The sequence below is a fragment of the Ascidiella aspersa genome, chromosome 1 (assembly GCF_963924565.1).
Source record: "Ascidiella aspersa chromosome 1, kaAscAspe10.2, whole genome shotgun sequence".
NCBI lineage: Eukaryota > Metazoa > Chordata > Ascidiacea > Phlebobranchia > Ascidiidae > Ascidiella > Ascidiella aspersa.
This window is the reverse complement of record NC_139447.1, coordinates 25,199,314-25,478,083: the sequence shown is the minus strand read 5'-3', so window position 1 is coordinate 25,478,083 and position 278,770 is coordinate 25,199,314. Positions and strand designations below refer to the sequence as shown.

Here is a 278,770-nt window from a genome sequence, read left to right as displayed (position 1 = left end):
AATAAGTAACTAACCCCAATCAAAATTAAAAGTTCAGATAAAAAATGCCTTTTTTGATTGTTTAAAACTTAAGTTATGTTAAACAGTGACGAAATAAACCTTGGTTGGAAAATCAGACTTAACAGTCTACACAGGAAGTAAAATAGGTTCCATTTTGATAGAAGTTAGTTAATTTCCGAAAACTATTTATAAAAAAATAAACTAAAAACAAAAACTAAAAATTCGTGGGCTAAGTATAGAAGAAGATAACTGAATACGTTTATTGTGGGACCGATTAGTTAAACATTTTGTTAAGGCATCGTTTTCTCTCAGTTTCATTATTTTTTCTGATAGGCCTCTTTATAGTAATAAATATGACTTTTATATTTATTTGCAGTTAAAAAAACAATTGAAAAAAACTATTTTTCTGTTCGGAAAAATTATAGTTGACGCCTAAAATATTTATTCTGCCAAATCGAAGACTTAATAAAGAATAGGAACGTACAATATGGCCAATAGCTGTCCCACAATCGGTTTATGCCTCGGAATCATCTCCACTGTAGGGATTCTGTTCGCCCTAGCATCCAAGGAATGGAAGAAAAACTCTCCTGTAGCTTCGCAAAATGTTAACGTCGGGATTTACTCGTACGAGGGCCTTTGGGTAAGATGCACCAGCCCTATACCCGGAACCTTCCAGTGCGACACCTACGACACTTCCTTCATCTCACTACCAGGTTTGTGTTATACATATGTACATAAAGTTGTAACGTTGTGACAAAGGTTCGCATTTAACTTTGACCAATTAGGCATTCAGTCCATTATACAAGTGCGTGCTTAAATAGATCTGTTTATAAAAACATTAAGAAATATTTTTTTAAACTTGATACGCACAACTTAAGTGAAATACGAAAGTAAAAATACCTCTTTTGTGTGCAATGACTTACTTTCTTCAGGCGATTCTCTTATCAAAACCGTTTTGTAGTGTAAAAATGTCACACTTAAAGTTTCGTTTTTATATAATATAACGTCCTACTTTAATGATATCTGATTCAACGATGTATATAGACAACAGTACACACTTTTATTTATTGTATCTTTAATCACACTTTTGTTTACTTTATCTTAATTAGTTATTATTTCGTAATTAGTTATGTTTTTCGTGTGTCTGGTAAGTACAGTGGGTAAGTGCCCTATACTTATTATGTTTAACTTGGATATTGACTAAACTAAACATATTGATGAAGTTTTAAGTTACATTAAATTATTTTAACCAAATAATAGTCAAAATTTGGCCTATACAAGAACAGAAAATCGCATATATATATTTTTTTTAGGTTTTGTATTTAAATCTTTTACATTGTACAAAACTTTTTCCATCAAGAATAAAAAAAGGCAATAAAAAAAACGTCTATTACGTAGTCTAATGTGCATTTTTATTCGTTACGTAATACACACCAATTATGTAATACGCATCTTAAATAACATCACGAGATGTTTAAATAAAACGCCACCATCGTATTAAGCTTTGTGAGAAAATGCCTATCGTTCCTTATATAGACAAATTTGTCACCGATGTTTCTGGTTGCGACATCTATTTACCTTCGACAAAGTTACTCGGTGTTTTCTCAATGCAAAATCTAACGTCTGTAAACACGCCAACGCAATTGAAAGCTGCTGTAAATGGCTTAGGCTCGGCAAACATCAATATAAAAGTTGTAAAATGAATCACTTTGAGGGAGTTACCGAAATCATAAATTTAAATTGTCGAAGTGCCAGAATTTTGCAAAAAATTGTTTCTTGTCATTACATCATGATAAATGTATCAACAATTCAGTGACAGTTTCTGGAGTGTATATCGAAAATCTTTGCCTCGAAAAATCTATGTTCGTCATGTGAATGATGAACGCCAATTAATTCTCATCCCAACAGTGAAGGAAATTAAGGATCTAAGTCACTGGTGCATAAACCTTTCAGCTTTGTGCCAGTATAAATAATTTTGTGTTGGCATATTTCAGTACTGGAGTGACGTCATCAGCCGCAATCGCGGGTCACTGACTCACAGCCTTCTGCGCTTTAAACGAGTGGTTCAACAAATGAGTTCCTTTTGCTGCGATTGCGCCATATAGCCCATATCTCGTTCTTTCTCTCTTTATAATAACTGAAACGTAAAACCGTGTGGAAAACGCAGCTCTACATGAGCAACATCAAATAAAGCGCAACCAATTGCGTAGGTTGACTGTTTGCAGACCCCATTGTCGCAAAACGATTTTAAAGATTGATGTTTGATCACGATGGGTGCGGGGATGTTTACCGCCGCGAAATGGTCCCATTTTCCCTTATGCCCACCACTCTCTATCGCACAGAACGGGAAACAATAAAACGCTCCACAAAATTCGAAAATAAATCAGCCGATTCTTTTATGTGCGAGAAAAAATAGGCCTGAAACGGCACGGAACTTATATTGTTCGGGTTGGGTTCTTTGGAAAGAGGTAGGTAAAGATTTGATCAGCTATAGGAGTTAGGACGCTGTAAAGTTTATCCCGTGGTGTTTCAACGCATAAAGTAGCAACAGATTATTAGTATTTTAGAATAATAATAGATTTCTTAACAAAAAAAGAAAGATATATTTTAAAGATATATCTAGGAACTTTCTTTATATTTTGTAAGACGAAAAAGCGATAAAAAAGTTCGTTTATACAATTAATACCAATTTATAAAAGAGTAATGTGTAATACCAGCCGTAAAAAAAGTTTGGGAAATATAATTTTAGCTTGTTTGGGTTGTTACAAAAATAATTAAAAATAAAAATTTAAATACTATCCGTATTCCTAATAGCCTTTCAGTATTGATTGTCAAACTATCGAAGCCCTTTTGCTAAAAAGTAGGAATTTACAAAAACGCAAAGAAAAATGTCGACCATGCCGCGTCTTCTCGGTTTTGTCCTGATACTTTTCGCCACTATTGGCTTCATGGTGGCTACCATCTTCCGTGAGTGGAAGAGGAACAGCATTCAGTCGTCGCAGAATCAGTTCATGCAGGTTTACACGTGTGAGGGTCTGTGGGTGCGATGCACCTCTCCCTTGCCTGGAATCATCAACTGCGACGACTTCGACACCGCGCTCATCGGAATTTCCCGTAAGTTAAATTTGTTTTTTCAAGCTTACAATAGATTGGCCTATCGTTTCAAGCTAGGAAGCTTAAAAAGTATGCGTATTTTATGTTTTGGTAAGACGCCGTGTTAGGGAGAACATCTCTGTTTTTTTATATGGTTTTGTCAATTAACGTGTAAATGTGCAACTTTTTTGCTACAGCGCATGAGCCATTAAATGGGTTTATTCAACATCAAACTCTGTGAAATCCGAGAACTTTGTTTTACGTCTTGTTCCGAAGAAAATATAATTTTAATCTGTTTGTGAGAGAACTTTATGTTAACCTTTAAAGGTTGTTTTTATTTTATTTAGTACTTTTTCTTACCATATGCCATTTACGTCCACAAACGACTTCTTCGTTATCGATATGTCCTATTGTCCTTATATGTCGTAGCGCTGGTAATGTTTTAGTTCTATCAGACACAGATACTTGAACATGTATATCATTCCTTATTGAACATGAATCATCAGATTTTAACAAAGAAAATTAATCGGTAGTACTGTTTACTGTTGTATAGTTTTCGGCAAATCCTTATCTCGATAATTGTCCCTAAGTAAGTGGCATGATTACGTCACCAAGTGAAAACATATTACAAAATATAGTGGCTGAAAGTAACTTCAGTGGCCACATATAATTGGCGCGTGCTTACATTTTGTGGCGTTGTTGTGCGGCTTATTTTTCAAAGGAGGTGAAGAGACATTTACCACAACGCGAATTCGGGCTAGAACTAACTCCACGAGAATTACGCAAGGCAGACGGTATGCCACGCCAGCGTTATATATTCCGTATTTTGTTTCTCCAAACTAACACTGTCCATTTCACTCCCAAATTTCCTTCTGCCCCATTCACAACTGATACAAACTTTCTTAGTCCTGCGAATCGTCAAGTTGAGTACTGACATGGAGGTCTCCGCCTATCGGGAAACTGCACTTGGGTGGATAATATGCGCGTCGCCTGTTAAGAATGAATGTACAGTTTCGATTATGTCTGTTCGGTACAGAACTAGCTTCCTTATGCATTGCTTTTTGAAGCTTAGGGAAGACATCAGCGCAAAAAGCTTGTTAAAACAACCTAACAATTAACATAGTTTAGTTGGACAATCGCAACAAATTTCAATTAAAGCAGTTCAAAGTCTTGCTAATAGTAAAGTTTAGTTGTTACGCTTTAACATTATTAATTTCGCGATATTGTTTTGTTTGCAGACTGTCAAACGCTTTGAGAGAAACTTTAATGCGCAATTATTTTACGAGTAAGAAATAATTGACAATTACCTTACGAGTAAAACACTTGAAAAAATGACGAAATACCTTGCCCATGTTGCCTTGGCGGCGAACGTGTTGTGTACAATCGGAATAACTTATACAACGATTAGCGACGAATGGAAACGGGAATCCATTCAGGGCCTTCCTCCATCGTTGCAAAACCTGAGGGCGTCAGAGGGACTATGGAGTAGGTGTACAGGCAACTACCAGGCGATGACTTGTGACGGTTATGCAGTGCCGTTCTTCAGCTTACCACGTTCGTAATCCGTTTGGATACTGCACACTTAGCATTGTATTGTTGCTTTTACTCGCGCATTTTAGTTTTTGGCATTTATGCCTTCTTTTAAAAGTCATGTAGTCACAACAGTTCGTATAACACAATCTTTGGATTTATCTCGTACTTGACTAAAAGTTGGCAAAACATTTTAAATTTTGTGCAGTTTATTGCGTTTGGCCTATTTCACTTCAATTAAATCGAATCTCCGAGTAAAAGCCAGTTGTGTATAAATACAGTGAAATAGTCAACAAATGTATATTGTTTAAATGTAAACTGTTGTTCGAAACAACAAACCTGAGGATTCCACAGTTTCGAATTCACCTGAATGTTGGCAACAACGTTTTCTATTAAACGTAAAAATGTCAAAGCCTTTATAAAAACAGTTGTCAAATAGAAAGCCTGGGCGGGTTGTGCGTTTGAATGAAAACACATTTTACGGCGGCTGGAAAAATTAAATTTCCTATTGTGACGTATTTTTATTGACTATTTGATTCTCCTGGCGCTGACAACTTTCAAACGTCGAAAGCGCAACACAAGGTCCCAATGGGGTCGTCAAACTGTAATGGTCATCCGATTGGCACCAAATCATCGCAATGTCAAATATTTGCGTTAGGTCAGCTTTCGCCCTCGTCTTTTCCAGTTTCCGCGCGTCAATTATATTATATTTCGCAAAAAGGCGTGGTAAAATTCACGTACGACACTATTCAACCCGTGTGAGCGGCTTGCTGCGGCGTTGGTTAATGTTTTACCTTGGAGTTCCCAAGTCCTGTTATTTGCCTTTGCGGTAGGCTACGAATCCGCCCGCGCAGTTTTTCCGCCCTTTCGAACCGTCGTCCCTTGTCGCCAGCAAGCCCGCGTTATTTCAGTCGACTTGCAATGACGTAATGGGGGATCCACGCCTGTCGCCTCGTATGGAAGCAGATAAAAAGCGAACACGCAGCGTCAGCGTCTGTCTAAAAACGGCTGGGGTCGCTGTGTTTTTTATTACACGCACTTTGGAGTACGATGTAGTGCTTAAAACATTTGCTGAACGCCGTTGTCTAACTTTAATGATTAAATTGGACAAATCATATAAAACGGAGAAAAAATAGAAAGCGTTGAGGCCATGCACAATGTCTACTTCGTCTTTCTTAAAGCACACAGCATGCTATGCATAACGAAAAGCATTGGTTCGTTCCATAAAAGCAACACATTAGATTAGTATATTTTCTTGAGTGGAAAATTTTAAAAGATATTTTTGTTACAGCTCAATTGCAAGGAATGCGCGCCATGATGTGCCTGGCAACTATGCTCGGCGTATTTTCCTGCGTGGCCACAATCTTCGGTCTTCCATGTATCGCCAACATCGAGGAGCGACAGAAGGTCATGGCGTGCAGGGCTGCCGGCCTGATGGCACTGGTCGCAGGTAGCCAGCCAAAACATCGCGTGTTTTGTGCATTTCAAGGTTTTAGGTTTGAAGACGGAAAAGTGGATTCGGACTTGGACTGGAAGGAACTCGAAAACAAGACACACGAAAAACTATCAGACTTAAACTTATTTCACTGATAACGCTTAACCCCTAAAGACGAAGTACTAACCGCCGTACATATTTCTTTTAAATTCATACCCTTCTACTCAAACGAACAATTGGAATGCGACAGCTGATCTAACTGCACAAAGAGCCATGATGTGCATTGCGGCTATCTGCTCTGTCGCAGGCCTGATCGCTGGGGCCTTGGGTCTGCATTGCATTGCGGTGATGGAAGATGGCAGCACTGGCAAGATCTGGAGCGGACGGTGTGGCGGCATATTGATGTTGCTTGCAGGTAACTTCCTGATACCACTTGCCATCTAATGTCAGGAGTGATGCTACAAACTTAGTAAAAAATCAACGAAACCTAATTACAAGTTTTTCTTGAAATAGACGAGATTTTAAACAAATAGAAAAAATAGCTTTCAAAAAACGATGTTGCTTGCGTATTTAGAGCAAAATACCTAAAAAAAGTAAAATATTTTTATATTGTAATCATATATTTACAAAGTCATGCTCATGGTTTCTCTAAAATAAGAAAAACTAATTGGAATCTATATATCTGTAAATAAATATAGTCTACGTCAAATTGTTTTGTATTGTCTGTATCAGTTTGTTACTGTTTTATGTTCTGTACTTATTGCTATAAGCAAGAGTTTTACGATGTATATTGATGTGTCGTTGGCGAGAGGGGGAAAGTTATGGATTACAACAAAGAGCTCGAAAGTTTGTAATTGTTTTCATTGAGTGCAAAGCATGCTTTCACGTTTTACCATTCCGCATCGTAATTGCACAACCCTATTTTTATTGTTTTCGGATTGTTTTTGGTTTGCTGCCAGTAATATTTTACTTTTAATTATTGTATTGAACCTTGACTTATTTGACTTGTTGTATTTGAGTTTAACTTTGTATCTTGTGTGCTTGTGGTAATCATGTCTTATCATAATCAAAAGCATTAATCGAATCTATTAAAATTGACTAAATTATTTTATTCTCAATAATTGATAAATGTACGTAAATAATTTCTTGTATTGTATTGTCATTTTAGTAACTTAATAGTTGGATATGTAGTTAACTCTTTAACAATTTAAATAAGTCTAAACTTTTTTTATTTTTACCCTAAATAAAATTTAATTCGCCGTAATCACGATGTTTCTACCATCTCTTTAAACTTTTATATTACAAAATGTGAATTATTTTGTTATCTTTATACTTTAATTCATTTATTTGAAGAAACTGTTCACATAACATTAAGCAAACTGACACATAAATAAAGTCGTTCGGCATGTCATTGCTAAACATATGAGGCTGTAAGCCCTTTTTCATGAAATATTGTATGTAAACACCAAAGAATAAGTACAATAGACACAACATATTGTACATTAGACTTTTATAGCAATTTAAATATTGTAAAAGGTCCTGCGAACGCCACTGCCTGTATGAATTTTTTTGTGGCTGTTGTGTTTGCATGCCGCTTTTATAATTAAACGCCAGCACGAAACCAATTGTTTTTCGTGTGCTATAAATCAGGGGCTCTCTGTCTGGGTGCCGTCTCCTGGTACGCCGCCGAAGTGATCTACGACTTTTGGAGCCCTCTCTCAGCCAACAACTCATTCAAATACGAATTCGGAGCCGCCATCTACGTTGGCTGGATAGCCGCGGTAGGCACAGTAGAATCGCTCAAACGCTTACCGCTATGTTTTTTTCCCTTTTGGCCGCAGGAGTTTTGACAATGGCTAGCGTTTCTTGGTACGCGGCCAACGTAGTGCAGGAGTACTACAAACAGTTAGCAGCCGGTGCTTCATTCTTATACGAGTTCGGTGTGGGGTTGTATATCGGTTGGATTTCTTCCGTAAGTAGCCGTCTGTCTTGGCAAGTTGCCGCCGGTTTGGACGCAATCGAAGCCGCATTTAATTTTGCTCCGATGTTTGTTGCTTTTTCTTGGCGCAATGCACAATATTACTAAAGTATCGTTAAATTAAGAACAAATTTCTGTTCAAGAGTGCCCGATGGTCTCTTGGCCGACATTATTTTCAAGAAAAAATATCAGTTCTTAATGACTCGATATTACAGGCTACAATTAATGTGGTAAAACGCATGGATTCCATGTTTAATGCATGTATGTGTAAAGTGTGTTCATTTTTTTATTTAATTATTGTTATTGATTAATTATTTTCCGCTATAGTTTAACGTATTTTACCGGATTAAATGTCTATGGTAACACACGGTAGTCTGGAAGCTAATACATGATTTTTGAGTCCTGGTTAAATTCCAACGTGAGTAAAATGTAAAAATATGTGCTATATTATTATACGATTTTATTTAAAGTCACGCTAACCTTTGCTGTGCTTTGAAACTATTACATTACACTACGAGCTAGCCAATATGGTATAGTGATAGTGTATTGCTGGTCATTTTTTCAAATTTAACCAGGAGAACCTTTACCAAAATAAAATACAGGGCCTGGCGATCATTTCCGGGATTCTGCTGGCCTGTTGCACTTGTGGTAACGACGATGAAGGTGAGGAGTACAGGTATGCGTACAAGCCCCCAACCAACAAGCCAAGTGGTCCCAGCAGAAACGCCGAGTATGTGTGAAAAGAGGGCTGCCATGTACAGAGGAAGACCGGAACTACAAATGACCGGAAGCACTGTTTTGAAACCACATCTGTAGTCGTTTGATATTAAGTTTTTATTATTTCAACGACAAATTTGATATTGTTTTCTATTCAATGATTGCTGGCGACTTTTAGTTTTTACTACACCAGTTAAACGACGTAAATTAAGCAAAGCAACTCATTATATTTTGATGCAAGAGACTACTGGCTTTAGCGTATGCAAATCTCTCTGTTTTTTAAACATTTGTATGTATAATTTTAATTAATTTGTGTGGATGTGTGATTTTATAAAAAAAAAAAAAATATTTGTTATTGCCTTTATCGTTTGCCTTTTAGGTCCATATCGGCTTGTACTGAGTTAGCAATCGTTTGTTTATTTATCCTTGTGGATTTTTATAATGCATCATGCTGTTATTCCGTATCAAAACATTTTTTGTCGCTTACTTAATTCGTTGACAAAAGGCCTGAGCCAATCTTTTTAAAGTGAAGTAGGAAACGCTTTACTTTTACATTTAGAAAATCAAACAACATCGTATTAAATAGTGTTTTGTTATGAGTTGACATATGCTTTCAAAAAGCAAAAAAAGTTGTTATACGTTTGGTAGCCTACTGTACTAGCATTTGCAAATTCATTACTAGTACTTTTATGGTGTAGCAACCGCAAATTGTAATTTGTACAGTTTTGGAATTTAACTTTTCAATGAAAGGTACCCGTCAACCCGCAAACAACAATTTTAACAAATAAAAAGCCGAATACTTACAGTCAATCAATGTGAAACTTCAAGTGATTTTAACTGCTAATTTGGATTTTTTTAAAGGCAGAATCAAAGGTTTTCGTTTAAGATTACAACCTTATAAAATGTGTGACGTCAAAATTTCTAAAGGCAGTTGCGCGCCTCTTTTTGCAACAGTACACCCTGTGTAAACTTATGTATGGCTGTGCGTAGATTAACGTTTTTTCAATATCACAAAAGATATTTTTACTGCAGAGAATTTTGTGTGACTTTGCGCTGCACTCAACTTGGCTTGTAAATAAATTGAAACTGAAAACTGTGGTTAGAATTGTAAGTGCGATCAAGATATAGCTATTATCACTTCGTTGGATAATTTAGCAATCGCTCATTGCGCTTAGTTTTGACCCCCAGGAAACTGTAAGACACAAATAACTACCTCGATACGTAAAATATCTGTACCACTGAATTCAATCCTTAAATAGTTTCGACTGTATTAAACCTAATATCTAACAAGGACAACAGGATAAAAAGTGCACTTTTCTTTTATAACGGCTAATAAATCATAAAGACATGTGTGACTCTACAATTTCAAACAGTATGACTATAATAAAATGTTATAAATTTGTCAGGTTTCTAGCGCTTATATGGATTTCAAGCTGTTTTTCAACGTACAGTAGATATTGAGCATACCATTAAAAAAAAAGTGACGCAAGTAGCTATCAAAATGATGTGACCGACAATTAATAGATTAGAACATAGACGCTTATCATCGGATTCAACTAAATATATATACGAACAGCGGTAACCTACATAAGAACGTTGATTAATTATTTAATTAAGGCTAGTTGCGAAGCGTATATTACAAAATGTGGCTAATGTGCTCAACTACGACGTGCGAACTAAACGTCACGGTGATATTACAAACTACTATTTGATAAACGACGAACGTGAAAGCTGAAAGGAGTAACAATACTTAATGAAACCAGAAAAACGTTAAACTTACTGCATTGACTTTTTAACAAAAACATGCGTGTTTAATGAGAGCAACGGCAGCATTGGGTGGGCCTTTATGGATTAAACAAATTAAATAAATCTAATTTGCCGCATGACTTTCACAGTTAAAGAGTAAAGGACATGCAAGTCAAAATCCACGGTCATCAAGAGCTGCGCATGCAAGTCGGTGACGTCAGGGCGTCTAAGTGGAAACGCGCGACGATGACGTAACGCTTAAACTCGGGCCGGGCTGGTCCTGTCCGTCCGGTACGTTGCTGGTCCTACTGCTGCGCGACCCTGACCTTCTAAAGCTAGCCTTGCTGCTGGATGCGCTGGAGCTTGACAAGTTGCTGGCAGATCGCAGGGGAGCCTTCTTTATATCGCTGTTGTCTTCTTTGCTCTGCCAAGATGTTGACATAAGTTAAAGTGATCACTTAATGAGCTGATTGAAGTGCACCTTCAGTCATCTACGCTAACGACTTAGCGACTTGAAAATCGACAACCAATGGCTTCAGTCATTTACGCTAACGGCTTATCGACCAAAAAAATATTTACTTTAAATTAAATGCAAAAATATTAACTAGTCATTGGTTGTCGATTTTTGAGTTTACAATGCAGAACATATTGAAAATGAGACGAGCTTGTCAACTTTATTAGTTCAACATTTATGTTGATTCAAAATGAATTGACTTTTATTTTTACTTTTTATGGTAATGGCTTGGAATGGGCTTGACTTGGCTAACTAACGATTTGGCCCGAGTCTTGACGTGGTATTTGTTAAAAATTACTTGACTTAGTAAATTATATCAAATATGACTTGGATAAAAGTATTTTTTTAAATTAAAATTGCTGGAATAAGTGAATGAACAAGATTGGGTCTTCAGTAAGTGATAGCCACCCTTAAAAAGAGACTTTTTTTCAGTTTAACTTTGCTTTCAACTACCATAGATTAGTATCTCAATTGGTATATAGAAACATTATACCTATATATCAATTTTAACATCTAAAAGATAAAAAACAACGTTAAATATGTGTTGATAGTCGATTCACATCTTTCTACGAAGGAGCAATAATGTCTTAAGACTTTCTTAAAATAAACCTAATTTAAAATTAGATTTAACCGTATTAATTAAATTAAAACATTAACAAGAATTAACGAATACAGCACAATAAAGACTTAAAGGTGGTCTCACATTTAAAATCTCACCGTGAGAATTGTTTGGCAGTGATTAAATTAAAATAGATGCACAATTTATCGCAATGTTGGCCGGTTTAAAGAAAATGGAATGTTTTGATTACCACACAGTACATCCTTGACGGCTTCAAACACTTAACGCATGTGAGTAGTAAATGTGTTTTGATCGGAGATGTCACCAGCAGAGCCAGGACGCCGGACCAATGCACTGCAACTGGCGCACGATGTTTATTTTCGACTCGGGAAAATGGCATAATTTAATATAACAGTGAGTGACGGCTTGGACAAAATGTTTTTGTAACGTTATGATTTTAGGATGAGGAATTTCAATGCGGGGATCGATTTTGGTGCCAATTACGTCCTACTCGTCAAAGCGGTTTTGTGAGGGAGTTCAAACTACATTAACGGAATTAAATAGTTTGCTTCTTATGGGTATTGCCACTTAGGAGTAAATTGTTGCCACTTAAACGAATAAAATAAAAAATAAAATAAGGCAAAAAAGCAGAGCTTCCGTAAAAAGTTATCGATGGTAATACTAAAGTTATCAGTTTAGTCATAAAGAAAACACCAATTCGGAGCAATAACACAAAAAGGTGGAAAAATAACGCTGTAGAGGTAAATTCTGAAACCCAGACTAAAATGCGTTACAGGCAGGGTTGTTAAACTTTTCCGCCATAAAAGTACTGCGCGAGGGCACAATCCTGGCAATCGAGGAGCCGATATCATGTAACATTCGCACCGGGCAAAATTTGAAGCATTCCTGGTAGGCAGCATACTTGGTCGAACATAAACATGGGTTTATGGATCTGAAGTCGTTAACTTACCAGTAGGTTAGCAAGAGCCTGGTCTGTCTTGTTCCACGCATCCCTGTCAGTGCAAGCGTTCTGCAAGTACATCGCAAACTCCTGGAACCCATCACTGATCAGTCGCTGTCTGCAAAGGCAGCGAATTTTAGCGTAGGGTTTTGCAAACAAATACAAAAGCCTGGATTCTGGTAAAGCCGAAAATCATGAAAAAATTACATGTGCTTTAGGCAACACGCGCTTACAGAAACGATGTAAACAAAAAGTTTATTGATTTCAAACGTAAAACGTCTTAAAGCAGGTAAGTTTAAAATTAGGCAAATAAAAATTTTAAAGTCCAAAGTTTAAGCCAATGCAATTTTTTTAGATAACAAACATTAGGAATTTAAACAAAATACAAACAAAACGGGTTGTTAAAAAATAATTTTTCTCTGTTTTTATATCCAATATGAGTAACAAATGCATTGTGATTTGACTTTAGGTTTGGATAGCTGAGTAAACAACAACTATCTGGAGTTGATTTTTTTCCTTTTTTTCTGTGTATAAAGCTATATTAACAGTATCTTATTCACACAACACTAATAATAAAATAAGCTTAATGTATTGCTAACATCATCATTATTAAGATGAATAAATTATATAGGAACTTAATGCACAGAATGTAATTAGTCTTCAATTAAAATGTATGATAAAACCGGCAAGTTAAGGAGACAAGCTGTTTAGAAGCGTTGACAGCTCCATTGGAATGTAATTCAATGAATGTTACAAAACCGAACTGCTAAATTTTTCCTTGGAGCGCGTTTTAAAGTTTCCCCTAAGACAAATATCTGTAGGCACTTAGGGTGTTCAACACAGTACAATAAGACGCCATGTACATTTGCGTATTACTTTTACATCGACTCATAAAAATAATAAAAAAGTTGTCCATTTTAAAAGCGATGCAATCAAACTGCCTCGCGTCCCACGTAACGAACCTGTGTTTAAACGGCTCGGTAAGCCTCTTGGCGATACTGGCCAGCACTTTAAGTAGATCCGGGTCGCTGGAGTGTGCAAAGTAGAGGAGAGAGTCGGTCAGATCAGGCGAGGTGCACAAGTGTTCGAACGCCTGCAAAACCGGCCAGGTCCGTGGGTAACTTGACAGCAACTCGAAGTCAGTATCGGTGATAAGCATACTATTTGTCTACATTGAATGCTTTCGTATTTTATTCACGTGGACTTTTAATTTTCTTTTTTTAATTTTTCTGTTTTTGCAGGCAATTGTTAGATTTCACGAATAAACCAATTAATCGGTCATATACACAGCTCACTAACGTTCCCGTTGGTAGATAAGGTTTTAAACCGACAAAGTAAGCGGTATACTCCTACGAGTAACGACTATTAAAAAACATTTAAAAGAGTCTAGATTGAAATTTTGATATAAATATGTTCTTTTTTGCTCGGGCTGATTTTATCTTAAAGCCATTAATAAGGAAGCCTATGAATCCTTCTTTACATAAAACCTAGACATTTTCTTTCAATGGCTCATATAAAAGATTACAAAATGTCGTAGGTACTGATACAGTGGTGAAATTTGGTAATTTACTAAACTGCACACTATGGTCTCAATTTCGATTACTGCCTCCTCATTTTCCGTTTTATAATTGGCTTGGGTGTTTAACCATTTTAATACAATGTCAGGATTATCTTATGAATATAGCGATATAGCAATTTAATGACTGCCAACAAGTAGCACGCTTAATAATACTGTAGTATGTTTTAACCTTTTAAACGCTAAGAAACGTAATGGCGACACATACCTCTGGCGTTTGGGTGTAGTATTCCAAAAGCTTGGCGGCTATTATTTGTATTTTCTTATCCATTGTTCTAGTGGGGACTTGCAGCAAATAACCTAGAAGGTCCTCCTGTAAAATATTATAGTTTTTTAAGAGAAAATGTTATTAAAATCCATACAAAAAATAAATGTTTGTCTGTTATAGTGTATTCAAAAGGTTTATTAGGACAGATTTTTGCTTCAATCAAACTAAGTTAGCGATGTCAAAGCTGCCTTGTACCTGATGGGTCATTAACGTTGGGCTCGTTATCACCAGCAGCTCTAAGCTCTGTAGCGCCAACAGCGTCGTGTCCGCGTCAAGGTCACTCAGGTCACCGGGGGTGGCGCTGCTGCGTCGTAGCAGTTGAACCAAGGCTTCAGTTGGAGTGTTGCGCGAGCACAAGCTCTCCCTTTATCGTTGTCGCGAATAAATACAAGTCATGAGGATTTCTAAGTCCATGGGGCAATAAACCCGATAGCCCAAAATGCAAAAAACGTGTGGTATAAACCAGCTACGTGCAACCATGGATTTGTCTGGAACGGACTGCGGGACAAACTTGCATTTCTCATAACTAACTGTTGGTCAACAAGGGTCGCTGCAGGATATTTGTTTGATATGACATAATTCGATAGATGACGTCATAACGTGAGATTCTAAAATCTATTGGTTCGGACGAACTATAGTGAGTATATTTAAGTCGAGTTTAAATTGTCAAACTTTTATTGTTAAGGCGACGTGGTGAATTGGGTACATAATAAAAATTACATTGAAAAATGTAAGCCATTATTAGAAAGGAAACCGCACGTAAAAAACAATTGCTCTGTGGGCTGCAGGTTGCGTACACCGGGTATCAACGAAAGTTTATACACCAAATCTTAAGGGATGTTGTTAGTACCATTTGGATTGTTTATTTCATTGACATACATTAATGTACAAAAAAAAAAAAAAGATACCTTGTCAATTCGTAGTAGGCAAGTTCGAGAAAAATGGCTGCCAGCAGTTTTCTATTGCTGGCATTTGCGTACTTGCATGCGTGAACCAGGTCGTCCAACCTGACAAAAAACAAGAATAAAAGTTTTTTTCGGCGCGACATATAGGGTATAAGACGCGGCTGAACAAACAATTTCTGGGCGCCTTACCCGTGTTCTGCGATGACAGCGCTTTTGTTTTCGTCCGAGTCCGAAGCTACGTAAGACACGGCTGTGATGGCTTCCCTTACTGTTCGCGGGTTCTTGGTGTGCAATAGCGCTGTTAGCGTTTTCATTCCTAAAAAAATCCAGTTCGACATACAGAAATGAAACGAGAACACACTATTACAATGACCACTAAGCCTAAATGAAGGCAAATACAAATATGTGTTATAGTATGATTTAATAGTTTGACTATCTTTTTAAGGAAAAATTGCGATTCATTTTTAAAAAAGAGATACATTTAGTAAATAAAAACAGCCAATCAAACCTCCGACCGCAACAAATTGGTCTTGTATGGCGGGCACAGTCAAACATTCTGCGATGGCTTCGGTCGCATATTCTTGGGTTGTGATGTCAGGGCTGAGAGCTAGGCTCACTAGAACCTCAAGACTGCAAATAACAATGAACTAGTGGGAAGATATCGCAATAAAGCTACCCCTGGGTCGAAATAAGTTTGCGAAAACCCCAGACTTTCTGTAAATAAGACAAAGAAACATATACGATCACCAAATGTGCTGTTGCTGACAGACATAGTAAGATATCGGGAAGCTCTTCGGCAATTACTTATAAGCCTATTTTTAATAAAAAAAATTATCGGAGGAGGTCCTCGTTACTATATAAAATAACCGTTTATTTTTAGTGCGATTAACGCCGTTTTATACTACCGTTTACAACGAACTGTAAGACAGTGAATCACAGAGTTGATTACATTCCTACAATAGCAACATTATGAGAGTATAAAACGTTTCGTGCCAAAGGCTCAAAGATTAAAGAACCTAGTAGTCTTTGTAAACGTTAGTTTTTAAATACCAAATGTTCTCGTACGTGTCTTAGAAATGCAACAATCAGTCAAGAAAAATCTGTTGCATACATGCGCTAGTCAAAAGTTTTAAAATTGCAGTGAAAATTCTGTTTTTTACAATGCAGGGGAGAAAGTATAATATTTTTTACCGAAACGATGCAAAATCGTCAGGGGTGACGTCACAACAAGACGACAAAAAAACAAGTTACCCTAGGATATAGGTTTAGGCTAACATTCAATATCGTGCCTAAATATGCAACTGAAATCTTAGTTTAAAATACATTCAAGGGAATGGCGGGACGGACTGGTGGTAAAGGGACATGGCCTGGATAAAAAAGATAATTTGTTTTACCGATACGGCGTTTATGCAAAAGTTAGTTTGCCGGAAAGCCGTTCCGGACCATTCCGGCTTACTTTAAGCACTGTTGTAAGGGTAAAGTATCCTACATAAAAGCGTTTCACCAAACGTTAAAAAGATCGCGAAAAACATTAACTAGATTAAAAACTCTGTGATGGTACTGTCGCAACGAACTATTGTTTAGCCGTGTTAGGTTGCTTTGCCGGCAGTCGTCACAAACAGAAAGTCAACATCGCACAACGGCAAAGCGTCACTATACTGGGTAAACAATAGGAAATATTCACCAGACAGTTCTTGGGATTATATTGTGTGACTTGACAAAGCCAAATCTTAAGGAGGGCCAACTTTTTTCTTGTTTACTACCATGAACGATCTTTCAGTTACTTATTCAGCAGTTTTTGTTTTATTTCACTGCCCAGGTTGATGAAGCCTAATGTCTAACAAATGTGCTTGATCCATATATGCGCAAAATAATAAATAATTATTCGGAAGGTTCACAAAATGCTACCTACTTCTGTATGGGCTTTTATATTCAATCTACGCCTAACTATAATCTCTGTCCATCATCATTTTTGTCAGCCATATAATATTGGATTCTAGTAGATATCATAAACTAAATAGTTGAAAAAGTAAAATGCAAACAAAAAAAATATTTACAGTAAGGCCTATAATTAAAGGCGTCCTGAAAAAAATACTTACCCTCCCTCTGTAACAATCTGAAACTTGTTATCATCAGCTGATGCTGCCATCGTTGCCAATTCAAATGCTGTACTGCGTTTCTGACTGGTTGAACCTGACTTGGCTGTGGTCAACACTTGTTCCAGCTCTCTTGTCTAAAATAGTTTGGTATAATACAAAATGCCATACTAGTCACTGTAAACTTTAAATGTTATTTGCAATAAGCTTTTGATCTGTATAAATCATTACGGAATCGAAACAAAAAAGGTGCAAACAGAAAATATTTATTCAGTCATATATAACATAGCCATACCTGAACCAAATGCTTTTCAATTAAATCACCAGCAGCAAACTTAAAATTGTAAAGCAAGAACGATATCACTGTACCAGTTGCAACCATAAACAAAATCACAATTGCAAAATATACACCTGGATAAAAAAACACTTGATGGAAACAAAATTATCTCAAAATGGTAGTTCTTATAATAATAAATGCAAATGAAGTTTAAATGTTCCTAAATTTAAATCAAGATATTAGACACAAACTTTGTCTTAATAAAATTATTTCTGTATAGATATCTCATACTTGTCCAAACTGTAGACTCATAGCATCGGGCCTGGTAAGATACACATACACCATCATCAAAAAAGTCACTTGTCTGGGCAGCCTCAGTAAAACATGAACTAACTTGAGTTGTACATCTACTAGTAGGATATGGAGAGGCCTAAAATATTGCACTTGACTGTTAGGAGTATTAATTTTGGTAATAAAACCTCTTTTTTAAAATAAATATTTATAAAGTTAACTGAATTAAACGTGGTACTTAAAAACTACAAAATTGTATATTTTTATGAAAACACTGTCCAACTTACCATTAGTTCGATCATATTCCAAGCCAATAAAAACACACCAGCACCAAACATTGCAATGCAAAATATAAGCATAAATATCATAAACTCTTTCCGTCTGCATGAAAAAACAAAATAACACCCTGGGGGACAGCGAAAATAATTAAGCAGACAATTTGGGTATTTGCAGGTTGTTTGACAAATTATAAAAACAACATTTTCCATCGTTTGGCAAAATTTTTGGGGTTATGAAAAAATATTGAATCGTAAATTTAACTATTAACAGAATATTTAATGTTTGGTACTCTGAAGGAATTAACACTATTAGTGTTTTTTTTAAAGTGTTTTGGGGGACCGAAACGGTCCCCCAAATTTCTCCAGTGGTTTCCAAAATTTTGGACTTGCAACTTTTTGGTATTTAAATGAAACACTTGCGGTCTCTTAAAACTACTTAGCGGTCACCCAAACCAAACCTTAAAAAAAACCCTGAACACTATAACTTACTTTGAATGAGTAATAAATAGCTAGTTAATGTCTGTATCAACACCGGACATTTGAGACAAAAAGTAGCGCAATCCAATACAAACTGATGTCAATTGATACTATGCTTAAACAAGCAAAATAGATTAAATTAAACCGTTCAAAACTATTTACTTTTTAAGGTATAAATGCTGCATTCAGTCGCAAATCATTGGTGAATTCTTATAAAAATTTCATATCAGATTGACACCAATACCAGCCTAGTATTGGACCAGTATAGATTGTACCACTTGGCATCAGGTATCAGCTTGAGTCCGATAATATCGAACATTCATACTAATAAACATTCCTATATACATATAAATTGTAGTGCTCCTGGCTTTGGTAAACACCAAACAAAAAAATACTAGATATACCCACCGCACACTGTTCTTGCCAACCCAGCCACCAACTCTGCTAAAGCTAGGTGCAAACCAAAAAGATGCAACAAGAAAGACCAAATAGGCAAAAAAGAAATACCAATAGTTTGTGAACAAGGAGAGAAACACAATAACTATCTGCATCATCATCATAATCTAATAAAACAAAATCATTTTTTAAGTAATGTTTTGATGATCACTGTATATCTACACATTATTTTGGGGGTTTTATAAAAGTAAAACTAAAAACTATTTTAAGAAGGCTAAGGCAACTGATGAATCAAAAAACATCACCATGTTTATAGGCTTTTTCTAGATATCTTCAGAATTACCTTGAATGTCTTCAGAACTGATTCCCTGACATCAAGAAGCTTAATTTCAGACTTTAAAGCTAGTTGTACAATGTCCTCCACAGCATTGTCGTCACTTTCTTTTATGGACTGATGAAACCTCATATCCTTGGTCCACTGCAATAAACAATTTAGGCTTCTTCTAAACAACTTTAACAAGCATAAATTTTGTTTGGTAATACAGAATTGCATAATAATTTTACTGTAGTTTTTGGGATGTAATTACTTAGCTATTTATATAAAATATCTCTTACATCCGAAACGGCATTCAATGGTACCATTTGAATTATAGCATTGTTAAGAAGTTTGTATTCTTCAAGGGTGTACGCATCACGAAGATATGTCCCTTTGTATCGCAATCTAAACAAAAAAAGTATCATGGTGAACATTTCTAATGAGTGTTTGTTTGAGTGTTTTTAAGTAAAAATCATTGTAAACCAGTACCTAATGTTGCAATAAAAAGAAAACAAGCATACAAAACAAAAGTTTCAAACACAAAACAACATTCTTTTTAAAAATAAGAGATATTTTAAGACGGAAAATAAATCAAATCACAATGTTTTGGACTTGCACGTTTTGTCAATGAAAAATATAAAGGCATCGCATTTAGTTGCAACATAATATGGGAAAAATCAAACTGAACATGTTTTGGTAGAATTACCCTGGACATTACCCTGCCCTTGAATGGAAATTGTAACTTTGTATAGATGACAGTCAATCATTAGTTTGGACCATCTAATCAGATCACAGTTTAATTCACTCTATTTTTTTATAATGATATTAAGTGTATTATTTTTTTGTAATAATTTTATGGTAAGTTTTTTGAGCTTTAACTTCACATCGAATACATTGATTCATTAATCTCAATTCAATTTTTTTTTCATTAAAACATAATTTTTTGTATTTAACTTAGTTCAACCTGAATATGGATACAGGATAATTTTAAAATATTTTAATTTTTGTTAATTTTTTTAATTAATCTATACATGACATTTGTTTATATATATGACATTAAAAAAAGAAACATTTATATGAACCTAAACTGGTGATTGGCATGACCAATTTCATAAAGTTGATGTAATAAATTAGCTCGAATTCTTGCAACTGTATCAGATGGCTTGCACAAATCCACAAAAGTTCTGCCCTGTAATAAAACACAACATAATAGGGAATATCAGTCAAACAAGATAAACTAAAAACATAAAATATTCCAGTTTACAATAAGTTGACTACTTATGATATGAATGATATGTCACTCATTACTACTATTTAAACTAGCTATTTAGAAAGAAATACTAATTTAATTTTATACAGGCTTACACTATAATACAAAGTGTATATTAAAACAATGTTTTGTTGGTTAGAAAAGTATGTACTTACAGGATATGCTTTACTTTGAATATACAGCAGCATTCTAGAGTTGTAAAGAGAACATTACTAAATAGCACCAGAATAATAAAATTACTTAAATAAAGAGTAAAAACAGATAAACTATTAATATATACATGAAACGTGATAATTTTAAACTAAACATATCGCTTGAAATTAAATGCTGACTAGCACAAAGATTTATTGAAAAGTTAGGAAAATTATTAAGTTTTCTCAATTAACTAATGCCTTCGGATAGCTAAACCACCTTCAGACAATTAACTGTCATTTTAAGGATAAATATTGTTACAGTGGCATAGCATTAAGAAGTATACATTTTAACCTCCGCCAAATTCTATAATACTCAACAAATGATTTTAGGGCAATGAATAACCAGAAAATATTGCTTCCAGTGCTAGTAGATTTTAGATTGTTGGTGGAGTGTAGAAAAGAGAAAATATTAATAAGGCAGCAGTACACTTTGATTAATTTTTTTAACACGGCCCAATACTTAAAACGCATATGAAAATCCTTTGCATACCACTATACAGTAGTGGTATGTCTAGGACAAGTAGTGAATCACTGCTTTATAATGAGTATTTAAAGAAGCTTGGGAAACTTAATACAGTACAGTATTGCTCATAACCTGGTATCAACATATGTTTTCTTATAGCAATAAAACATAAAGTAAATCACTGTGGAAAGCATTGCGGCCCAGTGGTTTGGACAAAAAATATATATAACTAGCCTACTTCCTTTACCGTATTTTAAATTAAAAAAATGAACAAATTTTAATATAATTTATGTAAATCTAACTTTATTCCTTTGATATACTTTAGTTTTTGGCGCGGGACTAGCATCATACCACAATAGAGAAGGTGGGTAAAGTATTACTAATAAGCAATGAATATAATAATACTTGACCCACCCACACACATTCAAACGCTTACTCGCACCCTCAACCAAATGTTGTGCGTCGATTTATCAATTGTGGTAGGATTCTAGATCAGCGCCTATTTTTTTTTGTTTTTTTCAATAAAACGAACAAATATAACGTATTCACATCATCCGGTAATGAATGTTAGCACCGCCTGTGTCAAGTATGTGTGTATGATTGTATGCACATAACAAAAAGCTTCTTGTCTGTAGAAACGAAATCTCAGTCAAGCGTATTAAAAAAGTTAAAATATTTTTTTCCCCCAAAATAGGTTTGTGTTAGCATGGGTAAAGCCAATCAGCATGCCTTGTATTAGAATTCACCAAGGACATCAACGTCAATTTATTGTTTCCATTTTTAACAATATCAAACAGTGCAATATACCTCGTAATTTCATTATATTTGAAGTTTTAGCAATTCCGGTAGGAGGTTTGAAAAGATAGGCTTGGTCGATTTACAATAAAGAAGCGAAAACGCCAGCGTAACGCGAGAGGGTTTTTTAAACTGGAGTGTTTAAACTGTCAGGTTAAAGTCGCTTTATTCAGTATTACCAGTTTTAAATTACTATTTTGATAAACACAGGCATTTAAGTATAATGTTTATTCAAATTGTTTCAGGTGAACTTGTTTTGTAGGGTTTATTGCAATTGTGTGGCTTATCATATTGCAATACAATGTCGATAAATGACGAAGATACAGAACTTCGTGATCTGCTTTTGCAAACACTCGAAAAAAATGGTGTATTGTCAAAAATAAAAGCTGAATTAAGAGCCGGAGTTTTCCTTGCCCTAGAATCACAAGATCAAAATGAAAACTCTAACCAAAAGTCTAACCGCAAGTTGTCAAAGTTTCAGACACAATGTAATGAAGGTCCCATTTGCATGGATATGATTCATGAATTCCTGTCTTTTTTCGACCTTGATTACACAAGTGCAGTTTTTGTTGTTGAAGCAAGTAGCAAATCAGCTGCAACAAGAGAAGAACTTTGTAATAATTTAAATATCACAAATGATACAAACAATCCAATTGTTGCTTCATTGATAAAAGCAAAACAATCTCTTCCAACAGAAAATAATAATGCCTTTACAAGCGCGCATCTTGAAAGAGCCAAGGAGATATTCAAAGCAAACACAAGTGGAGCTGTGTCTGGTATTATATCACAAGAAACTGCTTCATTTCTCTTGTCTCAAATTTGTCAAGGTTTTCCAACATATCTTTTGGATAAATTTGTGCAAGAGGAAGTCAACAAATCATCTACACAAAAAGTCTCCTGGATTACGTTTTCACAAATGTATGACAAACTCTTCACAATGTGCTCATCAGTTGTGAGGGGCGTGTCAACATCTAAGGGAGATTTGAACACAAGTTCAGAATACTCACGGACCCTTCCATTAGATCAGATTTTGAAAAGTGACAGTGAAAACCTTATTGCACAAGAAGAAATGGGAAGTGGCAATTATGAAGGTGATTTCAACAGTTTTTCCCACACCAGCATTAGCGAAGATCTACATGGTGACGAAAATCTTAGCAGTGAACAGAGTTCTGGTCCGGAACTAACTGAAGACCGGACAATAGGAGACACTACTAATGATATGGATTATATTGAAGACATTTGATATATATCTCCTAAAATGTAGTTGTGCCAATTTATACACTGTACAATTTTGTAGCTTTTCTTCATACAGAACCTTAACTGTATAGATTTATCTTGTGTAAAAAAGTTGCAGAAGCTTTAAAACCATTTGCTTATGTTAAAAAAGTAGAAATTAAATATTGCCAAACATTTATACTTCATATTGATTTTGATCATATGCTTGGACTTGAATATGTTTTGATCCGTGTATATTTTTAATATGTAATCCACATGCTGTCAATGTTTATTTATTCATGTATAAAGCTTAGTAGAGGACATCTACTTTACCTGGCTTACATTTCCAAGTTTTTATACATGTTTTTTGTAGGCCACGATTACAATGGCAAAGACGAAGTCCTACTGTCAAACACTCCTGCAATTTTTGTTTTTAATAGTGTTTGTGGGCATATTTGCGATTCTTCAAAGTCGCTCTAATTCATGGGACTACATGGTTTTTGCCCAACAGTGGCCTCAGGCAGCTTGTGTAGACGTTAATGTAAGTATGTTGCCCGCTGAATATATATGTATATTGCACTCTTTGCATAATTTCCAAAATGTAAACCTCAATATTCGCTATAAATTCCTAATCCACCAAAAAATGTAATACAGTAAATTTGAATGAATATTGCCAAATTCCCATTTTTTTTAAATATAAGTTTATTTTATTTTAAATCCCCAAATATATTTATACATATTTTATATAAGTTGCTAAAACCCCAAATAAAATTAAACCAATTGCCTGTACTTAATTCAATTTTAAACGTTGCATTTTCATTTTTAGAGCACCCATTCTGAAACTTGTATCCTTCCAAAAAATGTGAAAACTTGGACCATTCATGGAATATGGTAAATTTTAGATTACATGATTAATATAGAAAAAATGCTTATATAAGAACATAAATTTTAACAATTGTTAAATGGATTTTAGGCCAAGTCGTCAAGATGGCCAGGGCCCGTTTTTCTGTAACAATTCATATCCATTTCGGGAAGAAGAAATAGCAGTAAGTACATTTTTTTTATTGATTGTTAAGTAGACTACTTTTTATTACTCAACTTATTTTATCAGGCTTTGGAGCCAAAGTTGTTTGTCTTTTGGCCAAATCTAATTATACAGTCTTCAAAAACTAGCTTTTGGTAAGTAAATAACTAAAGATCTCCAAACTTATTTAAAGAATGTCCTACTTTTAATCACAGCAATCTATTTAACTTATTATTATTTTATCATCACTGTAAAATAATTTGAATTTAAAACCAATTAAATTGCAATAGTGGAAAACAGGACAATGGTAGGCAGGTAAATAATGCAATGTTACAGGTGACTTGTGAGTCACTTGGTGTTAAAACAATTTTTATCCCAATTTTATAATACCTTGCCACTGGTGATGACCTAAGATGTTTCGAAAACAGTAAAAACTAAACACATTTAACCATTGTTCTGGCTCATATTTTTATTAAAAGAGTATACTTTTATGACTGCAAGCCTAATATTCTATGTGTAGCATGTACAAAGTAACTATAGTTTCCAAGATTTGGCGTTTCATTTTGAGCAACAAGTACGCGAATGCCTAACTCTTTCTTATTGTAAAATGAACATGTGTCCTAACTGCAATGTAATGTTAATTTAATCAGTTATGCTGTAATGACCATTACGACAACAGGAAGCACGAATGGGTGAAACATGGTACTTGTGGTACGACCCTGGAGGCAATTGACACTGAAACAAAGTACTTTGCAAAGGGACTTCAGCTGAACAAACAATATGATTTAAAGGGGTAACAAAATTTTTCAATAAGATGTCGATATACACATAGTTTTAGGAATACAATCTTTCTGGTCGCAATAAAATGCTATTTTACTGATATGTTATTAATGTTGCATATTATGGTTTATTACCTAGATATTTAGCAAAAGCAAACATTGTTCCATCTCAAGAAACATATGAGGTAAGCAAAATGTTTGTATTTTTTAATTATGCATTTTTCGTTTTTTATAGAAGCAAAACAATAGTCACATACTTATTTTTTAAATATAAACCATTTTACAGCTCAAAGACATCCGATCAGCAATTGAAGATAGCACTAATTCAAAAGTAAAAATTCAATGTATCTTTTCAAAGGTAAGCATCACAATTTTTAACAGGTACACTTAAATTTGAACACAGACGAAAGATAAGTGCATAAACTGCCCACGTTAGCCTCAAATAAGCCTTTTTGGTGTTTACTTTCTTTTAGTCTGTTAACATCAATATTGGGTGACAAACCTATTGGCACCACTGCTTTCAAGCCGTGTATTTTATTAACTTTTGGACATTTTATCATATTTTCCTTTTTTATATATATAACTCTTACTTTATTGACAGACTTTTTAAATGAAAAAGTATGCAGCTATAAATTTAGGTATTTTAATATATTCTGACTGAGTTATCATCATTAAATTAAAAATAATTTCATGCTGTTGCACTTTTAAGGATAAAACTGTTCAGGCAGTAATACAAGTGGAGATATGTCTCAAAAAGGATTTCTCAGCCATAGATTGTCCATTGTCACATGCAAATCAACACCTTTATTTCACCCCAAGCTGGATTGCCACTTTAATGCCCTACAACCCTAGCTATGAAGATTGTTCCGAATCCAAGCCAGTGCAATATCTTCCGATGGCAATGCAAAATTCGAATTTTTAGTTTGCACAACTGTCTATTCTATCTACTGTGTGTATAATACATCTTACCTGCTTTAAGCCATGACACAATGTCATTTTGCAATTGCTTTAAGTTGTCTGCTCGACTTTGTTCAAAAATATTATATGTGTAGTTTTCACCTCAAAATGTTTTTTTTTAATTACAAATTTGGCAGTTAACATCCATGTTACTAGTTTATTTATAACTGTTTAATATATATGTCATGTGTGTGTTTTATTCTCCTTTATTCATCGTTCAAAATAGATTTATTATCTCTTTAATATACTTAGTACAGCTAATATAACAACTTAGTGGTTGTTTTTTCTGTTTCCATGGTTAAACAGTGTTATGATTTTTGATGTTTATGTCATACAAACCACATATAACTTGTGATTAACATGCACTGTGGTGAGGTTGCTCTATGTTTTAATGTGTCTGTCAATGTGTGGTTATCCGAATAAACGATCGTGACGGCTGGCTTCTAAAGTGTTTTTTTCACACAGACTTCCAAAATATTTAAAAGTGACAAACTTGGTGATTTACCTTCCTTGGCATCATAGGTCGCCAAACAACAACCTGGAAAGTCTACTTGCAATGAACAAACGATACAATTTGCGAGGATTAGCTTACATTTTTAGCGGTGTTGTAATGACTGAAAGTCTTTTGGACAAATTACTTTGGTTAAAAAGAAGTGTTTTTTTCAAGTATTTTTTTTATAAAATTGAGCAATTTATTTAAATTTTTGCACGTAAAACTCGTTTTAAATTTCTTGTAGTTAATGTTTTATGTTTTAAATTTATTCTAGTTAATGTTTTTTTTAGGACATGATTTGAAGTTGACTTGCGCAACTGATGACTGGGACTTGTGTTGGACTAAAATAACTAAAGTCATTTTAAAATGACTTGTTTCCAACACCGAGTTTTAGTTGTAAACATAAATACGACAAAAACTTTTGTGACATTAAAACGAAGCAAAATTGTACGTCATTGGTTTAAATCTACCTGCCGAATCTCTAGTTGGAAGCCTAGGCTAAGTTGTTTATTTTGAAATTGCAAACCGCGTAACACCTAATATACCTTATCTAAAATTACCACATGTATAGTTTTTCTTTGCTGTATTATTGTATTTTGGGGCAACATATGAAAGAAACGTTTTTGCTTTGCAAAAATACTGTTCAAACTTAGGTTGCGGGGATAAGTTAATGGGCAGAAACCCATCAGTACAAATTAGCAAATGTTCGACAGCAGTTCTCAAGACCGCGTTGGATTGGATCTGTTAGCTATTTGCGCAGTTTGCTGTTGAATCCGAGCGTTGTCGTCGTACGCTTTGATAAGGATCGTCTCTTTTGGTCCGGTATTCCACCAGACTCCTTCGACGTCCTTAACGCTGGTATCCACCACAGCGTGGTAGAGGCCTGTAAAAAAAGAGTGGTTTTATCCTCGCTAGTAGAAAGTTAGGTAGATATTGGCATTTGTGGCCGAATAAGTCTGTATCAAACAAAATCACAGCTGGTTAGGGCAAGCTAAATCTATAAATTTTACACGATTTGTTACCTGGCTGAGGAAAGGTTAGCACAAACTGCGTACTAAAGTAGTCGTTATGCGGTTCGACGACCTGTTCCAAGCTTGATCCGCCCTCTTCGACCTAAACAGGTTAAGCTATCAAGGTTGTTGGAAAGGTTTTCAATATAAAAAAACAATGAAGTCTAAACAGGTTAAGCTATCAATTGATTTTAAGGTAAACAAAAATACGTGCTGCAGTTTTGCAAACAGCAATGCTCTGGATTTTTATAGCGTACAGCCGTACACAATTGCTTAGCTAAGTGGATTTATATCTTGAATAAATAATGACATAGCTAGAAAACAAGGCGAGTTCTTGCCACGACAAGGTAGAAACACCAACTAAAATAAGGACAACCACAATGTCACTGTTTACCTCAAGTAAAAAAATTAAAATATTGAGTTTAACACTTATACTGAAAAGCGCAAGGTTAAAACCGTAAATAAAACTAAACAGGAAAGACAAAGCTATTTTTGACAGTAAAATAAATAAAAAACTATCTTGACACACATTTATCGAAACTTCAAACTAACCACCAACCCTACCTTGGAGTTGTTGACCTTCAACTGACCCTGGCTGGCCTTGCTGGCAACCAGCTTAATCTTGCTGACATCTCGAAAACGCTTCCTTGTCGTGGCGTCGACTTCGTTCGCCAAGTTCATGTTCAACGTTTCCTTCTCGTGTGCCGAAGAGGCGGAACTGTGTTGAATGACCCCTTCGACCTTGAGAGCCAGGTGCTGGTTGATTTCGACCGTGACCGGGTCGTTGCTTCCGCGTTGACTTGGCGAGATGGCAAGCTGAAACAAATCAATGAAAAATTAGCTACGTAAAGTCGAAAAGATTTCACGAAAAGGGGATCTCGGGTAAAACAAAGATTTTGGAGTCGACAGATGGCTCAGGTTGTTCAGTTTACTAAAGGTACTTCAATGAAAAAATATCTTCTTTACGAGGCAATTATCGACCATTTTTTGGAGAAAAAGGTATGTTTACTACAACATTATATGTTTTCAGATTGTTTTAAGAAAACCAGCATTTGACCACTAGAAAAAATTGGATATAAAGAATACGGAACAACAATTTAAATATAAAGAATACTGAAAAACAATGAAAAACAAAAAAATCTTTAAACAAAATAATTAGTTGTTACTTTTAACAAGGCAACAGAGTACCTAACAACGTGATAAAGTGAAAGCCAACCTTAATGTTGGTTGTCTGCAAGCTCTGGTAGAAGTAGCGTGGATACGAATGCGGGACAGACAACATCATCCAGGAGCATTGGACTAAACAGTCTGTGTGCTGCAACGTAAACCCAAGAACAAATTACTACGGCGTTTTCAATGAGTGAGGATCTTTTTACGTTCAAATGCACAGAAAAATAATTGCAAGATAAAATAGTTTTTAACCTAAAATAACACCCGATTAATTTGAGTGTGACGTATGTACAATTTGTACATAATAGATTGTCTAACAAAAACCTTGCGCCCCTACCAGGTGTGAAAGTGGCAAAGCCAGGTTGTCCGATTGAATTAATTGTTCCAATTTTCCCATTACTTTTCCAAAAACTTTTTTCATCGCCTACAAAATATACAGAAATTGTTAGCTTCTTTATTTTTTGTTAAGTTCGTATATTCAAGGTTGTTCAAAAGCTTTTCAATATAAAACTAGACAGGGTGTGCGGTTTTTGTATATTTTTCCAGGGGGTATAGCGCGGTTCTACTATATTATATCAGGGGGTATGGTGCGGTTCTACTATATTATACCAGGGGGGTACAGCGCAGTTCTACTATACTTTACCAGGGTGTCATTCCTTAGTTATTCTATATTCTTTCAACGGGTCTTATTTGTCAGTGTCCATATACTCCCAATGTTGTGCTTCCAGTTTCGGTGCTTTAGCAGGCAAAAGCGGATGTGGCCCGAAGTTGCGTGGTATAGGTTGGACATGGTGCACTTTTACAAGAATGATTGTCAGTGGTCTTAATATAAATTTGGCTGCGAAGCAAACCTATAACTTGTCTTTATAATTAAAAAATATTTGACAATTTTTTCTTGCACCCCTGTACGCCTCTCATTGGGGACAAAAGTCAATAGTGTGACGTAATCGATTTAGTTCTTTACAGCTATATACTCTAACCTAGCGGCAGAAAACCTTTAATGCTGAATTTGTTCATATAACTTGCTTTTTTTGTCCAGCGCGTGCAACATTCATTGTGCGAAGTGGCTTGTCTCAGGGAAACTAAGCGCGTGCGACTTGCCTTTTAAAAAGAGGCTTCTCTTAGTAAATTAACTTATTGCTTTTACAAAACAACATATTTTACCGCCGCAGATTGAAATGAAAAATTGTGGAGGCAGTGTACACCACTCTGTTTCCAGTTTTTATTCTATGAATGAAATCACTTTAATTTCTATATTTTTGTTTAGTTGTTTTCCCCCATAGGTTAATTATTTTAAATTGAAGTTCAAAATTGGCCTGAGGAGCAATCTATAATTTGTCTTTATAATTGAAAACTATTTAACAATGTTTTCTTTAGTTTTTTAGACACCTCTAAACACAAAAACGGCCGAATTTTAATTTTACCCCCCTAAATTACTCCCCTTTTTTTCAAGAGGTAAAATGTTTATTTTAACATCAGCTTTAAATGGTTCTCTAACATTTGTGAAATTTTCAGATGTTTATGTCATTTCCTTTTAGTGTAAATATATCATTAAAATTTCCTAAAGTGTTGTGCATTTTGACCCCCCGGATGAAAAGTTCAGGGGTAAGGTTTAAAATTTTGTTACTTAGCATTGTATATGTCATGTATCCATCATCCATAAATATATCAGATTTTTTTTACATTTTTTTATCTCTGAAAAGTGCTTAAAACCAAAATTAACAAAAAATGACAGTTTTGCCCCCCTAAAAACCACCCCTTAGAACCTAGGCAATTTTTTTTTATATTAGAAACAACTTTGGGAGGGTATTTAACAGTTGTGAAAATTTCATGTTCCAACTATGTTTTTTTCCTTGTCAAAAGTGAGCCATAAAAATTGACTGAAAAAAAAAAAAAAAAAAAAAAAAAAAAAAATAACAATTCGGACAAAAACAACATGTGTCCAAAAAAAAATTTTTTTTTTCGGGCCACATAAATACAATGATTTTCTTCTGATTTTTAACTTTAATATTATATAAATACGTCCAATTACCAAGATTAAAGTATACAGCAACATTAACCTAAAATTAAAGAATACATATCGAACAAAAAAATAACGTGTTTTGGACATTTTTTTACCCTCGTGTAGTGGTCATCAGTACTTGTTTCTACAGCGCTGTCAAAGTTGGAGTTTTGTCTTGTAGCAGCGGCTTGAGTACTGCAAAGGACACATTAAAACTTCTACTACACACCGTGGAATAAAATGAACACCGATAGTGCCAACTTACCTCCTTGACAAAATTAATAGGTCGATTGCGTAAGCCATTGTTGAGCAAGATTGCTGCAATCTAATTAGAAGGTAAAAGTCATTTTACATAACGCATGGTCTGGCAATATATTTACATGCACTCGACACATGATATCACAACTAATTATATATGTTACCAAATCGCTCATTTAAGTCAATCTAACTTCGTTTTTGTATTTGAAGAACGATTTATACAAAAAATGTAAATATTGAATTCTTTCCAACCGGACATAGGCTAAGTAATGCTTTATGGCAATGACAAATATATGGTTAGAGTTTTGTTAACATTTCAATGTTGGACAATGTGTTTGGATCACAATCGAACGAGGTCATGTGAAGTTGACTGTAGCCTTTGTTGACCGCTGAAAATCGTTCCTTGCAACTTTTCATCTAAAAAACAAAACAAAAATATCAAAAAGTGTAACCTGACGGCACGCGCGGGTTATATATGTAAAATAAGAACTCTAAAGTTACTTCATAATGAATGTCAAATCCATAAACTGATGACTGATAAGTGGGCATTACAACGTCTTTGTCAAGATGATGCCGATTTACTCGACATTTTTGGCTTGAACATTCATTATCAAGCTACATTACAGATCCGTGCATAGTGTACTGTACATAAATACTGTAAAATTGTTTAATCGAAAAATACCTGTGTGTAAAGGATTCCGCCATTTGAAGTTTTGCTTTCAGTCGACCCACCCTCTGTTGCGATTGCTGATATTGCAGCTGGTGGACAAGTTCGAATTAAATTACAAGCATTTAGCAGCAGAGAATGGGCCTGGAGTGTTTCCCTTCGCAGGCGGATGTATTGGCTTTGAAATATCAGGTTATGATTCGGCGTCACTGCGGCCTAAATTGACAAGATTAAATTTTGAAAAAGTATAGAACAGTGCTGATGCATACACTAAAAGCAACATCTAAACTTTAAGAATATTTAATGACTTTTATGTCTTTACTTCGTGGTGAATAAATTTAGTAAGGTTGTTGTAAAAACAATCTATAAAAATGCCTCAATGCAGATATCCTGCCACTTTTCGCCTGGTTTTATGCGGATCTTACGTTCCTGTTATAAGGTACTGCGTCGCTTTAGTTTTCTAAGTAACCAATTTTTGCCGGTGGTGACTGGTCACTCAGATCAATTTTCGTAGAATCAACAGGTTTTAAAACCTTTTACATGGCATTTACTAAACAAATCTCTCGGTGCGAACAACAATTTGCGTTAATGTGCCCTGTGCATTACAACATATACCATAAGTAATCTTGTCGAGCAAATGAGTGTCAGTAAGGAAGAAACGTGTCTCTTCAGGTAAAACAGTAATGGACTCTTTTTGCTTGGATTTGAAAGACATGCATTTTATTAAAGTAAAATCTTACCATAAGACTTGTTTGTGATTTATGATAGTTGTGGATGGAAGAAGTGATATTATTGAGGAACTTTTTTTTAACAATTTGATCCACACATGGCGTAATTTTTCTCCAGGCCGTGGATTCGGCAAGCGACATGTCAGACAGAGCAACGAGCCAGAAGTAATGGTATTCTGTTGCAACTGAGCCACTTATCTTGGCAAATAGTTCGCTTGCAACGGAATGTTGTCCCTGTATACAATAAACGCATTGTAAATAAAGATGATTGTTGAACATATTTTACTGTACCCATGGACGCCAAGTTTCGGGTAGTTACTACTTAGGGATCTTGGAGCACCCGAAGAAGAAACTTTGCATGTTTATTTATAGTCTATTTTTCTATATATTAAATATATATATTTTTTAATAATTTTCTACTAAAAAATCATACAAAATATTAGTTGACATAAAAACTGTTTTTTGAAAATTTATAATTTTACATTACAGTAGTTTATTTTTAAGATTTTTTTTCCAAGCCATTTAATTAAATCTATCCATGTGCGAACACTACCTATAGTCAATTGAAGTTTAAATATGTCCTATACATAGGTTAAAATAAAGCTAGTGCATAATTTTCCCTAAAATATATGTTTTTTAATACACACCAGTCTTGACGCTTGTCGTGCAATCTTGTATAGTACCCAGTGATTAAACTTAGAGGACACAAGTTTGCTTGTCAAAAGTTTGCTTGTGGAAGTATTCATTTCTTTCCACTCCGACATGAACAACAGCATGCACAACAATGACTAAAATCAAGAAAACATTGTGTTAAGGTTTTGATAAAAATCAAACAGTTATTGCTGCACATACTGTAACTTTTTCTATGTAAACTGTGCTCTCCTTCAAGAAGTCTTGTTTAACAGCTGTTTGAAACAGGCCAATCAGTTGCTTTTGATTGTCTAGAAGAAAGCCAGTAGACAAGCTGCAAATGAAACAGACATAAATATTTTGATACAACAAGGCTTGATTACTATTCAAAGATATGAAAAGAGGATGCTTTTCAGTAGATAGATAGATATTTATGTGAAGTCTGAATCACACAATAAATCAAATTGGGAAATATTACCTGGATAAGGAAATCTCTGCCAGTGTCTGCAAAAGCATTATTGCCACATCAGAGCAAAGTGAAATATTGCTGTCAGACAACAATGACAAAACAAACTCTGTCAAGTGACTATCAAGTTTTGTGGTTGCTTTACATAAATATTTCAGTGCAGGGAGTATAATCTGTATTAAAAGAAATCCTCCATAAGTAGGAAAATTTATTTTTCAGGAATGGCAAGTGGTTATTAGGTGGTAAATATTATTTAAAACCTTAAGAAAAATTGATCTGGAACAAATTAAATTTTGTTGCCAAAACTACCTTCAATGCCTTTCGGTCTTCACTTGATGTTTCACACACTGGAGAAATTAAAATAAGTAAAGCTTCTGCAGCCTCAGATGCTTCCTTGTTAAGTGAATCTTTAAATGTGGAGCTGGAATTACGAGTGTGTTGGCTTAAAGCTCCAAACAATTTTGTGGCAAGCGCAGCTTGAACGACATCAATATCATAGCAGCACTGACGACATAGCTCTAAAATAGCACCACCTAAAACACATGTATATATACAATTATACCTATCTCTTTCAAAAAACAAAAAAATTAAAACAACTTATTTATTATGCTCTGTTTTTAGAATTTATAATCTTAATACAATGTCATACAAAACCTTCTTCAATATCCATTTCAATAAGCGATTCAGAATCAGTAAGAGTACACAAAACTTGAAGGATCTCTCTCTTTAGCGAATCCGACAAAGTAGAAAGACTAAATGCCTAAAAAGGATTTAAATTGTTCTTAATGATTATCTTTACGAACAACACAACCGAATAGCATATATTTTGTGTTTTTTTATGAAAGTATGCCACCAACCTCACACAAAGTGGTGCTATTCTTAATGGTCCACAAGTGAGGAGCAGTTTTTGCAAGTGAATTGAGGTTGTGTAATGAGTTAAACTTGACGGCTTCTCTGGGATCACATCGCAAATATTGAAGCAAAAGAGTGACCTACAATAAATAATTAAAATATACAACACAGGTTTATCTATATATCCTTCAGTATTTTCTTCTTTAGAAGTGACTGTAAGCCATACATTACAGTTATGACTGTAAGCCATACATAACTTTTGCAGAAAACAAATATAAATGTGTATAATGAAAATAGCAGGAAGAAGGATGTAGAAAACATTACAGTAAAATTTAAAGCTGTGGGAACATGTGAAAAATAATAGAGCTAATAAAAAGAAGTGTTCCAATGTATTTTGTTGTTAGGTTTGCTGTTTTTAAAGAATCGAGCAACTAAACAATCATAAATTTTATTGTATACTGTTATCTTGCTCTTCTCACATTATACTAACAACAATAGTGTTACTGGTTTTCCAAACTTAAAATTTTCTCAGGACACATAGCAGACCAGAAATTTAACAAAAGTTGTAAGTTTAAGATTTAAGAGAAGTTTAAGAGAAGCAATAAGATTTTTAATGATAGTTTAACAATTATGACCAAGTGCTGCAACCACAAGTGACCTTAGTCCTAAACGATAACAAAGAAGGGTTTATCACCAGAAGAGCTAACCTGTGGTGAGGTCATACTCAGGATCTCAACCAATCTGAACTATTGCCTAACGATCTACACTATATTATAGAGCAGTAAGTCAAAAAACAACAATTGAAAAGCTTGGCCTGCTGCATCATGATTAAACTTTAACAACTCAATAAACAGAATACCTACAAATATATAAACATGCATATTTATAACTGGTTCACCAAATTAAAAGAAGCACTGGCTAACTATAATGGCACCATTATTAGAACATAATATTGCAAAATTAGTGTTATTACTGAAATCAGTCAAGCATTAATGGTTTTTGCAAACTATACATTGAATGGTAGAACAAATTAATGGCTGTGAGTTTCAAATTTACTGCCTCACTATATGGCCTTGACCATTCACTTAACATACATTATGTATATACATGTATTTTTTTACCTGAGAGGGTATATCCACCAGTGAGTGTAATGACAGTTTAGTTAATGTGTTTAATGTTGTTATAACAAAGTCCTGTGCAGGATAGGATGGCAAAAGTTCATGAAGAATTCCTCTGGCTCTGGATGAAACCTTAAAAAATAATATAGGAGTGCACAGAACAATAATTTAATGCCATTCGCCTAATTTAAAACTAGGAATGTTTGCAGTGGAATCCCAAGGTATTGTAGAATTATAGGATTTGCATCTAAAATAACAAATCCAGAATATCTAAATTATTTTAAAATTTTAAGTAATTAATTTCTATTTTGGGGGTGGATTAATTATATATTCTTTAGTAACAAAACAGCAGGTAATCGAAGAGTAAAATTACAAATGCTTAACATTTTAAACAACTGCCATTTAAAATCAGATGTTCAAAACTGTGATGCACAGCTAACAAAAAACAAAACAAAAAGGATGATGGAAGCCTCAGGTTGTTGCCCAAACTTAATGCTTTGCCCATATAGTGAGTGCAATTCCACACAATGAACTCTTACCTCACTAAATTGGCCTAAATTTAACGTTGAATAACCGAATATCATCCTTTGAAAATTCAACTATGAAATGTTAATGTTATGTCTATTTACATGTTAATTGACAATGATTAGGAAGGTTATCAGCACATAAATTGCTAATGCAACTTTACAGGGCTACATTTAAAGGCGCTGCCACATGCCTTGTTTTAAACTTTCCATTGCGTATGTACAATTAGACACGATTACCATATATCAACGGCAAAATTGGATAATAATCTAAGGATACAATATTCTAGTTTGAACATCCCTGTTTTCAACATAAACATTTAATCCTTTTTTATAGAAGTGGTAAAACTCTACTTGGAGTAGGGCTAATAACATATTTTGCATACTTACTTGAACATCAAAGTGCATGAACTGAAGCACCGGAATCAGCTTCAGTTTTACTTCAAGTGGAGTTGATAAACCTTAAGTCGGAACGGAAGAGTTTAATAAGTAACATCCATAAAGCCAAGATGTAAAGTTGGATTGTATGTGCTTATATTATATCACAAAATTACACTGCATCTCTACTACAATTTAGATTTGCCTAAAAGTGCAATCAACAATTTGGACAGTTTGTGATAAAATATGAAAACCTAACCTTGTAGCATTGTAGCAATCTTATTGCAAATACTGGTAGCAAAGTGATGGGAGTGTGAAGCAAACTGAGTGGTTGCAAAAATTGCAGCATCCTGTTCAACCCGGTCATGTGAATCCAGGCCTTGCTGTATGCTGTGGTGGGCATTCTTTTTCTCTCCTATGATGCAAGCCACACTGCCCAGCATCCTAATTAAAATACAACATACACATGTAAAATAAAACTAGTTAATTTTACCAATATATTATCAAGTTTTACTACAACATAATGTACACACCACAAACAGAGATATCCTTAACACAATAATAAAAAAAGTAATAAACAAAGATATAATTTATCTGCTGTGTCACAACAGCAGACTTGTTACCTTAGAGTCAGTGCTCTGGCATAAGGATCATTGGAATGAATTACAATAAATATCCTTTTCATAAATTCATCCACATTTAGAATTTTATCAAGTTGTTTAGTGCTTTGTTGGGCCACCCTCAAGATACAAAGACGAATGAAGTTATTACTGTAAAATATTATTGGAAGCGTTCAGTAATTTGTAAAATAAATATGTGCATATTTTTCTTGCATACCCAGTACGAAAAGTATCAGCAAGTTTTAGAAAGGCTGAGTTGATAAGAATTGGAAAAGGAAACCGTTTAAAAAGACTTGGAAAGCGGACAATGGCCTCGCATTGCTCCCCCACTTTGTTTGCCCTTAAACCTGCATGAAAAACATTGGATAAACTTGAGCAGTACTTTGGACTTTGTGAGTTGGTTTATTTTCCCTAAACTGTGGGATTATGCAGAACTTTGCAAGTTTGGAACTAATAAGTCTACACACTGTGAATCGTAGTATTAGCACTTTTTTCCACCCATATAATAAGTTCCTTATTACTGAAATGCTGTACATGTACCCCCCTGCGAGTGACTTGTTATTTACATTGTACTTCCCTTGGTTATCTATTTATATACTGGTTACAAGCCAATTTGCATTTCATAGTACTTTTTCGCTAAGATGTTTGGTGTAGAGCACCAAATTTTTAAGCACGCAATCAAGGTTTTACGCACACCTGGCTTTAGAATACTACCACAACTGAACTAATTTTTGATAAAACTTGTGCAATTTACTTATTAAGGTGTGCACACCATTGCTTATATACAACATATATATCTGGTGTGCGCCTACCACAGTATGCAGACTAGGTCCTAAGTTGGACTCATTTATATTCTAGGCCAAAGTTGTTTCAAACTGTACAATCCTGGTAAACTGTAAAGCTAAACGCTTATATCTTTAAAACTGACTGATTTAAATTACTGAGACGATTTGCAGACAACGTTTTTGAACTGTTTGTCCCCACCATGTTTACTGTGATAAAAGTTTAATGGCGAAGTTATGTCAGTTTTAATATTGTAAAATATTACAACGCGATAATTTGCTGGGTAAATATCAGAGAGACTATATACATTTTTCAGGTAGCAAAATATTAGCTGCAGGTAACACTGTTAAAAACAACAGCTTAGTCAGATTACCTTTGTCCAATTCAATTAATGCAGAATTGGCATCTTGTTGATGTTCATCCATAACAAATATTGTTTATTGGGAGAATTTTTAGCACAGAAGACTAAAAATAAGTATGTAACCAAACACTATCGCACATAAATCGACACGTTGACGGGGCAGTTTTAGCAACACGTCAACAACCAGGCTAACACAAGCATGGGTTACCCAGTAGTCAACATCATAATAATGAAGTATTCGGTACTGTGTGGGGCGCTGGTCTAGAATCCTACCACAACGCACATTATTTGGGTTAGGGTGCTGGTTAGCGTTTGGGTTAGGGTGGGTCAAGTATTATTATTAAATAAAGAATATAATAACACTTGACCCCCCCACACCCAAATGCTAATTCGCACCCTACCCCAAATATTGTGCGTTTATTTTATAGCTGTGGTAGGATTCTAGACCAGCACCCTGTGTGGATTCTCAAATACTATTATCTCATATTAACATGTAAGATTATTAAAAAAATGTTTATAAACCTTACCACTACATAACGCATAAGCAAATCTTATCTTCAAAACACACATCTGGTGCAAATAGGGAAACCCCCTAAATAGCATCAATTCACACATCACACAGAAAGGAGGACATATCTTGTATTTTGTTTTCAATCAAAAGTTAGAAGTTAGATTGCACACATGATTTTATCGCATAGCACTAAAAATACACAAAACAATAAATAAAATAGTTTTTTAATGTATTCCAAATAAAATCTTCATATCTGCCAGAGTCAACTTGACTTTGTTTTCTGAAGTTGCTCCTTCGAGGACTGCTTTGGCAATGGCAAGTTTTCTTTCTTGTAGCTATAATAATGTTTTGACAATATAAACAGCTAAAACACTCTTTGAAGTCCGGCTAAATCAGCGTGTCGCAACCCAAAGTTGGGTCGCAGTTGGCTTTGGTTGGGCCAATAGGAGTAGTTCAAATGGTTCACATTTATCAAGATCGAACAATTGCAGAAAGCAGTACAATGGCAAGCCCCTTATTAATGCTATTATGATATTTATGCTTTGTTCATATTAAGCTTACAAAAAACGTAGAGAATTGAGTAGCCATAGCTCTGCTATAAACTTGCACCTAGTACAGGGGTGGGCAATTATTTTTTATCGCGGGCCGCATGAAACTTGAAATGTTGTGGCGGTCCGGGTCAAAAATAGGATCTCAAATACACGCAATATGACGTGATACTATGACACTCCAAAACAAATAATCCAAATAACCTGTTATTACTTTAGTAGTTGTGCTCAAATGTGCAGCTGAAGTCGAATTAAAAGAAAAATGCGGCTTGGATTTAAAATACAAACCTTAGTTTTAGAGAGGGACATCACGCCTTGATTACAGATAAAAGATATGTACATTGCTTGTTATATTGGTATTTATAAAGTAGTGGGGGCGTTGATCAAAAACCTAAGGTTAGAACACGTAAAAATGTCGGTCAAAGAAACTTAGAATGCTATTTTTAGCTTTTTAAGGCCTAAAGTTTCCGATGTGCTACTTGCGGTACAAGGCCATATTGCAAACACGGTTCAGGAGAAACACAAAACATGGCGTTAACTAAATTAGGTTAACAAAATGTAAATCGGGATGTTTAGGAGATTGGAAAACGGCCGTTATACTAATATTCCTTCATATTTTAAAGACGTAATACATTCGACCGAAGTGCCAAAAGTACATTTCTAAAATTTAGGCCAAATTTGATAAACTTTCGTGTGAGAGAACACCACAGTACAGAGGGAAAAAAACGAATGGAATATAAAAAGAAAGACTGAGATTTGCGCGTAGCGCGAAAACAATTTCCATTTAAGTATTTAAAACAGGCTAAAAATAGAGTTTGGCGGGGTCATGACTAGATCCGTCCCTTGAAAGGGTGTTTACGATACAACCAAACATGGCCGCATTAAATTGTTTGGCGGGCCGGCCGGCCGACCTTATTTTTCTCAGGCCTGGCCTAGTATTTGGGTCGGTGCAAAAAAGGTCGAGAAACACCAAGTAAAACAAAGAGAACAAAAACAGTTGACAAGTATTTTTTTTATAAAAGCAGCACAATAATTCGTTAATCAATTTTAATTTAAACGAACATCAAAATCAACCTGTAATATCGATTCTTCAACTGTATCTTCCATCACAAACTTGTGCACAAAAACTTCCTTCTTCTGACCTACTCTATAAATTCGATCAAATGCCTAATATAAAAAAAATACATTATTATCCTGCATAGCTCAGTGCACAACTTTTTTTACTTGTCTTTCCAATGCAGGGTTCCAATGCATATCCAAAAGAAACAAATGATTACCGCCAATAAGGTTTAAACCAACACCACCAGCTTGGAGTGATACAAGCATTACCTAAACACAAGAAATGTGGTCAAGATATAAAAGCACAGCACTAATTATGCCATGCCTTTATAGCATAGTTATTTACAAATACCTTAATGTGTTTAGGGCTCTTATTAAATCTGTCAACTAACTCCATTCTTTTTTGTGCCGACACTCCACCTTCTATTGTAGCATAACTGTAGTTTTCCTGGTCAAGGTGGTAGGCCAAAACTCGCAACATACTGGTCCATTGACTAATAATCACACACTTATCACTTGGATTTTTAGAACTGGAGGAATAAAATAGTTTATCTCAGTTGTGGAAGAGGCTTTATTTCTGGCTTTTATCCAGATCATGAGCAAAAGTTTAAATATTGTCATACTCACTGCATCTTTTGTAACATGTCCATGACAAACTTAATCTTGCTGCTTGGAGCAGAAATCTCAAAATGTTTCTTTTTGTCTTTGTCATTAATGCCTGCTAAACTTGAATCCTTGCTCTGTCCTAGGTAAATTTGTAATAAGATATTTACAAACACCACTATTTCACATGAAAAATTTAAGTAGCAAACCATCTCCAATAGAAAGGGATTGTAACAAATCTTCAACTGCGATATCCTGTTTTTCTTTCTCCAATAGTTCTGGATCAAAGGAATTCTTAAGAAGGTTTAGATGACCACAACATTGTCGCAATCTAATTAAATAATAAACTTTAAGCTGTGCTTACAAAATCCTTTTAAAGTAACAGTATTCAATCAGAAATAAGTGCACAAATTATTATACAACATCTGCAATAAGTTTATATTCATTATGCATGTCAAACCTTAAAAGCATTACAATCAAGGTTGTGGCAGTCATTTTTTTGTTCTCTGGACATGGCGTTTTGTTGTAAGGATCCCTTTCTTTTTCTCTTTTCCATTTCTCATAGTTTTTGTATGCAGTTTGCGAATCATGTTTAAGCTTGTCATAAACCTTAAGTAATAAACATTAGTTATTATATACCAGTGTAATTTTTCATTAATCTTTAAAAAGTACTTCTTTTTCAACTTGGCTAAGTTTTAACTTGTGCGTGGAGAAGTTACGAGGTGGCAGAGGTACCAAAGGCTTGCCATCTTTTCCTTTCTGATTCTTTTCTCTAAAAATGTAGATATTGTGAAACTCATAATTTTAGTTTTTTTAACTTATTTCATAATAAGTTTTATACCAATGAATAGCTGAAATATTGCTAAAACAGGTAAGAGACAGTTATATCCAAGGCCATATATTACTATTCCATAATGCCATTAAGAGTAGTGCAGAACATATGCTGCAATTTCTACTGTCATTACTAGCTTAAAAATAAAGCCATCTGATTTGTATTTAGTGTAACACAAAAAAGTCTTCCTAAATTTGCCTAAACAATAAATAAGCTAAAATGTATTTACCGTCGTAGGACAAGACAAGAGACAAGAGTTTTCATCCTTTGTTGACCCCGTTCAGTTTTATTGCTAACTTGGTGCTTCCAAAGCTGATACTCATCGAATGGATGACAATGTAGGAATTTTATCATGGAGTACATGTCCATTTCCTCATTTTGGACAGGCGTGCCTAAAACCGAAAATACATTAGTTTGTACTGCTTTTGACTTTACAGGTGGTAAATTTTTCTTTAAATTAAAACTCTTTTAAAATAAGCAACTTGTTTTAAAGATAAAACATTTGCTAGTTGAAGAGTACATTTAGGTAAAATAATAAAAAACAATTTCCTTTTAAAAACTGTAATTTGATCTCAAATTAGCAATACAGAATAACTATAATTGTACAAAAAAATAACTTAACCACATATCTTACTTTGTTAACAAATTTCAATTTTTTATTTATTTACTGAGTATATCCTAGAAAAATACGTAAGTGATACAAATAATTCAAATAAGCGGGTCTTTTGGTTAAAAAGTGGGTTGAAGTTCTACAGTACAAATGGGTAATAACCTGACATTGCCCATCTAGATTGTGCTTCTAAAACACAAACAGCTGTGGATGTCTGACTCTTGAAATTGCGGATTTGATGCGCTTCGTCAAGGATTATCCTTCTCCATTGAATTCGAAACAAGACATCTTCCACTAAAAGAATTGTTTAAATTACTAAAAAATTTACATTTGGAATGAGTTACTGAATACAGGTAAGTAAAAAAAGTTTCAATCACTTAATGATTTTTCATCAATAAAATGTCACAATATGTAATAAAACCTTTTAAGCATTTGAAAAACAGATTTCAGCTTAATTTAAAACGGCTACACAAGGGTAGCCAAGGTGGGACTACAACTCAACAAACAGTTAAACCTATTTTAAGTAGGCAATATAGTTTGGGCAATTCATACCAGGTCCTTTCTTGGGTTTTTCTGTGGTGTCTGCAACTTTAAATTTAGAATAGCACCTTCTCACTGCAAACAAACAACATATTAGACATCTTATTAAAATATGAGATATTAAGGCAAAACTTCTTTCAAGATTGGCCTTAAATTGAAATTTTACTTTGTCGGTCAGGCAAGTGTCTACCAATTAGCACATGCCTGAATGAATTACACTCGCCAAAAATGTCAGCATGCCACTTGCAAATTTTGTCCAACCAATTTTTTTCCAATAATTTGGACTGCTTTCTATTTAGGTGGGTATAAATACATAGTTGTCATACAACCAATCTCGATTATTTACTAGACTGTTAAATGCTGGGGGCTTTTTACCAGTTACCGCATGCGCTTGTTTATTTCTGTTAATGTAAAGCCTGTATAGTTAGCGATTTATACAATATTGGCCTTCGATCTGTGATAAATTTAGTCCAGTAGGTCTGACAACAAGCCATTTTTGCTTTAGTCACCACTCACCAGTCTGGCGTATAAGTGTCAATCAGCACATAGCTAAAGCAAATTGCATTTGCATTGGCTAGCGGGCATGTGCAAAATCCCAACCCTGCCTTTTTTCTCCATAATACTTACCAAGGTCATAGGTAGTTATGACAACATCATGTTGTGAAAGTATTCTGGGATCTTTTTCTCGGCTTGTCCCATGATACAGAATAACATCAAGAAGTTTGCTTTCACACCTTGAATTAAGAATGTTGAAAGAAGAGAAGAAGACAACATGAACAAAGAAACGCACCTGTTTCGAATTTCACTTTCCCAATGAAATATCAGTGAAGCAGGTGCCACAATTAAAGTTGCCTGACTTTTCACTAGAAAACAAATGTTCATTATTTACACACTATTTTCTATAAAGAAATTACCAATATTGAGGCCTTACAATTAGTTTTATTTTCTTTATTCCCAGTTTTGGTCTCAGAATCTGAATCTTTACATATGGATGGGTTTATTTTTACAATATTTTCTTTGTTATCTGTTTCACAATTTTCATTTTTAACTCTTTCTCCATTCTCTTTCTCATTGTTTTCCTACAAATAAAGCAAAAATTTGACTACAAATAAAACATAAATTAATAACTGGGGACTATAAAAACCTGTTTTATTGTTTTTGTGACTTATTTAAAGATTTTACAATGAATGATATGTGGAAAAACAAATGTATAAAAAATAGTGTAAAGATAAGTAATGCCTCCTGTTCTTTAGGAGTTTGCTTAAGGATCAATGCAATCATAGTGAGTGTCTTTCCTAAACCCATGTCATCTGCAAGAATTCCACCAGATACTGCTTGACCTTCTCTCCATACCAGCCAAGTAAGGGCTTGCTTTTGGTGCTGCATCAGAGTTACCTAATAAGAATCATTGATTTATGTTACAATAGGTGCCTACAGAAAGGTATTTGTTATCGGATAGCTAGAAATGTTTTTCATGCAATAAACACAAGAAAAAAATAGGGTGAATTAAAACTCCTAACGCGAGTCATATTTGGACCATACCAACTGATATTTGTATTATGTACACACAAGACAATTATGCTTACTGTTTTCAGGTCTTATTATTAAAATAAAAGTTAAAATAAAAATATTTCCATGTTATATATATATATATATAATTTATAAACAAGAAGAAAATATGCAAAAAAAAAAGCAAAACAAAGCTTATTTCTTAATATTATGTAACTTTACCAATAAGCCAGAAGGATCAGTAGATTCCTTTTCATGTGATGGACAAGTGTCAAGCGACAAATGCAGCTTTTCAATTGCTTCTGAGGTTGCCTAACATTAAAAGATGTATAAAATAAAACAAATATAGAAAGTACAGGCAACCAATTATCTTACTTACATTTCTTACTAAATTAATTCTCTTGTTTGTCATGCGGCCACCATAAAATTCCCCAGTATTGGGAAACTGAGGTTCATTGTTTTTGTTATATAGTGAATAATCATATTCTCTGCTACTTGTGAGATCTATGACATCATTTGAAGAACTTTGATTCCTGTATGCTTGTCTATCGAAAACATCAGGTTTTGCATCAACATTTTCTAGTTTTTTTACTGCTGGGGGTTTTGTAATTTTGAGATTCTGAAGCTTAGACTCCAATTGTGAAATTTGCTCCTTGATTCTATGACCCCCATCTGGAAGTTTCTTTAGGTCAAGTGTTCTTAGTAACCTTTGTTTACTTTCAATAGCTTCCTGCAATTCACGGTGCTGCTGGGAGTAAAATATGTTTTCATTTTTCCCTACCCGATTGGTAACCATTTTGCTGGAGGGTGAAAAATGATGAAGTAGACTTGACTGAACTTTCTTTTTCTCGGGATTAAGTGTCGCCCTCGCGGAAATTGCCATTTGGCTAAATCCGGTATTAATACTCAGTGAGAGATCATTATCGTGCTTTACTGCAACTTCAGAATTCTCATTAGAAAGATTTGAATGCAAGCTGTTGTGGGAATTGTTTTGCCCACTTCTACAAGAGTTTAATATTTCAAAGTGTTTTTGGCTCTTTCTTGATGGAATGATAATGTTGACAGCATTAAATGACTTCTTGCCAGGTTGCTGCTCAAGACAAACACTGAGGGCTTGACCTTCAATAACCCTTTCCAAACCAATTTTTTTCAATTCACTTAAATGCAAAAAAGCATCCACTTTTGGTTCTTTATTGCAACGAACAAAGCCATATTTTTTCTCTATGCTAAACCATATAACCACAGCATCAATGTGATCATTACTTTGGCTTTTGGCAGCAATATTTTTTGGTTCAGTGGAGTAAATTCTTACAGCAACAGCATCATTTCCTTCTCTTGTAAAAAGGTCAAACTTGACTGATCTGCCAACTTCAAGCTTAAGGGCAGGGTCCAAAACACTGACCTTTGCGAAGAAGTAAATTTTTCCACCTTCTTTTTCTTTGATGTAACCTGACCGGCGTTGTGGGTCATATGATGATATTGAGCCAAACAACAACATTTATATAATATATAACACAACAATTCCATAAATCAGATTAAACTTTTTTAACAAAGATAAAACTTTCTAGGTAAATGTACAACAAAACAGCTCAAGGGGATGTTTAAACGGTGACTTTTATACAATTGTTACATTAGGAATTAAAACAACTTGTGTATATGAACAGTGATTAGCTTAGCAAAGAAGCACAAACAGATATCCGTTAGCTGAAAAATATTTTAATTAAACTATTTCAGTTTAACATAAAAAAAAGTTTTCAATACACTTTTACAGGATATCTCCATATTAGCAAAATTTTATGATAAACTTTTCCAAAAAATTGAGCATACTCCTGTCTTTGCTGAATTACTAAAAGGTGCTTGAAATTTGTGAAAAAATAAATACGTTTTTGACTGTGATGAAAACCAATGGTAGGGAAAAAGCAAAATTTTGACATTGATCCCAAAGAATTTTCTTGGGGAGGGGGCAAAATATGGAAATTAAAGTTAATTTATTAATTAACTCCAAACTTCAAAGATATGTTATTAGAATTTTTAAGTGTCAGAAACTACCTACATTTCAATAAACGCCGCTGGTCTAGAATCCTACCAAAGCATTTAAACAACAACATATGTCCAATTAATCAATAACCAAGCCATATTATTCAAAAAGGCCTAATTGGTAACACACAGTTAAGCCACATCCGTTTTAAAGACGCAACCCATAAAATAACAATACCTTCCTGGCACTGACACCGGCAGAACATAGCACAACAGCCCAATGCCTCAAAACAGGGGAAGTATAGTAGCCTTGACCACATTCCATAATTTGTGGCCGCCAAAGATTCACGCCACATTTTTTCGGCTGAAACTATGCTAAAATAGGACGATATATACGTCAAAAACGACAATCTTGGGGGGTAAATTCACTAGGAAGGTGATCTTTCACGTCATAGATCTCTGGCGGGAAGGCACTTGATGCAATCGGCGTATAGTAGTAACGCTATTATCCCTGGAAAATATGCAATAACCAGCATACCCAGTCTAGTCTTCTTTAGTGATTTTGATACATCTATGAAATTTATTGCTGGATCTTTTAATCACGGTGTTAGTCGAAACCGATAAAAAAACTATTATAGAGACGGTGGTGCAAAAGAGTGGTACACTGGTACCGGCATGGATTGAATCGAAATAATTTCCCGCTAAACATCAAAGCAAGAATGACAGAATCAGTCAGGCATTACAAAAGATAACTGATTACGAAATATTATGTTGTTTTCAGCATTCGGTCTTTGAAAACATTTTAGTCTACGATCCTTTTTAATTCAATTAAACTGCGGGGTTTGACCAACAATAAACAGTTTTAGTTTTCTGCCTCTTCACGCTAGTCTCGTAACCAGCTGCATGGTCTCAAACTTCAGTTCGTACATATTGTTCCAGTTCAGTCGTGGGCCACCTACGCCCGCCCGCTAATAAACCATCTCATATTTTTAGCTTCTTATATTTTTTAGCTATTTCAACTACGTAAATGCAAAAAAATCGCACTTCGCACAAATTTTAAACCTGCATCTACAGCAGAGATTGTTGACCATTTTAGTGTCATATTACCCAGGGAGCCAATTTGGTGGCTTCCAATTATCCCCTTTAAAAGTTATAAAGTTATGACATACAAACAATTAACAAATAAACAGCACTCTTATGGCCTAAATAATTGCTCTAAAATAAACATTCAAAGTTAACTAATCTAAATACCACAGGTTGGGAACTGTATAGCATTACAAGCAATAATTAATGTATAATTTCACATGTAATGGAATATTTATTGTATTGCGTAATTTCTGATGTGTTGCTGTTTTCGCTTTGGCGCTGTATGCCACTTTGAATGCGCCGTTTAGTGATATTTCACATCCGCTGAGCTAAAAGCCGACCTAGTTTCCCATGCTTCGAGATGTTATATCCGTCAACCTAGATTTTCTGTAAACAAACGATATGAGTAATCGCCAGGTCAAATATCCGCACCTTTTGAGAAGTAGGCCGTTGTATAATATTTCCGTGTGGCTTTTTTTATGCAAAATTCTCAACTTCTATTTAAATAAGCGAAAGCGTCGCATAAGACAGAATCATTCGATAAACAGAGGCTAACAGAATGGTTGTTGCTTGCTGGCTTGCTTGCTGGCTTGCTCAACACCAGCCAACAAAAACTGTGTGGACTTGTAATCAGACTTATACAATCCCCATTGAAGAAGTAGGGAAGATTCATTGGGCAAACACTTTAATGATTCTCATAATCAACCCACATGCTTTAGAGCCATAGCCTACTGATCTACAGTAGGCTATATTGCGCTTCGAGGAAATCTGTTTAACCTTAAGGCGTCATGCCGACCCCGGATTGGATCGGGGGTAGTTTCGCCAACTTAATTTAGCAACGAGGAGTGCATTTTATACGAATCTATTAATTGTGTCTTTTCAATATGACCATAACACCAAGAGTTTGACGGACATAATTACATATTAAACTCTAGATTACCGATTACATTATTTAGGTCCGCCCGTGATTAACAGTCGTTGCAGTTAATTCTTATAATAAAATGCTTACAAAATACACATATTAAGAACAAAATTGCAAATTAAAGTTTACAACAGCCGACAGTTTGGTTTTGCCACGCAACTAAAAAAGAAAGCCCACCCTAGTTCTAGTTATATTTGATAAATAGAAGACTACGGATTACGGGGCAAATACACCCCGTTTCAAATCATCATACGTAACACTTCCAACATGGCTTTTCACTTTTTCTGGTAAAATGATTTTTGCTAAGATGTGCAGTGTGATACGATTTTGAAGTATATTTTTGATTTTTTTTTTCAATAAGTGAAGGAAAGTGTGGGGAACGAGTTTAATAGTTGAAGCTTCGACTCTCGTTTTAAGGTTGCTTGAAGGTTGCGTGCGTCACAACAGTTACTGTAAACACAATCTCTTAGTCGGTAAATTATAGTCATGCGCTCTTCAAAAGACACTTCAACTTTTTGATAAACATGCGTTTTCAAGTTCATGCGACCAGTTTGTCGAATTTAACAAATGCCCAAACCTATATCACAGGTGGAATTGTATCCTTAGTTAAATTTCTTGCTTTACTTGTTAAAATATAGACTTATACATGTAATTCAAAATTTATTGCTTTTAAAAACCTTAACTTAAAATATAAAAAAACATATTTTTATATAAAGGTAATGAATAATTTCGAAAAGTATTTTCCACTTGGTGGCGCTACTATCTTCTGATATCCAAGCAACAGAGATACGCCAAAGTAAACTCGACCATTTTCAAAAACAATGTTTTAGCGTTTAGTTTTCTGTTGTTGTATTGTATGGTGGCATGGCGGCATCTTCAATATGGAAACTTGAGAGTGAAGTCGTTTTTCCCACAAATTGTTTTCCGGCCCGTGGAATCGCACGGAATCTTCACGAAAGTGAGTTGCTAAAACTTATAGCCGTATGTTTCAGAATTTGGCGCTGGTCTGGAATCCTGCCACATTTCCGTCCGGTGGTATAAACTGCTAACCATATTTGGATTAGGGTGCGAGTTTGGGTTGCTCAATTATTATTATTACCTATTATTCTTACATATTTATGTCTTCCTTGCAATTGTAAATTTGACAACATGTTTTAAAATGCGCCGTGCACAGTTAAGAGGCTTAAAGTAGAAAGCGCTAGGATTGGTATTTAAACTTTCGATGCAATCGTTTTGGAATCACAAACAAAGGTCATTTGCACAAAGCCCACCTTTGTTTTAAGGTGTGAAAATCCGAATAGTATATTAAACATCATAATGACGTAATTTGGCACTAAAAGTCAAATAATTCGTCAGGATTTCTGGGAAATTTCCTTTTTTAATCCCGTTTCTTAGAAGTGAAAAAATCTAAGAAAAATAGGAACCCTAATCAGGGGTGTGCATACTGCACAAGCCCAAGGCAAATTTCCTGATATGCGTATTCAGAATATACTGTGGCTAACCACAGTGTCATTAAATTAGAAATAACAAAATGTAGTTTTCAAGCAAATAAAGTGTTGAAATGTGGTATTAAAATTGAATATAATCGTGCTGAGCAAGTAAAATTTTGGTTATTGGTTTTAATTGGTAAAATTTTTCAATTTAAAAGGGAAAGTAAGACATGGTTATATAACACGATTATTACATTGCTCAATATAATGACACTTTTTAAGTTACTCTTGGAAAACAAATTGCCAGGACCTTTGACTTAGCTTTATACACAGAAACCAATTAAAAAGTTCAATTGACAAAATGTAAACAGTTTGTGGAAAATTATAAGTTCTAGTGGTATTACATAAATGAAAGAATGGCTATATTGCAAAGATGTTATAGATTCAAGCAAACCAAACAAAAATATTAATATTGCAGAAAAAGCATTTTGTAGAAAGTGAGTTCATAAAAATGGTAAACAACGACCTTTTCACACCGGTATAATTCTTGTTGTTTTTATTGATTTTATTTATTTTAGACCAGGGGTTCTTAAACTGGGGTCCATGGATCCCTTGGGGGGTCCGTGAACTAGTTTTAGGGGGTCCATGGAGGCCTAATTAAAGAACTAGTGTATACTTAAAGATATTAATTTTTAAAAGAAAACACTTTAATTAAATTTAAGGGTTTTGTACTGAATGTATAGTTAAACTCCATTGAACTTTCACATTTTTCGGACCAAAATAACAGAGTCATGAAGTCCATTTGTATTTTGACGTCAATTTATGACCTCATTTTGGAGCGTTTCTAGTCTACTGGGGTCCATACAAAGCAAAAAAAAAATTTAGGGGTCAAGTCACGTCATAAAAACATAACATTAAACTATTTTGAAATTGTAACCCAAACGATTATAACCAATAAAAAAGCCAAAGCTAATGACTATAGGCACAGCTTACTGAGTCCATGAATAAGTGCAAATACTGTTTTATGCACTTGTAATTAATAAAAACTAAATAGCCATGAGGATGGAACTGTTGTCTGGTCTTAATAATTGTATTTAACAATTGTGGATTAGGAGATCAATCATAAAATAATCCATTTCTGTCCTTGAATTTACTCTTCCCTACTTAGGCAAAAATGATATGACATTTTCAGAGCTGTGAACAGAAGTTCAAATTGTGGTACTGAGAACAAAAAGCCACTTCCTAAATTTGTTTGGTATTGAGTTATTCAAGTCTGTGCTTTTATGTACAAGAATACATTGATACCATAATCGTAAAATTCCAATATGTTGTATAAAATATGCTGGATTACTGAAATAGAAAAACAGGCTATACAAATATATTTTGTCAAGTTAAATATATATAATGTTTTAAAACTGGCAAAGTGGATAGAATGATTTTGCTGAAGACTATAATTTAACAATACAACTTTATCTTACATACAATGGCACTGCATTTAGCTTTTGTAACTTTAATTTATGTTAACATTTTATTGTGGCAGTTTAACACGAATAATTAATTTAAAGAATTGACTTTTAAGGTTTGCAATTTTTCAGGTTCTGGATCTTGGGTTGTCGCCTTTGCAGAAGAGCAAGAAAATAAATTCCAAGCTTCTTTTAAACCAAAGCATGTTAAGATTTTAGTAGGTTTAATTTGAAGTTTTAATTTGTCAATTAAATAAATAAATAAATAAAAGCACAGATTCTACATTTCCATTTATAGGGTGAAGTGGGAAATAAACACATAGAAGGTACAACTTTGAAAGGTGAAGAAATCAACACAACTTTGGATGCTAAGTTTTTGGTTTGTTTAAACTTCATTTTGGTATTTATTAACAAGAAGGTAATGAATAGTTAAGCAAGTTTAATTTTAATATTTATTCTGCAATTTATGTAGATGAGCCGTCATCATGTTCGGGCACCCCTTGACCTGTGTAGTGTGAATATATCCGATCAAAATCTTGATTCTATTAAGGAAGAAGATTTAAAGAAGTTTACTAATGTTGCTTATATAAATGCTTCTGAAAACATACTGCCTTTCCGTAAGTAAAACAAAATACTTGAGTTCCTACCACAAATTTTAATTGGCTTTTTTACCAGGGCCATTTAACAATTTTGAGAGTTTAAGGGAATTAGAGCTACCAGTAAATGGCTTAAGAAATCTACAACTCAAATATGGTGACTTTCCCAATTTGCAAGTAAGTATTATCAACATCTTTCTCATGTTTGTTACAGGTTGATACCTATAACAACTTAAACTTGTGTTGTAAATGTTTTAATATTTAAAAAAAAGTTACCTATAACTTATCACATTTTAACCAGGTGTTGGATCTGTCATACAATAACTTGAGTACACAAGATGTGCTTATCCTCGGAATGCTTGAAAGTCTAAAAGTTTTAACTCTAACAGGAAATGGGCTCCATTCAGTCCCTCCAGATATGACTAGACCATTCATGGTTGAAAAAAGGTTTGTTGAATTGAATAGAATTGGCAATTTGATCCAGACATGCATCACCAATAAAATTGTATACTGAATAAGAAACGCCTATAAGTAAATATTATTGTAACCTTTATATATTTTATTGTGGTAAAATATTGTGACAAGTTCCAAGCAGATTACCTCTGGTCCATCTAATTGTTAGCCTGAGTTTGTTTGCGTTTGTTTTTTGGCTATTATCTAAATCTGAAGTTGAAAGTAACAGTCTTCCTAAAAAAATATGATTTGGTATTTGACTAATACCAAACAGAAAACTTAAATTATTAAAACAAAAGTAAATTGATTAATACACTTTTAGCGATGGCCATAATGAATCAGTAGTGCGGTATAAGAGTCTGGAAGTTCTCCTACTGGATGAAAACCATTTATCAGATTTGTCAACTTTTGCTGCCCTCGCTGCACTGCCTCAACTAAGAGAACTGAACCTGGATAAAAACGGCATTGAGGTTATTCCACATCTTAAGGTTAGTCAGTTTTAAGGGCACCTTGGAATTCTAAAACCAAAATTTTTAAAATGACTCAAACAAGCATCTAAACTACCATCACAAAATCCAAAAATTTCTAGAACATTAGTCTTATTTTGCAACATAATATAACATTTGTAACTAATGCTCCCAGCTTTTTTAGTACAAGACTTCTTAAGTTACCAAAATTGGGTAAGGTTGTAAAACCTTTGGGTGATGAGTAGTTTATTAGGCTGTAAACTTTATTTTTGTACTGTCTATTCAGGTTGTTGGAGATAAGGTAATATCAGAGGTTCAGTCATCAATTGGACATCAAAGATCAGCTTCCAGTGGGAGAAAAAGTCAATCTTCAAGAAGGACGTCAAGTGCCAAGTTAAAAGCCCATCCATCTACAGGTTGGGACAATATGAATTATAGACTAAGTTAGATACATGAGGAACATTATGATCTTGACAGCAAGATGTTCACAAAGGGGTCAAAATATAGATTTACCTTAAAATGAAATGTGTGGTATTTTTTCACAAGTTGAATAAAAACAAGTGAATTGTTTCAAATATTAAACACACAATGCCTATTAAGCATAACAACGCCCAAAGCTCATTAGTAATGAACACAACCAAAGCTCGTTAGTAATTAGTAAGGCGAATATTTTTTGACTTGTCAAAAAAAGTCATAATTTTGTCAAAATTTACACGTTGGGTCAAAATTTTCAATATTTTTGTAAGTTAAAATCTAATAAAATTGCACATAAATCGCTTACAAAATTAAAAAAAAAATTAAAGTCAGCTTTTTGAAATTGTTCGTTCGGTTATTTTGAAATTTATCTTTCATTTTATCAAAAAAAAAAAATTGGTTTTGATATAAGTTCAAAGTCATTTTAACCATATTATATCTTTATTAGAGAAATATACAGTATAAAAAACACGTGATTAACGACGCATAGGTTATTTAAATCAATGTATTTCTAACAGGTCAAAATTTTGTCAAAATAAATTATTTTCAGGTCAAAATTTGTCAAAATTTTAATTTTTCAGATCAAAATTTTCTATTTTTTTGGTCAAAAATTATTCGCCCTAGTCATTAATAATACGATGCCTTAAAATTCTAAAATATTATTTTTTGCAATGCGCACTAAGTCTCTAGGAGAGAACAGCAAAAATGCAGGGCACGACATACACATTAGTGGCATTTTCTGGCAATTTTTAACCTGTTTTACAGAAGTTCCTGAAACAGAAAGCAAACGTAACATGGCAACTTCAACGACTTTTTTAAATGCCAGTTCTGAAGCAATACTGCCAGAAACTACAGATTCAATGATTACCTTGGACCTATTGGATTCTTCACCTAATCCACCTTTTAAACAACTAAGGTTTACACTTTAAAATGCGCGCTATTTATTACTGTAGTATACAATTTACCAATACATTAAACGTTGAAACCAGTTTATTAAACATCGGTCTGATAGTGTTGTTGCCTTTTAAAGATAGCTGCTTTTCAGATTGTTGACCATAGCGAATAACTTGATTTCTGAAGAGGAGTGTGTACTTGCCGTAGCAGCTTGGCCCAGGCTTAAGCATCTTGTAATGCACGGAAATCCAATTGTGAAGAACAAGAATGGTAAAATTGTTATGCATTCAATTTTGCTAGAGGAAAAAAGTCATGAAAACAGCTATGTTTTATATCAGGCGAGCCGTCACTGTTGTCTCATTATTTGCGCTCGCGATTGGGCATCAGCATCCACCGCTTTCAACCTAAAGCACCAGTCATCAAACCCCAATTGGTGATGTCTTCCGAGAAAAGTCGAAAGGTCAGTTTCAGTTAATACTATGCCCCACGTACGTCGTACATAGTCTTAGCGTCTGGACAATTAGCCTACCAAGAAAGAACAGTTAGCAAACCAAACTATTAAATTCCGAAAAGGAATTTCCCCAAACTCTCCGGGAACTAACTTTTATTTAACGATTTTCGAAACACCTAATATCAATTCGTCATTCCCGGGTAATATTCTCACAATTCCTTGCTACTCAAGGTCACGTCCCGCATACCCAAGATACCTAAGCAACCAGTCGATGTACTCATCAAGTCACTTCAAGCCCCAGCCGAATCACGCGGGCTCGATGCTCCGCCCCAACCAAAATTTGCCCCACAACCTCCGTCGAAGCCGAAAGCTGATGAACAAAAAAGTAAGTTTGCTTTAACACCGCAGTCATATATAAAAAAAATCTTTAGCAATGAACAAAGTCTTCATAGAAATAACTTTTATAAAAGGTCTAGGTTGTATATGAAGTCAAGTGATTGCTTAGCGTTGGCCTTGTTTATATTAACATTAAAGAAATCTTATCATCATGCTTCTTATTCCTTTAAAATATACATTCCCTTCATTGCTTTGAATATGCTAATCTATCTATTTTTTTGTAAAAACATGTAACTCCACCTCACGTTTTTTTGATTTTTTAGATCTTGACTGGGAAGATGGGATTTTCCTCACGCAAGTTGACGAGGAACCAGTTCAAGAGCCAGAAGCATCCAAATCAAAAGTAAAGTTGTGTTACGTCTTACACTAACACATGCAGGGGTTCTTAAACCGGGGTCCGTGAATTAGTTTTAGGGGGTCCATGAAGGCCAAATTTAGATATTAGTGTATATTTAAAAAGTAATCATTTTTTCGAAGAAAGCAGTTTAATTAAAAACCAAACGGTTTTGCACTGACTGTATTAAAACTTCATTTCACTTTCACAGTTTTTAGAACGAAATCAACAGATTTATGAAGTTTATTTGTAATGTGACGTCATTTTTTGAAAATTTTTGCCTATCGTGGTCCACGCGAAGCCAAAAAAAATTTTAGGGGTCCGCGGTAAAAAAAGTTTAAGAACCCCTGCACTAACAGTACCTAACAAGTAATTGCGTATGTAAAGTTTTATGCATTCAGTTTAAACAAAATTCGTAATTTTAGAGCAAACACAGAAAAGACAAACGCAAAAGCCAAGAAGAAGCAAAAAAGCCCGTGGATACGAAATTTGAGGGAATGGAAGTATTGCTGGACGCAAGACCAGACTCCAGCCTTAATGAGCCTATCGGTCAGTATGGGCTTTTTAAACCTTAAAATTAATTATCCAACAACCTTGTCTGTGTTCTCTTATTTAATTCGCAACATGATTTTAATGTTAAAATATTTGCATATTTAATTTTTGCCACCCCTTGACTGTTGTAACAACTTGTTTCGTTAACATTTTTTTGCATTTTTAGTCACTTATATATTTTTTAGCCACTTGTACATTACAAAATTAAGCCCAATCAACAACACAATAGAGATATTATCTTTAAATATGAATGGTTATAGGTGTCTCATTTTTTCGGTTTCATATATCATTTTGTTGATATTAATAGGCCTATACAGTTTTTATAGCAGTACGGCAAACTCAAAGTATAACAGAAGTGTAATTCCCGGTACAATGAAATTGAAATACCAGCAAAACCTACTTGTTTGTGGCGTAAAACAAAACTAACATTTTGTTTAATTTATTAGTGTTATTTTACCCCAAAGAAAAAGCCTATTAAATACGAACATATGAGCGACTGTAACAGAACAATGGACGTATATGATGCGTCCGTGAGCCATGTCACAGCTATTTCGTTCCCATTCTTCGACAGCCGCTTTTGAGCTCGTATAGCTGTGCGAAAGATCTATGGTATTTACCTACACAAAGAAAACTATAACATCATTGTTTCCAATCAAGGTATCCAAGGCAACGTGCGCGCGCTACATCACCTTCTCTCCCATCCAACAGTCTTCCGAACCACTGACGTCACACTAGACCGGGTACAACCCTGCTACCAGCCAAAGTCGTCAAGACACGTTGATGCTATGGCTGTGGCCAGACAACGCAAGTTTGTGAAGCCACAGGGAAAATCCGAAAAGCTGGGTGGAGCTCTCCATCAACTACGAGAAAGGTGTGGCTGATTTTGATGTACCCATTTACAGGAGTCGTATCTAAATGTACGAATAATATGAATCACGGTAGTTCTCGTGAAACAGGGTTCAAATAAAGTATCCTTTGAAACTTTTGTTTCAGGTATACATAGACTGATCGTGGATAACTTACATATTATAGCAAAGGCTTACTCCTTATTTTATACTTGTAACCTCAAGTTGTAACTTCAGTCATGCAAATCTTGACAGCTTAAAACGAAGTGATTGTTTGCGATTTATTTTTTCTTTCGTGAACAAACGGGTCCTATGTCACGCTTAAATACCTTTGTTACATCGAAATTCCTGTCGTAATCTCTGAACATTAACAGAAATAAATTTCAAACCTGTTATCATTATATGTCTTTATTATTTCTCAAAGAGACGTGAAGGCAGTGGAGATGCCACTTGTGGACGCTTTGGAACCCGAAAATACGAAACTATCATCCGACGAAGCTTACGAACTGCTATGGGAGGTTGAAGACAAATACAGGTAGAAAAACCAAATCATTTTAAAGATTTCATTTTAATTTTAATAGAATTTTTTTATATATGACAATGGTTCGTAAACAAAGTTTAGCAAACTTTATCAGCGTTTGGTACATTAACAAAATGAAACAAATCTACGACAAACTTTCTGCGTCAGTTAATACTAGACAGTCACACTTACTACACGGCAGTAGACAAGTGCAATAATGGTATCAGGTATAGTGGATGGTATACACAAGTCTCACACGCTTGTCTGGATTTAAAAACGTTCAAAAGCTTATAAGGATAAATTCTGTATTTTTTACAGTTTTAACCAATACGGAAGGTATTGGATAGTTTTTGCGAGTTCGCGTAAAATGTCGTACAACCAGTCTTTGAAAGACTATACGCCTTTGTCGGCGACCCTATTAATCTCGATTACTAATTGTATTTGGTACAGCTCTGTCTAAAAACATTCTACCTTGAGCGCGTTAATATTCACAGCGTGAAACGCTACAGTTTTAAGGCATATATAAATATGCAGTATTTTGTAATTAATAAGATAAGTCATTGTTTTATGTGGTATTTTTATCAATGCAAATAGTACGGAAATCGTACCATAGTTCCACGTTAAAACGTAAAATTTACTGATAAAGAATCAACCGGAAAAGTATAAGACATGACAAAAATGCTATATGCTTTGTCAGCACTTCTGACTATCACATTTTGCTACCAGGGTCGTCAGGGAAGAGTCTTTACGAGCTTCGAGACAGGCAAAACAGGCCTTTCAGGACGTCAAGGATAAAGTGGCAGCTACCCAACGTTGAATGTTCATTTTCTAGCACCGATTTCTCTCTGATTTTATTTCCCGTCCTCTCGCAGCACTTTTTATACTTGTTCGATATTTTTACAATAAATGCTTTTGTGTCGAGCCCGACTGAAACCATATTGGCAGACTCTACAACAAAGAATAGTTATTATCTCATCCAGAAAAAAAACAGAAAACTCAGGTCCAATAGCTAGTCAAAGTTAGATTTAAGTCAATCCATGTGTAGGCCTATTGCGCTGTACAACAAACATTAAATACATTGTTCAGTGTAGCGACTTTCAAACGTTTAACAGATATTTTTTTAACAAATGGTAGAAATATATTTTTTGATATATATAGGTATTTAAACTTAAATATAAAATATTGCGCCATCTTGCGATAGACTGTGCTGACCTCTCTGTTAGCACGAGTTATGACCGCTAATCTCGCAATATCAACCAAATATGGGTAGCCTAAAGGCCCGTTTACATTACAGCTGCACTGATCTGAGCAAAGCGGAATTTGCATTTAAATTCTATTGTTTCGAGCTTTTCACGCCTTGTTATTTCAAGCCCAGTGCAGCTATAGAAAAACGTTACTTTTTGGAGCCATTTTCACGCCCAGCTCAGCGCAGCTGTAGTGTAAACGGGCCTCAAGGCCTATGAGGTACTTGCAGAAATGTCCTTTTTAACAGTGAAAATGCGAAAAAGAAAAAAGCTTTCCGTCCTCAACGGCCTTTCGAATTGACCTATCTAATGGCAAAATAGCACCAGAAGGTAGTTTAAAAGTTTAGAGAGATTTGTTAACCGGAGGTATTTTTATTTTTTGGTTTTTGATTTTTTTCTGATCCATTTTTACAACGTTACGTCAAAAAATATGTGTTTATTTTATAACATTTTTAAAATTTAAACAATAGTAGCCTATAGCTTACGTTGATTGTATTTCGAAATACAATTGTTCTTAGTGGTTGCCTGTTTAATGTTAGTGTGAGTTATATTTGCCTGTATGTGTGTAACAAAAGGTAGACATAACAAAGCTATTATGAATCTCAGACCAACGCGCTACGTGAGGTAGCGTAGGGCGTATCCAGGGCGGTGTTTTATTCGCGTGTGTTTTTCTACTGGAGCATTCTTCTTTGAGCGTTTCTTTCCGAACGACTTTGCAGGCGAATAACCATGCTCAAACCGGTCAAGGTAAAATATCAAACGTATGTTTGTGGGCAGAAAAGCAATATTTATCATTCGTGAAAAAGTACCTTGTTCCTGTAACCTAGTTCTTAGTTTTTCTTTGAAGCAATATCTTCATTGTGCAAACAGGGCGCCTGGATGTGTCTGATTTTTCTATATTCTAGCCCAGGGGTCGGCAACCTTTCGTACGCAGTGTGCCAGTTTATGAATGATGTCAAAATATTAACAACTCGCGTGCCAAACATTTTTCTATGTTTGGTTTCGCACTGGCAATCAGGGCTGCGCAGTCGGTTAAAAACAACCCGAGTCTGACTCCGGCGAAATATCAGATTTCATCACGTCCCGAGTCCGACTCAGCCTCTGTATTTCACCAATTTACGTAACTAAATGAAGGTGGATATTCCGAAAAAATGAGCCGGTCCCCAAAGTTCGAAATTTAAAGTTCGGTAAACGGCTAGTGCCTTCTTCTGCACAATATTATCTCGGTGTGGTAAGATTCAGATCAGTGCCGAAGTTTTCCCATCCGTTTATCGAACTTCAAAATCGCACTACCGTACTGTAACTGGATCTGCAAAATTGCATACGATTCATTGCTAAAGCCGTTAACAGTAAGTCGCAAACCAACTTTAAAATTTGCACTACTGTAAACGACTTTAGCAACAAATCGTGAGGCAATTTTGCAGATCCGGTTACAGTAGTGCGAAGTTCGGTAAACAGGCGAGCCGGGCAAATAGCCTGTTTCAACAAATAGGAAATAGACCAAAACCTTAAAAATGATGTGGAATGACGGATATTTGCTACAACATTTTGATAGGATTAAATTTATACAAAAAACATGAAGCCCAAAAACAATCTCGGCACGCCAAGTTCACCCAAGTTGAAACGGGGTTCCAGTTGGGCTGGATTATATTCTCAAATTGCTGTTATGGCGCTTAATGTTTGGGTGAGGATGTGTTAAATTTTAATATTTAATTATATTGCTTAACCTAACCTGCACCCTAACCCAAATAATATTCCTTGTGGTAGGATTTCAGACGGGCGTCACCGTTGCTATTTAAAAAGGGTAAAAACGCATAATATCATTAACCTGTATGATGCAATTTTAAATAAATTGTCCTAAAAAATGGGAAAATCTTAAATTTAAAACAAATAACAAGCTGTATGATTTAATAGTAGGCCTACTTGGTAAATAACTCCATTGCAAGTGTCTGATCACCATAATTTTTTTTTACCAAAATACCCTACTTTTCCCTACAAAGTACAATTTATCCCGTAGGTATTCCCTACTCCCTACTTTAGGCGAAAATACCCTACCGTAGGGTAATATCCCTACGAGTGGCAGCCTTGGTTGTAGCCTACTTTTAAATAGTTGGGCACAACACGCAGCATTGTGACGTAGGACGAAGTCCAAAGTAGACCGTTAACTCTATGTTACATCACAATGCTACAAATTACGGAACTGGCTAAGTTCTAAATTTGATAGACAAGCCGCCTTTAACATCTTGCTTTTTGCAATTGAGATATAAGTTTGTAAAATATTTGGCGGACCGGCAGGAAAGTTGACTCGGACCGGCGGTTGAGAACCACTGATTTAGAATGCCCTGCTTTAACGTAGTAAACGTTGCGCCAAATTTGGGGCATTGTGACTTAATACGAACTGTTGGTAAACAACAAGTACGCCCACAAAAAATAATATTAAATACAACACAGTTAAGACACTTATTTGTGACACGAACTGGCAATGTGTGCAACCATTTAGTTAGCGCTAGTGTTAGTGATGTATTAGTAATGTTAATAATGTGCGCAAGTGACACGCGTGTCAGGGGTTGCCGACCCCTGTTCTATCCCATTTGATAAAATCGTGTAATGCTAGACATCGTGCGTCCTATCGCACAATCCAAAAGGAAAGTGGTGACAACCGAACTAAACGATTTAAAGACGTAGCCTACTTATTTTTGCGCGGTCGCTAACACCTTGAATAAAGTATTTTTGATGAAAGTATAACACCTACCCAACTTTGAAACAAAATAATCGACTGTGTGATGTTATTATTGTTACTCATTTATGACGTCACGTCGATATGTAACTTTGTGACGTCAAGTTTTGACATAACTTTGCGGCATCATCTCTAAACATTTATCCGCGACTGCAAGTGGCCGAAATGCATTGCTTGTTGCGACATGCTAGAGTGGATCAATTCGTTTCGCACAATGCTTTTCATATTTCATTGGAATTGACAGCTGGTCAACATTTCTTGTGTTTATTTCAGGGAAGGTGGCTACTTTTTATCGTAAACTTTCAGTGGGCACCTTCATAAAAGTTTTAGTAAAAGACGGCACAAGTCTAATTAAAAAACACATATTTTAGTTTAGCAAATAACTAAAGCATATGAAGTGCTCGTGGCCACATTTGGAAATACTGCCCTAGCTAATATTGGAATTCAGCAATATTTTCTTACAACAGGACGTTGAACGCCGTCCAGCTATTCACAACAGTATCCTTTGACGGTAACGAAGAGATCGAATAACATTGTACTTTAAACCATATCAAATATCATGACGCGAAGAAAAAACTCCGGAATGAAAGCACACAGTTTTTAGCATTACTAGCGCAAATGTTGGGTTTTTTACCACCGAACTTTAAGAAAAGTGAAAATGTTAAAATATTATTTTTTTTTTCTTTGAGAGTAATATTACCCCCTTGCAAAGCCTTTACGTCGCCAAGCGGTAAGAAGCCCTGCTGTAACTAAGTGAAATATTTAAAAACAGTTCCCATAAAGACGGTAGTTGGGTTTTTTATTTTGGGTTTGGATGAACCTCACAAGACGCGAATATAAATAAAACAATCTTTTCGTGAAACTTGTTACAACATCCAATGAGGAGGCATTTATACTGACAATTACCTACAGAATAACCACATTGAAAATAAACTTTGAATGAAAAGAGCGTATTTTGGGTTGGAAATGATTCACACAGCAGAATACTAACCAATAGATTTAAAAGAAAAAAACAAAAGGGTCTAAGAGCTGGATTGTTGTTCAAGCTTAAGTCTCAGACTCTCTGGCATGCTTGGTGGAGGGGGTCGTGGCAAGCGGAAGTATACCTTCACCGAGTCATATATGAACCACTGAAGTGCGGTAAGTGTACCGATCATGACGATACGGGCGCCAAGCCCCTTCCACACACCTTAAGGAGAAAATATTAGTGTTAGGATTTATGTGTAAGTCTGAAAACAAACGGCACAACCACAAATAAAAAAGTAAATGAGACCAGCAACACTAGATATTCTACATGGAGGTAATATTTTGTTAGCAGCAGGAAAAAACTTAAGATTACCCTTTGGTCCAAGTTTCTTAAGGGCTTCGGTCGCAGTGCTTCCCTTGTCCTTGTTAAGGAGAGAAACAACAGAGTCAGCTGGGTGAGACACAACTGCACAGAAGACACCAGCAATGTAACCGGCAACAAAAGTAACCACAAGCTGCTCAGATTTGGAGCATTCTGATCGTGGCTTTGGTACAACAAACTTGTAGAGGGCCTCAACAGTGCGTTCAAAGCAGGCAAACTTCATCATTGTGTAGGGAATTTGTCTGCTCCAAAGAGGCACTAAGCCCTTGTAGAAACTGTGAATATTGTAAAAAAAATCTTTAAAAACATAACTCTGCACGTTAAGGGATAATATACAATCCAACATGGAAATAGTTAAGTTGTTTGAACATTCTGAACATTTTTAACTGCATTAGCAGTGAATTGCCAGTTAACTTAATTTGAAAATGACAAAAGTAAGGCTTAACAATCATTAACTTACGCGCCCCATCCCTCGTCAGCTTTCATTTTGGGGAAAGCTTCACGCAGTGTGTTTGCAAACCCTGGTTGAGTTTGGATTCTCACTTTGCAGGCCTCCATTGGGGCAAGTGCAATATCAGCAAAAAATTCTGCAGAAGCACTGGCTGCTAGGTACAAAGAGGTTCTCCACAGAAACGTTTTTTCCTAAATTTCAAAACACGATTCATACTCATTTTTTTGTGCAATTAAAAAACAATTACCCTACCTCTCCAAGCATGTTACTGTACATGTTTTTAAACACTTCATAAAATCCAAATTTGCACAGTCCCTGCATCGAGTAACCAATGAAAGTAGGAGCCCAACCCTTGCCGAGACCTCTGATACCATCTTCTTTGACAGTTACACGGAAGCCATTAAAAATTCCCTTGTACTTATCTGGGTCAACCTGGTAAACATAATCAAGAAACAGAATATAAAACAAATTTAAATTAGGCCGATGTTACACCACACCCTTTTACCAATGACAATCAACTACTAATTAGATGTTTAAACTAACAATTAAAACATTAAATTAGAAAAGAAAATTGAGCTAATCAAATCTCAAAAAAAAATTCAGGTCTACATTTTTAAATTGTGGTATGCACCAGGATGGAAGGAAAACTCAAGATGATTGAGTCTAGGTGACTGAATTAAGACAAAGTGGACCCATTTGTAAATCATATTAAAAATCAGTTGGAATGTTAAGATTTATTTGAGCAGGTCTAGTCCGGAAAAAAACTTGCACTTGGGCCATAGTTAGTGTTTGTGAATAAGTTTACCATATTGACATATATTGAGCTCCTCAACATATGTTTATCTGTATCTGTAATTTAGACAAATATTTTTATGAAAAAAATACATAATAAAAATCCTCTATAATACCAAAAAATTTCTAAGTTTTCAACATTAGAATTTGTAATTTGCTTTCATATCCGTGGCTGACTGATTTAATATTGTGTTTGATTTACTACTGTGTTAATCTTGTTAAGGTAACATGCAAAATAGGAGTTTTATACTTTACTGGTACTATGTTGTAGTATAAATGGTATAGAAATATCACTGTGTTAAATAATATCTGGTGTGGTGTATTAAAGATTAGAAGTCAAGTGCATTTAATACTTTGGTTGCAAAAAAAAATGCATTGCTATTCCTACAAGTGTAAGCATTATATCTACGTCAATTAAAAAAAAATCTTAGAACAGGCGCAACCAGATACAACAAAGGTTAAAAGTGCACATTTGTTTAACTCAAAATCTGGATGAATATTAAATTTTCTGGTTTGTTGAAAGAAATTGGTAGTTTTGTCATACTTAACAGTTGGCTAATGGGTACATCCATTAACAGTTGGCTAATGGGTGAGCTTAAACTGCAGTTATGGTGGTTAAATAGTAATGACCTGGATTCGGCATTTCACAAGATCAAGTGGAACAACAGCAGTGTGAGTTATGCCGCAACTTAGAATGCCACCAAATCCACAAAGTGCAAAATACTTTGCTGATCCAAATTCGCAGCTGGTCCCATCTTAAAACAAAGGTTTATTTAAGTTTAACAGAAGCAAAAATATTTTGGTAAAAACAACAAAATGTTAACAGAAGTAGTACTGTCGGTGGAAGCAGCTCCAATGCGCCTTGAAACTGTTGACTGCACCGCAGATTCTGTATTTGAACAAGGTTCTGATCCAACTTGAAAAATGGGCGTATTGAAAGGGTTGACCTTCACTGAATCAATTAATGAATTTACCATTTTTAGGTTATTAACAATAAACTAAATTAAAAAAACTTAAAAAAGTACAGTTCAAAATTATAATGTATAATGGTAATTTTATACAAACTGTAACACAATAGTGAGTCCTGTGCTTACATATCACAACTATGCAGTCAACAAGAATATTTAGCATTAAAAGATATCTGTGACTTTGAAAAAACAACTTCTTGCTGAACAATAACGGAAAGCCTTTGGCGCTGGTCTAAATCCTACCACATTTTCGTCCGGGGGTTATATTGCTAACAATATTTGGGTTAGGATGGGAGTTAGCATTTGGTTTGGGTGGGTCAAGTATTATTATTATATTTATTCTTACATATTTACGCCAATTTTCAATTTTGACTGCTGGTTAATAATAAAATAAAAAAGGTAGGATTATAGAGCATCGTCAAGCCTTTTATACATGAACCGTTGGAAGTCTAAGTTAATAATAAACAATTAAACCTAAGAAAAGACTCGAGGCTTTTCCATGTCAACAAGTTACCATCCTGTCATCAAGAATAAATTATTTTACACTTTCTAAGATTGACTGCAGATTCAACCATGTTTCCAAATCATTTTTACATGTTTTACTGATGAAACCAGCAGTACCAAATTGACATTTAAACAGTTTATTTACACCTGTGAAATTGCATTTTGTGTAAATTATTTTATGACCTTTAGGCTCGCGCAACCTCGTGAGAAACCCGGCGAAATTTCGCAATACATTGTACTGAACGCTGATTGGTCAATGAACCCGGAACAGTGAAAATAGAAAAAGATTACGCGCAACTCCAATCCATGAATGATGACAAAATTTTAGTAAAGAACGTTTTAAGCGTAAAATGAATATTTAAAAAATGTGTATAGTATTCTTCATATATTTGAGATAAAATGTTGATACACTTGGTTGGGATTATTTAGGAGCTTCGCTGTCCAACAATAAAAAGTAACCTCTAGTAATCGTATAATATACGTTTCTAGCTTCCAATGACTCAAATCGCATCAATCGCAAAAACCGCGCTTTCGCATTTATAACTCAAAATATCCTACGCTATTGATGACATTGTGAATTTAACAAGTATTTTGACTAGCCTTGCTAGAGGGCGCACGTATTTTGCAATCCGTTTGCTGCGTTCAACATAGATTCGGTTTACTAACGCGGGGTTGGTTTTTCTGACCCTCAGCGGCCAGGCCAGTTTTATGAAACCACAACGAAGGCAAGAACATTTACAACCCAGCAATCGCATTTTATCTGCAGCTGCAACAAACAATCTAGTTTTCGTTGACAAAAACTTTATAATAGGTATAATACTAGGCTTGCTATACGTCCCGGAACTTTACACAAAGCTATGCGCAGCAGAATCAGTGAAATTTGTTAAACTATACGAAAATGACAAGATTAACATCGCAGTTGGCTGGGTGCCTTTTCCCCAGTGAACTCATAGCAGAGGAAATATCGGCAAAATATGGAAAAGTTTAAAAGGTGACGCACAGGAAGGACAAGATTGGGTTGCTAACCGGAATGAGAATCTTGACAATGAATTCAACGGACGTGGAAGAAAACCCTTTACCAAGTTATATTAGGATGGCGGACTGTGAATTTACGTAACATATCATGGGCAAGTGTTCACTTGCAAGTATTGTGACGAGAAAGGTCACAAACAAGCAAACTGTCCCAAACATCAAAAAGATTTTCCTCGGCTAGTAAAAAGACAAGAAGAGCACAAGCAAGCCAAAGCACAAGGAGAGACAAACGATAACGCACTTGTCCCCCAATCTAGCGCTGGCGTCAACAACGCTGATAACAATTCACACTCTACAACAGCCGTAAGCAGCATTCTAAACGATGCTGATAAGAACTCCCCGGACTTCAACTCTGAAAACAACGCCAACATCAAGTCAAGCACACTGAAGCTTACCAACAACTGGTCAAGGAAAAGGCTGCAACGAAGCCCAGACGAGCTTCCTAACAGCAAATCTATTAGCCTATGTGCGACCAGAATTTCGCTGACATGCCCTGGCTGCCAAGCTGAAGCTGTGGTTTAGGCTCAGTCGAAAACTTTCGTTTGCTAGAGTTGTTCCAACAAGTATTCCGTAGCAATGAAGTGCTGCACGGACGAGTTATTTCTGGTCGAAGAGGGTAAAGAAACATGTCAATGTCCTTCATGCGAAGGGACATTGAGACGTATGCCGTGCTGCGATGAGCTCCAGCCAGAATACAAGACGAAGGAAGATGTGCTTGAGTGCATACTCTGTTGTCTGTAATTGTTTTACTGTTAACTCGCTACCTAAGGTTACCATGTGTAAAGCGTGTAGTAATACCCACTGCAAGTATAAGATAGTCAACTGTAGTTGCGGGAAAAAGCATTCCTGTCTTTTGGGTCCCAATAAAGCGTTTAGATGTGAATGTGGCATGGAGTACGAATGGGACGTAGATATTGGTGTCGAACGCGTTTAAATACTATTTTTATGTCTTTAAATATTATTTTACACAACGTTCGAGGTTTAAACATCGCTATGAAAAGAAAATCGATTTTTAATTTTTTACGTCGTAAAAAGTATCACGTTGCCCTTTTGCAGGAAACCCATGGTAGTGCTAAGCACGAAAAGTTATGGGGTATGGAATGGGGAGGGGAAGCGTTTTGGGCGCACGGCACCTCAAGCAGTAGAGGGGTGGCAATACTAATCGACAAAAACTTATCTTATTCAGTCTCAGGCACACGGGTAGACCAAGAATTAGGTCGATACTTAATGGTTGAAATTACAATAAATGCAACCCCAATAGTAATTGTTAATGTTTACGCGCCGAATAAGGACGATCCAGAATTTTTCATCAATTTATTCGCCGTACTTGACAGATTTTCCGATGCCCCAATAATCATGGGAGGGGACTTTAATCTAGTTCTGGACAATGTCCTAGATCAAAATGGAAGTTAAAAACATCGTAACCGAAAAGCAAGAGAAAGTCTTTTGCAATATATGACACATTACAAACTAACAGATATTTTTCGCCACAAATTTCCCGCCGTTAAAAAGTCCTCAAGGCTTCAGAAACTACCAGCGGCATCATTGCGTTGTGGGACGCCTTGAAAGCAGTTGTTCGGGGAGAAACTATTAGATATGCGGCCGAACTAAAACGAAGGCTAAATATAAGCAAATCGATTTGGAAAAACTGGTTGGCGAGACGCATTAACAGACTTTTTGTAGATGATAAAATAATAACTGACCAAAACAACATTTTGGAAGGTCTAGTTGACTTTTACAAGCAACTCTATAAACAAAACGGAGATCTATTGAACAAAACCTTAATCGCCTCAAAATTAAAAACACTAAATCTCCCAAAAATTAAGGCAGAACAATCAAAACTATTAGAAGCGGAAACAACAGAAGCGGAATTCTTCACTGCTCTCTGCAACATGGGTAAAAATAAATCCCCTGGGCTAGACGGTTTTCCAGCAGAGTTTTATATCACCTTTTGGGACAATATCAAATGCGTCTATATTGCGACATACAGTAAATACAGGTGGGCTATCAGCTTCTCAGTCAGAAGCAGTGGTAACTCTACTTCCAAAAGCTTATAAAGATCATCTTCAACCGGGAAATTTTAGACCGATAACGCTTTTGAATGTAGACTACAAAATTGCTTCAAAAGTAGTTAACACCAGGATGCGAGGGGTACTAAACGACATTATCTCGCCTGCGCAAAATGGTTTTATTTCGAAACGATACATATGCACTAATATTCGTCTTTTGTTCGATATCATTGACTGCGCCGACTATTACGATATACCTGGCGCGATACTGTCTTTAGACATGTTCAAGGCCTTTGACACGGTAAACTGGGACTTCATATATACAGCCTTAGCTGCTTTCGGGTTCGGGCACAAGATTATTAAATTGATCGAATGTTTTTATCAAAATCCTTCGTGCGTAATTGTTAACTACAACTTTTTATCAAAATCGTTTAACGTTGAACGTGGCGTACGCCAGGGAGACCCTCTCTCTCCAACTTTATTTGTCCTGTGTGTTGAATGCCTTACCGCTGCGTTAAAACAGGGCCGCCAAAACGGCATCACAATAAATGGCAAAGAATGTAAAGTGTCCATATTTGCTGACGACACTACAATATTTCTATCGGGTAGTGATCAGGATTTTACAGAAGTCTTTCGGATTATCGACGGCTTCGGCGAAATGTCAGGCTGCAAGGTCAACACGTCCAAATCAAACGCCTTTTTTATCGGAACAAATCGTTAAAACTGTCACAAACCCATGGAACAAAGTGGCCTTCTATGGCCATCAGGTACTATCAAATACTTAGGCGTTGAAATTCCCACTAGCTCGAGAAACGACGCCGATCTAATTGAAAAAAACTTCACACCACTTCTGAAAAAAATTAAAATAGTATCAAATATTTGGTCCGCGAGGGGTCTCTCTCTTCTCGGAAAAATAACAGTTATCAAGACCCTCATGATTCCAATCTTCACCTTTAAAATGAGTGTTGTCCCGGTTAATATACCCAAATGCTTTATCTCAAAAGTTAAACGAATCCTCTTTACATTTTTATGGGGGTCAAAATGGGAGAGGGTGAAAAGAGAGACTTTGAGTGCGAGTATTGCAAATGGGGGGGCAGGAATGATCAATATAGATAATTACTTGTTAGCCTTACATACGAAATGGATCTCTAAACTACTTGACGAAAACGCGGAAGCTGATTGGAAACAAATCGAAGGCCCCTTTATCTAAGGTAACAGATTAGAAGCGCTTCTTAATGGGAACATAGGAACAAACAATGCAATATCACAAGGCGTATACTTCCTATGCGAACGTTACGTTGCGCAATAACGGAGTGCAAACAACTCTTGGAAATTATAGATCCAAAGTCAAACAGCCGTCCGCTTTGGCTAAACAAAAAAGTATTATTCCGCTCAAATGTTTTTTTTATGCCATCACTTATAGATTCCAATATAATTTTTCACCAGGATTTATTGAATAGAAACGGCGAGTATCTACAATATGACACATTAGTAACTAAATTTAACTTTACACCTAACAACACGTAGATTTTGTCCAATTCATAAGATTAATATCGAGTCTCCCAGAAGACTGGGATTCGGGTAGCGCAACAACGTTCCGATCGTACAGAACCCAAACATTAAAATTATTTATCCAGCAGTATAACTCCACCAAATCGGTTTACGATAAAATACAAACAACAATTTTCTTTCCTCCGAAAGCTCAATTAAAATGGCACTGGACCTTAAATTGCGGGAGGGCACGTCTGCCATGGGAGAAAATTTACCGCAACCTCTACAATTCAACAATCGAAAACAAACTAATAAGCTTTCAGATAAAGTTTAACTTGGGCGTAATTATTACAAATGACTCTCTTTATTCGTTTGGTAAAACCGAATCTAACCAATGTACTTTTTGCAAAAAGGCCACGGAAACCCTGTACCACTTGTTTTATTTGTGTCCTGTTACGTGTCTATACTGGGAAAACGTGAGTCCCTGGTTAAGTACTAAACTACGAATATCGTGTATTTTTTCCCGCGATCAATTACTTTTTGGAGTGCATAAAAACGAACTGTGCAAAACATTTGTTAATTGTGTCCTTTTATGCGCGCGATATGTTATTTATCAATGTAAATATGCCGACACTGTCCCGACTATGTTACGCTTTTTACTGTTGCTATCTTCTGTGCGAACTTCCGAGCGATATTTGGCTTTAAAAAGAGGAAGTATGACGATACACAAAATTAAATGGTCGTTAGCTGCTTGAGAGCTTTACTGTTTTGATTTGTTTTTCTTGTCCGTTTTTTTTCGCTATTTATTTTATTAATAAAAAAACAAAAAAAAAAAAGACTCTAACACCATTTGTGGGGAATCATTTAGTTAACACATTTCAGGCACAATAAGCAAAAAATAGTCAAGGGACGACCAACATATATGCGGTATATAACAATTAACGATTGTAGAAATTAAAATGTTTTATTTGGAAAAAATTAAAATGTTTACGACGTTACACACCGGCAATAACACGCGGCTCAAGCAAATGACGTACAACATAATATGTAATAGTTGTAAGAGGCCAGCTTGATGGAATCCTACATTTTGTTTAACTTATGCTTGAGTATGATTTGGTCCAGGAATACGAATTTGTCAATGTACACAGCGCCTTTGCCAACATGTACGTACGGTATAATATTGTTGCAGCTTTCACGAGGGCCGATTCTTACTTTACTTATACAAAGTATTTACCCGACTCATTTTATTCACAATACAGAACATTACTTTCTGTTACAATTTAAATTACTTAGACAGCCCACCCTTAAAAATAGGGCCCTGGAAAATACCTCCTGACAAAATATAAAACAACCGCAACCCCGTTAAGTTAATTACCTGCATTAAATCTTTTGTATTCGGTCTACATTAAGTTTATTTGCAGTTTTTAATATACGTCCCAGATTTACGTTTCTAAAAAATGGCAAGCCTATATAATGCTGATCCAGCATCCACGTCTTGCCACGTTCACAAAGTATAGTTATTAATGTGCATGTTTTCTAATATTCGTTCCAGCTTGAAAGCCCCTGGAGTGGACAGGGGCTGTATCCAGGATGTTGTTTAGGAAGGGACATTAATTTGTTTCGGAGTCACGTCACAAAAGTTACGTCATAACGTGACGCATAAAACAAAAAATCTACAAAACACCTGTTCTTAAACGAACACAAAACACAGTTCAAAATCCGGTTTTAATCGCATGAAGCACAAAAATTGATTTCTGTTGGGTTTAAATTGCCTGTGACCCATTTGGCACATTAATGAGATTCTCATATTGCTCAGAAAAAAGAATTAATAGTGTAGTTCAGCGGAAATTGCTTTCTGAAGTATATCACATGGCAAAACATGCCTATTTATGCATAGCACCTTTACGCTAAATAGATTTATTCAAAAGGCCAAAAACAAATATTAAAAAAAATTGGACATTTTACAAAATTGGCAAAAAATAGGTAGATTGGAAACGTAATAACCAAAAAAGTTTAAAAAAAAATGACTGAAAGTTAAGGATTTAAATATAAAACAACTGTTAAACTTTTTAAAAACCCATTTAACATTTCATACACTGTTTTCTACTTGATGTGGATGGAAAAAAATATGATAAAAATTTCAGTTGAGAAATGCAAGTAAATGCAATCCACACACAAAAAAATAATCATCTAATATATTGTCAGTAAAATAATCAATTAATATATATAGGATAAAAAGTTCAATTGCAGAAAAAAACAAAATACATGATATAGTAATGAAATACATAGTACGGTTCTTTGAGAAGTGGTCAAAATTTTAGTAGAATTTTAATTTGCAATACAGTGTTTATCACAAGCTGGCTTTGCATAACAGTTATCATAAATTGACTGTAAAGCAAAACTTGCAGGCTAATATTAAGATAAACAGGTTAAACAGTTATTGTGGGATATATATTTATTTTAAGACAAAAATAATTGAACTACAAGACTCGACATCAGAAAACTTTTCGCACTGAGCAATACCCTACATAAAATGATTTGTTAAATGCAGTTTAAGTTTGTAAAATTCCCTAACAATAAAAAAATAGTTGAATTGTTTTTTATCAATTCCTGATTGTCCCAAAGCAGACAATTAAAAGATTACACACCAATTTTGGATCTTGTTTTAAAATATATGATTGATACTATTGCATATTTTAGAAAGGTGGCAATCCAAACTCTTCAGGTTCAAAGTCCTCGAGACTTTGAATGCACTTGGTTGCACTTTCTCGGAGTTTGACTGGCACATGTTCGTCAGGAACCATGATTACGCTCATGTTAGCTGCCAAAGCAGCCGTAACTCCATTTGGTGCATCTTCAAATACTAAAACCTCGGATGCCTTTGGAATTACTTTAAATCGATTTTTCGTCACTTCATAAGCATCAGGGTGTGGCTTGCCCATTTTTACCTCAGCATCTGATCCACATAACACTATAGGGTCAAAGTTTAGAAAAAAATCGTCCAGATGTCGTGTTTTTGCTTCATATGCCTCTCGAGATGACCCAGTGCATATTGCCATCGGTATGTTGTTCTTTTTTAAATGCTTTACCAATTTTTCGGCACCTGGCAATAGCTTTGATTGTGAAAAAACAGTTTCTAACTGGGTAGATACTTTAGCACGAAATTGTTCTACAGAAAGGGGAAGGGAAAGTGTTTTGATAACATATTCCGCTGCTATGTCAGGTTTCATGCCCATAATGGGAAGCTTTACTGACCAATCATACACTTTTCCATAAGGATTGCAAATGTTTTGAAATGCTATAGTGTACAAATCTTCTGTATTTAAAAGCAATCCGTCCATGTCAAAAATAACGTGCGTAATATTGCTTTGCATTGTTACTTTTTCCCACCTACAAAAATTGATATGTTTCTGAAATAAAATCACGGTCATGTATTATTAATATATCTATTTTCGGCGCTGGTCTAGAATCCTACCACAATTATAAAATCAACGCACAATATTTGAGTTAGGGTGCCGGTTACTAGTGTTTGGGTGTGGGTGGGTCAAGTGTCATTATATTCTTTATTTAATAATAATACTTGACCCACCCTAACCCAAAACGCTAACCCGCAACCTAACCCAAACAGTGTGCGTTGTGGTAGGATTCTAGACCAGCGCCCTATTTTCCTATATTTATTTGCTCCTTGAAATTTCAATTTTGACAACTCGTTTCGTAACTGTAAAAAAACTACGGTAGGATTACTTCTACTTGGTTAAACAAAAGTGGGAAGGCAAAAGAAGGCTTAAAAATATGTTTATACTTTTGAGTAAAAATGGCTTCAGTGTAAATGTTTTAATATCCTTATTTATTTGTCTTATTTTGTAAAACTATTTATTTAGAAAAGTTTTACCAAACGGGAAAGCCCCCAAACAAAACCAATGTTATCTTAATTTATAGTTGGGGTTTACGAGAGATTCGAGAAAAAAACATGTTTGCACAGAAACCACGCTAAAATTCTGCCAGGAGCGCCAAAATTAAACACTGTATAAATCGTGTTTAAAAGGTGTACAGGACACACAATGCAATGTTAATCCGGCAAATAACATAACAAAGTCGCGCAAAAAGCCCGAGTTCCCCGGCGCTAACCAATTGTAAAATATTAACGACAGGTTTGCACCACTGATTTCTATCATAGAGACTAGTGGTTTGCGAAAAGCTATTTTTTTTTATTGTTGTTAAAGTTGCAAAAACACATTTGTGGAGAGGGTGGTGTGGGGCACGAGTTTAGTTTGTTGAGGTTATAGCCTAATAGTTTATTCAAACAGAAGAGCGTTCTAAATGACGCTTACGTTCTGACTCCAACTTCAAAGGTGCGTGTCTAACTCGCGAGCCACAACAAGACGTTCTGGTGATTAGAATTGTATTAGTTGATGAACCAACAACCAGTTTCAAACTATAGATCGACGAAAAAAAGAACAAGTTAGTTTTCAAGCGGATAACGGTCTAAGTAGCTATCCAGTGGTTCTCAACCTGTGGTACGCGTACCACTAGTGGTACGCGAAGTCAGTTTAGGTGGTACGCAGTTTGTTTTTAAGTAAAATTACAGTTTTAACAAACCGTTTAGCAATTTTTTTCTATTGTAATAAGCTATACATTCACCGTAATGATTGTATAGTTAAATATTTTATACGTCATCAATGATAGGAATTATTATCTTTCCAGAACATCTATCCAAATTTATTGATGAATTCATAGCAAAACAACAAAGAAACACAAAACTTAAACGTCATCTTGAGTCAAACCACCCAAAAAGGAAAGATAGAAATGAGAGCTGTTTCGAGCGATTTGGTTAAAATTTAAAGAAACATCGCTTATACCAGACAGGGCAGAACTACCAGAAGATGGCAGGGTTTGTCAAAGCATTCTATGAAGTTTCCCTTCACGTTGTCCACAATTTGAAAGCTCATACCATTGCTTAAATGCTAATCCTACCAGCAGCAAAAGTGCTTGTCAGGCGGCTAATTGGAGAAAAAGGTGTGGCAAAATTGGATATTGTGTCTCTTTTCAATGACACTGTAATGCGCCGAATAAAATAAATGTCAGCTGACATTGCTGATTAACTTAAGTTTGGGTTCGCCATTCAGGTTGACGAATCGACCGACGTCACCATCTGCGGCCAATTACTTGTACAGTATATTCCCGATACACACAAAATAACGACGTGAAAACTGAGTTGCTGATGAGTGAAGAACTATCTGATACAACAAAAGGCAAACATATTTTTAGTCTTTTTGACAAATTTTAGTTAGTAATGTAAGGCTGATGGTGCTCTCTCTATGCTCGGCCAAAAATCAGGGATTCAAGCCTATGTAAAAGCTGTTTCACAAAAAGTCACGCTTGTCCAGTATTACATACACAGGTTTGCTGTTTGTGCCATAGTAATACCACCAGAATTATTAGCATGTTTGCACCGAATCATTCAACTTGTGGATTTTATAAAAAGTGCCAGTGTTGATTACATGATTGTTTGCTAGGCTTTGCGAAGATCTTTGTTCCGATCACAAATGTCACCTTTACCGACAAGAAGAGTCTTTGAATTGAGGAATGAGTTGGTTGTATTTTGCAGACAAAAAAAAATCCGATTTTAAAAACGATTTGGAAAATGATGCATTTATTTGGAGGTTGGCTTACTTGTCAGATATTTTTGAAACTCTTAACAACATAACTTGGTTTTCTAAGGACCTAACAGCTTTATTCAGATTTTATCTCCAAGCTGGAAGCATTTATTTGCAAGCTGGGCATCTGGACGCAAAACATGGAGAGTAAGCACAACGTAATTTTCAGATTTTTAACCTAACTTCAAAGGCAACCCAATGATAAATTATGTCGAGAAATCGGATGTCATCTGAATCAGCTTAGAACCGAATTAGTGCATTATTTTCCGGTGAATAATTAACTCACCGGATGATCTTTTTTAAACTTTTTCGTGAGTAGTGGGCCGCATTTGTTTGGAAAATTCCGGGCTAACTAGTTAGCTAATCGGCCCTTGTTAATAATCCTATATACATTTTGGGTAAAGTTGAGTTTTTCGATAATTTGTTGGTACGCAACAAGATCATAAAACCGCGATGTGGTACGCGGTGAAAAAAAGGTTGAGAACCACTGAGCTATATACAGACAATCCAAATGCTGACCGCAGTGATAGTGGCGGAACTAGCCATTTAGCATTTAACATTTTGGTGTGAGTTAGCGTTGCTTGGGCATAGGCAATAATACTGTCACACAAGCAGAAACATCATAAAACATACGGTAAACACAAAAGCTCTTAGTCGGTAATAAATTATGCCCTTTACAGTGGCATAGTGCTTTTAACCCTTTTGCACAACTTAGTTCTCCGTCAACCATATTATAATGTTCTGACTAAACACAGTCAAAATCGGCCAAATTAAGTATCAAATATAGGCCTAATCCTAAAACAAACAAACTATTCAAAGATGGTAGCCCAAAAGTTCCCAAAACGCAAAATCATTACCAGTTTTCTTCAGTTACCTATATACACATGTGTAATTTTGATGTAAAGTAGGACAGCAAGTCGGCAAAGTTAACAACAAACGCAATAGAACCAGTAAAATTATAATGGGTTAAATATTCCAGTAGGGGAGACCGGGGCGTAAAGTAACACGGGTCGATTGTAACACTCTAAATTGCGCCACCCATGGACACGCTGAAATCACGTGATTAACAATGCGCATGTGCCTTTCGGTTCATTTCCGCCATTGAAAGTTTGAGCAGGCTACGTGCAGTACAAACAAAGTTGTGGACAAAAACATATATTTCAGGTAAGAAAGTAACTTTTTTTAGTTTTTGTTAGTGTTGTTTAACCATTTAACTTAAAAAATTGGAAAGCATACAATCGGATTTAGCAATTATTATAGTTTATTATTGCATACTTTATGAACTAGCCAGTTGACTGGGCAAGTGGTGAACGAAGGCAATTAATGGCTGACATGGGCCTGGGTCGGTTGTAACAAAATTGACGGGGCTGGTTGTAACATTTAAAAGGTGTTACAACTGACCCCGTCGAAACAGTATAATGTACTAAATCTTTAAATATTTTCAGCCATGGTGAGAAACTTTAAACGAAAAACTGACAGAGGTACTACGCCTGTGTCAGAACTTGCAAGAGCTGCCAACGATTTGAAAAACCAAGGAAAATCTATTCGATCAGTAGCAAAAGAATATTCTATTTGCCATGTCACGTTGTCTAGATTTTGTAAAGCAAAACAGAAGTTAGAAGATAGTGGTTCAAATGAATTGCCTTCTGTTGGTTACCGCAGTGCTACTCAAGTATTCACGGAGTTGCAAGAAATGGAGTTGACAAAATATCTCTTGATGTCAGCGGATGCTTATTACGGATTGTCTCCAAAAATGTAAGATATTACACTTACTTCATATTGCTTTTGTAGAATCGGTGATATGATTTCTAAATCACATAAATTATAAGTAGGCTGTACTTGAAATTTTGGAAAGCAAGTTTAATTTTGTTTAGGTCCGAGAATTCGCTTACGAACTTGCAGTGAAATACAAGTGCAATTTTTGGTTTACTGGCTGCATCAAAAGAAACTCAACGATGCAGAAAGCAACGAGTCTGTCAAGGGCTACGAGTTTTGACAAACACAATGTCGGTGTGTTTTTTTCCAAACTAGATGGTGTGATAACAAACCATAAGTTGAATGGTAACGATATTTGGAATGTCGACGAAACAGGTATTACCACTGTTCAAGTTCCTAACCGTGTTATCGCAAAACGAGGGTAAAACAGGTCGGTGCCTTCACCTCAGGTGAGAGGGCCACGTTAGTCACTCTTGCTTGTGCAATAAACGCCATCGGAAATACAATACCGTCCATGTTTGTTTTCCCTCGGTCTCGATATGCCGATCACTTTGTTCGAGATGGTCCCCATGGCTGCATAGGATCCGGAAACAAATCCGGATGGATGCAACAGGACAACTTTCTTATTTTCCTTAAACGCTTTGTTAGCTACACTAAAGTCACAGTTGAACGAAAGGTTTTGCTTTTGCTCGACAATCATAGCTCCCACCGTACAATTGCAGCCATAGATTATTGTAAGCAAAATGGTGTCATACTTCTTTCGTTTCCTCCTCACTGCAGCCACAAACTTCAGCCGCTCGATCGTAATGTTTATGGACGTCTAAAAAAATTTGTTAATGGTGCCAGTGACGCTTGGATAAAAATGAACCCCGGAAAAAACATGACGATTTATAATATTCCTGGGCTTGTGAAAACCTCTCTTCCACTGGCAACAACGCCAAATAACATTCAGTCAGGATTCCGTTGCACAGGAATCTGTCCCTTCAACTCCGATATATTTGAAGAACACGAATTTTCTCCTTCACAGGTGACTGATCGGCCTGACCTAGCTCTCCTAGACTCCTCTTTATAGGCTCAACATGAAGAAGAACCTTCATCGTCTGGCAATTTGCCTCCAGCTCCCCTTCAAACATCTTTTTTGACTCAAGATGCTAAAGAAGCTTCATCGTCTGGCAATTTGCCTCCAGCTCCCATTGGGACAGCTTTGTTGTCTCAACATGGTCTGCCACCAGCTCTTCTGTCTTCGCATTCCACAGGATCGGACTTCTTACGTCAAAGTCCATCAACTTCTTCCGCATGCGAACCTCATTCTAACTTTAGTCCTGAAGAACTTCGTCCATTGCCAAAAGCACCATCAAGAAAAATAGTTGTATCCAAACGAAAAAAGATGCAAGCAGAAATTTTAACGGATACGCCAGTCAAGAAAGCAATGGAAGAGGCGGAGAGACAGAAGTCTGCTAAAGCTAAAAGAAAAATAATTCTGCCCAAAAAGTCAACAAAATAAATTTAAACAACCCAACAACAAGCAAACGGATTCTTCGGACGACGAAGAAAATTACTGTTTGGTATGTATGGAACATTTCCAAAATTCTAAAACAAAAGAGGTTTGGATTCAATGTGTCAGATGTCACTTGTGGGCCCACAAAGCGTGCACCCCCGACATGAATTATTCGTATTTATGTCACAACTGCGACTCGGATGATGAAAACTTTAAGCCATTTTGCATCGTAGGCTAACACTGTCTGTTGCATTTACCTTTTGAATTTGACATTTCGTTGAAATATAACAACAAAAATACATTTCCAATGTGTTTATGCGGTTGTTTTAATTTGTTACAATTTGCCCCATCAGGTGTTACAACCGACCCGTGCACGGGGCACGTTGTACCACATTTTTTGTCTTTTTTAAAAGGTCATAACTTTTCCGGTGAACAAAATATTTTTATAGAACCTGTGGCAACTTATTGCTAAAAGAGTGAATTTTTGTATGGCGAAGGTTTTATTTTATTTATTCAAAAGATAAACAAGTTATTAGATAATATGTCAAAATTGTATCAACACGCCCCGGTCTCCCCTAGAGCTCGCAGCACTTCCTTTAGAAATGGTTGGCGCCTCTAACTCATGCGCTAATATAGAGCTGATATCCAGTCTAATCGTACGTAGCGCGAAAAACGCATTTATTTGTTTTAAAATCGCAACACTTCATTTAAAAAAATATTTCCATACTGCTCGAAATAATAACATTTATAGCTTAGGTAATTAACAGAAATTGCATTTGTAGAGTTTTGTAAGTCGCATTATACACCACATTTAGTATAGCCTACATAGCGTTTTTATCTAAATAGATTTAATTGGAACCGGCAAAAGTTCGCACGAAGTGCTAAAAAATATATATTTTACTAAGAATTTTTCACCAAAATTAGTCTATCATAAATGTATTTCATAGTGCGTTGCGCGAATTTGAATACGATTATTACTAGTTATATCAAAAACTATAAATAAGTGAAACATTTCTACAAATGAGTACACCGCGATCTAGCCTTCGAGAAACTTGTGCTGGCCAAGATAGTGACACATAATATGTAAACTCAGTTGGTAGAGCGACAATCCCTGAGTGGCTAAGGCTTCACGGCAAGATATGTTTTCCCTCCTGGCCTATTTTAGATTTTTCTTTGTGATCATCGATTCTCGTGGAGCTTTTTCAAAAATGTTATTTCTGCGAAATTATAGCATATCATACAATCTTGGTGTCTTTAACCGCAATATATGTTTTTGTGCTTCACGCAAAGGTTTTACTGGATTTCTGTGCAGCAATAAATCTGTGGGGCAATTGATCTCAAAAAATTCTGTTTTGCCAAAATCGCAATATTAATCACCACTTTATCGAGCAATGTGCACATATTTTGTGCGCCCAATGCGGGATGTCTCATCACAAATTAAAAACTCTTCGCCACCTTCTTCCTGGATAAAATTAGACTTTTAAATAGCATAAACATACTGTGTCCGTGTCTCATTGATTAAATTGTTTAAAACGCCCAAGTACTAGCAACAAAATTTTTAATGCAAATTTATTACAGTCAAACTTGCCGAGTATAGTTTTGGCCTGCAAAAAAAGGTTGCCGACCTCTGCTATAGAGTATATAAATCGTAATCGGGGTCAGATCGAGGGACCTCGTGTCACCGAACTTTATACTGGTAAATTTAACTACCTAAATACAAAGCTAAATTGAACCAATTCAACGGACGTGTAATTCTTTCATTCTTACAATGTGTCCAAAGGCCACAGCCTACCTACCGACATGTAGTCGGACTCTCCACGAAATGCAATTTCTGCTAGATTATCAAGTTTATTCACTTTTATGCTGTTTGCGCAATTCAAACACAGACAATAAAAAACAGTAAATACCTAACAGCACTGTTAAAACGCCAGAATAAGACCGTGCACGCAACGCTGGACTTTCGGCGTTTAAAACAATTAATAACTAAAGTTTTAATATGCGCTAACATATTGCTCGCATTGATACGTATTAACGTAACGCCGCTAAAGCTGTCAAACGACATTAGCGAACTAACATGGGAATGGGTAAACATAAAAAAGTGTTATTTTGGGCGCAGCTTGGTTTATTCAAAACATTACATTCCTTGGGCAGCGCTAGAAAGCTAACATGCAAATGTTATCATGTCAAGTTTTTAGAAATATTTTTCTGTTTTCATACTTTTTAAACCGTATTTCGGTATGTATACAACGAATACAATCAGTGACTAATATCGCATTACCGAATATTACAACATTTTTTTTAATAAAATTTAACAATTTTAAAACAAATTAAAAAAATCCGTGTCGAAAGGCAATGTGCAACAAGAAACGTCCCATCAAGATAAACTATGTTAAGGTCATAATCAAATATTAAACAGGTGAACATTGCTTAACAAGATATTCTAATATACAATATTACAATGCATTAATAGATGCCAGACGTTGAGGTACTCGGTTTGATAAAAACTTTAATGAACAAGATAATTGCTTGTATGTTTCATGGCAAAAATTCAGCTGTTATTGCTGATCAAAACCAACTAATAGGCAACCTAATACTCAGTGCTTACCTTTTTAACATATTATTTAAAATATAAGCGATCAGAAAAAAAATCATACACATGGGAGACGGGATTATGCTGGTCAGTTGATCCAAAGCTCTTATACCAAGCGTGTTGCTGTAAAAATCTTACTAAAACTGTTGGGGATACATTAAAACACAAATAAGCTTCAACATTTTAATATTTTAATTTAAGCAAATGTCCTACTTTTTTGATAATAATAATAATTTTATAAATTTAGTTTTAATATTGATAATACTCTATCCTTCACTGTTACTCTGGGACTCTAACTTAAGCTTAAGTCGCAATGTTTCTGGCATCTCCGGTGGTGGTGGCCTCGGCATTCGAAAATATACTTTTACAGAGTCATAAATAAACCACTGCATTGAAGTAATGGCACCAATCATGTAGATTCGGGTTGACAAGCCTTTCCAAACACCTGAAAATTAAGAATATACCGTGACTAAAACAGTCAAATTTATAAAAGAAAAAATGTTTAAAATAATGTTCAAGTTAAAGATACTTTTAAACATCTTTCTTGGAGTATTTAATTTTTAAAGTGAAACATACCTTTGTAACCAAGCTTTTTTAGCACTTCTATTGAAGAGCTTCCACTTTCTTTATTTAACATTGAAACCACAGAATCGGAAGGGTGAGACACCACTGCACAAAACACACCAGCAATGTATCCTGCTACAAATGTTACCGCAAGCTGTTCAGACTTATTGCACTCCTCTCTGGGTTTTGGTACAACATACTTGTAGAGAGCTTCAACAGTACGCTCAAAACAAGCAAACTTCATCATTGTGTAGGGAATTTGCCTGCTCCAAAGAGGCACCAAGCCCTTGTAAAACCTAAAAACATTCAATTTGTCAAAACATTTAAATTATTGAAAGCAGCTATTCTTTAGTTGTAGTCATCACAATAAAAATAAATAAATACATGCAGTATGGCAGAATGCTGACGATTTGGTGACTATGGCAGCCGAGCAATCAGCAAGAAAACCGAAGAAATTTGTGGAAACATTTTTTTTTATTTATCTTTGAAGATTTATTTCCAGAAAACACTTGTTATTTCCACACATATTCAACCAAATATATTTTTTTAAGCACGGATTGGAAGAAACACTCCGCAAAACAGTTGGCGGGAATTGATTTTGTTGTGCAATTCTGAAAAAAGTAACTGCAAAGTACGTTGTTCAGTGGGGAAAAAGGTCAGTGCTAGGCAGATAGATTGCTTATTATTTTAAAAATTACTCAGTTTTGACCATAGAATTGTTTGTAAGTACTCCTATATTGCCTTAAAAAGCAATCTTAATAGTTGTAATTCCAGTTAAAAAGACAAGTATGACAGTTGCATGGGCTGATCCAGGGGGTACCAGGCCATGCTTCTCCACTTTAATAAAATATGTTTTTTGGGGTTTTACATAAGGTAACCAAAAAAAAAATGCTCGACACCAAAAGGCTGACAGTTTCTGCCAACCTGATATATGGTATCTATTTAACAAAAGACTTACGCTGACTTGCATAACCAGGTTGAGTTTGTATTCTGACTTTGCAGGCTTCCATTGGGGAAAGTGCTATATCAGCAAAAAACTCAGCTGAAGCACTGGCAGCAAGATACACCGAAGTTCTCCACAGATATGAGGTTTCCTTTACAAAGAAAACAGCGGATTTTGCGAAACAATTACTGTGCTGCTTTATATATGTAGCCATGTGGTGCGGCGTTAGCGTCAGCGGGCAGCCAATTACTTGACGCTAACCTTCGTCTAATCTGTCAGTTTCCGTCAAATGCTGTTGGGCTAGCAATTAACTTGGAATGCCTGGTGCAGAAATTTCCCAATTTCTTTAAAGAGTTTGCAAAAGAACATTCCATCGTAAAACGCACAAGGTATGCTACGGGGTTACTGAAGGTCAACTTTTAGGCCAGTATTCAGCTAGGCGTATTTGGCAAATAGTATTAATGCATTATTAAAATAAAATTTAGGAATCATCTCGGTGAATGTAGTGACAACTGACAAAACAGAGTCGAATACAAAAAATACACTGGCAGGGTCCAAAAACAAGCTTTGCATTGACTAACTAAGTTAGTTTAATTTAAAATGACTGATTTGTTAAATAATTAGAAAGTAGGTGCATTTATACAACTTTTCTCTTCTTACATTTTGAGTTAAATGCTGTGTTGAAGGGTAGATTAAACTTCACGTTACGACCTCTAAAAAACACTTAATTACATTTATTACGTGTTTTTATAGTATATATGTTTGTGTTATTTTGCAGTAAATAAATTATTTTAACGCTGGGGAAAAAAAAAAAACTCGGTGGGCATAAAATAGTTTCTCGTCCATGGTATATAGGATTGTTACGTCACAAATTGAGGTATTGGGACCTAAAGCATTTATGTAATTATTATCTCAACGCACATTATTTTGGTTTGGAAGCTGGTTAGCGTTTGGGTTTAAGTGGGTCAAGTATTATTAAACTTATTGTTCTTAAGCACATTGTTAAGTCAAATTAGTGCATTGTCCAAGACCTTAAAGTCTAAAAGTCAGACTTTTGATCCTTTGGGTGCACTAATTGTCATAGATCTTTTTGCTTAGAAATGCACTAATTTCTAACGTATCGTATGTAAGAACATAGCGCATTCCATTTGACCTTCTACACATGAAAATAAACATGCTGATTTGACAGTTTAGAGAAGTTCTGTGTATATTGCAGAAAGCGAGCCAGTATTTCTAGAAAGTGTTATTTAGTCTACACTAGTGCTGATTGGTAGACACTTAAACCACTGGCGAGTGCAAATTATAATTCAATGCCAATGTTGTGATTTGCATTTATGTTGTTGTTGTTGTAAAAGTGATTAAACCTAGTTTTGGTGGCACTAGTCAAGATAAATTTAGAAATGCTAGAACAAAACCAACAATTAATTTGGAATGTTCTAAAAATGTTGTGCTATATTACAAATAAGAAAATAAAAAATGATTCATTATGAACTTATATACTACTGTGCCCATTAAAACCCATAGAAATGTCTTGGACAACGCAGTTCATAAAATGTGCGGTTTATGGAGCTAGGTATTCAAGAGTCTAACGAAACCTAAAATAATCTTGTAAAGACCCTTTCTACTTTTATTATTTGACTAAACAATGTACACAAATCAATATTGCAAATTATACTGCAATTTACCAAACTGTTTATATCATATTAAACAAACAATGTACTCAAAATGGACTTACTTCGCCCAAGATATCACTATAAACAGATTTGAAAACTTCATAGAATCCAAATTTGCAGACACCTTGCATGGAATATCCAAACAAAGTTGGGGCCCAACCTCTACCAAGACCACGAATTCCCTCTTCTCTTATGGTAACTTTAAACCCATGACTGGTGTTCTTGTATTTTTCAGGCTCAACCTAAAATAAGATTTTTTTTCAGTTTTAAATTAGGCTTACAGATGTTTATAATGTATCTTTGTTTTTTGAGAATCAAAATAATTCTGCTTATAAAGCAATTCATAAAGCCCTTACAACGTAATACTACTATTATTGGTAAAAAGCTACAACAAAGTGTAACCTATGAAAACTCTCTTACTTACCTGAATACGGCATTTAACTACATCAAGCGGTACAAATGCAGTATGTGTTATTCCACAACTGAGAAGACCTCCTAGCCCACAAAGGGCATAGTATTTAGCAGATCCGAACTCACAAGACACATTTTCTGCATAACAAACAACCACAGTTTCATTATAATACAACAGCATTACAGCTTATGAAGTCATTCATTAATAAATTAATCAAAGTACCTAATTATTTAAAATAAAAACAAGCCTACCATATACTGATCCTGTACCAAAATTTCTTTTTGTGTTTTGACAATCTTTCACAATAGATACAGGATTTTGACTATTCATTGGGAAGCTTTTTGAAATTAAAATAATAAAAAGCAATACAATTAGCCTAGTATAGCCACTGAGCTATTTTTTTATTTTGGGGATGTTTGCAGTTCAGATTTTAACCTATATTACTACCATATGTGATTTTGACTTGATATATATTGGCGGAAGAGCTTACCTCACAACGCGTGATGACGATAGTCTGTCGCAAGAAACTGTAAGAGGTTGCATCATTCATTGATGACATCACGATTAGCGCGAGAGAAATATCCCTTATAACTTCATTTTCCACCGACTTAATGTCATAAAGCCAATGGAATACCAATATGGCAGTTTAACATCAGCACTTGAAACCGGTTATTAAGTACGTCTGTAAATGGATAATATAACCGAATGAAATAACTAAAAAGGCCAAAAACTTTCGAAATTCGGACAAAATCGAAAGTTGTGGCGGGCCGGATTAAAAATAGGGTCACAAATAAACACAACACGACGTCATACTATGACCCTGTAGTAAAGTGTTTGTTAACCTTTTAAGCGCTCGTACACTTTGATCATTCATGAACTTTTCTCGTCTACAATGACCCAGAGGCGTAGCGAGGGTATTTCGCGCCCGGGGGCAAACTATAAATTTGGCGCCTCTCCTCCATGTTTAATCACATTTTTTTACTGAATTAACATAACAACCGTACTTCAGGGGTCGGCAACCTTCGTGTGCAGTGTGCCAGTTTATGAATAATTTCAAAATAATGACAACTCGCGTGCCAAAGATTTTTCTATCATTGGTTTTAAACGTTTTAAACAACCCGAGTCCGACTTCGGCCAAATGTGCAATTTCATCGAGTCCCGAGTCCGAATCAGACTCCACAGCTTGTATTCCGCCAATTTATGCAACTAAAATAAGATGGATTTTCAGCAATCTACTCATAGGGGTCATGAAAAACATGCCACCATGCTATTTCACTTAACGATTTACAGTTAGCGGTAATATCAGTTTCAAAGTTTGGACTAGTCATTCGAGTCCCGAATCCAACTCCGCAACCCTGCTACCGGTATCTTAAATTGGAGACGCCATAAAATCTAATTTCATAAGTTAAATTCTGTAAAGATATACCCTAACCCTGCTGTAAAGATGCCCTAACCCTTCTCACTTTCGCTTTTAGCTTGGTTTCTCAGTCACACGAAAACGCACATGCTTAATAATGTGAAATGCCCTGCTTTCACGCAGTAGACATCACGCCAATTTTAGGGCATTGTGACGCAATACTAACGGTTTGGCGTAACGTAAAACAAGAAGTTTAAACCTCAGAAAAATAATGTTAAATACAACACTTAAGACACTCTTTTGTGATACGAACACTGCAGATGGAAAATGTGTGCATTTGTGAAACCATTAAGTTAGCGCTAGTTTTTCAAATTTTAGTGGAAAAATGAAAAAGCGTTTTGGTTATACAAACTACACGTATGACTCACTTGGTCACTATAAGCCCGTTTATATGCACCTTTCGCGGGCAGATTAGATTAAGGTTCAATCCGGATTGAAAAGTAATCCGTTCCAGCGTCGGAATTACATGGCGCGAAATTCAAGCCAGCTTGAGTGTACAAACTGCATTGATGTGCATTAATACGTAATATTCCAGTAAACCTCTGACGCACAACCGATTTTTCGGCTTAGGCTACTCCTTGCGGTAGCAATCTATTGCTGCTTGTTCGTTTTTATAAACATAAAATTGAAAAAAAAACAAGAATTACTTGAGTTTGGTTTGCCGATGGAGTTTGGCTTGCCGAAGTATGTTTTTGACTGTATAGTGCTTCAGTTTACCTGGCACACAGTATATAAGTGCATGAAAGTTAAGCTTATGTGTGCTGGTCAACGCTATATACAAGGCAGGGTGGACAAAAGAAGTTGATGAGATGTACCAAACATGACTAATGAAAACTGTATTTGGCGCTGGCCTAAAATCCTACCACAGCGTAGGATTTTTTTAGCAATGTACAATATTTGGGTGAGAGTGGGCCAAGTATTACTATTTAAACCTACCCAAACCCGTATCCTAACCCAAATAATGTTCGACTTTGTGGATTCTAGCTCCTCTGTCACAAATTAGTATCTAACGAGTGTATGTAATATTCTTTCCTTATGCGCTAAACTTGTTGTTTTGTCTACGACTAGCCGTTCGTGTCACGTCATAATGCCTCAAAAGTGGCGTGATGTTTACTGCGTTAAAGCAGGTTATTCTTCATTAAACGATTTCGGCCGTCCGCGAAACGAACAGATTAAGCGGCGAACGGATTGAAAGCCACTCCTTTTGACCGATTAAGAAACGAGAGAATTCCAGCACCAAAACGAGAGAGAATGAATTAACGAAACAGATTCAAATCCGGCTTAAACGTGCATATAAACGGGTTTACTGCCAAACATGAATGATTTACAACTATAGATTATTTTTCTTGATTTCACTGTCGCAAACTGGTTAATCACGTCAACGAAATCTATTGTTTCCAATGTTTCTCGTTCAACGCTAAGAATAGCAAGATTACTGAGACGATCCTGTCCCATTGATGCACGCAGATAAGACAAAATAAGTTTCAATTTGCTGAACGACCGCTCACAGCTTGCAACTGAAACTGCTATTGTTAACAGAATTTGTAGCGGAAGTCGCAGATTCGGAAATACGTCATCATCAAACACAATAAAACCAAGAAACTCCAAAGGAATGTTTGGTAGCGCTTTAGTAGCATTCGGCAATCACCAATTTCAATGAAAAGATCTTTGCCATTGATGTCCGTGTCGTAGAAATTTGCAAAATCTGCACAATTTCGACGTATTGCATCCTCATCTGTGTCAGATAGAAGAGTCTTAAACGTCCAGCAAATATCCAAATTTATTGTTTAGGTCTTTTAGTCGTGAAAAAGCGTGTTGACATTTCATGTTGAAGCCGATCAAATACATTCTTCATAACGCGCACAATTTCTTCTTCTGATAAAAGTCCGGCATCTTTTGCCAGATCTTCAGGCATTCTCTTACGTCGCCTGATTCTTTTGTCCACCTCAATCCCCAGATCGAGTGTTTTGTTTTGGCGTGTTTTACAGCAGCTTGGCCTAAACCATCACGAAATGAGTCTTGGCTTTTATAGTGATTTTAAAGGTTTAGTTTTGTGTTTATTCTGTGTTTTATGATGTCCCATACTTTACATTAAAACTACACGTGTAGGTGGCTGAAGACATAGTTCATGGATTTGCGATTTGCGATCTTTGCTACTAATTTTAATAGTTTTTCAGTTGCTGGACTATAATTGCTACTTTTACGACCGATTAGGGCTATGTTTAGTCGGAACAATTATACGGTATAGTTGTGCAATTGGGTTGGGTACCACTATTACGCCTGTAAAAACTCTGTTTTTTTGCCCAACTTAACGATTGAAACTTTAAAAAAGTTCTCGTTTATTTTTTTGTTTTTTTCCTGTTTTGTTGACAGTTGTATTTAGCACAAAGTCTCTGTGAGTACCATTGCATGTTTTTTGAAGAAAAACGGTCCTATAAATGTAAATTATAGTTTGGCTAACCTATAGATAAACGATAAAAGTTATCCCCTTTCCAACTATTTTATATATGATAACAGGCTAGAAACACGGAGACACGAACCTTCTTTTAGCTAATTTAACCAAATAAACAGAACTTTTTCGAGCTACGTGCGACCAGCGATACACATTTACTCTTTTTTATGTTGTCCTACTAATATGTAATTCCAAAATTCCGAATTGCTTTTCGTAGGGGGCGCAAAGCGCAGGACAATTATCAAAGGGGCGCGGTTTAATAAAGGTTAAGAACCACTAAGCTAGATTAAACCAGCTGCACGCAGAATCAGTATCTTGGCTGCTGTGATGGCTGGTAACAGCATCAGTCTGGGTGTGGGTGGCGTATCAGATGACGTCTGCCACAGCCGCTGGTGCTATCTTGCTTGTGGTCGTTTTTTTATTCTTGTTGTGAAAAAATCGTAAGCCTCATTTTGGCGCTAGTTGACCAACGATTACGGCTTACGTATCATTAGTATGTTTTTAGAGATTTAGGACTGTTGATCGACTTTAATGTTAAGTTGCTTGTATAAACATAATGTGGCAAGCATCGGCATATGGTTGCTTCTCGACTCCCTCCTCTCTTAGCCTCCTGTGTAGCTCAGTTGGTAGAGCGACGGTCCCGGTATGACCAGAGTTCGAACCTCTTTGCAAACTATTTGTTTTTCTAGCCTCCCTGCTAGCATCATCGATCGACTGATACACCTACCCCTGGTTAAGAACCCCTGCTATAAAGCAAGTCAGACAAAGATATATTTTTGCGTTTGGTGTTTAAAGTCGATTTGAAAAAAAGGCGACAAAAGACATCGCGAAAAAACTGCGGCTATTTCGTTTACAATGCAAACTGTGAATTAAATTTAGAGGGAGAATTGATGCATTGAACACCGATAAAATATTTGTGCATTCTATGATATGTTGGTATTAATCAAGTGGTGGGGTGATTAACCCAACAGCTCAAGGTTGAAATAGCCTACGCGAAAATTTTGCACACAACAATTTACAATGCCTTTTTTGCTTTTTGAGGCTTAAGTTGGCAATGTGTTTCTTGCGATACAAATGTGTTTCTTGTTATGCAAACAAAAACATGCCATTAACCAAATTAGGTTGACAAAATCTTAATCGGTATGTTTTAGATGTTGGAAAACGGCCGTATACTAATATAAGCTACGTTCATCGTTCGTATTTTTAAGAGGTAAAACTTTTGATCTAAGTGCAAAAAATCCAATCAAATAGTTTGACAAATTTTCGTTTGAAAGAGTGTCACAGTGCCAAGGGCGACTTTTGTTAGTAAAGACGCTCAAAAAAAAACGTGGAACTTACTCGAAAGACAAAAGAGATTCGTGTAAAACGCGAAAACAATTTTCATATTAGTCTTGAAACATGCTAAAAATGGAGTTAGGCGGGGACATGACTGTTTACTAGAAAGAGTAAATGTTTTACTGATTTGTTAATTAGAAAGTAGGTGCATTTATTTAACTTTTCTCTTCTTAAATTTTGAGTTAAATGCTGTGCAGGGGCGTATCCAGAAATTTAAAAAGGGGGGGGCTCCCGAATTTTCAACTTGGGGAATTCCCCGCTTTTTCGTCTGACGTTAATGACGTCATAAAATAGTGACGGATATGATGTCATAAAATAGCGATTGTGATAACGTCATAAATAATACCGCTTAGTGTGCAATCCTTAACTTCAGGAGTAAATCGAAAACAAGACCGTGAAACATATGTGATTGATTTTGGTAGATCCATGTACGGGACCACGCTAAATTACAAGCACGTCTCTCGCCACCTGCAATACTAACGGAGATCGTTTTCCCGGGTGTTATTCGACTAGCACAACATAAAAACGTAAATAGTTGTAAAATCAGTGTTGTTAACCTTTTTAAGAGAGGGCACACCTGGCGAGCGAAGCGAGCGCGATTTTTTTGATATATTGGCATTTCCTTCAAATTTATTGCAAGTTTTATCACATTGCCGAAACTAAAAAATAAAAAAATATGTCCAATATTTTTTAATACGTTTTCCATTTGTCCGCGACGCACTTGGCAGCCCTCCACGGCGCAACGGTAAAGCAGCGCTGTTCAAAAGCGAGCATTAAATTGTAAACAAAACGGATGTATAAAAGTCATTCGCGCTAAGCGCGAAAGTTTTTCGCACTTACGTAGTTAAAATAGTCGAAAAGTATATGAAATGGCAAACTGCGAGAAACATCAGCACCGCCTAACTCGACGTTATAAGCGAGAGAAAGGCGGAGACCGCTTGATTTATTGTTGTTAATTGTCGAACACACACTTGCTAATCAGCCGACATATCCTGCGTTTACGGTCGACAAAACAAGAAACGAAAAACGGCGTTTTGCGTATGATTTTGGTTTCGCATTAGCTTAAGACGCGTGATCCAATTCCATTGAAAAACACGCAGCTTCGGACGGTGAGTTTAAACGCTGACAAAAACGAAGAAAAAACGATATTGTCACTTACGAAAAGGGAGGGATCGGAACCCCCAAATCCCCCCCATGGATACGCCACTGATGCTGTGGTATGTTGAAGGGTAGATTAAACTTCACGTTACGACCTCTAAAAAACACTTAATTACATTTATTATGTGTTTTTATAGTATGTTTATATTAATTGCAGTAAATAATTTCAAGTTTTCACTATGTATTTTGACTACTTTTGGAGTTTCGTTTGCAAAATTAGGCCCTTCCCTGGTATAGCCTTAGACCTACAGTACCCTTAATCCGGCCCTGTTTGCTAGCATTGTTATTTGTGTTTGTTACGGCAGTTAATACGATGTTAAAAGCTGAACAAAAAAGTTCTAACTGTTTGCCCCCTCCCTCCCAAATTTTCGGCTGGCTACACTACTGTTTCAACCATGTAGAAAGTCGCCCTGGTTTGTATTTTAAGAAAATTGAGCCGTGGGCCGTATGTTGCCCAGGCCCGCTTTAGGGCTTGCATCAGTCTTTGATGACATCACGCTGGGAGTGTCACAAATTAACGTTGACTTTTTTACCTCGTCCAAGTCAAACTTGTCATGTGACAAATGAATTCCATTGTACGCATTAAATATTATGGATAAACACAATATTTGCATTTCCGGTGCAACTAAATAAAGTAATTTTTCTATGCCATTTAAAATTTTGAAATAAAATTTTCTATGCAATTTAAAAAATTATTTTTTAAGGTGAGGTATTACACGGCGCCTTGAAGGCCAAAACAGTGCCACGCCATAATGTAAAACATACTATAAAACGAAGAATATACGCGCGAATCGCAAACAATTTTTCGTTTACCCATAGTTAAAATTGACAAAAAATATAGTTTAACAGGCACTCTCGGGGCCATATTTTACACGTGGGTCTGAACCACGCTGAGACATCAAAAATTTTTAAACCACACCAACTTTTCAAACAAAGTGCAATGAATGTACGGTATACGTCTATCCAGGGAGTCGAACCGTTTGACTTTTCCGGTTCAGGTTCGTTTCGGGTTCGAGGATTTTTTCGAAATCCGATTCAGTTCCGGTTTCGGTTTCGGGGAATTTGAAAGTTCCGGTTCGACCATCGTTATTTCAAAACCGGTTCATAAAGTTCCGGTTCGGATACAATATAAGTTGCGTTATCTAAAAATGTGGGTCAATATTGTCAGAGAATAATCTTTGAATTGTTGGTCATCTAATCTAAGTTACGCGACAATCAAATGATTATAATTATTATTGACATATATGAAAAATGAAAATAAACGTTTTATATAATTAATATTCATATTTTTTTCATAAAATTTCAAACATGTCGTAACTTGACTCTCTAAAACACAAGTTGTGACGTCATCCTGGACACAACCGCTTTTGTTGAAAGGTTCAGGTTCGGTTAGAGTTCATGTTTTTTCAAATTATTCGGTTCAGTTCGGTTAGGCTCCTTAATATCTTACACAAAACTGTTCAGGTTCGGTTGCGGTTCGGAAAAAATGACCCAAAACCGGTTTATAAAGCTCCGGTTCTGTTTCGGTTCGACTTCCTGGTCTATCACGCGGTCCACAGCTACATGATAACACTAAGCTGCTCGCGGCCCACTAAAATGGCTCTATACCAGTGATTCTCAACCTTTTTTAGAGCCAGAGCCGCATTTCAAACCTTAAGTTCGCGAGGAGCCGCATAAAAAACAACAGTAGGCATGTAATTAAAAAACATTAAGAAAGCAACAAGAAAACAACAAATATACATTACGCTAGCTTAGGCTAACTAATTAGCACTGTTGAAACAGCTATTTCTTATTGCCATAGCTTGTCGATCAAGACTAAATATATTATGACGTCACAAACCACAAAATTATTTTAAAGAGCCGGACGGAAGTAGCCCGGGAACATTAGTACTTCGTACTCAGGATCCTTGCTGATCAAATTCATTCACTTTTAATTTATTTTACTTCCTTTGTTGCAATTCTGCTACTACTAACTAATTTTTCACTCCATTAGTGAGAGCCGCAAAATGTACAGTTGAGAGCCGCATGCGGCTCTGAGAGCCGCGGTTGAGAATCACTGCTCTATACGGCCCACATTTGGACAGTATCGAAGACTAATAACTATGCTTAGGAAACGTTTCATGAAAAACTGACTAAAACGGAAGCGCAATGCACAAAAACTTCTTGTGTAATCTAATAAACTGCACTTTAGCCAGGTAAAAAATTTGTGTGTTTGCCAAATAATTAGTTTCGGACACTTCTTACTCAAAGCAAGTAGAATATGTTTCAACAGTAGGCGAAGCCGTCGGTCCAATTTGTTTTATCTGCATTTGGTAAATGTAATCTTGCTTGTTCGGTTTTGTCATCATTTACCTTTAGTATAAAAATGAATAAACATACTACTGGATAAACGTTTCTAACTAAAACTTACTAAAATAGAACGCATCAGTACACAAAAACCTTTTCTAAAGCGAAAACAAAATGAGTAAAAGGTATTAAACTAGAATGTGTGACGTAACAATGAATAGCATTGCTCACACACGTCGTACAAGTTACGTCCTGTGAATACAAAGTTACGAAAGAACCAAATTTTAAACTATTATCGTTTTCGATGTTGTGAATGCATTCGCGATATATATTTACAAGTACGGTTAACTCCCGGACATATAAGCAGATTTTGTCATTACTCCCTGACGCAGATTTCAACACTAAATTTTCCCTAACATGTCAGGGAAAATTCTAACGTATGCAACCCTATATTGTACACATTGTCTCCCGTCTTCGAAACCGCTCATGGCCAAGAAAGGTATTGAGGATATCTCGTATTTAAGTAAAATTCTGAAGTACTTTCTATACCGATTGTTTATTTAAGACTGCATGTGGTTCCCAAACTGGTGGCGAAAAAAACAGAGAACGAACAATATAAACTTAAAACTTGCAATAAAAGGAGCAAAACTAATAGAACTACATATCTACCAAGTTGTTTATGGTACGACTTTGGTACGTGCGCCTGTGAAGCAATCGTGTCATTAGGCTTGATTTCACTTAATTGATGAAGCCTAAATTTTAGTATAGGCTGGTCTTATGAAAAGCCAGATGGTCAGCTGGTTAAATAGCCTACATTTTTTATTGAGAACAAAAACGTAAATGACGCGAAACGGCGAAAGCGAAAAGAAGGCTTAAACATAGGGCTGCGAAATCGGAGTTGGACTCGGGACCCGACGGATTCAGTTTTTTCAATGGAGTCGGACTTGAAACTCGAGTAAGTCCAACGTGCCCACGTTCCCAGTCATACTTGCCCATATGCAAGAGCCTACGAAATTCGAGACCGATAAGGTCGCAAACTGTAAATTGTAAAGGGGTAAAGCATATGGTAATAAATTTGGGTAAGTTATGTGACACTCCTATAAGAGGACCCTAATTTTGTTACATAAAAAGGTGGTATATAAAGACTGAAGAGTCGGAGTGCGACTGTGGCCTTGGATTGTTTTGTTGGCCGCATGTAAAGCCCTGCTTCAACCGTTGGCGTACATACCAAGACTCGTGTCAGCAACAGTGTGGATAAGTTTAGACACTGAATACGATAGGTAAGTTTCTATAAACACAAAATGGGGTTGCCAGAGCCAAACAGCTCGAACCACTTATTTAGAGCATCGAGACCTATAGCACACTAGCGACTTTTAATCTCAATCCCCAGACAGAGGCCTTACTAGCTAAACTTCGTTCATATTATGATCACTGCTGATGATTATAGGTAAATAACGTTGTCCTGAGATAAATTGTTGTAAGAAAAATGAAATATGTTTTATCAATGCAGCTATGGCTAAAGGTCGCTCGTAGTAATAATTTTAGCAACACAAATTTTATTGGGCAAAGTTAAGTGTATCGCCTGACCCATAGAGAAGCATGTGGTAGTTCTGTTGAATAAGAAGCACAACACGAAAAATGCATAGAACAAAAAACAAATCAGTTAACAAACCGCCAATACGATTTTGCATTGATTATGGCGTTAAATTATGAAATGTATTTATCACACGGCTAATTACATTTAGAGAGGTGGGGCATTAAATTGATTTCATTGCGTAACAATGTAAATTTAGGTCGATTAAGAAACAAATCTATAAAACAGTTTAAGCAAAGAAAAAATATTACGAAAATTCACTAGAAAACTGGTCAATTGTAATAACAACAAACAAAACGTGTATAGCCTACGTAAATTGGTTCTATCGTATGCAAAACACGATCATGTAAACTTGAACACTGTGGTATGCCAGCTTGTTAAATAAAAAACGTATGCACGCGAGTGGTGTAATATGGTGGATTTGGAAAGCAGCATTACCAGGAAAACCGCATAAAGATGAAAGTGAATATGTATTATATAACCTGATAATCACACATAATTAAATTTCGTTTACGGCTATAACTGTGGAGTACAACAAAGTGTAATTTTTCGCCCCTAAAACTCAGTGGGCTTTCGAAAAGGCAGAAAACAAAATAAAGCCGTACGTATATGCAAAACAATACTAAAAAAATAAACAGCTGTGTTACGCAATCAAAATCGTTAGCCTAATAAGACTTCGTATCGACAGCAACCACGCACTCGTAAACGTTGACAATTTGTAAAAAAATCCTGACATAAAGCGACCAAATCCAATAAGGCACAGCTCGAAACTAAGATGCACAGTGCGTCAAATCGCAGACAAATCCGCTTGCCGATTTTAAATGAGGAAAATCGCAGGCTGACCTGCTGGAGAGATTTAGCTAAATTCGAAAATCGTCAGTTTTTAATAAAATGCTTTTTCGAGATAAATTTATCTCCGTTTGTTTACAGCTGACGGTAGGTCATCATTGGAATTAATCTCATTAAGTTTTAGCAAGCAAGGTAGGTTGGAAATAAGTGTCAACGACAACACTTGTGCACATTATCAAGCTTAGAAAAAATGGCGTATATCGGTCTGGTTAAAGAAAGAAAACATCGAAATAGGCGCATCTCTATGCGTTGTTTTGTTAATAGGCAACGTGTACGGCTGTACGCGCAGCACCTGCTTTCATTCGATCACCACTGCTTTACCGTGGGTTTTTTCCAGGAACGCCGGCAGACCTTTACAAGCGCGCTGCAAATCCTTCATGAAAGCTGGAACTCCAGTCTAAACACACACAGGAAATAAGTACAGAAAAATAGGAAGACAAGTGTTGTTGAACGCAAACGTTCAATCTTATTAAATATTACGAGAAATGTTTACCTTGGCAGCCCAGTTAACCAGCCACGATGGTATCGATCCCTTGGGATTATCGTAATACTGAATAAACGCTGCAAAAAAATAGGCAAAACCAGTTAGTTTATTAATACAAAATCAGACCCACAAATACACAATGCTTTTGTTTGCGAGCCACGAGTAAAACCACAAAAAAAATAACTAACTTAAGCCTAAGTAGCAGACTAGACGGTGGGGAGAAAATGACGCCGTCATAAACAGCATTTATAACTAAAGCATAAAATTAACAGGCATAACGGCGCTGTGGTTGATCAATTGTAAACAAAGCGAGTGACAAGGCGCGTTCTGTGCGACCACTTGGCGTCACACAGTGTATGCAGTATGTTTCGCGCGGCCTTCACAGCAAATGTGTGTTGTCGTCAAGCCTACATGTTATGCCATTCGTGATCTGTACTCTTATATACTGTTTTATATTCCGTTCAAACCCTTATCGACCCTAAATATTAGACAAATGTATTCTGGAGTAAGTTTAGCGATTATTATTCCGGCGTTAAGTTGGGCATATGCATTTAACCTGACCGGCTTACCGGTACGGGTAAGGTGAAACGAATCTGCATCCCAGGTCGGATACTTTAACGTTAACTTACCCTTGGTGCCCTTGCCGTTCCACGGCTCCAGGGCAAGGGACTGGTGGTAATCATTGACCCGTATAGCACCTTTAACTTCTGGCACATTGTGCTTTTGAACGCTGTGCATGACGATGACAATGTATTCTTTGCCGTCTTGTTTGACTTTCCGCGTTTCTCTTGCGTATACGTACTAAGAGTAGAAACAAAAGTACTCCTTACGTTCTAGGATCGACCGGCGGTGTTAATTTTGCCTCGCCATATTGCCCTAATTTAAGATAAACCTAAGATAAAGTGTTGTCGGATGCAATCTCAAACTAAATTTTACCATTTCATACACTCATCTTGTTAAGACTGATTCAGTGCCTTCTCACTATGTTGAAAATTTATATCGAGATTATTCGAAACAAAAAATGATACACAATGATACCTACTTATGTGTGGGCTTTCACATTCTTAATACGTTTTACAACCTCAAACCATCATCTTCTTATTGTTAACATTCGACACAAAATTTTATACCCAGCCAGCGTTTGGCCATCTTAACAATTTATCAGGCCAAAGATCATCGGACCTAAACGTTATCTGGCGCTTTATGATACAAAAATTGGTGACCCCTGCTCTACGATATAGAAATTAGATTGACTGTGATATACCGTATGGCATAACAATTACTATTTAGGAAAACTAAAATTCGATTTTAAAACTATTAAGCATGATTTTATATCTAGACATACATCTCTGTTGGCAAGCGGCCAGGGGAAGTCTACGTTGAAATATATAACATCAGGACCTTTTTCGTTGTCTTGCACCACGTATAATTCTGAATAGACAAAAACATTTTTTTTAGAAATTTATTGCTAGATAAAATAAGTCAAATTATTGCCATAAGACGAGTGAAGTAAGTCAATCAAATAACACCATTTTAGCCTATTGCATTATGAATTAACCGTTAATCGCAAGGCAAAAATAGTTAGTGGCCGAACGATTACAGCAGCCAAGCTATCGTTAAGCATTCCAAAGTGCTTTGTCCACGTTTACAATTTGAAGGGCGAAGTCCGGAAGATTAAGCGACAGAAAACAGTCTCCACCTGGTCTGTGCAAACACGGGTGTTGCATTACAGTACTCAAATATTGCGTATCCCTGTTATCAGAAATCATATTGGGACAGGTGACCTTACCTGTAACATATTCGTCCCACACCACTCGGTACTTATTGTCCAGAAAGACGGCGGCTATCATATCTGGGGTAGCGTCTGGCAAAGTCGCATAAAGCTTGTATTCGTACAAACCCTCGTTCTGATGAAATAAAAATTTCATTAGCAATGTCAAAGACAAACAAGACTTTCCAAAACGTTTTTTTTACTTTAGCACCAGAAGTGTATAGCAAACAAATTTGTGATTGGACCTACATTACGTTGCGCTTATACTAAAGTTGTCTGAAGTGACACACTCACACAAATTTTAGTTTAAATTTTTTTGAAAACATTTTATTAACATCAGGAGTACGCTATCAAAACAAGATCTATACAGAAACTATTTAAAACTTACTCCCTTTGGTGTTCGAAATATCGTGACATTCATAGACTCTGCAAGGAACTCGTATCCATTAAGTTGCCTTTTATTAAGTTGACTTATCATAGACTGAAAGGCATCATCTGTGTACAATTCCATGGGAACCTCTGCCTGTAAACGTGTATGCTGGACTTTTAAATCGTAAAAACCTACTTTTAAGTTTAACATTTACACTGCAATAATGTAAGTTTTTAAGTTAATGCTTTCTACACAAAACTGGACAAGGTTTTGTCTTTAGATAAATTTATGTCAATATGTAAGTAAAAAAAAATAACACGTGCCTAAACAACAATAACAAACCTTTCTGCTATTTGTTTTGAGTGATTTGTCCATCGTCTTTCCGTTGGATTTTATTTGTTTTATTTCACTGTCCAGTTGTTCCTCGTAGTGGTCGAAGTACTCGTCCATCGACATATCATTTCTAAAGGGATACAACATACAAGACAAAAATTCAGTATCGTTTTTCACTCATAACTTACTCACAACGCGAGTGCGTTAACAGTGGTAGTGATCAAAGTTCATTTTTTTTGTATAATTCGAGTGTGTCACGGTTTGCTAAACTGAGACCATATGTAAGCCGGTTAGCCGAAGATATGCGCTTTTGTTTGCTTTAGTAGAGACGTAAGAAAGCATAATGTTGTGGTAAATTGAACAAACAATTCTGCCACTTATTCAACCCAAGCAGGGTTCGTCACACTACAGTGTAAACCAGACCAAAAGAAAATTGGATCTCGATTATAATTTATTTGCCTACAAAGTAATGAGTGGTGTATATTTCAAACAAACGGGTAACGGTTATATCGTTGATTCTGACCTACTGACCTGTTGCTACCGGTATGTACATTTGCCTCCACAAGTCCAGGTTTTCCTTTGACAAATCCTGAAAAACAAAGTCAGTAGACTGTGAAGCACGGAGAACCTGCCCAACACGTGAGAGAGCAAATCTATTGTTTGGACTTCGGACTTCTCTAACAAAGAAAACCCAAAGTCAACAACTTGATAACGCTTGACCAAGATTTTTATTGGATAAGTCCCGCAATGTGGGTCATGAAACACCTTTTTACCGTCTAATCCTACATGCCCACAGTCCACCACATTTTAAGCTTAGGCCTAGACTAGTATTTGTCACGTAATTGTAACCAATTACCGGCTTGTGCGTGGGACACAAAAACGCTGTAATCGAATACTCGAGCGTTTTGTTTGGTTTTGAAAATAATTCATTGCGTAGCGCGATGTTTAGAGATATCTTGTTGATATGTGACTATAACATTTTTAACCGTTTATCTTAAAATCGTGGCCACAAATCCAAATCTTCAAACTTGAAAACTAGCTACATATATTTAGGTAGGCTACATGTGATGTCTGCCATGCTTCCAAAACAGTAGTAAATAGCCTATGTGCTTACCGACTGGACAGTAAATCACAATCCATGTTAGAGCGATAAGCAGAGATAACGCAGAAACAGCAAAAACTCCTAGTTTCATGACGGTCAGTATGCCCATATACCTCAAAACCTACAACAAAACGACAATATTTAATTACTTCAATATTCTAAGGTTCAGGTTGAAAATTTTCGATAGATATATATCGCATACAATGAATACTAAAAATTAGGGTTCGAAGGCAATCAAATATAATTCGCGGTTAATTAAATGGCCGCAATTACAAAAGCCGCGCTGAAGTTTAAAGCCACGGCATAAATTCGTAATTAAATTTGTTCAACACTTTGCTTGATCACTAACGTATCAAATGCACGGCAAATCACTCGTAGCACACAAAAACCTTGCACTTCATGTGAACCACGACAGACTCCTAGTTCCAACAATGAGCAATAAATATTTAATTTCACCAGAAAGTTGAGCAGCGCTTCTGACCTGTAGCTTGATCATATGTGTGTTCTGCTTTGCACTTCGTAGACAAAGGCACTGCAATCACCGCTGGCTCCAGTACTTTTCTTCTCAGTCTTTGAACAACACAGTACGTCGTCGATGCGCAAACAAGCTCGATACGCCTGGTTACAGGCTTACCCGTTTTGATATAGCGGTACAAACTCTCTCGGCGATGACCGAGAGTAACCTCTCTGACGGAAAGCGCTGTTGTTGACGATGTGCGCTTTAGCACAGAGCAAAATCGCAAGCAGCTTGTGACGCAACTAAGCCACTGCAGCACAGTCAGCAAGCCTCTACTCCGTTTCGCAACAAGCAACACGGACTTTGGCCAGCAGTAGAAAAACGACTTGGCGTTTCTGCTGACAAAGAGGCTGCACAAATACAGGTAAACAAATAACCCTGCGGCCTGCGTTTTGTAGTTTTGAATAACAACACATACAAAGAGCCTTCAAAAATACGTAGAGCATGACTATTGAGTATATTTAAAAACACTGGATTTATGTTGGTTTAAGACAACATATTCCAGTAAAAAGGGATTTCAATTATAATTAAAACTATACAGAAAGGTATGCTATTACCTTTATAACTTAAGGTGTTAGCCTACTTTTACCTTTCACGTATTAAAAAGAATCGTAGTGAATCATTTGAGGCATGTAATAGCACAATTATGCTTACTTAGAACGCCGCCTATAGATAAACAGTCTGTTGTATAACTGATCGAATAAAATAGTCGGAATAGCTCAGTGTCACTGCAACAAATATATCATCGACTGTGGCGCTTACATGATTTCCTACGCAACGACAGCCGCCTGCAGTAAAACAGTAACACCGATTACTATTATAGTGACTAGTGAGCTTACATTTTACGATGAGCAGAGCGAAGGCGAGCGATTCGTATCTTTTGTGTCGCAACAGCAACAACCGACGTTTATAAACACAGTTCCGACACGGTAAGATGCACGTGGCTCTTTCACTAAATAGTCTCCATTCTATGGACGTTTCAAAGGGCAGAGACCTCTGGAGGTGCACCAAAGGCTGTTATTTAGGTCAACATCGTCGCAAAAGTACAATTTTAAACCAGTGTCAATACATTGAAGAAGGAGGCTGCAATGCGTTCAAGAAATGCGCAAAACAGCTGGTTTCAGTTTGCCAAAAAAGTCATTTAAACTGTTATATTTCTCATATTATGTTGTCTGTTGATGTTTAAAAGTCTAGATATGTGTGAAAAGTGCATATCTTTACATTTTGTTAACAGCGCTTTCATTTAATTTAGAGGGTACCGTGGTACTCACGACGCCTTGCTGTAAAGATTCGCTGACACTCCTTTAACCGCAATTAAAAACTAACTCCCACCTGTAAAAACAGCACCTGCAAATATACCTATATGTCACTACGAATTAAGAGAGTATAACTTGTTTGAAATTACAAGCTTATCATTCTCTATTTTAGTCCCAAATCATCAGTAATAAACTTCGCCGAATAATATTTTAAAGAAAACAAGATTTGCTGACGTAATGAAAAAGAGGTCACAAATACATAAAACGCTCTGCTGCGTTTTGTTAAGGAATTAACACAGTCTCAAATTGTTTTGTCTCGTTTGCAAAAAAATACGTGGACTGTTGTTTATTCAGACTTTCGACCTTAATCACTGCTGGGCTCTCCTCATGACTTGAGCTAATGTGCATATGAAGCGAATTTTATCCTCAACTAAAACGTGATTTATTCTGCCTAAAGAGGTATTATTGCATAAGATCTAATTATGCCTTTATCTTGTTTACAATTCTACTACCTCTGAAAAGCAGAATCAAACAAGTATTTTCCAGTTACACCAGGGTTGTTAAACTCAAATTGCTCTGGGGGGCAAATAAAACCATTTTGATTTTCCTGCAAGCCGCAATCACTAAATCAGGTGTTTCAATATTGTCATCACCTTGGTGCACATTATTTTTATAAGCGTATATTCGCTGGATAAAAAAACAATAAGTTAGTATTAGTTTAGTGTTTACATTATAACGTGACGTAATGAAACAAGTAATTGTAGAAAAAAACGCTAATCTTATGCGAACTCATAAAAATAAGCATCTGTGGAAAAGTTCAATCGCGTGGATCTCGAAAAAATATTGCACACGTAATAAACACATTCCCCGATACAACCACCATGAGTTTGAAAATAAATTATTGGGATCGTATTGCAAAGACGTAAAACGCAAAAATTAAATAACTAGTTACTAGATGGACTTCACAGGAACATTACTTTATAGATAGCTCGTGTCCACACGGCGATAGTTTCTATAGTCACACAGAAAAGCGTGAGAAAAATATTTTCTAAAAGCGCGCTAATTTTTATCGTTTAACCAAACAAATTTCGCAAACAAACGGCAAAAAAATGTCATAATATGCACGACGCCTTTTGGCTGAAAGCATTTGCACCAAATTGAAAAGCAGCTAAGTTGGCAAACAATTTTATTTTACCGGATCCATGGTCTGTTGCCCCACGACCCATGAATCCTCCATGCTTTTCTTGTATATTTTCTGAATATATGTTGGACAAGAACACTGTACCTTCCCAACGAAATAAGTTTTTCGCAAATTAGCCAAGGTTCATCGGTCGATAGCAGTTAATACTGTCCATGGCCACATGTGGCCCGCAGTCCTGGATTTTGACCAACCTGCACTGGATTCCTATTTTTTGTAAGCAAGAAAAGAAAGTTTACACAGTTTGCCAAAATAGGACTAAGACCTCATAGTCGTTATAACGTATACATCGGAATAGGTCTTAAATCTGTCGGAATAAGTCCTAAATGACCATAATCAGGCCTATACAACATTTTACCTAACCCAACAGCCCATTCCTGAGTACATTACTAACTCCCCTAATAATTTCAACTCTAATCCATTTTCTAATCCCACACATCACAAGGTTTTATGATGTATTGGTCAAAAATGATTACTCGGTTGATCGATTTATTGGATAATTTGGACACATATAGTAAGATTCAATTTGTAGGTAAGAGCGTTGAACCTTCAGGTCCAAAGCTGTATGGAATTTTAGTTTAGCTATAGAATTAAGTCATAGGTCAAGCGAAACTACACGTGTAACACAAGGCAGGATGCGCTTGCCCTAATAAAACATTTAACGGAGCAAACAAATAATAATTTTGCACCACTAATATCAATAATAAACCATTTATACTAACGATAAAAAATCACAAAACTACGACTTCTTTCACAAACTCAACATTTCCACGACTTATGTATATGTTCCTCCTTATAAAAATTCGTTTACTTTCTCATTGACGCCATATGCTCTTTCTAGCAATCCTGACCAACGCCTCACCGATTGGAAAACATATACCGGTATGCAAAATGTTAATCAACATGTGGTTTCCGAAAAAATGTCATCTGGTCGAGTATATGCGCTAATTAAATGCAAAAAGTAAAAAATAGGAAACCTGTCACACTAATATCCTAACAATACAAGAAACCGAAAGCTTTTAAAGCAATAGTTTGTAAAATTAGCAGTTGAGCTCCCCTAACATATTCCACAAGTGGCGTTCAATAAACAAATTCCAAAAAATTGTACATCAAAATGAGAAAACTTGGTATAGAAACTTTCAAATTCCCCTCGCTTGGTTAAAAACGTCTGCTATAAATGCTAAAAAACATACAAGAAGCGAAAAATAATCGGACAGTAGTTTACCTTTATGTGATTATGATTTGCTAAACATAGTATGGGACGGGCCATGACCTCCTGTCCCTTAATCCGCGTCTGCACCTGTTATTCAAATATTTGCATATACCTGCCGACGTTATTATTGGGAAATATAATAATTGAAGTTGCTAGCTTTTGCCATAACAGTAGGACGACTTTCATTCATGAAAGTTGATAAAGTGAGTTTTCTAAACTAATGAGTTACATTTCAGCAAACCCTATGTATTTCTCACAAAAGTTTTGCTTAGCCTACATCTGCATTCAGCGGAGGTCCGACGGAAAGTAAATTAACTGCTGATTGTAATTTTAACAAACTTTTTTTTATCACTTGTCATTCAAATCCTATACCTGATAAAACCAAATTCATAACAATGCATATGGGCAAGATGCAGTCCGGCTAATTGGTGAACCATATCTCGTAAATATTTCATACGTGGAACGCCATAAACGAGACTGCAATCTGTCAAAGAAATGTATTTTTAATGCTACTACACCGTGAAATCCGTAAAAACGATTTGTAAAGCTGTCCTTATACGCGGTTTCAAAACATTTATCTTGTTATCTAGACTCATAAAATTGGTATCTGAACTAAAAATTAGACTACCTAAAGTGCTTTAGAAATGGCATTTGAAAAATCAATGCAAATAATTTTGACTGTAATCTGTATTTGCGATTAATAAAATAAGCGTGAGTTTTTTTGTTTTTTTTATCTAGTTAAGTAGTAACACAACAGAGTTTTTTAAAGTATCAGCCCCCTCAAAAAAGTCCTGGTCCCATGAGAACTTACTTCGTTTGTCCTAATATTTTAAACTTTATTTTGTTGCGTTTATCGTAAATTTAATTTATGATGGCTACACCAGGAAGGTCAGCAGTTAAGGAAGGTCGGTTCTGCAAAGTCTATGTTCTGAATAACGGTTCCCGATCCGCATTTGTTTAAAATCGACAATTTGTTAACTTGTTTCTCGAGTGCCAGCCCGTGGAACGTTTTAGCGCAACCTAGCTACTAATTTTACAACTGTTGCTTTAAAGCATTGTTTTCAACCTTTTTGTACTAGCGCCCCCTTTGACTTGACAGGTTATTTAAACGCCCCATGTTATAACAAACCCGGGGATGGACAATCAAGTCAGAAAACAAGTAACTTAATTCGCGTTAAATGAAATCCAGTGAATTATGTTGAGGATTTTTGGCAAAAAGCAAAAGCGAAAACTCGATAAAACACATTTAAAAATTAAAGCAAACCAAAATATATGGCACCATAAACCTAGACAAGATTAGCATGAGGCGGCAAAACTAGATCTGTCAGGGGACCATGGCCTGTAATTTAGTGTTGATGATGATTATGGGTTTTAAAATATATTATCAAAACAAGGTATAGCTCGGTGGTTTAAATGGCGGATCTCGATCCGGTCCCTGATCTTTTCAACTTTTTGTGTGGATCTTCTAATGTAGTCTTAAAAAAAACTTTGTACAGTATTTTCATGTGGATACCAATTGACAGTGTTGTTGAATTTTGTAAAAAAAATCAAGCATAGAACGAGACTCCCAAATGTTAATCTTTGTGAACGTTTGAGAATATCAGTTAGCGACAGAAAGCCCCAATTGTATACTATTGCTAGACCTAAAGTCTAAAACAGGGGTCGGCAACCTACGGCCCGCGGGCTTTTACGTTATTTTATTTATTAATAAAAAACGCTATCGGTTTGTGATGTTATTAGGATATTAGTTTTGGATTACTATGCGCACTCCAAGTGGCAAGGTTACTGATCTCCCGTTCAGCGGTTAGTTCAATAGTCATTTGCTGTTTTTTTTTAATAAGCCGACGAGTAGTAAAACAGGTTATGTTGCATGTAGTAATTACTGCAACCCTTTTATTGCAACGAAACTGCTATACACATTAAAAACAACATTAAATATAATACCAATAAAAACGCAAAAAATATGCATACAATAAGGTAGCACGGCATTTTCTTGGAAGTAGAATGGGATAACTTTGGTACCACAAACTTAATCAGACTGTGCAATAAAAACACAAAATTTATATTTACAAATATCTATAAAAACGTATCTGTGTGTTGGCGTATTTACAGTACGCGACAATATATTCTTTACTGTACAGCTTACAACGTTTTATAAAGTCAACCTGATCTCGCAAACACAACAAGGCAATGGAGCAACATCCGATAAAAGAAATACAAACAACAAAATAAACATAAAATTAAAAATGTGATTTGAAGATACAAAGCATAAAGGATATGAACTTAATGGCAGTACAACAAAAAATAAATCCCTAAAAAACGGTTCTATTCACATTTAGTTGAACCTTGACTCACGTATCAATAGCTGTTGTTGTTTTGAATGTCAAACCCTATATGCTCTATTCAAGGTTTCTGTCTTGTGTATAACAGCACAGAAAACGGCACAAACAGCTTAGGAGATGTATGAAAACACACGATTAACTACACTTTTTTGCTAACTGGTCATTTAGTTGATTGAAGGACAGGCTTTGCTTCTGTCGGTTTTGTTTTGGTATCAGTAGGTCGCTTTCATTTTGATCAACCAAGTCGACTACAAATGGCAATGCTTCCCGGACTATTTGACATCTTGTAATGTTATTTTCGCCGCCCACAATTGGGCACCAGCACAATGCCTGTAAATAATAATAAGACAACTCTATTCTGAAAATGGCAGTGTACAATTTCTATGATGTCGAAAAAACTTTTTTTTTAAATAGTGCCATGCAAAGCTATTTGTAAAATAATCTTTTTAGGTATACAAAATGGGTCATTTTTTTATAAATAAACATAAAACTAACTTAACTTTATAAGTAACAAAATATATCATAGTTTATATAAATGAAAAGTCAATTCAAAACAGATACTTACAACATCACACAAAAATCCAAGTGGAAACCAGGCAGGCAAAGCTCCGGTTGAATATGAATAAACCTGAACAAAGTTTAGTATTGTTTTCTGTTGATTGGGATATCATTTAAAGTTAAGACCAGATGAAGAAGGATTTATTTTACCGCACATAAAATGAATAAATGAAAATTTTGTAATAGCAACAGTTTATTGCCTACAATGTACCAAAAGGTGTACTATATTTTTCAGTGCAATTTTACCTTGGCCAATGAAGAATCTAAACCACAAGATAAAAAAGTGAGTTCCATTACATCAAGCCAGCCTGCCGGAGTGTAACAAAATATCTGTATCCAGTTTTCATCATGCCTTATCTATATAACAAAGTAAACATGGTTTGAAAAGTTTTTCAACAGTTAAAAATTGAACAATAAATGCTTGGCATCCTTTAATTTACAAGGCCTTTAATAAACACTTATTTTCTTACTAAGAGAAAAGTCAACAGGCTGCACTCTCTGTATTAAGATTTCTTTTCATACAATTTAAAGGACTTGAAACATTTGTGCTGGAAAGCCAATTGCATTTAAGATTCTGAGCTTATCTTACCAATATATATAGATTATACTATACATTTTAGATTGTATGATCTATAAAACTGAACTAACAAGGGAAAAAGACATATACAACAGAATACCAAAAAGCATTAAATGTTTAACAGATTTATAAATTGTATTTAAGAAAGACAAATTTAAATTAAACTTATAAATTATTTTTATTTGTTATGGGATAGAATTTAGATTAAGCACGGTTGTATTTGTTTAACAAATTGATAGACCTAGATAGTTACTTCATTACCAGCATAAGAGCGCTCAGAACAATAAAGCAACTTCCATTAGTGTTAAGTGTTATACAACAATAAGTGGATACTTACCCTGTTTACATAATACTCTGACGGGTGTTCAGCCTCATTAAGATGTTCAATTGCAATGACTGTTTCTTCAATGCAGTGTGAAGGGTCTCCATTTATTTTCCAACTAAAATACAGATTAGTTGGCTTGATAACAGAAAACTGGACCGTTCGACCGCATTACAGTTCTTTGGACCTATTGATTTGGATACAAATCAATATGCTAATTTACGCTGATAAGTTACTTTTCAGTGTGACAATGATGACTTCGTAATCCGGGCATCCATGTTCCAGGTCTAAGATAACTTTTTACAGGTGCTTGTAAAGACGCAGGGAAACAAGGCATTTAGAGTTTGTTACTTCGTACTTTTATTTTAAAGTTTTACAACAATGCAAACAAAACACAGACAACACAATCACCAACCAAACCACTATCACGTCGATGCTTAAGTTTTGTTACAATTTTTTTGTGAACCATTGGTTAGATTTCTATGAACAAAGAACCATTTTTATTTCGCTTAATTTTATTTTTTTCTATGTTCTGTATATATTTTCACTAGCGTTTACCATAGCCTTCGCGTGCCGTAATTATTTTTTGCCCCGAACTAACAGTAATGTTAATCCGCGGTGAGTGGCGTTGTATCGAAATACCATTTTTAAAATCCCTGAATGACAAATTAAGGAAACATATGTCGTTGGACAAATCAAGTCCGACTAGAATAAACAGCAACTTAAGTGGTCATTTGGTCACATCTGTTAACCCAAATTAAATTGAATATTATTTTTTCGACATTCAGTACTTCATGGCAAGAAGACGTTATTACGTCAAACAAAATGACTTACAACTTAAATTATAGGCGTTTAACGTTTTAAGTAAAGGGACAAATATGGGTTAAAAAACGTTCGCGGGCCATAATTTATCTACATGATGATATTATTCAATGACAAAACCGTGATCAATGCGAATTTTTATTACAAAGTCTAAGACAAGTCGACAGAACATCTTTAAATTGTCTACGACAGTCATTTAGAATAGGTGAAACTAAAGCGCACATAGCCTACTAAAAATTTCAAAAATGAATTTCAGACAGTCAAAAAGGGTCTCGAGCCATAATAGCAAAATAAGAACAACATCAGTTGTCGGAATAAAACACAATTCGGAATAAGACCTACATGGCCAGAATAATGCCAATAATACAGTTTACCCAAAGAGATTATAATCTCTTTGAGTTTACCTAACCACAAACACCACCCCTAACTTTATCAAACCCGCATATAACACGGTAGCCTACCCTATTATTAGAAAAGAATAACAAGCATTTAAGATTTGTTATAAAAAAAATAATTTGGCTTAGAAGTGGCCAACTTCTCGACCATGGCGCCCTTCAAACTGTATTTTTTGCGTATTTTAACTGCGTAGATGCGAAAAAAATTTCGCTTCGCCCGAATCACAATTAAGGTTTTAGTGTTGTAGCATTTAACTGCAATATTACTCGATATTGCCTAATTCGACGTCCCTATACACGTGGCCGTTGTTCACCGACGCGTGATTTAACGCCGAATTGTGCGCTTTCAACGTTTCGCATTCATTCTATTTTATACGTCTTACTAATAGCGGCTTGAATCACAATTTTTATAAAATTTGTTGCTGCACATGCGCACGTCGGACTCTGGTAGCCTTAGCCTACTACGCCGCTCTTACAAGTCATCCAAGTAGTGCGATTTGTAAGTCTAAAACCAACATAAGCACCATTACTGCTGCATCGTGGTAGTACGAAAAGGCGAAGCAACTAAAAATTTCATACATATGTGTAGGTATGTTCGACCTTATCGGATCCGAGCTGATACCACTCGCCCGCTACTATAGGCTGGTATCGGTGCCGACACGACGCCTTATTAATTTAGGAATTGTTGGCCTGTTAACCTTGCAAAAGGGCCTTTAAACGTTAAAAATCCACCTAATATATACATAAAATAAAATATGGTTGTAAGTGTGTAAAGCCTACATAAGTTTATTTTTAAGTTTTGCCACCGTAGATTTACTTCCATTGTAAGTTATAAGCATAAAATACACAACCCATATATTTTTAAGCTTACTGCAGCGTAACTATATAATCTGATTTGAGTAGGGTAATTAGAGAGCGAACACAGCGTTCAGTTTTCCCAATAGTAAAGAAACAAAACAAAATATGCTTTTCTTGAAAACAGACCTAATCTTTTTCAGGCCGAGGTAGGCACTAACTAATTTACGCTGGGTCCTTCTATTGCAGTTCTTTTTTAGCAAAGATTAAGATGGACATTCTTTACCACCTGGCTGCATTAGCTTATAATGCTCAATGTATGCAAACCCTATGCAACGACATGAAAAGTATGAAATGCACAATCTAAACTTAGGCGAAATATTGAATTCCTCGAGGCTTAACACCTACGTCGCACAAATATTTTTGCAACATTTCTCGGTTACTGAAACGTCGAAGTTTACTCCAAGAATACTTAGTTTTACTTCGAAAAGGGTGTCTGGCGACAGAAACGAAAATTGTAGACTCATACAATGAATTTGCAGACTAATCGCAGACATTTTGTTGCACTAATAAATATGCGAAGTATTGAGCACGCGTATCCAAAAAAAAAAGAGTAATAACACCCTTCACCAAGTAGTGCGATACTTCAAATGGCTTGTTCTCAAAATTTGAGAAAAGCTGAAAGATTTCATATCGTAAGGATGGCGGCAAGCTTCGCAGACAAGTTGGATGTTTATTTAGAGATAAGGCACCGTAGTACGTGTTATGAAAAGCTAACAATCCTTTAGTTTAAACCGATAAATTGCGTTCAGTTACCAACTGTAAATAAATGTATGTACGCGTCTACCGGGCGTAACGCCATCAGTTTTAAAACCACACTTTATCGACTATACAAAACATTCTTCTCGAGGTTAAATATAAAAAGCAAACGGAAATTGCTACTTATATATGTCTGACGAGTATAATGCAATACACGGATTGTCGAAAGCGTTGTTACGTAAGATGTTATGTGCTCAATCACAGAAAACAGTGCAAATATTGCTACTATAAAATTAACATACAAAAGGCCAATTTTTCGCGAAAAGCTGGCCGCCCAACCTGAATGAAAGTCGATACAATTGTGTTCCATACGCAGTACCGCCGTGCTATATCGTTGCGGAACAAGATAAAAAAACACAAAATCGAAAACAAAATATATATCTCTGTTAAATCAAACGAGGGAACATAAAAATCAGGATCTAATTTCTATCGACCCAAGAAGAATATCACAAGCTGTGGTTGTTCGGGAAACGTATTGCGAATGACGTCACATAAGTAACGGACTGCGGAAGAAAGCGATAAGGGAACACTGAATTAGTCGCCACCAGGGGTGACAGAGAGTGGGAAGATAAAACCTGGTTTGCCACCAGAAGCTGTAGAGATGCGGAAGTGTCAGTACATTTGCTCTTCCTCGCACTCTTCTGTCCAGTGGCCGAATACTGAGAATAAATTAAATATAAGCTTTAAATACCAGAGTACATCGGGTGAGTAGTATTTTAAATTCAAAAGGTAAGTTCACCTTTTTTGTAGTTAAGATAATGCCTTGTTCAATGCTTCTCAACCGGTGGGCTGCAAAGCCTTTCAGGTGCGCCGTGCATTTAAGTTAGATTTAATTTTGGTTGAGAAAATATAACCTTCTTTTATTTGATTTGGCATGAATATTTTTGGTACGATTTGGTATAAATTATACTTGCATGGCGTAAAATCTAAGTGCGTAAGATCTAAATGTTTTCAATTAAAGTCCATTGCGTGTGTTCGTTGTGTTAATTATTTTGCCACTACACCTTATTGTGGCCATCGTTAAAAGTTGGTCGCAAGTTAATAAAAGTTGATAATATTGGGTCGCGATGGAAAATAGTCGAATAGCACTCGCTTAGATTACTTATGATACTTAATTAAGCTTTGGCAGTACAGCATAGGTAATAGGTATACTTTATAAGTTAACTTTAATATTATATTACTGAGTAGCAATTAATGTTATGGAACCGCAATAATGTTGGTTAGTTAGATTTTTAGTTCACACTGTCAAATCACCATCACTCAAAATAAAGTTAACAATTTCCTGAAAAGTAAACTTATTTTTAAAATAGCAAGTTTTATAAATAATATGTTATATATCAAGTTTATGAGCATATTTTGTTACACATTTTATAAATAGTACAAATGTATTTTTCTACCTTTCACACGTTTTACCTGTCACATTTTATAGGCTTAACTGTGTAGGTTATTATATGATAAAGTATATATTTCCTTTGAATACCTTCTTTCATAAATCACTGACAGCCGCTATCAAACTTGTCAACCCGACCGGTAGCAGGCAAAAGATTGTGCCTGGCTTTCTCGTATTTTATATGTTTTATTTTGCCACATATAATACACCTAGAAGAAATAACCGGCGTTGCCTAGGTTAAATAGGGTATTTACTTGTAACAAAAAATATGCAGACTTTTGCAATAAGCGCGATATATCACGTGCATATGCCCCGATTTGGCGTGGTTAAAAATGTATGAAGCCATCAAGCTTTTGATACACCAACTTCTTGATATCGATGCATTTTTTCCAAATAAGCTCTGCACGTTTTTTGTCGTTATTCGACTGCATGACGCCTATAAGCCTGTGGGCTCAACTCGTCACGCATGGGTATGGCTTTGCACCCAATAATACCATATCCACAAACAGGACTGTTGTAAAAACCTAGTGTGGGGTTACCTTCGCAGTCGTCGCAGTAGGGCCGCTGCTCTCCTCGGGCGTACTTAGTGTCGGCGCCCTGGTCCGGCTCGGCTTCCATCGACTGCGTGGGACAGTCCTCGGTGTCGTGCGCGTCAAAAACATCGCAAATGTCGCAGAAGAGGCGCGGTGGCAACTGGCGGCGCTGCTCGCTACACAAACAAGGACATTTTTTAGGAGACTTTGCAATGTAAGTTTTGACCGCAGAAGTGCTCGTCTTGGTTTTAGGCCATTTAGGCCAATGAGATGACTCGTTGCTCTGTTAATTCAGTAGGCCACATACTATACACATAACAATGTTGTTTAACGCATTTGTCCAGAAGTTTACGCATAAGGTTGACTGTAATATAACAAAACAGTCAAACGAATGTATATATACTTTTTTCAAGTTTTCCGATCGCTTTTAATATCAAACGTTTTACCAAACTAAAACACGAGCATGCCTCCTTCGAATTATAAATAATAGAAAAAATAGCAGAGTATTTAAGGACACTTCGTCATTCTACTCACTCGTCGAGGTCATCCAGCTCTGCGTCACCGTTAAGGGCGAGGTCTTCCAGCTCCTTGATCTTGTCGGTGAGCTCGGCGATCTTCTGTTGCTGGTTCACGATGACGGCGTTCAGGAAGTCGGCGCTTCCTCCGTCTCCAGCGCCTCCCTCGCCGTTCGTGGTTGCTGTGGCAACAGGGGGGAGGGAGACTAAGTTTAGCCAAGGTTAGTTTTCATATGGTGCGACGTTTTTGGGTTCATTTGGGCAGCGAAGTCTCTGCTTAACATCAAAGATGTTTTACACGAATTGAGAGACCAAGCATTGTAATACACACACCGCACTCGCTAGTTTTTGATGTATATTTTCATACGTTCCATAAGTTTACTTTGTCGTATATGCCTGTGTGCTATTGGTACGATGTTGTTTGCTCTGTAAACTAGACATGTCAAATTTTATTTTTATTTTTGCGACTGGCATTGGTGCTAGTTAAAGCCAGTTTACAAGCAATGTATCAAGAAACGATGAAATCATGTAAGTAAAAAGTCGTTGAATAATTACCTCCACTTTTCACTTGTTGCTTGAGGTGCTGAACTTGTTCAAACAACTGATCCTTTTCGGACTCGGTTTGTTTCAATCTTTCCTTAACACTTTCTTGCACCACAAATTCACCTTTCAGGTATGTTATCTAAATATCAAACAAACAATAAAATTTAGTTTTCCGAAATTGCTGCCCTGTTAAAAAAAGGATACGTCCTAATTCTGCGTTTAAAATAAATCAGCCAAAATGTTCGCCCGAAAATTTCTACGAATGTAATTACTTACTTTTAGCCTTCGTTAGACTAAGCAAATCAGTCTATCAATCATGCAAGCAAGCCAGGCCCGAAAAACAAATAGCCTGTGGTAAGGTGCAAACCTAGGACCTCCAGCCATACTGGGCCCGTCACTCTACCAACTAATCTAAAATAACTCAGAGGTGAGCAATCGAGAAACAACCATGACACCATTGCTTGCATTCTGTCAGTATAAAACAACTTTATATTTGAGGATTTCTACAGTACTACATTCAGTCAATGGCAGATAAAAAACAATTGTGATCTTGCCCTTTCTGAAGTTTGACCAACGATAACGGCTTACAAACTGTACTAGTTATAACACCCAACTCTATTTAGATATTTCACAATAAGGAAAGGTATACTTAAAAAATGCTTGTGCGATTAGTTGCTCAAGAAATTACAACGACTCACCTCGCGATTGGAGGCATCCATCTCCTTGTTTTTTTCCTCCAGAAGCGATGTTGTGATGTCGAGGGATCGCTGCAGGGATTCTCGTTCTTGAGAAAACTCTTTCTTTAAAACCGCCTCCCTATTTTACAACAAGTTTTAGGAAGTTTGTCGTGTATGGAATGAACAAAGATAACAAATTGCGATAATAAAATAAAAAAGTGTTGCATGCATTTATATCAGAAATGGACATGTTTTATGAAAACCATGGCGGTGCAGGTATTTTTGGATATGTGAATACAAAAGTAAACAAAGTTGCTGAGGAATAAAAAAAAACAGGAAGATTAAAAAATGATGACAAAAAATATACGCATGATTTAGCTTTATTAAAGAAATAATAGCGTTTTAAAAAGGAAAAAATAACAAAACGATTCTGAAAGCTTAAAAACCTGTTTAGGGGCGTGAAAGAAAAGTGCCAAATATGTAGAAAAATTCAGATAAATGAAATATAATGATAAAAGCAAAACAATGGAGGTTCTGACATGCAAAACATGCATAAGTTCATGCGTTTCTTGATATTACCTTTCTTCTATGTCCGGCAAGCTGAAATGGACCAAATTATTTTAGATAAAAATATTTTTGTATACTTTCACATTTGTAAAAGTATACTGGCATAACATAGATATTTGGTGAAAAGTAAAAAAGGTGCATAAATTAATAGATTTGTGATAATTAATTATACTCTAACAATCTTGGCATTTAACTCATTCCTATATAGAAGATGATAGTATTAAGAGAGGCCCATTTAGAAGAAGATTTAAATAAAAAATCATGTATATTTCGGAGTTATTTACCTCTTTTCCATTTTTTTCACCTTGGCTTGAAGTACTTCTGCCAGTTCAGTGAGCTAAAATATTTGTATGTTGGTTTAACAATAGGTACTGAAATAAATCTACACATAACAAGTCACTTGTTATTGGACAATCTATTAAATAAACATCAAAAGTTATTACAATACGTTATTATAGAACAGACCTGGGCAAAGTACGGCCTACCAAGCAATAATCAGGCCCGCGGCTCATTTTCCATAAAACTTTTTTTGGCAAAATTAGGCTTTAACATTTATTTTCATTTTTAAGAATAAATTTTTAATACACTACTTATGTAAGGCATTCTCGCCTATTCCAACTCTTACCAGTTTGGCAAATCAAAGCTATTTAAAGAATATTTTAACATAAATTACACTTTGTATTATGTGTATTAGAAATGACTTTTTTGACACGGCCCACCAAGACATTTTCTGTTTCTTATGCGGTCCGCTTTGAAAAAAAATTGCCCAACCCTGTTATAGAAGGTATCCAAACAACAACCAACAATATAGATCCTCAAAAATATCCTGTTATTTGTTTTAGTTCAGTTTGTTTGTGACATTACAAAATAGGGTGTAACAAACATCTCAATTGCTTAATATGAATTGTTAACACTGGTTGGTCAGCAATTTCAAAACATTAAAAAAATGTTATTAATCTATTTTAGGTCCACCTAATTCCACAGGTTGGACACCCTGGCCGATATTAATAGTTATATTTACTACAGATTGGATTTTATTACCAAAAATATAAAAACTTGACTTACCTGATTTTTTTCAGTTTGCAACATTTCTTTTTCTTGCTTAAGAACATCGATGCTATTGTTAAGTTGTCCAGCTTTAGACTCAAGGCTACTATGGTTCTGTAAAACATGGCCGCATTAGTACAAATAACTGTGATGTTTATGGAGCAAAGGCAAGAAAGAAATCGTCAACAGGCAAAAATGATCATCAGGCACAGTATACTACTTCAAACATAGAGCACTTTTTTATATTTTTTAACAAGTAAAATTTCATGCTAATTCAACATTCAAAATATTTGTTTTGAAATCATAATATAATTTAAACTGATTGCTAAATTTTATAAAAACTTAGAATGCAAAAGGATTTAAACACAGCATTGCCTATATGTTTCCAAACTAACTTTAAGTTATAACAGCAAACAAACAATCAGACATGATAAATCCTAGTAGTTTGATTGGTTGAGCAAAATGACATACGTTAAATGCACGTCACAACATCCAATCATCAATGTTAAGTCAGGTAAAAAACACAAACAATTATTACAGTATGGATCACACAAACACATTCATCCTGAAAGAAATATCAGTTCAGTTAAATATAATTTTATACTTGGTTCAGTACATTAAAGTTTAATAATACAGCCAGTTGACTATCATGGAATTAAGTTAAGACCATGAAATGAATTATAATAATGTCTATTAAAATACTCTAGATAGTGATTGCTCATGCACTGCCTTTTCAAGTTATGAACAATAAGGTGTGACTACAAAGCTCAGGTGATGTGCAGATGGTGACATATTTTTGCGCATACTTCATTGCCAGGCAATGTTTTTCACTTTGGTAGTTCAAAGTAGCAAAACTATAATAATATGTTTACAAATTATTAAATTGTGGGCAGCTAAAAATCAATAATAAAACATAAAGGATTCGGATACGGAGGGAAACTGTCCTTACGGCAGCATATGGAGGGTTATCAAAAAAGGGGATGAAAGTAAAACTGCTGAAGAAAACTACTTTGGTTGAAACCTACAACAAATGTAGTTTTGAAGCTTTAAGGAACCTTTTTGGGGGCTGTTTTATCTGGTAGCAGTAAATATTCAAAATACTTAAACTCCTGTATAAAAGTAAGCCAGACCTCCTGCAGTTTAGAATAATTCAGCCTAAATTGCTGAAGTTCTGAGTCAATATTGCTTTTTTCCAGGTTGTTTTGTTCATTTAATTTCAGTAGTTGGGTAATTTTGACTTCACTTTCGGATGATTTCTAAAGAACAAATAAATGGCATGAAAACAAAAAATACAAATAGAAGTGGTAAACCAAGAAAGGTTACCGCAGTGCTGGAAGTTTGCAAAGTTTCAATTTCGAGCATTGACTTTTCTTTTTCGGCATATAGATCAGATAACTGTTTTGACTTTAATTGATTTTCAGTTTCAATCTGCAAAAAACAGGGGTTTTAAAATCACATGATGTATAACTAATTTTATGACCTAATTTAGGTCCTAAAAATGATATTTTGCATCAATTAATTGCTAGGATACTTTTTTTGGCTGATGATCAGTTGAACCCAAAGGTTCGGAGTTCAGGCGCCCCTTTTTTCCAAGTGCTATTATTGTTTTTATTAGTTTTTTTTAATGTGAATGGGTCACCCGTCTGCAGCTAATGCGAAACCAAAATCAAACACAAACGCTTGTATGCAGACACAACATGTTTTTTTTCTGTCACCTTTCTTTATTCGTTCAGGTTGGCTGATCGGATAGTGTGTATTTGACAGATTAGTGAATAGAATGGTTTATTCCATACGCAGAAATAATTTTGCAATGAAACATGAGTTTATGTACAAAGGATAAAAATAGTCCACAATAATCAACACTAGATCATGCCTTATTGCTTTTTCTTGTTAAAGCATCATGTTAGACGCAGTTAATGTCCTGGCTGTCCCTGCTTGCGATTATATACAGTGTTGGTGTAACTTTTTTAACTTTATATTCTCTTAAAAAGTGGTCTAACTGTAACTGTCAGGTGCGTTTAAAAATCTCCATTTTGTATTTAATGATAGTTACCACAAAAATATTCTCTACAGGCATATTCTTATACCACATGATTAGTGTAGATTGACGCCATTTAATTTAACAACCGCAGGTTGGACTTGAGCTGACTTGGCACACAGCTGCGGTAAGATGTTGCATGGGGAAAGTATCTTTGTTTGTATTGCAGGTGGTGAAAGGTGTGCTTGTAATTTAGCATAGTTTCTTGCATGGAACTTAGGAAACTGTGTTGCTGATAGACAAACTATGAATGTGCCAAAATCAATTGGTGAAATCAAAGGTTTGCTTTCACTGGACAATAATTGGCTGTTTCTGATAAGGTTTTTTCCTATTTTTAATGAGGTCATATCTGTCACTGTTTTCTGGCGTGATTACTCATTAACATCTAACCAAAAATGGGGGAATTCCATTAGTTGAAAATGTGGAACCCCTCTATTTTTGATTTGTGAATATGCCCCTGACTGGTCACATATGTCAATCCTTACAGTAATCAGCCCATGATCAGCAAATCTTACGATCAGCAGTCTTTTTGAAAAAGATTTTAGACAATTTTGACACCGAACACCTAACATGTGAAATTTGAAAAATTTAGACTTTTTGCCAAGTAAAAAATAATCGTCATGATGTTAAGGTTTACTGTTGTCCGGTTTATTTATGACATTTTAATATTCCACCTAACTAGAATTGTTACTTAAAAGTGTATCTAGATACCTGGCTTAGTTTATCTTTAACAGATTGGAGTTCTTCTGCAAGGGATTGCTTGTGACCAGTATGCTGCAATTCGGCATCTTTTAACCTGCAGTTTTATATAAAATGCAGTTTAAAACATAATCCTACAAATAATCTTACCAAATCAATTGTTTTTATTTATATGCAAATGTAAGACAAATATATGATACATGTTAAATTATATAGAAATGTATTATAAACAAAAATACTTGTCTTTTAGGTCTAGCAAGTATTTTCTGTAAATCATTTATTTTAGATTGGCACCTTGAAACACAATCCTCAGATGCGTTTAAAAGCTGTTCTAATGATTCAATTTTAGAAATCTGGTCTGCATTTTCTTGTTTGATTTTGTCCAGGCCAAGTTGCAGAGTTTCAATATTACTCTTCTCTTCAGCCAAACATTGCTCGGCTGCTAACTTTTCGGCTAAAAGCTTCTCAATTTTTTCTTTCAAGTCAGAGGTTTCACATCTGTAAAAAGCAGTTACAGTTTTCTGGTAATTTAAGCTATTATATATTTTTTAGTCTAGCTAATAAAACAAGGAAATGTTAGCTTACTGATACCAGCATTTAATAGTTTATTTTATTACCTCAGGGCAGTGATATTTTCATCAGCTGACCCCTGTGACATTTTCAGCTCCATTTCCAAAGTAGTTACTTTTTCTTCTAAGGAATAACACTGGGTTTGTAATTCAGCAAAGGAAATTATTTGCAGTGAAGCATCAGTTTCAAGTTGATCCTTTTCATCGATAACTGTTTTCAGCTTACTGTTGATAGCTTCCATTTCTACTTTAAAATGATTGTTAGCTTCTTCCAGGGAAGTGCATTTTAAAACAATTTGTTTTAACTCTTCACCAATATCATCTTTTTCCTTTTCGATTTGTTTTAAAGTTGCATGTAAATCAGCATTAGAACTTTGTGAGTTTAAAAGTTCAGTTTGAAGGTGTTCCTTTTCCTTCAAACCTTGGTCAATTTTTTGCTTCATTGCTTCTATTTCAACCTTGGCTTGTGAATTTATTGCATCCAAGGCAATGCATTTCGCAACACTCTCCTGTAACCGTTCAGATTCATGAAGTTTTTCTTGTTCAGCTTTGGTTAAACTTGTGTGTAACTCACAGCTTGAATTAAGGTGTTTTTCACATTCCGCCTCAAATTGAGCTCTTTCGACTGAAAGCTTGTCAGCCTTCAAAGATAATTCTTTAATTTCGGCTTTATGCTGCTCATTTAAGTTAGTCATGGATGAGCAATTTATGTTGCTTTCTTCCAGAAGTTTACTCATTTCGATTAATTTTGCTTGAAGGTCACATTCTTGTGAAGACAGTGCATCTATCTTAGAAGACAATTCAACAATTTTGTCTTCAAGTTTTTCTTTTTCTTTCGATACTGTTGCAAAATTCACCTGCTCTGTTTCTAGGTTGGATTTGGTTTCTAACAAGCTCATCTCCATTTGTTTGTTAGCTGCTTCAAGTTGTGATAAAACGATGGATTTCTCATCCAGCAATGCTTTAGCTTGATGCAACTCATTTGAAGTATGTAAGTTCTTCTCAGTTAGTTCGTTACACTGAGTAACCAAATCACCTTCACTGTTTGCTGTTTTTTTAAGCAATTCACCAAGGGAATTTTTTGAAATGGTTATTTCTTCCAACTTGATTTGTAGCTGCTCGTTTTCATTAGTAGCACTTTGTAATTGAATGCCGCTTTCTTGAAGGTTTTTAGTCAGCATATTGCACTTGGATTGCACATTTTCTATTTCTAAGTTTGCTTTTTCTAAAGTGACAGTTACTTCTTTATTATCATATTGCACTTTTGATAAATTATTTTCTAATGCATCGCACTTTTCTGCTATTACATTCAATTTCTTCTGTAAGGCACTTCGCTCCTCACCAATATTTTGCAGTTCAATTGTGGCAGTAGAAAACTTATTATTCAGAGAATTGTATTCAGCCTGTAAAGCTGCATTGCTTGAATTTACTTGTTCAACTAGTTTTTGCTTTTCTGCCAGCATAGTTTCAAAATTGGTATTGTTCGTTAACAGATCAGCAGTTAAATTGTCTAAATCAGTTTTGGTTCGACACAACTCCATAGTAATTTTCTCATTGCTTGCTGTTTGCATTTCAAGATCCTTAGTCAAATTTTTCTTTGAATTTGCAGCTTCACTTAAATCTGCCATTAGTTGGGTCACTTCATCATGTGTAGTTTTTAGTGTTGTGTTTTGTTCTTCAAATTTTTTTGTCAATTCCACCAATTCACATTGTACCTCTAACAATTTGTTTTCTTTTTCTTTTAAGGCCTCCTTAACAATATTGTTTTGCTAAAAACAATAGGTTAAAGTCAGTTAAAATAAACCTTTTTACTTTATATTAAATGTAATACAGATCAAGTTCTAATGAATAGTGGAGTAACTCTACCTGCTTAAGCACATTAAGTTCGTCAGATGATTCTATTAATTTCTTTTTTAAGTCCTCATTTTCTTTTTTTGAAGTTTCAAGTTGTTCACAAGTGCCTTTAATGTCTGCTGTCAATTTGCCAGTTTGAGCATTCAGTTCCATTTTGTCTTTTTGGAGTCCTTCAATGAGGACTTGTAAACTATTTCTCTGCCTAGAAACAAAACATTGTAGAAATTTATTCTTCAGATATAAAATCATCTTCCTTTATAGTGTTTGAGTACACTTAATAATTAAACAACTGTTTACACTAAGCAATTGTTAAACCAAGGTAAAACAATAATAAAATGAAATTGACCATTTTGTTTTAAAATGTGTGTTAAGCATTTTATTACAACAATATTAAATGAGGGGAGAACCGAGGATTTGTTCATGCAGCGTCATCCATGATCTCAATGAAATGTTAAATCAAAATACTTTAGGGAATTAAGCTATAAATTTAATTGTTAATTTAGCTTCTGAAATTTAACTAGGGTCGTTAAGTTATGTTCATATTTGAAAGACTGAATAAATTTGTTGCAAGTGAAATAAAATGGATTCAGATAAATTAAATTTGTGAATTTCCGTTGTCGATAGTCCTAGGGTACGAGCGATGCGTTTAAGCCATAAAGATGCCCTTTAAACAAACATAGATGTATGCAGAGACTCATGCCCAGTATATAAGAGGAACCCTGAATTAAACTAACCTATATAAAGCGGAATATATGCTATGAAATTTACTTATGTGGTCACAAACACATTCTCACGTTGTAATGTCGGTAAAATTTCCATACAATTTGTCATAGCCTTCACTTTTTACTTTCAAATCTAAAGAAACTTGAGTAAGAGATTTTTCCAAAGTTTGAATTTTGTCCAGATAATCAAATGATTTCTAAATCAAATTCCAAGGTTTAGTTTATGCAAATGCACAAAGAAGATTTTGTTTTTAACTCGATTATATAAATTATGTAAATTTAAAAAGGTATAGATTACGGCAAAATAATGTAAAATCTAACCTTTTCACTGTCTCCCTGTTGTGCAGCAAGGCTAGCAAGTTTGTCTTCCAACGTTCGTTTTTCGGTTTCAACATCTCGGAAAGCATTTTCACTCTGCACTGCTTGCTGGCTTTTCTCCTCTGCTTCTGCTACAGCCACATCACACTTATCTTTCAACAAGGATATTTCAGACCGCAATTGTTCAACCTGTAAAACACAATTAAAAACACTTTCAGAAAAAATATTAGCAAGTAAATATAGTACCTGTACTAAATTAATTCTTTTTATAACTTGGACTCATTTGATATAACTAACTTTTTGTAACTCTTTGTATATTCTTTCAAATACAATCAATATACAAGGATTTCCAATGTTAACTGCATAATGAATACAATAATGTTTTTATGATGTGTAAACCCAAATATTTTCCATGCAGTTTATTTTTGCGGAAGTTCCGGACACTTAAATCATAATAAATCAATAAACCTTCTGTTGCAATAAGTTGAGGTTTGTTTTTCACCTAGATTCAGGCCTAGTAGTGAATTGATGTAATAAAAACATATTTATAAATTATAACTTAGTTGAAAAGAAAACTTTGCTTTTAAGATTGACATAAATGCTGTTGACCAACCTGGGCTGTTGAATGCTCTATTTCTTGCTCCTTAAGTTTTAAAGCTTGTTCAAACTCGTTTAAATGTTGAGATTTCTCCAACATTTCCTCTTTTAACCTTGCTTCATCCAACTGCAGATTTTGAAGTTCTTCTGATAACCGTACAGCCTCTGATGTGAGGCTGTCATTTTTTTGCTGAAGATCAATTTTAGACTTATGCTCTGTGGATTTCTCTGAGTTCACCCTTGTAAGTTCCTGTAAAATATTAAATTAAGATTTTTTTTTTATCATTTAAAATTGATCAAAATGTCAGCATTTCCACAAGAAACAGCAAATACAAAAACACGCAATAAACTTAATGAAAATAATACAGACTCATCATTAATAGCAATATTGAAGGTTGTAGTTCAACTTCAAGTAAGGTCACCTTTTTTATTTCTGTAAGAGAATCGTTCGTTTCAGACAATCTTTGTGTAACTGCAGTTTCAGATGCTTTTGTTGCAAGCAGGCTCATTTCAGCTGCATTGCAAGCCTCTGATTGTATCCTCAGTTGAGATTCAAGATCATCTACTTTCTGTAAATTTTAAAGTTTTGGTTTGTTGTTCATATAAAATCAAACAAATTAAAGTAAAAAAATAAAAGGTTAGTTAAAAAAAATAATGTTAGTGTTTGTTTAATACTACTATTGATTTTGAAATCCGTAAACAGGTCCTGTTAGTAAGGAGCAACAAAATATGTCATTAAATAAAGTAAGAAAATAGATCCATGCCTTTAAGAAAGATGTGAATATGTTTAAAGGCAAACCAAAATATAACAAACAGTAAACACTTCAAGGTTGACTGATTGCCATGAAAGCTGTGATAGTTTTAAATCATTGCAATTAAAAACATCCAGCAGCTTTTTTTAAAAGGCTTCAGTAATAGGTAAACCTTGTGACGAAAAGAAAAATATATTAGTTCATGCAGCATAAGTTGGTGGTTAGTTGTGCACACAACACATCAAGCTATTATCCTTGCCTTCTTTGTTTCATCCAACATTGATCTTGTCAAAACAAGCTCTTCACACAAAGTGTTCTTTTGAACTCCATCGGATTTGGCAAGATCCTCCGCTTCCATAAGCATAGCACTGACTCTGTTATGTTCTGTTTCCAATTTGTGAAGGATTTCTGTTTTTATTTCCAAATCTGATTGACAAATTGCAAGATCTCCTACAGTCTGGTCAAGTTTTTCTTGAACTGCCATTAGTTCATGAGCTGTAATTTCAAGTTTGGATTTTAATTCAAGCGCAAAGGATTCAGCCTCTTTGTACTTCGTTTCTATTGAAGCATAGTTTTCACTTGCACTATTTAAGTGCTGCTGATATGTGGAATTTAATTCGGCCAAATCAGAATTGCTTTTATTTAGTAGCTCTAGTTTTTCTGATTTATCTTTACTTTCCAGTAAAAGTGTGCTCAGTTTGTCATTTAAGTCAACCTTTTCATTCTGTAGTGTGCATAACAGCTCTTCTGTGGCAGCTAGTTTTGTGGTGGATTCTTCTAGTTTGTCCTGAAGCTCTTTCAAACAGGTATTTGCATCAAACAAGCTTTTTTGTTCAGCTTTGCTGGATGCATCACTCTTTTCTCTGAGTAAGACAAGATCTTCTTCGAGATTTTGAATCAATTTGTTTTTATTTGCAGCATCTTCCTTGCATCCATTTAATTCAAGTTCAAAATTTGTCATCCGAACCTGTTCAGCAGCTAGGTTCTTTGAAAATTCCCGTATTTCTACATTCTTTCCATCCAAGGCAGTTTGCATTTCGTCCTTCAATTCTGTCAATAATTGCACTTCTCTCTGCAACTCCAAAATAGTATTCTCCTTTTTTTCAATATAAATTTGCAATTCTGATAGTTGCTGTTCTTTTTTGTCAGAATCTTGCATTAGGCTTTCAATTTCCTTATTGCGATAGCTCAGATCTTCAGTTGATGTGGTGATCTGTAGACGTAGGGTTCTGTTGTCTTCAGTGAGTTCGCGAATTTGAACTTGCATTGCTTGAATTTTTTCGTTGGATGCTGTCACCTTTTCACTTAGGTGTGTATTATTATTTTCCAAATCACTGATAACTAGTTGGAAACGAGCAACCTCTTCTGTAGATTGCTGTGCAGTGACTTTTATCTCTGCAGAAATTAGTTTGACACTTTCTTCCAACTTTTTTTTCTCTTCTGAACTTGTTTGGATTTGTTTATGTAGTTCTTCGTTTAGCTGGCCAAATACATTACACATAAACAAATGCAAGCAAGTGAATAAATCATATAATTATTTAAGTTACTTACAATTCTATTGCATAATTGCACAAGAAAGTGAAAAACATGTAGATGTCGGTGTTTTAAGTTTCTTACCTGCTGGAATTCTGCCATATCTTTATTTGTTATGTTGGCCTTATCCTCAAGGTTTGACTTTTCTTCTAAAATACCTTTAATGTTCTCTTCTGCTTTCTGTAATTCCTGCAACCACGACAATCACACACATACAGCAACCTCAGACATAAACAGCAATGAAAAATGATGGGAATATCAATTTGTGTTTTGTAACAGATTTAAGTGAAAACGACATGCAAAATAACCATGCTAAAATAGCTACAATACAACACAAGCTTATGATTGCTTGTTTTCTACACTTTTAATATTTTTTGTTTAGTACACACTAAATAATTAAGCTATGCTCACTACCACACAAAATAACAACTCCACTGGTTTAAGCCTACCTTTTTAAGAGCTTCTTTTTCTTGCATTAGTACAGCAAATTTTTCCTGCTGTGCGATGCGAGCGCTTTCCAGTTTTGCTAGCGATGACTGACTCTCTTGTCTATACGCAGAAGCACAAATATGATTTAGTTCACATTAGATGTTCCATTCTAGTTGTTAACACTGGATACAATTAAATCATTCTGTAGATTAGCAAATTAATGAAACACATTTAGTGTATTATAAAAATAGACATAAATCTTTATTTAACATGACAAACGTACTACTTTCAACTTGAAATAAAGTACTACTTTTTGTAACAGATATAGACCAACACATTTGATTATGTAGTGTCACAGTGTGTATATTTTACTGGCAGTGTACATACAACTGTAAAACGAGGTGTTGAGTCTGTTCTCCTTTTTGTTGACTCATTTTTTCAATGGTTTCCCTAGATTCATTGTTGGTTTTTTGCAGATGAGCAAGTTGTTCACTTAGTCTAACAATCTGCATGAAACAAAATTTATTAAAAAACAAAATTGTTAATAAACAACAGTTTAAGTGCCATACATCATTAAACAAATTTACCTGATTCTCGTCATTTTGATGTGATTTTTCCAGTTCTTGTTTTTTATTTTTCAATTCTGAGAAATTTGCAGTTAAAGTTTCTTTAGTAGCATCAGATTCATCTTTGAACTTGAAATGTAATAGTATGATATTGGTTATTGAATATTCACCAATACCTAATTTTAAAAACAGCCCAGAAATAATTTGTTTCATAATTTTAATAATTAGAAAAAACATATCTATCACCTTTTTAAAATCGTCTTGCAATTGCAAAAGATTGTTGGATGCTTCTTTGTAATTTGCATTCACATTTTCCGCTTGCTTCTGCAATAATTCTAGTTTTACTTCCATTTCTTTTTTGCATAATTCAGAAGCGTTGATTGTTGAATCAGCCTTTTGCAATCGCTGATTTAACTCTTCTATTGTTTTCGATGAAGCAGTGCAATTTTCTTCTGCCCTTTTAAAAGCTTCTTCACTCGAATTTAATTTAGAATTAAGCAGAAGTATTTCTTCTTTGTACTTCAACAAATCAGATTTTAGATTTTCACTTGTTTTCTACACAAACAACGTGTTAATAATAAAAATAATAACAATACCAGGCTAAAAAGAATTAACCATTATATGAAATCACCTCAAGTGTTTTAATTTCCGAGTTGGCATTAGAAAAGCTTTCTTCGAGGGAATGGATCTTTCTAAAAAATACATTTTATAATTTCAAGAAATTTACTGCTCTGAACATGTTTACTTACTCGTCTTTCGCACTGATTGCATCAGTCAGGGTCTTGACCTGGGAGTTTTGGTCACCAGAACTGAGCAAAACTTGATCAAATTCAGTTTTCATGTTCTCTTTTTCTGTTTTTAATGAATTGCACTGCCATAGAAATGCATAATTGTAAATTAGAATTTGTTTTTTAGAAAGGAATAGAAAATCAGAGAGCTATTATAACTTTGTAAAACGTATACTTAAATAAGGTTAAAATTTTTATCACTCAAAAAGAATTGCAAAAAAAAAGTAATTGACCTGTTGTTGAAAAGTTAAAAGTTGGTCTTTGTATTCATTTATTTCTGACTGCAAGAATTCAGTGTTGGTGGTATTACTGGAAACCTTAGAACACAAAAGGTTTGAATATTAATTTTATCAAACCAGGTTGCTGCAGTTAATTGATATGTTTAATGGGCCAAAGGTCATTTTAACGAGATTTGGCATATAATAAACAAATAACAATTTTCATTATCTGATAATACAAAAATATTAGAATATTATGTTCCAGTTTTCTTATAAATGGCTTGGTGGTTCTTATATTATGTTAGCACTATTAGTTTGTACATACAATGTCCTGCACTTGATCCAACAGCTGTTCCTTATCCTTCTCGAGATTCTGAACCTGTTGTCTTAACTTGGAGAGAGCATCTTCCTGCTCTTCCATAAGGGCCTTGGCCTCAACAACTTGCTCTTCCAACTCAAAGATCCGTGGATCTTCAGCCCCCGATTCCTAGTACAGTTTTTATCATTTTTTTATCAGCAAAAAATAAGTGAGGTTTAAAATACTAGGACTAAATTTTGTTTTCATTTTTTAAATAGTATAAAGGACGTCTAATATCTTCCATTAGTATATGAATACTGAAAAACAAAGATTGTTTTTCTAAAAAAAATGCAAGACCCCCTATAATTCTTAGTAGCGAAATCCAATATGTTGATTACAAAGTCGGATATCTATTATAAGCAGTTGACATTTTAATTTTGAGCAAGATAAAATATTTATTTACCTTTGTTGCATCTTGTGCCACAGAAAGTTGTTCTTTAAGATTCAGGAGTTGTTGTTCGAAGGATGCCCTTTCGCTGCGCAGTGTGTTTAAGTCTGACTTGTCATCAACAGATAATGCCTAGATAATTGAACAGTAAACTTTATGGTTTATCTTAAAATTGTAGGAACTAGATATACAACTCACTACAATCCAAATGCAAATCTGTTTATATGGTAAATGTTTGCCTATAATGGTTGAAATCTTAGGGTACCAAACAAATTTTTAGGAACAAAAAGCATGCCAAAATAAATTCACACCGAACAGTTAGTATGCACACCAGGCACAAGCATGATATGTCAATTGTATTTAAACGTTTCCAAAAAAAAATTAGAATTTTTAAGACTTATTTAAAGTCATCTTGCATCAAGTACACATAAGTGACTAATATTCAAAACGAGTGATAACAATACAGATTAGTCATATATAACCATTGTTGTTAAAAAAAGCTGCAAACCAAAAAATTCCAAAATCAAATAAAACGTCTTGTGGTTTGCAAATATCTTGTGTTAGCAAGCACTAAACTTTTGAAGATAAGCCAAACATATGGTTGTAAACTGCAAAGAAATCAAGCATCTATATGGTAAAATATTAAACCGGGTGTATATAGAAAGCTTTAATTTATTAATGTGATTTTGAATATTTAATCTTTGCGAGATTTCTGATAAAATACCTACACATCTAACATTAAATTTAAAAAAAAATGAGTTTTTGTAAAGGGCAATCAAGAACAATTCTAAGTTTTCTACAAATGTAGACAGTTAGGATCCCATAACACATAAGATACACTTGATTACCCTTGTTTCCTGCAGGCTGGTTTGTAAATGGAGTGATTTGTTCCGTTCAATGCTAAGGCCCGCCTCCAGGTCCTGGCACTTTTCTTTGAAGTGAATAAGGTCGGCCTGATAAAGGTCGGGTTACATGTTGGCCGAAATTATAGTGAAACATGCAAGCAACAACACCCCATCGCCCAACATGCACTGGTTTCTTTGTTTAGTGAAAGGTTTCAAGAAAACGTGCTTGGTTTTCAAACGTAACATTCACAGTATGCTATCTGAATCTAGTTGAAATGTTGTCAATAGCAGTTGGAAGTGTTAAAATGAAAGAATGTTTTGTAAGATACCAGATTATAGCCAAAATGAGAAAACTTAATAAAAATAGGTTTATAGAATTAAAACTAAAATAAATTAGGAAATCTCTATTAATAGCAATATAAGCTTATAACAGTAAATTATAATAAAAAAAAGAACATAACTAAAACTACACAGATAATAGTTTGAAAGAAAAATACAGGGTGTTAATACAAAGAGTATGTTACAAAATTAAATGTAAGTAAAGTTAAACCTCAAGATCCTCCTTGCAAATTTCTCCCTCTTCCAGCCTGAATTGCAAGTCCTCATTTTTTCTTTTCTCTTCCTCCAACTCTTGTGATATTCTGACTTTATCCTGATCTGCCTGCTCCACTAGGGCCCGCAGAGCATCCAATTGAGACTCTTTTTCTGCGCTGAACTATCAAAATATAGTTTAACATCTTAGGTTTTACTGAAAAAGGTAAATGACATATTTTTAAATTATGGAATTAATTAAAACATTTTTTTGAGTAGTTCTAGTAGTTTGTTTCGGTGCTATCTAGTCAAATAAAAACATTTAACTTAACTTATTGAACTTAACATCACATACATACTTTTTTGGAATTAAATTTTCTTTAAAACATTGGTTGTCTAATAAGATCATACTAAAAACAAACTTAGAAGCAAAACATTTGCTTGTTCCACATGTTATTTGTAAGATATATTAGTTATGCAGCATCACCAATAACACATAAAAGTATTTATATTTTTATTTTGCCTGGATGCTGTTCTCATCTTCTTCAGAAAATTATACTTTATTTTAATAACTTGAATATCTTAATTTTTAATCAATGTGTAACAAGGTCATTTATTTATACCAAACTGTATGTTTATTTAAAATAAAACTTTTTAGTTTATTGTGTTTTGTGTGTTATTAGTCTTTAAAATTCGATTTAAAACAATTTTGTGCAATGATAAGTTGTAAAAGACAGGACTAGAAAAGTTGTTTTATTGCAAAATGCTCTCTTTAGAGTTACAGATTACATAGCAAATTGCTTGGTGTCATTCTTAGCATCTGTGAAAACACTTCGGTAGCTTTGAAACCAGTATGTCAACATTTCTCCTTTGTAATTTTGAGTCTCAAGCAACGAACTGAACTGTTCAATATTGACATAAAAGTGTATTTATTGACCTCAGACAAAAGTGTGTTTTGATAATAAGCAGAAAACCCATATCGATCTTTTTCAACTTTATTAAGGTATTGTTAGCCACCTGTAAATTTATTATTATAATTTTAAAAAATTAAAAGTTAATAATATAACAGCTAATTAACAATAATCCTGACTGGGTTATAAACATTTTTTTTTTTTAATAAGTGCAAATATAATTTTTAGCATGCTTAAATCTGAAATTACACACAAAATGTTTTTATGAAACATAGATTCCCTTACAGTTTCATGTACTTCTTGCATTTTTCGCAATTCTGATAGTTTTTCTGCAGCAGTTAGGTTCACTTCCATAAGTTGGTTACGCTCCATATCCCGTTCAGCAAGCAAAGACTCAACATGCTGCTGTTTCTCGAGAAGGGCCTCCTGCAGGGCTTGAACACCGGAGGCTGCTGTCTTTTGTTTATACCGAGAGGATACTTCTGTGCGAAGCTAAGGGAAAATTGGTTATTTGGACTTTTTCACAGAATACTAATAGGTATATAAATATATGTTTTAGACCAGGTATTTTACCTTTTTGGTGTTTGTGTCCATTTGCTTTTGATACAATAACTGACAAAAGTACTGTAGTAATAATTATCATGAAATGTAATCTATTTATAACTATTGATTTCCTTTAATTAATAAATACAACAAATGAACCTGTGAAATGTGATCTAAGAGTTTGGATACATCTTTACAAAAAAATGCATTTATGAAATATGAATTTAATTAGAGACAAGAAGAGATCATTGTAGAACACTAGGTCGGATCCTCTACTAGATGTTACCCTTTTTTAGTGTTGATGCCCCTTAAAAACTAGATGAATATCCATTATCCTTTTTTTAAACTATGAAGCTTTGTCTGCAATTAGTTAATCAATGGACAGACATTTGACAAGACTCAAAAACAATTCAAACATTTAACAGGCGGCTTCTATGACATTATCTTGACATTAGCAGATTTTGTAAAAACTAAAATGCTAATTTTAAATTCAAACAATATTGTAAAAAATGCTTTGAATACAACCTTGCTTGGCCCTTTAAGACTCGATATTGAACTCAAACTGCTGACAGAGACAGCAGAGCTGCTTCCAGGTGATTTAACAGCTGTCCCAGTAGCAACAGGGCGTTTTTTCGCTGCAGTAGTGGTAGTCTTGACTCTCCCTGTTGAATTGCAAAGCAGCATAACTTTTATCTTTTAAATATATTTACTAATCAACTTGGAATACAATAACAAAAAAGAGCTTTAAAAGATTTGCCATTATAATCCACATGTTTTATTCAAACCAAAGTTTTTTATGCTTATTGTGAAGAATAAACCACTGTTTACCTGGAGTTGTGGTTGGAAATCCTACTTTTTGCACTTTTTGAATCAGTGAGAAGAGACCAAAATTAACTGCACAGGTGAAGTAACTGCAAATTAATAACTATGTAAACTCTTAAGCCCATAAGACACAACATTTGTAACTTCAAGGCCACTAAACAATACCAAAGGAACACCGTAAAGACTATCAAAAGTAGTTTAATAACAATTGATAACAAATATATACAAAAGCACAAAAAAAAAATCCTTCACCGTTTTCCAGCAACTGAACCATCATTTTTGCCAAGCATTTCATCAAGTTCAATTCCGACCCAACAACCTTTTGCAAAATCGGTTTCTCCCACATATCTTGCTGTGCCTAAAGAAAATAGTAAATGTCAAGACAAAGCACCTTTAAAGCTAACCTGTTTTTCTTGTTTATGGTTTGTTTTTTACTGGTCCTAATTTTATACCCATGCATATGTACGTTTAGTTCTTAAAACAGGTCTTACCAATTTTTGATTCACCGACAACCACTCTATCATTAACCTTTATATCGGCAGGTTTTGCTGCAGCTCCTGTTCGGGAAACGCCTCCTAACTTTAAACTTCGGATTGACGAAGTGGGGCTCCGCAAACCTATGCAATAAGCTCAAATAAGTTGTATTTTAGATACTAACACTACATAGGTTCAAAAACATGTTAAGCTTTAACTGTTGTACATGTACTAAACAACACAGCTTTGTCTACAATGAAGAAGTTCAGAATATTTAAATGTACACAATTCATTTAACTTATAAATTAATACCAATATATTATTAAAGATATGGTGTAAATATAGAAACTTTAAATCATATAATTTAAACTACTAGTTGTCTGTACCATGTAATATCAAACATATAGCATAATGACCATATATGCTATTCAGCATTTATTTCTATTTGTAATGTAGACAATTCACAATTCAAAAATGCCACATTGTATAGCACAGTGGCACATTTAAAGCATTTTTCACCAGCACTATTAAAACATAAATCAAATACTTTTGCATTGGAAAACAATGCTTTGTGTGGAAGTTAAAATGAGTTTACCTCCTTTACCCATAACACTTACCAGATTGCTTTGATTTAGCTGGGGTCACCGCTGTTGATGCTTTAACATTGGCCACTGTAAGGGCGGAAGGCCTAGAGTTTTTAGCAGATTTTGCCTTTGTCGTCAATTCTACAAACAATGTTGTACTAATAAACAATAACGCAGTAATTTTGTACTCTACGTTAACAATAAACTTTTATTAAGCTTGACAGAAGAAAAAATTATCATTCAAATGTGAAAGTATATTTTTACAAAATGTAAAATTTTTATTATCTTACTTTAAAAAAAAATGAATAGATAATTCAATAAAATAACAAATTATTTTCTAAATATTTCTATTTATAAATTATATTACAAATTTGTCTTTTTTGTTATGTTTCGTATCAAAACTGTTTACAGTTGTTGAGGTTTTACTTGAACATTTCCACACCTACTTTTGTACGGCCTTTGATATTTTTTAAAACAGATAACAATCAATTTAACAATTTGGAATAGTAGGTAAAATAAATGCTTTTAGAAAAAAGTAGACTTTGGTGTGAAAATTTCCACAGAAACAAGACCACAATCAACACCTTGTATTTGTTAGTCACAATTACTTTACCTGAAGAGGTATTAGTTGCTCGTTCCAATTTGTTTGGTCGAGCAAATACTCCATGTAGAGGTTCACACTGTAACATATAAATATAAAACTAATTTTACAAACGATTTTGAAAAATGTGAAACAAGCAGCAGAATATAACATAAAGTCACTAATTTTGTGTGTTTATATAGTTTTACATTAAGTTTAAACCTATTTTGAAAGCTAAAAATTAAAATAAAGAAAAGTTTCATTTTGATAGCTGATTCCACTGTGAATATATCCAGAAAATGTTTACAAATTTTTTAGTTAGACTAACCTGAAAATATTTTACTCCTCCCACAGAACCATCATTTTTGCCTACAGGATTCTCAAGGACAACGCCAGCCCATTGTCCTGGGGCAAACTCACACTCACCAAGATATTGGATTTTTCCGACTTTCGTTCCACTGACTAGAACTTTGTCACCTGGAATAAATCATAAACATTTCACAATTGAAATCCATACCACAGTGAATTCAATTATGTACACAGTTAAAGTTGGCATATTGTGATTACTTTTGATTGCTAATATTTCATTCATTCTTGACATGTTTTGAAATAAGTTTTATGGTAATTACAGGAAACCCCTAAATTTAATATTTTTTAACTAACTGCTTTTATAAAATCCCAAAATTACTAGACAACACACAAAATATAAATCATAAAATGCTAATGTTTAATCAGGCAAAATGAAAGATGCAATATTGTATGTTGATAGACAAACAATGAATAACCTATTATAAAGTTTTCTGTGTCATTCTTCCTGGATGCATCAACAGTTGCTTTCACTGCTACATTTGACGGCGCTTTGAGACCACCTATAAAACATATTTTTTCAAAAAAATAACCTGATTCAGCACATCATTAAAAAACTAAGCAGTAGAACAACAAATGAAAGTAAAACATGCATCTCACTTTGTTTTGTTAAAGCAGGCTTTCCAATTTTTGCGGGGGCTTTCAACCCTGAAGGCTTATCAGCCATTGCTTAAATATGATTTACACCTTACAGATTATAATCAAAACATATCTGTTCAAAATGTATCATTTGGTGTAATAGTTTAGCTGCGGACACGATACATACATTTATTGTCAACTAAGGTGATGGTGATCCGTTACAAAGCTACAATACCAGAAGAATAAAAGTAATTGTTTTCATGGGGAGGAAAACGTTTAATTAAGTAATTGAAGAACGTAACTAGGTAGTGTAATTCTATCACCACTCATGCCTTAATATTACACACGTTATCGCCATATACGTTAAGTACACAGCATACATTTAAACAACCAACAAAAATTCAACTGAACATCAAAAATATAATTTTGCTATTTATCACGATGTATAGTTTGTAAAAGACATTTACAATAACATACTAAAATTAAAAAAAATCAATCAAGCGTAACGATTTAAGATTTCGTCACACATGTAAATTTTGAGGATTGTATAAAAGTTTCTAACGAAATATAAAAACTTTAAAATAAATCCAGTTTCCCATTTTCGGTTTCGCTGTTATGTTGGGTCACACAAGATATTATTATTATTATTAATTTATGAATATTAAATATGCTAAACAGATTTTGGTTGGATGCGTTTAATTAAAGAACCAAATTAATGAACAACCTATTTAGGTTTATATTTTACCAGGCAAAAAACATAGTTTGAACAAAGTTTTTGTTTATAAAGAGTAGTCGTTAACTGGTATGTTTGTTTGTTCTGAACACATCAAACAACATGGATGATCTCCTAAAGTCAATGAATAATTCTCTGGAGGTCACTGCTTCACCAAACAGTATATACAAACCACATCCTCGGTTCGACCAATACAAGCAGAAGTCACTGAAGAGTTCTGATCAGAACACAAGAAGAGAAAAAAGGCTTGCAGACCAAAAGAGCAAGAGGTATAACTACCAGTCCCATGTGCGATGTCTAGCTTTAGATGAATGGAATGAAGACGCTGAAAATGAGCCAAAGGAAGATGTTGAAATGGATGTTGACTCTGTTAAAAAACCTCCAAAGAGATACAGAGACCAGTTGATGTTGTCTGAATGGCTGGTTGAAGTTCCAAGTGATTTTGTATCAGAATGGACTATGCTTGTTTGTCCACTGGGTAGAAGAAACCTAGTTGTTGCCTCAGGAAGCAAAACCTTTGCATACTCCAAAAGCGGCTATTGCGTCAAAACATTTTCTTCTGCATTGCCTGGAGGAAGTTATGAAAACAACTCCGGTTACACAGTGTTGGACTGTATATTTAATGAAATTGAAAAAACATTTTATGTGTTAGATGTTATGTGCTGGAACAATTGTCCAGTTTATGATAGTGAAACAGAGTTTCGATTTTTTTGGGTAGCTGGAAAACTGGCAGAAAACCCAGAGCTCTCTGAAAATACTAAAAGCAACACTTTTAAATTTGTACCCCTGACGAACCACAAGTGTGACAAAGATTCAATACTTTCAGCTCTTAATCATGCAACTGCATCAGCTGTTGACGGGTTATTGTTTTATCACAAAAGAACACACTATACATTTGGAACAACCCCTTTAGTTACATGGTTAAAGGTTCCTATGCTGACTGATGTCCTTAATATTCCACCTCCACCACATTTTATTGTATAGTTTATCTTGTATCTTGTACCAAATTAATCAATTTGTTTTGTTTTTCTTCCAGTTATTCAAAAATGTTAATATAAATACATACTATATACATAAAACATATTGAAGCGCAATAAACATTTAGCATGTTTGGGTTATTTAACCACCGAGTCAACAAATTCCGGTTTTGATTCCAAATCCCAAGCAAGAAAATTATTAGATTATGTTAACTACTATGTAGATATATACTGCTGGTAGCAATACGTATTTATATGGAAATTATTTATTTTAAATAAGTCTTTATATTTTTTTCATTTTTTGTAAGGCCTAATGATAGATATGCATTTTAAAATAATTATGTAAGGCATTAGGAAATAATTGATAGCGTCTTAACCAAGTGTTCAGATAAAACTGCTTAACTCAATAAAAAAAAAATATTTCTCTACTTTACTGCAAACAACTGATTTATTACATCATTGGCCTTTCAGATGGGATTATATCCATATCGAATGTAAGGCAGGTGTTAAGTATCCTACTTCAGTGGTCCTTGGACTTTTAATTAAGCTGTAGTTCTAATAATAAACAATACTTGCAAAGGAGTATGATCTTACACAGAGTTTCTATTTTAGCATATCCTAGTGCGAGGCCATAAGGTGCCCCTTTCCTGGTGGGCAGAAAAATTTCTGATTTGCTAAATTTTATAAATTAATCTTTTACAGTAATGCTTTTGTGGTATACAAGCAGATGAACACTGGAATTGGTTCGCTGAACACACAACACAAAACTTCCACTCAGTTATGCAAACTTGTAGCTGTAACCATAGCAGCAGCTTATATATAACACTAAAAGCTGCGTGTAAGTGAATATGAATTTTAATTTAGAGTGCATGAACTGTCATGCTAAACAGACTCTTCAGGAGCCTAACATACTAATGCCAAATTAAATGTGCAAAAATTGAAAAAAAATATCACTGACTGACGGATAAGAAAAACTGTCCTAGTTGATTTCTGTTAAACAGGAATTTACAAGTAGTATTGCAACTAAACATTATTTGGCTTGAACTTTTAATAGTCAAATCAAATGCCTAAAACGTAAATACACCACAGGAATTTATGCATTTAGATTTCTTTTTTGAAAGAAAGAGAAGGCGAACATATTTAATTAAAGCATAAATAGAAGTCTATTTTCAAACAAACAATGCATGTAATAAATAGCATTTCGACCAATGTAACTACTATAATAAAGTTTTCGTTAAGAGATGATGGACTAACTTTATGTCATAAAATGCATATATTGTAAGGATGGTTATTTACAACATGAAAATTTAATATGCAAATTTGAAATATATTTTCTATTAAAACCACCACAAATAAAAATTACACTTTCAAACAAAAGCAAAAACCATGTATTTAAGATTTAAATAACAGAATTAAAATATGGTGTATGTTGGGAGAACATTGAAAATCAGTTTCAACTTATTTGGTTTAAAAGATAATAACTAGCAAAGTCAATAAACATTGTTGACTTACTTTTAAAATAGTTTAGTTGACAAATAGTTTGGACATGGCTTACAACAAATATACCAACTCATCCTAAAATACGTCTCTACATTCTGCATTTATATACACACTATAGTCAAAAATATAGTAGGAGTGGGTTTATAGTAAAAACTTTTAAATTCTAGACGAAAGAGCTTTTTAATTTTAAAAGACCAACAAAAATGCTTTGTTAACCAATGCATTCCTTGAAGAAAAAATAAATACAAACACAGTCGTTGATTTTACACAACTAACAAGCTACTGTTGACTCATGCATTGTGCGCCAGTGAGGAATCTTGTCTGTTGAAGATTGGAAATACCATGAAAATGAACCACAGCTGCCACTACTACCAGAATGTGGAAGATCTGGTGACTTTGAAACTGTTAAAAAGTAATATTATTATTCCATGTTTCTATATTGTATTATGAAAAACCACAATTTAGAACAGTTTGATTAATTAGTTGTAAAGCTCTTTGTACGTGATTTCCCTAACACATTGGTATAATATATTCAACATTTCTTACCCAGTTAAAGCACAGTAAATGCTACTAGGGATGTTCAAAGTACAATATTGGATCCTTAGATTCAAATCGAAATTAAATTTTGCCACTTACATCTAGTGATTGGACGTTAACAATATAGTTATCTGTTTTTATCCCCAAAAGTTGTGCTTAAAGATTAAATATTCAGATCGAGGCTTACATCACAGACAAAACATTTACTGCCTGCGCTTTTATAGTAACATTTTAGTGCAGCCTCCGAGAGTTCAAGCTACCAGTTACTTGTCAATAACCTTTGCCTTGTTATTAGGTATCAATTCTGTCAATCAAATATGTGATACTGCGAACATGCAATGCCAGGTGGAGAGATTTCCCAGTTAACCTTTTTTCACAAGATGGTGCAAAGTAATATTCTATTGTAAAGTGCGCTACGGCCTTACTAAAGGTCAACTTTATGCTAATATGCAAGTTTTTTTTCACAGCCTAATTCACAAGTGGTAATGCAAATTGTCAAATAAATGGTCAGCATATTGTTTAGCTGCTTTAACACATCAGTTTGTAGTAAAATAAAACTAAAACACAACAGTTTTATAAATCAAAATAAATTGCTGACGATTTAATTGTGTTCCACTGCACTTAATATATGGGCAAAAAATTAAGTTTGGGCAACAACCCGGTGATGATGTTTTTGCCTTGTTTTTTTTTTTAAAGTAGTTATAGACTAGAATTTAAACAATTTTTAAAGGGCAAATGTTTAAAGTGTTAAATACCGTTTTTTAATTTTTTCGATTACAGTATGCATATGTTGGCAAATGGTTTTGACGGTTGATTGCTGATTTGTCACAAAAATGTATATTATGTATCTTATCCCCCAAAAAATAAAAGGTGAATAATTTAATTCAATAAAAAATTATAAGAATTCAATGTTCTGGATCCAGTATTCTAGGTTTGAAATCTATTAGAATACCTTGAAATTCAACTTTGAAAATTCCTAGTTAAGGCTATTGTAAAGATAATATATATACATTGATAAATATATATATACATTGTTGTGTGTGGAGTACCTGTAGTTTGTCTGTCATTTGCTAAGCTGTCAGTCTCAATTTTAGTTGTTCTGTGTGTTGAGCACATGGTGTACTTGACGTCAAGAGTTCAAAAATAAATCTATCTGTTACCTTTTGCCCACTGTTAATTTAGATATCTTGCAAGGGAACTGATAAAATTATAAGTGATTAGAAGGCCACACTTTGATGGCTTCTTACATTTAAATAAACATGCAAATTCGGAGTTGGGTTGAAACAATAATGCAGTTATCATGACAAGAACTCATTCACATCACAGCCACAGGGACATTGCCAGTTGACCAATTTGTTTTTTTTTAAACCAAGTTAAAGGGTACTGGATTAAAACTAGGATAGATTTATTTATGCTTTGGACTTACCCAAAGATCACACTTTCCTGGGAAGTACCTCTCTGGAATTCTGTTTGCATATAAAAATGCCCCTGTAACCAAAATCATTTACGTTTAGGGGGTTACATCTTAGGTAGATATAATAGCAATTCTACACCACTATGAATAAATGTGAGAAGGTATAATGTGTACCCAAGCTGTTTTACAACCACATAAATGTTATAGAAATCCTTTTAAAATTAATCATTAATGTGCTCGCGCATGTTACACGGATAGGCAACATAAATATTTGGAATCAACAAGATAGTTATTGCTTTTTTCCACATGGCGCCATTTTCTGTGTGGTTAGGTTTGGAATGAGGATTCCTATGAAGTAGTGTACACAACTAAAGAGCATGACATGACACTGCAAGTTTCTGACCAGTTAAGCAGCTAACAGTGCATGGAAAAATTTTTAAAAGCATTTCAAATAAGTTAATTTTTAGAAACATTGTTTTATCTTAAAAATTACCTGTTTAATTCTTGTCTGGCGTAGTTAAGTAAAGTAATTTATTCATTGGGAAAACATTCATGACACACAAACATTTCACTTTTTGATTTGTCATCATAGGAAAATGTCTTACCAGTTAAGTACAGCAATGCCATAAGGGCAAGCCATCCTAGTTGACCAACGCTGATGGAAAAGAAGAATCCATTTTTAACCACAGCGTGTATGGCTGGCACAACACCACTTAGTCCCAGTGCAGCAAATAACACTAAAAATATAAGAACACAGTTTTTTCAACATAATAATTTCATAACCTCATTGAAACAAATTTATTTTATTTTTGCGGAAGTCTGCATTATTGGCCATTAACATATTAGGATACAGCTACTAAATTTCAATGACTGTAAACAAAATGGTATCCAATTACAAACTAGTATCAACACAGTGCAACAGACATATTCTCTTAAATCTAGATGCTTTTAGTGAAACAGTGCCGTATAATACAGCAGTTGCATTATAATAAACAAAACAACACTTAAGAGTTTTGAAATTGAAAAGTTGTAGATAATTGATCAAATATATGTATTTACCTGCACGTAGACTCCTGTATTTTGGTCTACTGAAGAAATCCCATTGTGAAATAACAATACAGGCAACTCCAAGAATTGAAACAGAAGACATGTAAACAACCTTTAAACAGAATAAATATTTACTTAAAACAAATAGTAGTGTTTATACAAATCTAAGCAAGGCCCTCACAGCTTTAACAAACCAAACCAGTACATAACCAGTTAACAGTGTGTGACACTAACTAAGCGATATAAATGACAAATGGTAAATATTACCAAACTTATCTTTGCCATGTTTTTTAAATCTATTTAGCAACTTGCAATTTCTAAATAAATTGGAACCCATGCACTTACAGGTTAATAAATTAGTACTTGCCAATGTTAGTGCAATTCAACCCAGGCAATGATTAATTGACAGCAACTCGCTTGAGTAGTGAGTGCCTAACGCCAAACTGGGTTGTTGATAAAATTGTATTTTGCAACAAATTATACTTTAAAATACACGCTAGTGCAACTACAGAATTAAACAAGTAGTTGCACATGGTAGAAATGCCTAAGTAAAGGACTGGCGATATGCCAACTATTAATATGCACCAAAATAAAAAGATAGGTTAAGTAAATGGAAAAACAATTTGGTAAGACCAAATTTCGCATTGGTAAACGATTTAAAACTTTAGCAATATCAACCCTGCTATATAGTGTATATGTAAATACTAAGTTTTTTTACACACATGTTACATACAGTAATAACACCATTGACATATGTGCCCTCTTGTATAAGGTTTGTTTACAATACTAATTTCACCAAAATCTAAAAAACTCTTTTATGATAAATAAACAATAGAATACCTTTGGCTGAATGTCACAATAAAATGAATAGTAGATCCATGGAACAAACGAACCCATTATCATCAGAGCAATTCCAGAATAATCAAGTCTAAAACATACCAGTTTAAAAGGTCGAAACAAGGGCGTAATTTTAGTGCAAAGTGTCTAAATTTATAAAAACAACGACTTGAAATGAAGTTAAAAGATTTTCGCTTTTGGTAAATTTATATTTAGAAATAGGACAAGGTTTTATGTTTGACTTTGGATTAGAGATGTTGCCCATGTCTGGTTTATATCAATAATATGTTAATGCTACAGATGTATCAGCTACATCCCATATAAAAAATGTTCTTCTTGGCCTATTTAGTAAATAAAGCAAATACAAGCACATTTACTACTGTACTTTGTTATTAACATTACCCTTTACCTTCTGGTGTCACCTCTATAGGGTATATTGGTTTTAGGTTAGGTAAGTAAATATTTGTTTGTAAACATCAGGCAACTTTTAGATATTTGATCACTAACATTTATTGGTGCTAGTATAAAAAAATACAGATGAAAGATAAAGACACATACACAGCTAATATTATGAGTATACAAATACTCACTTTCCAAATATTCTGAAAACCCTTTCGGAATGACAACCAACTGTGTGAAAGAGTGTAGAGAAACAGAGACATAAAACAGCCCCAAGAAAGAAGAGGAAAAACACCACCTTCTCTTGCCATTCACTGATAAAATTTGCTGCTGGTAGACATAGAAAATATATGCATATTCCGATGAACAGGATGAAACCTAGAACATATATGTAAATACATGGATAAATTAAAATACAGAAGTGGCAAATAATAGCCAAATTGAAATATTTTTTTGTGAATACTGATTGTCAGTTCTACAAGCAAAGCTGTTTAGTAGACGGGAAAGGTTGTTTACTGCAAATATTGAAGTACTGAATACCTTCAAAAAATAAAACTTTAGAAAATATATACTATAAGTCATGTATCATGAGTTATAAGACTGAAATGTTTTTTTAGTAGTTTAAAAATGTTTATGTGATGCATGCAACTTGTATATATAATCAAGCAGTTGTCACTAGAGGGGGCAGTTTTTCTCAAAAGCCATCTGCCTATGTCGATTAGGGTTTATTGAGCTTTGACTATCAGTTGAAAATCAAAGCAACATGTATCACTATCAGGCTCAGTAACTGCAACGGGGTTTAGTTAAGCTTGTTTCAGGGATGTGGCCGTATTGGACAACCCTTCTACCATTGGATATTAAGTATTTTTCAAACATGTGGTGCCAAAACAACTAACTGTGATTTACTTCTACAAGAGTTGATCAAAGTTAAGGGAAACTATTTGCTTAGAAAAAGAGCTATGATCCCAACATTTAGGCAGAATTAAGTATATATTGTTTTTATAAATAAAACAAGAAACAGTAGTCAAGGCAATGTGTTACCTATTAAATGAGTCCAAATATTTCCAGTTTCAGTGTGTAGTCTAAATATTGACCCAAGACAAGCTTTAAAACATGGCATCTGTGGTCTGTGCCAGTGGTGTAAGAACTCATTGTCTTGTTGCCAATCTTGGAGTTGAAAAAAAGAAACTACTCTCCACCTATAAAACGATGTTGGGTAAAACTATATATTATATAAATAATTACCAAAGAATTCTAACAAATACCTTCCATCCCAGACTTTGTGTGCAAATTGGTCAACTTTGTCGATAGCATTGTGTAGGCTTTCCTTAGCATGGAGCTTGATTTCCTTTGCAGTTTCGAAGGCATTTTGAACAGAATGATGCATGCTATGTGTTGAACCTTAAAAAGTAAACATAAAGAAAAATCCTAACTTCTACTATGTAAACAAAGTGGTGCCAAAACATTTTTGATCAAATGTGTTTTAATTGTTTTATTTGGCTAGCAATAAAGATTATTTTCAATGCAAGTGTTCCAAATGCAACATAACGTTATGTATGTGTATTCACCTGTTCCATCATCATCTGTATCTGAACTACTTGTGTTTTGCATCATTGGGTTTTTGTACCCAGCCTATAATAATAATAAAACATATTAAAAAAAACTCCTGCTAAAAGAAAATAATACACGGATCTACACTTACCGCAATAGTAGGACAAGACGCTGTTCGAACAAGTAAACATTCAGCTTCATCTGGAACATCTTCATTTCCGTTGGATGTCAACATACGACTTCTTATATAAGGGCCAGAGTTTAAATTGCTGGTGGGTACATAAGTGTTTTCTGAACTTTCATTCACAAAGGAATGAAGGCTTTCTTGAGACATATTTTCCATGTTTAATTAGCTACTTTTCTGGACTTTTTAAACCATTTTTTCTTTTAAAAGTTATTTAATTACCTTCCTTGTTGCAAAAACAAAAAATATCTCTCTAAAGGTCTTCTAAAACATTATATCCCAAAAGATACTTTTTAACATTTCAAATGCAAACAGGACAAATAATTCAGTAATATATACCATATATCCGCCTAAAATGTTAGTCGTTGGTCTGTATACTGAATTATAATCTTGATACAAAGTATAGCTAAAAATGGTTTCGTAAGTGGTGTACAAACAAACATAAATTAATTGATGATAAACGTTTCGTTCATTGATTAAACACTTGTCGGCCCGAAAAAGCAACAGGTTTAACAAAATAATTCTGCTCAAAAACCAGAAAGAGGAACAAAGACAAGCTGTGTAACGTATTACCTACTACTTTACTAACTATACGCCTGAATGACCTTCGGGCTATTTAAAAAACGTTACGCTTGTGAAGTTTGCCTTTTTTCCAAAATAAACGTTACGCTTTTATTCTAAAAATGAATTGTCATGATCACGCGTCACGAAGATAAATGGGCCAAGCAATGAATAGCTAAAACCAAAGTTCATAACTTTGGCTAAATCTCTTTGTCCAAATAAATTGTGGAGTAGGCCTACGTCGCGCAGAGTGCTCAGATGGGTTACTTACAAAGGTATTAAAAATGAAACAAAATTGAAAACTGCACAATAAAGTGACCGTGGGGTTGGCGAAATGTGAACGTTAGGTCTGATCAACGCCTATCTATAACATATATAATATACAGGCGTTGATCTGACGGGGCTGCATCAACAGGCTCAACTCGAAAACTAGATCCACTCTTTGTAAAGAATAAAAACGGTCAAATTCCCACTTCGGCGAGATCCTTTTAATGTATACTGTAAAAGAAAAGTTTATCGTATGTTTGTTGTAAAACCATAAAATAATAGTTTTAGCCATCGCCCGTCAGTGTTTGTCACTTCACAGCTTAAAGGTAGGTTACAATGCTCGAACGCACTACAATGAACAAATTAAAGTCACTAATGCAGACAGCAGCCTACACATGCCAGCCCGGTTATTACCACACCTCCAAAATACGGTTGTTTTGAATAGTAATTGCGTAAGCATTCCTTTATTATATAATATTGTTGCCTATTTCAAGGGAAGGATTTTTTCAGAGCCGTGTAGGCTACATGTATGCCAGTATTGATGTTCCCTTTAAGAGAATTTTCTATTGCGCAAATATTTTAGTGCGCAAAGAATATTTTAAGGCTGCGTTGGCATAGGCCCGAGGAAGATATGTTTTTTGTATAGGGGCGAGGCGTGAAAATTTTAAAGATGACGTCACAAAGCGTGACTTCATGAAACAAATATTTTCAGTAAACTTGTAGGCTACGTGCAACGGCAATCGAGTTAAATATGTTCATTGTTCAAGGATATGGGAAGAATTAAAGCGGTCGCGCGAAATAATATATCCAAATATTTGGGTTAAACAAAATGTCTAATTTTTCAAACTAGGATGAGTGATGCCTTTAGCGCACAATTAAGAATCACGAGCTATTTACTATTTGCATTTATCATTTTGTCAATTTGTGTGGGCCACTATTGTCCCACAGCTGTAGGTTATATGCACAGAACTCGTGTAAATGCAAATTGTGAAACTGCAAATGCAAATTGTGTTAAAAAATTAGGACCTAAAAAATGCATTTCGGTTGCATGATCCCAAAAATTATTGTCGAACACTCAACTGCTGTGTTCGGCACTGTTCTAAATTCATTTTTTTCTTTAGGCTTGATTTTCCTGAGTAGACATTGGATTCTAAGTGAGATAAAAACATACACAACATGGATGATGAAAACCGATTAGACAAAGTAATTTATTACGCTACAATCGTCAATGCGGATTTGATTTGTTTACTTGCTTTTAGCTACAAACACCTTGACGAAAAAATGGCCAATGTTAGGCCTACCATCAGAAGCGTTATTTATTTTAACCCAAGTCATTTGTCCAAATGCCTTAAGTCAAGTCAAGTCATTTGCCAAAAAGACTTAGGTCATAGTCATTTAAAAACAGTGACTTAAGTGCACTTAAGTCAAGTCATTACAACACTGTAGCCTAGGCCAGGGTGGTCCAAACCCAGGCCCGCGGGCCACATGTGGTTTAGCGATTGTGTATAGTATGCAACATATTATCGCTCTTAAAACTTTACTAAGATACGTACGCTTTCCGCGAACATTCCAAGCTTAAAAAATCAGTCTTTTAAATTAAAAGTTTTGTCAAATAAGCAATTTTTTCGCGCTTCGCGCGCACGATTTTTCCCAGTCTCAACAACGCTCCATTTCATTCGCGTACAAGTCCGACTATAGTAGCAAGTTTCAGGAGCTTATTAGTCTTTGACGATGCTTTGTGACGTCATTTTTTAACATTTCTTGCCCCGATTAAACAAAAATCGTTGATCCGCTCCTGCAACCTTAAGTTTGTGGCCAGCAAAGAACATGCATGAAATATTGTGTCCCGCGATGCTGTCAACCTTGGACCACCCTGGCCTAGGCTATAAGAGGTGCACCCATTTTCCGCAATCTGTTCGCTTCATTAAAGAGAAATCAATTTACATTACGCGGGTGGTGTTTTTGGCCGCCATGCGCGGCTACGCCAGTTTCAATATATCTCAGCTAAAATAGCATTCAGCATACTCCCGCAACTCCACGCCACCTAGTGTTGTAATGACTTTATTCAATGACTTGACTTAAGTGCATTTAAGTCTCTGTTTTCAAATGAATTGACTTAAGTCTTTTAAAATTGAGCTATTTATTCAAATTTTTGCACATGAAACAATTTTCTTTCTAATCTATATGTTACGTTTTTTTATGTTTTAGTTCAGTTATTTGTTATAATCGTAATAGTGTAAAAAAAAATGTTTCTTGTGTAGCGATGATTCTTGTATGAGGCGCTCAAAGAAGTGGTGGAACATGTACCGCGTAACCACGATGAAAATGTACGCAAGAAAAAGGCAATTGTGCGCTTCGTCAACTACAGTGTGCTAACTCGAGTGTGACATTAATTAGGTCACCCACGGGCTGTTACACGCCAGCAACTATGCTGGAGGGAGACTGAGTGCATAGAGTCGCCACACAGCTCCCCCCCAGAAGCGAAAAATGACAACCATAACAGTATCGCGCCGGCGTCCGAACTTGTCGATGGGGCCTGTTGCGTGCGTAAGCCGATTGGGCTGAAGTTGCCGGTAGCTGGACCTGCAGTCCAGCCGGTGTTTGCGTAAACGCATGCTGTGTTTGCGTTGTTTGAGACCGGACTGTTGTTGCTTTGTTTGGAGGTCGTCCTCGTCGGGGCGGTTGCGCCACTTGAACCGGATGTGTCGTGTCCAAGTGCGCCGGTTTAAGGCGATCGACCGACACTAGCTGCTCCTTTCCGCCGATATCCAGCTTGTATGTCTTTGGGCCGTGTTCGATTACCCTGAATGGCCCATCGTAGGGAGGCGTTAGTGGAGGACGGTGCGAGCCTCTGCGTACAAAAACATAGAGCGAGTCCTCGAAACCGCGAGGTATTGATGGCCTGTGGGTGGAATGGCGTGACATTGGAACCGGGGTAAACGCTCGAATAGCCTCCTGAAGGTGTTTCAGGAAATCTAGAGGAGGGGGTGCAGCCTGCCGAACTGGAACATCTCCTGGGACTGTGATTTGCGAGCCATAAACCAACTCTGATGAAGATGTTTGCAAGTCTTCTTTTGGAGCTGTTCGAATTCCTAAAAGAACCCACGGTAGCTCGTCAACCCAGTTGGGACCTGTTAAACGCGACATTAAGGAGCTTTTTAAATGGCGATGAAACCTTTCTACGAGGCCGTTGGCTTGTGGGTGAAAAGCAGTGGTGCGGTGCAGGTTGATGCCGAGCAGTTTGTTTACCGATGACCATAGCTCCGATGTAAACTGCGGGCCGCGATCGGATGCAACATTTATCGGGATGCCAAATCGTGCCACCCAGTTGAAAACAAATGCCCTCGCGCAGGTGATGGTTGTTGCATCTTTCATCGGAATTGCTTCAGGCCACCTCGTGTATCTGTCAACCATAGTTAAAAGATAAACATTACCTTGAGAAGGTGGAAGCGGGCCGACTATGTCGATATTCACATCGGCAAACCGGACGTTCGACAATGGGTAATGCTGTAAGGGTGCGCGCACGTGTTGGTGGACCTTCGCTTTTTGGCAAGATGTGCATTGTTTGGTCCACAAGCCAACATCTTTATTGAGACCGTGCCATACAAATTTGGAAGCCACGAGTCGTCGGGTTGTCCGGATTGAAGGGTGAGACAAACCGTGGATGGCGTCAAAAACCTTTCGGCGCCAAGATTGTGGTACTATTGGTCGTGGGTTGCCCATTGAGGTGTCGCAAAGAAGCGTAAGGCCATTTGGCCCGATGGCGACATCCTCTAGTTTTAGGTTAGAAACTGCGGTTCGATAAACCTGAACCTCTTGTACCTGTTGCGCCTTCGCAAGCTCGCTGTAGTCCAGGTCGACAGTGGCGCTGTGTACATTGCTGATTGTAGCGCGAGAAAGTGCATCTGCAACATGATTGAACTTTCCTTTGATGTGCTGCACGTCCGTCGTAAACTCTGATATAGCGGTAAGATGACGTTGTTGGCGACTGGACCATGGATCTGAAATCTTTGCAAATGCAAAAGTTAAAGGTTTGTGGTCCGTGAATGCGGTGAAGATACGGCCTTCAAGGAAGTAACGAAAGTGTCTGATAGCTAAGTGTAAAGCTAACAGTTCACGGTCGAAAGCGCTATATTTAATTTCGGGTGGTCTTAATTGTTTACTAAAAAATGCTAACGGTCGCCATATGCCCCCAATGAACTGCTCCAGCACCCCACCGATTGAAGTTTCCGAAGCGTCGACCGTTATAGCCGTTTTCGCATGCTGTTGAGGATGAGTAAGTAAGGTAGCATTAGCCAACGCTAATTTAGCTGCTTTAAAAGCCATATCCAAACTGTTTGTCCATACCAGCGTTTTTGGTTTGCCAGCAAGCGCTTGATAAATCGGCCTCATAATGCGGGCTGCAGCGGGAATAAAGCGGTTATAAAAATTAATCAAACCTGTAAATTCCTGTAGACCTTTTATTGTTATAGGTTGTGGAAACCGTGTAATTGCTGAAACCTTGTCGGGCAGAGGAATGGCACCGTTTTTATCCACGCGATGACCGAGAAAATCGATGCGCGATTTTCCGAATTGACATTTCGATTGATTGATGACAAGGCCGTGATTCGACAACCGTTGAAAAAGCTTGTTCAAATGATCGCGATGCTCTTCTACTGAGTGACTGGCAACCAGGATGTCGTCCAGATAAACAAACACAAAGTCAAGGGTTTGACAAACTGTGTCCATTAGCCTCTGAAATGCCTGAGCTGCATTTTTTAGGCCAAATGGCATGCGAAGAAACTCGTAAAGCCCAAAGGGAGTAATTACAGCTGTTTTGGGAACATCTTCTGGAGCCACAGGAACTTGATGGTAGCCACGAATCAAATCAATTTTAGAAAACAATTGAGCTCCTGCTAGGCGTGCCGTGAAATCTTGTAAGTGCGGAATGTTGTAACGGTCTGCGGTGGTGCAGGCGTTTAGGCGTCGGTAGTCTCCACATGGTCTCCATCCGCCTGACGATTTCGGTACCATGTGGAGTGGCGATGACCATGGACTGGACGACCGTTGAATGATCCCCATGTCAAGCATTTCACGAAATTCAGCTTTCGCTATTGCGAGCTTTTCCGGCGGAAGCCTACGTGCGCGCGAATGGACTGGAGGGCCGCTGGTAGAAATGTAGTGGTGCACACCGTGTTTTGGCATCGCGTGTGTAAACTGGGGAGTAGTGAGTTGCGGATATGCGGCTAATAACTTAGAGTACGGAGTTTCAACAGTCGAAGCAATGACATGGGATGCTTCCTGCGCTGTTTTGCTGCGTGGAGTACCGTAGACTGACTTCGCATCTACCAGACGATAGTGTTTAAAGTCGACCATAAGCGAATGAGCCCGTAGAAAATCTGCGCCAAGTAGGGGACGGGAAACCTCAGCAATATAAAACTTCCATGTGAATTGGCCTGCGGACAAGTTGAGGCGAAGTACCTTAGTTCCGTAGGTGCGTATATTGCTTCCGTTGGCAGCCAAGAGTTTCTTGCCGGGGATGGGTATTGTGCGGTCACGTCCGGTTGGCGGAATAACGCTTACTTCGGCACCAGAGTCGACTAAATAATTGATACCGGATGTGCGGTCCCAAGTAAAGAAAAGACAGGTTTTAATGCCGGCCGTTGAAAGTATCAACGACCGGCTCGGTCGTTTCCCCGATAGTTGCATGGAGGAACACATTTGCGCGCCTTCTCTCGAAAACGGCGGTGGAAGAAACAAAGACCCTGGTCGTTGATATTAGCTGAATGGGTTTCGTGGTTGCGTGAAGGCGTTGACGAACTAACCTTTGAAACAGTCATTCTTGTCCGACTGCTGCTTGCTTGCCAAAGCGTGTCTGCCCGCTGGGCTAAATGGCGTGGATTGGTCATTTCCTCGCTTGCTAAAATAACGCGGACATCCTCGGGCAGGCGCTGTAGGAACAAATGTTGAAAAAGAAAACACGCCTCGTGTGAGCCCAGAAGCGCAAGCATGTCATCCATTAACTCAGAAGGCTTACGGTCTCCTAAATCGGGCATGTTAAGCAGCTGAGAAGCTCGTTCCTGGGTTGAAAGACCGAAAGTGCTCAAGAGCCTTTGCTTAATGGCGTTGTATTTTCCATCTTGCGGTGGATTCTCTAATAGATCGATAAGACGTTTTGCGGTGTCTTGATCTAGGGCTGCAACAACATGGTAATATTTCGTAGTGTCAATCGCTACATTGCGCAATGCGAATTGCGCTTCAGCTTGTTGGAACCAGACACGTGGCTGCGCAGACCAGAACGAAGGCAGTTTGAGGGCAACGGCGTGTTGCGTTATTGCTTGACTTTCCTCCGTCATATTCTTTTGTTGTCCAGAAATGTCGTTTCTGGACTTGCAGGGGTCACCAGATGTAGCGATGATTCTTGTATGAGGCGCTCAAAGAAGTGGTGGAACATGTACCGCGTAACCACGATGAAAATGTACGCAAGAAAAAGGCAATTGTGCGCTTCGTCAACTACAGTGTGCTAACTCGAGTGTGACATTAATTAGGTCACCCACGGGCTGTTACACGCCAGCAACTATGCTGGAGGGAGACTGAGTGCATAGAGTCGCCACACTTGTTACTTTCGCAAATTACATTTAGGAGCCTAGAGTTTTCAAGGCACTTTTTGTGGTATTGCACAACTTCGAATGTGCACTGATTTGGCGCTATTGCACATTTTCTGCACAATGTGCGCCGAACCATGCACAAATCGCTCATTGAAGACTATTAAATATAAACACGTTTGTTTATCTCATTGTAATATATGCTTCAACGTTTTACATTGCCTGGAGGGTAATTTATTACATTATGTAAATTGTAAATTAACAATATATTTTTAGATAGTTGCTTTTCAATTGCCAGACCGCGTTCATGGCATTTTCTGCAGAGATTTCGGATGTACAGCAGTTAATTACTAATTTTGGTTCGGAAATTTAGGTCTACAATTTAAGTTCACTAATTCAAGTGTACTTAAAAAAATATTTAAGAGTAACACAATTACCTTTAGAATTGTTACAGATTTGTCCTGCTTTCTGTTCTCATTTAATATAAAAGAAACCTTTAAAATGCATTAAACCAATCAATACCACCGGCCATTTGTAGTGGTTCAGTTTGGAGAGTATCGAGTATGGCTTTAGATATCGATGTTGAAAATGTTTTGGCAGAAATTTTACAATTTGTTACCACAAACGAAGAAGACCGATCTGTGATTCACACGGAAATTATCTTGTCTAATTGTAATACATGTGGTTTGAATGAAATCAAAAGCGTTTGCAGACCAAAATTGTGTCACCAACTAGTTGGCAAATCATATTCTAACCAAAATGGCAATTTTATGAAAGGGTCAAAATGGTCTCCAGATGGCTCGTGTTTTCTCAGTAACAATAATCACAATATATTACAATTGTGGAATACCCCTCATGAGTTGTTAAGTCAACATTTAGACTTTGAAATGCCAATTTGCCTCAAAGACTGTATATCAGTTAAGGAACCAGAAATTGTCTATGACTTTTGTTGGTGGCCACTTATGAACTCCCAAGACCCTGACACTTGTTGTTTTGCATCATCTAGTAAGGATCAGCCAGTACACTTATGGGATGCTTTTGATGGCAGTTTAAGAGCATCTTATATAGCTTTGGACAATGTACAAGAAATTCAATCCGCACAAAGCCTTTGTTTTAGTCCCGATGGTCTACAACTCCTATGTGGATTTAAGAAGTAAGTTTCTAATAGATTTATATTTAATTTTACAGATATTTTTTATATAAAAACAAATACCGGTAGTAAAAAAATATTATCTTTGCAGAGAAATTTTTCAATTTTATGTGGATCGACCAGGGTCAACTTATGAGAAATGGTCAACATTCAAGAGGAAGCCATATAAAAGTGGTCAAACCAGCATCATATCCTGCATGGAGTTTGGTCCTGATGGAACATTGTTCGCATGTGGTTGTTATGATAAGACAGTAGGCATTTATAGTCCCAAGAATGGAGATAGACTGGAATTGATAACTGCTCATGATGCTGGTGTTACTTGTATCAAGTTTTCTTCGGATGGAAATAGGTTATATACTGGAGCACGTAAAGAAGGTTCAATCAAATGTTGGGATATAAGGTGGTTTAGTAAACCAGTTTTTCACATGAAAAGGCAGGTTAACACAAACCAAAGGATATTTTTTGACCTGGTGGCAAGTACTGCAGCAGGCCACGAAACCAACCTCATTTCAGGGTCTACTGATGGCAAAATTATTATCTGGGACTTAAATTCAAGTATTAATGAAGCAGAAAACACTGTTGGCTTTCCAGAAACATCTGCTGTGTTGGAACCTTGTTTTGAATTTCAAGCTCATAATGACTGCGCGAATGGATGTAGCTGGCATCCATATTTGCCAGTTTTACTAACGTCGTCTGGTCAAAGACATTTTCCTCAACCAACAAACAGCGATGGTGAAAATGAAGATTCAAGTTTATTATCATACAAATTTTCTCATGAAGAAAACACAGTAAAACTTTGGAATTTAAGCACAAAATAAATTTAAAATTCTAACAAGGACATAGGTTGTATTCAGTATTTGCAGGAAGTCCTAAATGCTATTGGGTAAAGTGGTGCATGAATAGTAAAAATCAAATATGGCAAGCCGGTAAGCTACTGCATATGTGGTTTCTGATTTTGTAAATTAAAATTAGCAAACAAAAATATGTCAAATTTTATTGTGCCACTGCCACTGTACATAAACAGCATATATTTTAAGCTCAAGGAGAGTGTTTGTGGATTTAAAGTAATCGTGAAGCCATACTGAAGGGTGTATTTGTATCATCTTTCTAATAAATAGTTATAAGTCCTGTAATGGTATTAAAAATAGCTTTGGTAGTAGAAAGCAAAACAACAACATAGGTTGAGGGTTTAAAGCAACTTTTATATATGAAGTAATACATATAGAGCAAGTCAATTTCAAGTCAAGTCCTTCTCATAAAAACTAAACGTTAAACAATTAAGGTAGGTAAACTAGTCAGTTTATGAGCAAAACTTAAGCATGAAAAATTGTTTTATGGGCAGAACCTAAGACAATTAACCCAGTTTCTTAGTGGAAGACGCTTTTAATGAAAATTTCAGCTCAAGTCATTTGTCTGAAAGACTTATGTCAACTTAAGTTATACAGTATATATATATGTATATATGAAAAATGTTAATGGTTTGTTGCAACAGTGATCATAAATTGAAAAGGGGAACAATATGAAGTGTGGTTGTGACACAAAACATAATAAAAACATCAAAGGCGATCAGTCAAAATTGAATGAAGTACTTGCTGAAACACAGTGCAAATATATTATAAAATAAAACAAAAAATAAAAGATAGCTAATAGCTACTAAACAAATAAAAATACTACCTTTGATAATTAAAATATTTTTTAATTAGTTCTTTAATATTTATATTATGGAATAGTACTATTTCCATTGTCGCAACCTTAAGAGATAACTATGCATTAATAATCACAATAACATATAACAATGGATGGGTTCAGTCAATACCTGTGGCTGTAATATATGAATAAAATGTGTAATATACCGAATAATATAAGTGGGTTAAGGGTTGTTTTAAACAGGGCAATATTGACATTAAAAAATCACTTTTTTAGCAACTGTATTTCGTCACTGAGGACTTTTGTGACATGCAGAGCTTGTTCTGCCTCATCACCCCCAATCTGTTTGATGGCAATCTGAGCTGCTTCCCGGACAGTGGAAATGTAATCATTTCGCCTGTCACAAAAAGTATTTATTATTTTCTAGTACAATACAGCAATTTGAACTTTTCAAACAATATGATGGCATTAAAGTTAAGTGGCATAGCCTTGTAGAAAAGCAATAAAATGTTAAAAACAAACAGTACCTAAGCAGGACACAAATCAAACAGAAGAACTGCAATGGAAGATCTTATTAAGACAAATTTAACAGCATTTGTACCAATCAGGATATGTTGTCTTGAAACTTTGTTGTTATTGTGCCAACATATTGCATTGCAGGTATATATAAGCATTGGTAGTAATCTGCATATTGTGTCTTGAAAGTTAGTTGTTATTTAACTGTAGATGTGTTTTGTTATTAGTGGCGTTGCAAGGCGAAATTTTCTTTGTTAGTTATTTTTTCAAATTTTTTTTATTTGTTATTTGGAAAGATTTGTAATAATTTTGCTTTCTACAAAGATACAGCCCATCAGTAAGTTCTGGGATTTGTAGCTTACCAAAGAAATACCAGCTTCTTAATTGCAGCTTTGCTTTTCATTCTTCCCAAAGCCAGACAGCCACTCTCTCTAACAAGCCGGTCGTCATTACTGAGGCAGCTTAAAAGACTAAAAAAACAAAGGAAGGGTTAAAGTTTCACTTTATTACACTTTTAATATTTGGACAATGATAGAATATTGGGTTTCAAACTGCACCCAAATGAAAAACTACAAAGCAGCCACAATCGTAGTTTATACTGAAAATAAGCTAATTCTTTCTAATTGCATTATTGGCAAACTATTTTATGCATTTTTTTTAATATAAAAAATAAAGACAAAGTATACCCATTGACAACTTCACTTCTTATTTTCGGCTTTTTTATGCCACTTGCTGCATGTGCTAGTGCAATGGCTGCCACCACGCGTACATCCTGATCCTCATCATACAGTAAATCAAGCAGCACTTTGATCACTTTTTTTGACTTGCTGTCACCTTATAAGTAAAGTTAAGGTTACACACTAGGTCTGCCATCCAAATTCCTATATGACATTCATATAATATAAAGACAGATATTCTGCTCCTACCAAAACATCTGTACCAGTATATTCATCTGTTTTTTATCAATATTTTACCACATTTTCTACTAAAAAACAAACAAATTTCTTATTTTTGGAAGTTGAAAATTTGTCCTTTGCTTTTATTTTCATGGCTGACTGATTTAGGATAGAATTTGGTTGATGGATGGTGTTTGGTACCATGCAAAAAACGAATTCATGCGAATGGTGCAAAATAAGAGTTGTTTAAGTAAATAGGTAGAACTAAATGCTATTTGAATTATATTTAAAAAAATATATAATAATTTCCTGTAAAATGAAAAAATGTGTAGCTAGTTTAAAAATAAAATTTTTATAATGCGTTTGCAACAAAAACTATTTTTACACCTTGATAAATGGTATTACATACTTGCAAAACACATTGAAATGCAGGTTTTAAATAAAGCAAACTGAAACATACAATAAAATTCAATTAAAAGCTGCGGGAAGAACCAAAATTTATTTTATTTCTTGTATTTAGGTTGGCTAAAACATATTTCTTTAGTATGTATGTCATGTTCAAAGTTGATTTCTTACACACCTACCTAAGTTAGCAATAGCAGTGAGTCTGACAGAAGAGTCTATGTCAAACACCTCTCTCACGGCAAGAGCCTCTGCTGCATATAACTTTATTGCCTCATCGAAAGCAACCATTTCTTTTCCTTGCCTACAGAAGACTGCCAGACAAAATTGATGAATTTTTTATTTGGGAGTAAAAAAAAATACATATATAAAATCGGCATCTTTAGAATAGTAAACACAAAACTCAGCAAATTAATGTTTTTTAGTAATATCAGGCTAAACCATTTAAAAAAAACAAGCGTACTTAAGTACTGGTTTTGTTGAAGTTTTTCGTTGATCACTTTCATTTCCTTTTTCATAAGGGTGAAAAGATGTAAAAGAGTTTCGTCAGGAACATTAAGGTCCTTCCACATTTGTGAGAGTTCCTTTGTGACAATTTCAACAAAGCTAAAATTGAAAGCATATAATAATGATTATGTCCTTGATTGCTGTCCTCTTAAAAACCTATCATCTTGTTTTATTGTCTAAAAATATCAATCAAATTGTATGTATATTCTATAAAGCAATTTATCTTGTGGAAATTCACATTATTTGTTTCTATAGGAGAAACTTCATTACAAAGCTTTATTATTGCGAATAAATTACCTAAAATAACATACAATTTCCCTTGGGGCAGTATTTCTCAACAATTTTTTACTTTGGGGCACACCTGGGGAATAAAGGAAGTTTTTTTTGGTGTGGCGCAAAAATGTTAATTGCTTGCAACTTTTTAATAAATAGGCCTTATCGGCTAATAGTTGCATTGTCTTTACAGTACTCAATGACCTCAACAGAGAGAGAAAAATCTTTGCGTATTTTACACACCAGAAAACCTTCCTTTGGACACCAGTGTACAGTGGCGCAGAGTTTGAAACCTTTAGGGAAATGCGGGGCTAATTTTGTTAGTCAATAGGATTTTGTGGTGGGAAAACTTATTTCTAATTGCAAAGTAACAAAGCTTTCAGAAATGCCAGTCTAAAAATATCTATATTGCAGATTGGCCAAACTATTACTAATTAAATGAATTGTTTTTTATTCATGTGTGCATCATCATAACTTTGTAAGCCTCCAAAACATAACTGGTGAATGGTGACAATACCATGGAGTTGGGATTTACCTTAATAGGCTACCAACTATTGACATTGCCCAACTTAGATTTTGTTAGGTTGCTACAATGTGGTGAGATGAGTCAGGTCTGTTGAGTTTGGATAATATTGGTATTACTCAGAAAGTTAATATGTGATTTGTTTGCTGTGCATCAAAACGTCTGATAAACATTCTTAACTCTTCCACAAGCACTGGTATGATAATAAAATAATTAATCAATAAAGTTATACCACCAACAGAGTTTATTTTTTAATTGGATTCCCACTGGCTCCTCAGTTGGTATCATTATCTCACACAGTTCAGTATCTCCCAGCCTACCTCTGCCAATCAACTTCGTTTTTGTCTCCAAATGAGCTTTTCCAATAAGCCCCTGCAGCTCCACTGTCTGGAAGATTGGGCTGTTCGGAAACCATGTAGCTTTCCCTCTTTTCCTTGAGGCGATATGCAAGTGCTTGTCTGTTCATTACTGACGTTGAGAACTGCTCATCATCAGCAGCTACAGATCACATATATAGTCGGTCACAAAACCAAATAAACTAATTATTTTATCAATACAATACAAGTTAACAAAACATCACAAGAAAGTTGCTTACAGTCATCAGAGGTTTTTGTCTCTTCTACATGATGCGACAACGTTGTTTCGTCAACCAGTTTTGATTTGATACCCTCCACAAACTGTTTTAGGGCTTCCTTAGGGTTTTCGTTCAAGAATGACCAATGTACACAAGACAAGGTCAACTTCCTAAAAACAAATATTTTAAAATGACTAAATCAGATTCAACCCCTTTTTTATAAGGTTGTGAAAACCGAACATTTAATAGGGGTTTTTGCTAAAAAACATAGCTTGATTTGTTTTTTTACATTTATAATACCAACTAGTTACTTAAATAGTTAAATATAATACAGTATGTGCAATCTTGATTTATTACAAACCATTGAAACAACGAAGACTCTTTTTAACTTAAATAATATAATATCCAACTTACATCCCAAGATCCATAATTCCTGATATCTCTTCAAAAGGTAAAACAGATACCGCAAAAATATTTTTATTGGAAATATAGGCAAGTGAGACTTCATCCTGCAAAAAAATACAAAGTAATTTATAATATTAGCCAACTGCATTTCATATGATTGTGAATGCTGTATGGTACTGAAAGAACACAGTCAGTTTCTTGGCATGTTATATGAAAGAAATTATAAAAAAACATAATATTTTTTTAAAAGCAACATGGGATATGTTGTAAAAAATTTTCATGCAAAGTTTCAAGCAATCTCATCTAGTGTTATACAACATGCATAAATGTAAATTAAACAATATGCAAAGCTTACCTGGCAATATTTTGATTGGACAGAATTAGCACTTAGTAAGACAATAAACAATCTACTTGCAACAATTGCCTCTCCAATTTCACGCAAGTAGGAAGCTCCAGGTGTTAAGGCGCTCTCATCAACCCACACCTCAATACCAGCATCGGTAAGGGCCTCTAAATAACAGTTTGTCAAAGTTACGTCCTTTCCTGAAATATGACGATGTATCTCCATTAATAGTCCAATATCCATAAAATGCCATTGTTCACAAGAAAACTTTATCTTATTTTAGTTTGACTCAACTCGATAGAGTGCAGCAGGATACACTGTATATTTGGATACACTGAATAAGTTTCACTGATGCTAAGGGCTTCTGTTTTTTAAACATGACTAAGTAGTGTACTTAAATTTACCCATATTTATTTTACAAAACTTTATAGAGTTAACAGTCAAGACCTTGTTAATCTGGACAAGTGATTCTCATGAGTCCGGTCAATCAAAAAGTCACTTTTTTTTTAAATAAGCAAATAACGTTTTATTGCTTACTTTAAATACCTTTTAAAGCCATTCAGCGTTTGATAGTGGTGAAACCGCATCAGTGAAGTTTAAAGAAAATTTTCTCATTGCATTTACATTTTAATTTTTAGCAAATTTTAAGATATTTTGACCACCTATTAGGAAAAGTAACCTTAATAATGGTGCCCACACTCAGGGTTTTTTTAAGGTTTGGTTTGGGTGACCGCTAAGTAGTTTTAAGAGACCACAAGTGTTTCATTTAAATACCAAAAACTTCAAAGTCCAAAATTTAACCGCTGGAGAAATTTGGGGGACCGTTGCGGTCCCCCAAAACACCTTAAAAAAAACACTGTCCACACTGGGATTAAGCTAAAATAATTTATATATGTAGAATTGTAGACATATTACTTAAATGTGGTATCGGGAGTTGTTTTAGTGCAGAATTTGCATTTAAAGCTGGGTAATAATTAAAAACATGCTTGCAGTATGTGGTAAATTTGTGCCATGTACCTTATTCTATGTTATTTATAACTCTATGTTTATTTGTGACAATGTTTAGTTAAAATTCAGTTAATAAAAACCTAGCAATCCCTAGATCACCACAATTTTATTAACTGATTCGTTAACATTGACCTTGCGCTTTACCAATCACCATGGAGAGACTGATGAGGCCAGACCGTCTGGAACTTGATCCTAATGACCCAGAGGCCATTAAAATGTATAAACATTGGTGGCGTTCATTTGATGGTTTTATTCGAGCCATTGAGAAAACACAAAATAGCGATCAGAGTGGAACCAGCCAAGAAACAGGTGGTGTTATTACTTTATCATCAGAAGAAAAATTAGACCTCCTTGTCAATGGCATATCGCACAAACTCTACTCCTGTGAAACCTTTCAATCTGCTAAAGAGACTCTTAACAAAGTTTTCCTGAAATAAAATAACATCACAGTAGCTCGTCATTTATTGATGGTGAGAAAACAGAAACCGGATGAGAACCTAACTGATTTCATGTATGCTTTGCATGAGCTTTCTAAATCCTGTGATTTTCAGGATGTCGATGCAGATACTTATCGACAAGAAATGGTTCGTGACTCCTTTATTAGTGGCATGGTAGCCCCCGACATCCGACAAAGACTTATTGAGAAAAATAAAGTTACCTGTAAAGAAGCCCTTGATCATGCTTTGGTGTTAGAACGAGCAAGGAATGAGGCCGTGACCTTTATTAAGGAAACTACAAATGTGACCATTGCAGCCTCAGAGACTCCTGAGTCCACTGTTTTTGCAATAGCTAAGAAAGATTGTTTCTACTGTGGAGGTTCTATGCATCCTGGAGGCCGCTCCTCTTGTTCAGCTAGAGAAGCCACTTGTAACTCCTGTGGTCGCAAAGGTCACTATGCTAAAAAATGCTTGTCAAGAATAAGAAAGAAGGTATTTAGTAGTTCCCAAGACATCGGCTTCAGTTCTGCCACAAACAGAAAGTGGAGAGTCTACTTTTGCATCTATCACAAATTCTTTCATATATATGATGAATGGGCACACTGATCCACCTTCAGGTTTATATCCTGCACTTATTAAAGTCTCCCTTGGTGCCAGGATGCTAAACGCTTTGGTGGATTCTGGAGCAACTGGATGTTACTTGGATAGTAGGGTATGTCAGGAACATCACTTACCTGTTTCTGGGCAAAGATCCAAAGTAGGTATGGCTTCACGAAAGGCTTCAGCTGAGGTAATTGGCACTACTTGTACCACATTGTGGCTAAACAAATCCGGCTATTCTCTGACATTTGAGGTGGTTGATGAATTATGTGCTGAAGTTATTCTGGGACAATCATTTCTCGGTCTTCATAAAGGGGCATTCTTTCACTTTAAGGGTCCTCGTCCTCTTCTTAACATTTGCCCTACTTACCCAAATAATAGCACTTGTAGTGTGGCTGCAGCCAATGTGAAACCATTTAGACTCTTTAAAGATCTAGAAAGGGGATTCAGACCTATTGCTGTAAAATCATGTCGGTATTCAGCTGATGACCAATCTTTTATCCGTAAGGAAGTTTTAAAACTTCTAGAAGAGGAGATTATTGAACCTTCAAGAAGTCCTTGGCGTGCACAAGTTTTGGTTGCAAAGAGTGGTAATCACCGCCGTCGATTGGTCATTAATTACTCTCAAACTGTGAATCGCTTTACACTTCTAGATGCATATCCGCTGCCCAGGATAGATGATCAAGTAAATGCTGTTGCTAAAGGTAAACTCTTTAGCACGCTTCATTTGCGCTCTGCCTATCATCAGATTCCCCTGCATGAAGAAGATAGACCTTTTACCGCTTTTGAGGCCGATGGTCGACTCTATACAGGATGAAAGACTGCCTTTTGGACTGACCAATGGAGTATCTGTTTTTCAAAGACTGATAGATGCAATCATTTCAAAATATAGGTTAAGAAAAACGTTTGCCTACCTGGACAATGTAACTGTGGTGGGAAACTCACAGGAGGAACATGACAGAAATCTTGAAGCCCTATTACATGCTGCCGGGAAGGAAGGCCTCACCTTCAACGAAGAAAAGTCACATATTGCAAAGAAGGAAATTCAACTGTTGGGATACCTGGTAAAGCCTGGTAAAATCCAGCCTGATCCTCAGCAATTGAAGCCACTCTTGGACATGCCTGTGCCTCAAACACTTGCTGAAACTCCTACGCGCTGTGGGTCTATTTGCATACTATGCCCGTTGGGTTCATCAGTTTTCAGATAAGGTTCGACCCCTTGTGAAAGCCATTAAGGAAAAGGCTCTCCCATTGGCTAAACCACAAGCTATGGCTTTTGCAGAGCTTAGAAAAAGTTTGGCTTCCGCCTGTCTGAAAAATATTGATCTTTGTCAACCCTTTACTGTGGAGTGTGATGCCTCCCAATTTGCACTGGCCGCTACTCTGAACCAATGTGGTCGCCCTGTCGCTTTTTACACACGGACCTTTACAAAAAGTGAACTCAACTACCCTATCTTGGAGAAGGAGGCTACAGCTATTATGGAGGCTACAAGAAAATGGAGTCATTTCTCTGTGGCGAGCTGAACTGGGGGCCTTTTCATATCGCGTTCACCACCGTCCTGGTAAACTAAACACTGCTCCTGATGCCCTTTCAAGAATTTCTTCTCTATGTTTCATGGGAAATGCTGGACTAGTCCAAATCCATAGGCAATTGGGGCACCCTGGGGTAACACGCCTACTTCATTTTATAAAAGGGAGCAACTTACCTTACTCTATTAATGAGGTTTGGCAAACATGTGCAGAATGTAAAGTTTGTGCCGAAGTAAAACCTCGATTTCACCGCAAGTCTAATGAGTCTTTAATCAAAGCTTCTGCTCCATGGGAAAGAATTAGCATTGATTTTAAAGGACCTGTCAGGGGTAGAAGACATTACATTCTCTTTGTGGTGCATGAGTTTTCCTGTTTTCCTTTTGCAATTCCCTGTTCTGACATGACTACCAAAACCGTCATAGCTTCGCTAACTTCGCTTTGAGCGTTTCTTAAACTTCGGACAAAGAACTATGCTGGGGAGATCATTACCATCATGGCTGCTCCAGCCTGGAAAAGTTTTGATGAGACATTTTGTGCGAAATAAAGGAGATCCCTTAGTTCATGAGGTGGACTTGCTGGAAGCCAATCAAAGTTTTGCACATATTCGGCTTTCAGGGGGGCGTGAATCGACAGTGTCTGTGCAGGATTTAGCTCCTTGCCCTGAAGACCATGAAATCAGGGCTCCACTGCCAGATGCAGAATCCTTTGACGAGTCTCTTGAAAATGGAGTCCCAATTTCTACCAATTCGCCTCCCCATACTACTAGGCCATCTACAGTTACTACACCAGAATCTGTATTGGACAGATCATCAACAGAAGATTTGGCTCATGGTACAGATGAGTTACCTCCAACTTCACCATCTCCTCATGCGTTTCCACCTGATTCGCCAACTGGTTTGCAGAATTCATAAACCCCCTTTACGGTTTGGGGATTGGACTCATTAAAAATGAACCCTTAAAATTGTTTAATGAAACAATGCTTTTTGTTGGGTGTACAGTGTACTTTCATTATTTAGAGGGGGACAATGTGGTAAATTATGTATCTTATTCTATGTTATTTATTACCCTATGTTTATTTGTGACATAAAATTCAGTTAATAAAAACCTAGCAATCCCTAGGTCACAACACAGTATATGCCTTAAACCACATTGAAAAACTAATTACAATAAGTATTAGGGTTCAGGCATAAACTTAAGAGTTATTACCATGGCTAATCAGGGACCATCACTTTTCTCACAAATAAAAAGTCAAAACTTCCCACTGCATGTAGTATATAAACGCTAAGTAAGGTAAAACATTTGTTCCAGAACTCTTTACCTTTAATTTGTCGCATCACCGTAACATCAGAGTGACTGTAACTTATCATAACATCCTTGTTGGTTGCACCTTGAGGTGTCAAACCTGCACGTTTGACTGGTGTTGCCGGCCGTGGAGTGCCAGGTGCAGGAACTTGTACCTGGGACTTTTTATGGGTTTTTGATGTAGCACTACCCATAGTTCTCCGGTTATAATAAGAACTAACTGTAAAAAAATGTTAGATATAGGGCTAAAGCTATTAATAAAATTGTAAACATGTCGGGTAACACTAATTTACAGAATGATGAATGGTTGGAACGCTCACAGTATTATTATTAAATATAATAACACTTAACCCACCTTCACCCAAACGCTAACCCTCACCCTAACTCAAATATTGTGCGTTGGTTTAATAATTGTTTTACCGGGGTAACACTTAAATTAGTGAGCGTTCCGACCATTCATCATTCCGTAAATTAGTATTACCCAACATGTCAGGCAAAAATACATTACTATTTAGGAAAAATATTTTGCACCCCATTTTGTCATCATTGCACAAGCAAGTGCACCCATATTTGACCATCACCCCGTTTTTTCCAGACGGTAATTACAAATTAGCATGAAGCACTTACAAGGTTTAAAACAGAGATTTAATGCCTGGCCTGTAAGCTGGCAGATTTCAGTTAAAATTGTGGACATGCATCACTGAATTTCTATCAGTGGTTCCCAAACTGGGGTCCGCGGATCAAATGGGGTCCGTACAGCAGTTTCAGAGGGTCCGCAAGGAGAATTAGTCTTTTAAGTTTTTATCATTAGTCTATGTTTTAATCATTATCTCTCATCTTTATTGTCTTTAGTTGTGCTTTATTGTTCGATCATAGCGTGTTTTATGATGTCTATTGTGACATCATAAAGCATCTATTATGCTGTACTACCTGCTATCAGCGAATCGTAAGAAATTAGTTAGAACAGTGGTCGGCAAACTTTTTTTGTCGCGGCCCAAATAACTCTTTACAGAGCTTTCGGAGGCCCAATACGTAAAATCACTACGACAAAAAGGCCGGATCCAGGATATTTGTTTTGAGTTTGAGGCATTAGATTGGCGTCACAAAGGTACGCCATAAAAAAATTGTTCTTAGTTATCCTCGAACGAACTCGTGCGCAAATGTGAATCTAAAATCCGGTTGGCGAAACGTTGAACTTTGACGTAGGGGAGATGTGGGACCAGTGGATCACTTTTGACGTTTTTACATCTGCAGGATTTAGTTTCCTCGTAAAATAGGATTTAGAAGTCTTAACACAAACTTTAATCTATCCGCCAACATACCAGCTTTTAACTTGAAATGTCAGTACAGAAAAAGTGTTTATTTTGCATGCAAATAATGTTACTCAAGTGAACCGTTTGTTCCCCAACTATAAAACATGTTGTATTTTTTTGGAAAGTCTTAGTCTACACAGCGTTAGGCTGTGGACACGAAGAAATGGTGAAATATTAAACGGCGCCTCGAAGCCGAAACACACCACTATTTAAAATGTAAAACATACTACAAAACCAGGTATACGCGCGTAGCGCGAAAAAAATGTGCGTTAACTTTACATAGTTAAAGTTGGCTTTGATAGGCACTCACAGGGCCACATTTAGCACGCGGGCCACACGCTGAGACAATATAAAATTTCTTACCAGCTTTTAAAATACAATTATATATGTACAGCATTCACGCGGCCCACAACTACATGATAAAACTAAACTATTAAAAAGTAGCTTGCGGCCCACTAAAAATGGCTGTGCGGCCCACAGTTTGCCGACCACTGAGTTAGAACAAGGTGGTCCAAGCCCAGTTGCAATTTCAGCCAAATTGATCTGGTTAATTAAACCTTTTTGCGCGAAATGATAACGTCTTTGTAATTTAGCGATTGGGGAGTATGCAACATCTCTTTTACGCGAACATTCTACGCTTACAAAATGCAGTCTTCTAATTAAAATTTTTGTCAAATACGCAAATTTTTCGCGCTTCGCGCACACCAGCTTTCCCAATCTCATAACATTCGATTTTATTTGCGCACAAGTTCGACGACAGAAGCAAGTTTCTGGAGCGTATCTGTCTTTCGATATTACTTTGTGATGTTATCTTTAAACATTTCATGCCGCGACCAAACGAAAAACGTTGATCCGCTCCTGGTACGCATTTAGCCTACTTTATGTTGTCCGCAAAGAATATGCAAGAAATATTGTGGCCCGCGATGTAGTCAACCGTGGACCACCCTGAGTTCGAAGGTTGTTACATTAGAAAAATCGTGACTGCACTAGTGTAATACAAGAAATATGGGTCAACTGACCCTTGACATTTTATAGGGCCGCGAAATATCAAAATAATTGCAACGGGTCCGCCAGGCAAAATTTTGAGAAAAGTTTGGGAACCGCTGTTCTAGATGGAAAGAGTAGTCCGCGAGACCGCGACAACTATATTTTAAAATAAATTAGGGTCAATGAAAATAAACGCACGGACCTGATTTCTGTTCAGTCATTTCGCGCGAATCGCTACTTTACAGTTAAAAAGTTAGGAGCACCGATTCCTCAACGCAGAGATATTACTTTCAGTTCTACCAAAGGGGTTAAAATCGGCATGCTGTACGACAGGGGTTTGTGGGCCATGGACCCCTAGGGGGCCTTGAGCCTTTTTCAAGGGGGCCATGTGAAAAAATGAAAAATAATGTTTTTAGTTTATTATCTACTCCTGTATAACAAAACAAATAAATTAAAATTTAATGAACTGTGGTAGCCGTAAGAAGAGACGGCAACCCGATTGAGCTTTGAAATAGATAGTTTGACAACATTTTGGAAAAACTAAGCAATTCGTACTCCAAGCTTTATGAAAAGGTCATGCCATTGCTGTTGAGTTTTCCATCAACATATATCGTTGTGAATATGGATTTTTAACAATGTTACTTCTGAAGACAAAGCAGCGCAGTGCCCTGGATATTCAATATGACATGCGGCTGGCCACCACTAAACCAGCAGTTAATAGATTGTTGGAACAAAAACATGCTCAACCATCACATTAACTAAATATGTAATAACTAATTAATATACTATCATGTTTATTGTGTGTTGCATTTCTATCATTTTCATTAGTCTTGTTATTTTTTTATACCCGTACATCAAAGGTTAATTAAGTTTGAGCGACAAGGCGGTTTTTCGCGGAGCAATAGCTCCCTCCTCAAACGATTTTTTTTGTCGACTTTTGTTAAGAAAACATGGGTGTCGAAAAAAACCCGAACCGAAACCTTATTAACCGGCCCTGGGCCATTTTTTTCAAAGCTGATCAGTTTTTGTAAACAATTTAAAGAAGCCAAACCGTAACGGAACCGTCGAACATTTTGAAGAAAGCTGAACTTTAGCCGACACTGAACATACCAAAACCACAAAACAATAGGTTTACTCCAGAACGGCGTCACAGCTCTATTTTAAAAAATCAAGTGATGCGATTTCGAACATTTGCAAAACATGCCGTTTCAAAATATTTAAGATCAATGCATGACAAACTACAGAATTTTATTCGGCAACCTAATTTTTATCATGCTGGTGAATTATTATTTTAGAATTTCTTTGAAGCCATAAAATATTCTTTTCAAAGATAAACTGAAAAAGGGTTCATCCGAGATAAACCGTAGGCTATGCTCCGATAACTTACAAAAAGTAACATGCCTACTACACTGCAACATCACAAAAACAAATTAAAGGTAGCATATCGCATGGCGGAGCCTGAAAAAGAAATCAGCGGGAATATGTTTCGCACTTTTGAGGCCTGAACAATTTTGTTAAGTTAAACATATTATGACTATGATTTCGCAATTAAATTACGCAATTAGGCTATATTTTTACTTTAGCGCGAGACAAATGCTGTTGTAAAGTGAAGGCCGATGTTAAGCCAAATTGTGGGGCACGCGTTTAATTGCTGAACTCAAAACTTCAGTTTTAAGTTGACTTGAAGGTTGCGGGCGTATAACTCGTTAGCCAACCACAATGGTTCTAGTGATTAATAACTGTATTATTTGATAAGCGAACACCCAGTTCAAACTATAGTCAGCGGACAAGTTAGCATATAGGAGATGCTACTTGCAAATGTCAAAGCTGCGAACAGCACAAGAAGTTAATAAAGAAAAAGTCGTTTACAAGCAGATAGCGGGCTTAAATACACAAAACCCTGTGTTGACCGCATGAGAAAATGCAAGCCAGTAAGCACTTTACACTGTGGTGCGAGTAGACATAAAATCTGGGGCATAAGCCGATACAGCGTAAATTGCACCGTAAACACAAAAGCTCTTAGTCAGTAATTAGTCGTGCGCTTTACATATATCTATTCAACCCATTAAGATTTGTGCTTTGGACGATTAGAGCGAAATGAACATGAACAAGGCAATGAGTCACGCGAGTTGTAGCTTTTAGCAACACGTTCAACAACAAGATGTTTTCTTCTGTCGATAAGCCAACGAGCGACAGGTGTTTTGTTGTTGTCTCTTTGTCTCGTTCACGTCCTTCCGTCATATGTGGTGAAAATCGTGAAACTGTGAAGACATAAAAGAGAGAAGGGGGCAGTTAATTGTTCGGGAATACATTCTATTAATGTTTTACATTGAGCAACATCACCTTTATAGTTTAGCAATTTTTTTTTTAGTTTGCACAATTCGTTCAATGTAAGTTTTTTAAACAAACGACGCATCACAACAAAATAGCCTATACGTTTTCAAATTGCTGCCTATTCACTATTGTTTTTAACAAAGGCAGGTAATGGGCTTATCCCTAAATTCGTGTTTGGACTTGCACGAATTGAAGCATATGTTTCGAAATCCCCAAAACGTAGCAAATGTTTAAAAGAATTTGGAATTTTAACACAAAATTATTCGTGCACAACAATATTAAATCGTGATTCACAAGTTTAACGCGTTGATTTCAAACTATTGAGCTCCAAGCACAAAAAAGTAAGCTCTTTTAAAATTTATCAACAGATCTTGCGATCGGCGTTTTAACTTAAATTCGTACACAAAAAAATTTACAGACCTTTCGGTCGGCATTTTAACTTATATTTTTTTAATGTTTTTTAAAGTATTTTCACCTGGTAAACACGGCAGAATCAGTTACTGTGAAAACCATGTACAAAGACAAATTGCGTTCCCCGTGATTCCGCGTGGTGATTTGTCCTCCATCGGCGGCGCTTTTATAACTTGTACCGTACTTCATCAATGGCGTTCCGTATTTTAAGCAAATGCTTTGATGATGCCATGGAGCGTCTCGTGACGTATCTTTCGACGTGATCAGTTCCTCCAACAGCTAGCTCCTTGCAGGTCCCTAACAGGACAGCAAGTGCAAAAGAAAGTTTGTTATGGTCCAAGACTTCGTTTGTACAACCAAAGGTTTTGTCCTTAGTTAGGTTGATGTCAACGAGCGTTGGAATGGTAGTTGTTGCTGATGATACCAGGACGTAGCATTTCTGACAATTCTTAACCTTTTTGAAACAGGTTTAAGAAAATTGCCAAGAAACAACTCGTTCAAGGTACTGCGAGAATAACCAAACGGCTAAATCGCACAACAGATGTTCTTGAAGTCTTTTTTCCGCCTTAGGGTAACTCAGATAAACGCGGTTTAATCCTTAATTGATGGTAGCGAAAAATTACTATAGTTCTGGTGTTCGTAGACACGTCGGGTCGCCAATTTCAACTATATCGGCGAAACAGCAGAACGCTGTAAACAGCACATCGCTGTCAACAGCACAACGCTGTCAACAACACCGGGTGATAACTAAGAAGAGGTCTTTTACAAGCAGATAGCCGGCTCAAATACACAAAACCCTGTGTTGCCCGCATGAGAAAATGCAAGCCAGTAAGCACTTTACACTTTGGTACGAGTAGACAATAAATCTGGGGCATATGCTGATACAGCGTAAATTGCACCGTAAACACAAAAGCTCTTAGTCGGTAATTGGTCGTGCGCTCTACATCGAATCACGACTGTTGTCCAGATTCAGGGTTTTTTTGAGAAAACTGTTTTTCTGGCTGAGAGCGTTGTCTGATAATGTTTTATCATTGGGCCCGCAAATGTCAATACAGTTAAGATTTTTTAAGGACCTCGTCTGTCCATAAATCAAAGAATAAAGTTGTTTTCGTCACCTAGGGGACTGTTTCTAAGAAGTTTATAGGTCAAAATAAATTCAAAATTTACAATAAAGTTAAAATTTTCAATAAAGTTAAAATTTGTCAAATTATGGCTTTTGACAAAGTTTTTGTGTTTCTTGAGAGTATTTGTGTAAAAATCGTAACATTGTAAATCAGAAACTGTGACACAATTAAACCATATTAACCCATAAAAGCAGAAAAATGCCCACTTGGATCAGCAGTAACTTTTATTGCAAATTGTCCATTTTTTTATTTATTGTTACGTATTTAAATAATTCTTATAAAACACTTCATCTTCATTAAACGTGTACTTTTCGACAGTGTTGTAATGACTTAACTCAATGACTTGACTTAAGTGCACTTAAGTCACTGTTTTGAAATGACTTGACTTGACTTAAGTCTTTTGGACAAAAAGACTTGACTTGACTTAAGTCTTTTGGGCAAATGACTTGGCTTGACTTAAGTCATTTGGACCAATGACTTGGGTTAAAATAAATTGTTTTAATTAAGCAATTAATTATAAAATTGCGTTATTTAGCCCAATCTTTGCACATAAAAGAATTTGCCTGTTATATGCTGCTTTTATGTTATTTTTGACTTGAGTTGCTCATAATAATCGAAGGAGTTTGCCGGTTTTCATAATTTAAAGTTTCATTTTTTGGACAAGGGCTGGACTTGAAGTTGACTTGCTCTAATTATGACTTGACTGGGACTTGACTTGGGTAACCGATGACTTGGACTGGGACTTGACTTGTTATTTATTCTAAAAGACTTGACTTGTAATTAAGTTATTTTCCGAATGACTTGACTGGGACTTAAGTCATTTCAAAATGACTTGTTTACAACACTGCTTTTCGAAGATCAACAGTTTGGATTTTAGGAATAGCCTACTGAAATTCTTTAATACAAAATGCCTAAGCAAGCTCCATCTATCGCCAAAAAACACGAAGCACTATTTATAATCCATAAAACACCTTGACTTTTCGACAAAATATTACATTTTGGTCTGAAATCGACAGAATATTATGTTTCGGTAACTGGTATCAATTTAAGGAAGAACTGTGGCCTCTATACAAACAAGCAATTTCGTTAGGTTAAAATAAAGTCAAAATTTGATAAAAATAAAGTCAAAAATTTTTTTTTTCAGGTTAAAATAAAAATGGCCCAAGACTCATCAATCATCATCTGTGATCAATGATCAGTGGTTTCCAACCTTTTTTGTCCTTGAGTTGCACCGATTTAGTCGATACCCAAATATAATTCCACCCTACAAATTTAGTTTGCTAAAATATCGTTTACATTAATAGTTGATTAATAATATATTTGAACCAGTAATAGATTAATACGGTACTGTTACAAATGTCTCTGAAAATTACAAAATCTCCCTAGTGGGTAATTCCCCTCTGGTTGAGAACCACTGTGGTTGAGAACCCCCTCTGGTTGAGAACCCTCTGGTTGAGAACCAAAGTTTGTTGTGACGACTCATATGCACCCTGTTTACTTAAAAGATAAACTGAGGTAAAAAGCGATATGAAAAATTCATGCATATCAATATCATCATGTCGCTTAAACCGAGCGGAGATGCCGAATTTTACACACTGTCGGTGAGAGTGCGATTATGGCTACAGCCTAGGCTGCTTGCGAGTAGTAGGCCTACTATTGCATGTCATAAAACACCATTCCAACAAACTTGAGAAGTGAAATATGAATGTTTCATTAAGTTTGTGATGCACCCTTGTATACCTTTTCGTACTGGTGCACCCCAAGCATATTTTGATGCACCCTATAGGGTGCACCGTGCACACCGGTTGAAGAGCACTGGAATATATCATCACAAGCCCAATAGGTCAAAAAACATTTAACTAGATCTAACTGGAAAATTTATCGTTCCACCCTCTCTTTTTTTATACCGTTTATAAAAAATACAACTTACAAATTATGCATTTTGTGGGGGGTTGCTGAACTTAATTGAGGCGTTCCTGAACTTAATTGAGGTAATAAAGTCAGTTTGAATATATTAATTTTATCCCCTGGCAAGGCTGTGCATTTTGAAAATCATTGTTGCAAAATCTGCTGTGATTGATTTTGATTGTCTGTTACAAACAAACAAATAAATAATTTTAATAAAAAGGGAAATTTCCAACCCTGGGAGCGACTCGAGAAAAAATGAAAACCGCTGATATAAACGATAATAGTACTCGCGTTTCATAGACTGGAGTATTTATTACACATTTTATATGTGTTTATAGTGACTGCGAAGTCGGACTCGGCAATCTAGAATCGGTCAAATTTAGGGTTATTTTTAACCGATTCCGCATGTGGTTATAAGCTATAGTTGCAGTTTGACTCAAAACTGCAAATTTTGCAAATTTATAAATCGAGTGATTAGAACAAAGCTTTTTAACCCGTGGGATGGTACGCACTTGTACGGATTAACAAAATTGTAATGTGCGGATGACAAACTTCGTGCGGATAAATGTCAGATGAAAATAGTGCATGTTATTATTTTTCATTACTTCTAATACAGACATCCAACAAGCTGGTGCGCCCACTTATCCGTTTCAGGTACTGTAATATAGTCTCTCAGTGGTTCATTACAGCTTAAGCCATCTATTTTATATCTGTTAAGGCTTACGGTTTCAATACACAAACACTTTCATTGTTTAAACTTTAAGCTAAACATATAAGATTAACCTGGTTTGGGTGCGTGTTAGGAGTCTATGGCTTTGTATTCGCTTATACTTCCGCCAAAGTCTCTTTGCTTTCGCTTAGTATTGCTGTATTGGGGGTCGCCGCGAAAAAAATTTGGCAACACTGATTTAAGGTTCTGGTTTCTTTCAAATTTTCGATTTAATTTCGGTTATATTCGGCTCAGGACTAAAATCAAACTGTTTAAATCGGTGATTTGGTTTTATGATTTGCTTGTGTTGTCATGCAAGTTAAACCAGGTAGAGAGTATATAAATATGAGTTGAATGTGAGTACACCGCGAACATTCGCGAATACTGGTGTTCACCGAAGCAAAATCGTTAGGAATCTTGGAGAAGAAACTGTGCCCTTGACGTTTAAACGGGAAGATTATAAGGCTTTATCCGTATAATGCTGAATAAAAGGTATGCGCAGCAATTTTTTCCCAGTTTTAAATTCATCTTTGTTTACTATGCAAAACTTTTCGTTGCTTTTCTGAAGTTTTTTTCGATACATCTTACCATTATGCCTTTGTTTACATCTTACCATTATGCCTTTTTTAATCTATGATTTAATCAATCAATTGTTTTGCCAAGAACGCCTTGTTCTCTTTACGTTTTGTTTTACTCTTGACGGTAAATTTCTGTTTTGGTTGATTTGTTTCCAAATTGTTCTTGTTGCTAGCATTTAGTTCCCTTTTTGTTTTAAACTGCTACTTTGTAGTTTAGGTATAAAGTTATTTGGTAATATGTGTAGATTGTAAACTATTCAAGTTTAACAAATTAACAAATATTCATGACACACAGGAACCCGTAATAAAACACAAATAGGATATACAGGTAGTTTTTCAGCGGTTAGCCTTGTTATAGTTATTTTTGTATCAATATGGCTAGCGCAATGGAAACAGAATCCTACTATTGCCATACATGTGATGAACGGATTCGTCCTATTACAGAGGTATACCTTATTATACCATTTTTCTTGTGTTAATATGCTCGTTTTTTTCGAAACTTTGATATTGTTTACTTTTTTTCTGTTGTAATTGCCCACTTGAAAATAAATTTGTCATATTTTCTTGCTATTCACCTAAATGCATTATCTAATAATTAGTTTGTAGAAATTGTTTATTGTAGGCCAGATTAAAAAGTTTGCCTGTCGTTGCTTGCACAATTTAATATGCTTTTTGAGGAAAATCAAAGGTAAATCTCTTCAGCCCTGCAAACTTGAATTAACAAGCATGAAAAACTAGGCTATTTGGCTAGTTTAAGAGGCTATTTTTGCTTAGCCACCTGTTATGTAACCTACAAATTTAAAATACAGTACACCCCGAATGTATTTTAGTGCCTTTCTGCCTAAGATCTTTGGTGTGCATACTGCCCTAAAGCACGCCAGTGGTGTCATTTGGCATAAAATATTGCTGTGTTACAATAAAAAACAGCCTTTTTGTCATACAATTTTGAACAGTTTTTTGGCTGAAATCTTGGTGACCACAAATTATGAATGAAGTCAGGACGGCACACAGTCCATTTTTCATATAGAATAATGAGCTGGGTCTTCACGGCTAGTTAATTAGTTTGCAACTCAGTATTTTGATATTGCATTATTTTAAATTGAATCGTTCGAAAGGTAAACTCATTGACAAACAGTCCAGATCTGAAATCGTAGTCACCGTTGCTGCTTGCACTTGGTACTATACTTAGGTAACCCCCAACTTACATAAAATGGTCGGCCTGCGAGAATAGAATGTTAACTTTACCATTTTATGGGTAAAAAGGTAAACAATCTCACTCATAAATAAATAAAAATTCAAACGCAAAACGCCGTTTTTCGTTTCTTGTTTGGTCGATCGTAAACGCAGGATATTTTTCTCTCGCATTTCCTTATTCGTTCAGGTTGGCTGATTAGCAAGTGTGTGTTCGATAATTAACAACAATAAATCAAGCGATCTCCGCCTTTTTCTCGCTTATAACGTCGAGTTAGGCGGTGTTGATGTTTCTCGTAGTTTTCGATTTCATATACTTTTCGACTATTTTATCTACGTAAGTGCGAAAAATAGAATGACTTTTATACGTCCGTTTTGTTTACATTATAATGCTGTCTTTTGAACTGCGCTGCTTTACTGTTGTGCCGTGGAGGGCTGCCAAGTGCGTCGCGGACAAATGAAAAACGTATTCAAAACTATTGGACATATTTTTTATTTTTTAGTTTCGGCAATGTTATAAAACTTACAATAAATTTAAAAGAAATGCCGTTATACCAAAAAAAAAATCGCGCTCGCTTCGGTCGCCAGCTGTGCCCTCTCTTCAAGAGGTTAGCAACGTTTATTTTAGAACTATTTAAGTGGCGTTTTTATGTTGTGCTAGTCGAATATCACCCGGGAAAACGATCTTCGTTTAGTATTGCAGGTGGCGAAATACGTGCTTGTAATTTAGCGTGGTCCCGTACATGGATCTACCAAAATCAATCACATATATTTCACAGTCTTGTTTTCAATTTACTCCTGAAGTTAACGATTACACACTAAGCGATATTATTTATGACGTTATCACAATCGCTATTTTATGACGTCATTAACGTCAGACGAAAAGCGGGGAATTCCCCAAGTTGAAAATTCGGGAGCCCCTTTCTAAATTTCTGGATACGCCCCTGGTCTCACATTGATGGGTTAGGGTCCATGTTAACATTGGGGTTTATCTAAAGTATTATTACGCTAAATTTAACTTGCCAGTTTTGAATTTCCTCATGATTTTCCCCCCTATAAAAAAATCATGATAAAATTGCAAAACTGGGAAAATTCAATTCAATAATATTAATCCGGATAGCATTTGATATTGTGCTGTATTTAAAAACTATTAATACCAGGTGAAAACCATTAAATCGTGAATGTGGTCTTTCTTTCAATTTATTTTCACCTGCTACTGAACAAAATTTACGGATAGCAGTTAGCCTACATCAGCATTGATGTTGCTAATAAAATTTCTGGTTCGAACTCACAACTTCACTGCAGGCTAGTTGTTTTTCCTGCCCTGCTTGCATCATTGATCAAAAGATTCGGTGAGTTTGCGATGGCTTTCGGTGTACTAATGATATGTATGCCGTAATCGTTAGTCAAAAATCAGTTTCAAAAGGGCTAAATCACAGTGGGATGTTCAAAGTAGAATATCGAATCCTCTTCTGCCGTTTATTATCGGGTAATTGGAACCCATATGCTTAATGTTTTGCCGCGATGGTTGCGCCTAATTGTACAAACGTGTGTGGTAAGTTAAATGTAACCTCGTAGTGCAGTGTCAGCGTTTTTTCGGGCGACCAATTACTTTGCGTCTTGCGATAACCTTTGTCTTATAATTAAGTGTCAATCAAGCGTTATTGGGCGAGCAACTACCGTGTAATGTCATGTGTGGAGTTCGCAATTTCCCTAAATGAGTTAAGTTGCAAAAGTAACATTACATTGTAAAACGTGCTGGCGGTCGGACAAAATGCGCTATAGGGTTACTTAAAGGTCATCTTTAGGCCAATAATATTCAGCGAGATTATGCAGTTATGCACAGCGTAATTGTCAAGTATTCGTTATGGCAATAGTAACTTTGTATCCTTTGCTGTGTCATTATTTGACTGCATAACAGATCATGTTAGTCAAAAAATAAGCACTAAGGCCCAACAATGCTTTAATCAACAGGATCGAATTGCAAGACTTCTGTGTGCAGTGTTGCATTGTACTCACTATAGGCAAAAATATAAGTTTTACTACAACCTGGACTCCCATATGTTTAACATTCTTAAGCAACAACCTGGACAGTGGACATATTACAGTTTACACAACTGCTTCAAATGACAGTTGTTAAGAATGTTAAACATATGGGAGATTTTTTTATTATAATGTTCACATGTTAGCAAATTGTTTGGGTGATTTATTGCTGTGATTGTGGGCCCTGTAGGGTAGATTAAGATTAATCCCTTCCCCAAACAAAATCGAGGCTAAATAATTTAATAAAAATATACTAGGATTCGTTATTCTGGATTTGTTATTCTAGATTCGAAACCTATTATTCTAGAATACCTTGGGATTCTACTTTGAATATCCCTAGTTAACACACATATGTGTGTGCAGGTTTCAAGTTATACATTGCTGCTTAAATTGAAATAAAGCACATGTTTTATCGCCATCTTACTAAACTTGGCCTGTGATTTTTTTTTAAAAGGAAATATAACTCTTTTAATTAAATAAAATTGGATGCCTTTGATATAGGTTCAACCCTATTATGTATAAAACCTACTACTAATTTTATAATACGATTCTCAAATACACAAGTTTTATCTTTTGTTGTGACAATTCAAGCAAAATATGAAATACATATATATATATGAAATACTTTATTCTCCTTAACTTTAATTTCAAACCATTTATGTTGTCAAATTTTATAAAACTAATACATTATGGGTTGGCTTAAACATTTGACTAACGGTTTTATTGAAGTTCGTTAAAACATATTTTGAATAAAACTAACTTCTGTATTTTAGGAAATCATTTGTCCCAATTGCCAAAATGGATTTGTTGAGCTTGTCACAGAAGAGATAAGGTTTATGTTTTTTCTTTGTATAACTGTATATCTGTATGTACAAGATGTTTTTTCTATGTTTCGAAATGTCTTGCGTAAAACATTAAATTGAAAGCTACTAAATTTGTGCATAGTAACATATCTATAAACATGTTTTTTTACAGAAACTCTTTTTTGGATGAAGGAACTCAATCTCTTGCAACTAATGGTCGTCCATCTCTGAACCAGAACAATTCAGTTGATGTATACACTTTCATTTAAGTTAATTGTTGTGCAATAGTTCTGCATATGCATTCCATGTAACTAGTGTGTTTTTGATGTGGTTTTAAAATGTTAAAAGCTGAAAACTATTGGCTGGCAAACTTTTTTTGTTGCGGCCAAAATACTTTTTTTAGTGCTGTTAAAGGCCTTAAATGTGAAAGGCCTAAAATGAATGGATCCAGCATTTTTGTTTGAAGGGTTATGAAATTTTGATTGATGGCATAATGTGCTGTCATAAAATCACTAAAAAACACCTTTTGTTCTTGAGCGCACCCTCACACAACTCTTTGTGCAAAGATAAGAAAAATTGCTTTTTTAATTGGCAAAACTTTAGTTAAAATAAAAGATGCATGAAGCAATTTAAAAGTTCAAATATTGCTCAAAAAAGCATGATTTTCAGTTTAATTTGACAGAAATTGGTTTTCTTACCACAAAAAATATTTGTATTTATGTAAAAAAGGCTAAAAGTATAGTTTTGGGAGGGCCATGGCCTGTTTGTTGGCCCTGTGATGCCACTATGAGCCAAAATAAAACTAGACACATTAACTTTTAAAATCATACGGCGCACCGCGCACATCTACAAGATGAAACTGAAATAATAATAAGTAGCTTTCAGCCCACTAAAAATTGCTAATATGTATAAATTGGGGCCACAAACCACATTTTCCCTGGCCAGTGATTTAAACTATTAAATGGGAATTAATTAAGTGTGTCATTTTTTGCTGGAGAAGCTATTTATGTTAGATAAATTAATTTTTAATCTTCAGAGTTTTCCTAAAAATTAAACTGTTATTTTTATGTTGTTTGCTATATTGTCTAGTTGTTCAACATTTTCAATCAATTTTTTGGTTCACAAGGACTTCCATCTGCAAACCCAATTCAACCTTCAGTTTGTAAGTGAGAATTGTTTGTAGTTGATTTTATCAAATCCAGTATATCTATATAGTAAAATCAGTTTGTGCGTTTAACACTGTATAAAATTTACTTTTGTGAATTTGTTATATCATTTATTTCTTTTTTTTAGCAAGTGGCGGAAATTCAAATTCTTCAAATGAAGTTCATAGTGATACAGGTTATTGGTGTTTACATTGATTGTTTAATATCGTTTATATAGTAATATTTTTTGTTAAACATGGTTTTTAAAGTTGCGGAGGGATTAACTCAAATTGTTACATACTGTGCCAACTGTTTTTAAGCATAAATTCTTGTTTCAGTTCCTTTTTTATCTGAAACTTCCACGGTTCAAAACCCTGTGGAACAACCAAGTGTAAATAGGCAGGAAATGTGGAGAAGAAGACATGGACATGATGCAAACTCAAGAACTTTTGTGTCTGAGTATGTTTAATATTAGTTGTGAAAGTTTGCTGGAATACATACCTAATTTGAACATAGAAGTTTAATGAGTGTCGTATGACATTATACTGCCTTTAAAAGATATATACAACACGGAATCTGAATTAAAATTTAATAAAATGTATTTTATGTATTTTATTTTATTAAGCCCTATTTAAGTTTAATCTACATAATTTGTAGTTACAAGACATTTGATCTTCACTATTTTGTGTGTTACATAAAAAATCATTAATTTTTATTCAGCTCATTATGTATTTTTTTTTTAATTACTGTTTTTATAATATGCAGTGTCATGCAAAATGCCCTTGGATTTGATAGTCCAATGATTCAATTTCCATTTGGACTGTTTCCTCAGTGGTAAGTTACACTACTGTATTTTCAAAGATACCACTAAACAAGTATTAAAAAAACATTTTACAAAGCAAAAGTTTTTGATTACCAACTAGTATCAACAATGCAATTTTATGATTCGCATGTCAAGACTAAAACTATGTTTGGGAAATGAAACTGTGACATTGTGACCACTAATGTTGGACATTTTGGTTTTAGGAACTTCACAGAAATTCATGGAAATGCTGATGACTATGTGTGGGGACCAAGTGGGTTGGATGATATCATTTCACAGGTGGGCCTATTAATATATTTCCTATTTTGTGAGCTCCCCTTGCCATTATTTATTAATCAAATTACCTTCACATTGTACATATTCAACATAATGACGAATATAAACTGTTTTACACATTTTAAAGTTTCTCTTTATTTATGTTAAGAAATTTATGTATCTAAAAGTGCAATCTTGTTAAGAATATGTTAGAAAAGTTTTTAGCTTCTTCAACTTGCCAATAGGAATGAACTAAGAATATACGTAAGGCTGTAACCGAATCTGCTTTTGGCCATATGGAATTGCAACACACACAATTGAAACTCGTATTTGTTGTTCACATTTAGATTTTTCGCCGTGTAAGAGCGATTGTTTTTGACATAGTAATCCAGGGTTTTTCTTGTTGGGGTCGCGCTTAGCAAGTTTTAAGGGTTGTCAGTCGGCCAATAATAATTTCACACAAAACCCTACTTTTAGATAATTTTCTGAGTTTGTGATATGCAATGCTAAAAATAATGAAACGCAATTCTTTTTACTAGAGTATGTTACCTTAAAAAATATGTCACTAGGCAAGCAACGAGAAATGTTTTGTGTATAGCAACAGTTTATATGATTTGTTCATTATTAGCAAACCTAAAGAATCACGAAAAGTTTTAATTGATAAAGACAAAGTCCCAGACTTGAACGTTTAAAAAGCCTAGGGTTAGTTTAGTTTCTTACATTAAAAAATATTTTTATTTTTTTAATGTATTTTATTTCACTTTAATATACCTCTCTGAATTCTTGTGGAAGGTTCTAAACTAGGCGTACAGAGTAACGACTATATTGTAAGCATTTAGAGTGCTAATACTGCCACGTAATGTCTCTTTTGTTGTATGATTTACCTTTTTTTTAATTTTAACATCCGCTGGGTGTCGCTAGCAATCTATTACTATGATTCTAAGAAAGGAGAGAACTTTTGTTGTCAGTCCTTGGAGAGCCAGCTTTACTGTGTAACATAAAGAATTATATTTTACATTGAAGATCGGCACTATTTTGACCAATTTTCTCCTTTTTTGGAATCCTTGTTTGGTTAATAATTAACTAGTTGGAGGTCAAAATTAAGCAAATTTCCTACAGTTAGTCCTTGAACTATTCAAGAAACTGTTCACGTATTGTCACAATCGTTCTTACTTATGTACAAACTAAACTGTTTTATACTACGCCTATTGCTCAATTTATCACCTCTTTGCAAAAGAGAAAACTAACTGATTTGCCAACGTATACAGTTTTATTGCTTTTTTTTTGTAAATTTATTCTCTAATTATTCCACAGTTATTTACAGATATAATAAATTTTTATATTCTTATCTCGTAATTTGTTTGGGTTATTTATTACGCTGTTGCTTTGCGTGATAAAATATTTTCAGTGTCGGTATTAAATGTTAACTCTTCATTAGGACGTTAATTTCATAAATGGCATAAATAACGACGTGACAAAGATCCGGGTTACCATAAAAAAACGTATGAACGGACACAAAAATGACATTCCAATACGGCATATCGACAAACCTGGTGCACATTGTAAAGAGAAATCACACATTTTAAAAGACCTCCGAGTCTCTGTAATTAAAAAATGACACAACGACAACTACCAGTGGCTCACCTTTGTGGGCAAACGTGCCACGAAGTCGCATATTTCACAATTTGTCTGTTTGCCTAACGAAGGAACAATTGCTGTCGCAAAACGTATTGTTTTTTAATAGCTTACGTAACTACTTTTATATGAAGTATTTTATATCAAGATAGTTGCGACTTTATCGTCAATTATAATTGCTTCTATTTATGCCCTGTTGCTTGGTGGCATATCGCATTTGTAAATCAGAAAAACATCACGCTTTTTCACTGAAGAGTATCAGTCCATTTGTATTTTTGGAATACTGAAGAATCTAACTTTCACCAAATTGACATGCAGATAATATCTGAAGCGCGGCTGACCCAACGGACGCGTCAATATAAGAACTCAAAATAGTACGCAAATGTTTTAAATAATATACAAATGAAAGTTTTTGAGAAAAAACTGTCTAATAAAATACAAACCGGTTTTTCTTCAAATACTTTTGGTACCCTTGGCTCTTTCTACGATGCCTTAATATATTTGCCTTGTTTACAACAAAGAGCGCCGAATTAGGCAAGGCGTAGTCGGACCGTCAATCTATCTCCTATGTCTGTTTTCGCTCAAATTTTGTCCTTTGCGTGACCTTGGTGCTTTAGCATAGAATTCGCAGGCATGTGTCGGGCGCACTTGAACTTTGTCAGTAGAGGAATTTTTGTGGCTACTTCTTAAAAGATAACGTCTTAAAATAAAATGTTTTCCTACTGACTTACTTTTTATCTTCGCTTTTAAAGGAATCGAAATTTGGGGTACAGCATACGCAAGTTTATTTCTTTTATTGTCGAGGTTAAAATATTGTATGACAAAAGTCCAAAAATATCGCTAAACTTTTAATACATCCATGTTTAGCCACCGTAAGGACTCTATGACGGATTTTTAATTCGAATTGCATAAAGTAGTATAGTTACGAGGAGTTTTGACTATGGTCTTGGTAGCTTGTTCTAATCAGTTTACCATTCTTCTAAACTAAACGTCTGTCGATTAGAATTTCGGAGTTAAGGGCTTGTTAATCACATCCTCGTTTAAACGTCTTGGCTTTCGCCCTTACAGTTTTCGAGTATAGCAACAAGGGACTCTGTTCTTGAAAACCACCGCGAGTGTCTGTTGAAGGAATCGAGTACCTTAAATTGTCAACTTGACCTGACAAGCCAACTCGCCCGCAAGATAGTTTTGTATGAGTACAGCGTTGCGCAACACACTTGACCTTGTTTAAAAGTTGAACACCCACTTAAGGGGAGCTTGTTACACGCGCTTTGTCATCTTGACAATTTAATTTACGCTATACACGAATATTGCAGTGGTCATCAAGCAACGTTGAGTTATTTGTTGTTTTTTGTTGCGGCCCATTAAAAATAGTTTTAGTCAATGACGCACCCCTAAATCCGGCACAATTGCAAGGCGTTTGGGCTGCGGAGTAGTATTTTTTATTAGTGGTACGTTTCCGCTTTCAGAGCCTTTGTCAACCAAGATATATTTTTAAACCGAATGGTCGAAGTGTTTTAAATAGCATGATACTTTGATCACACAGGTGCATCTCTGTGCCGTAAATTTAGCATCAAACTGTTGAACTCTAATTTCAACCCAAATCTCACACACGAGCTCACAGACTAAAATATTCTTCGTCATTTCATGATTGTGCTTTACTTCCTTCTTAATCAAACGACGTTGATGATTTTCTTTCTGCTTAAGGCCACAGTGTAGAGTAGAGTGTAGACCTATTGCCGGTCCATGATTCCTTTAAGAATTATTGCATTATTATTAGATACAGCATAGAGATCGAAACAACAAATGGAGTAATAACAGGAGTTATAAACGCCCGCCTACGAACACAGCTTTGGCATTACATTTAATCACACTTTTCTTACGCGAATTCCATATATACTATAAAGACTTTCAGCAAGCACTAACGTCAGTATTTCGATCGAAACAAACAAACGGAAGTGAAACACAAGCACTCTTCAATATCTACCCCACCGCAATGACGTCACGTTCCACACAGTGCGCATGTGAGTGCCCGGCGAGCACCCTTTGAAATTCCTTCTTTATTTACTAGGTTGTTATCCGCAGCTGTGCTGCACGTAGCTTCCGAGGTAAACCGCTGTGTATTAAATTAAATTAGTAAAGCAGCGTAAACACAATATTCTCCACAACAGCATGATGATAAATAGAACCTCATTACCTTTCCATTTTTTTTAGTTAGTAACAATGCTATATGCATTGACAAATAATTTACTTGTTAAGCATACCCTATGCAGATTGAAAAAGGTAGTAGTATATTGATGAAGGATATATATACGGCGTATTGAAGTTCGGCACTTCAACAAAAAATCGATACGCGGGTTGTGCTGTCCCTGATTTGACCTTGCAAGATGGAGCACAATTTCACGCGCGGCTTCGTTCCTGCTCGTCTGTGGTTTTGACACAGATACAGGGCAGCTCGCTTTGTCAAAGCTCTGTACAATCGTAAAATAGCGTTGTAGACATAGACCAACCTGTTCTTTACAACTTGGTTTATTGTATAAAAGAAAATACGTGGTTTGTTGTATAAAAGAAAGACCTGCAAGCGACACTGAAACTGCTGCGAAAGCACTGTCCCATTGTGTAGATACTTCGGTTATTAGCAAGCGCGAGCAGAGCGTGTTTTCGTCCTTTCCTAATGGCGCGACGGGTTCAGGCGAAGGGCAGCTTGTCGTGCACTGATAGTGTGGCGTACAGTCTATCGAAAAGCGAGCCTCTCATACTTGAGCGAGTGAAGCGCAGCACAATGCTGCTGATCAGTCGGTGCAGTCTTGCTTTGCTTGTGTTCACGTTTAGCTGGCGCAGATTTCTATCAGTGGGCGCATTATGTTTTGGGTTAAGCGAGATATTGAAGGTAGAGAGTGTAGAGTTTGTTGATGTTAGCCAGTCGTGATGCCTCGGTCAGAAGGCGTTGAATGACAAACCTATGCGGTTATTTATATCGGTTACGTATACCATAGTTTTGATCTTTTGACCAAATTAACTTTCTACTAATCAGAGAACTAAAGAGGTGTTTGGATAACGGCATGCACTATTTAAGCACATCGGAAAATAGTCAAAATAATTCGTTGTGTAATTTGTGGTAAGTGTATATGATTGCCTAGCATTAACGGACTTTAAACTGGAAAAACGTGACAGCGCCCGACTTTACGTGAACATAGTAACAGGCTCTAGAATAGGTTTCGACGCCGTTTCAAGCCACATAATCTAGTTTGTGTACTTCGTAGATTCGAATCGCGTATACGGTTGTTATGGTTTGCGTTTCATTTCGGCTTTAACTCTCCTTGCAGGTCAACTAATAGATTAATCCTCAGAGTTCGCGCTAAGATGGTGTTTGTTTTTGTTTAGATATAGTTCACCGCTTTGCAGTCGCTTTAATACAACTCGCGTTCGTGTCGTAATGCAATTTTAACCAAATATTAAGCGAAAATTGAGATTTGTGTTTTTTCAATAACTAAATTCAGTATGTCTTTATTCGCGTGTTGTACTAATAAAGGGGTTCGTGTGGCGTTCAAAAAAAGGACACTGCGTTATATGCTCTTAGAATATATATTTATAGACTATTACAAAAACTGCCACCCTAATGAACCTCCAGTTAGACTTACTTTGCCTTCAACATATTGTTTCTCTTATTGTAAGCCGTTTTTAAGTTCACCGCGAGGTAAATTTTTATAGGTCGCTATGCATGAGATACAGCCTAAATTAAATTTGCCACACTGAGTTTTATATTTGACAAGTGCTTGTATACGAAACCGCGTCATTGGTCCATTTTTTGTTTCTGAACAAAATTTGCATGTACCTCAATGAAATCATCGACGGTATTTTGTGATGAGGTAATTCGTTTTGAAGCCTGGGGTATCAAATTTCCCTGCCGTTAGCTTACTTCGATGCGTCACACCACCCTTTCCTTCTTCCTTGAGGTACAATTCTCTTGTTTTCCAGGCCAGGTCTGTTTAACGGTAGTTTTAGGCGATATTTTGGCGTCTCGCTCCGCTCAGCCAAATAAGGTTTGACCTTGCAAAGCTCGACGCTGACCTTGAGACTCTGCTCTGGGAAAAAAGGCGCCGAGAAAAAGGCAGTAAATCCGGAAAGCCGGCGACTCGCCCTGCTTCGCTCATCATTAGGATTTAAACGTCAGCCAAAAGAACAGCGTAATCACCGTTTGCCGAATCACCAAGGATTTATTTAGCACAGACCAAAATGGTTTCAGTACCAGACTGTCTTGAACGCATCTCTGCTGTATTACAGTTATTGGGTCAACTGGAGAGTGCAGGTCCGCCACCGGCCAGTGACCGCGCCATCAAAGACCTCCCGACCATCGAGATCGACCAAACACACGTTGGTAAGTCCTGCTTTTTTATATTACGACAACAAACACGCTAGAATTTTCTGTACAGTAAAAGTAGAATTTTCTATAAGTACAGTTTTCCATAAGTAAAAGTACAGTGAAATATGTTTTTTTATTTTCATACGTTCTGTGCAATATAGTGAGCACTTTTTACCACGACGTGGGTTGTATGCTAATCAACCGTCATTTTAATTATCAACTGGTGTATAACATACCTTGTAAAGTTTTTTTCGTGTTTATAAAACTGCATTGCCTGCAAAGTATTCCATAAATGTGCAAGCTGGATATAGTTGTTAAACAACGACCGCTTTGAGACATTCGTTAAAGTTTAACTTTAAATTGACAAACAAGAAATTTACGTTGAACGGCGCGTAGTATTTTGTGTATGCTCCGATCCGATCGTAGTAAAGTTAAATGTCAATAGACGGATTTAGTTGGCAAACCACAATGAGTGTTCACTGTACTGTGCAACTTAAATCAACGCGCCAAAAATACAATTCAGGCCAAAATCGATTCGTTTGAAAATTTGTCATGTTGGAAATAAATGTGCAGTTCAATTGTCCAGTTTATGTTGCGTGAACAGTCTATTATTTCGAATAAATCTTGTATAACGAGGTCTGCAATCTTATATTTCGGGTACCGTTTAGAAACCTAATCGAACATCAGTTAATTTTCGTTGTGAGAGCGGAGTTCGTGTTACGCGCAAGCGAGCCCACAAAACGCCAGTCTCCGGTCCCGTCGTCAGAGCCCCTTGCCAACAGAAGATCGCTTTTCCCCGCTTGGAGCGAATTGACTCGCGCGCCCTGAACTCTGCGCGACCCCAGCAAGGTGCCGGTTCACTCGCGGGTCGCTCGCAAATCCGCCAGCCTGTTTACGGATGATCGCTTCTTCGCGCCGCCATCTCTACAACGCCTCTTGCGCTCTCGCCTATACGTCACCTCACCCGAAAAGGCACGCCGAGAAGGTGCGTTCGCCTTTCTCGGGTGTTTCGTTGCGCGCGACCGCCGCGTGAACCCTGCTAGACGCGCTCTCGGGGTCGGCCAGAGTTCACCAAGCGGGTTGCACAAGGGTCAAGCGCCAGCTTTTATTTTGCTTATTGCTTTCTCGGTTTCCTACTTTCTTCTAAGCTTGCCGGCGTTTTGCGCGCAATTCGTTTACGTTTTTTCAAGACGTGTCGTGTTTTTTTAGACTGTAAACAATCGCTTCGGGCGTTTAGGGGATGTTTTGATAATGTAGGAAATTGTATAGGAAAGTCATTTCGAAAGTTTGCGTATGAGCACGCTGGACGCCAATCCCCCGCCCCACACCATTTTTGTAGATTGTGTTGACATAGCGACACAAACAAATGTCCTAAACTGCCGATCTATAGAGCCGTTACCGGTATCGCATATCAACTAAAGTTCGCTCAAAGGTGAACAGCTTGTGCTTTTTCGCGTCACAAATCGCCATATGTTTGTCGGCGGTTTAAAATCGCCGCGGGTCCAGGCACCAAGAGGAGGGTTAGAACATATTCGCACTGGCAAGAAAAAGTATATATTTGTTAAGACGAGAATTACATGTAAACAGAAAGACAGGTCGTTAATTTCTACTGGTGGAAGTTGTAGAGTAAATATATGTAAAAAAAAAAATAACGATATATATATATTTCGCAAATTAATACGCTCACCGTTAAATGCGCCTATTATATTTTTACATATTGACGTGATTGGGCGACCAACGTCTTCATTGTGGCCAATCCAGGCTCAGGCATGTCTCTATGTGGTCTAAATCGGATTTATTTTTTTCTAATGAAACCTGGGTTATTTCAAGACGTCTCACCACGCCAATTACGGTCACGGCTTAAGTGGATAAGTTCTCCTGGCCGTTCGCAGAAGCCGCATCACCACTCCTCGGTGCTCTGCAGTCTAAATCGAATTTTTAACTAGGTGTTAATATATGTGATGCGAACAAATTAAACTGTTCGCCCTAATAATTGTCTGCGTTTAAAATTTAATGGAAAGTAGTAGCCTTTTCATAGCTGTGTTGACTGACTTTGTGTGTTCGCTGTTTAGTTTACCCATTAAGCAATTATGGCTCCACAAGTTGCGCATCTTTGACCGAAATGTCAAGATTATTATCGTTATTTCCGATCTCGTGGCTGGTTCTGTGTGAATATCACGACGACAGTCGCCGCCTTGCGTAACTTATGACCCGAGACGCGGCTTTTCAGCTTATCACCAACCGCCATCTCGAAAACCGCCGATCGCTCTTCGTTGTTTATTACGTGTCAAACAATGACCTGAAAAGTTCAGCTTTTTGCGACACAAAATTCTATGCTAAGCGTCGTCGACGCAATTTCAGAAAACTTAACAGGGTGTGCAAAGGGCACGATTACTAAATAATGGGGAACAAGAGACTTGCATCAGGAATTTCAGGACGTATAGTCGTTATCTAGTAGAACATCGCCTAAAACCGCACTTCCAACTCTTGAACCGTACTTTCAACGCCGCGGGATTCTCCTGAAATACGGGAGGGGGTCTTCTCTTTTGTCAACAAGCTGCGTCCACATACCGATTCGGAATCGTGAAGCCACAATGACGCGCGGACGAGGGCTCACTCTCGCTACAGTTGCGCTTTACAACTGAAACCGCGCTGCGCTATTTCTATTCTCTCGCCCGCGCGCGATCGACATATGGCGGCCAGAGGGCGAGAGAATCGCTCGCTCTCAGAAATGTTTACGTTTGTGGCGTTTCGGAACCACCTCGCCTGGCTCTGGCGTTTCCGAGAAGTCATAGGATTCGAACTTTTCACCTTGGCCGGTCCGTCGCAGCCATGGCGTGCTTCTGTTGGCGAGAAAACACCCGACCGCTGCACGTTTTTCTCCGACCAGGACGAGATTGTTTATGGGAGAACGCTTTAAACTGGGTTCGGCGGAAATGATGTAAACAAATATAGAAGAGGAGTATTAATCTTTAAAAATTCCCGGCTTGCTTTTCTTTTTTTGTTAAACACTAGGTCCTGCGTTTGTTAAAATAAAACAAATTAGGAGTTAAACTAAATTCTAACGTATTTTTATGGTTTTATCTCCTGCAAACACAAACCCTTACTACGCAGAAATTATACGTTTAATTTTATGATCACGTACATTAACGCATGGCGTTTTTTTTTTTTGCTTTTTTCACATGCATTTTCCATGATAGTAAACGATTAAAAAAAATGATCTTAAAAATTCATGCTTAGTACGAGGTCGCCAATGCAGCCATGAAAACAAAAAACATAGATTTGGTGTTGTTCCAACCTCCAACACATTTTGTGGTTGGTCGCCTCTGCAAGCGACCTTTGCGCTTTTAGTGTCTGACTTCGCGCTCGCCCGTCTCTGCGTTTGTTTATCACCAGCGCCCGCTGAACGCCGGCGAGTTTATCTCTTGTGTTGTTGTTTACCTCTCGACCTTGCTGTGAACTCGAATAAACGCGAAAAGTTTGTGCCCAAAACTTTTGGGTTTGCCGCCAAGCAACGTCTCATTTTTTTGCCAAGCGATGTCTCATCCTTTTTTATTGTTTATTTATGCTCATTCCCAGCTATCTTCATAAGGCAGAGTACAGGGAATATTTTTATCTCAATGGGCGAAAAACAATTACACGCCAATATACATAAATTGCAGCAACTACATCTATTTACATTTTCAAACATTTTGTTGAGTTAGTTTTTTACCCTGATTCTTTTTGTTTTGGCAGAGTCTGGCAAGGACTGTTCAGTTTGCATGGAAGCGTTTGGATGTAGCGAAAAGGCCAAGAAACTTCCCTGCAACCACTTCTTTCATATTCCCTGCATAGAACCTTGGCTGAAACTGGTAAGACAATGGACTCCACGATTCGTCACACATCACGCCTATAACTCCAATAATATTACAAACTTTTTTATAAGTATTTTAACTAGATATCGACTGACATCACTTTTTTAGCCCGATACCGATTTTTCACATATTTGTCAACCGATACCGATTGGTTTTTATATACCTTGGAAATATTCGAAACTTGATTTAATTGAAAATAAAATCCAAATACCCTTTTAATTGTATACCTTTATTAATTTTTATTAAACTATTATTTTGCATATTTACTTGGCATGATTCTAAAACCCAATTTTCTCTGATCAAAAAATGGTTCAATTTTTGTTCTACAGAAAAATTATATCATATTATTTTACTAAAATATCGACCAAAGTATCGGCATACATTTACCGATACCGATATATCAGTAGAAGCCAAATCACGACCGATATTAGCGGTAAACCGATATGTCGGTCTATCTAATTTTAACAATTTTAATATGTTTTTCTCAGCACAACACCTGTCCCATTTGTCGCAAGCTGGTCGACAACACCTGTAACCCGTCTTCCTCGACTTCTGGGAGCAATCCCCTCACCTCCCCGTCCTCCTCTGCAGCCGCTGGAGCTTCCTCTTCCGTCAACGCCGGGAGCAGTTTTCACTTCAGCGTGAACGACGACGATCACACCTACGCCGAATGACGCACCCTCTAGCAGCTGCGTAAAAGGACTCACGTAACCGCTGGGTGTCGCTTTCGCTCCGAAGAGAAGCGACGAAGCGGGCGGCGGGTTTCACCATGAGCAAACCTTGGGCCGGGAGATCGAAGGCGACTGACTAACTGATTCGTAGCATTATTAGGCGCCTGGAATTGCACTTGCAATTTTCTTTAAAGTTTGTGAGCAGTTTTTGTTACAACCAAAAGTGACTAAAGGCGAATTATTTATAGGCACCGCATAGTGCCAAGTCACAAATTACATTGTCGCTTGTTTTATGCTAGTTTTTGCCAGTTGCGCCCAAGATTAAAAGCTTATTCGTGGACTAATTTGTTTGAGGTCAACCACCCTCTGATATCATTCTAATTTTGTCTTCCAGGTCCGGTAGAGATTTTAGCTTTAATTGTGCTTGTTTGCGCGTAATGATTTTTGTTGCCTTCGAGCTTGAAAAATATTATCAACAGATTCGTTTGGATTTTATGTCGGTGCTTTGACGCTCGCGCGTTCATTGCTCGCTCGAAATACCGCCAGGGCTGCTTCAGCTTGACGCGGGTGTGTTTAACTTCGATTTTTTTGATTGCATATGCTTTTTACCGTTGGTGAATAAACACGATGCCGAAAATATTTTTCTGTGTGTTTTCATGCTGGTGTTGCTTTTAAAGCACGCAAGATAAGTCATAGCGAAAACTTGCGGTGGTTTCTTAGCTATTAACCACTTTGGGATTATTGAGTTTATAGGTGGTAATTCCAACAGAATTTCGTTTAAACTATATCAGGCCATTTAACTTAACCTTCAAATAAGGTGCAGCTAGATTTTTATCTTTGCTAAAGTAACGAATCGTTTTAATTCGCTTGGGAGTGAGTCAGTCGTCTAAGAATAGTAGCTTGAGTTGTCGCTCATAGAAAAACAAATTTTAAAGCAAATATGGGCTATGCAATAGCGTGTTAAAATAAGTGGCTTCTGTCCAGGATCATTAACCCAGAATCTGGTTAAGTTCCGGATTGACCAAAGTTGCTTTAAAACGGGGTGACCAAATTCGAATTCGGGTTAAATATAAATAGCTTGTGGTAAACCTTGAACTGTGAGTCAATAAAATGCAGCTAATTTTCAACTTTCTGAACAACAAAAATGTACAGTTTCACTTAATAAATATGCATTTTTTTATTATTTTCGCGTTATTTTTTTTATTTCCAGGATTGCAAGTTAAAACTTTTTTTTCTACACGGTCTATTTTATTTATAGGATTGCAACAGGGATACTATTTTTGCCGCGCCAAACCTTGCTTGGAAAAAAAGTTAGCTGCACTTGTTCAGAAGTGCTAACTTTCAAATGTAAGTTGTGACGTCATGCTAAGACCGCTTTTTAACAATTTTGGGTCCGGTTAAGTTTCACGTATAACGTCCTAATTTTCGGGTTTATTCTTCCTTGAAATTTTACAAAAAGGTTCGGTAACGGTTAAGAAAAAACAAAGTGTCTTCCCACAAAACTGATCAAATAAATGCAAAACATTTGTTTGATTTAAAGGTCGAAGCACTCAGTGGTTGGCGATAGCGATACAAGCGCTTGCGTTAAAAGATTTGCGTAAAATTTTTATTTGCGTTGAAGTTTTTAAGTTGTTTTTTTTTCAAACTGAAAAACCAACGATTATATTGAAAACCCTAAGCACATCGTTAACGGACCAATTCCCAACGTTACAAAGCATTATTGTCTAACACAGTTGTAAAAACCACAAACTTTAAGTGTGTCACTACTTTTGGCCTTTTTTTCAAGTTGTATTTTGTATCTGAAACCCGAAAACAAATTTATAACGTGAATTTTGAATTCAAAGTAGGTATATTTACATAAAGAAAAACAACAAGAACATGTGTAATTATAAACTAACGAAATCCCATATATTCAGTGTTGTAAACAAGTCATTATAAAATGAAGTTTTTTCAAAATAAACAAAACAAGCTAAGTCTCAGTCCAATTGCCGACCGTTGGCCAAGTTAAGTGATTTTTAGAGCAAGTCATCTCCAAGCCAAATCGCTGGTATAAAATAAAACTATTCCACTAAAATTGGCAAACTCGATAATCGTGTTACATGCAAATAAGATAAATAGAAGCTATAATAAAATGTTAAACGAAATATTTTCATTCCAACATAAGTAACTTGACTCATAAACTTGAGTTCAAGTTAAGCCATTTGTCCAATAGACTTGAATTAGGTCAAGTCATTTTACCAAAGCGATTCAAGTCAAGCAAAAACAGCGACTTAAATGCACTTAAGTCAATTCAAGTCATTGACTTAAGCAATTGCAACACTGTTTATCTATGCACTTGCCAGTCGTCACTTATTTAACAGGTTACAACAATGTAAAGTTTTCCTTCGACAGATATTTAAAATTATTTTTTTATTGCTGTGTAGATGGCTTCGCCACCCTCTTTCTCGGCCACGCTGTAACGCGGAGTTTCTGCCTTTATCGTCGTGTCAGCGTGGTCGTTGCTGACTACCGCCTGTTGAATTTCATTAATGTCGACGTAATCTGGCTCTGCGCCTACAATCGATTTATCATGGTTTTCTTCCTCATGACCCTTTTCTTGGTCGTTTGTGTCTTGTGTTGTGTCACTAGCAGTGGCACTGTTTTGCGTCTCCATTTCGTCAATAATTTCGATTTGAATCGATTGGCCGGTCCTGTGGAAAATTAATTCAGTATAAGCGCCTTGTACACACTGTGAAGACATGATATTGTATTTTAACCATACAGGTAATCCGATTTTTTTATATTTAAATAAATCTTAATTTGTGCGTTCTTTGGACTTTGTCATTTTTGTCTGTCATTAGTTCGTGACTTTTTGATAACTTACCCTTCAACAACAGCATTTTCCACAGAAAAGGTTGGATCAGACTTTTTTGATCCGAACCAAAATTTCTGCAGCCATTTAATCTCTTGACCATCTCGTTTCTTGCGATAAAAGTAACACGAGACAGCCAACATCAGAGCAATCAACATGGTAACCACAAGACCCGCTACGATTTGGCCTGTGTTATCTGTCTGATTGTTTAGTGCGGCTGTAGGTCTAGTTGTAGTTGATGCATTTGTGTGGTATTGGCAAATGTAATCCATTCGGTATGCACAATCGCTTATACTTTTCGTAAGATATTTTGGCTCATACTTGTAGCACAACTCGTTGTCCGGTGGTACATCTTCAAAAGTTACCCAAAATTGTCCGATTGGCATGCATTTTTCCCTTATTTTACGGGGGTCGTTACATTTCATGAAAGCAATATTTCCGCTTGGGATTCGTTGACAATCTTGTACGGCATCAGAGAAATTTTTAGCACTTCTGAAAACATAGGTCGTGTTGGATACCTTGCACTCCATTTCCATTTCATAAAATTTAGTTTAACAAACAAGACGAAATATTTGCTCGGTTCCAGGCCTAATCAACACATAACATTTGAAGCATTTTTCTTCCCCAAACTTAACATTGACGAATTTTGTGTAAATACAACTGCACACGTATTTAACATGAGTACGCTACTCAAACTCCGCACGAGTACCATGTTTAATACTCGACCACGACTATATTAATTTTGTAAATCCGGACCAAGAAATAGAATCATTTTGTTGACAAATCAGAAAACAGTCGCCATACAGGGACGTCGGCCGTGCAAGTGTATGTTTAGAAAGTCGGATATTCACATTTTGGCAATGTGACACACAAGATGAAAAGCGCAATACGCTGAAGGTCAAAACGCAATACGTAAGTAAAGTGACGCGGTGAATGATTTAACTTATTCTGACATTTTATGTGATATCTGTTATACGATGACATATATATGGTCAACTTTAGTTTTGCCTAAACTATAGTTGCAATTAAACAAATGGTAGCTAAGCTGAGCTATATAGCCTGTCTAACGAGTTTACTCTAACCACTATACGGGTAAGGTACATTACCTAAGTCTTACGTATAAAAATTACTATGCAGCATTGTCAGTATAACATTTTTAATCAACGTCTAGTCGTCTATCCATGCTATTTTTATCAAATTGTACTGCAAGTTGCATTAAAACAAGCAAATTTGCAAAACCTGGCCTAAGCTTTCACTTTGGCACTTTTTATTTCCTTGTCACGATATGCGTTAGTAAGCCCTAACGAGCAACAGTGAACAGTTTCCTGTTATGTACAGAGTGATTCAATATTACAAATAATGGTTTTTATTAAAAGCTTTTTACCGTTATTGCTATTGTCAGGTGTGTGCAAAATATAAAATTTTATTTAAACCAGGGGCTCTTAAAACATTTGGGCCACGTCCCTTGGCACAATTAGTCTAAACAAGTACTCTTCAACCGAATATACTGCATACCGGTGGTGGGCAATAAACGTATAAACCGAGAAGGAGGCCATTTTTCATATTATTAGGCTATTTTGACTACATGTACGCGAAAATATTTCGACGTCTCGCTAATATGGTGTTTAAGCTTTTAGCGTGTTTAAGGATAAAAGTTATACATTTTCACAATATAATTACCAGTTAAATTTAACGTCCCGCGAAGACTTTTCTTGTGTGGTTTTGGCACCATACTAGAATAAGTTTGCTCACCACTGCTGTATAGGCTACCCAAGTGTACACTAGATCACAGCTGAGGTAGACGACTGACAAAAAGCATACAGGTTAGGCCAGTGCACACTGCATAGTGAATATTTCAACTGTTTCACAATATATTTTTTTATTTATCCAACCTATGTTGTATATTTTCAGCTTTCAGGAAGCCACCGTCTTGATCTTTATGGAACACAAGGCAATGCCCAAAATTATAATGCTGTCTGTTTTTATTACATGATTGAAAAAGTTTTTCGCAAATGTTATATGTCTATTTATTAAATTGTTCTAAGTAAATTAGCGTGTTGAACACAAACAGTTGTTTACAGTGTCACGATTACGAACTGTGTTAAGGTGAGTTGCAGATTGTTTAATAGTTCATTGGCATTCTAGAATAAATTATTTCACACAGCAAAACATATACTATATAGCGTGCACGGCGCCTAAGAGCTGAAAATGTTTATTTCAAACTTCCTAAATCGTTAAAAACTTTCACGCACAGCGCGAAAAAAATTACCTTCATATAGTAAAAGTTGGTTGCTTAACAAGACTATAGCTACAGTGTATACTGCCACATTCGGGTTACTGTAACTTAATAGAAAAAACGGCAATATAATATTAATACCACTGAGAAGAAAAGATTAAGCTTAAGTGGTAGGAATAAAATAATGAGTGTCAGTTACGACGAAAATGTAGTTAAAAATAAATATTCGTTCAAACAATTTGTTAATAAATAAATAATTTTTAGTTTGTACCCCCTTGCTATCAATTCACCCCTAGGGGCATGGGCGCCCGCACGGAGGGGCAAGGGGGGCACTTGCCCCCCCCCCCCTGGAATTTCAAAATGCGATTCTTAGTATTATTTGTTTATTAGTATTAAGTGTAATATGTATCACTTATGAAGTTTAAAAATATTATCCATTATCCATCGCCCCAGTGGCGTATTCAGGGGGCCGGGAGTTATTACCCGCTATTTTTGTAAATTATATTATCGTTTTTTGTTCGTTTTTGTCATGGTTTAACAAACTGCTAGAAGCGGCGTGCTTTTTAAGTAAATGGGTCACGCAACTTAATCTAATGCGAAACCAAAATCGAGCGCAAAACGCCGTTTTTTGTCTTTTGTTTGGTCGACCGTAAACCCTGGATAGTTTTTCTCTTCGTTATTTGTTTAGGTTGACTAATAAGCAAGGGTGTATTCGACAACTGACAACGCTAAGTCAAACCTTCTTTCTTTTTTCTTGCTAAAAAACGTCAAATTAGGCGCAGTATGTTGATGTTCCTCGCTGTTCGGTCTCTGCGCTAATATCCGATGTTGGTGTAACATCGACATTTGTTCAACTGAAGCAGATTCTTAAAAGGAGGTATAATGGAGACTGTCGTGCGCGTTCCAAAGTATTCACTTTTATGTAATGATGGTTAACGCAAAATTATGCTCTTTAAGCATATTTTGAGACCACGTGCTAAGTGTGCAATGGACACAACTTTTTTCCCCTCAACCACAGCTTGTAATTTAGCTGACTTGGCACACAGCTCGGCGCAATTGTTGCGCTAAACGTGACATGATAACACCTGGGAAAACCGATCTTCGTTTAGTATTGCACGTGGTGAAAGGCGTGCTTGTAATTTAGCGCTAGTTCCGTTCATGGAACTTGAAAACTGCGCTGCTGATAGTCGAATTATGTATGATATTACCACAATTAATCACATATATTTCACGGTCTTGGTTTATTTTTTCGCCTGAAGTTAACGATTGCACACTGTGGTTTCGCAGCTGGCGCCTGACAGGATTGTTAACGACGCACGTGGTCGCTTTTGCTGATCGTATTTGGCTGTTTCTGATTAGTTTTCTTATGACGTCTTGCAATCACCATTCTATGACGTCATACTGTCACTGTTTTATAACGTCATTATTCATTAACGTTATACGAAGAATAGGGGAATTCCCTAAGTTGAAAATTCATGACCCTCCTTTTTGATTTTCTGGTTACGCCCCTGATTTCTCCCCCCTGGAAAATTTTCTGCAGGCGCCCCTAATTTTCTGCGGGCGATAGCGTGACATTCAAGCAAATGCTTAATCCCGGTACCAAACGGCGTCAAACGTACGAAGAATTCCCTTTAAAAACAAACATTGCTTACTATTTAAACTGTTGCTACCAGGCATGGTAATATAAATCAAAAACAGCTCCTGAATCCGATTCACCCTGACGAAGGCGGCTTGTATAGGTTGCCGAAACGTTGGTTAACAATTACAATTACCAGAGGAGCTGTTTTTGATTTATATTGCTTACTATTGTTTGAAGTACTGCATAATAAACGCGAAACTTTGCGAGATCTATCTAAATTTTGCGTGGTTAAACACATTATAAGAAACCATAAAGGTTTGGTCTAAATTGGTATCAAATTATTCTTGGGAAGGTTTATTGTGTGATATTCGAGTAAGTTTCCTGGTGCATAATCAAAGTATGTTGAGGATATGACCCGCCTGGGAGCATTATTTGTTCGACTTGTGTGACATTTAAGACAAACACGTAATCCCGGTACCAAATGGCGTACAACGTAAACGCAATATTTTGTAAACTCTGACAAATTTTGTGTGGATAAACGCACCCCTGGGGAGTGGGGAGGTATAGGGGGGTTGTGAAGGGTTAGCAAGGAGGGCGCGAAGGACAAAATAAGAACATTAAAGTTCCCTTGTCTAAAATCATATTTATAAATTCAATAAACTGTGTGCTTTAAGGTGTCACGTCTCCTCTAAATTAAACGTTGTTAAAATCAACCAATCGATTGTTATTTTTTCACGACTCGCGTGAATGCTTATATGTATTTGAACAGTTTCACTTGAACATTTCTAAAGGTTACTTTTATAACGACTTGATCATGCAAAGCAATGTTATTTTTCTTACTGTCAAACCATAAAGACTTCCAAGGGAGAGAAAATATTGTCAAAACAAAACGTTGGTGGCGGTGAAAAGATTTATATTTATATTAACATTCTAATATAAATAACAGTAGTTATGCTAATGTCCAGCTGGAAGTCATAGGCATGGGCAGCGAGGTCGTTTAAACGCTGCAGTAAGTAAGCTTAAACTTTTTTCGCCCGTTACAAAAACGTTAGCAACGATTTGTTTAAATCAATGTTATACAGACAATCATCAAGGTGCCAGTAAAATGAACCTGCTCGTGGACCGAAATTTTATTTGCGTACTCCCATGTGTACGCGTTCTTATAAAACATCGTTATATATAGATATTACAGTCATATTTGTTGTGAATGAAATGCAGAATTTTGGTCGGGGTAAACGAAACTATAACTAAAAAACGTCTAAGAAACACTGCTTTAGAGCACCACCGACTCTGAGCAAACAATTTACAAAATCAATCACGCAGTTGGAAATCCCTTGATTGCTGTTTCCTACTTCCTTGTACGAGCTACGCGACGTTTCAAACTCTGTTGGCTTGTGCGTCATCGTCTTACTTTATTCACAGTTGCGTACTCGTCCGCAGGGGGCTGGTTCATAACCCTGGTTATTGTTGAATAGGACACTCCACTTCCCTCTGCGCTTTCGTCGTCCGCCGCGCCAAGCAACGTCGTATATGTCACCCCCGATCCAATTTCTGGTTGCTGTACGGTTGACAGAGGGAAAGAACTGCTGAAGTTAAGGTCAACGCTCGTACGCTGGCCTTCATTGCCATTTAGGTTCTCGTAGGGGGCGCTTAGTTGAAGAAGGGCTCCAGCCGGTGGAGGCGGTGGAGGAGGCGAGGTAATGCGACGACTTGACGCCAAGTCCGGTGTCTGATTTAAGGATTGGGGCCTACTTGCAACGTCGGTAATGAAACTGTATTCCGAGTTGGCCACCTGATTGGTTTCGTGAAGTTGAATACTGCAATACAACAATATAAAGGTTTTTTGATTTAACTAAACAAACAGGGACAATGTTTTAATACTCTAATCCGGCTAATGAATGCCGCAGTGCTGTAATGACTTGAGTACATTTAAGTCCTTTTTTCAAACGACTTGATAGAGTCTTCAGGCAAAATCACTTTACTTGGGTTGAAATTAAGTATTTTCATTTAAATATGTTTTACAAAATAAAAAAAAATATTGCTTGTCATGTTGCAGTATTGCTACTTTTTAGTTTAGTTGAATATCACAATCGGACAGGCCTACCAATTTTAATTTTAATATTTTAACGTTTTTGTTTTTATGTCTTTGACTTGACTTGGAATTGACTTGTTATAATAATGACATGAACTAGAACGGTGTGCGTAATGTTAGCTGAAGCATTTTGCTAATGGTGTAGCGAGATTTTGGCAAGGGTTTGTATATATTTAGAGTCACTTCTCTAACCTACTAACATTTATACTTTATTTTCTAGTTGCGGTGGACTAAACACAACGCCGCTGAACTATTTTCTCTTGATTAGGGTTTGAGTGGACAATGGGTTGTGTGCTTCAAAAGATAGTAGTGCTATTGTTTGAAGCCTTGTTATGGCAGTTTAGGTCTTATTCCGATGAAGGTCTTACTCTGACTTAGGTGTTTAGTCTTATTTTAAAGTGTTTATTCTGACGTTGATCTCAACCATATTTAAACCTTATTGCTGGAGTCTCTTATATTTTGTCTTTCCCTTACCATAACCCACGCACCTGTAATATCCATGGTCTTCTTGTGGAGTAGTCTGATTTAGATCCGCGGGTTTGGTTTTCTTTCGAGATGGGCAACAGCCGACGACGCATGTCTTCATTCCAGATTTTGTGAAATCCTGTCTGGTCAGTCGACGGACGCGATAATGATATATCACCAAGACCAGCGTAATCAAGAGTAGGACGGCGAAGATCGCCCCCATAACGGCGCCGGCGTTCATGGCCGTAGCGTCAGTGAGTGTCTCGATTGACGTTCCGGAAGTTGTGATACCAACAGTTGCATTTGTCCCGGGTACTGTAGTTGAGAGTGCGGTTGTTGTACCGGTTGTAGCAGCGAGTGTGGTTTCAATGTAAGGAACCTGGCATATATATCGTCTCGAAAAATTGCAGTCATCTAATGATGTCGATGTAGCCGTCGATGTTATTTGCAAGCGGTAGCAGTTATTTGTTGTTGTTGTGCTTGTTTTTACCCAGTAATCTCTGTTTAAAGTGCAACATTCTTGGAGTTTTTCTTCAATCTGCTTGTTGTTAACAAGGGTAATGTCCCCTCCAGCAGTTTTCTTGCATTCGTTTTCGGCATCTCTGTACTGTTTAAAATTATCTTCTTTAAAAAGATAGTCAAATCCGTTTAGTCGGCAAACTACGTTGCAAGACATTCTTTAGCTTTTTCCTTAGCACTCTGTTTTATGCTTTTAAGCTCAAAAACAAAATATATTTATAATGTATTTGTGCAATACGGATAAATTACTCGTTTAGTGAACATCAAATGTACCGTTTACAGTATCATAACAGACGGCATACTTGTTTACATAGCTCAGAAACACGCGGTTAGCCTGTGCCGAATTTCTTTGTTAAATAAAAATGGATTTGACATTTAAAAATAATCACTCTAAACGCTTTTGAAAAATTAAGAAAAAAAGCACTTAAAACTGTAGCATTACCAAGCGACTGCCACTGACGCGTTGACATGATTTAAGCAGTTGATTTAGCGCACGAGCAAAACACAAAAATAACTCTTGCTACAATACGGGGTATGACTAATAGGATTCCATGACGTTTTCTTAAGAGTAAAACGGTGACATTTCCCTTAAACTCCTGGTCCCTATATGTGTAACCAGTTTTTTCTGAATTATAATTCCTTTAAAGGTAAACATTTTTGCAAATGCTTGTATCGCATTTTTACCAATAAGGTTAAGAAATTCGTCTACAAATAACGTAATAAATTGGTATCTAACAGAAGCACTTTAGACAAGCTAATCAAACAATGGGCCAACAACGTGTTTGCATACAACACTTTTTTATATAGTCATACTTTGTGTAAACAGAAAATCACTTTTACATATACTTATGTCAACTTGTGCAAATGGGTTAGTGCAAAACTATAACCCGGTGGTGTACTTTTAAATTACTGATTTGTATTTTTCAAAAACATCGAATCATAGGCAATACGTCTGATGCTAAGGTGGTATCCGTGCCGATCCAAAACCAAATAAGTCTGTTTCCTTTTTTAACACAAAAGCAAATTTTGGTTTGACAACCTAAAAACATTTCATTCGTATGTTTCAAATTATTAAGTTTGATTAGGAGTATTTTGTCCGAGTAATTACGTCATTTAGTATTACATCAGACGGCCGTACTTTTCGCCCACATGATTGGCTATCGAAATTAGGTATCAAGTGTTCAACATTACTTAAGAGCAACTGCCTATTGTTATTACTAACCACACCATTCCAGACAAACAGTTAACATCTCAAGCCACATATAAAATATGTCTTGCTGTTCATGTGAAATTTTGCTAATCCAGACCATATACAAAACTGTAGTCCTTTGTTAACTTCGTATCTCTTACTAATAGGAAACCTAATTTTTTACAAAAAATATTCATAAACTTGGTTAACTTCTTTACTGGAACTATTTTTAGCGAACATTTGAATTAAAAGGAGAGTAAGCTGAGGTGATCTATTGTTCCGTATTAAGCTGTCAATAGACTTAAAGCACATTGCGCCCATCCTGTCTTAACTTGCCGTATGCTATGCAGTTGTGTAAGGACTGACATGACAGTTATTATGCAGATGGCTCACATATCACACAGGTTTATTAGCTTCGTACATCCGCCGCTTTTTCGCGATATTAGTTAGCACCCGTGCCATTGTTGGTGAACGTATACTTTCGCCTATTATTCACTATACACTGTGACCTCCCTAAAGCGACACGTCATCATGCAGTGTGATGTCAGCGGCCTCATTACTGCCGTTGCGAACACCGACATGTCAAGTTTTATCAAGCCATAATATTTCAGTGTAACAATTTTCTTTTGCGACAAACACTTCCGAAGAAAAATTACGCTCAACGCATTGAGATTTCACATTTGTCTATACGTAGTTATTCTATCAAACGCGCTTTAGCTTGTTCTTACAACAATGATGTGTTGTTTTTTGCTCTAGCGGCGCACCGGCTGCTATAACCCTCATTAAGCGTAATTTCCGGTGGATACCGTTTGTGTCGGCTTATAATTGTGTTATATACAGCATGAAACACAAGCAGCAAAAACGATACCATTTGTTTGCAGCCGATGTAATGTTCAGAGTGAGGCACGAACAATGCAAAATATGATTTACTAAGTGTTGTTTTGTATTCATCAATATTATATTCATACCACGGCTTTTCAACACGTTTTTGTCGATGGAAAGCTATAAAACCCATCAGGTTATAAACGTCATCAGGTAAGAGTAAAAGGCATTAAAACAAAAAAAGCGAAGCAGTCCCTTATGCTACTTGATCCATTGACCAGCAACTAAATAGAGAGTCGGCGTTTTTTGTACAGCAGGAAAGTTATCGCCGCTCAGCACAAGTGACATTTTAAACCTTTTAAATTAAAAGTTTTGGTAACTCTTAATTGGGTTACTATGGGTCCTTAGGGCTCATGTCCCCCTGTTGAGAAACCCTGAATCAAGACCATATTGCTAAACTTTAAATGCTGGTTCTGTTTTAAGCTCAAAATCGCGAAGTAATTTACCTGCGTAATTATTTAGTTCTTACAATGTCGCCCATTGTAATTTTGTTTATCCAGCACTGCCAACATTCACCACAATAAAACTTTAGTAAAATACCACACACCCTACCCTCCAATAAGAGGACGCATGGTTTGATGAGTCAATTGGAGTGTTCGGTTGTGCATGTATGACTCGTATATGTAACTTCTTAATTGTTCTAACAGCGCTGTAATACGACATAGTTACCACTTATATAGGTAAAGGCAAAATTCCACAGACTTACTCTCACTCACATTACCCAAGAACACAACCGAGGTTTTTACATGAAAATTGTGGTAATATGACTTTAACGTTAGTAATTATGTCATTTTTTGTGGATATAAAAAGGTTTAGAATTGCTCACTATACTCTACCTAGATCGAAAGCTTCTGTATCTGTGTTTGTAACGTAATAATAGTTTATTTCTTAAGGCACTTTGCTGCCGCTTTAGTACTTCGCAAAGATGTACTTCTAAATCGACCACAGTGAACTCGTTAAACCAAAGTACATACACGCTTATGCAAATATCTGACTTAGCAACTTTATATATAGCGAGTTAACATCAGCTTGCGTGAAACGCGTTGCTATTTTGCCTCAGATCCGGTTGTCGAAACTCGTTCATATTTTAGTGAATGTTCCCGGTACACGACATTTTATTCGCGCAAAACATTTCACTGGAATGTTGTCGGTTTCTATCCATCCCATGTATCAGTGCGTCTGGATTCATTTTGTAAAACAAATGATCTCAGTCAAAATAACGCACGGTGTATGCAGGGTAAATCAAATGTTAAACATTATCTTAAGTGGAAATAGTAATGCTAGCCGTAATCTTTTCCGAAAATTTATCTTCTTAAATGCCACGAAAAGTAGGTTGTTTTGCTGTCGTTTGTGCATTTAAGATTTTGCCGTGCCATTTGTTGGCACTTTAAGAGGCTTTTGTTGTTCAAATGGTTTTATAAATGTTTATGTGGCTACGTATATGATACACTGTTCTAGGAAAGCATGGCTTGAAATTCGATATAAGTTTAATCTACACAATGCAAAACTTTAATAGTCTCGCTTCAAGTGCCACTGTGGAATCTAATTTCTCACATGAATTTCTGCAAAACTTTTTACTTGCGGCATCACTCAGCTTTAATACAGGCATCGCCCAGCTTTCTCATTACTGCTCGTTTATAATTCTGTAAACCGCAAAAATTGGTGGTTAACAAAACGGAAATTAGGGTAAAGTTACTAATATATTTTCAAATTATTTAAAAAAAAAAAAATATTATTTTATTAATAAATAAATATTATTTTTATTAATAAATAAATATTATTTTTATTAATATTTAAAAAAATAAATATTGTTTTAATAATATTTTTTATTATTTCACTTTAATTAAAGTTTAAGTTTCATAGATTAGGATTTTGTTATCAAACGTTGAACATAGCAGAACATGCAATTTTGTTTCGTCAGCTTTTATTTAGTGAAATAACGAAATAGTGCAAAGCTAAATGTAACGTGTATCGCGCAGCTAATAACAAAAAAATATTCACAAGCCGGCCTGCGGAGAATTCACCGAAAATGATCTTTCAGTCGGCATTCTTCTTTTCCTGGTAAAATGTTAATAGCGGTTCTGCGAAGTCAAAAATAAATATCAAATGTTTAAACTTAATATTTGTTTAACACTGTAAGATTTGCAACTGTGAATTTCTAACAAAATAGGAATAAGAAACTTTTAATGATGATAGGTTGCCTTAAAATATCATAAGACAGATAATACTGTGCTGTTCAAAACGTAAACGTTTACCAGCTTTTCTCTTTATGCCTCGCACACTTTATTTTATCATTTTATTTTTGCATGCTGTTGCTGGTATTTATTCAAGCTTACTCACATGAATTCAAAGATTCGGGCGACGCCGGGTCATCGTCGACGGTTTGTGATCTGTTGTGTTCAGCGATTTCCCGCATGCTTGCGGCGTTGTTGCGGTAATAGTTCGATCGCCTCACACCCGCTTGCCTCAGACGCCTTTCGGTTCGTTTTGCTTGAAAGAAATACACAGCCAATCCAGAAGCCAGAATTAGCAACAGCACAGCAGCGCCACTTATCGCCCCGACTACTATTATACTGTTACCGCTGGGGGTCGCGGTGGTGCTGGTGTTGCCGAATTCGGTTTCGTCGAACATAGCTTTGACCACGTTTGACACAATTATCGGAAGGCAAACCACCGAGTTTTCGTTGACAATATCATAGAAGACCCGCAATCAAGGAAGTAAATTTACCACGTTGAATTCAAGTATATTTCTTTTGGAGATTTCAACTTTACTTTTTAGCTTTTCCAATCAGTTTGGTTTTGTTTTGTCAGGTATTTTATTCAGTAGGCTGTTGCTTTTTTCTCAATCCTAAAATGCTTCACCAGGGTTGCTTTGTTCGTGCACCGAGCTTGGCTTCCTGGAAAATGTATGCCAAACTATGGCGCAATCTTTTTTGCAATTAAATATGGCGAACCTAAAAAAATACTTTTAGGATAGCAAAAATAAAACGCTGAAATAACATTTTGCACAATCAGCTTTAAAAAAGCAAGCAAGGCACTATAGACTACGCACTTCCGGTTTGAACTCAATCGATTAGTCCCGTGGGAGTCTTGTGCTGTTTCTTTGAGGGAGGGTACGCTGCGTGCATGTTCAGCCACTGCGTGTTTCACCAATGTGTATTAGGTGGCCATATACCTCTAAAAAGTGGACCAATTTAGGCCTAAAAATCAGTTTTTAACAAAAAATATCATGACTGAATTTCAAAATCCACGAACACAGTCTATCTGAAAAAAAAAAAACTAGGGTGACTGAATAACGCATCTTATGTTATCGTCATTCTTTGCGCTACATTACGTGAAACACCATTTTTCTTCTGGGATTTCTTCGTAAGATACTTATAGTACAACATAATTGTACTACACTACAATTTAGGACCTTATTCTTGCGACTAATAGAGCAAAGTTACAACCATTATATCAGTTGACAGATTTGTAAGTGCAAATTAAGACTTTGGTTAACCTGTGATTTATATAATAAGTTGCCTAAAGCGAAAGTTTACTCTTGGTGCTTTCGCGGTATTTGTCCAAGATAGTACACGACTGACAAAAGAAAGTGTAATTAGGCTGCATAAAAAAAGAAGACTTTTTTGTAATATATTAAACAACCTTCACATAACTTAACAGAAAGCTTTATATCGTAGCTAAAACAATACTCAATAATGTAAAAAAAACTTATACAAACTTAATTTGGTAAGGTAAACATCGGACTATAGGCTCATTTCTTATACAGACATATTAACCACAGCAGAGCAGCGCAACTATTTACGAGTTGAGTGTGCCTGTTTTAACGGTGTAGCACTCAACCGATTTAAATCGATTGCTTAGCTGCATTAACTTTCCTGTCGCGGTCTTTCTAGATCACATGAAAGCTTTAAGCTCGTATTCACATCATTGTTTCACCACCGATTGCACAATGCGTACGTACGTACATACGTACACGCACGTCGTTAACAATGCGTATTGGCTAAGCATGTGGGCAGCCGCAGTCAACTTAAACTGATATAACGATGGGTAACCGAAATCTAACAAGGTGTGTCACACTTTTAGTCCGACGGTTCACTGTATATTTAGTTCTTACTTTAAGCCGGTTGGTATATGCTGAATACATAATAATCGTTTGAACATGCTACAAAACGTTTTTCTGGTAGAATATATCGCTTGTATATTAATTTGTTGTTTTCCAGTTTGCTTGTGCGATCTTATATGTCAAACACCAGACAACAACATAGGCTACTGCCTGGTAGACATTCAGCGTTCTAATGGTTTAAGACAGTCTTTCGCAACCTTTTTTGAGCTACGGCACCCTGCAGAAATTACAAATAGTTCGCGGCACCTTTGGTCCTATTTTTGCTGAGTGGTTAACTGCAACGTTACAATAAACGAGATTTCAACAGCACATTAACTGCTCAACAAGGTTGAAATAACTTTTTGAATCTTTGGTACTCCTAAATAATTTGAAATATCTCTTGACTCTGTTGAGCGGTAAAAATGGCACCTTATAGTGCCGCGGGACCTCGGTTGAGAACCACTGGTTTAAGGTGTAAGTCAATTCCTTCTTTCTGTCGGGCAAAATGACCTTAATTTAACTGCAAAATAATTTGCTTAAATGTAAGTGCTTTAATTACATTAAAAAAGTTTGTATGTGCGTCCATTGTTAAATGGATAAATCTTGCCAGAGGTGTAATGATGCTAATGACTTTACTAAAGTGAACTTAAGTCTCTGTCTTAAAATAATTTTACTTGACTTGTGTCGTTTCGGTAGAATGGCTTGACTTGACTAAAGTCTTTTGGACAAATTACCTGATTTAGACTAGAGTCATGGAGTCACATGAGTCGAGTTGAAATTAAGTGTTTTCATTTAGCCTTTTTAAAAAAATAAGTTATTTGTCTAAATTTTTGAACATAAAACAACAAGCTTGTTATACGCTGTTTTTTTGTTATTTTCTAGTTAAGTTATTGCTTATAAATTAAAGCACGTGTTAGCAAAATAAAAGCATGTTTTAGCAGAAAATAGGACAATTTTACCAATTTGGGTAGTTTAACCTTTTTTATGTCAATAACTTTGCAAAAATCGATAATTTAGAGGAAATGGCCGGAAAACGAAGACCAAAAAATTGTAAAAAAGTGAACATATACATTTTCCAGCGTAAGGCAACTGGACATTACGATTTTACAACAACTTTTGTTAGCAAAATTTATTAGTGGTAAGCATGGCTTACCATTAACGTTTTTTTGTTTTTCATTGGCATATAACAGGAATTTCTATCGGGAATGCATACCTTGTCACAAATACGCAATAATTAAGTCATAAATACGTGTAAAAATTTTTTTGTATTATATACCTTGGCGAAACAGTTATTAGAATACAAATGAAAGAAAGAAGCAGTTAAATATTCTACACAAAAGTTCCATACAAAAACGCTTCAAAATATTTGGGCATTGGAAATTCCATACATGCACACTGTATTCGTTGTAATACTCCGTGTTCGCAAAACGTTTTAGGGAATCGCGAAACTTTTATGAAAATAACTATGGCTACTTTTGTCTTTTTTGTCTTTCGAGTAGTCGGAAAAAGGGAGTGCGAAAAAAGCCGAAAGGTAAAATTCGATCAGTACCTGACCACTATAATTGTTTCTTTGTTTTGATAAACAAGGCTCGAAACAGTTTGAAAGCATAATGAAGACGAACAACATATCGCTCTTGCTGGATTTTTAACGATTTACAATTTAATAAACAAATAAAAAAATACTTACACCTATAAGGTTTATGCATCCTGTTGGAAAATTAAATATTAATTACAAATCGCGTCAGATTATAAATTTTGTTTCCATCAAGTTGAAATAGCCTACGTTTTTAATAATTGGCCTAAAAAATATTGATGTTAAAAATAATAGGAAACATCCCTTTTAAACCCCTTTTTCACACTGAAGACGGGTCTTGCTTTTTGATGGCGTTTTTCAGCAAGTCTCCACTCTTTCTTGTTGATTACTTAAAAGCGTGGTTGCCTCTCGCCCTACCACTGACGTAATGGAGGCCAGGGTATGAGTGCTTGGAGAGCTAGTGTTTGCTTGGTAGAGAACTCTCTTGACGTTGTTGTTAACGGGCGGCGTTCTGTAAAAGCAATAGAACACGTTTCGAACGTTTTTCATATGTTTGCATTTACCAAACTAAGAATGCGTAGGACTGACACTATATGGTACAAATAATTTACCCCTTTGCCGGTATGGTTTGGGTGACGTTGGACGCTGTTCTGCTTATCATCGGTACATCGTACTGCAGATCGGCCAGTGTAGCTTTGCACACATAGGCCATGATTGTCCTTGTGGCTCGCAAGCGGATCATGGAAAGCTGGAAATCGCGACACCTCAGGCTATAGATGAAAACGTTCCACAAGCTGTTGGTGTACATCAGGTATTCGAACACCATTTCCAGGTAATAATTGTCCGAGTCGATCTGAATACATACAAAGAAAAAATAGATTACATTTGGTTGTAGCAACTATTATTGCTTATTAGCTATCCTATATGGCAGGGGTCGGCAACGTTTTTGGCCCTGCGGACCGGTTTGAAACTAAAATTTTTCCGCGGACCGGCCTTAAAAAAACAACAAATGTCCACAGCACAATGGTTTGTTTTGAACCTCACGAGTGCTTAATACTAGTAGAGATGTGTATTATATTAATCAATCATGGAGTATGTTTTTAAACGAAAGTTAATGTGTTTTGAATAGAAAACTAGATTTAATTTTGACTTATTTCACGTTTTTTCTTTAAATCAAAATTTTAATCTGGCAACCCTGCTGCGGACCGGTAACGAACTCCTCGCGGACCGGCGATTGCCGACCACTGCTATATGGCATTAGTTTCAGCATTTCGCAAATCAAAAGTCAAAAGATACACAATTGGAATAGATTTAACACTCCCCCAGTTTCGCAGCTCTGCTTTGTGGAACAGATAACAAACATTTTATTAATAAAATTTTAAACAAAGGTGTCACATCATAAAGTTCACAAGTAACTGCACCCACCATTTTTAATATAACATAGGGGGTGATAGACATCGTGAAGAAAACAACCATCAAACCGACGGTTTTGGCGAATTTCAATTCGATGTTGACGACTTTGCCTGCCTCCGCAACACTCTCACGCGGCCGAACTGTGTTTAATGCGTTTAGTCTTTGCATCGACCGGATAGTCTTGAAGCTTGATAAAAAAATTAGCGTTTTGTAAACCACCAAAATAGTATTTAGGAAAAAGTATTTTAAAGTAAATATTTACAAATCACCAAACGATACACATGCTATGAAACAGATACAACGAAATCAGTGGTTCTAGGCTCGGATAATGTCTTTTAGGGGCCCTAAGCAATTTAAAATGGTGTCTTATATGTGTCTTTCAAAATATAATCTAGGGTCAAGATATGAGTAATTTACGTGAATTTTGTTTTAGATGAAGAGGGGGTTTAAGGTAACACTTTGGAAAGATAAATAAGCAAAAATTAATTTCAACCGGGCTACTATTGAAGTCTGAGTCGTCTGATTTACTCGAATTGTTCCACACTGAGGCACCATTGGAAATTGGAATATGAAAATTTATGTGTCCCTTTCCTTCGTACCCTAACAAAGTGCTTGTTTTGCTTAAAGGTTAATCCAGCCCTGACTGACTCTCATACATTTTTCAGCTTGCGGCATACAAAGAAATTAAACAAATCGCTTTTTCGTTTTCAAATAAGAAATACGGAAGATAATACGGTGACAATCTCATTTATTATACATGGCAGTTTTGGAGTAAATTACGTATAATTTTAAATACATTTTACTCAAATGTACCTATCGATGCAAAGAAATATAAGCAGGATAAACACATTTGTCTACCCCTTCCCGTAAGCCAAACGGATGTATTTATATTATTTTGGTTTCATAATAATGTACATGTTTTGAAGCATGGGAAATTTTATATTATTTGGATTTCCTCGTTGATACAGTAAAATTACGCTGTTGTGACTTTATGGTACGACTCAATTTTTCTGATCTATTCCAAAACCAAATCCCTTTCACCTGTTTCGCACAGTTGCAGCAAGCAGAAATATGGTAATCATGTACAAGACTCCAAATATTATCGACATCGCCTTAACGACTCTGTGGACATAGCTGGAAAGTAGAATTATTTTAAACAGATTAATAAGTAGTTTGCCACGTTATAAACTAACCTGCATTTAGGCACAATAAAGGTTAAATTACTATAAATGACGAAACCTTTAAAATTTTACTTTCAATTGCACTCAATTACGTTTAGACAGGGTTTACATTCTGTCGGTAATTTGGAAGATTTGTTCTTATTTTGGAGGAGGTTACAGTGTCTTAGATAATTTGTTTTGTTTTTTTGAAAAACGTGCGTATTTTTTAGGCTTGTTCGTTTTGTCTTATTTTACTTTCTGTAAATGTTTTTACCCATCCGGGCACTTTAAATGTATTAGATGGAAAAAACTTCATTTAACTATTGAAATATTAATTATACTACCCTTATTAGGTTTTCGATTAGATTATGATTGCAATGTATTCTACCACATAAATATGGATTTGATTGTTTGTGCCTTGTGATCATGTAAAAAGTTGGTCTCGGTGCTAGGCTAAAATTGTACGTTTATATGTTTATATCAGGAATGATTGTAAATTTAGATATGCAGTTGTTATACAGAAGAATAAATATAATTTAAACAACGAGTAACGCTTTTCGCGATAACTCAAAATTGATTTGATAATGTCAAATAAAACTAGCTAAGGCTTTTTTAGCTTTTGAGGGGTATCTTTTTCTCAGCAATCACTTATTACATTTATGTTAAGAATAAATAAGCCCATTATAAAGTTTTATTCAAAACTTTGGCAGCTCGGAATGTTGAAACTAATACGAAAGCTTGCATTAAAGAGTTATGTTCGGTAATCTACTACGACATCTAAAGCGAGGGAACCAGATCAATCCCCCCCCCAAAAAAAAAACAAAAAAACAAAAAACAACAACTGAGTTTTACTATTTAAATACATTCAAAGTTTAATTGCATTACTGAATTAGTTTTGGGCTTTGATGTTAGTTAAATATTGTTTTAAATTCAAGGTCTCATTCTGGCGGGGTAATATTTTAAAAGGTTTCGGTCTTATTCCAATTTCGACCGTATTCCGACTATATTTGTTAGTCCTATTTTGGTCTTATTCCGAACCATGTTTATCATGACGATGATGATTTCCTAATTTAAGTTTTATTGCTCTAAAAGGTCAATTAGCAAACAATATATTGCGCTGTCCCAAATTTATCTTTATTTCTATAATGTTTTTAGTTTTGAAATTTAATTTTGAGCTAAATTGTTTATTGTTTTCCTTTTTTTTTGCTAGTAATATGTAGAATATGAGAAACATTACTTTGCTTTTTGTATACCATCGTGGTTTCAATCTATTATATTTAATTTATATTTCGAGGGTTCAGCAAGCTTACGCCGGCTTAGTACAACAATATGTACCGCAAGGATTAACTACGCAATAGTCAGGTAATATTTTATTATACCAATTTATGACGACATATAGCGTTAAACTGGTGCTAATCCCTATTCAATCTTGGCAACAACGGATATTTATTTTAGTGATCCTAATTTTCTAAATGTAATATATAGTAAATATTGCTGCATCCATACTCAGTCCAAAACGAAACGAAAGATTAAACCAACGTTATTTTTTCAATAGGCCTACTCCACCTGCTGTCTACCAATCCCTGAAGTTCGCTTCCAAGAGTTTCTTCGAAGAATAGGGCTAACCCGAAGGCAATCATCCAGGTGAGTATCACACACAGCTTGGCGCGGCCGTGCGTCATCAGTTCACCGGCGTGATAACGTAGTGGATAGCATATAGCCATGAAACGGTCCGTGCTCAGAAGTATCAAGCTGAGTAAATCGCCAAATGTCAAATAATTTTATCTATTTTGGTTGTTTTAACTTCTTAATAGTAAGAAGTTGATCAAGTAACTGACCGACTCTAATCGCATTGGGTTTTATGGTAACAAACAAAATGTATGATTTTCTTTGGCTTTATGTGCCACGTAATTTGATACACAATACACATGGATTGCCTATGTATTAGTGTGTAGGTTTAGGGCTTTAGGCTATACAAGTCGCTCCATCTCCATCAAAACAGGTCTCAACGGAACGTAAAACTAGTTTATCTTAGTCGCTGTTTTAACTAATTTAATATGCAGCCCAACCTCGTAAATCAGTTATTGTTTTGTCAAAAAATGTCGGTGTCGGTTAATATCCGTATGACCGGAAAGCAAAATATCATTCTACGTTACAGAATTAAACTGCGGCAATATTTTGTGTAAATACCCGGTTACTAGTTTCCTCTAATATAACTACATTGCAGTGCATTCAAACCTCTTTATTGTCGATACCTTATGCTGTTTCAAAAACCTTTACATTTTTTGATTACTTTCCGTTAGTGATGAAAATTCTTGATTTTTTTATAACACAATTTGTTCATCTCACCTAAGAAGGCTCAAGGTGTTGGAGAGAACGAAAAAAAAGGTGAAGAGTCTGTAGACCTTTATGAACGTCAATCCACCTTCAATTAAAGTCTCTCTGCTGTAGGGCCCAGGGAGAAAGAAAAAATGAACGTAGGTGTATGCTGCGATTGGTACTGCGATCGCACCTGTAAGTTATGATGAGCTCAATTTGGAATTGACGTAGTGCTACAATGTACACATTGCACGATTAATGATATTGCAGAGAATTAAGTGAACAATTGTAGTTCTTAAAACATATTTGAGAATTAGGGGCGGATCAAGGATTTTGGTTTAGACATGGTAGCCTTGAAACTTTTCGATATGACGTTATAAAGTTGGGCGGCAAAGCGCTAGCGCAAATCTCAAAAAATGTATATGTTGATTTTCGCATATGTTACGCGCAGGGACGTTTGGCTAGAAACATCCAATTAAATCCGAATGCAACGTATGTATAAAGGCAAAAGAAAATTCTAAGGGGGGCGCGAGCTCGACTTCAATATTTTAACTTTTTGCAATGATTTTAATGGTTTCGTTAGGGTTAGGCATAATTCCTACATACAAACTCTGTTTTTTGCCAAATTTAACATTAAAACCGCAAACATTTTCTTCCCTTACGGTATCACCGCCCTATTAAATTAACTTGTAGATAAACGATAAAAGCTATCGCCCTTACGGACTATTTTTTATCCATATTTTATATATGATAACAGGCTATAGCAACAGGGGAGTCGAACATTTTTTGGGCGAAACTATATTGTTTTTGCAATATTGCCGTTGTATTGTGTGTCGTTACATCTTTTGAAACACGATAACGCAATGTTTAATATTTGCGCTTGACATTTTTTGCGCCCGACATCATACAACTCTTACAACTGTGGAGTCAATGCCCTCGCAACACGTTTGTCAAAATTAGCTCGATAAAATCAATGTGCTCGCGCAATTTGTTGTGTGCCCAATGCGAAACGCCTCTTCGGTTGCAGTTTAGCCAATTCGACCAAATAAAACTCAAAATTTTTCGCGCTTCGCGCGACCAACAACACCCTTCACTATTTTCCTGTTTTCTCAGTGATATTTAATTGCAAAATGTCGAAATATTTTCATAGGGGGGCGCAAGGCATGAGAAAAATTACCAAAGGGGGGCGCGGCTGAAAAAAGGTTAACAACCACTGCATTAGATATAAAAGCATTTTTGCGCTTAGCACGATTGTTTTACGCCATATCTATTTTACACAACATTGAAATTATAGTGACAAGTTCAGCTAAAACTACATAAATGAAAAAAATTCTCGCGCTTGTGCACCCAAAGAAAAATCGTGGACCCGCTTCTGTCAAACATAAAATCACTATTTGGAGTCAACAAGCATCATAGCTCATTTTAAAGTTATTTCTATACAAATCGACAGATGTTGCAATAACAGGTGTGTTTTGCATTGTTTATAATTATTAAAACATGACCATCGGGTTAGAATAGAGTGTTTTTATGGTTACCAAAAACCGCTTCGTTATTTTATTTTTTTTGTAGGAACGTACTGCCTACAGGCGCGGATCTAGGAATTTTGTTTGGGGGGAAATAACAATTTTGCCAGAGATGACGTCAAAAAGTTACGTCATAACGTCACATTACATAATGCGGTAATCGTGCAAGTATCACTTTATGAACACAATACACTTCGTTTATTAGGTTATAGTTTTAAATTGGACAGGTGTTACTTTCAATACAAAAGCTATAACGATGTAATCGATTCGCAAAAAAAGCGCAAAACGCCTTCGTTTAAGTTGCCCAAACGTTTTTTTTTCGATGTTGCGATACGACGCACAGCGCATTTGGGCTAAAACAATTTTATAAAAGGAGCCAAGACATTCCAACAACACCACCAGACTCAAACGTAGCGTAAGCGCGACTATTTTTGAATTTGCTTAGTTAAAATATAGGCAAAAATACAGCTTAGGGGGCCATGGCCAAGTTTTTCACCCCCTTGGATCCGCCCTGATTGCTTAATATGCTTGTTAGTTTTTTTAACCAACCTTGCAGTAGGTCTGCTAATGCTAATGAGCACTTGATGATGCCGTGAGTGTTCCGCACTGACCTCGAAGCAATCATGACGTACATGATAAGCAGGTTGCCAAGGACGATGCTCATCATAAGGAGGGCAAAGGCGGTGAAAAGCACGCCAACTCCCACTGGGTGGCAGTGTATATCCATTTTCGCGGTTGCGTCTGTGAAGCAACGAATAAAAGATCCTTTGCTGGTATATTACTTCATTCGATACCTCACTTGCCAATTTTTTTACCCAGTTTTGTATTTTTGCACGAAAAAATAGTTGCAAAAATTTATAAATATTGCAAATATACATGAGATTAGTACTGTACATATTGTTGATAATAATAGTATATTGGCCTGCAAATTACTAAAAAGTTTGTAAGGTGTATGTCGTATAAATTGTTTACAAACCTTTGTTATACCAACGGTTTTACATCGAATATATTCAACGTTTTAAAACCGAGTACAATTTTAGACAATTTTTATAATAGTAGTAGAATGCTTTATTTACATTTAAGTAGAAACTCCTTACTCAGCATAGCCTGCTAATGCGATGTAAAATGGCCAATAGGTAAAACTAGCAAAATTTAAACTCAGATTCAAGGCTTGACATTATTCAAAGCTGTCGCCAGGGGTCCATCGGCTCCTAAGAAATCCAGAAGCGTTTATTGGGTTCAGTAAAAGTTTTTAAATTTGTAGCTGATTGATAAATTAATTAATTATGCCATTTAAAAATGGTTCGTGGTTTATTTGTGTACTGGGCTTGAAAAACTTATTTTCTCGACGGTAAATTTTACTTTACAGCATGAGACATTAACTTCCATTAGGAGACAGAAAAAAAATAACATTTTAAATAACACATTTTAAGTGGTTCGTGATACTTTTAAAAGGACATCAAACGTGCAGCTCTCGACCAGGGTCCACCGGCTCCTCAGCGTGTAGCTGATTTAAAGTTCAAATAAAATGTTTCCGTTTCTGGTGGCTATACTTTATGATGAAAAAGTGTAAAACAATGCTAGCAGGCAATACCGCAAAAAAACCCAGAAAGATAAGTTTAGTCATTGTTTGTTTAAAAATTGTCTATTGAGGAATATGTATTTTTGAGTGGATTCATTAAGATAAGCCGTCTATTGACCGGGTACAATACACTGATCCGCTGCAGTAATTATTGCAAATTACGTCAGGATTGTGCCGTTAAGTGGCAGATTGTCTACAAATATTTTAAATTAATGCGTACATATATTTTTTAGATCCAACGAAATGTCCTTAGACCATAATAGCTCTTTACGTGCTTAACAGTTTTATCTTTTTTACTGTGTTATGCAGTTTGTCTTAATCTAGACTAGAGGTTTGGAGATAATTAAACAAGTTTGTCAAAAAATCAAAAAAATGCTAACAAACATTAAAAAAAAAAATTTGTCCCTATGGACATACTTGATTTAGTTGCGAAACGGTCTTAACTTTATTCAGTTGTTCTTGTCCGATTTTACATTACTGAACACTTTTTTGTATTATTATTTCGCTTTAAGTAGGTATTCGAGTTGATTTTATGTACATGTAGATTTGAAACAGGCAAACAAGATGAATATTACGCTTTACGCTGGTTTGCATTGTGCTTTTGCAAACAAGCACGGTTTGTTCCTTTAGGCGTTAACAACCGTTTAAATATTTACAACTTACTTGTTCGTACGTCAACGCACAGGGTCATCGTGCAAATGTGATAGTTCGCGACTTGGATTCGACACTCTGCATCCCCCGCTCCCGCTAATGTAATAGCCGTCGTAGCATTGGACGTTACGTCATCAAATTTGTTGTTGGGCAACGTGGTACCGAAGTATGGCACAGTAGCGTTTAGAGCAGACATCACTATTTACTCGTAACTAGAGCTGTGAAACTTTTTGTCCACAGAGTTGTGAATTTGTATTAAAAAGCCTAAACTGGTTAAGAATAACCGGTAATATTGTTTCTGAAACACAGAACGGTGGATGTAATATGCTGTAATTACAAAAAATGCAACCCAGTTTTTTCGTAGTCAAAATTTTGGGTAATTTTCTGAAACTCGGTTTTCAACCCCATTTGCTCGATTCGTGTAGGTACTCTGTGACACTCCGTTACGCATATATAAGTTAACAAACATTGTATATAGTTGAATAAAACACAAATATTGTATGCATGTGCTTCTCTATAACAAGTGTGTCAAAATTTTCTTAGAAGACTACCAGCGCTAGCATAATATAAATTGTGTAACACGGATGGGTGTCGTCGGTTACGAACGATCACAACTATATAGCAAATAACAGGTCATTAGACCTGGCAGCATGTCCAGAGTTAAAGACACAAACTGTCCCTTTACAGTTAGGTAAAAAATAAAATACGCAAATAGTTACACATGACTTTAACAATATATTGTCTGTTTTCGGTTTATAACCATGCCACTTTTCACCAAAATACAAAATGTATCTTAACCTTCGTATTAAATCAATTACGGCCAGTGGATCTGTATTGAGTTAAAACGGGCTGTTTTACATAAATTTTTAATCCAAATTTAAACAGATTGCTAAAACAAACAACATCACGCAGTAACGAAGAATTTGATAATTTAGTTCTGTTAAGGTGTACGCCATGCATTGCATGGAGGTTTATGGACCACAATACCCCTTTATTTGTTAAATACAATAAAGCGTTTACTCTTCGTGCATCGTTAACACGTTAACAATGTTCCGGAGTCATGTTTGTTAATTACAAAACATAGTCTGTATGATATTTTGAACTACTTTAAGACAGGTATAAATGTTTTAACGATCTTGTTTAGGTCTTTGTTTTCCCAGTCCCACTGTTATTTTAACCGAACGGAACAAATAAATTTAAAAATGAATTAAACAAAAACCAAACAAGGCCTTTAGTATGACAAAGCGGTTACAAACCACGAGATTTAACAGAACACGCCCTAATCGGGTGCTGAATGCCTTCAGGCCCTCCAGGTGTATTTTTGTCGAATTTCTCAAAAGCAAGCGATCGAGAAACACAGGGTTCCTTCGTGACAGAGATCTTCACGATGGTAGGCATTACAATTGCATCACAGTTACAGGAAACGACTCATGATTGCGGGCTTTACAAAAAATTGCGCTGTTATCAACCAAACGAATCTTACATAAAAAAAGAAGTGTCCATGTGTTTGAAATAGATAAGCTCACCATCTTAATGTGACGAGGTTGCTATGCACCCCTCACTACTTATTCGCAAAATAAAAAGGAGAGCACCAGAGCAACTTTCCCCACACATTATATCAATTTGTGGCGATAACCTATACTGTTGTGCGATTAAACTGTTGCGTTATCTAAAATTTATTTTCCGGCGTTCTAACATCTTTATATAGCCTAAACCCAGTGTTTACATCTACTCTATAAAGTGATGCCGTAATGACCTTCAGTAAATTAATTAGGATGGTCTTTCGTGGAATAATTAACAATATTGACGTTAAACTGCAACTAAACGGCATGTTTCGATTATTAGAGTCTCTCTGGGGCCCTATTGGTCCGCGGACCAATTTAAGCGCAGCCGGACATTTTCCCATGACGCGAAACCGAGACCGAATGCCTCCAATATGTCTGTGTATTCAAACTCAAGTTATTAGTAAAGCGCAGGTAAATAAGATGTAAACTGACCAGCAAAACTGACCGGGCTCTAATCCATTTCAAACCATTTGAAATAAAATTCCCACTCGACAGACAGCAGTCGCTTGTTTATTACACCGACTGCCGAAAAACGGAATTTAAGCGAAAAAGTTTTTTGGTGAATCTACATCGACATTCAGTCTCATAAAACGGACAAAATATTAAGTTTAACTACGCTGGTTTAACGTAATATTCGTATATGTTGCATCACCTGTGAAAATAAACTTAGGAACGTTCAATACAGCTTAAGATCGTTCTATACAGCAACAACTTGTTTTATTCTTCTTAATACCAAACTAAATTTGTTTAAAATAACTCCGAGTAACATATCCACAGCCTCACGATTAACACAGTAAGATGTAAGTATAGACTGAATAAAAATTTCTGGATTGGCAACGAAGTTAAAACTTTTTTCACGTGCATTTATCAATATTATAGAAAAAACAAACAAAAGCATGATTAGCAGGTCTCGACAAGACCACAATCGATTTGGGCGTACTTCTTACATCGAGGCTCTAACCTGCCGTTTGCATGTGCAATTTTATCTGGCGGCGATCACGGTAACTCCATCGATATATACTTTTCATCGATATACTGAAACTGCGACTTTGCGCTATTAGCCCACTCGTGTTCTCATTCTGCCTAACATCCATCAGCAAGAAATAACTGTAAGTCCTTCTCCTGCCAGCATCGGTAACCCTTTTTATGATGCCTGATTGGCCGTGCAAATGTCAAGCTTGTACTTTATCATTCCAATAACGAACCGCGCAGGTGCAAACATATTAGTTGGATTATAGTCGAGTACAAAGTCGATACGGCTTTTTGGCAACGCCATTTATTTTATTACGCTCATCTAATGCGCGGTTCCAGCTAAGTATTAATATATAAGAAAAATGTAAATATATTTATAACTCACATTTCTTAGCTTTTATTATTTTTGCTTACTGTCTTGTTGTTTCATGCTCATACTTCGCTTCAAGATAAAACGATTCCGCGTCGTTTACACAAGGCCAAGAATGTTGATGAAAGGGACAATTGACGTATAATTTTTTAACGTTTTTAGGCTTAGCATTTCGACTCAAGGCGCGCAGTTTCTTTGGCTCAAATACCTATCATTTTACAGGTGACCTATGCTATTGCCGGTAGTACTGGCCGTGATCTTCAAAGCCACTGCTACTGTACGATTACGATGCAGTTTACATTACGAGTGGGTTGGCTTGTGATGTCGCTCTGGCTTGACTTGGGCGGGTAGTCATGTAAAACTTGGTTGATAAGTAAACTGCCATAAACCTCAATAGCTATTCTCCGCACCGCAATGCTATCGGACAATCTCATCCTTTATCTAAACAAAACAATCCTTATTTTATCCATTAGCCGTAAAGTGCGGTATTTTCGGATTTTCTACTAAGGATGCAAAACCTCTTAAAATTTTCTCCTAAAAAGAAAACTTTAGTAACATAATTTACATTCCGACGTAAAACTCGCCTGCGACCAGGCAGACCCGCCCAGGTGATTTAATAAACACGTGATGGTTTAATTCGCTCTCTGCCGTCGTTCGATTAGCCTCATTTGTTAAGCCTCTTACGACGGGCCACCGATTTTCTTGTCGTTCGATGCAGTCGCTGTAAAAAGCGCTTGGCACAATTAGTTAAGGTAAAAGGAAATGGATAGCGCGTCGTTGCAAGTAACGATCGGGCTCGGCACATAAGGTATATATTATAGATTGGGGTGGTTAAATGCCGCGAAGCCAAAAAGTATTGGTAAAGCGATCGATCGATCGATGATTACAACATTGCTTTCCAATGCGAAACTTGATGACATTCGTTGATTAGCAGTTTCGATTTTATGCCAATTATAATCTTTGACGCCCACAGTGCAGTATACGTTCAAGCTTGCGGGTCATGGCAAATTTGTACTAGATCTCCAGGTAACCTTTCTATAATGTACATTTTGGTCCTATTCGAACCACCCATACAAACACACTTTAGCAAACATTCTCGGCGGCTCTAACTGGAAAAGTTACGACCGGTCTACCAATATACTTTCATGGCATACGACCAGGGCCAAATAAGTTTCAAGACTCTCGTATTTACGCACGAGGGTTTATTGTTTTTCCAAAGTCACCAACTGGAAACCTTTCCTCATCCGGCAATCGTATAAGCACAATTAAGACAAAATGTGAGGAAATGATAATAGTGTTCAAAAGCACTGTTTCCGTATTTTCAAATTGCATTAATTTAGTTTTAAAGCAATTGTTTTCCAAGTGGAATAAATACGTTTATTTTCTAATCTCGTGATATTGATCTCAACAGCTCCAATCTTTTTCTTACAGAAACTAAATAAAATGCACGCACTACAGTCATAAAGTGCTCTTTTGTAATTAATCAATTGATTTTTATTGATTTTCACTAATAAAATCATGTTTAGGTGGTCAAGGGAAACCCCGCGTTCTTATTTGCCGCTAACGTTTCCAAAGTTCCGTCACAGCTCACTGGTTTCGAGCTCATTGTCGCCATCTTGTGGATAAGGGTCGTACTTTGCGTTTCCTTCTTTATTGTTGTGCGATAAGTTTTCTAAAATGAATACGCCAATTAGTCGGTGTACAACTGTACAGTCATGCACACACTTAGACAAGTAATTAGGCCGATTAGCACGACAAAATATTGTGACAGTTTTGCGTTTTAAAGTAATTTGTGCGAAAACTGTATACAGTATTTTTCATTGGCATTTCCGTCGATTATTTCATCTCTTAAAGTTTCGTGAAATAGAAAATAAGTCCATGAAGTCTATACGTTTAAACAAAAGTAAAATTATCGTAGGCGAATTTCCTGTAAAAAGCACGATTTGCAAATTATAAATTTTAACTAACAACGCATTTCAGGGCCACTATACATAGTTTTATAAAATCACGAAAACACCAGGGTCCGGCAATTTGATATAGAAAACCTTAACCAACAACAGAGGCAGATGAAGTTACCGCCGTTGGTATCAATTTATTTTTAATCAGCCAGTTAGGCGGTTAAAAAAAATATTCGATTCTACGGAACACCGGACGAACGATATGTTGTGAAGTAAACAAATGTGTTTAAAGTGCTTACAAGCTCCCCTTTTCGATTTATAAACCGTAAAGGGGTAGACCAAAGGTTTTTTTAACGCATTTAATCTTGCAATGTTTAAATGCTTTGTACTTATACCTTCTGACAGACATTGCCTTTTTTTCCTTGGCTTTCGTTTCGCTTTGACTTTCTTGGAAGATCCAAGTAGAGTTGTGGAAGACGACGATGAAGTAACTTGAGGTGAGCCTATTACGAAAAAACACATGCAGTTATATTATAACTAAAACAAGTTTTTACGGGAAAAATAGGTATTTTGAACCAGTGAAATGAAGAATCGCAATAAATGTTTGTTTTCAAATTATTACGTGATCGACTTTTCTTTCCATGCTTTCGTCTCGATCGAGCAAACTTCTTGTATTGTTTTTCGTGATCGTTGGTCTCATCGCCTTCCTGGTAATCTACATTGAGATTTTTCTCTGCGTATTAAAAGTTGTACAAAAGGGTTAAATCAGTCACCTGTGGTAGATCGGTTGTTAGATTGGAGTAGCGATGTACAGCCTTGTTTTATCTATACGAAAATGTTATTTTTATTGTGGTCCACTAAGTAAATACCACTAAAGTTATCAAATGCAAACAGTATTGTCTATTAGGAAGTACGAGAAACCATATTAATAAACAAATTAAACATTTCATTTTGAATAAAAGAAAAGTTATTCTAGTCAAATTAGTGCCGTAGAACTATATGAATTGATATATGTTTCTTTGGGCACATATAATCTGGAGTAACTGGAAAATAATAAAGTTATGTGGAGCGCCGAACTTTTCTAACTAAGGGTTGCCCGACCAGTTTCAAGTTTTGCGAGTATTGGCGCACTTAAATTTACACAAAAGTGTAAGCTGTAAGGAATAATAACTTTATTTCTTTACAAATGTCAAAACTAATACAAAGCCCGTTCTGTTTATCGCTGTTAACGTTTCAATAAATGAAAAGGGTTCAGACTAAAACAATTGTGCCCCTCAGATACAGAAATTAAAATTACTACTGCGATTATTCCCTACGACGTATTGCGATGCGAATTTAAGGTCAACGCGCGTGGACTTCTTACCCTCCGTTGCGTCAATTTCGCGACGTTTTCTCTCGTCTCGTGACGCGCGACAACGGTACTTGAATAAATCGGACGTCTTCGAGTCGTCTTCGTCATCGGCGTCATTATTCATCGACTCACGAAAAACAGCGTTCAGCGGGGGAAGTTTAGTTTTGTTTATGTTCCTACTCGGTTCTTCCCAGCTTGGCGTGTCTTGGTTAATCAGGTAAGGTAGAGTGTCATCAGATGCGTTTGCCTTGGCCAGGAAGCCTTTTCTTTCCTTGCGTTCTGAATTGTTGTTAAACCGGTTTTAGGGAAGTCTGCGATAATCGATTCGTAAAACTATTTCGATCCGTAAATAGGTTAGTACTTTTATCATAATAGCGACAGCACCATATGTCTTTGTGTTGTTGCAGCTTTGTCTTGGTTAACGAAGCGAATTAATATATTTTTTGACAAATAAACATATATGTTTCGATCAATGAACATTATACGACACCAAACAGCATTTGAATTCACGAATTATGGGGTAACTAACATTTCGGAATTTAAATGTGCACCTCCTATTTTATTCTGACCCGACACTGAATAATCTCATTATTACGGGCAAACAAGCAAAATTAAAAAAAAGTGAATGCTTTCCAGGTTACTTAGCAAAATATGATCGTCACCGACAGCTCCTTAGTATCGGACAAGTATACCACATTTGGTATCACGCATCGCAGCCGGACATATTTCCTTAATAAAATGCCTATAACACTTGATCTAAGGGTAAATTTCGAGCCTAATCGAGTTGTGCATACTATTGCATGTTGCGTTATGCGAACTCATAAACTCTATAAAGCGGAATGTATGCCAAATTTAAAAGAGACATTATATCTAACATTATGCGAATCTAAGTATTGGGCCTAATGCGTTACGCATCCTCTAAATATAAAGTATACAGTTTAAACAATATAACCTATTTTGTGAGCTTCGAACGATTAGCGTAAAATTTACTTGCATATTGACAGAGAACAGAGCGTGTTTTGAAGATAGATTGTTTTCCCACGTCATGTTATTATATATCCTTATGACGTCATCTCTAAACATTGTTATGTCCTTCAAACTAAAATCCTTGATCTGCCTCTGACAACAGTTATCCGTAATCACAAATACCTACCATTTCTCTCGAAGGATTTGGTATCTTCATTTGCTGTTATGAGATCTGATGTTAACCAAGAATCTTCCTCGTCCGCGGTAACATATGTAGTTGAAGATGTCAGTGAATCACATTCATTGTCAGCCGTCTGTTCAGCAATTGGCTGGCGTTTTTCATTTTCATAGCTTGATGACTTAACTGCAAGTTTAAACTATATTTACTAAAACATACCCTATACTATATCATAGTCTGGATGATTTGTACTAAAGTCCTATCAAATGCCGCATATAACCATGTGTCGTTATGCGACAATTTCATGAGTATATTTTCGGTTTTACCTGGTAAGCCTACTCGCATAGGACATCATAAAAAAGTATCAACATACCGTTTTGTTCGTGACTTTCTGCAGTTTTCTTTGTATGTAAGTTCTGTTCAATCTTTGGTAATGTCGCCTGTTTGGTGCCATATTGTGTTTTTTTGCCTTTTTAAAATAATTTAAGACTTTTTGCAAGACGCTGTTATAAGGTATATTAAATAGTAGTAAAACAACAGATGTTATTTACGCGAAATAACATTACAAAAAATACATTTACCTATCGTTGCGACTGAAACTAAACTGTTTAAAGAGGAAGTTGCAAAAAAAGCGGTGGATTTATTTTCTGTTGCACCATAGCGAGAACTTCTCCAATTCAGTTCCTGATGTGAGGTATCCTGAGAGAAAATTAAAAGATAGTGTTAAAATCAAGACATAAACCAATGATTAATTTAATCAATAAATTCATTAATTTTAGCGTTCTTAATTTTAGCGTTTGGAGTAGGGACACGTTCAACAGCCTGTGTTTTCATACGTTACTATCCAGCAATAGATAAATAAAAGTTTGAATTGTATAAATTCTTATTGTAGGCTATATTCCTAAAATTTAAGTTTAAAGTGGTTATTTAAATTAACGAATTTTCCATTTGGCACCCCTAACTGTTGAAATGGACGGATACAAACTAGAAGCAAATATTGTCATGTATAAAAAGTGTTTTACCTTTGGCATAAAGCATGTGGTTGACTTAAACGACACCTGGCTGTTGAAGGGCAATCTGGGCGTGAAAGCTGTGTTTTTGCATAGATCGACAAAAGACTGGTTCTCAAATGGAAACTTTCCCAATCCACAGCTAGGCGTTTTATTAGCGGTTAGTGTCCTAGTGGCTGGAAGCGACGGCAAACTGCAATGCATCCTTCCTTTATCGCCAATGAAAGAGTTAACGCCTATCGTTGAAGCTTCCTAAAAATCAAAATAGACCAAATATGTTTTAAAGAAATTCCATATAAGCGAAACTATTTTTCTGCTGCTTTTTACGTGTAAAAATTTGTATGGCCGGTTTTTAGCATAGATTATTGCCAGGAAAAACGTTTATGTAAAGACCTTTTCCGTTTTATAAGCGTCTTTCAGTGTTTTTTAACCGTTTTTGAATCGCACCCTTTTTCTAATTTTCTTGTGCCTTGCGCCCTCATCAAATACTAAACAAGCATTATATTTATAGCAATTCAGTTGTTGTCGATTACATATCTTTAGAGTTAGACTGGCAATATAAAAATACTTTAGTTAATTCCTGATGGAGGCATGACGCATGTGGGGTATACAAGTTGCTCATTGAAATAGTGCTCGATATAAAGGTTTTGAACAAGCTGTGTTGTTACGATTATAAGGGTGTATAGAATAACTATACGTAAAAGTTCACCCGAAGCGCAACAATTATACAATACGTTTATCTTGTTTCAAAGTCTGTAACACACAATGCGATGCACATTTCGTTAAAACATTATAAACGAGCACGAACAGAAAAAGTCTAAGTTTGGATGTTTTCAGATATAGAAAAGATGAAGAAGAACTATTTCGAAGAAGCGAACAAACTTTTACCTCTATCTTAAATTGAACCATGACTTATTCGTCATGTGTATATGTTTACTAAAGTTACATTATGCAATGGTATGCACATAGAAAATATAATGTTTGGACGCGACCTGATACCTAGAGATATACATAAACTGCAACAAATTGTTATGACTAATCGTAACCCAAATCGGTCGTAAAAGTACCACACATAGGCTAAATAAAAGCGATTTGGGTACTGAAAACATATTAAAAAAGTAGTAGCTAAAACTTATCAAGCAAATAATAGCATAAAAGCAAAAATAACCTAAACGATAGCATGAACTAATAAAGTCACTACCGTACACTAAAAGTTAAATATTGCAGTAGAGAACCATTTGACGCCCCCCTAGCTGTAGGATCACACCAGGTGTCAAGGTTATTACCGCAGCTAGTCGGCCTAATCATGATAATCATTGCAATGGGATTTAGAAGGTGCCTGAATTTGCGTGAGGTGCTGTTCCTATTTAATAAGGGCACAAACCTGAACGTCTTTCTGTATCAGCGACATCTGGTCGCCGTATACTCGCATGGCAATGTGCTTTCGGGTGGAGGCCGCTTTTACGTGACTGGAGTCGCGAGAAAGCACCCCTCGAAAGCCCCGGGAACTTTTGACAGGTGGGAAACTTTCCGTGTCGATGTCGGTCAACCCGAAGGCCAGTTCGACCTTGGGTAACCTTTGACGACTGCTTACGCTCGCTCGACGAAGCAACTCCCGCGACGACAGTCGCTTGGACAAGCTTTCTTGTGATGTGAGGCTGGCATCTAACGGGGAAGCATAAAGCAGGCTACGAACACGGCCTTGGCCTTTTTTGGAAAAGGTCAAATCTTACATTTATTTTTATCAATGTACTACTGGTCGAGGTATTTCAGTGGTAGGCTACAGGTAGACTTATGTAAGGTATTCAAACACAAGCGTCCATGTGACAAAGTCAGTATGTATAGTCAAAAAATCACAAGCTTTAAAAAAAAAAGAAAAAGAAAGAATGACAATAAGTCCATTTTCGATGCACTTTATGTATGTTTGCCCACCGAAACTAAACTAACGTTATATATACGCTAGTCGTGAAATCAATAACAGGAATAACATTAACGAAATCGTTTGCCAGAAAAAATTGCAACGTATCATCGTTAGGTGGGTCAGCCCTTCCTCTATCGTGGAAAAAAATTAATCGCCTTTAGTTTAAAGACAAACTTTTCGGATAAACTGTTTGCGTTTTAAAACGACTAACTAGTCATAATATTTATAATCACAATGCGAAAAATAAACCGGTGCTACGTTAGTAATTCGCTCATACCAAACAACTTACTATTTAAAACGCTTGTTCCGTCCCAGTGACGAAGTTTGTGGGCGTCGTGGAATTTACTGTAGCACGCATCTCTCAGATTCGGTTTGGCAAAGTTTGGTTGTGACAATCTAAAAAGATCATACGCGCCTATAAAATGTTTTTCTATAAAAAAACAATTGTTATCAGACTCTTTTCATTAATCTCGTATAAAAAAAACAAACGAACACGTCTTTTCAAGTTTACTTACGCTGAGAGGTTGGGCAGTTTCCGGAAACCTTTGTCGGATTCATAACTCCCCATATCTTGAATTCACATCTTGGCCCCTAGGCTGATTTTTTTATCATTTGTTTTACACCAGTATTATATACACACTGTTAATCATACAAAGTTTAATTTACTTGTGACGTAACAAATATTAATTGTCAGGCACTTGTTTGCAATTTATTTCATGTTCTGTGGTATACAAGTGGAGGCGAGGCCATACCAGATGTACCGCTATGTAACCTGATGTTTTTACGTGCACTTTTTTCCAAAGTCACTGTCAGTACGAAATAAATTTAGTAGGTCTACGAATAATACAGGAAATGCACGCCTTTTTTTTTTTTTTTTTTTTTTTTTTTTTCAAAAGTTGTAATTTTGAAACAGACTTATAACTACCAAAACATTAGCGCCTCAAAACTACAGAACAATGATTTTCCATCTGTACGGAAGCCCTGAGATGTTGAACATACGCTCGAAACCCAATCAACTTTTATGCCAAATCAAAAGGCAGTTGTTCCATAAATTTATCTTAGTTGGTGTTCCAAAATTAAATTCCAAAATTAAAATACAAAGTGCAATGTTAGAGAGAGTTTTATTTTCACCGTGTTCTTTAGAAGCCTTTATTATTCTCTGATTCGCCACCGTGAAAGGCAAGATTTTACACCCTGTTGGTGTGTCACAACTTGTTCACCAGTATTTATGATCTAAACCAGTGGTTTCAAGCATTGTTAAAGAATTTTATGTGGCGGACCCCTTGAAATTCTATTCGTGGCCCATTGTAATACAAACAACCTTCCTCAGATAAATACTAATGTAATATAATAATAAAATTAAGTTTTCCGAAATGGTTTGCATCCCAATGGTTTGCAGACGACAAAGAAATATTTTTTTACGTTTAAGATTTATAAACAATAATTGCACATTTTAACAAGCAAGTAAAATGAAAACAACCAGTTTTTATAGCCACATTTTAACCGGCAAAAAGGGGACAATTTCGATAACAAGTGCAATGCAATTAGAGTTTTAAGTTAACAGAATTGATCAACTTTTTTTGGCAAAAATATACACATATATTCACAAAGGTAACAGTAGAAAATACACCAAAACAAATTTGTTTGCCAGATTTAGAGTGCAGAGCCTTATTATTTAGTGGTTTCTTTCTTTTGTCAAAACGAACTATACATGCTGTCGCCGAAAACTTTTACTTGACTTAGGTATCATGCCGAAAAGACAGATTTCAACACAACAATGTTAAAAAAAGAATCAATTGCAAAATCAAAAAAAGACTTTAGGGCATCTTTAGTATCTTTGGAGGACCATTCATTTTCTTTCCGAAAGAGGACAAAACCTCCTTAAAAGGACACATAGTAGCCCTTTTAGACGTCAATTGTTTTTTGAACAACTTGTAAAACATTCATGTGTTGCGTTTGGTTAAATAATGTGGGAAGACTAGCAACCAATTAAATGTTGCTTTAAGTTTAATTTTTTGAAGCGAAAAAACATACGACACAGATAAAATAAAACAAAAGTAGGCTATAGTAAAGCGATATAGGCAGTGGTCATTCTACAAATCGGAAATTAATGTTAAATTGATAAAAGAAGACTATAATAGCTAAAGAAGCCAGGACACTATAGGTCAGTTTAAGGCCAAGGCCATAAATGCGGTTTAACGATTTAACAACAGTAAAATACACATAGCGGGCATGTTTAAACGTAAATTGTGAAGATTGTTTGAGAAAAAAATAATTTACTAAAATAGTTTTATAAATGTGTGCAACATTTTGCTTCCGTTAGAGTAAAAACAGCTTTATCATTCAGGTCAACGCTTAAGCTTGTCATATTCCTTATTAAATGCGGTCGTTGAGCTCATCTGGTCGGCTTTAGAACGTAGATGAAGTAGACAGTGACTAAGGTTGTTATTAATGCGTAAACAAGCCAAGCAAACCCATCGAATGCTTTCTACAGGAAAAATAAATACACAAGATGTATGGAAAACTGAATTTGCTTCGCAGCTTTATGAGAACCATGATTGTTAAACAGAAATTCATCATACATAAGCGTGGAAAGACTACGGGGCCCAATTAGTTTTTAATCCGTTTAATAGCAAATGGTGTCCAATACCTGTCCTATACACATATTATCGTGGTTCCACATGTACGAAACAATAACACAACTAGCACGTCTAATCGTTTGTTAAGTTTCAACCATGACATTCAAAACAGAGTCATATTCTCATTCAGTTAACAAAAGCTGAAAAAAAGTTTTCTAAAGTCTTTAACGAATGCAAAAAAAATGTCAGAACATAAACCCACAGGACACATTTCAGGGGCCGTACATAGTAGGATTAGACTTCGAACCCTTGGCTACCGATAAAACAGACTGTAAAAAGATTCTTTAAACGTTATAAAACATATGTCTTCTATAGGCAATGTAGTTTTGTATGCTATAGGTAGGGCTGCGGAGTCGTATTCGGGACTCGGGACGCGAGTAAGACCACGTAAAACAACCCTGTCCCCCTTAAAACTGAAATAGCCGCCAACTTTAAACTGTAGGCCTACACGTGAAAAGAAAATGTTGGATAGTTTACAACGATGTATTTTGAGTAGATGACCGTCTTATAATAGGATTGCTACAAATCCAACTTAATATGTAAAGTCGTAGCCGGACTCGAGGTTCGACGAAATCATATATTTAGCCGGAGTCGGGCTTAAGAATTGGACTCGAGTTATTTTTAACCGACTCCGCGGCCCTGGTGCTAGGTCGTCAATACTTACAAATAAATACGGGGCCGAAAATCCGACAGCAGCCCCAGCGACCCAGAACATAGTCCCGGCTACAATTAGAATTGGGGCACGAGCTTCTGGAAATTTGTTGATGCTTTGAACCATCATCGGAAAGGACACTAGCATTGGCCCTGTACCCACCCTGCAACAAAACACAAACTACGAGATTTTTTTCAAGTAATGCTAGCAAATATATCTGAAGTAAAAATAATATTCGTGATGGGTAAAAATAATATGAGTGATGGCGTTACTGCACCTAGCTTATTTATTTTTACGAATAATAGTATTTAATTGGGTTCAAACCTAATACGTTTCTTAATTTACTAATTATCACGGTATTTTTGTTATACTTAACCTGCAAAACCAGCAACTTTCCGAAATTACTATCAGGTGTCTTAGCGGTTCTTATATTTGAATGAGGACAATTGTACTTCACTCTTTGCGTTGACATCGGTTTTATGTTAATATATTGGGCTATTCATATTTTCTACTTACCCAAATATGTAGACAAAGGTGGCGGCTATGTATACGTAAGGCATGGCAGTGTGGATATGACGAAGTGACTGGCTTAGACTGAGCACAATGCAAGATACCACGATGATACAGTTGCCCGAGATAAGAAGCCGTCGGATGTCGAATTTTTGTATCATAAAGCTCTGTATAGGAAGGTAAGGAAGTGTACGTTAATTGCCTCTAACTCAGCGGTTCCCAAATTTTTGTAAAAATTTTGACTCGCGGACCCGTTGCAATTATTTTGATATTTCGCGGCCCTATAAAATTCCAAAGGTCAGTTGACCCACGTTTCTTTTAGTACACTGGTGCAGTCACAATTCTTTCTAATGTAACAACCTTCTAACTCAGGGTGGTCCACGGTTGACTGCATCGCGGGCCACAATATTTTTTGCCTATTCTTTGCGGGCCACATAAAGTAGGCTACATGCGTACCAGGAGACGATCAACGTTTTTCGTTTGGTCGGGACAAGAAATGTTTAAAGCTAACGTCACAAAGTAGCATCAAAAGACATAAGCCTCAGAAACTTGCTTCTGTCGTCGATCATGAGCGCAAATAAAATCAAATGTTAAGAGACTGGGAAAAACGATGTGCGCGAAGCGCGAAAAATTTGCGTATTTGACATAAATTTGAATTAGAAGACTACACTTTAAGCGTAGAATGTTCGCGTAAGAGAGATGTTGCATACTTTCCAATCGCTAAATTACAAAGACGTTATCATTTCACGCAAAAAGGTTTACATAACCAGATCAATTTGACTGATGTTGCATCTTGGAAAGGGTCAGGGCGTTTAGCCTAAAGTCACAGTGAAAACTGTAAAACAATACTTTCTAGCAGCGCGATATATTGCGGACCCTCCGAAAGTGCTGTATGGACCCCATTTGGTCCGCGGACCCCAGTTTGGGAACCGCTGCTCTAACTAAACGTTAACTATACTGAGATAAACCATGCTATAGATGTGCAAATGTAAAAGTTCTTCAAATCTCTAAGAAAATCGTCATGAAATAGAATGATCGATATTTGCTTTATTTGGCCTGCTCAGATTGTTTTGCATACTATTTGGGAGGATCAGTGTTATGATAAATCATTGGAAATCCATTTTTCTCTTAAAATATTCGGGTTACAACTCAAAAACGTTTCGTAAACGACAGAAATTGTCCACAACTGGTAAAAATACTGCCAAAAAAGTTTGTCTTATTTTTAAAACTTTAAAAGTAACGTAACCAATCAAAATTCAAGGTACAAAGATCAGACAATTTGACTTACATCTTAAGACATACAACAATTGAAGCAGGCTTGAACTTACCCCGACGAGTGCAACCAAGACAGTTTCGACGCACACGCCAATGGATGGAAATGTGGCTTTATCAGCAGGCATTCCGGCAGCTATGAACATGGAATCACTGCAGTTTAAAACAACCGGATAAATTAGTGCTTCTTACAGTTGATTATCCAGACAAAAAACGGCTTTTAAATCACTAACTTTGTAGTTAGTTGCTGATACAGTTTAAATAAAAATCGTGTGACTGTGTATACAAAGTTACAAAGTGAATTTGTTATAGCAATATTTAAGTTGTTACGAGATGAAAATCTACTATAACACGTCATTAATTCAACTTTATTAATACATCGAATGCATCACCTCTTGGGTGGTACTGCTAAAAAATATATATATACAAAATATAGTATATCGTTATTTTCATCGTAATGTATTTCTGGAAAATTGCATTCTAAAAAATTATATTTAATAAAGTATTTTTCAACTTCAAGTAAAATGCAAGACCGAAAGGGGCACCTATGGTAAAACTTAAATTTGCTGCTGGATACGTGACGTAGTGAAGTCATCCACCAATTTGCTATTAGTATTGGGAGCCTTAAAAGCTAAATAAAAGATCAACCAACAGTTTAAATCCATGGTGACACACAAGTCGTCGCACCTGTAAAGCATGACAACTATGAAGCCTATCGTCTGAAAGTTGGCCAGGATGACACATGCAGTGAAGAGCTGTCTCCTGTATACGGGATTGCACAGCAGTTCGCCAAATGAAATCATACTTTGCTCAGAACCCCGGATCAATTGTTTTGACATTTCCTGGAACTCTGCATCAACCACAGCCTGTATCGGGCGTAAAACATAATCATATAATTATAAATTATGCGTAAGGCAATTGTGGGCTTATGTAAAAGCGCACTAGGCGCCTTATTAAACAATAGTGTGGTATTATAAATGCTGAACATTCAAACTCATTGGAGTTTTTTTAGAAGGATTTAATTTTAATATTTTTTGTCACTGTCGTATATTTTATCACTGTCAACAACAAACCTTATTGGATCCCCGTAGTTTACGCAGAGACGAATATGCCTTGCTTCCATCGTTTCTTCGCAGGTGGTAAGCTGGGGTGATTGGAACCCAATATGCGTTGGCGAGGTAATATACAGACAGTAGTCCGGGGTAAGCAACCAACACCGGCCATAGGCTGTCGCTGCCGAGTACCTATAATAATAGTTCAAAAGTAAAAATGAAGTAGATCCAAACTTCATAGTAGTCAAATGGTTGAATTACCCATAGTTAGCTAACTTTTTGAACACATTTGCCTAGTTATAATTTTACTTTCTTTCCTGTTTTAACTGCTAATAGCTATACAAATTTCAAATCAGTAGTTGGTATCATTGGAAACTTGATTTTCACATTCGTTAATTTTACCTAATTATTTCCAGTAACATTAGTTTACTTCGGATCCGTAAAAAAACATTACTTAATGTACATCGACGAAGTATAACGTAAAAACCTGCAGTTAGTGACTTTCACGGTATGTTAATGGTCAATGACCAATTAGAAACATTTAACCTCTTTGAAAAGCAATATAAAATTATGACACACATTTTATGACTTCGCTTTTATGTTTAAAGCATTCTTCAATAATATTATTCTTACTATATAACTTGTCGATTTAGCTATAACAACATAACATCATTAGGTATTATAAAAAATAAATTATTTAAAAAAAATAGACAACCTTCGGATGTCCAGTGACGGTCCCAATTACGAATCCAAGCGGCACCAACCAACCTGGTGGACTTTGAGACAGTGACATATTCTCTCTGCACGACGTTTCAGTCACATACAAAGTCACGATATCTATAAAGTATATAAAAAGTGAATAATGGGCAGTGGGCACGGTTCAAGGGATCTCAGCAAGATTAGATTTTGTTTTGTAAGGTTAAATACACCATATTTTAGTCCAAGCAGGTTAAAAACTTCAATAATAGTGATTTTAAAGTAAGTTGGATATTATAGTATGGCCCATTTAAACAACATTATTATAAGGTTCTTTGTCGAAAGAAGAACATTTGGTTGCACCCGCAGACCCGCAGAACGTGTAAACTAAACTGTGCGTTTTATTGTCAAAGCCTCCAACTATTATTGTCCGTTAGTTGATACTGTTTGGACTGGTGTACCAGTATATTCCCAGTAAAATAACTATCAAAGGAAAAGCTTTATTTAGAAGGTTTTATGCGCCGCGGCCGCGCAAACCCTCGAGTAAAGAGTATAGGGCCAACCCAGGTGCGCTTAACTACCACGGGAGAAGGATTATCGTGTTGACGCGTCTGATTCTTATATATGACGCGTCTGATTTCTTATATACTGTGCCTTTTACCCGCTTTATATTAAAATATTGTTTTATAATTGTCAATTGTAATTTTTCTTGTATATAGAGCTACGTTAAGTACAGTTAGCTTCAGTTTAAAGCAGGGTTGCGGAGTCGGTTAAAAATTAGCCGAGTCCGACTCCCGAGTTCTAATCTGGCCAAAAAATAAACCCGAGGCCGACTCCCGATTCCGGGTTCAACTCCGCTCACATGTGCGATTTCGTCGAGTCCCGAGTTCAGCCATAACTCTACAGCAGGGGTCGGCAACCTTTTTCTAGTCGCGGGCCAAAACCAAACTCAGAAAGATCTCTGCGGGCCGCACAAAATGATAACTAAGAATTGTGTTATTTTCATGTTAAAACAATTGTGAATCAGCCGGACCTCCGATCGTAATAACATTTAAGAAGGCTGTAGTGTTGGCGCAAGGAGCGAATAAAAGCGTTTGGTTGGTTTAAATTCGAGTTCACACGTCGTCATCCATACTACTAACGAAGTAATAAAACTAATAAAACTACTTTGAGGGAACGCGCTAACATTTAAAGTTAATCTAGCTCAGTGTTGGCACACCTGGCGAGCGAACCGAGCGCGATTGCAGCCTTGGTTTAAAGTACAGTTTATAGGCCATAATTTAAACATTTACAATCATCAAGGTATAGACAGCCTGTATCGGTATCGCAAACCCAAGTGACACAAAGGTGATTTTCACTACTTAGTGCTTCAAACGTTAGGAGTTAGCATCGGATCTCCTATTTACGCTTAACTTTGGGCTTTTGTTTGTTGCAAGACTGAGGCCTAACGTTAAACTCAATCATTTTATCCATGTCAAGGAACTATCAATCGGTATATAACTCTTTGTCTCTGTGTATTTCACGTAAATGACTGAACAGAGCTTGCAATGCAAAGAATAAAAAGCGCTATAAAGCGTCTTGCCATGCTGGAAGAAAAGTATGGAACGCAAGAGCTTATGAACTTTCTCGACAAAGAGTGGTGTATTATAGGAAGCACAACGTTTAGCTATTTTAGTATGGCTAGACCACGGCATCACAGATGGGCTAAACAAAAAACTCTATATTAGTCGTTCAGAAAAAGAACACACTCATCACTTCATATATTCATATGGTTCAGATTCATATCGAGGGTTAATTAACTAATGTAGGCTGGTCATTCAGTTCTGGTGTCCATGTATCTAATTATCTGGACTTTTTTTATAATGGATACAAAACCACGCAAAACAATTTTGATAAAAACTAACGCTTTCTCTTCATGCTTTGGTTGTCATCAAATATAAACGCCATAGAGAAGCTTTGCTATATCACTCCTTAACAATACGACTACGTTTAGGGGCAATTCTGAAAGACCTCGCTTATTACGGCAAAATTTGTTTCAGAATGCAACGTTTTGCAAGTGTTAAATTAAAAATCACAGCGTTTTTCGTTATTAAAAATGTTTTTTGAGAGTGTAACCGGGGAGACCAAGAGCGCTTTTAACACAAAACCTTATTTTCGTCTATATTTAACAATGAATCGCAATGTAATTGCGAACAGTTTGCGGTGGTACATCACAGGGATATTGCAGGATTCAAGTAATTTGTAAAGCTATTACAGCAGTGTTGGCAATTGTCAGACGGTAGCGGAAATTCGGCTTTTAGTGGAGTTACGCCGGTGGTCGCACGTAGCCGGGCGGTCTTTCAGTTGTAGACTACACAACGTATATAGGGTGGACCCACTGCACACATGTAAATCGATTGAATCATGTTTATTCGACACATTTTTCCCTATAACGTTGCTGACTAAGATCCGTAAATACAAGCTGCTTCGCGGTTCCAAAAGGCTCTGTAGATCAACAGGGTTTGGTTTTATCGGCGAAAGGTAATCTTTATTGTCACGTACGAATCAATAGGACGTTCACATTTGAATGTGCCGAGACTATACATGAGACGCACGGGCCCTATTTAGGCAAATGGGTGTTTACTATTGCCCCTCAGTTACAAGTTAGTATTTTATATTAAAGAAGTATATATCCAAAACTATAGTTTTGCCTAGAAACAACCAGATGGTTGAAATAGTGTCAAAGGGAATTTCTACTATTTAACGTCAATAACGCTTAGCCTTTAAGGATTTTAAAGAGTCACACAATAACCCACAAATATCTTGTATAAGTTGCTTGCTAAATAGCACATTCCTAAACCACTGTTTTTAGTATTGATTGCTGAAGTGCAAAGCAAACAAACATTTTCCCCATAATATAATGAATACCGGCGTGTCTTTCTGTGTTTTTTCAACTACTTTGTTGCACAAAGTTTATAATACGATTTGCTCAGAAAACGTTTTTCAGCATTTTGAAAGGCAAAGCATTCAACCCATCAGTAAAGAAAAATGTGAAAACCCCTGGCGGTTTCACGGTTAACTTTTTCACGCATGATAAGCTTTCGGGCAGTAAACAAGAGTGAACTTTAATAGAAAGTGAGTTGTTGAATATACGCTTCAGATGCCACCTAACCCGATAGCATTATCTTATTTTTGCATTGTCAGTGGTGTGCACAAATATTTAGTTAAAAGTGTGAAATAACTCACTGAACTTATATTCACCGTATATCCGTAAGAGAACTATTGCGTTAAGAGCACGTGCGGCTTTGGAATCAAACATATAGTAAGTAGCGTAATATCTTGGGCAGGTAATAACACTTAAACCACTATCCCTTAACCAAGGACCTGATCCTTAATTACATAACCCACCATGCTTGCGTTTTACATTGTCGTCTTCACATTGCGCTGGCACAACCGAATCCCGATATTGAACATCACTAGATTGCCACTAAATCATTTTTGAGGTTTTACTGGGAAAAAAAGTGTTAATCTCTAATAAACTTCTTTAGTCGGCCTCGTCCCTCTTAGCATTCGTAAGCTTATACTGTAATAAATGTTTTCCGTACTACTTGCTCCTATGCGTGTGCGAAATTTTCAAACAAATGACACCAGGTTGTTTAAAATGCAAAACCTGAACAAACAGGTTTTTGTCGAACTTACTCATTCCAAAGCCTCTAGCAAATCCGTTGATAAACCGACCGACGATGATCGCCTCATACGACCCTGTGTAATACGTGATCGGGCTCATGAGTACAATGGAAAGCAAAGTGAGTACGTGGAACCAAATTAAGGCACAGCGTCTGGAGGTTCTCATTGCAAAACACCTTGATTAAAAAACTTACATTTGTGAGACATCCGGCTATTAAATAAAAAAATCCGCTTTCAGGTTTATGTTGGGTGACAATAAACGCTATACAAAGTATGGTCAAACTGTATACAGTGTGTACACACAGCGTAAAAAACAGTAATCGTAATTGTAAAGTCGTCGGAAAACATACTTTCCCACAAAAGTAGGCCTATAGGCTATATGGTTTTAAAATAGTGAAACCATTAATTCAGCAGCAACGATATATTTTCCGTATTAGAAAAATACTTTATTCATAAAACAAGTAACTTCCCTACATTGTGGCGACAGAACCCAGTATAGCACCAGCCAGAAGCATGCATAGCGTTAGGGTGATAAGAAGGGTTATCGTGCTGTCTGACGCTGCTTCAGAATATCTGTCCTGTAGTGGAAATAAGTAGCATAAGCTAAATCGTTGCATGCGTGGATGCCACTGTCGACCTTTAACGACCGTGTAGACCAAGTCGAAAAATAAAGCTGTTATATGAGTTGTTTAAATATTGACCAGTTTTTTTTTATTTCAAGTTGCGTTGTGTGTATATTTAAATTAACACTATACCACAACTAAAATGCAATAGCAACATCAAATCAACACTACAAAATACCAAACTAAGATAACAGAACGGGCAACGTTGGTTTTATTACCAAATAAAATACGCTTTCAACACTGTCATGGCTGTATAATTATTCTTCCATTGCATTACAACTTTGTGGTTACCGCTCACCGTGTAGGTTTTGTTAAAAAATCGTCTAAGCGCCGGGGTGGCCGGGTTTAGTGATGTGGTTAATATCCCGAGTTGCAGAAACAGCGTCACGTGCGTCATCAGTATGATGTAATAGCACAGCGTTGAGTTTCGATTCTGTGTACAACAAAACTGGGTCGTTGTTCGCGATATTCTTGCATTTTTTGCTACACTAGTGATGGACATATACTTTAATGTAATGAAACAAAAAAGGCCAAAACTAGAAACGAATCAGCATATCTCAGGTGAATCGAGCTCGAATACATTTTATATTGTATATGAGGCTTTGAGAATCAGCAGCCGTGGAAAACTTGCTTATGACAAACTATCCGGTTCTACCTCAAATTCTGTGCTTTGTCACGCAAAAGGCGGACAAGGCTTGGTTTTAAACAGGTGAAAACTAAAACGAGCGAAACGTTTCTAGGCTTCATACAAACAGAAGCTTCCGTAGGAAAACGTGACCATGAAGAGAAGATTTAACATTGTAGGCCCTACAACACAGGCCGTCTTTCAGTCACGGAGCTTCAGGATTAGAAAAAATATATTATTATAGTACTGTAAAATCTTTAACAACCCATATTTGTTCATTTTATAGTTATCATCCGTCAATAACCGACTGCGGGATGGACGTCTATAAACAATTATTTAAAATTCGTACTGATATGTCTTTAAATGTTAAACACGTTTTCACAACATGATATGGCCTGAATATGTCCCTTGCAAAAAAGAAGTGTCACCTTCATAACGATAATGGTCGAACATAAACCAGCTAACCATTCTAAACAATTGGTTGTTTTATAGGCTCGCAAAATCAGCGATGTAAGTATATATGATTTTAAACTAATACGCCATCTTTCAAACTATTCGGATTATCGTCATTTTAATTAAAATATCGTTTTTTAAGTGAAATTGTTTGTCAAGGTTAACTGTGTATATACCTCTGTTGTCGGACCTTACACAAATTTAAGAAGGCGTTTAAAAACATTAACAGACATACAATAGTATACTATATACCTTTGGGAGATCGGAGGCAGTCAGCGTTTCAACGTCTTCGGTCTTTAGCTTCCGTGTTTCCTCCATGATTTTAAATATCCCGTCTGCAAATCAGCGGAACTAATATTTTATACAAATCTGCTGCACTTTCTCTCTGTCTCTCTCTTAGGTCAATTCAGAATAAGCCAACTTGGCGCTTAAATATCTTAAAACCTTCATGTGCAATAGTGCGTCAATTAAACGAACAAAAACGCAGGAATCGCTTCGTTTTATGTACATTGCCCTCCTAGGGCCTAGCCTGCACATGGTAATTGTAGGGGAGGTATTCGATATCTGCTGGGGTTGACTAAAACAATAACACAGGAAGCAGCATGTCGTTATGTAGCACTTCCTATATGTAGAGCAGAATGTTTGCCCACAAAAATAGCATTTAGGACATCATAGTTAACTTGGCTGACCAAATACGATCATCCTTTATCAAAAAGCACCCATTAAAGTAGTAAACTCTAAAACGGGCATTCATAAAGTACATATCTACTGAGGCTTTTTTATCTTTAATTTAAAGTCCCATAACGGACCAAAATCGCATTATTGGTCAATTTTATGTAATTTTGACGGGAATAAGCTGCATCAACAACATCAACAAATTTAATTGTTAACAACTGACGAATCAATCGTCGATTTGCTCGGATGTATTGCGTGACAAAAAACGTAAAGTTCAATGGTTTCCGGCCCAGATTACGCTGAACTTGCTTGAAACTCTTTAATCATTTTCCGGTCACGTTTGCAACAGCTGTCCGACCATTTGTAAAAAGTAATCAAATGCTATTGGGTGGTCGGGTAAGAACACTGGAAATTTTACGGTCCACTGCAAGTCGTAAGACGCCATTGTGCTCAAAACAATGCAGCCTACGTGATTTGTAAACACTTTTGCGGTAATGGTTTGGTCAGGCCATGGTGTACCATAGTATCTTACATACACCTTCCTTATAGATAAAAACTGATGCTTAAGCTTGCTGTTAGGCGGCTTTCTTCATTTTTCAATAATGTTAGCTCATGCTTTACAAGCTCAAAATATAATATCTTAGTTTGGTTAACCTAAATACCCTACACAAATGCACGCCACACAAAATACCCTAATTCACAATCAGCAAAACCAGTTTCCGATACACTAAAACCTATTGTGATATTTCACATAAATGCCTAGCAAATCCGAAATAACACTGCCAACCGCCCTAACCACTGCAGAATGGTTGGATTATTATGATCGCGTTGTTTATGTTAAGTTGAAGCTATGGCGCCTACCGCTTCAGCTTGCTTTTTTCGTGCGCTTTTGCCGGCGGCGAAATGAAAGTTACGCTTGAACAAGATACTTTCGGTACTACATTCTACGGCAGCGATTCTCAACCTTTTGGGGACTACGGCACCCCTTAAATATAATAAATATATTTTCGGCACCCCGAGTATTTTACTGCAATGACACTATAAATGGAACTGAGACAACACAATCAACTTAAAACAGGAATATGTCATTTGATCGTTCACAAATAGCTGTATCAAAAAGCTTACCAAATGAGCAAATATCAGATTCTACAAATTCTCAAATGGGCCTACCTATCGGCACCTCCGAGCATTACCAGGGCGCCCGTGGCACCCCGGTCGATAACCCTGGTTAAGAGTAGAAGGTAGAGTGGTTAAGTGTACCCCCGGTGGTACGAAGAACCAAAGCAGGGGGTACGAAATGCAGTGTAAAATTATGCGCTGTTTTACACATTTGTGAAGAATGCGTATTTCACGAAAAGCAACAACCAAAAGCCATTAGTAAATTGACTATTTATTTGCGTGTTATAAATACTGTTGAACTATACATGCATTTAACACGCAAGGTAGAAATTAATAATTTTATTTACTTTAGCGATTGTACATAGGGGTACAATAAAATTTTATTAAAGCTCTAAAGGGTACAAGCGCGATGGTTAAGATAAGACTGTCTACATTAGGCCTGCATTATGTCCTCTTTTCTCAAAAAAGTGATGACGCTTAAAAATGCCCAAATATCCAAATTTTTTGCATTTCGAGTTATTTACTTTCAACAAGACTTTGCGAGACGTTGGATTGATTTCCAAAAAAATACTATAGTCATGTCATGAAACGTGCTGAATTACTGGTTTAAAAAAGATTTTACACCAATTGCTTGCCCTACCAGCCCTAATTCTTTCGTTGTTTACATGCCGAAAATCAGCACAAAACATCATTTAAACTCTAAAACGTAACAATTCTACTTTTGTTTTACTCACGACCAAAAAGCTCTTATTTAGTTGCTCTGGAATGAACAGCCCGCCTTAAAATAAAACGCTATTGGAATGCGATGAACAAAGGACATCTAAATTAGTCAAATTAAGTTTATTTTAATAAATAAAAATACAACCAACAACTATGTGGTTTTGACGATGCAAAAGAAAAAATGTGAACAGCATAGCATCACATTGCTAGACCATGCATTTTTGGTGACGAGCGTTTGCGATACAGGAAGAGCACTGTTGTAACGAGGAAAGCAAGGAACAGAAGGAATAAACTGACCACAAAAAATAGTAGAGGAAGGTCTGAAAAAAAAATGGTTTGTTATTAACTGCAGTTCCAATATTTTTGAAAATATACTCAAATGGATTACCTGGATTGTTTGAACGGCTGATTGTGGTTTCTGTGGGCGAGGCCGGTGAAAAGGAAGTCTCCGGAAAGCGTTGATCAACTCTAGTTGCATTTATGCCATCGATGACGAAATCCGAGTAGTCCGCCAAAAACGTCAAATGATCGGTTCCCTCGGTAGGCTCAAGAATGTAAATCGGACCAATCAGTACGGGCTTACCAGCACCTTGAATTGAACGGCGTCTGCGGCCGTACTTAGTGGGGCATGTTTGCACTATCGAACCATCGGAACAGACCTACAGTAATGGGGAGGCGAAAAAGATTCGTACATTTGTAAAAGATAATTAGTGCTTACCCGTGAAATAGTACTGTCGTGGCATATCTGAAAGCGAATCTCGATGAACATTTCACCGCAACTTCTCATTCGTGGTAGGCGGAAAGAGAGGCAAAGGTTTTTCCCGATTAAATTGGAATTTAACTTGCTGTTCAACGCAGTTCCATGGTTTGTGGGGCACCTTTACATAATTTTTTAATTAGGCAGATTAAAACTTTCGTAAAGCCAAACCGTTGGCAGCAAACTAATACCCATTTTCGTATAAGTTAAGTAAACTAGTTTGAGAAGTGGCAGCAGTCGAACAGGAAATAGTGACGTGATGAACGAAAGGAGCGTTCGTAGTAGCGTCGTCGAGCTCAACCTGGAACAGTATTTTTTAAAACGGGTACTCATTTTAGAAAAAAATACCGTTGCGTAATAGTTATTACTGGCTGAATGTGCTTAATCCCGAAACCGAGGTGCAAAATTTGTCCCACTGTGTAGACAGCGGAGGGCTGCATGACCAAGTTCGCAGGGCAGACTGCGTTGCATGTTGAAGTCTTGCACAGTGTGGAAATTACTTCGTATGACATGCTGTCAGTCAACCGCACTGGGTCTTGCATGCTAAAAAAACATTAAAGTGACTAAGTAGAAAAACACTATGCAATATGCAAGGTACTAACACTGGTCGAAGCGAAGTGTACACCGAATACAAATCCGAGTAGACACACTGCACGCGAATCACGGCAAACGGCATGTCGAAGGCTCCGACTAAGTTCTTGTTGATCCAAATGTTATTCGTGAACAGTACGCTGGCGCCAGTGGAGCCACCAAATGTCGTACCACTAGTTGTAGGTACAGTTCCGCATTGGGTGAACGGGTGGCTTAGTGTGATTCGGTAGGAGGATCCGACTAATCGTGCTGAAAAGATATGGGGGTGTTTTTTAGGGGTACTGGAAGGATATATAATCTACAATGTTTTAATAAAAGCAACCTCTACACTCCTGCAATTGACTTGCTGGGGAATCGGAAGTGGGAGCCATGTAAATGTAGCTATTGGCCTGCGACAAATCCCATTCGTTGTAAAACTCGTTAGAAATATCCACGGTGATCTGTTGGGCAGAGCACAGGAGTTCTGGTACCGCTGCAAACAAAAGTACGGCCATAGCGCAAAAACAGAGATAGAAAAACCAAAAATGAAATTAAGGTTCACATACGAATGGTGCAATGTCTTCCGAGAAAACCTTTAGCAGAGATGCAAACGTAACCGTTCTCGTGCTTGCAAGATGGTTGGCAGTTGCAGTCGCCCTGGCACAAGTTCTGTTGGCAAGGATCTGACGATAGTCTTGTTGAGGAAGTGGCGCAGTTCGGCCCTGTCCATGGACCGACACACTGGCAGCTGAGGAATAGGGGACATTAAAGGCTTGGTAGGGCGGGCTTTACTGCAACAATTAGGTTTAGTTAGCTGTAGGACGCCGTCGCTGCATTGTAAAGGCATTTACCGCCGTTTAGGCAAGTAGCAGCATTACACAACGGGGTGTAAGTTTCGCATGAACTTCCGCTGAAACCAGGCAGACAACTACATCTAAAGCATAATTTTAGACGTTAACTTTAGACGTTACTACTTAAAGACACACGAAGTAAGCGAAGCGAAAAGATTAAACGATGAAATCTTACATGGGCGATTGGGCGTTCGCTTGGTAAACACAGTAACCGCCGTTTTGACAGCTTCCAGAATGGCAACCACCGGGCGCAGTCTTGCAGTGGTGGCCGCTATAACCAAAGGGGCACTGACAACTGTGAATACACGAAATCTATAGAAACTCCTAATAAAAAATTTTGAACTCCGAAACAAATATTTCTTACATGTTGTTTATGCAGCTTCCCCCATTTGCACAGGGAATGGTGCTGCACGCAGAGTTTGGAACGAAGCAGTTAGGAAAGCCCCTTGGAAGAAAATCGACATATAGTTTTGGATTGCAATATTAGGTACTAAAAACAAGGTAGAGGCTACTCACAGGTGCATAGTGCATTGCTGTCCAGGACCGCACACAACCGTGCTTGGACAATCTACAGCCATTCGAGCTTCTATTCCGTCGTCTTCGGGCACGTTCTCTTGCTCAACCACGTCTATAAAACACAAAACAATTTCGGCGTAGACTTCCGCTAAAATTAAGTGAACAATCATTAAAAAGTTTTACCCAATGCAGAGCGAAGAACATTATCGTCGGCAGTTTCGTTAAATTGGGCAGTTGGTAAATCACCGATTTCTTCATGAACGTGTTCAGTGTCACTATCGTGGCCTGCAAAAAAAAATAATGCGAACACGCGATTAAATATACAGGAACAATTTCCTTTGGTAACTTACCTCTACACCGGATTGTCAGTGACAGCAGGGCAAACAAAAACCTAAGTAAATAAAACATAAATACAGTTACTTGCGGAAATGGTTTACGAAGAACTGCCAATTTAATTTAACAACTACAAATATAAAAACATGATATGTAGATTGAAAACTTTTTTTTTTGCACTTACACAATTCGCAAATGTTCCATCGTAGACAAATCCAAGATCACCTTCAAATTAGAACGATGAAAATCAGCATAAAGTAATAAACTCTGTAACGAACAAAATTAACTATAGGGCAAAATGAATAACTCCACGCTAAAAGTACAGGGTTTTATAGCCGTTTCTGTACGAAGCACGTGGCACTAAAATAAAGAAATCTTAAAGGGAATAGTCCAACGATTTTTAAAATTTGAATGGGTTGCGTTGTTTGTTTTTCTATTTTACATGATGTTTCTTGATAACTTAGTGACGTTTTAAATGCAATATCTCGTCATTAAAGTTTCTTTCCATTTAATAGCTTTTGTGCATTAGCATTTTCGCCCACACAAACTTATCAAAAATACCTCTTATTAAATATAGGCTACATATTTAAAACCTACTTATATACGATTAAAAGTTTCTTGTACTACGTATAACACATTTAGGGTAATAGGTTTCGTTTAAATTAGTTATGATTCTAAAATAATAATATTAATATCAACCTCCCTGCGAAAAATCTGAATTCTTCCCTTTAAATAATAACAAACCGGCGCTTGCCTGTGGTCAAAATTCCAATCATTTGACGCTCTCCTCAAATACAATTTTCAACCGTATTTCTTAACGATTCGTTCTATTGTTGTTAGTTTGGATACTTTTGTAGTTTCTATATTTTTGCTATTATTTCCCAGTAATTCTAATTTCGAGTAAAGCCAGTGAGATGGATAATACTGGAATGTTGTAAGTAAAGCAATATTTAGGTTTATGATTCATTTATTAAAGTTTAACTGGTTTGATTTTAAAGTAGTAAGATAAGAATCTATTGAAGTTAACTTAAAGCTGAAATGTGTTTATTTAGGTTCCTTTTTTGGTTTGTCTTTCTGTTCGGTAAGTGTTGCATTTATATAATCTGAAATTTTTCTTGTAAGTGAATCCATCATATTAAAATTGTTTGAACAGGGCACCCTTGTTTGGCCGACGAGTATGTAAAAGGAGTCTATAAAAGTGCTGTCGTTGATTTGGATAATGAAACAGTTTCAAGTGGCAGTATGCCGCGTTCTGTTCTCGGTAACTTAAGTTTTGTGGAGTCGAAAATGTTGCTTTTGTAAATGAACTACATATTGTTGTTAGATGCTGTTGTCCCACAAGTAAATGAAAAAGCCGTATACGACGGAATTGAAGCACGTGTAGCTGTGGCTTGCCCCAGTATTGTCCAGTGCGCACCCGGTCAGAAATGCACAATGCACCTGTACGTATTTTATATTTGTTATCAATAAACCAATATCTTAATTTGAAGCGGAATTATCTAGAATACATATACCTTGGTCCTATTTCGAATTTGGTTTGAGCCTCCAAAATACCACGTAACTCGCTATTAAAAGTTTTAACTAGTTCATTTTGCTTTCTGATGGTTTTGTGCTTTTAATACCTAATGCTTTCATGTTTTAATATAGAGGGTTCCCAAACTGCTTTGTCCCGACAACGGCCTGCAAAATCATCCCTTGCTCCAACGGCGGAACCTGCGTGAACGACTTGTGAGTGTCCAAAAATAAGTTGTGTTACTAAGATGGAAAGTAGCAATTCCTGAATTTGTGTACCTTTAGATGTCAGTGCTCTCCTGGTTATAGCGGCGATCATTGTAAGGATATTGCTACAGTCCCAGATTTCCAATGCACTACCGGATCCTGCTTGAATGGTGGTGTTTGTTCTTATATTGGCGGCGGGTCGAAGTATGTGTTTTTGGCACTAGTTACTTCGGGAAAACTATAACATGCCATAACCAAATGCGTTTAGGTGCCAGTGCAAGACCGGCTACAGCGGACTGTCGTGTGAAAATCCTTTATCGTCATGCGCTAACAGTTTTACCTGTCTACATGGAGGCTATTGCTCATTTAGTCCAGCTACTACATCTTACAGGTTTGTATATTTAACATGGAATAGTCTTAAGAAAATAACACTTACATTTACAGCTGCATGTGTGTTGGACCCTGGAAAGGAGTAGATTGTAGTGTGGCGTCTGTGGTCGCCCAAACCTGCAACGGATATCGGTGTTTAAATGGGGGTTATTGCGCGCATTTTGAAGGGGCCAATGTCGTAGTTTCTTACCAGTAAGTTTAATCGGTCCACTGTCAGCACGATATTGGATTTTTAATAAAGCGTTTTTTCACTCAGTTGCGTATGCATCGACCTATGGCAGGGACCCGATTGCGGTATTCCACTTTTTCCTCCCAGTATTCCCGTGACCCCGAGGAGTTTACCACCCACCGCAATTTGCCGGCCAGATCCTTGCCAAGGAGATTGTCGTTGCGTGGAGTCTTGCAAGCACGAAAACGGATACGTGTGTCTTTCAAATCTGGGTTACCTCGGAAAACATTGCACCGTTCGTAAGTGCGAAGTTGCGTTCACCTGGAGTGTTTTTATATTACTTGCTGGCTGGTATTTACAGCTATTCCGGTCCTCGAGTGTAATGCACAAGACATCACAGTGGACATCTCCAGTGCATTTTACAACGAATGGGACTTGACTCAAGGCAACAGCTACATCTATATGGCGCCGACAGTCGACTCCCCGGCCAGTCAATTGCAAGAATGCAGAGGTATGCCTTATAATATTAACCCTTAGGGTTTAATGTGTTATTTTTGTCCATTTAAATAATAATGTTGCCACCTTTCAGCCCGCCTCGTTGGTTCCTCTTACCGAATCACGATACGTCACCCTTTTACTCAATGCGGAACTCTCCCGACGACCAGCGGTTTGCAGTTGCTAGACGTCTCCCATGCGGGAGTGGTCTTTAGCAACAATATTTGGATTAACAAAAACCTAAACAATATCTTTGACATGCCCTTCCCTGTCGTGCGCGTTCAATGTGCCTACTCGGAAGAGTATGCCGTCTACACCTCCCTTCGTCCGCTGTAAGTTATGTACTATTGATAGGGATAGCTCGACAGACTAGCCGCCAGCTATTTAAATTATGGGTGTTTCAAATTGCTTCACTTTCAGCGTACAAGAGCCGGTTCAGATTTCGGACTTCACCTCTCACAAAGTGTCGTCCACATTGTGCAAGACCTCCACCTGTAACGCAGTCTGCCCGGCCAACTTGGTTATGCAGCCTTCGGCCATCTATACCGTCGGTCAAATTTTGCACCTTGGATTTGCCATTCAAGATATTCATACAGTAAGTTCTATCCGCTACAACTACAGATTCGAAATAATATTTAAAATATTGCTGGTTTCGTTTTAAGCAAAGCCCTCCATCGGCCACTGCTTTCGTGCACCACGTGAAGATTTCGTGCAATGCTCTTGCAACAACGCAGTCTTTTGATTTATACAGCCAAGGGTATACGATCGTATCCATTTTATGTGGTAGGCCTACAGTTTTTTCAATACTAGCACAACGTAATTTATCATCACAGGTGTCCAACGTCGCACGGAATAGCTTTGCAGGGTCGCATGCGCTTCAACGCCATTGGAGGCGGTAACAACGCGTGCCTTTCCTTTCGCCTTCCAAGAATGACTACTTGTAGCGAAATGTTCATCGAAGTTCGCTTCCAGATCTGCAACGGAAATACACTATCAACGGTAAAACGACTGCGGCGGTTACATGTTATTTCCCTAATTTACCACGTGTTCACGTTTTTAAAGACTTGTGCCGATGGTTCAGTCATTCAGACCTGTCCACCAGGCCGTGGGCGACGTTCAGTAAACCATGAAACATCCAAGCCACTCGTGATTGGCCCGATCTACGTCTTACAACCAGAACTAGGAAACGAACGAGTCACTTTCCTGGCAGATCACTCTGATTTCGCGTTTAACAGCGGACCTAGTCGCCAAAACAACGCAACCAAAGACGATTTCTACTACCAAATCCCCGCCATAGCACAAACCACAACGAGGGCGACCCCATCAAACATTCCAGGTAATCAGATTTCATTTTTATTACCCAATTTCATTTTCTCCGGACTAAAACGTTGTTTTCTTTAGGTTTTCGTCTCGTGGCCTTCATCGCAACTTTTCTTCTGCTTTTTCTTGGGTTTATTCTTACCGCAATTTTGCTTTACCGCCGACGTTCTGCAACAAAACCAGATGGTCCTGGTTTATGAAACAACGTGGTTTCACATTTTGATTTTGTCAGTTTCCGTATCGCCCTTTCAACACGGTTGTCCACACCAGTAACCACAATGTTGTGGTTATGGTACCGTTTTTCGTTTTATTTGAATTAAACTTACCAATTGGATTTTTTGGTGTGAAGGTTGCAGCATGAGAGGTGGAAGTGTTTGGGTTAGTCGATGCGCGCTGCAGAACGACTTTAAATTATTAGTTTAAACTAGACAACAAGAACCCTAGAACTTTCTGTCTAAATTCAGGTACTGAAAAAAACAATTTATTGCCCCGTAAGTGATAACCTTGCGTCCAGGAATTTTCCGCAGATATAGAAAGCGGTTCGCGTGAATCGCTGCAAACCGGTTGAAAAAAAGCTTTTTGCTAATGCCCTTCGGGTCAAATTCCCGTATGGAATACATAGAGGTCTCTGAGGAAGTTGTCCAGGAACCGGTTTCACGAACTTAGAAAGTCCTGATGTGACGTCACAATTGAAGAATCTTGAGACGCCTAGTGGTGTTCAACGAACTGAGTAAAAATACCCGACTGAAGTCCGTCGTGCGAACGCGAAAATAATTGCGTTTATTTATTTTAAATTGGTTAAACCTTCTAGAATAAGCTGATTGCTCGAGGGCCATTGTAGATAATAGGGTGAAGGAAATAACGTAAAAATTGCCTAATACTTGCGCTTAGATAGTTAAAAGCCAAAAAAACATAGCTTAGGGTAGGCGGCGTCATCGTGACTCTACGCCTCCTAAATAAAATGAATCTTTATATATATACTTTATTTAGATTAGGTTTAGATTACTCCCTAAAGTGAATGCCATGGTCACCAAAAGCATCCGGGTTTCCGAGAAAACACTATAGGCCGATACACTTTACCGGACATGTTTTGCAACTTACATGGAATTTTTGTTTCGATCTTGTTTTTTTTTTCAACTTGCCACACTTAGTTATGCGTTTAAGGACAGGAAACTTTTCTGATAACATCGTCTTGTTGAAGTGTATTTGTTGAGAAAACAAAAGCTAAATTTATTACCTGCTAATCTTCTGTATGGTTTTCGTTGGTTATTTCTGTGGAATAGCTTTTGCTTTACCTAATGCATCTACATTCCCAAAGCAAAGCGTAGCAGGTGAAGTGACAAAACAAATTGATGTACGTTGTGTTATGCAAACACAGCTTTATGACGCCATTGCGCAAGTAACTGCTTTTCGACAACCGTTGAGACTGCGGGAGGCCCTGTTTGAGGGGTTAAGGGAGTTCAAAAGTTTTTCGAAATACCTTCGTTGGTGGCGATTGATATTTTTGTATTATTTTAACGCTTTTGGGATTATATATTCTACTTAGTTTTTGATAAACATTTAAAGCAGACCGGGTAAAATCACCGTCCGCAGACCGCGACCGGCCTGCCAAGCAACTTAATCCAGTCCACGGCTCATTTTCAATAAAACATTTATAGGCAAAATAAGCCTTTATGTTTTTTTACTTTAATTTTAGAACATTTTATTTAATAAATTATTTTTCTTGTTAGGCAAACTTATTTGTTTTCTACACTTATCAATATGTTTATTTCCGATCCCATTTTGAACTTGTTCCCCCAAGACATTTTGTTTAGGAAAGGTTTTAACCTCTAATGCAAGGGTCTCAAACTCAAATTGCTCTGAGGGCCAAATGAGGACGTGTCAAATGCCCAAGGGCCGCAATTTACAATAAATAGAACACAATAAAATATAAACACATGTAGGCTGATTTTAGGCTATAGTTATTTGTTCTGGCTGCTTTACAGGCAGCGTTTTTCAAGGACAAGGATCTCGATATTAGGCTTCAAATTGTCAGCAGAAACAAATCTTAGAGTTGCTTGCAGATGTGGACTGCCTAATATTGGCAAAGAAAATTTTTTGTTTGCAAAATGCTGGTTTAACTTTTTATTTTTTTACTTTGCCCTGGTAAGCATATTATTTATCGCGGTGCATGGTTTCGAAGTGCAAACCCTTGTTATACTTCTTCATAACAGCGATCTTCTGCCGGCAAATAAGGCAATAATTAGTACCTCTGACCGCGGTGAGAAAATATAACTCCTCCCACTTATGTTGAAAAACTTTTCTTTCGTCTGTGATTTTTCTCATTTTTCAAAAGACAAGTGTAATTTAGCTTTTTAAGCTATAGAAATTTATTTCAATACTAGGGTAGAACAATCAAAGCCTACAACTCGACAATTAATTTATACATTATGAGATGACCAATTACACTAACACCTGACTGACGCACTTTCCAGCGTTATTGCAACAACAGTACAGAGTTGAATAGGCAATGTGACGTAATAGTAGATCTTTTACCGCATAAATGGTAGCGTTTGAAAGTGATTGGACAGTGAAGTTTGGTGAGTATAATTTCAGTTTTTTGAAGCAATTTTAGAGTGAATTTTAACTTTCAAATCTGATAAAAAAATATATGTGGCACTTAAATATTGTTAAATACTTGGAAATCCAAAATTTCTACACGGGCCGCACAAAATGTTCTCGCGGGCCGCGTGTTTGAGACCCTTGTTCTAATGCAGGGGTGACGAACCTATTTGCTGTCGCGGGCCACTTTGTCAGTTACCGCTGAAGCGGGCCAAACAGCTTTTAACTCATGCTATAAAACCTGTTAAAATCATAAAAAAATGTTCAATGGCAAGCTAAGCTTACACTTAACTAGTTACTACTGCAATGTACTGAAGCAGCAACAGGCTCATGGTGTTAAATTTCATTATTATTAGTATATTTTATGACACAACAATGAATAAACAGTTGAATCCTGAATTGATGGTTACTGTATGGATTTACACAACAGTTTCTACGATCCCTGCATGATATACGGTACGCCAGTGGTTCTTAACCATTTTTTAGCCGCGTCCCCCTTTTGTAATTTTTCTATGCCCCCTACGAAAAGCAATTCGGCATTTTTTGAGTAATATCACTGAGACAATACGAAAATATAATTGAAATTACGCGCGTAGCGCGACAATTTTGGGCAGTTTCAAAGGTAAATTTGGGAAAAAAACAGAGTTTGTACATCTGTAGGAGTGGTGCCTAACCTAAACGAGACCATTAAAATCACGGAAGAAAATTAAATAATCAAGTAAAGCTCGCGCCCCAATGAAAATGGGAGGTGGGCCGGGGATTGACTACAATGTAGCAGAACAACAAAATATTACAATGAAAAGCAACCCACGTACCAAAACAATGCGAGACGCTATTCGATACTTATTCTACGCTTTCTGTGACCCTCCAGCCAATAGATGTGTCGTATTCAGACTGCGGAAGTGCGTGTAGGTGTTTTCCCTTGGTAGAGATAATAATCATCACACCTGAAAGAGTTTGTGTGGGAAGAAAGAAAGGCACCGTTATCTAGTCATGCGATATTCAGCCTATCGATAAACATACCATGTTATCACAGCCAGGATTACTGGATGCATCTAAGCCTTTCGTTCGCATTTAAATACAGTTTAACGAGATAATAAAGTAATCGCTATAAAGTAGTTATTTCGGGACAAGGTTTGTTTTAAAAAGGAAGTTACCTAACCAGTCATGACAAAAAGAAAGCGCAGTGATGAAAAGTTGATCATCTCACCGAGTTCGTTCGTGTTTTTGCAAGTAAAGGCTAATAAGCACGGTATTATTCAAGCATTAAGTTTGACCAGTGCTCACGTTAGTGTACTTCGTCAAGAAAGCGCCCCAAGAATTCTCGACAAGTTGACGTTTTGCTTTGTCCCTCCTTCAACTTTATTCAATGAAAATTCAGCAAATCAAATCGAGATGTTCATTCAACTTCAAGCACAACCAGTTTGTTTGGTGGCGCTTAACGGTGTGCACCAGTTTTCCACTTTGGGTAACGCATTTGGAAAGCTTGGAAAATCGTTACCATTTGATACTTTGTGTGCAGGTTTATCGCCAGCTGATTTTCGTTTAACGAAAGAACAATTTGACGCAGAATCTTCTTCGATTGAATTTATAAACTACAAAATGTGTCTTTTATTTAAAGATAACTTTGAAAGGACGTACGAAAGTATGTCCTTGGAACTTTTCAGCTCTTTTGTTAGGATACCAACTCTTCCACGTTCAAATGTTACACTTAGATCGCAAATGCAACGAAACAATACGTTTATCTTTTTCAGTTTGCAGCTGACAGGGTTAGAATCCCAACAAATAACCGAACTTTGCATGATAGCAATCCAAGAGGAGCAATTCTTATCGGCAAATGTGGATTCCTGGCCAGATTTATGGAATAAGATAATCTTGGTAGTTGATCCCAAGACTAAAATTGGTGACGTTCCTAAAGTGGAAGAATTAACCAAACTTAGCAATACCAGTATTGAAGAAAGCAAGAAAAAAACGTTCAGCAATGCCGCGCAACTAATTAGACAGTTTATCAACTGCTGTGGAAGTTCGACTTGTCTCATAGCACAAGGTTGCCACACTGGAATGCCTTTCGACGTTCTACGTGCTCATCTATTTAAAGCGCTTGGATCAGGTTTAAAGTTGTTTAATCAACTCGAAAAACTCGATACATATTTTGGCTTCAAAAAATTGAAAAATTGCAGCGGAAAAAATGGTTTACTTAAACTTTATTCGCATTTCTTTTTCGGCCAGTCCATACCCGATCACCACCTTGCTGAGGCAAAAACAATTGCTCTTATGAAGATCACAAAAGCTTGTCCAGAGGTTTTGACGGCATCCAAAAGAGAATTGTTTGTAACAAGATCCTCTCGCATCTTTTTAAAAGCCATGGAGAATGGACTGTCTTGTGAATAGACAATGTGCTGTGTATGTGTGACTAACATGTAGGAGTTTTGATCTACTCGAAATTATGATGGCATTAGGAAATGACCTCATGATCTTGTTTCCAACCAATAGCCCAAGCATAGCTCCAGTCTAATGGACTTGTTTACTTTAAATGAGAACATATCCATTCGATCATCTAAGACCGCTTTGCGACACTGATAAAACTCTGTATGTAACACGATGTACACAATTGACTTCTCTAAAACAGCACTTTTTTCAAAATTTAGGAGAAAAACGAGATAATATAAAACATACATACAAAATACTGCTATAAATGAAGCATGTCAATTCTTATGGTTTTGTTTGAGTTACTTAACGAGTTTACGGAAAGTGAATTTTGTACATCATAACCGCACTATACTAATTTCGTATGGAAAAAATCAGTCGGAGTGACAAAAATTAACTTTAGACCGTAAATGTTGTTGCTTGTGCATGCTAGTAAAACATTTTGTGAACTTGTATATTTGTTTGTAACGTGTTGTATATGTAATATACCAAAATTGAGCGGTTTACAAGAATGTAAAGGGGGAGGCGACAACAAGTAGTTTGAAAATCACTCGTTTTGCGCCATTTAATCGATCGTTACTATTGTTTTTATGACAAACATCCTAAAATGATTGAAATGACTTTATATTGTATCGCATAATGCTGTAGATTGGTTGCGTTACGTCATTATATTCATTACGTTTGTAACCATTATAGTTCATACTGTACTAGTCTGTAAGTATAAAGGTTTTGTTTAGTCGATTTTTTAGTCTTTCTTTGTTGTTTCAAACATTAAACATCAAATTTATGACAAATTGATACTTTTGTAAATGCAAGTTTATTAAAAGCAGTTATCTATTTACGAAAATATTCACACAACTTTGTTTATAAAACAGTAATTTTTAAATTGGAACATTTTTATAGAATAGTGCGTTTTACAAGCAGGCACAGAGTACTTTAATTTATTTTTATAAAACAGATAAAAAAATACATCACAGTTACAATGGTTAAAATAAACAAAGCCATAGGTAAACACTGATAAAAACATGACAAATATCACATACAGCAAAAAAGAAGTGATTAAAGACTTCTGAAACGTGAGAAAGAAAATATTGCTCGAATATTATAATACATAAAGTTCAATTTAAATATATTTTTAATTAAATTTGATTTTAATTAAATTTCGAAATTGATTAAATTTGAGCGGTATAATATATATCCTACTGCGTATTATTTTTGGTAAAACAGAAAATAAAGAGCGCTATACCAGGACATCTTTAACTCAACGCCGTATTTTTTGCAATAAATGAAATTACTGTAGAAATTTAAACACGTTATGCCGTTAAATTGAAAGCACGATTTTATTTTCAAATTTACTTTACAATTTATCAAACCCCAACATTTTAATCTACAAAGAATCTATTAGCCATAGCTTACACTAATATTTATATGGTTTAGAACAAATCATAAAACACCGATTTATATTCTAAACAAAGATTTCCTACACTTGTCAATGGCGGGCGTTCAGACTGTGCTAGTGCAAACTCGTAAATGTCTATGTGCATGTATTTCCGGTGGCATTTCACGAGTTGGAAACGGGTGAGGTGGCCATATCCTTTCTGGCGCCTAGCAATACAAAAAGACGGAATGATAGGCATCCGATCCGATATGATTATTACAAAAATCGTACCGTATCGAGTCTGTGTGTACGAATGTATTGTTATGGAGAACGATTTTGGTTAAGCGATCTTAGATAATCCCGCTCTCATTTTGAAGGAATAATGCTGTTTTAAAGAATTCGCACAAGTAAAGTTCATCCACTTAAACACCTTTAGAACTATTTTTTGTTTAAACAGATACGATATACTTGGGTACACTATGCACGGATCTGTAATGTAGCTTGTTTCGATACGAACTTGTATCATCTTCAGGTAGTGTGACTGAGAAGCAAATTAAATCATCACTTATAAAAGGTGGGACGCAGTCTCATTAACTGAAGATGATACAACTTCGTATCGAAACGTCAAGATGATGTCGATCTACTCGACATTTTTGGCTTTGAAATTCATTATCAAGATACGATATAGATTCGCTACTAGGGTGGTATCGGTGCCGGTCAGGTAACAATTTATGTGCAAGCAAATGCCAAACTTTTGACTAATAACTTGTCTTATTTACCCACAGTAATGATGTCATTTTGGTAAAACCCAAAGTACCTCTCTATTCGGCATAATAACCGGGACGAGTGTGCGCTAAATTTCTTTGAGTGCGTTTTTTTAAATAGGTACTTAACTTAAAGTATACCGTTCTAAAAATTCTCGCACCTCTCTTTTATTGAGTTATACGTATAACTGTATGAGGTAACTATCAATTGAAAATAAAAAAATTAGAAATACTGATGTACAACGTAGTTATACTACACTTTAACGACGTAAAGCAGGGGTGTGTACTATTTTAAACCGACTGACCGAATGCCTGGTTAACCTGGTTTAGCTCGTTGGACAAATATGTGTACGTGGACAAAACGCATTTTTATGGGCCAGATTAACCTTAACCGAAGTACTGGCTAAATCATGACGCTTACCGCGTATACGTAAATCAAACGTAAATTTTACAGCCACGTAGTTGCCAGGTCACATACTGAAGGATCTTTTAGTGAATGACAACATATTAAACAGCATTCGTGCTTTAATTTTGTACTTTTTTCGCGGACCTCAATTAATCTAGAACCTTACGCGGGCCACATAACTCCGCTAAGCCGACAACAGGTTGCATACGTCGAAGGTAAAGTATATTGTAATTAACGTAAAAACAACGTTCAAAACTTACTCATCGGTGGTGAAACTCCTTTGGCGAAAACAGCAGTCATGTCTGGCATTGACCTATCGACAAAATAAGATCACGTGTACTTTTACTCCTTAACATTAAAAAAAAAATAATTTAGTTTAACCATAATATCTTTGATGTGCCAAAAAGTTTAAACGCGCGTCTGTACTGTACAGTGGCGAAATTTTCGTTGCAAGTGCAATATAAGTTTATCAAATCATATATCTCGCACCTTGCTGGAGTCAGGACAAATGACCGCGGGGTATTACCCTTTTCGGGCGACCCCGACGACATACTCGAGCGCGTTGATGACCGAACAATGGGGGGAAGGGGTTTAGGAACTGGTGACGTCACAACTGAGACGGACAGGGGCAATTGCAACTCATCGTCCCCTGTGTTTGGATCTGGATCGTCGTCGGCTCCAAGCTATGGAAAAAAACAATTCTGTTACATTCTTAAGTTTTTATTTTGCAAACTGATAGTGGGGAGGGTAAAATTGGCATTCTAGCAATAACTTTAAGTTAAAGGAAAGCAGTTTATCTAATTTGAAAATTTCACTTATTAAGGCCCGTTTACACTACAGCTGCACTGAGCTGAGCAAAGCGTAATTTTCATTTAATTTCTATTGTGGCGTGCGTTTAACGCTTTGCTAAACTCAACTCCTGTGCAGCTAGCAAAAAGTTACGCTTTGGAGCGATTTTCACGCTTTGCTCAACTGCCATCGAAGCGTGAAAGAGATTTTGCCTTGTGAATAGTACAAACGCAATTTCACGTGCTGAGCGCATCTATAGTGTAAACGGGCCTTCAGTTACAAATACATCTAAAAAACGTTTCAGTTTCACACATTGCCAAACGGATTTAAAACGTTTAAGAATACAAACCTTTAAAAGTTGGGCTGGGGACGTGGGTGGGGCCGTCGACATAAACCCAAAAGATTTGCCAGAGTTCACACTTTCAGCGGATTTCGAAGGTGCTTTTCCAGTCGCCAAGTTAAGCGTGGACCGACTTGCATCTAAATACAACTCAGGCGTAAGTTATGGCACATAGCCATAAATAGAAAATTTATTTATTCAAAAACACTTTAGTTTTTGGCCTCTCTGTTAACTGTTAAGCGATGTTTTATTTATTTCACTGTACCGAAACGGGTCAGTTTGTTCAAGGCCACATATTTAAACAGAACCACCAAGGCCGTGTGGCGAACAAACGTTACTAACGACACTCAAGGCGTGCATTTTCGCGCGAAATGCATTTCGCATCTACAAGAAACGCTCCATGCCCCAAAACGCGACATTGACGATCCCTACTTGTTCGCATTCGCGTCTTCATGACCTCCATATTCCTGATCCGGTCGCTCCCCAGAGCATCCCGATCCGCGACCGGGATGAACGAGTAAACGTTGCTCGTCTCGATCTGATAACGCCCGATGTCCAGCTCCATGATCTTGGGAATCGAGAGGGGATGTTGGGAGTGCGCGGGGACGCTAATAAGTAAGAGATTTGGGAAGATTTAAAAGCAGAAGCGCGGTTCAACCCTTCAGAGATTATTCTAGATTAGGATATACGTGTCAAGAATTTAAGATAAAGGGTGTAGCTCATGTTATGTAACAGCACGATATCCTGTCCAAGAATTAGAGTAATGCTAATAACGCCCAAATGTTGAGTTTTTCAAGCTTTTGTAAGTAAAATAAAAACAGCATATTCGATATATTAAATAAAATATATAAACTGTTGCTACCAGGCATGATAATATAAATCAAAAACAGCTCCTCTGGTAATTGTAATTGTGTTACAACAATTACAATTACCAGAGGAGCTGTTTTTGATTTATATTAAATAAAAGCCTATTTTTCTTCGAAGATATGGATCCTCTAAAAAAAACTGAATAATGTCCTTTTTCAAAGTAATAAACCATGGAAAGACGTGGGGCCAGCACGTGGCGGCTACGTATTGCGTCATGTGCGAAACGCAGCAGGTATAGCAATGGAAATTTACATCTAAAACTGTTATTGTGAGTTTATACTTTAATGCAAAAAGACAAACCTAAAGTCCTGAGCTGTTGGCGCGCTTTTTGAAATTGAAGACTTGACATTCCACAATCCGACGTCGTTCCGGTTTATGACGCCTGGAATATTGTACAAGATGTATTTCAGTGAAAGCAACGTCATTTTGTAGGTGTTAAATAAAAAACAAAAAACAAAATCATACAAACGATATTAAATAGAAAACAAAAACTTATATGTTATTGCTTTAAACCAAGGGTCTCAAACACGCGGCCCGCGGGCCGCATGCGGCCCGCGAGAACATTTTGTGCGGCCCGTGTAGAAATTTTGGATTTTCAAGTATTGACAATATTTAAGTGCCACATATCTTTTTTTATCAGATTTGAAAGTTAAAATTCACTCTAAAATTCCTTCAAAAAACTGAAACTATACTCACCAAACTTCACTGTCATATCACTTTCAAACGCTACCATTTATGCGGTAAAAGATCTACTATTACGTCACATTGCCTATTCAACTCTGTACAGTTGTCACAATAACGCTGGAAAGTGCGTCAGTCAGGTGTTAGTGTAATTGGTCATCTCATAATGTATAAATTGATTGTCGAGTTGTAGGCTTTGATTGTTCTAGCCTAGTATTGAAATAAATTTCTATAGCTTAAAAAGCTAAATTACACTTGTCTTTTGCTTCAAAAATGAGAAAAATCACAGACGAAAGAAAAGTTTTTCAAGATAAGTGGGAGGAGCTATATTTTGTCACCGCGGTCAGAGGTACTAGTTATTGCCTTATTTGCCGGCAGAAGATCGCTGTTATGAAGAAGTATAACAAGGGTTTACACTTCGAAACAATGCACCGCGATACATAATATGCTTACCAGGGCAAAGTAAAGTTAAACCAGCACTTTGCAAACAAAGAATTTTCTTTGCCAATATTAGGCAGTCCACATCTGCAAGCAACTCCAGATTTGATTCTGCTGACTATTTGAAGCCCAAAGTAGCCAGAACAAACAACTATAGCCTAAAATCAGCCTACATGTGTTTATATTTTATTGTGTTCATTTTGTTGTGAATTGCGGCCCTTGGGCATTTGACACGTCCTCATTTGGCCCTCAGAGCAATTTGAGTTTGAGACCCTTGCTTTAAACGGTACAAAAACGTTTGTCAACTAAAATTACCGTGTTAACGGTACTTATAAACATTGCCAATCAACCCAAAATACAATGTCGAAATACAATCAACAATATCGTTCTTCTATTAATGTCTTCAAATAAACTTTACCTGCCACGTGAAGGGGTTCGCTGTTCTGTCGTTGTTGGGTTGCTAAAGTGCTTACCAAACGCGAGGGTTGTTGCTCGTTTTGGAAGGCTCGAGACTGAGACGTCGACGACTTATTGGCATTTGCTGTAGACAAAGGAAAGCAATGTTGGAAGTGTCGCAGTTCTCTAAACTAGTGGCCGATATACCGGGTAAGATTTGATCAACAATGTTGTATACGTTACAACAACAGTTTAGCTTTGGGGAAATCGCACTTAACTGTCAGTTGTTATCGCAACGGGATTTCTCTCCTGTGTACGAGTTGTTTAACGCGAAAATCAAGTTTATGCACCAATGACCAATGTAATGTTTTACAGTTGGCTTATATATTAGGAAGCTACATTGAAAACATGCGATTGGTGCCCAATGTGGTTTAGAAAGGAAATGGTGATTGCATACCGAAACTAAATTGGTTGGGATTTCCGTGCAAGCAGGCAAAACAATAAACATTTGAGTTTTGAGTTTCAACTAGGACTCACGACCTTGTTAAAGCTAAAACCGTCTCTAGACGATACTCTTTATAGAAAAGGATGTATACGTGGGATCGAATTAGCAGTTTATAACACAGTAAAATGTTTCGTTTTGTGCTTTTAGGTTTAGGAAAAAAAAAGAATATAAAAAATACCAGGAAAAAAAGTACTACACACCTTGCATTGCGGTGTATGGAAGTTGGGGGGCTGTCGATTTCTTCAGTTGCATTTTCTGAACCATTGCTTCAACTTGATGTCGATTGAATCTTGTGCTAATCTTGCCCGAATACCTAACACGAAAAATGTTTCTTTGTGACACAGAACGAGCGAAAGCATTTCGAAATCTCACCGGTATGCATTCCCATTCTTGCATAACACATTTGAGGTAATCTTGCTTAAAGGCACTAGTTTTTTTAAAGTTTTATTTTATAGCAACCATTACCGATAGAATTGTGCATAGAAAAACAATAAAGGGGATTTTAAAAATATAAAAATATTGCAAGTAAGCAATCGACAAGCAACTCCCGTTTATACAAAACACACAAAGTTTTGCAAACGAAACGAAAACAAACGCTTTACCGCCTCGAGTGGGCCTTTCCCTTAAACGAGAGGACCGGTTTAATGAGAAACACGCCCGTGAGGGTTTCTAGGCGCTGGAGGGCGTCGGTGAGCAGGGCTGCCAGTCGCCTTCGTTCTGCTGTGAGACTATCCATCTGCCGACTCCAACCCTGGGCGCGTCTTCGCTGAAGCGATTCCATTTTCTCTGCAGCGATAATTGAGAGATTGAAAACTCCAGGGAGCATTAGTTCACTGGGTACAGCACACTGGGAATTATGCCTTTTGTTTGCACCACCGGAGCTATTTAATAGCGATATGTCTCCTGGTAGCGGTCCACAGGTTGTTTTAAATCAGTTTAACGTGTTCCGTAAAATATTGAAGTTTGACATTCTCCCAATCCAATGAGAGTGCGAACACAAATGTAAACACACTTCGCAAGGCCTTATGTTTTAGTGTTTTACAAAAACGTATTCTCAACAACGCCAGGAGACTTGCACAAAGTGCACAAGAACACAACTATAAAAGCTACGTCGCCTTTTAAAAACAGTTTTCAATAAAATGCACATTCTGTCCGTATTAAAAACAATTATGGAGAAAATTGAAAATAAAAGATCGAGACCGAGGAGCCCAAGGGTGAATGGATCGTTTTTCCTTTTTTCATCTCTACGAGATCTCGTGACATGATCATATATGGGTCGAATATTTTAAAGAGACAAAAAATCATTTTACGTTAAAATCGTTTGCAGAATGCACTTTAGTGGCATTGTAAAGGTTGCGTTATCGCGTCTGTGTTGGCTTTGCTGCTCACTAATTCTTAGTTTCTAATGGGTCACCAATTTTTTTACGGAGGGCTGCAATAAGGACTGTTTATAACTGCGAAATTACTGTACGATATATGGGCCAGATATGAATTTTGTTACCATTAAACATAGAAAATATAAATAACTATTTATTCAAAAAATTGAACTGTATTATCTTCATTAGGGTAATATTCGCGAGCCGGCAGAATTAAACATGCAAGCCTTGTTTGTCGCATTAAGTTCAGCTCCAATTTAGTTTTGCTTCAAAGAGTTGTAACCCTATTTAGACAAATGTTTTCCACAATATTTTTTGCATTTTGGCACGTCGGAATACCGATGTTGCTCAGAATAAAGGCTCGCGTTTCTACATTTTATAAAGAACCCCTCGCCTCTCTACGAGATCTCGTGACATGCTCGACTAAAAACAGGCAAAGAGGCGAACTTACCGAGTACAGAGAAGACTTCGGACGTGACGAGGTTGCTGTTCCTCACGTTGGTCTCGATCACCTTCATCTTGGTGTGGTGCATCAGCTTGCTGGCCAGGTGACCAATGCGCTTGGCTGGAATCGCGTTGTACGAGTCCATCGTCATCACGACAGATTCCAGGGTTTCCTAGAGAAGGATAAAAAATAAAAAAGGGTTTTCTGGAGAAGGGAAAAAGAGTTCGTTTCGGGGGAAAAGTTCTATTTGGTAGTTGAGGCGTTAGGTAAGGTTACCGCAACAGATTGAGCAAAAAGGGCAATTTTAGGTACGCGTGTGCCTTCAAATTTTACTATAGGTTTGCACGCTTTACAAATAGTTGCCAAACTGCATTCGCACTGATTTCACATGACAGACCAGACCAGTGGTTCCCAAACTTTTATAGCTTACACCCTCTCCCAAGAAAATATAAATATATTGCGGCATCCTACTAGGATTTTCGTTAAGTGGTTTACTGTAGTGCTATATAGTATAAAAAGAACTGGAAAAATAAAATTAACTCTACACATGTAGTAAAATATCATTTGATTTGTTTCACTCAAATCGTACACAAAGATTTGTGTCAAATAACTTACCAATTGAGCAAAAATCAGATTCTTAAAGACTCCCCAATACTTCTCGACACCAATGAGCATTAAAACTACAGGGTGTCGCAAACCACTGTACAATTAGAGCAGGGCAAAAAATCTCACTTGAGTGATCCTCCCGACCGCAGCCGACTTCTTAAGTTCCCTCGCGTTGTGTTCCGCGTCCAGCCGCGAAAACATCACGGTCAGGCTCGAGTCCCCGGTAAATTCCCGACCCCGTGAAGACAGTGGGGTTTTCCCCAGCAGGGGTCCAGCCGGCGACGAAGGGAACCCGGAACCGGAAGCCTGGTAAAATACGTTCGGCTTGATGGTAACAGTACCGAGTGTACATGTTATGCACTTCCACTGGTTTTGTTGTATAGTTTCGTTATGCCCATGGTTAGGGTGAAAAAATATAGTACCGTAGTAACTTATGAAATCGACAATTTGTTTTCTTCCTGGTAATAACAAGACAAAGTTATTTTGCATCGAGTTTTCGTTTGCTCTCCAACATTTATTTTAACACCTAAATGTGCGAATATCATTTATACTAAATATAATCAACTGTCAAAACCTAAGCCAAACAAATCGAAAAAAAAATGAAAAAAAATGCAGTGAATGGTTGTACATTACAACCAAAGAGTGCCGTTGCAGACATCACCCTTAACAATTAGAAAGGCAGTCTAACCATTAAATAGGAATGCTTTAAAATGTTACTAAATTTTTACTTTATCAATACATTTTTTTACCGGAATGGCAGCGGTTGTGCCCCTCTGAGTTTCACTGAGCGTGTTCTGCAGGTGCATGATCATAGCCGAGTCGTGCTGCGCTCGCTTCTCAAAATCTGATCGCAGTTCTGCAAGTTCCACCTGCAAACCACATGCTCGATGTTTAAAAAAGACAAAAAAAAATATTTTAAACAAATCTAAAACTTTTTTTTTTTTTTTAGAATTTTGAGGCTACCTTATCAAATATCGTAAAAGCGCGAACTACAACGTAGAAAAAAGTCGAGCCTTAAAATTATGTTTCGTAACACTTACAAGTCCTTTAAACTGAGATATACTTGACAGATAAACTAGTAAGGTTTGCAAAATTTTAAATTTTGTAGGAAACTTTTTCTAGCCGATGTACATCACGCAGTACACATTATAAACACAACAAAGCTCAGGAATTAGTTGTCGCATCGTAACGCTGGTCTATTACTTCAGGCGTCCTAAAACCATGTGTTTATTTCTTGCGCAACAGAATTAATTAAATTCAAAAAAGTATCATCCCAATTTCGTTTTTTGTTTTGAAATATACCTGTAGTTTGGCGGTCTGGGTTCGCAGTATTTCAGGTTCCCCGTTGCCTTGTGACGATCGCACCTCGAGCAAGGCAGCCGCAACATTCTCGTGGATCACTTTCAGTGCTTGCTCCACCGACACCGACATGCTCGATACGTGAAGCTGAACCTGGTAATGTGTTATAGGTACAAGTCGATTATTTTTTGACGAGGCAAAAAAAAACATTTTACGTTAAAATCGTTTACAAAATGCACTTTAGTGGAATTCTTTAGTGGTAAAGGTTGTGCTATCGCGTCTGTATTGGCTTTGTGGCTCAATAATTACTTAAGGGGTGCAATCAGTACTGTTTATCACGGCCGAATTACTGGGCGATATATAGGCCAGATATAAATTTTGTTACCATTAAACAAAGGAAATATAAATAAATATTTTTTTAAATATAGTTAAACTGTATTATCTTCATTAGGGTAATATTCGCGAGACGGCAGAATTAACCACGTGAGCCTTGTTTGTCGAATAAATTTCAGCTCAAACTTCGTTTTGCTTTAAAGAGTTGTAACTCTGGAGCATAATGGTTGGAGGTTGTAGTAAGACGTAATAAGAATATCAATATTTTCAAGATGTTGCAAATGAATAAAGAGTTATTCGAAATGTTCAAAATGATACCTACTTCTGTATGGGCTTTGATATTCTTATTACGTCTAAGTTGTAACTCTAGTTTGGCAAATGTTTTCAAAAATATTTTTTTGCATTTTGCCACGTCAGAATACCGATGTTGCTCAGAACAAAGGCTAGTTTCGATAATTTATAAAAAAAAACTCATCGTGGTACCTCATCATTACTGGCGTTGTAGTTGGCCGTCGGGACTGCGTTGATTGCGTGGGCTTTGGTCTGGTGGGAAGCGTGACGTGACATCTCCTGTGACACCTTTTGAAAAGGGTACAACCACATATCAACCACATACCCCATAACTTAAAACGTCGTTAAACAACTTTTTTTTGCAATATTTTATTGGATATACTTTAAAATGGAGACGTTATAAAACTCGTCTGCTTACCATGTCTTTGAATTCGATGACAGCTCGATAACATCTCAAAAATTCTTCAAGCAGTCCGACATCGTAGGTGCCCTTTACCAAAGACGTAAAAATTATTCGGCATTTTTGATGGAATATTTCTTTTTACCATGGGCATTCGATGTCGCTAACCGAATAAGGGGCACTTATTCGTATTGTATTGTATTGTGGGGGAGGACATCATACAAACTCTAATTTTATTGATTATTATTTGGATCATAAGGCAAACTTTTCAGTTAGATTTAGAGGGGGGCGTGACGCATTGAGCACAAATAAAAATATGTACATTGCTCGTTATTTTGAAATTTATCAATTTGTGGGGCCCGTTGACCCAACAACTGCAATGTTGCACAGAAATCACGTGAACAATTGTCTAAAAGCACAAAAAAATGCGGGCCGCATCTCGAAGTTTTGCCTATAGGTATGGTATATAGACTGACTGCAGTATATTTGTACTGTGCTACTACTATTGGTTTAATAAATCGATATTTTTTTAATCGCAAAATTATTGACACCATGGGGCTATATAGTGAACAGTTGCGCTTCACCTTGGTCATCTGCGGTGACGCGACACTGCTTCCACCGCTTGCCATCCTCCTGCGCTTTTGTATGGCCTCCCTACGCTCGGCGATCTTCTGACGGTAGGCGCTCGCAAGTCGGCTGGTCGAGGCCGAGGTCGGCTTCGAGAAGCTCAAAGGAGAACTGCCGTCGCCGGCCAACTGGTCGCCCATGCTCTGCGCGAATGCAAAGCACGCGTTGTTTTCGCTTGAGCTTCACGATGATAAGCCCGTGGGTTGCTATTTTTGCCGATACTTTCTTTGTGATACCGATAGCCCAAAGTTTGAGTGCAGCTGACCATAGCAATACAGTGCGACAAAACAAACTAGCTGAAAGTGCCAATGACAAATTCATTTTGTTTTATTTAACTATATTGTGGTGTACCAACACAAACATGTCATATCCGGCATCGGGTCTAAAAAATGTTAAAATCCCTATTTTTCCCCAACACTTGTTCATCACTATTCACGTCTGTAATAAAATGTTGAAGGATGCACGCTATTTTATTTAAATACTAAGCGAAATCGTTAAATACTGATATATGTTGATTGCAAGGTAAACATTCAGTTATCTTGGTTGACATATGTTATATTTAAAACGTCGAAAGTGCCGTAGTGCAAACAACATAAATTTGTATGTGTTGTAATGTATGAGGCAAACAAACACATGTGACCTTATATAAGGGGGCTGGATAAGGCGATACCACCACATACGCCAAAAGCTTGGGAAGCTTTACGGAGAAATATCAGGTGTCTGAAAAGATTTAGTCGTATTGTTTTCGGTTCGCTATTGCCTAAAAAGTAGCCTAGATTAAAGCGTAAGAAAGGGCTAGTTTAGTAAGGAAAAAAAATAATGTCGTACGTTCAGTCATATTTGCTATAACACCAAAACGATTTAAGTGAAATAAACTCAAACCTGGATGTTGTCTTCTGTCAACGACAAAGGTTCCGGTTCATGATCTGTAACGGGTGATTCACGCATGGGGGCATCGCCGTTCGGACCCACGTTCGATCCGTAATGACCTGCAGCAAGGGTTGGCTAAAATTTAACACAATCTCCAACAGGTTACTCAACCATTAAACATGTCTATATTGATTTATCCCTTCTGCAGTCGCAACACCAACGGCCCACTTAACAGCAGGACGACGATTAATATGCCACCCAAATAAATGGCGCCTTAAAATTCTATAATTTTTCACTTATAATAAATCAACATTTATACCTTTGGTCATGCTTTAATTTAGCCTGTTTAAATTCTTTGCAAAACGCAAATACACGTCGTTATTTAATACTAAACAGGCCTTTTAACTTAGCTATCTAGGTAACAATGCTGCTTACAGCAACCCTTATTTTCCAGCAGGTCTTTTTTAGCGAAATAAAATGCCACCAAAGCTTAAATCCCTTTTAAATTAAAAACAAAATGTTGTGGTGCTGTCGTCATGTTGTAGAACTTTGGAAGCCCGAAATTTAGGATTATACGAATCACGTTTGCATTTTTGCTTTGTCGAAAATCATACAAAATAAGAAAGTATGGTTACAGATAATGACAAATATATAAACCAGAACAATAACATTTTATAATAGATCTTTAAAGAAGAAGTTTTGAAAAACAATAATGATATGGCTGCCCTATACTGATTACTCAAGCATGATTAAGCAAAGTCGATAAATTATTGACACTTACTGTTCTCAATTTGCTCTCTCTCCGCAGCAAACTCCTCCAAGTTCCTCATCGCCTCTTCTGCATCCGCTTCCGCTTCCTCCTGCGGAACAGAACAGCCCTTGTACAAATAGTTACCTTATACCTATACCGAAACGTGTCTGTTAACGCATGCTGTTCATATACGGATCAGTGCCTTAATACTTTGTTGAAAAAATACTCGTGATTTTAGAAAAGTAAATCGAATGATACTAGCTGAACATCATGACTACAGATAGGTACATTTTCAATTAATTTTACGCTTGTGTATAACGCATTGTGAGGCCGTAGCTCTCCAAAACTATAAGAGTTAAACAAATACTTGGACATTCTTATTGCACAATGACCTTCACGATCTGTCGTTTAGGAATCACGATTTAACGTATTGGTGACATTTTCCTAGTTGTGTTTGCCGAAAAAAAATTATATGGGGTCTAACCCACCCCAACTTAAAAAATATTTTTACGTGTATAATTACTGCGACAACATGTTTTCCATGTATGGAGTCGCCACATAACTGTGACATAATTAAAAAATCGGAGATACTTTGTCTGTAAAATTTAAAACTATTTTGCTAACTGCGAAGTCCAACGATACAAGACCAATTGGTTTTGAGTCTGTTTCTTAATGATTTCATTAAATTTTTTTAACACACCTGAAGCAGTTTTAGTTGTTCGATGTGAGCAAGTAAGCTGACACGCTCACTTTGCCACTTGGTGGCTTCGTTGGCAAGGTTTTCCTTAATTACGTTGGCGGCCTGGAGTTTTTCGGTGAGCCCTGATATGTCTTGTCTTGCTTTGCGCCGATATTCATCGAACGACTCTTTCAAAGCGTCGGCTGGCAGAGCACTCTATGCGGCGACAAGGTAAATAATTTAACTGGTCAATAAATCTACATTGAATTACAAGGCTAAAGTATGCCACGGGGAGAATGTTGTAGTTTCATCAATTTTGATACGTCGTTACGTGATAAGATTGTGTGAATGAAAAAAAGTCACTTCATACAGTTAACAAATCATAACAGTGCAGCATATATGGAATACACAAATAGCAGGGGTAACACGTACCCAGTATTCCTCGTCTAAAAGGTCCCGATCGGATTCCACTTTTCGGTTAAGAGGACGCACTTCGCTTTCGGCAGTGGAGGGCTTTATCTCTGTGTTGACGCTCGAAGTGTGGTAAGGAGAGGGCGGCTTATCTGCAGAGGGTCAATATTAGGGAAGTGTTTCGTACCGATAACAGCACATACAACGGGGGTCTTTGTGTAAACTAGTGTATTTGCCGAAGAAATGTCGTTAAAATCATGCGTTGATAAACAAAAACACAGATTTATAATTAGGAAATTGGTAATAAACGTTTAAAGGTTACAAGTTATTTGTTGGGCAAAAGTTAAAAATCAAAATATTTCTTGTTATTCAAATGAGCAGAATTCTTTAAGGTATTATCAGAACCCGCAATTTCACGTTTAATTAAACTATTTTAATTTTGCACTGTTCTAAGTGAAAGAATTTAAAACCTTTATCAGACATTCGGGAGACAGGCAAACTTCCACCAACTCTATCCTGGGTCCATTGCTGAGCTTCATCCTCACTCATTTCTATTTCCTAAAAAAAATGACAGTGCTGGGACTTCCGTTGATTGAAAATAACAAAGCACCAAACACACAACGTGATTAAATACTATAAAAAGGAAAGTGCGCATTGAAATCCCTTTCGCGGTGTAGAAAAGTTGCGTTACGCTTCGCGCTAAACTAAATTATACCATGTAAAATATTCAACAAATTCACTATAGAATATGCCTATACCTCATTACAAAAAATTAAAGGAAATACAGTCTCATATTCAGTGGTCACCCAAGGCAAAACATATATTTTCGGTAATTTTATTTCTATAATTAGAAAAAGTATAGCGATACATAACAAATAGGTCTATTTTAAACAACTTAACTAAACTAAAGAGGTTTTTGCATTTCTTGCTGTGGGTAATGACACAGAGACACTAGATTTTCATTGAAGATATAGGCCTAGTTGTGTTAGGAAATTAAAGTTTTATCTGAAATAAATTAAGGTTTTACAAATACCATCTGAGTTGCAACTCAGTCCTTCAATCAAGGTAACAATAACCCTTTGACCGCATATTGAAATAAAACGGGACACACTGGCAATGTTTAAAAACTTTTAAAAAACGAAACGAAAGACGTCGACTTACAGCTTTCATTTGCTTAAAATCGACGGTGGACGCAGTTGATATGGACGTCATATTGATCAGAAATTCTATACCGTGCCTGTCCTTTCCTGGTTGTCAAGACTATATGGCCATAATAACGGCGGAAATACTGTACTAGCCTTCTGTCCACGTAAAGGTAGTCCGGGCATAAAAAACAACAACACCTATAGTAGGCCACTGACCAGCGTGATTGAGAGAGCCAATCTGTCAACTGCGCTTCACTAAGGGTTGCCAGGCTCCAGTGGTGTCTGATTACGTGCGGTGTGATATCTGACACGGCGATCGGCGATACACTGTGTACGCACATTATCGAGGCCTCACCTTCACGCACTATTTGTTCAATAGCCTCCGCGAACAGCGAGCAATACATTAAATATTAATAGGTGTAGGATGTTAACATCGAACTTAAACAAGAAATCATTACGAACGGAACATAAAGTCAATTTCGAGTAGGACAGTAAATTTAATACTTCATGTGTAAAAAAAACAGATTAAAGTGGCCAAAAGGAAAATGAGCGAGTATGCGTTTCCAAGTTAGGTAACGTAATAAGGAGCTTTAAATACACTATAAAAACGAAAATGTTTGGTCATTGTCGCACTTGTGTTATGTGCAGATAACTACTTTAAGTCAACTCAACATAACCCGGAAGTTACGTAGCGCCAATCTTTCGTAAAACGAAAAATCATCCTGATCCGTTGGAAAGCGAGTCCAGGCGATTCGGCGAAAAGTCTGTCAGCTATAAACCGCTTTACATGATGTGAAATAATAAACTTTTCTCCATGTGTATAACATGGGTGTAAGTAGAACCATTTTCTCACTAACCGAAACGATGAAAATTTTGCGAATTGACATGGCAAAAAAACAAGTAAAACTATGAAACCTGAGGTTATCATTCGATTTCGTGCACAAACGTGCATCTGAAATCTTCGTTTAACTACGTTTAAGGAGATGGCGGATTGTTCTGCGGTGCACCCGATCCGTCAGAAATCAGTGCAGTTCTAAGCAAAAAGGTCTACGACAATCAGTGCATTCAAAGGATCAAAAAGTCCGACTTTTAGACTTTGAGGTCTTGGACAATGCACTAATTTGACTTAACAAATGTGCATAAGAAGATTAAGTTTAACAATACTTGACCCAACCAAACCCAAACGCTAACCAGCGCCCTAACCCAAACAATGTGCGATAATTTAATAATTATAACGCTTCAGGCCCCAATACCTCAATTTGTGATGTAATAATCTTAAATACAATGGACGAGAAACCATCTTATGCCCATCCGAGTTTGGGCTTTTTTCCCCAGCATTTAAAGAATTATTAAAATAACGCACATTATTTGGGTTAGGATTCGGGTTAGCGTTAGGGTTTAGGTGGGTCAAGTGTTATTAATCCTCTCATATTTTTTGTTATCTTTTCTGAACTTTTAATGAATATTTTTAATTTATCTACGCCGGGAGTTTACCTAAAGGTCCAAATCAGTGCATTGCCAGGACCTCAAGGTCTAAAAGTCTAGACTTTTCTGCCATTGGATGCCCTGATTGTCGTAGAACTTTTTGCTTAGAAATGCACTGATTTCTAACGGATCGGGTGTGCGATGAGAAAGCAACATTTTTTACCGGTACTGCGTATCTCGAGTAAATATTTTATCAGAACGGCGTTCCGGACCGTCCTGGCTTACTTTCACCACTGGTATATCATAAGTAGTTGAACAGTTTTTGTAACGCTGATTTTGCGACGATACCTTCTCTTTGTTTTTATCAAGCAAGCAACTAAGAATGAACGAAAAGCTTTAGGTTGAATCGTAAAATGCGCATGAGGTGTTTAAATTAAAACTAGGCGCATGACAAAACCTTGCACAAATCTAGTTAATCACCGCAATATTTTGCAGAATCTTTCGTGGTTAAACAAAATTTAATAAACCTGAAACTGTTGTTTAAATCAGTATTACATATATTGTACCACAATATGGTTCAATATGTTTTGAGTTCCATGTGCTGCTTCATATTATTGAGCAATTTTAGCGAACAACTGCAGTTAAACGGTCGGCCACTAAGAACGTTTTAAGTTTCCAAATTTAAAGGCGCTTTTTATTGTGCGCATCTTATTGTTTGTTATCAATCGGCAGGAGTACAAGTAAAACGCACAACAGGTCGCTTATTGTTTGCCTCTTTGACAGCAAAGCACATTACCCAGGGATAAGCGGACTACTTTGCACAACCATATAGGCTTCCAGTTCCAGGAAAAAAGTTTTGTTATGGTGACGGGTCATTTGTATTAGCCAGGGATAACCAAACTATGGCCGCGGCATATTTCCTTAATGAAGATGTAGTAAAGTTGAAATTAAAGCAATTCAAAAACCAATTTTTATGAAATTCTCAAACTGTTTAAAGATTTATTACAAAATTTGTATTTTTTTTCAAAAGTAGCACCAGTAGTTTGTTTAAAATGTAAAAGCACAAGTTTTACTACACTGTTATCTCACCAGTATGTCGTGTACATTTACTCTGCATTCCTGAGTCCATGTATCAATTTCTTCATTGTACACATCGTTCATTTGCTGCATCTGCACTTGAAACTGTTCGGCAAGTTCTACAAAGGTAAAGTCAAATAAAAGGAAATAAAATTGGGAATATTCTTTACATTTAGGCAATGCAAGTTAGCATAGGTTAAGTAACTGCAAGCATTCATATAAAATACAGCTATACAGCTGGGTGGTCTGCTGCATTGGAATCACAATTTACTTGATAGATAACACCACACCTAAGCTTTCCTGACAGTAGATGATAGAGTATTTACATTACTGAGCATTTTCATTACTTTATCTTTATTAAAATTAGGTATAATGGCAACAACAAAAAATGATTCTCCAGGAGCACTTACATATTTGCTCTAACTGTTTCATTGTGTATAAAAGTTATACAATGTTCTCCAGGGTATGACCCTGAATCCACTTCCTTGGTATACACTATAACTACATGTGAATAAATATTTTCAAAAATAGAGTTGACATGCAATTCTATCAGTGGTTAGTGGAAATCACTTTTTTTATTTCCAAGAAAATATCAACAAGTAAATAAAACTTCAAAACTCAAACAAAACAATATTTCCAGTTTTGATGATAAAACTTTACTACCAATAAACACACTCAAAACAGGTTAAAAAAACAAGCCATTAATTACATTTGGATACTTCCATTTTCCTGCTCTATCCTGAAAATAATACTTTTAAAATGAGTTTAAATTAGTCCTAAACAATTACAAATAAATAAGGAAAGTTTTTTTGTCATTGTTGAACTTCTAAATACTAATATTTTATGTCTCACAATTTTAATAAAACCCAAAACACAATAATCCTTACCAATCAATAAAACCTGAAGATAAAACAGATTTTAATTTTATCTGTTCATTTTTTGCCACACATTCACAATATGTATTACAATGCAGAAAAATACCTTGTTTCACTTCAGGGACTTCTATTCGTTCTGTAACCATTCGCGATTTTAACCTCTTAAGTTCTACCTGCATAATTTTGAAACACAAGATTGACTTGTGGACACAATAGACTATAAAGTAAGCATGCAAAATGTTTAAAATTGTCAGATTTTATTTCAGTTTAAATCGCTTTAATTTTATGTTAAACAAAATATTTTTTTTTTTTCTAAATTAAAAAACATAGATAAATGTATTTTCAAAATAACTGACCAAAGCAGTGTCTTTGATTTCCTGCAACTTAGGGTTTACTGTTGCAACAGATGTTTCTTGAGCTTTGAGTTTGTCTTCCAACATTTTAATTTCAATATTTTTGTGTTCAACTTCCAATTGCAAGGCATTTCTTTCTTGCTTTAAATCATGTTGTACATTTTCAGAGGACTTCTACAAACAAAACTCCTTATCATGTTTCAAATATAGGTTCTAGTGCCTTGACTTTAGTGTATATTGTAACATAACAACAATTAGGATCCACCATTTTGCCAAACAAAACAGTGTTTTAACTATTTTGCTAAAAATGACAATAAAAGATTATTTATTTCCAAAGCAATCATAATGTAAAATAGTAGTAATAAGGATTAGGGATCTTTAAATGTTTTATTCGCTCTTGAAATATCATACTTTTGTTGCATCAATTTGTCGCTTTAAATGTGCAATTTCAACCTTTCTTGCTTCATTTTGAGTACTGAGTTGTTGATTCCTTTCTTCCTTCATGCTCATATCTCAAATAATACGAGAAAAAAAATTAGACAAGAGTTACCTATAGGAGACATATGAAAATTTTGTCTTAGATATTTTACCTTGTTGGAATTTTAAAACTTTATCCGTCATTTTAGATACTTCATCTTTGGCATTGTGTAATGCCTTTTCCAATTTTTTCTTGCTCCTGTAGAAAATTTGTAAAAATTAATTCTCAATCTAAAATAGATTATTATGTATAATATGAATGTAAGGTATAAATAGTTACAAATTGGATGGTGTTGAAAATAAATATACTGTCATAGATCATACCTCTTCCATGAAGTTAATTATAACTAAAGTAAATGCTTAAAATAGAACAACCCAAAACAAATATTATTTAAACAAACTTTGTTGTTTTACTGGATGCTGCAGATTGAAGTTGGTCCATGCAACTTAATATTTCACTGCTTATATCATTAAGGCGGTTTACAGTGCCAGTCATGGACTCCAATGCATCTTGAACACTGGTGTTTAACATATCCACATCACTGTCAGTCAATGCTAATTTTTGGTCTGCGGGGTTGGATGGCATTCCATAAGTCCCAAAGAACTAAAAAAGTGCCCTTAGATTATACTATTAGCGATAGTGTGTTTTAGCAGTTGATTTTACAGAAACAAAAACTACACATTTTTAAATACAAACTGAGACAATAGTAATCCCAAAAATCCTAGTCATATAATTTTACAACAAAGTAATATTGAGCATTTTTTTCATAGTAAAAATATACCTCTGTTAGCTGAGACAGCAAATCCACTCTACGCAAACAAACATTCTCGTAACCAACAATGAAAATCATGAGTTTTTGCTTGTATTTGTTTTTCATTATGCTGTCTTTCAGAAGTGCCTCAAGCTCTTCCTACAGCACACAAAATGGTCAAAAATATTTGTCAATATTATGTATTACACTGCTTATCCGACAGGTTTAAAGCTTAAGAACACAGCAATGCCAAATGAAATTTTGAAATAAACAAATAAAATGTCATGTTTAATAAATAGAACTAAAAAAACAAAAAAAATAATATGGTTTACTTTTCTACATCATAAAAGTTTAGGCATTTCCAGCAGGTTAATTATTGTTACTGTAATCCATTTTATTTATTTTCAGGAATATAGATCCAAAAGTAATTGGGCAAAATTAGTATTTTAATCCAGGCCAAAAAAATTTTAAACTGGTTGCTTTTAAATTGTTTTTATTAAGTTGTGTTTGACAATGTGTAACTGTTAAAAATTTTTATAATAGTTATTTAGTTTTTTACTTGTACATTACTTTTAGGCCAAACCAAACCAAAGCTAACTTACAACATCAGCTAATATTTCCATGCTATGTGATGGGGCTGATAATGTATCATCATAGTCAAGAAGCGTCTATAACCAATATTTATATAAATTTATTTCTACATTAATTATTATCTAGCATTAAATTTTACAATAGCTATTCATTGTCTGTGTTTATAATATGCTAAAAATAAAAAAAACTGGATCAAATCATAGTAGATATCAAAATTATTAAATAAGCTGTATATCAAAATTAGAATCCATATAAAAATTATTTTTAGCTATTTTATAAGTTTGATTTTTTAAACATATTATAATCACAATACTCACATTTTGTATTCTAGTTGTAATAACATCTAATTTTTCCCTTGTTTTGGCTTGTTCCCTAGCAACATGTGATTCTTGTAGCTTTTTGATTACACAAGAAGCAGCATCTCCTTGAACAATTAATTGGGGTTCCATAACTATACAACCTACTAAACTGTATAAACAAGATTTGTCATAGTACAGCGGAGTTAAATAAAAACACATTGCCAAAAAAAGAAGAAAAATATAAAATAATTTAATTTAATAGGGAATAAATGTTTGTATATAATAGATATATTAGGGAAAACCGATATGTTAGTTCCTTATAATCAGGAATAAGTTGGCATTAAGGTATCAGTAATGGTCCGTAAAAGTTAAAAAAAACTTAGCTCCAATGCCTACACAGGCTAAGACTGCCTGCTGCATTCTGTTCGTATATACAACTTTAAATAGAGTGATCATCAGTCTGTTTAAAGCAACTAAGCCTTCATTTGCAAAACAACTTCTAGCCATGTCAATTTAAATTCATTAGTTACCCAGGCCAAGTCTAAGTACAAGTTACTGTCATGAAAAATTAAAAATAAATGCTTACTATAAAGTTGGTGTATGTGTTCCATTTTTTATTGAGTCTATTTTTTCGCTTGATGTTTTATGTAAAAAAACCTAGATAAGGCTCTGCGATTGCCATATTTCATATAATTGTTAAAAGAGTATAAGAATAAGGTATGGACGTGTTTGTTAAAGACAAATAAGGTCTCATAAAAGTTGTAGCATGAAGAAAATGTCAAAGTCAAAATTTGCATATTTTTGGTACTTTTTTGGAGCAAAACTAATGATTATGTAAAAAAATTAGAGCCAAATCATAAAAACTAAGGTCATTTGCGGATTCAGCGGAATCTAAATACCACAAACCTGTTAAAACATTCTTGACACCGTAATAGGCGTAATGTGTGTTGACCATTGTTGTATAGGACTTGTAAGTGCTTTTATAAAAGGTGGCGTTAGACAACATCACTACAGTCACGGATGATTAGTTTAAAAACACGAGGTAACTGTACGTTGGTTCAAAGTAAAAATCCTTTTATAAGTTTTTGGAAAATTCCACTAAAACTTGCTTCAGCGTAAGGAATTTTACTTTTACCAGTCCAGTAATGGACGGCTGCCTATACTACCAAGTGGCTTCGGTATGGGCAATTGGCTCCGGTCCGAAATTAATAGACAACCCTATTTATCAGCTTTATTCGGTTAAGGTTTAACCAACGATATATAAAGAGCAGATTTTCTATGTCGTTGGTTTAACTTACTCAAAATATTCGGTTCAGTTTCAGTTCGAATCTAAGTCTTACAAGAAACGGTTCAGCTTAAAATCACCCGAAGTCTGGTCAAACAGATCGCATAGGATTCGATTGAACCCCAAGAATCTTTAAGTTTTGGTCTGAACCTAATAATTGTATAAAATAGGACTAAAGTTTGAAGGGACCGCAAGTGTTTTTCCTCTTAGGTAACCCTTTAAAAATGATCACGCACATAGCTGGCCTAATAAAATACCACTATAGCAGGGGTTCTTAAACTTTTTTTACCACGGACCCCTAAAATTTTATTTTACCTGGCGTGGACCACGGTAGGCGAGAAATTTCCATAATGACGCCATAAATTGACGGTGATTGTCGGTAGCTATATGCACCTATACGTCTTGTGGTTGGCTAACGAGTTATACGCACGCAACCTTCAAGCAACCTTAAAGCAAGAGTCAGAAACTTCAACTAAACTAATCTCGTGCCCCACAACTAAACTGCTGACCGCCGAGATAATCGCGGAACGGACATTTAGCATTTACACTTTGGTGCGAGTAGACAATAAATCTGGGGCATAAGCCGTTACAGCGTAAATTGCACAATAAACACAAAATCTCTTAGTCGGTAAATCGCCGTGCGCTACACATGGACCCCAGTTTAAGAATCCCTGCACTATAGCGTAAAATGTAATCTAGGAGAGTCGCTTTTGTTTGCTTTTTATCATTTTCGTTAAGGTTAAACAAATACATATATATATGATTGGTAATTAGGAATTAAAGTTATCTTTCTTAGTTTTTTGCAGAGTTCATAGGCTACTCTGTTTTTCGTACAAGCAGTTGCTTTAGTGGTATAAAATACTGTAGGCATAATAACGGAAGCTTTCGTATTGGCAAGCTAAAAGTAGAGAACTTTGCTGTTTGACTTAAACTTGATAAAATTGACTTTAACTTCTATATGGCACGCTGGTCCAACAGCTATATTAGCTACACGAAATGGCTATTGGACCTGCGTCACGGCATTTTTTGCGCTGTGCGAGTGTGCGTATTTCTTTGGTCTTATCCTACTTGTGCCAATTTAAACCAAATAAAACTCAATTGTTTCGCGCGGCTTCAAATGCATAGAAAATGGTATGCTCCCACGACCAAACAACATTCCTCAATTCTCCCCGGTTAGTCGCATTTTGTCGCATACGTTTGTATATTTCAACAGGGGGACGTTGGCCACCGTAGCCTACGATATATCTAACTCCACTAAATCAAAACTAAACAATTTCTCACAGTATTTCAAAGGGCATATTGCCAGACTTCAAATTGTGTTTTCCATTTAAAAAAATCGGCCTATAACTGCACTTTCAATAAATACAGTTCACATCTCAGCACCAACACGTCTCGCAAGTAGGTCCTATAAGGCGTTCGTATAGTTATGTCTAGTTGATTGTTACAGGAGCGTTTTAATAGTGAAAAAGCTAATGCGTTAAGTTAGCTGGACAGTTGCCGACTTAAGGATGCATACGGGGAAAAGGAAATCCCATAACGTTTTTAAACCGACTATTTTCTACATACGCGAAATAAACACGTTATAATCACTAGGAATACCAATGCTCGCTACGCGGTGAAATTGCTCTTCCGAATGGAAATACGGTGTATGACGTGTGAACGACTTTGAGTTTTTCGGGTTTCTATTTTTGATAACTACCAAGCATTATTAAATTACAGTTTACAAGAGTATTTAACGGTTTTCTACATTTTATCAGAATGATTGTGACGTCAGCTAAAGTAATTACTTCTAGCAACGTCATACTAGTACAGGGGTGCCCAACCTTTTAGCTCTTGACGGCCGCATTGACAGGCCTATTTTTCTCACGGCCGCCAGTGGATTTTTTTAGGGATGACTCAACAAGTTGTCAAATCGTGATGTCATAACAAAATTAATCTTAAAAATACGTTTTGTCTAACGAACTCGTGGTTAAATATGGAACCGAAATGCAAATTAATCGCGTGAAGCGCCAAAAAATGCGTTTATTTGGTTTAGATTTGGCAAAACTTTTGATTCAATCAAACTGGGCTCATAAAAAAATCGCATATTTTTATAAACACAGAAATTTATGTTCTGAAACAAACAAAAAACTGTTATGTAATAATGCTCGAAGTGCGCTTATACTGCTGTTCGTGATTTGTCGCATAATTAGGCGCTTGCACGTTACATCCCTACTCTATTCATCATTTGTCGGGTCATAATATATATCGGTGTGATGTCTCTAGTATCCGGTTGAGTGTTTTGCGAGTTGAAATATTAGCCTTTTAGAAATAGGCGCTTTGTTTTATTTCATACGTTTAGCTGGGTAATTTGCGGAATGTTCTCCAGTCTTGTTACGTTGCTGACAAGGTGAGCATTGTCAGAGTTGTCTGGTAACATCCTGTTTGAGTTTGATGTGAATGTTTAGCATTCGTGTTTTAGCTTTCTTTTAAGGGCGCTGGTCTGGCAGAATTCTACCACACTTTCGCCCGGGGATTATATTGTTAAAAATGTTTTGGTTACAGTGAGAATTAGCGTTTGGATTTGGGTGGGTCAATTATTATTATTATATTTATTCTTAAATATTTATGCCTTCTGTGCAATTTCAACTTTGACAACTCGTTTCGTTAGTGTTAAAACTAAAAATGGTAGGATTCTAGACCTGCGCCCTTTTAAGCAGATACTAACCTCTTATATTTTTCCAAAACGGAATTACGATTGACCGTGTTTTAAAGATGCTCGATGTTTCAACATTTGACAGTGTTAAATGTTTAGGGTTCTCACTTGGGGCACTGTTTAATTTAGTTATGCCACAGACTGCAGTAGTTAGTAGTTAATTCGGTTAGATTTATTGATATCGGTGTAGAGCAAGATTTCTATATAATTTAAGATAACTGTGGGAGAAATACAAAGACATAGGTAAAATTAATTATTTCTAATTTATTTTGCTAATTGTCTGGTAACTAACTTTGTCTTGTTGTATTTTTGATTGTACACCTTTAATATGAGATCAATATAAACGTAAATTCAAGTCAGGTCACAAATAGCAAGTGCTGGTAGCTTAGTTGGACTCCTAGGGCTTGACTAATATTGAAAAAATTATGTAGGTACAAACATAAAATTGTGGTGGCGACCTTCACATTGTTTAAACCAGTGTTCTTACCCCTAGTCTGCAGACTCGTTTGTTGAGTCCGTGGTCACATTAAATATTTTCTTGTATTTCTATTTTTACAGAGTATATGCTATGTACATTCCTGACTGCGAAACCTAATTGTTAACCTTTCAAATTACAGAGGTACTAATTAGAGATAGACCGATAATATCAGCCGATATTTGGCTTTTACCGATATATCGGTATCGGTAAATGTGGGCCGATACTTTGGCCGATATTTTAGTACGAAAATATGACACAATTTTTCCTGTACAACAAACAATTTACCCATTTTTTGATGAAAAAAAATTAGGTTTTAGCATCACGTCACGTTAATATGCAAAATAATGGTTTAATATTTAATAAAGGTATACAAACTAAAACGTTATTTGGATTTTATTTTCATTTAAATTCAAGTTTTAAACACTTCCTAGGTATATAAAAATATCGGTATCGGGTATCGGT

The 278,770-nt window shown here is 36.2% G+C and overlaps 25 protein-coding genes, 1 long non-coding RNA gene and 1 pseudogene across 30 annotated transcripts; 9 read left to right on the top strand and 18 right to left on the bottom strand.

The window, feature by feature from the left end:
- Positions 1-487: 487 nt before the first annotated feature.
- Positions 488-8,776, top strand: LOC146168521 (claudin-1-like). Its single transcript, XM_083388882.1, has 4 exons — positions 488-713; positions 6,309-6,473; positions 7,709-7,839; positions 8,639-8,776. Exons 1-4 carry the CDS (start codon positions 488-490, stop codon positions 8,774-8,776), a joined length of 660 nt encoding a protein of 219 aa, XP_083245008.1.
- A 1,776-nt stretch (positions 8,777-10,552) lies between these two features.
- On the bottom strand, positions 10,553-20,926 carry LOC146168520 (uncharacterized). Of its 2 annotated transcripts, XM_083384304.1 has the most exons (17): positions 20,839-20,926; positions 20,496-20,602; positions 19,713-19,818; positions 19,441-19,575; positions 19,110-19,264; positions 18,234-18,327; positions 17,947-18,085; positions 17,674-17,789; positions 17,382-17,515; positions 15,791-15,912; positions 15,472-15,598; positions 15,286-15,384; positions 14,573-14,741; positions 14,318-14,422; positions 13,496-13,626; positions 12,543-12,651; positions 10,553-10,923 (listed from the first exon to the last, which is right to left on the bottom strand). In XM_083384304.1, exons 1-17 carry the CDS (start codon positions 20,869-20,871, stop codon positions 10,726-10,728), a joined length of 2,079 nt encoding a protein of 692 aa, XP_083240430.1. In that variant the 5' UTR covers positions 20,872-20,926; the 3' UTR covers positions 10,553-10,725. The 2 variants fall into 2 exon arrangements, 1 of the variants encoding a protein (XP_083240430.1); XR_014494659.1 differs by lacking the exon at positions 10,553-10,923 and having other exon boundaries at positions 13,496-13,654.
- Positions 20,927-22,386: 1,460 nt separating this feature from the next.
- On the top strand, positions 22,387-23,379 carry LOC146168519 (uncharacterized). The gene has a single exon (XM_083384171.1). The coding sequence runs from the start codon at positions 22,437-22,439 to the stop codon at positions 23,376-23,378; it is 942 nt and encodes a 313-aa protein (XP_083240297.1). The 5' UTR covers positions 22,387-22,436; the 3' UTR covers position 23,379.
- A 342-nt stretch (positions 23,380-23,721) lies between these two features.
- LOC146168518 (ribonuclease Oy-like) lies at positions 23,722-26,551 on the top strand. The gene is made up of 8 exons (XM_083384185.1): positions 23,722-23,891; positions 24,177-24,241; positions 24,324-24,396; positions 24,462-24,529; positions 25,054-25,167; positions 25,293-25,338; positions 25,440-25,511; positions 25,863-26,551. The coding sequence occupies exons 1-8, from the start codon at positions 23,736-23,738 to the stop codon at positions 26,073-26,075; spliced, it is 807 nt and encodes a 268-aa protein (XP_083240311.1). The 5' UTR covers positions 23,722-23,735; the 3' UTR covers positions 26,076-26,551.
- Positions 26,552-27,208: 657 nt separating this feature from the next.
- Positions 27,209-38,416, bottom strand: LOC146168517 (integrator complex subunit 7-like). Its single transcript, XM_083382375.1, has 22 exons — positions 38,183-38,416; positions 37,244-37,373; positions 37,030-37,176; positions 36,666-36,850; positions 36,419-36,489; positions 35,508-35,636; positions 34,392-34,526; positions 34,189-34,294; positions 33,844-34,067; positions 33,547-33,707; positions 33,291-33,402; positions 33,086-33,226; positions 32,451-32,672; positions 31,726-31,926; positions 31,357-31,460; positions 31,051-31,110; positions 30,902-30,980; positions 29,121-29,207; positions 28,830-28,928; positions 28,178-28,429; positions 27,626-27,716; positions 27,209-27,486 (listed from the first exon to the last, which is right to left on the bottom strand). The coding sequence occupies exons 1-22, from the start codon at positions 38,232-38,234 to the stop codon at positions 27,323-27,325; spliced, it is 2,952 nt and encodes a 983-aa protein (XP_083238501.1). The 5' UTR covers positions 38,235-38,416; the 3' UTR covers positions 27,209-27,322.
- Positions 38,417-38,801: 385 nt separating this feature from the next.
- On the bottom strand, positions 38,802-45,941 carry LOC146168516 (transcription termination factor 2-like). Its single transcript, XM_083386287.1, has 17 exons — positions 44,762-45,941; positions 44,605-44,694; positions 44,035-44,268; positions 43,805-43,952; positions 43,664-43,736; positions 43,501-43,607; positions 42,886-42,948; positions 42,496-42,627; positions 41,953-42,115; positions 41,564-41,663; positions 41,352-41,500; positions 41,101-41,222; positions 40,916-41,033; positions 40,641-40,818; positions 40,454-40,558; positions 40,304-40,396; positions 38,802-39,016 (listed from the first exon to the last, which is right to left on the bottom strand). The coding sequence occupies exons 1-17, from the start codon at positions 45,878-45,880 to the stop codon at positions 38,906-38,908; spliced, it is 3,105 nt and encodes a 1,034-aa protein (XP_083242413.1). The 5' UTR covers positions 45,881-45,941; the 3' UTR covers positions 38,802-38,905.
- A 3,233-nt stretch (positions 45,942-49,174) lies between these two features.
- LOC146168515 (X-ray radiation resistance-associated protein 1-like) lies at positions 49,175-58,123 on the top strand. Its single transcript, XM_083389040.1, has 17 exons — positions 49,175-49,325; positions 51,393-51,478; positions 51,559-51,639; positions 51,733-51,877; positions 51,936-52,033; positions 52,158-52,303; positions 52,632-52,797; positions 53,063-53,192; positions 54,016-54,166; positions 54,296-54,414; positions 54,483-54,604; positions 54,827-54,980; positions 55,255-55,334; positions 55,751-55,874; positions 56,535-56,748; positions 57,147-57,257; positions 57,969-58,123. Exons 1-17 carry the CDS (start codon positions 49,232-49,234, stop codon positions 58,057-58,059), a joined length of 2,112 nt encoding a protein of 703 aa, XP_083245166.1. The 5' UTR covers positions 49,175-49,231; the 3' UTR covers positions 58,060-58,123.
- A 3,882-nt stretch (positions 58,124-62,005) lies between these two features.
- On the bottom strand, positions 62,006-64,889 carry LOC146168514 (solute carrier family 25 member 3-like). Its single transcript, XM_083392006.1, has 6 exons — positions 64,650-64,889; positions 64,445-64,569; positions 63,275-63,454; positions 63,032-63,213; positions 62,563-62,846; positions 62,006-62,412 (listed from the first exon to the last, which is right to left on the bottom strand). The coding sequence occupies exons 1-6, from the start codon at positions 64,789-64,791 to the stop codon at positions 62,246-62,248; spliced, it is 1,080 nt and encodes a 359-aa protein (XP_083248132.1). The 5' UTR covers positions 64,792-64,889; the 3' UTR covers positions 62,006-62,245.
- Positions 64,890-71,524: 6,635 nt separating this feature from the next.
- On the bottom strand, positions 71,525-73,223 carry LOC146168513 (pseudouridine-5'-phosphatase-like). The gene has a single exon (XM_083389001.1). It carries the CDS (start codon positions 73,190-73,192, stop codon positions 72,515-72,517), a length of 678 nt encoding a protein of 225 aa, XP_083245127.1. The 5' UTR covers positions 73,193-73,223; the 3' UTR covers positions 71,525-72,514.
- Positions 73,224-81,545: 8,322 nt separating this feature from the next.
- Positions 81,546-88,203, bottom strand: LOC146168512 (solute carrier family 25 member 3-like; annotated as a pseudogene).
- A 6,852-nt stretch (positions 88,204-95,055) lies between these two features.
- Positions 95,056-101,307, bottom strand: LOC146168511 (phosphatidylcholine transfer protein-like). Its single transcript, XM_083390896.1, has 10 exons — positions 100,504-101,307; positions 100,035-100,143; positions 99,452-99,509; positions 98,930-99,050; positions 98,606-98,740; positions 98,236-98,353; positions 97,792-97,877; positions 97,076-97,247; positions 96,456-96,523; positions 95,056-96,359 (listed from the first exon to the last, which is right to left on the bottom strand). The coding sequence occupies exons 1-10, from the start codon at positions 100,516-100,518 to the stop codon at positions 96,261-96,263; spliced, it is 981 nt and encodes a 326-aa protein (XP_083247022.1). The 5' UTR covers positions 100,519-101,307; the 3' UTR covers positions 95,056-96,260.
- Positions 101,308-106,349: 5,042 nt separating this feature from the next.
- LOC146168510 (uncharacterized) lies at positions 106,350-108,481 on the bottom strand. Its single transcript, XM_083389293.1, has 5 exons — positions 108,242-108,481; positions 108,021-108,123; positions 107,353-107,463; positions 107,114-107,176; positions 106,350-106,878 (listed from the first exon to the last, which is right to left on the bottom strand). Exons 1-5 carry the CDS (start codon positions 108,340-108,342, stop codon positions 106,684-106,686), a joined length of 573 nt encoding a protein of 190 aa, XP_083245419.1. The 5' UTR covers positions 108,343-108,481; the 3' UTR covers positions 106,350-106,683.
- A 1,652-nt stretch (positions 108,482-110,133) lies between these two features.
- On the bottom strand, positions 110,134-134,428 carry LOC146168509 (uncharacterized). Of its 4 annotated transcripts, none has more exons than XM_083390986.1 (41): positions 134,194-134,428; positions 134,013-134,096; positions 133,556-133,704; positions 133,261-133,327; positions 132,681-132,788; positions 132,081-132,206; positions 131,842-131,947; positions 131,596-131,678; positions 131,293-131,429; positions 130,510-130,716; positions 129,333-129,497; positions 128,786-128,890; positions 127,953-128,069; positions 127,517-127,678; positions 127,207-127,290; positions 126,935-127,056; positions 126,817-126,877; positions 126,432-126,740; positions 126,207-126,314; positions 126,007-126,125; positions 125,640-125,739; positions 125,275-125,379; positions 123,917-125,137; positions 123,328-123,474; positions 122,922-123,155; positions 122,312-122,497; positions 122,063-122,187; positions 121,281-121,470; positions 119,463-121,183; positions 119,140-119,343; positions 118,858-118,942; positions 117,432-117,536; positions 117,239-117,364; positions 116,127-116,222; positions 115,346-115,398; positions 115,074-115,094; positions 114,516-114,633; positions 113,830-113,956; positions 113,294-113,456; positions 112,766-112,935; positions 110,134-111,495 (listed from the first exon to the last, which is right to left on the bottom strand). In XM_083390986.1, the coding sequence occupies exons 1-41, from the start codon at positions 134,258-134,260 to the stop codon at positions 111,449-111,451; spliced, it is 7,830 nt and encodes a 2,609-aa protein (XP_083247112.1). In that variant the 5' UTR covers positions 134,261-134,428; the 3' UTR covers positions 110,134-111,448. The 4 variants fall into 4 exon arrangements, with proteins under 4 accessions (XP_083247112.1, XP_083247113.1, XP_083247114.1 ...); XM_083390987.1 differs by having other exon boundaries at positions 119,463-121,165; XM_083390988.1 differs by lacking the exon at positions 115,074-115,094.
- A 482-nt stretch (positions 134,429-134,910) lies between these two features.
- On the top strand, positions 134,911-136,022 carry LOC146168508 (snurportin-1-like). The gene has a single exon (XM_083389355.1). The coding sequence runs from the start codon at positions 135,008-135,010 to the stop codon at positions 135,887-135,889; it is 882 nt and encodes a 293-aa protein (XP_083245481.1). The 5' UTR covers positions 134,911-135,007; the 3' UTR covers positions 135,890-136,022.
- Positions 136,023-136,918: 896 nt separating this feature from the next.
- Positions 136,919-143,608, bottom strand: LOC146168507 (adiponectin receptor protein 1-like). Its single transcript, XM_083390926.1, has 10 exons — positions 143,319-143,608; positions 143,185-143,248; positions 142,882-143,017; positions 142,658-142,815; positions 141,808-141,994; positions 141,221-141,308; positions 140,393-140,492; positions 139,939-140,070; positions 139,346-139,407; positions 136,919-137,784 (listed from the first exon to the last, which is right to left on the bottom strand). Exons 1-10 carry the CDS (start codon positions 143,508-143,510, stop codon positions 137,662-137,664), a joined length of 1,242 nt encoding a protein of 413 aa, XP_083247052.1. The 5' UTR covers positions 143,511-143,608; the 3' UTR covers positions 136,919-137,661.
- A 6,095-nt stretch (positions 143,609-149,703) lies between these two features.
- Positions 149,704-150,514, bottom strand: LOC146168506 (uncharacterized). The gene has a single exon (XM_083388898.1). The coding sequence runs from the start codon at positions 150,512-150,514 to the stop codon at positions 149,831-149,833; it is 684 nt and encodes a 227-aa protein (XP_083245024.1). The 3' UTR covers positions 149,704-149,830.
- A 591-nt stretch (positions 150,515-151,105) lies between these two features.
- On the top strand, positions 151,106-153,027 carry LOC146168505 (telomerase Cajal body protein 1-like). Its single transcript, XM_083380921.1, has 2 exons — positions 151,106-151,916; positions 152,005-153,027. The coding sequence occupies exons 1-2, from the start codon at positions 151,327-151,329 to the stop codon at positions 152,729-152,731; spliced, it is 1,317 nt and encodes a 438-aa protein (XP_083237047.1). The 5' UTR covers positions 151,106-151,326; the 3' UTR covers positions 152,732-153,027.
- Positions 152,652-163,155, bottom strand: LOC146168504 (uncharacterized). The gene is made up of 10 exons (XM_083380910.1): positions 162,893-163,155; positions 158,012-158,166; positions 157,666-157,760; positions 157,273-157,421; positions 156,998-157,175; positions 155,838-155,980; positions 155,557-155,688; positions 154,763-154,910; positions 154,439-154,546; positions 152,652-153,957 (listed from the first exon to the last, which is right to left on the bottom strand). The coding sequence occupies exons 1-10, from the start codon at positions 163,068-163,070 to the stop codon at positions 153,825-153,827; spliced, it is 1,419 nt and encodes a 472-aa protein (XP_083237036.1). The 5' UTR covers positions 163,071-163,155; the 3' UTR covers positions 152,652-153,824.
- A 9,298-nt stretch (positions 163,156-172,453) lies between these two features.
- On the top strand, positions 172,454-189,545 carry LOC146168503 (E3 ubiquitin-protein ligase RNF126-A-like). The gene is made up of 11 exons (XM_083381359.1): positions 172,454-172,686; positions 176,248-176,306; positions 176,450-176,528; positions 177,367-177,439; positions 177,571-177,618; positions 177,761-177,881; positions 178,188-178,256; positions 178,449-178,524; positions 184,420-184,513; positions 188,234-188,349; positions 188,841-189,545. The coding sequence occupies exons 1-11, from the start codon at positions 172,615-172,617 to the stop codon at positions 189,024-189,026; spliced, it is 993 nt and encodes a 330-aa protein (XP_083237485.1). The 5' UTR covers positions 172,454-172,614; the 3' UTR covers positions 189,027-189,545.
- Positions 189,546-196,463: 6,918 nt separating this feature from the next.
- Positions 196,464-198,922, bottom strand: LOC146168502 (uncharacterized). The gene is made up of 2 exons (XM_083386284.1): positions 198,270-198,922; positions 196,464-197,506 (listed from the first exon to the last, which is right to left on the bottom strand). Exons 1-2 carry the CDS (start codon positions 198,920-198,922, stop codon positions 197,089-197,091), a joined length of 1,071 nt encoding a protein of 356 aa, XP_083242410.1. The 3' UTR covers positions 196,464-197,088.
- A 7,910-nt stretch (positions 198,923-206,832) lies between these two features.
- LOC146168501 (trace amine-associated receptor 7e-like) lies at positions 206,833-215,163 on the bottom strand. Its single transcript, XM_083386283.1, has 8 exons — positions 215,136-215,163; positions 213,440-213,631; positions 211,398-211,560; positions 210,615-210,800; positions 208,930-209,022; positions 207,901-208,075; positions 207,087-207,328; positions 206,833-206,986 (listed from the first exon to the last, which is right to left on the bottom strand). Exons 1-8 carry the CDS (start codon positions 215,161-215,163, stop codon positions 206,833-206,835), a joined length of 1,233 nt encoding a protein of 410 aa, XP_083242409.1.
- An 11,588-nt stretch (positions 215,164-226,751) lies between these two features.
- On the bottom strand, positions 226,752-237,865 carry LOC146168500 (solute carrier family 2, facilitated glucose transporter member 5-like). The gene is made up of 11 exons (XM_083388992.1): positions 237,795-237,865; positions 236,763-236,897; positions 236,316-236,419; positions 235,854-236,017; positions 232,195-232,316; positions 231,501-231,671; positions 231,115-231,293; positions 230,484-230,580; positions 229,162-229,322; positions 228,658-228,808; positions 226,752-227,842 (listed from the first exon to the last, which is right to left on the bottom strand). Exons 1-11 carry the CDS (start codon positions 237,858-237,860, stop codon positions 227,750-227,752), a joined length of 1,443 nt encoding a protein of 480 aa, XP_083245118.1. The 5' UTR covers positions 237,861-237,865; the 3' UTR covers positions 226,752-227,749.
- Positions 237,866-240,254: 2,389 nt separating this feature from the next.
- Positions 240,255-242,920, bottom strand: LOC146168499 (uncharacterized). Its single transcript, XM_083386282.1, has 10 exons — positions 242,751-242,920; positions 242,599-242,679; positions 242,410-242,529; positions 241,950-242,131; positions 241,727-241,876; positions 241,416-241,653; positions 241,162-241,356; positions 240,775-240,934; positions 240,445-240,715; positions 240,255-240,376 (listed from the first exon to the last, which is right to left on the bottom strand). Exons 1-10 carry the CDS (start codon positions 242,918-242,920, stop codon positions 240,255-240,257), a joined length of 1,689 nt encoding a protein of 562 aa, XP_083242408.1.
- A 40-nt stretch (positions 242,921-242,960) lies between these two features.
- Positions 242,961-243,376, bottom strand: LOC146168498 (uncharacterized). The gene is made up of 3 exons (XR_014500412.1): positions 243,268-243,376; positions 243,101-243,141; positions 242,961-243,035 (listed from the first exon to the last, which is right to left on the bottom strand). It is a non-coding gene; the product is annotated as an uncharacterized LOC146168498 (long non-coding RNA).
- Positions 243,377-244,325: 949 nt separating this feature from the next.
- LOC146168497 (uncharacterized) lies at positions 244,326-247,376 on the top strand. Its single transcript, XM_083386281.1, has 11 exons — positions 244,326-244,344; positions 244,408-244,525; positions 244,731-244,811; positions 245,449-245,660; positions 245,723-245,872; positions 245,951-246,188; positions 246,277-246,451; positions 246,519-246,613; positions 246,690-246,855; positions 246,919-247,192; positions 247,258-247,376. The coding sequence occupies exons 1-11, from the start codon at positions 244,326-244,328 to the stop codon at positions 247,374-247,376; spliced, it is 1,647 nt and encodes a 548-aa protein (XP_083242407.1).
- A 3,215-nt stretch (positions 247,377-250,591) lies between these two features.
- LOC146168496 (uncharacterized) lies at positions 250,592-252,168 on the top strand. Its single transcript, XM_083386280.1, has one exon. It carries the CDS (start codon positions 250,945-250,947, stop codon positions 252,166-252,168), a length of 1,224 nt encoding a protein of 407 aa, XP_083242406.1. The 5' UTR covers positions 250,592-250,944.
- A 1,316-nt stretch (positions 252,169-253,484) lies between these two features.
- On the bottom strand, positions 253,485-274,144 carry LOC146168495 (uncharacterized). The gene is made up of 30 exons (XM_083388880.1): positions 273,869-274,144; positions 273,563-273,628; positions 272,991-273,119; positions 272,610-272,812; positions 272,322-272,407; positions 272,143-272,243; positions 271,735-271,905; positions 271,485-271,551; positions 270,516-270,622; positions 267,327-267,414; positions 266,878-267,008; positions 266,467-266,661; positions 265,797-265,875; positions 265,028-265,134; positions 264,103-264,288; positions 263,537-263,608; positions 263,311-263,406; positions 262,498-262,647; positions 261,945-262,064; positions 261,322-261,501; positions 260,596-260,761; positions 259,371-259,554; positions 258,969-259,081; positions 258,286-258,408; positions 257,049-257,130; positions 256,314-256,489; positions 255,891-256,021; positions 255,242-255,435; positions 255,013-255,065; positions 253,485-253,809 (listed from the first exon to the last, which is right to left on the bottom strand). Exons 1-30 carry the CDS (start codon positions 274,067-274,069, stop codon positions 253,766-253,768), a joined length of 3,801 nt encoding a protein of 1,266 aa, XP_083245006.1. The 5' UTR covers positions 274,070-274,144; the 3' UTR covers positions 253,485-253,765.
- Between the last annotated feature and the right edge of the window lie 4,626 nt (positions 274,145-278,770).

Bases quoted from the DNA above. Each gene is read 5' to 3' on its own strand.
- LOC146168521 (XM_083388882.1), top strand. From the start codon at position 488: ATGGCCAATAGCTGTCCCACAATCGGTTTATGCCTCGGAATCATCTCC. The intron at 714-6,308 runs GTTTGTGTTATA...GGAATGCGACAG, and splicing joins TTCCTTCATCTCACTACCAG to CTGATCTAACTGCACAAAGA. The intron at 7,840-8,638 runs GTAGGCACAGTA...AATAAAATACAG, and splicing joins ACGTTGGCTGGATAGCCGCG to GGCCTGGCGATCATTTCCGG.
- LOC146168520 (XM_083384304.1), bottom strand. From the start codon at position 20,871: ATGCTGCTGTATATTCAAAGTAAAGCATATCCT. The intron at 19,819-20,495 runs GTTCATATAAAT...TTTTTTGTTTAG, and splicing joins CATGCCAATCACCAGTTTAG to ATTGCGATACAAAGGGACAT. The intron at 15,599-15,790 runs GTTTGATTGGCT...GGATTTTTTTAG, and splicing joins CCAATTTGTTGCGGTCGGAG to GAATGAAAACGCTAACAGCG.
- LOC146168519 (XM_083384171.1), top strand. From the start codon at position 22,437: ATGTCGATAAATGACGAAGATACAGAACTTCGTGATCTGCTTTTGCAA.
- LOC146168518 (XM_083384185.1), top strand. From the start codon at position 23,736: ATGGCAAAGACGAAGTCCTACTGTCAAACACTCCTGCAATTTTTGTTT. The intron at 23,892-24,176 runs GTAAGTATGTTG...TTTCATTTTTAG, and splicing joins CAGCTTGTGTAGACGTTAAT to AGCACCCATTCTGAAACTTG. The intron at 24,397-24,461 runs GTAAGTACATTT...TTATTTTATCAG, and splicing joins TTCGGGAAGAAGAAATAGCA to GCTTTGGAGCCAAAGTTGTT.
- LOC146168517 (XM_083382375.1), bottom strand. From the start codon at position 38,234: ATGGATGAACATCAACAAGATGCCAATTCTGCATTAATTGAATTGGAC. The intron at 36,490-36,665 runs GTTAGGTTTTCA...TTCCGACTTAAG, and splicing joins GATTGCTACAATGCTACAAG to GTTTATCAACTCCACTTGAA. The intron at 31,461-31,725 runs GTATTTTTCGAT...TTTGTTTTTTAG, and splicing joins GCGGAATCCTTTACACACAG to ATGAAAAGTTGCAAGGAACG.
- LOC146168516 (XM_083386287.1), bottom strand. From the start codon at position 45,880: ATGTTGTTGTTTGGCTCAATATCATCATATGACCCACAACGCCGGTCA. The intron at 43,953-44,034 runs CAAAAACAATAA...CTTTATTTGTAG, and splicing joins TAAAATCTTTAAATAAGTCA to GAAAACAATGAGAAAGAGAA. The intron at 39,017-40,303 runs GTTGATTTTGAT...ACATTATTATAG, and splicing joins TTGAAGAATCGATATTACAG to CTACAAGAAAGAAAACTTGC.
- LOC146168515 (XM_083389040.1), top strand. From the start codon at position 49,232: ATGGCGGCATCTTCAATATGGAAACTTGAGAGTGAAGTCGTTTTTCCC. The intron at 51,878-51,935 runs GTAAGTAAAACA...CTTTTTTACCAG, and splicing joins TGAAAACATACTGCCTTTCC to GGCCATTTAACAATTTTGAG. The intron at 54,167-54,295 runs GTTTACACTTTA...GCTGCTTTTCAG, and splicing joins CCACCTTTTAAACAACTAAG to ATTGTTGACCATAGCGAATA.
- LOC146168514 (XM_083392006.1), bottom strand. From the start codon at position 64,791: ATGGTAAATTCATTAATTGATTCAGTGAAGGTCAACCCTTTCAATACG. The intron at 63,214-63,274 runs GTAGGGTAATTG...TTTGAAATTTAG, and splicing joins ACAGTAACATGCTTGGAGAG to GAAAAAACGTTTCTGTGGAG. The intron at 62,413-62,562 runs GTAATCTTAAGT...TTTCTCCTTAAG, and splicing joins TAAGAAACTTGGACCAAAGG to GTGTGTGGAAGGGGCTTGGC.
- LOC146168513 (XM_083389001.1), bottom strand. From the start codon at position 73,192: ATGCAAAGCAATATTACGCACGTTATTTTTGACATGGACGGATTGCTT.
- LOC146168511 (XM_083390896.1), bottom strand. The intron at 98,741-98,929 runs GTTTGTTATTGT...ACACGTTTACAG, and splicing joins TCAAAACAAATAGCAGAAAG to GCAGAGGTTCCCATGGAATT. The intron at 96,524-97,075 runs GTAAGTTAACGT...ATTTTTTTGCAG, and splicing joins GAACGGCAAGGGCACCAAGG to CGTTTATTCAGTATTACGAT.
- LOC146168510 (XM_083389293.1), bottom strand. From the start codon at position 108,342: ATGCCTTGTTTCCCTGCGTCTTTACAAGCACCTGTAAAAAGTTATCTT. The intron at 108,124-108,241 runs GTAACTTATCAG...TCTGTATTTTAG, and splicing joins CATCATTGTCACACTGAAAA to TTGGAAAATAAATGGAGACC. The intron at 107,177-107,352 runs GTAAAATTGCAC...AACTTTGTTCAG, and splicing joins TAGATTCTTCATTGGCCAAG to GTTTATTCATATTCAACCGG.
- LOC146168509 (XM_083390986.1), bottom strand. From the start codon at position 134,260: ATGGCTGATAAGCCTTCAGGGTTGAAAGCCCCCGCAAAAATTGGAAAG. The intron at 116,223-117,238 runs GTCTGGCTTACT...CATGTTTTACAG, and splicing joins ATTATTCTAAACTGCAGGAG to AACCATAGTAGCCTTGAGTC. The intron at 112,936-113,293 runs GTGAGTAGAATG...TTGTTTGTGTAG, and splicing joins GAGCTGGATGACCTCGACGA to CGAGCAGCGCCGCCAGTTGC.
- LOC146168508 (XM_083389355.1), top strand. From the start codon at position 135,008: ATGGATGATCTCCTAAAGTCAATGAATAATTCTCTGGAGGTCACTGCT.
- LOC146168507 (XM_083390926.1), bottom strand. From the start codon at position 143,510: ATGGAAAATATGTCTCAAGAAAGCCTTCATTCCTTTGTGAATGAAAGT. The intron at 142,816-142,881 runs GTATTTGTTAGA...ATCGTTTTATAG, and splicing joins CACAAAGTCTGGGATGGAAG to GTGGAGAGTAGTTTCTTTTT. The intron at 137,785-139,345 runs GTAAGTCCAAAG...ACTTTTTAACAG, and splicing joins CAGGAAAGTGTGATCTTTGG to TTTCAAAGTCACCAGATCTT.
- LOC146168506 (XM_083388898.1), bottom strand. From the start codon at position 150,514: ATGACGGAGGAAAGTCAAGCAATAACGCAACACGCCGTTGCCCTCAAA.
- LOC146168505 (XM_083380921.1), top strand. From the start codon at position 151,327: ATGGCTTTAGATATCGATGTTGAAAATGTTTTGGCAGAAATTTTACAA. The intron at 151,917-152,004 runs GTAAGTTTCTAA...TTATCTTTGCAG, and splicing joins CTCCTATGTGGATTTAAGAA to AGAAATTTTTCAATTTTATG.
- LOC146168504 (XM_083380910.1), bottom strand. From the start codon at position 163,070: ATGGGTAGTGCTACATCAAAAACCCATAAAAAGTCCCAGGTACAAGTT. The intron at 157,176-157,272 runs GTAAGCAACTTT...TGTGATCTGTAG, and splicing joins GACAAAAACCTCTGATGACT to CTGCTGATGATGAGCAGTTC. The intron at 155,981-156,997 runs GTAGGCTGGGAG...TTTCAATTTTAG, and splicing joins AACGAAGTTGATTGGCAGAG to CTTTGTTGAAATTGTCACAA.
- LOC146168503 (XM_083381359.1), top strand. From the start codon at position 172,615: ATGGCTAGCGCAATGGAAACAGAATCCTACTATTGCCATACATGTGAT. The intron at 176,529-177,366 runs GTATACACTTTC...TATATTGTCTAG, and splicing joins ACCAGAACAATTCAGTTGAT to TTGTTCAACATTTTCAATCA. The intron at 188,350-188,840 runs GTAAGACAATGG...TGTTTTTCTCAG, and splicing joins TAGAACCTTGGCTGAAACTG to CACAACACCTGTCCCATTTG.
- LOC146168502 (XM_083386284.1), bottom strand. From the start codon at position 198,922: ATGTCTTGCAACGTAGTTTGCCGACTAAACGGATTTGACTATCTTTTT. The intron at 197,507-198,269 runs GTGCGTGGGTTA...GTTGTATTGCAG, and splicing joins GAAGACCATGGATATTACAG to TATTCAACTTCACGAAACCA.
- LOC146168501 (XM_083386283.1), bottom strand. From the start codon at position 215,163: ATGACCCTGTGCGTTGACGTACGAACAA. The intron at 209,023-210,614 runs GTGGAGTAGGCC...TCTACTTTCCAG, and splicing joins CAGGGATTGGTAGACAGCAG to CTATGTCCACAGAGTCGTTA. The intron at 206,987-207,086 runs GTAAATTATTTG...TTGCTTTTACAG, and splicing joins CAAACCATACCGGCAAAGGG to AACGCCGCCCGTTAACAACA.
- LOC146168500 (XM_083388992.1), bottom strand. From the start codon at position 237,860: ATGGAGGAAACACGGAAGCTAAAGACCGAAGACGTTGAAACGCTGACT. The intron at 231,672-232,194 runs GTTGTCTATTTT...CTATTATTATAG, and splicing joins CCGTCACTGGACATCCGAAG to GTACTCGGCAGCGACAGCCT. The intron at 228,809-229,161 runs GTAAGTAGAAAA...GTTTTGTTGCAG, and splicing joins ACCTTTGTCTACATATTTGG to GGTGGGTACAGGGCCAATGC.
- LOC146168499 (XM_083386282.1), bottom strand. From the start codon at position 242,920: ATGATTGTTCACTTAATTTTAGCGGAAGTCTACGCCGAAATTGTTTTG. The intron at 242,132-242,409 runs GTAAGATTTCAT...CCTATTCCTCAG, and splicing joins GCGAACGCCCAATCGCCCAT to CTGCCAGTGTGTCGGTCCAT. The intron at 241,357-241,415 runs GTTAGTACCTTG...ATGTTTTTTTAG, and splicing joins TACACTTCGCTTCGACCAGT to CATGCAAGACCCAGTGCGGT.
- LOC146168497 (XM_083386281.1), top strand. The intron at 245,873-245,950 runs GTATGCCTTATA...GCCACCTTTCAG, and splicing joins TCAATTGCAAGAATGCAGAG to CCCGCCTCGTTGGTTCCTCT. The intron at 246,189-246,276 runs GTAAGTTATGTA...CTTCACTTTCAG, and splicing joins TACACCTCCCTTCGTCCGCT to CGTACAAGAGCCGGTTCAGA.
- LOC146168496 (XM_083386280.1), top strand. From the start codon at position 250,945: ATGACAAAAAGAAAGCGCAGTGATGAAAAGTTGATCATCTCACCGAGT.
- LOC146168495 (XM_083388880.1), bottom strand. From the start codon at position 274,069: ATGTGTTTTTATTTAACTCCGCTGTACTATGACAAATCTTGTTTATAC. The intron at 272,408-272,609 runs GTTTGTTTAAAT...AATTTTCTACAG, and splicing joins GCATCCAGTAAAACAACAAA to GAGCAAGAAAAAATTGGAAA. The intron at 256,490-257,048 runs GTTTGTCTTTTT...CTTACTTATTAG, and splicing joins CCAACAGCTCAGGACTTTAG to CGTCCCCGCGCACTCCCAAC.